Genomic DNA, 288,358 nt, shown 5'->3' with positions numbered 1-288,358 from the left:
CTGTTGAATGATGCTCCCAGGTAAGGTGAGGCATCTTGGAACTTGTAAGTGCAAGATTGAAGTTCTGAAATCAGGGGTGTTGCATAATTTACGACTTTGGCATGACTCTACAAGGGGTCCCCTCCCACCCAGGGGTGATACTAGTGAACTTAGTTCAATACACCAGCACTGAGTGTGAAGGACAAATCATTGTAGCCCACAAGACACTATACAATGTGTAATTGACATAGAAGTATTGCTTTTGGGTTACTAACAATCCAATGAAGGGATGATGGGCATCATGGAAACAACAACCAACCTGAAGTAAGGAATCCCACGAAGGAGATCAAGAGGAACAATCTTTATTGCAGTAAGATAAGCTTAAAACATACAAAGTAATAAAAGGGGCACAGAGGGAAGACAGGACGTGCGCCTCAGTCCGTTGGTGTCATGTGGAATGCCAAGACATCAGCAAACTCAGTCAGAGGATTCCACATGACACAGAGGCATTCCAACCCACATCACAACACAACCTTATTTTGTTATTTATACTACCACACACAACGCACTAAGGAGAACGAAATGCTTTCATGTTAAAAGTATTTATTACTACAGAAAGGATCTGCTTCTCAGTGCATCTAAAACCACCACAAGCAATATCATAAAAACAGCCAAGAGACAAGTTACAAGTAACAAGAATAAAATTAACTTTTCCAGAATTGCTAAAACATCATTAAAATATTATTTAAACCCTAACACCCTATTGCATATTTCTATGCCCTATACCCTGACAGCATGAAAGGCAAAACAACTTGCATTCTAGAGTTTCTCAGGGAGAAGAGATGCATTGATACCTGGGTGACAGCAAAGGCTGTTGCTATCGGCGGAGGCGTGAAGATAGTGTTTCCCGCAAAGGGCAAACACCCACTACAATAGCAGTCAAGCGGTCTTCCTTCAGGACTAGGCTATATCAGCTGCAAACTTCAGGCGAGATGCGTCATCTGCGAAGTGTGAAGTGTGCTGGCAATAGCTGCGATCGTCTCTGTCAGAATCTCAGCTGATAATCTGGGCTAACAAATGAGACTCCTTCCATCCTAAACCTCAGAGACTGGAATGCGTGTGCTAGATTAAGGAAGAATCATCACTTGGACCCAGATGGATGTTGCCTTAGAGATTGTATCTGTCACTGATCAAAGAACTGTATGATATTATGGGGGTTATTCTAACTTTGGAGGAGGTGTTAATCCGTCCCAAAAGTGACGGAAAAGTGACGGATTTACCACCAGCCGTATTACAAGTCCATTATATCCTATGGAACTCGTAATACGGCTGGTGGTATATCCGTCACTTTACCGTCACTTTTGGGACGGATTAACACTCCTCCAAAGTTAGAATAACCCCCTATGTTTCTTGGAAAGATACGTTCTGATGACAATGGCGCTATCATACAGACATGACAATGTTTCTGCAATAACAGGGAACATGTTGATGTCTAGGGGCTGAGATGGAGTCAGGACCTAACTAAAATGGAGACTGATCGTAAGCACTTTATGGCAGGGGGGCGGGGCCCCAAGGCCCTAAATAATAACCCACCACTGCAAACCACTCCACTGCTGTACCCATGGCACTTAGCCAAAGCATGACTACCATGAAAGTCTCTCAACTTGTAGCTCTGGGTCCAGAATCAGTTAACTGGTACTGAGTCAGGGCAAAAATAGCAACAAAAGCCCCCCACAGGGAAAAAACTGCAGAAGCAGTAAAACGGCTGGAAGCAGGCAAGTCAAAACTGGTAAATTGTGCTGAAAATAGCCGCCGAAACTGGAACAGCACAAACAACACAGTATACAATGTTCCAATGCACCAATTGAAGGTTGAGGCTTGCTTAAATTTGCCAGAGATTACAGATTGCCTTTGGAAGGCTGGAAGTTGTTCCATCCTATTGGAATGGGCATCTATATCTAAAAAATGAACTTCCCCCAAATAGCAACAATGGGTAGGGGTGAACCGTACAAGCAACAGCACATGAGAAGGATGCAGGAGGAAGGGCATGCAACATTGCAAAGGAGGGAGGCAGCAATGGGGTGCAAGTAAAAATAAACAAGCATTGGCAAAGCCAATAGGTCTTGCCTGTGTGAGATCCATTGGCTTTGGCAATGTATTATTTTTTATTTTGCCATGTGGTACAGCTGAATGGTGGCTGAGCAACATGGCTAAAAGAAAAAAAGTGATATGATGCGGTCAACGCTGACCGCGTAATAGCGCCTTTTTCTGGGGTCGCTTTGTAGATTTATGGCCCTTCATATCGGGACGATATCATGGAGTGCAACACTCAAAAACAAGTTAGAGCTATTAGCATTGTAAATTCCTAACTGGACTTTTCTTGTCACATACATTGAAAATGAAAAGTAAAACAGTTGACATAAGCGAGCCGATTCAAAGCGCCACGGCCACCATGAGCTGGAGCGTGAAGGAGAGACACAAAGGGAAAACAAGGCTCAACAGTTAAAAAAAATAAATGCCATCGAACATGAAGCACGGCGCTGAGCCGTGAGGAGAAAGGATCGTGGCTCGGATTAAAGGGAAAAGTGAAACCGGACGGGAAGAGGGAGGAAGGGCCATCACACACTGGAGGAAGCATGAAGTAGTGCGATGGCCAACAAAAATGTTCTCTTAGTAAATGCTCACTGAGGGGGAACTTACCAGGAGGGACATTTAGCACAATGCACCAATAAAAGTGAAGCATTTAAGACAAGCACAACAAGGATCGAATGGCAACACTGGGCGAGGCTTAATCGCCTATACTAAACACATCATGTCTCACAGAGACAGTGCATGCTCTGCATAGGCTCGACCTAAAAAGTACCTCTCAAAGCAGCGAGCAGTGATAGGACACTGAGCAAGGGAAGCAGTACTTAGGCCATGCTCCAGGGTAGGGACAAATACATGAAGAAGTGAAGCCGGCACTAGCTGACCAAAGAGAAACAAGGAAAGGAGAATAACAGTGAAGCAATAAAATAGTAATGAATGGGAGGGCTCTAAGCCCACTGTAAGTAAACAAAGTGTCTCACTAGTGAGTGGCATGATCTTAAATATCAGGTGTGGGAGGGGAGGGGCAAACTGTCAATGAGGCGAAGTTACACAGTAAAACAGCTGAAGGGCATAAACCAACGGTTAGTGCGCTGAAAACATTTAGGGGCACGGGGTGAAGGCAGGAGAGTGTTTAATGAAGGTACAGGGATGTGTCTTGCCAGAGAGGAAGCAGTCGTTCCCATGTAGGCTTTTAGCATGCAGGACCTTAACCCTGCAGTACTTTACCACCAGGTAAGTATTTTCTTTTTAATACCATTCTTTTATGTTATTTAAAAACAGATGATTTTAGGGTTTACAGATGAGAAGAGGTAAAGGGAGAGAAGGGTAATTTTATGGTTCGGGGTTGGGTGGAGGTAATAGGAGGAGAGGGGGACTGGAGGGTTCAGAGGTGGGCAGAAGTAAAGGGAGGTGAGGGTGATTTTAGGATTTGGGGATGAGTAGGGCTAAAAGAACATAAAGGTGATTTTAGGGCGCAGGGTGGGAGAGTTAAAATGAGGAAATTATGATTTTAGGGATTGGGCTTGGTAAAGGTAAATAGAGGTAAGGGTGTTTTCAGGGCTCGTGGATGGGTATAGATAAAGAGAGGCAAGGGTGATTTTAGGGGTTAAAGATGAGTAGAGGAAAAGGAAAGTAGGGGTGATTTTAGGGTTTGAGGATGTGTAGGCTTAAAGGGAGGTTAGGAGATGTTAGAGCATGAGGTGGATAGAGGTGACGCAAGTTGAGAGTTTAGGTTTCTGAGTGGGTAGAAGTAAAGGGAGGCAAGAGTGATTTTAGGGTTCGGGTTGGAAGAGGTATAGGGAGATAATGCTAAATTTAGGTGGGTAGAAGTAGAGGGGGATTTGGGTGACTTGAGGGTTTCGGAGTTGGGTAGAGGTAATGTGAGGTGAGGGTGGCTTGAGGGCTTGGGGGTGGGTAGATGTAGAAGTAAAGGGAGGTGAGGATGACTTGAGGGTTTGGGGTGGGGAGAGGTAAAGGGGGGATAAGGATTATTTTATAGTACGGAGTAGGTAGACGTAAAGCAAGGTTGGGCTGAATTTAGGGGTCAAGGTGGGTAGAGGTGGAGGCAATGTGAGGCAAGGGTCGGGTGTGGGTGGAGGTAAAGGAAGGTAAGAGTGGTTTTATGGTTCAGGGTGGGCAGAGGTGTAGGGAGGTAAAGCTGAACTTAGCATTCAGGTGGATAGAAGTTAAGGGAGCCAAAGGGTGATTTTAAGGTTAGGATGGGTGAAAATAAAGGAAAGTAGAGGTGAACATAGGGTTCAGGGTGTTTAGAGGTAGAGGTAATTAGAGATAAGGGTGATTTTAGTGTTTAGGGGTGGGTGGAGGTAATATGAGGTAAGGGTGAAAAATAAACCGTTTAAAAACACCTAGGACCCAGTTCACAAAAGTAAACCTAGACCAAGAGTCCAAGTCTAGAACAAAAGTCCAAGAGCCTCATTATGAGTATGGTGGTCTGTGGACCGCCGTACCCAGCGGGGGCAGTCAGACCTCCGCAACCTTGCTATTCTGACCTCCACATTACGATACTGGCGGTCGGACCGTCAGCACACCACTGCCACCGGCCAGGATCAGAGATCCCGACAGGTTGACAGCAATGCAAGTCATAGCAAGAGTTTGGCACTGCCGTGCTGATTACGACTTGCCTTTCCGCCGGCATTCCATGACAGGGATCCTGCCATGGAAAGGCCAGTGGAAAGACAGGGATGGGGCTACGGGGGGCCCTACACTGCTCATGCTCACAGCATAAGCAGTGCAGGGGCCCCACTGTCAGCACCCTTGGAATGCGCACTCTCTGCCATGGCAGAAAGTGTGCATTCTGATGGTTCTGGGGGCACTGTCTGTGCGACGGCATTGGCCTTGGCTCCCTGAGAGCTGAGGCCAATGCCGCAGCACTTTTTCCGCTGCCCAGCCCGGCAGAGGCTTCATAATACGGCAGTGGGGAGGCCACTGGCTTGGCGACTGCCTCCCCATCATCATATTGGCGGTTCGGCGGTCAGACTGTCAAAATCGTGATAAAGCCCTAAGTTTAGACGTACAGTCTAGACATTTGGTCTAAGTTTACCTTTTTGAATCAGGCCTCACATGTTTGATGATGATTTTAGAGGTAAAGGGAGGTCACTGTGAATTTAGAGTTGGAGGTGGGTAGATGTAAAGAAAGCTAAGGGTTTTTTAGAGGTTTTGTAGAGGCAAAGGAAGGTATTTGGATAGAGTGGAGGTAATGGGAGGTGGAGCTACATAAAGGTTCCGGGGTAGGTAGAGCTAAAGGGAGGTAAGAGTAATTTTAGGGTCAGGATGGGTAGAGATGAAAGGAGATAAAGGTGATTTTAGGGTTTGGCGATAGAGGTGTAAATGGAGGTACGAGTGATTTTAGGGTTCAGGATGGGTAGAGATGAAAGGAGATAAAGGTGATTTTAGGGGTTGGGAGTAGAGGTGTAAATGGAGGTACAAGTGATTTTGGGGTTCAGGATGGGTAGAGATGAAAGAAGATAAAGGTGATTTTAGGGTTTGGGGTAGAGGAGTAAAGAGAGGTAAGAGTGATTTTAGGGTTCAGGATGGGTAGAGATGAAAGGAGAAAAAGGTGATTTTGAGGGTTTGGGGGTAGAGGTGTAAAGGGAGATAAGGGTGATTTTAGGGTTCGAGGATGGGTAGAAGTAAGCGTAGGTAAGGTTGATTTTAAGGTTCAGGGTTTGGTAGAGGTAAAGGGAGGTAAGGGTGATTTTAGGGTTCGAGAATGGGTAGAAGTAAGGGTAGCCAAGGGTGATTTTATGGTATGGGTTTGGTAGAGGTAAAGGGAGGTAAGGGTGATTTTAGGGTTCGAGGATTGGTAGAAGTAAGGGTAGGTAGGGGTGATTTTATGGTATGGGTTTGGTAGAGGTAAAGGGATGTGAGGGTGATTTTAGTGATCGGGATGGGTAGAGGTAGAGTGAGCTAAGGCTGAATTTAGGGCTTGGGGTTTTGAAGAGGTAGAGAGGTAAGGGTCTCTTTAGGGTTCAGAGTGAGTAGAGATAAAAGAAGATGAGCGTGACTTGAAGGTTCGAGGCTGGGCAGAGGTAAAGTGAGGTGAGGGTGACTTGAGGGTTCAAGGTTGTGTACAGTTAAAGTAGGTAAGGTGGAATTTAGGGTTTGGGGTGGATAGAGATAAGGGGAGGTAGGGTGACTTTGGGGTTCGTGGGTGGGTACAGGTAAACAGGGGTAAGGGTGATTTTAGAGTTTGGGTTGGGTAGAGGTAAAGGGATGTAAAGGTGATTTTAGTGTTAAGGGTTGGTAGACGTAGAGACAGGTAAGGTTGAATTTAGGGTTTGGGGTAGGTAAAGGGGCATAAGGGTGAATTTAGGGTTTGTGGTGAATAGGGGTAAAGGAAGGTAAGGGTGATTTTAGGGTTTATTGTTGGGCAGAGGTAAAGGGAGTTGTTAGACCTGGCATCCTTTGCGAAGTCTCCCCTGTCTTTTTTGCCTCTGCTTCCTATGTTTTGACTGTGTGCTGGACTTTGTTTTTACTGTTTGTGGTACTCTGGGCACTTTACCACTGCTGACCAGTGCTGAAGTGCAAGTGCTCTCTGTGTAAATTTCATGTGTAATTGACTTTTCCATGATTAGCATATTTGATTTACTAGTAAGTCCCTAGTAAAGTTCACTAGAGGTGCCCAGGGCCTGTAAATCAAATGCTACTAGTGGGCCTGCAGTCCTGGTTGTGCCACCCACATGAGTAGCCCTGTAAACATGGCTCAGACCTGCCACTGCAGAGTCTGTGTGTGCAGTTTTTAAACTGCCAATTCGGCCTGGCAAGTGTACCCTCTTGCTAGGCACAAACCGTCCCTTTTTATACATGTAAGGCACCCCTACGGTAGGCCCTAGGTAGCCCCAGTGGCAGGGTGCAGTGTATGTTCAAGGTGGGATATGTACTGATGTGTTTTATATGTCCTAACAGTGAAATACTGCCAAATTCGATTTTCACTGTTGCAAGGCCCATCTCTTTCATAGGTTAACATGGGGACTTCCTTTAAATATCATCTAAGTGCAGTTTCCCTTTGGGAGTAGATAGAGATATGGAGTTTGGGGGTCTCTGCACTCACAATTTAAAAATACATCTTTTGGTAAAGTTAGTTTTTAGATTGTCAGTTTGAAAATGCCACTTTTAGAAAGTGGGCATTTTCTTGCTAAACCATTCTGTGACTCTGTCTGCTTGTGTATTCCCTGTCTGGGCCTGACTGACAGTTGGGCTGTTTCTGAATCTCAACTATACAGTGACACAAAGAGAGCAGGGGTATAGCCTGCATATGCTGATGGGTCATCTGAGCTAGAATGGAGGGAGGTGCTGACACTTACACTTGAATGGGCTGTGCCTGCCCTCACACAATGCAGTCTCCAACTCCCTGGTGTGTGTCTGCGGCCAGGCTAGGGCAAAGCAGGAACTTGTGAACAACAGATACTTTCCTTTGAAGTTTGTCTACTTCAAAGGCAGAAAGGGGTATAAGTAGTGGACCCAAAACCCCAGCTTTTCAGATTATGTCTGGAACCAAGAGGATCCTCTGCTAAGGAGAAGAGCTGAAGAACTGGAGAAGGAGTACTGCCCCTTTGTCTGTGACTGTGCTTTTGCTGGGTTGCCCTGCAGTAGCGGCTTCTACCTGAAAGAGGACAAAGACTAGATTTTGTGGTATATACCTGCTAGTGACGTGTCTCCAAGGGCTTTGACTGAGCTTGCCTCCTGTTTTGAAGTCCAGGTCCATCAAAGATGTCCTCTGCCAGCACCTGGACTCTCTGCTGAGATGCCTACCCTGTCAAGTGGTGCCTTATCCAGCCCCTGTGCCCTTGAAAGGTGAAGCTAGTGGAACCAAGGTGGAAATCCATTCACAAGACCCGTGTGGGGAAAATCTTGATGCACCACCTGCAACGTGGCTGTAAAAGTGACGCGCCACCTGCCTCGCGGCTTAAATCGATGCATCACCTGCATCACGGCTGGGAAATTGACGCATCACTTGCATTGTGGCTGGAGAAATGGCGCAACACCCGCTTGCGGCTGCTGACATTGATGCAAACCCCGTGCAGTGCGTTTTTTCATCATCGTGCAGCAGTATTTCGCACACATCATTGCTGGGCGTCAAAATTGATATGAACCTGCCCAGACCGTAGGTGCCTGTCTGGAAGTCGACGCATTGCTGTCTTGCGGGACTGAAAATTTACGCATCGCCTACCGGACCGCAGAAGAAACGACACACGGCCTCACTTGCGAGTAAGTAATTGGCCCATCACAGACTTTTCCCGATGCATGCTCGCCCGTGCAGCTTTATTTTTGACGCAATCCAGGTACTTGTAACAACAACACATCCATTGTTTTCTATGGAGTAAGACTCCTTTTAATTTAAAAATTATTGTCTTGACTTGTGTATGTTGAATTTTTGTGGTTTTAGTCTTGTTTAATTTAGATACATATTGGCTATTTTTCTAAACTTTGGTGTCCATTTTGTAGTGTTTTCACTGTATTACCGTCTGTGTTGGTACAAATACTTTACACATTGCCTACGAGGATCCAGCGCCTTTATACCCTCACGGGTGAGTAGCCACGCTTTACAAATATTGACTGATTGATTGAGATAAGCCTGACTGCTTGTGCCAAGTTGGAAGGGGGTGAGCAGGTTTTATCCTAGGTGTGTACCTCCCTTACCCTGACTAGAGTGAGGGTCCCTGCTTGGACAGAGTGTAAACTGACTGCCAACCAGAGACCACATTCCTAACAGGTGGCAAGGGTGAAACATTAACTTTTGAAAACACTGAACATTTAATGATGAATAAAACATCCTGCATTTTATTCAAGAAGCAACCGACATATGTAGCATAATGTGACACAATGATAAACATCAATTCAGAAAAACACATTGAGTTTCGCAACAGTCTTAAGCAAAGGGATTGTGCTTACAGCTTCATCGTCAATTAAAGCGACAGGCGGCCAAAATGTATGCTGCAGAAATGGGTCAAGTGCAGCAAAGCTTTGTTATTATTAGTTGTTTGTGGTCAGCTCTTGGGAATGCCAGGAGTCACAAGCTTCAACTCAGATTGTTTCAAGTTGTCTTGCAATCAAAAGCAAAACAAAAAAGTACCACAATCCGAGGGCTGGCTTGATTAGAAAACAAATGCAGAAATCATGGTGCGGTACCTGATCCACGCTCCAGGAAAGAACACAAACACATGGAGACAAAGTGAAGCCCAAGTGAAGGCAACAGCTGCAGACATGCGCTCACCAATGAAGAGGAAGAATAGAAGAGTGACAATGAAGCCAACCAATTGTAAGTAGTGGGCGGGCTAAAAGTCCCTTTTTAGAGCTAATGTTTTTGAAACAATAGATCAAAAAGTGGTCAATAGACCTGCAGATAACGAGCTGGTGAGTGCACATAACAGGAAGACAAGCACGCACCTATGACTGGCTACTCCAAATATTTCAACCATCCAATTTCTCAGATTCAAAGGGTTTGGCAGAAGATCAATACACGTACACGGATCTGTGCTTGAAAGTGTTTCATCTTCTTATGAGACTTGATTATTATATATTAAAGCTTATAAAACTTTCAGAGAGGCCTAAAGACAAACCTCTTCCAAATGGACAACTTCCTCATATCGCATTCTCACCTACCTGCCTATTGGCTATGCATTTAAAAATGAAGTCAACAGTGCTTTCTACAAGACTTTCAGCCTACTATGTCATCCTAAGGATTGACATTTGCCTTTTACCTCGTACTAATATAGGGTTTGCAAAACGTGATCACTATTTGTGCACCGATTTTTGCAAATTCTATGGTATTTTGTGAACCGACCTATGTGCTATTAGGTTGGTTCACAAAATACCAAATCTCACTGGGTCGCAATTCGATCTACCTCATGAATAATAATGAAGTAGACAGCAAATTGCAACCTACTGTGATTCACTGCTTTCACAGGGATGGTGGCCTGCCGGGATGACAGGACCACCATGTCTGTAACTTGCTTTTAAGTAGAGCAATCATTTTTGTAAGAGCATCCTCTTGCACTTAAGGAAAAAAGGGATATGTTAAAAAATGAAAAGTTAAAAAAATATATTTTTGAAAGGAGGCAGTGTTTTTGGACCACTCACAAAGGGGAAGAAGATCCTTTTCCATTTCTGAATGGATTACTACTACCTTTCAGCAGTGGGTAAAATAATGTTTTGTGACTAGTCGTCGGTAACAAAACATTAATGCATACGATAAGGAATTGCTGGTTGGAAGGGACGCCCAAAACCTGCCCCTTCCAAACAGCAGTTCCTAACAGTTTCTTCTCTCCCTCCCCCTGGAACATTGAAAAGAACCTCAAAACCTTTGGGCTGTTCCTTGAAGTGAACCGGTCCAGAATCCGATGACCAAATCTCCCGCAGACCTGGTCTCAGATTCAGTGAGACAAGGACAGATTAATCGATGAAGGAAACAATCTGCTCAGATGGTCTGCCCAAGAGTTGTAGGTACCTTTGATATCAGAAGCTGTCAGAATCAGAGGATTGGATTCTGACCATGGACCGATCTATGACGCCACTTGATTCAAAACCTTGGATCTCGTGCTCTCCTGATGGTTGTATTGTCCGATCTCACTAATACATCATTTTGGCTGATGAGATCTGAGAAGAGTGGGAGAGCTCTGTAAATCACCATGAGTTCCCACCAGTTCGACAACCTATTCTGCACCAACTACAACCATTTCCGCTGACTTGACTGCCTGAGACAGGCGACTCCCCAACTGATCTTGCTGGCATCTGTGGTTAACACCAGGGATGTCCTGTCTGCATCTGCATGCCCTTGGTAAGAGTGTGAGAGTACAGCCACCACCCCAAATCCTGTATGACTTGATTGGAGAGAGGACCCAAGTGATATATTGAGTGAGACTTTTGGGAATACAACTTGTGTAGGTGCCACAGGAACAGGCATAAATTTAGACGTGCCCAGGGGACCGTGAACACACACGCCACGAAATGACCCCCAACTTCCAAAGATAACCATGCTGGAACCTCTGTCCTGACTTTTCATGCGGATGCTCCTGTCTGGGAAGAACAATTTCCGCCAAATCTGTTTTGAAACTGTCTCCTATGAACCTGAACTCCGGGGAGAGCACCAGCTGACATTTGGGTAGGTTAAGGAGAAGGCCCAGTCTGCTCAACACTCCCTTTGTGCACTCCAAAATGTTCAAGGTCTCCTCAATGGAAGGAGGATGAAGAAGCCATTTGTCAAGGTAAGGGTAATCTGGAATCCCCTGCAAATGAAGATGATCAATGACAGGAGCAGCCATTTTTGTGAATACTTTTGGAGTTTGATTTTATGCTGAAGGGAAAAAACATTAATTGCCAGTGGTGACTGCTGGCAGCAAATGTCAGGAATCTCCAGTACTTTCTTGCAGCAGGGATATGCAGATAGGCATCCATTAAATCCAGTGTAATCATGAAGTACCAGAATGTAATTAATGGAGCAATCCTACGAAGGGTCTCTATCTTGACTTAGACGCCTGGAATGTAGAGATTCAGATTCTCGATCACCAGGAGATATGCCCCAGAGATTTCTTCACCAGAAAGACAATCAAAAAGATCCTCCGGCTCCTTTCCGTCCTTGGCACAGGGCAAATAGGTATCTTCTTTATGAGCGGGGCAACTCCATGCATCAAGGCTTGATGTTTGATGGTGTTTCAGGGGATAGAGGTACATTTCATACCTGAATGAACTGGAGGAGTTCGGATGCCTGGCTGATAACCTCTCTTGACAATGTTGAGGACCCACTTTTCTGAGGTTATCGAATTGTATTCACAGAAAAACTCCCTTATGTGTCGGCTGACCTGTAAGGATGCCTACAACCCGGCATAGTCAGGAATTCTGTGTTTTGGATCCCGCATACGATTTCTGTTTCCGGAAATAATGAAACAAAGATGAAGATTTGCCCTGAACCCCAGAGGCAGGTTCCGAAGTTTGTCCCCTCAAAGGTTGCCTAAAAGATTTCCATCGAGCAGACCTGGAAGAATCAGACACTTCTTTCTTAAAAGATTAGGAGTGCTTCCTTTCTTTGAAGAGACAAGATGGAGTTTCTCTTCCACCCCTACTCCAAACAGTTTCTGGCCCTCAAAAGGCATTTTAAGGGCAGTTGCCCTCTGAGCAACATCAGTGTTCCAGTATTTTAGTTATGTATTGTATCGGACTGATATAGTTGCCTCACTACCAAGGATCGAGGATCTGACCACATCAAAAAAGATGTCTGAAAGAAACTCAGTCTGATGCTCAAATGACTCCAATAGCGGAAGACAATCCTTTTCCTTTTGGATGGCGTGAAATAACAACTTAAAGTCTATAAGCCAAGAATGAGTTGTTTATGCCTCATAAACTGTAGCTGTGAGTGCAATCTAAGACCCAGATGAAAACCACCTACTCCACAAGGTTTTTAAGAATGTGCTCATCTACAATGGAGGAATGTCCCAGCAAACTGGCCACAACTGCACCCACCTGGATTGAATCAGGCGGAACATTTTCCATGTGTTCTAAAGGATAAAGGTTTGTCGTTAACCCTGGCAGCAAGACCTTGTTGGGATCCTACATTTTGTTTCTGATAAAATCCAAAATAAATTGGTTAATTTGATGAATAAATTGATGAATTGGAAGACTCAGATTAAGAACTTTGTGAAACCGTGGCAACATATTGTTCTAAAAAGAGGAAGGCCTCTCCACCTCCAGGAATCCCAAATTCTCTTAAACATGAGAAAGGATGTCCTGCAACATCTCCTTAGAAACATATATAGATCATGGAAGGTAGAGAATCCTCACTGCCTGAAGAGACTTCTGATGTAGAAAGTGGGACTCCTACCAACTTCTGCAAGTTCCCTTTAGTACTGTCCTTCCTGGAGTCATCCCTTAAAGCCTCCAAAGTCTCTAGGACTATGCAGTGAATCCTCCCCTCCTTATTCTCCACCCATCTTCTGTCTCTTAAGGGAGGGAGAAGAGGCCTCGTTTGATCCAGAAAATGATGGGGACCCGGAGAGAGAGAGCTATGAAAGAATGCTTCCCCATAGCAGACTCCAAAGAAAAGGATTATTAAACAGGAGCAGAAAAGAACAGGAAAACTGCTAAGAAATACACCAAATCCGCTTTCAGCAATGGCCCAACAAAACAACACCTATCTTCAATCAGGTGCACTATTTAAAGTGTACCTGAGTGGTGTGTCTGTACTGAAAACCAGGAAGTGAAATGACATGCATGCTCGGAAGCCCCCACTCAGAGCATGCTCATGTCCTTCCTGATAGACAGCCATAGGAGAGGCAGACAGTGCTCCTCAAAACAGGAGGACAGTCCATGGCAAGAGGGCAGATAAGGAGAAAATGCCCCTCTTAGAATGGAGAAAGACTCCTGGCTCTGTTCCATATTTTAAGTACCAGAGAGGAGCCCCACCAGAAGACGTGCACCGCTGCCCTGTGCAGTATGTCCACCAGCCCACACAGCAGAGGAGCGGGAGTCCCAAGCCCAGCCGGGCAGTACGCTTCCTTCGAATCACCTCTAATTCTGTGTTCCTGGTCCCAGAGGACAGAAACAACAAACAGGAGGGTTTTCTGGGTAAGCCATTCCTTATCTGGCACCCAGGAGGTGGTGGGGAGGGCTTACTAGAATTCTCCTGTGTTTTTCCTGTCCAGAGGGGTGGAGTTACCTACGCGACAGGGGTGTAACAGACACCTACACAAGATTTCATCTCACTATGATGAACACAGCAATTTGCCATCATCTACTGCACCCTTGATTAATCGAGGAGCATTCAAGTGGTGGAAATACAGAGCAGACACAAAGATCCAATGCTGTGGAGTGTCCTGCGTCCACGCCAAAGATACCCAGGAAGGAAGCATTGGTGATTCCTAAGGATTGGAACTGCAACCTCCTAGCATTGGTTAAAGGTCAGCCAATGAGAGGAGGCAGCAGTTCCATACTCATCACTGAGTAGGATGGAGTCAGTGAGATTGCTGACCTCACTGCACTCTGTGACGAGTGTCACTGATGGACACTTGTCCTGGCTACTTCAAGGCTTAAAACTATAGCACTCAGGTCTGAGGCTATCAGTGACACTTCCCCTTGTCAGGGTGAGGAACACCAAGGGGTTTGCTGAGCTGAAGAAGTCACGCCCACAGGGATGTGACATCTTCAGCCCAGGAAAGTTCAGCGGAAGCATTCAGGCGCCTGCCCATTTAGCGCAGTGACTAGCTGCCTCACACAAATGTAAAGAGTGCCTGACAGGCTGTTTTTTGCTCAATGACTGATGCTTTTCATGTTGGAAAAAAGGTGGGGGAGGGCCTCACCCTCATGGACTGGCCACTGTTGCATTTCCGCACATGGAAGTGGTGTGCTGTAGGTGTACCATAGAAAAAAACCGAATCAGATTCTAATGTATGAACATTTTGTGACCGAAATTCGATTGCAAAATATTTTTCTTTTTTTAATGAAACCTCAAAGGTGGTGGTAACCCATTTGCAAAAGGGAAGGGGCTCCCCTGGGAGGCCTCGTCCTTTGTGAATGTACAAAATGCTTGTTTGAATCTCCTATTAAACAAACTTTAAAGTAAAGAAAAAAGCCCCAGAGCTGTTCTTTACACAAGGACATTGTGATCCATTCAAAAGAATGAGGAGTAGCTTAAAGGAAATATTTCCGGCGGGACATGAGTTGGCGAGCGGTGAATGCTCAGATGATTAAAGGTGCAGTGATGTATGACATTATAACTTATTACAGTGTGCTGCGTGCTTCAGAGATGCTCATACTTACATCCACACTGGGATATCTCTTTTTCTAGCTGAAAAGCTTGCATTAATGTCATGTTCTCAAGAATGACTTTCATCTCCCAGTCTTCACAGTGACTCCCACTTCTGCACCAGAGAGATGCTAACTCCTGACTTAATTATTATTTTCTATTACTGAAGGTTTGTTTACACTCTCTGGTGTGCAGGATGCCTCCTATATTCCCTGCCTTCAGTATTTGATGATGCATTCAGTTGACACACCTCCCTTAGTCTTGTACTCACCTGGAAAGCCTCCTGTTGGATGGAAGGGTTGGTCTAGGGTCTTCATTGGTTATTTAGGAGCAGGAGGTGCATTGAGTTTCAGGGCAGAGAGGAAGACATTCATTGTAGGCCATTGTCAGGTTAGAGAAGGACAAGAAACATGATGGAGCCGTATGCCAAAGTTACAAAGTTTTTTTTTTTTTCAAAAACAAAACCCCAAAGCGGGATTTTGGGTTTGGAAAAAAAATAAAATAATGCCCTCGCTCTCCATGGGAGTCATCTCCTGTGGTAAGTGGGACATTTTTATGGTTTTACTTCCAATTACCACGGGGTTTCCCTGGCAGTGATGAGCAGCATAAAATTGCTCATTGTCACCATCTAGATTGGGCAGGCGGACATTTAGCCCATTCTCCAACGGTCCTCACTCCATTGGGCCATTGAAGAAGTTTGGCCAATGGGGAGATGGCATCGCTTCTGCTGTTGGCAAACTAAGGCCCGCCTGGTTTTAAATTTTACAGGTCGCCATTATGTTGACAGTAAGGATGCTCGGCCACCGTTGGAACAGATTGCCCTTTCCACCAACATATCATTTGCGCTCTTAGTCATGACTCTTAACAAGAAAGGATCCCATGAAACCTATTAATGGCCTATATTGGGTTCCAATGTTGAATTCAGAGTTAAAGAGTGCAATATGTGTACGGGTTTTGACAAGCATTCGGTCCCACATGATATCTTTAGAACATCTATGGAGAGTGTGGGAGACAATTACCTTGGACTTTCCGGGACCCTTTGCTGTGTTTGTGAACAACCTTTCCCTTCTCCTCATAGATCACAGGTTCAAATAAAAGGAAGTGAAATTTGTGAGACAACTAGACACCGCATGTGAGATTGTGTTTTTGACTGGTGTCTTTGCACGCGAGGGTCTCCCTAAGGTTCTTGTAGCAAACAAAGGTGTTCAGTTCATGTCAAGTGAAATGGTTACTTGCCTGAAAAAAGTAGGTATTGAATGCAAAACAACAAGCCTTCACCAGCTCTAGCAGAATCGACTGCTTAAGAGAGCCAACAATGGAGGTCGCTTCTTCTCTCACCTGGGAGCCAATGTCTGGAACAACCTTCTGTGCATCTCAGGAGTGCTGCATCGCTCTGGGAATTCAGAAAAGGGCTCAAGAGATGGCTGTTTGAATGAACTGAGCACAATGAAGCAGCTAGCAAAACACCAGCACCTTGAGATCCTCACGGGTGATTTGCCATACTTTATAAATCCTGATGGCTGATTGATTGAGGTAGATGGTGTGGGAGGGTTTTGTCAGTTTGGCTTTGTCTAGTGGATTGAAAGTTGACAAAGTTTTGCAAGAGATGTTGGGCTCATGCTCCGCCAGCCCTCACAATAGAACAGGAATTACCCTGTTTGAGGCCCTGGGGGGCTGAAAGCCTTCCACCTTGGTCCAACCTCAGTGGATAAGTCGATAATTGAAGGGGGTAGTCTGTGAAGTGTGTAAGGGGGGGTAAGTTATGAACAGAGTGAAAACAAAGCGAAAACAAAGCAAGAGCAATCATGCAGTAGGTACTACCAGGTGAAGCGTGTGAAGAATAGGGAGGGAGTTTAGAGCTGGTGATGTTGTTAGAATCCACCTTCCTAGAGGTCAGGAAGAGAGAACCCAACTTTTGTTCTGCACATTATGTCACTGGTGCGTCCAGGTTTGAATGGTCCTACTTGGGTTTGAAGTGCTGTGTGAGAGTTGGAAGGTGGACAGTTGGGAGGAGATCTGCTGCTATTGCAGCTCTGTGGGTTTCAATGTAGTTATTGTCTTGACCTTAGTGGAGCTGAACTTGAGCCTTTTCATCACCTCATCACTCACCTGACACAACCTTACATGGACAATGAAGAACATCCTAGCCTAGCACAGGATGCTCTAATTAACACAGGTAACATCCCCTGGATCATGTTAGTTTAATGCAGGTAACTTCCACTGGCAGAATTCACCTGAACAAATACAGGAGGCTAAGACAAGCAGTGTTACCTAGCACAGATAACCTGACATTGAATGAATGATGCAAATGCAGAAAACCTCCCATGCTGTAAATTATTCTAACCAGGTAACCTCACCTGGCACAAGTGATTGTAGCAGATGAAACCTCAGCTGCTGCAAATGATTCTAACCAGGTAACCTCACCTGGCACAAGTGATTGTAACAGATGTAACCTCACCTGCTGCAAATGATTCTAACCAGGTACCTCACCTGGCACAAGTGATTGTAACAGATGTAACCTCAGCTGCTGCAAATGATTCTAACCAGGTACCTCGCCTGGCACAATTGATTGTAACAGAAGTAGTACCATCTGCTGCAAATGATTCTAACCAGGTACCTCACCTGGCACAAGTGATTGTAACAGATGTAATCTCACCTGCAGCAAATGATTCTAACCAGGTACCTCACCTGGCACAAGTGATTGTAACAGATGTAATCTCATCTGCAGCAAATGATTCTAACCAGGTACCTCACCTGGCACAAGTGATTGTAACAAATGTAACCTCACCTGCTGCAAGTCATTTTAATACAGGTAACCTCAACTGGCACACATGATTCTGGTAGGTAGACTCACCTGGCATGAGGGACACTAACAGATGTAGCCTGACCTGCTGTGAGTGATTCTAGTTTGAGTGGCCTCCCCTGGCATGAGTGATGCCAACAGATGAGGTCCCACCTTCTGGGAGTCATTCTAGTGCAGGTGGCCTCACCTAGCAAAAGTGATGCTAACAGATGTAGCCCCACCTGCTGTGTCTAACAGATGTAACCTGGCCTTCTGCAAATGATTCTAATACAAGTAATTTCACCTGGCACAAGTGATCCTAACAGATGTAACCTCACCTGGTGTAGGTGAATTTAATACAGGTAACGTCACCTGGCACAAATGATCCTGACAGTTGTAACCTCACCTCCTGCAAATTATTCTAACACAGGTAACCTCACCTGGCACAAGTACTTCTGATAACCTCACCTGCACAAGTGATTCTAACAGATATAACCCCACCTGCTGCAATTGGGTCTAATACAGGTAACTTCACCTGACACAATTGATCCTAACAGATGTAAACCCACCTGTTGCAAATGATTCTAACACAGGTAACTTCACCTGGCACAAGTGATTCTGGTAACCTCACCTGGCACAAGTGATTTGAACAGATGTAATCCCACCTACTGCAAATGGTTCTAATACAGGTAACCTCACCTGGCACAAGTGATTCGAACAGATGTAATCTCACCTGCTGCAAATGTTTCTAATACAGGTAACCTCACCTGGCACAAGTGATTCGAACAGATGTAATCCCACCTGCTGCAAATGTTTCTAATACAGGTAACCTCACCTGGCACAAGTGATTCGAACAGATGTAATCCCACCTGCTGCAAATGTTTCTAATACAGGTAACATCACCTGGCACAAGTGATCCTAACAGTTGTAACCTCACCTGGCACAGGTAGCTTGACCTGGCACACGTGATTCTAACAAACTTAGCTTCACCTGACACAAGTGATTCTAACAGAGGTAACCTCGCCTGCTAGAAGTGATTCTAATACAAGTAATCTCACTGGACACAAGTGATTCTGCTAGGGAGTCTCACGTGGCATGACTGATTCTGACAGATGTAGCACCACCTGCTGCAAGTGATTCTAGTGCAGGTGGTCTCACCTGGCACGAGTGATGCTAACAGATGTCGACCCGCCCTCTGTGAGTGATTCTAGTACAGGTGGCCTCCACAGGTACGACTGATGCTAATAAATGCCGCCCCATCTGCTGCGAATGATTCAAGTCCAGGTGGACTCACCTGGAATAAGAGATACTAATAGATATCGCCTCATCTGCTGTGAGGTATTCTAGTACCGGTGACCTTACCAGGCACAAGAGATGCTAACAGATGTCCCCCATCTGGTGTGAGTGATTCTACTGTAGGTAACCTTACCTGGCACAAGTGATCATAACAGATGTAACCTCACCTTCTGCAAATGATTCTAATACAGGTAACCTCACCTCACACAAGTGACTATAGCAGATGTAGCCTCACTTGCTGCAACTGACTCTATTACAGGTAATCTCACCTGGCACAAGTGATCCTTACAGATGTAACCTTCCCTGCTGCGAGTGACTCTAAACAAAAGTAACCTCAAAGGGCAAAATGGATCTAACTGAGCTAACCTCACCTGGCACAAGTGATTCTAACATAGGTGGCTTCACCTGCCACAAGTGATTCAAAGACAGGCAGCTTTACCTGGCACTAGTGATTCTAAAGGATGTAATCTCACCTGCTGAAAATGATTCTAATACAGGTAACCTCACCTGACACAAATGATCATAACATATGTAACCTCACCTGCTGCAAATTATTCTAATAGGGTAACCTCAGCTGACACAAGTTAGTCTAACCCGTGTAACCCCACAAGTGTTTCTAATACAGCTAACCTAACTTGACATAAGTGATTCCAAGAGATGTAACCTCACCCGCTGCGAGTGACTCTAAAACAAGTAACCTCAAAGGGCAAAATGGGCCTAACCGAGCTAACCTGATGAGGCACAATTGATTCTAACTGAGTTAATCTCACCTGGCATAAGTGATTCTAACGCAGGTAACTTCATCTGGGACAAGTGATTCAAAGACAGGCTGCTTTGCCTGGCACAGGTGATTCTAACAGATGTAACCTCACTTCCTGCAAGTGAATGTAAGGCAAGTAACCTCATAGGGCAAAATGGATTAAAACAAAGGTAACCTGATTATGTAGAAGTGATTTAAACTAAAGTAATCTCAGAAAGCACAAGTTCTACTAACACAAGTAGCTCCACCTGGTACAAGTGATTCTAACACAAGTAGCTTCACTAGGCATCAGTGATTCTAGGAGGGATAACCTCGCCTGCTACAAGTGATTCTAATACAGGTAATCTCACCTGGCACAAGTGATTCTAACAGACAATCTCACCTGCCTCAAACAATTGTACCACATCTAACCTCAACTAGCACAAGATGCTCAAACATACGCAGCTTCAACTAGCAGAAGTGATTCTAGTAGAGGTAGCCTTACCCAAACATGTAATTCAAGCAAAGGTAACTTCACCTGGTATACATGACTGTTGGACTTTTTGCCTTACGCAGGGTCATCCCCAGTCTTTTTGCCTCCTTCCTCCTGGTTTTTCTGACCTCTCGCTGTTGGCTCTAGGACTCTGAGCACTTTATCACTGCTGACCAGTGCTAAAGTGCAGGTGCTCTCCCATCTAAAGTTGGTATGATTGGCTTATACCTAATTGGCATATTAAATTTACCTATAAGTCCCTTGTACAGTGGTATCCCGTATACCCAGGGCCTGTAAATTAAATGCTACTAGTGGGCCTGCAGCGCTGCTTGCGCCACCCATTGAAGTAGACTTTCAAACCTGTCTCAGGCCTGCTAGCACAGGGCCTGTGTGAGCAGTTTTCTGCCACAGGGACCTGGCATCTAAACGCCCTAGCTAGCCCTATGGGCAGGGTGCCATGTATGTAGAAAGGCAGGAGATGTGCCATATTGCATGGCCTGTCCTAGTAGTGACAAATAGCCTAACTTGGTGTCTCACTGCTGTGAGTGCTGCCTTCTCATAGGATTGCATTAGAAATGCCCTGCCTTATGTGTAAGGGGTATTGTCTGATTTATGAGGGGTAGCGTAGGCGTGTTTGGTATGGTTGTGATGGTGATAATAAATACTGCTTACTGGTGTGGGTGTATTTTTTATTACTATCACAGAAATGCCACTTCTAGAAAGTGTGCATTTATCTGTGCTTATGACTCTGGTGTTTTGCAGCCAATCCACGTCTGGGCAGAGTGACAGTTGGGGCTTTGTGCATATTTTTCAGACAGCCTGTAACAGGGAGGGTGGAGGTGTCACAGAGGTGCATCTGCATACTGAATAGTCTTCCTGGGCTGAGAGAAGGGAGAGGCGGGGCACACCTGCATTTGTAAAGACTGTGCCCTGGCCTCGCACAATAGGGTCGTTAACCCCCCACTGATGTTTGGAGCCTGTGCTGAAAGGAGAGAGGAGGCACTCCCAGAACCAGTTGTAACTGGCTGCAACCTCCTCTCCCTACCATTGTAAAACACTGTAAGAACTGACTGTAAGTACAGGGGAATTTTCCCCACAATTTGAACATTCTTGGAACTTGAAACTGGACACAGAACGCTGATGAATGGACTCACCAGGAAACCGCCTTGGACTGCTGCTGCTGTGCTGACCTGTGACCTGCCTGGTCACTAGGAGGAACTGCCACCATCTGCACCCCTTGTGCTGGCCTGTAGCTGGGCCCACCAGCCCTGTACTTTTTCCCTGCTTATTTGTTCCCAGGGTGCTGTGGCCCCTGACCCCTGTACACGATCTCCACAACTTGCCCAAGGGCGCGCTTCTCATTTGCTGAGGAGGAATCACCGCCGCAGCCCAGCCTTAGCGCTGTGAAAAGCGCTTTATTTGGAGCCCCCGGATCACCGCCGCAGGTGGGTTATTTTGATTATTCCAGAGCGCGAGGATCGCGCTCAGCTCTGTGCCTCCGGGGCACGAGAAAATCAACAACAAAAAGAATCAGGAGCAAGCCTGCTCCTAGCGGTGCCCCCGGGGTAGGGATCGCTCCGAGGAGCACCCCCGGGGCACCGGAAGGCCCTGCCTGGCCCGGAGAATGGTCAGATGGGCGAGAGAAGAGGAGGACGCCTCTCCCTCGCCTGGAGAAGCCTCTGAATGCTTTGGTTGCCGTCAGAAGGGCCGGGGGAGAGGAGGACGCCTCTCCCTCGCCTAGAGAAGCCTCGGAACGCTTTGGTTTTCCTGGGAACGGGCAGCAGCCTCATCGGAGGCTCGCTGCACCCCCAGATCCCTCAGGGCCCCTGCGAGGGCCAGCCTTGCCGTAAAGGGGTCTCCCTGTGTGAAAGGGCCGACGGAGGCCCTGGGAGACCCCAGGAGTTCGCGGGACCCCGGAGGGGCCCGTTCACAGATCGGAGGGGGTGCGTGGTGCCCCCCTCCTTACTTGCAGGATTTCCCTGACTTGGTGATCACGGGTCCCAGAAGGGGCCTGTCAGAAGTTCAGAGAAGGTGCGTGCCGTCCCTCTCGGTCCTCAATGTTCAGGGAGGCCCCCATTTTGCGCAGAGGAGACCCAGGGGGCCCATTGTTCGTTTTAGGCACTGGAAGTGCCTCTTCATCAAGACAGGTACTTGTAAAAGGACCAATATAACCATAATTGAAGTTCTTTCTACAGACTTTGCTAAAGTGATATATTGCCTACCTGTTCTATGATGCTTTTACATATATGTGCACATGTTCCTTTTATGGGCATGACTTGCTAATATGTTTCCCTAACTTGCCATAGATTTTCTAATGTTCGTACTATGGGCGTTTTATGATATTCTTATGACAAGTGTTCTAATGTGATAACGTGTTTCCTGACTACTGCTTATGTTGCAGAATGCTGAGTAACCTGTGTGTTATGTATGACTACTGCTAGTTTGCAGAGTAACTAATGTGTAATGTTCTGACAACTGCTAAGGTAGCAGGATAGTACTGATATGTGATGTTTGGTCTGATAATTGCGTTGTGTACAATACAGTATATTTTCATATAATCTGATGTTGTGTTTCCTTTGTGGTGGGGATATTGCGTCACGTGTGTGTGCGTTGTGCAAACGCTTTACACATTGCCTCCGGGTTAAGCCTGACTGCTCGTGCCAAGCTACCAAGGGGGTGAGCAGGGGTTATCTTGGACGTGTAACTCCCTTGCCCTGACTAGAGTGGGTAAGTTCTGCCTGGCTGAGGTGCATACCCTAGCCAACCAGAAACCCCATTTCTAACAATGACTCTTACATAAGTAACATCACCTGCCAAATATGGTTCTAACACAGATAACCTCACCTCTCAAAGATAATCCTAACACACGTAGTCCCACCTGGCACAAGTGGTTCTAACTACGGCTGCGTAAAATTTTATTAATTTGCTTTCATGTAATTATGTGAACATTTGGGGAAATTTCATGAAATTGCGTGTAATTATGCAAAATGCAAATCCATCCTCCTGCAAAATCCTTTGGTGTAAAATGCGTCATTGTGGCAATTTTTGATGTGAGGACACTTCACTGAACAAAAGTGTAAAAAATACAACTGGCATGCACAACAGCTGCTTGTGTTCTGGTTGTTTACGTTGCTTTTGCGCTCCTGTGCTATCATTTTGCCATGAACGGTAGTGTAATTACGCAACATGACATAATGGCATAATTTGGGGAATTTTGCATAACAAGCATAATACGAAAACCTCACCTGGTAACACAGGTATTCTCACTTGGCACAAGGACTCAAACACAGGGAACCTCACATGACACAAGTGATTCAAACACAAAAAACTGCACCTGACACAAGTGATTCAAACTCAGAGACTCTCACATGACACAAGTGGTTCAAACACAGAGAACCTCACATGACACAAACGACTCAAACACAGAGAACTTCACCTGATACAAGTGATTTAAACACAGGGGCTCCCATCTGACACAAGTGATTCAAACACAGAGGCTCCCTTCTGACACAAGTGATTCAAACAGAGAGAACCTCATCTGACACAAGTGATTCAAACAGAGAGAACCTCATCTGACACAAGTGATTCAAACACAAAAAACTGCACCCAACACAAGTGATTCAAACACAGAGAACTGCACCTTGTACAAGTGATTCAAACATAGAGACCCTCACCTGAAACAAAGTGATTGAAACACAGAGACCCTGACCGGACTCAAGTGATTCAAACATAGAGAACCTCATCTGACACACGTGATTCAGACAGAGAGAACCTCACCTGACACAAGTGATTCAGACAGAGAGAAGCTCACCTGACACAAGTGATTCAAACACAGAGCCTCTCACATGACACAAGGGATTCAAACACAGAGACTCTCACATGACACAAGTGATTCAAACACAGAGATTCTCACCTGACACAAGTGGTTCAAACACAGAGAACCTCACCTGACACAAATGACTCAAACACAGAGAACTTCACCTGATACAAGTGATTCAAACACAGAGGCTCCCATCTGACACAAGTGATTCAAACAGAGAGATTCTCATCTGACACAAGTGATTCAAACAGAGAGAACCTCATCTGACACAAGTGATTCAAACAGAGAGAACCTCATCTGACACAAGTGATTCAAACACAGAGAACCTCACCTGACACAAATGATTGAAACACAGAGAACCTCACCTGACACAAGTGATTCAAACACAGAGACCCCCACCTGACACAAGTGATTCAAACACAGAGACCCCCACCTGACACAAATGATTGAAACACAGAGAACCTCACCTGACACAAATGATTGAAACACAGAGAACCTCACCTGACACAAGTGATTCAAACACAGAGACCCCCACCTGACACAAGTGATTCAAACACAGAGACCCCCACCTGAAACGAGTGATTCAAACACAGAGAATGTCACCTGACACAAGTGAATCAAACACAGAGAACCTCACCTGATACAAGTGAATCAAACACAGAGAACCTCACATGCAGCAAGTGATTACAACACAGAGAACCCCACCTGGCAGGAGTGAATTAAACACAGAGAACCTCACCTGACACAAGTGATTGAAACACAGAGAACCTCACCTGATACAAGTGATTCAAACACAGAGAACCTCACCTGACACAAATGATTGAAACACAGAGAACCTCACCTGACATAAATGATTGAAACACAGAGAACCTCACCTGACACAAGTGATTCAAACACAGAGACCCCCACCTGACACAAGTGATTCAAACACAGAGACCCCCACCTGAAACGAGTGATTCAAACACAGAGAATGTCACCTGACACAAGTGAATCAAACACAGAGAACCTCACCTGATACAAGTGAATCAAACACAGAGAACCTCACATGCAGCAAGTGATTACAACACAGAGAACCCCACCTGGCAGGAGTGAATTAAACACAGAGAACCTCACCTGACACAAGTGATTGAAACACAGAGAACCTCACCTGATACAAGTAAATCAAACACAGAGAACCTCACCTGATACAAGTGAATCAAACACAGAGAACCTCACATGCAGCAAGTGATTACAACGCAGAGACCTCCACCTGACACGAGTGATTCAAACACAGAGACCCCCACCTGACACGAGTGATCCAAACAGAGAGAACCTCACCTGATACAAGTGAATCAAACACAAAGAACCTCACCTGATACCAGTGAATCAAACACAGAAAACCTCACATGCAGCAAGTGATTACAACACAGAGAACCCCACCTGGCAGGAGTGAATTAAACACAGAGAACCTCACCTGACACAAGTGATTGAAACACAGAGAACCTCACCTGACACAAGTGATTCAAACACAGAGAACCTCACCTGGCACAAGTGATTCAAACACAGAGAACCTCACATGCAGCAAGTGATTCAAACACAGAGAACCTCACATGCAGCAAGTGATTACAACACAGAGAATCCTACTTGACACAAGTGATTCAAACACAGAGACCCCCACCTGGCACAAGTGAATTAAACACAGAGAACCTCACCTGGCACAAGTGATTGAAACACAGAGACTCTCACCTGAAACAAGTGATTCAAACACAGAGAACCCCCACCTGGCACAAGTGAATTAAAAACAGAGAACCTCACCTGGCACAAGTGGTTCAAACACAGAGAACCTCACCGCACACAAGTGATTCAAACACAGAGAACCTTTCCTAACACAAGCGAATCAAACACAGAGAACCCCACCTGGCACAAGTGAATTAAACACAGAGAACCTCACCTGGCACAAGTGAATTAAACACAGAGAACCTCACCTGGCACAAGTGATTCAAACACAGAGAACCCCACCTAACACAAGCGAATTAAACACAGAGAACCCCACCTGACACAAGTGATCTAGCGCATATAATTCCAGCTGGCAGACATCATCATGCAGGACCTAGCCTTGGAGGCTGGTATAATCTCCGGGTGAGTGAGGCTGCACACTGACATATATGCTAGTCCACCCCCAATCTAACATATCTCCGCTTGTACAAACTGCCCGGAGGTGTTGCTGGAAAGATTTCCTCAGCATGTGTTCTCTGTTTCAGAGGGAGAGATCCTAGCCCATTGATCGAGGCAGGGCCTCTGGCAGCTCAGCTCCATGGCTGCCTGCCCCATGGGGTTTGCTGTCACATTTGTGGAACAAGAGAAATGCATTTAGCTCCTGCAGCTCCTGGGAGTTGATCATGTGTAGTTGGCAGCCAGAGCTGCCAGCTGGAGCAGCATGAAAGTTTCAGGGGTCAGAGGTAGAGCTGCATGGGAAGAAGAGGGGCCAGGCATTCCTGTCAGGAGAGGGGAGGAGGGGGTAGTATAACCAAGGGGAAGAAGAAGTGAGGAGTGGAGAGGAGCTGTAAAAAGGAGATAGGGGAAGGAAAAGGAAGAACTAGTGACTGGAGAAGAGGGGAGGGAAGGTAACATGAAAGGGAAAGGAGAGGAGAGGGGGCAGATGGACTCAAGAAGAAGAGGGAAAGAAAAGGAAAAAAGGGAGAGAAGGGAGAGAAGAAGGAATATCAGCAGATGGGAGGAGAATGCTGAGTAGTAAAACCTGAATACAAAAGGTTAAATGCATGCATTGAGAAAAAAATCAGTTAATTGATGCCCAGTAGGACACAAATGAATGGATGCATGAATGTGGCATTTGTACAGGGCAGACCTGGACAAAAGGCAGCAGAGTGTGCCAGTGTGAAAGGGCAAAATACCTTCAACAAATCACTGAGGGGGACACTGGTTTCTGAGATCCCACGTGAACTCTACAGTGTCTTTAAAGAGGTGCATTTTCCTAAATTGAACCAAGGTTGGAGTGGTCCTGGTAGATGCTGAGATTTTGTTCCAGGTCCTGGGTGCATAGATGGAGAAAGAGAATGAATTCAACAGGTTCATCCCTTTTTACAACATACATTATATTCCATCACTGACTGACTCTTCGGGGGCCAATGCTGTGAACAAGGCTTCCTCACTAATTGTGCAACTTGCACATTTTGGAGCATCCGCCTATTTGTCTCTGGAGATAGATCTCTGTTTTACAGTAGTGAAAACTATTTTTCAAGTTTGTTGATCAGTTCATAAAGACTCTGTAACGCTGCTGTCTCTTGAACTTGTGGTCCTTTCTGCCAGGATCTCCTTAAGGGCGAGAGGAGGGCCCTTTGCAAAATAAGAAAAAAGCCAGTGAAAGAAGAAACATCAGTGCAGCAAAATAAATGCAGTTAATTTGATGCATATAACACTTAGGCCCATATTTATGGAATGTTAGCGTTGACTTAGTGTAATTTATTTTGACACTAAAGCGGCGCTAACTTAACTCTATATTTATATTTTGAGGCTAGACCCATCTAGTGTCAAAATATTGGCGTTAGCTCCATTTCTAGGAAGCGCCAACTCACCATGCATCAATGAGATGCAAGGTAGACGTTCCCTTTCTAAAAAGGACGGTAGCCCCCCGAGCGCCATATTTAACTCTCAACACAGAAATGACACACAAATAGGAGGCGGACCTAAATATTGGCGCCAAGCCCGATTAGTGTCATTATTTAACGCCTGGACAGACCGGGCGTTAATGTGCAGGTAGGCCCATTTCCATGGGGAAACACCATGGAATGGGCCCAAAGATGTCCACCCAAACCCCCAGCATCACCACCACCCACACCACAGTGACACTACAGGTGGAGGGAGTCCATCCCAGGTAAGTTGCAGGCAAGTGTATGTGTGTGTGGTGTGCCACTGGGGACCCCTTACATGGGGCCCCATCCCTGGCATTGGGTATGTAGGGCTTGCCCAGGGGACACTGCTCCCTTGTGGTGGGCATTGGGGTAGTGGTAATGACTCCGGTCTATACTTTGACATTTTTTGGCTGCTTGTGCAAAAAATGATGTTAGGCTGACTAGCGGCAGATATTTTGCCTCTAATCAGCCTACTGTCATTTTTGACCCACTTGCGCCATTTCTCCTAACCCCATCCTTCACTGGCTAGTCTTTCTTTGAGACGCTAGCCGTTGTCTAGCAACATTGTGCGTCATTTTATAAATATGGCACATGAATGGCATTAGGGAATGGCGTTGGCTTGCGTACAAAAAAAAATGACGCACAACTGCACTAGCACAGTTGTGCGCCTTTACTCATAAACATGGTGTAGGAAAGTACCATCTTGCCTGGCATGTTACCCCCATTTTTCACTGTATATATGTTGTTTTAGTTGTATGTGTCACTGGGACCCTGGTAACCCAGGGCCCCAGTGCTCATAAGTGTGCCTGAATGTGTTACCTGTGTAGTGACTAACTGTCTCACTGAGGCTCTGCTAATCAGAACCTCAGTGGTTATGCTCTCTCATTTCTTTAAAAATTGTCACTAACAGGCTAGTGACCATTTTTACCAATTTACATTGGCTTACTGGAACACCCTTATAATTCCCTAGTATATGGTACTGAGGTACCCAGGGTATTGGGGTTCCAGGAGATCCCTATGGGCTGCAGCATTTCTTTTGCCACCCATAGGGAGCTCTGACAATTCTTACACAGGCCTGCCACTGCAGCCTGAGTGAAATAACGTCCACGTTATTTCACAGCCATTTTACACTGCACTTAAATAACTTATAAGTCACCTATATGTCTAACCTTTACCTGGTAAAGGTTAGGTGCAAAGTTACTTAGTGTGAGGGCGCCCTGGCACTAGCCAAGGTGCCCCCACATTGTTCAGAGCCAATTCCCTGAACTTTGTGAGTGCGGGGACACCATTACACGCGTGCACTACATATAGGTCACTACCTATATGTAGCTTCACAATGGTAACTCCGAATATGGCCATGTAACATGTCTATGATCATGGAATTGCCCCCTCTATGCCATCCTGACATAGATGGCACAATCCCATGATCCCAGTGGTCTGTAGCACAGACCCTGGTACTGCCAAACTGCCCTTCCTGGGGTTTCACTGCAGCTGCTGCTGCTGCCAACCCCTCAGACAGGCATCTGCCCTCCTGGGGTCCAGCCAGGCCTGGCCCAGGATGGCAGAACAAAGAACTTCCTCTGAGAGAGGGTGTGACACCCTCTCCCTTTGGAAAATGGTGTGAAGGCAGGGGAGGAGTAGCCTCCCCCAGCCTCTGGAAATGCTTTGTTGGGCACGGAGGTGCCCCATTCTGCATAAGCCAGTCTACACCGGTTCAGGGGACCCCTTAGCCCTGCTCTGGCGCGAAACTGGACAAAGGAAAGGGGAGTGACCACTCCCCTGACCTGCACCTCCCCTGGGAGGTGTCCAGAGCTCCTCCAGTGTGCTCCAGACCTCTGCCATCTTGGAAACAGAGGTGCTGCTGGCACACTGGACTGCTCTGAGTGGCCAGTGCCACCAGGTGACGTCAGAGACTCCTTCTGATAGGCTCCTTCAGGTATTAGTAGCCTATCCTCTCTCCTAAGTAGCCAAACCCTCTTTTCTGGCTATTTAGGGTCTCTGTCTCTGGGGAAACTTTAGATAACGAATGCAAGAGCTCATCCAAGTTCCTCTGCATCTCTCTCTTCACCTTCTGCCAAGGAATCGACTGCTGACCGCGCTGGAAGCCTGCAAACCTGCAACATAGTAGCAAAGACGACTACTGCAACTCTGTAACGCTGATCCTGCCGCCTTCTCGACTGTTTTCCTGCTTGTGCATGCTGTGGGGGTAGTCTGCCTCCTCTCTGCACCAGAAGCTCCGAAGAAATCTCCCGTGGGTCGACGGAATCTTCCCCCTGCAACCGCAGGCACCCAAAAGCTGCATTACCGGTCCCTTGGGTCTCCTCTCAGCATGACGAGCGAGGTCCCTCGAATCCAGCAACTCTGTCCAAGTGACCCCCACAGTCCAGTGACTCTTCAGTCCAAGTTTGGTGGAGGTAAGTCCTTGCCTCACCTCGCTGGGCTGCATTGCTGGGAACCGCGACTTTTGCAGCTACTCCGGTCCCTGTGCACTTCCGGAGGAAATCCTTTGTGCACAGCCAAGCCTGGGTTCACGGCACTCTAACCTGCATTGCACGACTTTCTAAGTTGGTCTCCGGCGACGTGGGACTCCTTTGTGCAACTTCGGCGAGCACTGTTTCACGCATCCTTGTAGTGCCTGTTTCTGGCACTTCTCCGGGTGCTACCTGCTTCAGAGAGGGCTCCTTGTCTTGCTCGACGTCCCCTCTCTCTGCTGGTCCAATTTGCAACCTCCTGGTCTCTCCTGGGCCTCAGCAGCGTCCAAAAACGCTAACCGCACGATTTGCAGCTAGCAAGGTTTGTTGGCGTTCTTTCGGCGGGAAAACACTTCTGCACAACTTTCCACGGCAAGAGGGATCCGTCCACCAAAGGGGAAGTCTCTAGCCCTTTTCGTTCCTGCAGAAACCTCAGCTTCTTCTGTCCAGTAGAAGCTTCTTTGCACCCGCAGCTGGCATTCCTGGGCATTTGCCCATCTCCGACTTGCTTGTGACTTTTGGACTTGGTCCCCTTGTTCCACAGGTACCCTAGATTGGAAATCCACAGTTGTTGCATTGCTGGTTTGTGTCTTTCCTGCATTATTCCTCTAACACAACTTCTTTGTCCTTAGGGGAACTTTAGTGCACTTTGCACTCACTTTTCAGGGTCTTGGGGAGGGTTATTTTTCTAACTCTCACTATTTTCTAATAGTCCCAGCGACCCTCTACAAGGTCACATAGGTTTGGGGTCCATTCGTGGTTCGCATTCCACTTTTGGAGTATATGGTTTGTGTTGCCCCTATCCCTATGTTTCCCCATTGCATCCTATTGTAACTATACATTGTTTGCACTGTTTTCTAAGACTATACTGCATATTTTTGCTATTGTGTATATATATCTTGTGTATATTTCCTATCCTCTCACTGAGGGTACACTCTAAGATACTTTGGCATATTGTCATAAAAATAAAGTACCTTTATTTTTAGTATAACTGTGTATTGTGTTTTCTTATGATATTGTGCATATGACACTAAGTGGTACTGTAGTAGCTTCACACGTCTCCTAGTTCAGCCTAAGCTGCTCTGCTAAGCTACCATTATCTATCAGCCTAAGCTGCTAGACACCCTATACACTAATAAGGGATAACTGGGCCTGGTGCAAGGTGCAAGTACCCCTTGGTACTCACTACAAGCCAGTCCAGCCTCCTACATTGGTTGTGCAGCGGTGGGATAAGTGCTTTGAGACTACTTACCACTCTTGTCATTGTACTTTTCATAAGAGAAAAATATACAAAACAAGGTCAGTGTATATACACATAGCCAAAAAGTTTTGCATTTCCTCTTTTCACTCTTTTCTAAGTGCTGAAAAGTACTTCTAACTTTCTAAAAAGTTCTAAAAAGTTTTAAAAGTTTTTTTTCTCTGTCTTTCTAAAAGCTCTGACAAACTTTTTATCTTTTACTATCACTTTAACTCTCTCAAAAAAATTTCTGGCACAGGCCAAAATGTTGATCTGTCCAAACTTGCATATGATCACCTTAGCTGGAAAGGAGCAAGGAATCTCTGCATAGAGAGAGGTTTGAGTGTAGGGAAGAATCCTTCCTTAGAACGGTTAATTAACATGCTTAGAGTACAGGATAAGGCCATAAGTGCCCCATCTGTTGAAAAAGTAGCTAATGGTTCTCAATCTGATCCAGGGACTCCCCCAGGAAAAGATTCAGGAAATAAACTTCCTAGCCTGCCCATTACTAGACAGTCTAGCATAGTTGGTAATGATGAAGAGCCACACCATATAAATAGTGTTGTCTCACATCATAGCAAAAGCATTTATTCTCACCATACTGGTAGTGATGTTTCTGTTAGCCAAGCTATTAGGGTGGCTTCTGTAAGGGACAGGTCTCCTTCTGTCCATTCTCACCATACTTCTGTTTCAAGGCATGTCCCTCCCACCCACCCTGATGACAGATTGTTAGAAAGTGAGCTCAATAGATTGAGAGTGGAACAAACCAGACTGAAGCTCAAGAAGCAACAGCTGGATTTGGATAGACAGACTTTAGAAGTAGAGAAGGAGAGACAGAAACTGGGTTTAGAAACCCATGGTGGCAGCAGCAGTATTCCCCATAGTCATCCTGCAAAAGAGCATGATTCCAGGAATCTGCACAAGATAGTTCCCCCTTACAAGGAGGGGGATGACATTAACAAGTGGTTTGCTGCACTTGAGAGGGCCTGTGTTGTACAAGATGTCCCTCAAAGGCAGTGGGCTGCTATCCTATGGCTATCATTTAGTGGAAAAGGTAGGGATAGGCTCCTTACTGTGAAAGAAAATGATGCTAATAATTTCCAAGTTCTTAAGAATGCACTCCTGGATGGTTATGGCTTAACCACTGAACAATACAGGATAAAGTTCAGAGAGACCAAAAAGGAGTCTTCACAAGACTGGGTTGATTTCATTGACCATTCAGTGAAGGCCTTGGAGGGGTGGTTACATGGCAGTAAGGTTACTGATTATGACAGCCTGTATAACTTGATCCTGAGAGAGCATATTCTTAATAATTGTGTGTCTGATTTGTTGCACCAGTACTTGGTGGACTCTGATCTGACCTCTCCCCAAGAATTGGGAAAGAAGGCAGACAAATGGGTCAGAACAAGGGTGAACAGAAAAGTTCATACAGTGGGTGACAAAGATGGCAACAAAAAGAAGGATGGTAAGTCTTCTGACAAGGGTGGGGACAAATCTAAAAATGAGTCTTCATCAGGCCCACAAAAACACTCTGGTGCGGGTGGTGGGCACAAATCCTCTTTTAATCAGAACAAGGAAAAGAAACCATGGTGCTATTTATGTAAAATAAAAGGCCATTGGACAACAGATCCCAGTTGTCCAAAGAAAGGCACCAAGCCTCCTACCACTACAACCCCTACTGCTACACCTAGTGTCCCTACTAATAGCAGTGGTGGTGGGAGCAAACCTACTAATAGCCAATCCAAGGGAGTAGCTGGGCTCACTATTGGTAACTTAGTTGGGGTTGGCCTTGTTAGGGAGGCCACAGAGGCTGTGTTAGTCTCTGAGGGGGCTATTGATTTAGACACCTTAGTTGCTTGTCCCCTTAATATGGATAAGTACAAGCAGCTACCCCTAATAAATGGTGTTGAGGTTCAGGCCTACAGGGACACTGGTGCCAGTGTGACTATGGTCATAGAGAAACTGGTCCACCCTGAACAACACCTACTTGGTCACCAGTACCAAGTAACCGATGCTCACAACAACACACTTAGCCACCCCATGGCTGTTGTAAATCTCAACTGGGGGGGTGGTTACTGGTCCAAAGAAAGTTGTGGTAGCTTCAGATTTACCTGTAGACTGTCTATTAGGGAATGATTTGGAGACATCAGCTTGGTCAGATGTGGAGTTGGAGGCCCATGCAGCAATGCTGGGCATCCCAGGGCATATTTTTGCTTTGACAAGGGCTCAGGCCAAAAAGCAAAAAGGACAGGGAAGCTTGGATCCTGGAACAAGGGACCAAGTGCTCCCTAAAGCTAGGGCTAGTAGAAGCAAACCACTTCCTACTATCCCTCCCTCTACAGTGGATTCTACTTCTGAGGAAGAAGAATTCCCTCCCTGTGCAGAACCTACACCAGAGGAGCTGGAAGCAGACACTGCTGAGCTTTTGGGTGAAGGGGGGCCTGCCAGAGAGGAGCTGAGAGTGGCACATCAAACCTGTCCCACATTAGAGGGTCTCAGACAGCAAGCTGTCAAACAGGCTAATGGGGATGTCAGTGACTCTCACAGAGTTTACTGGGAGGACAACATCTTGTACACTGAGCATAGGGATCCTAAACCTGGAGCTGCCAGGAGATTAGTGATTCCTCAGGAGTACAGAAAGTTCCTCCTAACCCTGGCACATGACATTCCCCTAGCTGGACACCTGGGTCAAATGAAAACTTGGGACAGACTGGTTCCATTGTTTCATTGGCCTAGGATGTCTGAGGACACAAAGGAATTTTGTAAGTCCTGTGAAACCTGTCAAGCCAGTGGCAAGACAGGTGGCACCCCAAAGGCACCCCTTATTCCACTGCCTGTGGTTGGGGTTCACTTTGAAAGGGTAGGGGTTGACATAGTTGGCCCCCTTGACCCTCCTACTGCTTCAGGCAATAGATTTATCTTGGTGGTAGTGGACCATGCCACAAGATATCCTGAAGCTATTCCTTTAAGGACCACTACAGCACCTGCAGTGGCAAAGGCCCTCCTGGGAATATTTTCCAGGGTGGGCTTCCCAAAGGAAGTAGTATCAGACAGGGGAAGCAATTTCATGTCTGCATACTTAAAGGCCATGTGGAAGGAGTGTGGTGTAACGTACAAGTTCACAACACCGTATCATCCACAAACAAATGGACTGGTGGAGAGATTTAATAAAACTCTCAAAGGCATGATTATGGGTCTCCCTGAAAAACTCAGCAGGAGATGGGATATCCTTCTACCATGCCTCCTTTTTGCCTACAGGGAGGTACCCCAGAAAGGAGTGGGCTTCAGCCCCTTTGAACTTCTTTTTGGACACCCTGTTAGGGGTCCACTCACACTTGTAAAGGAGGGTTGGGAACAACCTTTAAAAGCTCCTAAGCAGGATATTGTGGATTATGTACTTGGCCTCAGATCAAGGATGGCTGAGTACATGAAAAAGGCCAGTAAAAACCTTCAGGCCAGCCAAGAGCTCCAGAAGCAATGGCATGATCAGAAGGCTGTTTTGGTTCAGTACCAACCAGGGCAGAAAGTGTGGGTCTTGGAGCCTGTGGCCCCAAGAGCACTCCAAGATAAATGGAGTGGACCCCACACAATTGTTGAAAAGAAGGGAGAAGTCACCTATTTAGTTGACTTAGGCACTGCCAGGAGTCCCCTTAGGGTGCTCCATGTCAACCGCCTGAAACCCTACTATGACAGGGCTGATCTCACCCTGCTCATGGCAACAGATGAGGGACAGGAAGAAGACAGTGATCCTCTACCTGATCTCTTCTCTTCCACAGAACAAGATGCTCTGGTGGAAGGTGTAGTTTTGGCTGATTGTCTTACTGCTGAGCAGAAAGACAATTGCATAAATCTCCTAGATCAATTCTCTGAACTCTTCTCTACTGTGCCAGGTACCACTTCTTGGTGTGAGCACACTATAGATACTGGAGACAGTTTACCTGTCAAAAGTAAGATCTATAGGCAGCCTGACCATGTCCGGGACTGCATAAAGCAAGAGGTCCAGAAAATGTTAGAACTGGGAGTGGTTGAGCACTCTGACAGTCCATGGGCTTCTCCAGTGGTACTTGTACCAAAACCCCATTCCAAAGATGGAAAGAAGGAAATGCGGTTTTGTGTAGACTATAGAGGTCTCAACTTGGTAACCAAAACTGATGCTCACCCTATACCCAGGGCAGATGAGCTCATAGATACACTGGCATCTGCCAAGTATCTAAGCACTTTTGATTTGACTGCAGGGTATTGGCAGATCAAATTGTCAGAAGATGCTAAACCTAAGACTGCATTTTCTACCATTGGAGGACATTACCAGTTTACTGTAATGCCTTTTGGTTTGAAAAATGCACCTGCCACTTTTCAGAGGTTGGTGAACACAGTCCTGCAAGGGCTGGAAGCTTTCAGTGCAGCATATTTGGACGATATAGCTGTCTTTAGCTCCAGCTGGGATGATCACCTGGTCCACCTATGGAAAGTTTTGGAGGCCCTGCAAAAGGCAGGCCTCACTATCAAGGCTTCAAAGTGCCAGATAGGGCAGGGTAAGGTGGTTTATCTGGGACACCTTGTTGGTGGGGAACAGATTGCACCACTTCAGGGGAAAATCCAAACAATTATTGATTGGGTTCCCCCTACCACTCAGACTCAGGTGAGAGCCTTCCTAGGCCTCACTGGGTATTACAGGAGGTTCATTAAGAACTATGGCTCCATTGCAGCCCCTCTTAATGACCTCACATCCAAGAAAATGCCTAAAAAGGTATTATGGACAGCAAACTGTCAGAAAGCTTTTGAGGAGCTGAAGCAGGCCATGTGCTCTGCACCTGTCCTGAAAAGCCCTTGTTACTCTAAAAAATTCTATGTCCAAACTGATGCATCTGAATTAGGAGTAGGGGCAGTCCTATCACAACTTAATTCTGAGGGCCAGGATCAACCTGTTGCTTTTATTAGTAGGAGGTTGACCCCTAGAGAAAAGCGTTGGTCTGCCATTGAGAGGGAGGCCTTTGCTGTGGTCTGGGCACTGAAGAAGTTGAGGCCATACCTGTTTGGCACTCACTTCATTGTTCAGACAGACCACAAACCTCTACTTTGGCTAAAACAAATGAAAGGTGAAAATCCTAAATTGTTGAGGTGGTCCATATCCCTACAGGGAATGGACTATACAGTGGAACATAGACCTGGGAGTAGCCACTCCAATGCAGATGGACTCTCCAGATATTTCCACTTAGACAATGAAGACTCATCAGGTCATGGCTAGTCTTATTGTCCTTCGTTTGGGGGGGGGTTGTGTAGGAAAGTACCATCTTGCCTGGCATGTTACCCCCATTTTTCACTGTATATATGTTGTTTTAGTTGTATGTGTCACTGGGACCCTGGTAACCCAGGGCCCCAGTGCTCATAAGTGTGCCTGAATGTGTTACCTGTGTAGTGACTAACTGTCTCACTGAGGCTCTGCTAATCAGAACCTCAGTGATTATGCTCTCTCATTTCTTTCCAAATTGTCACTAACAGGCTAGTGACCATTTTTACCAATTTACATTGGCTTACTGGAACACCCTTATAATTCCCTAGTATATGGTACTGAGGTACCCAGGGTATTGGGGTTCCAGGAGATCCCTATGGGCTGCAGCATTTCTTTTGCCACCCATAGGGAGCTCTGACAATTCTTACACAGGCCTGCCACTGCAGCCTGAGTGAAATAACGTCCACGTTATTTCACAGCCATTTTACACTGCACTTAAGTAACTTATAAGTCACCTATATGTCTAACCTTTACCTGGTAAAGGTTTGGTGCAAAGTTACTTAGTGTGAGGGCACCCTGGCACTAGCCAAGGTGCCCCCACATTGTTCAGAGCCAATTCCCTGAACTTTGTGAGTGCGGGGACACCATTACACGCGTGCACTACATATAGGCCACTACCTATATGTAGCTTCACAATGGTAACTCCGAATATGGCCATGTAACATGTCTATGATCATGGAATTGCCCCCTCTATGCCATCCTGGCATAGTTGGCACAATCCCATGATCCTAGTGGTCTGTAGCACAGACCCTGGTACTGCCAAACTGCCCTTCCTGGGGTTTCACTGCAGCTGCTGCTGCTGCCAACCCCTCAGACAGGCATCTGCCCTCCTGGGGTCCAGCCAGGCCTGGCCCAGGATGGCAGAACAAAGAACTTCCTCTGAGAGAGGGTGTGACACCCTCTCCCTTTGGAAAATGGTGTGAAGGCAGGGGAGGAGTAGCCTCCCCCAGCCTCTGGAAATGCTTTATTGGGCACAGAGGTGCCCAATTCTGCATAAGCCAGTCTACACCGGTTCAGGGGACCCCTTAGCCCTGCTCTGGCGCGAAACTGGACAAAGGAAAGGGGAGTGACCACTCCCCTGACCTGCACCTCCCCTGGGAGGTGTCCAGAGCTCCTCCAGTGTGCTCCAGACCTCTGCCATCTTGGAAACAGAGGTGCTGCTGGCACACTGGACTGCTCTGAGTGGCCAGTGCCACCAGGTGACGTCAGAGACTCCTTCTGATAGGCTCCTTCAGGTGTTAGTAGCCTATCCTCTCTCCTAAGTAGCCAAACCCTCTTTTCTGGCTATTTAGGGTCTCTGTCTCTGGGGAAACTTTAGATAACGAATGCAAGAGCTCATCCGAGTTCCTCTGCATCTCTCTCTTCACCTTCTGCCAAGGAATCGACTGCTGACCGCGCTGGAAGCCTGCAAACCTGCAACATAGTAGCAAAGACGACTACTGCAACTCTGTAACGCTGATCCTGCCGCCTTCTCGACTGTTTTCCTGCTTGTGCATGCTGTGGGGATAGTCTGCCTCCTCTCTGCACCAGAAGCTCCGAAGAAATCTCCCGTGGGTCGACGGAATCTTCCCCCTGCAACCGCAGGCACCAAAAAGCTGCATTACCGGTCCCTTGGGTCTCCTCTCAGCATGACGAGCGAGGTCCCTCGAATCCAGCGATTCTGTCCAAGTGACCCCCACAGTCCAGTGACTCTTCAGTCCAAGTTTGGTGGAGGTAAGTCCTTGCCTCACCTCGCTGGGCTGCATTGCTGGGAACCGCAACTTTTGCAGCTACTCCGGCCCCTGTGCACTTCCGGCGGAAATCCTTTGTGCACAGCCAAGCCTGGGTCCACGGCACTCTAACCTGCATTGCACGACTTTCTAAGTTGGTCTCCGCCGACGTGGGACTCCTTTGTGCAACTTCGGCGAGCACCGTTTCACGCATCCTCGTAGTGCCTGTTTCTGGCACTTCTCCGGGTGCTACCTGCTTCAGATAGAGCTCCTTGTCTTGCTCGATGTCCCCTCTCTCTGCTGGTCCAATTTGCGACCTCCTGGTCCCTCCTGGGCCTCAGCAGCGTCCAAAAACGCTAACCGCACGATTTGCAGCTAGCAAGGTTTGTTGGCGTTCTTTCGGCGGGAAAACACTTCTGCAAGACTCTCCACGGCGAGAGGGATCCGTCCACCAAAGGGGAAGTCTCTAGCTCTTTTCGTTCCTGCAGAAACCTCAGCTTCTTCTGTCCTGTAGAAGCTTCTTTGCACCCGCAGCTGGCATTTCCTGGGCATTTGTCCATCTCCGACTTGCTTGTGACTTTTGGACTTGGTCCCCTTGTTCCACAGGTACCCTAGATTGGAAATCCACAGTTGTTGCATTGCTGGTTTGTGTCTTTCCTGCATTATTCCTCTAACACAACTTCTTTGTCCTTAGGGGAACTTTAGTGCACTTTGCACTCACTTTTCAGGGTCTTGGGGAGGGTTATTTTTCTAACTCTCACTATTTTCTAATAGTCCCAGCGACCCTCTACAAGGTCACATAGGTTTGGGGTCCATTCGTGGTTCGCATTCCACTTTTGGAGTATATAGTTTGTGTTGCCCCTATCCCTATGTGTCCCCATTGCATCCTATTGTAACTATACATTGTTTGCACTGTTTTCTAAGACTATACTGCATATTTTTGGTATTGTGTACATATATCTTGTGTATATTTGCTATCCTCATACTGAGGGTACACTCTGAGATACTTTGGCATATTGTCATAAAAATAAAGTACCTTTATTTTTAGTATATCTGTGTATTGTGTTTTCTTATGATATTGTGCAAGTGACACTAGTGGTACTGTAGGAGCTTCACTCGTCTCCTAGTTCAGCCTAAGCTGCTCTGCTAAGCTACCATTATCTATCAGCCTATGCTGCTAGACACCCTATACACTAATAAGGGATAACTGGGCCTGGTGCAAGGTGTAAGTACCCCTTGGTACTCACTACAAGCCAGTCCAGCCTCCTACACATGGACCATAATGTCTGGATAGGTTGTGGGATGTTTGACAATGATAGTTCCTGTACATTTTATCAGTTCAATTGTAGAGTACCCCCTCACTTTTCTTCTATATTTTAAAAAAATACACTATCCTATGTTGTTTTGCTAAAAGAGGTTCACCAGGTTTTCGTCTTTACGCACATGCATTGAGCTCTTCTAAAGTATATCAAATGTGTTCTTTCACATCTTCTCATTATCAATGATTGGTAGGTCGGGGGTTCACAGACCCAGCTTACAACCTTGAAGGGAGGGCGATGGGACTGCAGGGCCTGCCACATTTGCTGTATGGGGGTAGTACAAGAGGGGACCTGCCACCTGCGACCCGAGTGGTGCGAGAGACGTGGGTGGCCGCCAAGAAAACCACTTGTTGCATGGACAGGCTAATCTTAGAAATACCACTTTGGCGAGGAACCTGCCTTCCACGTGTGAGTGTCCTACAGTGTTTCGCAGCAGGGGATATTATAGGGATTTCAACTCTGGAGGAGGTTCTGAATAACGGGATTTCAAAATCCTTTCAGGAGCTGCAGGAGGAGCATGCCCTCTGTCACTCACAGTTGTTTTGATACTTGCAACTTCACCATGCACTAGAACCAACGCTGGTGACCCTTGAAATCCTGGAGTTTTCGCCATTGGAGGCTAAGCTCATCCTGACAATCATGAAAGAACATCACTTATCTCAGACATACAAAATGCTGTTATGGAACACGTCGGACCCAATTGAGGTAGTACGCAGGGCATGGGAGAGGGAATTAGGAGACTACGAAGATGATGATTGGAGAGAGGCAATGGAGGCACCCAGGAAGGCAGTCATAGCATTACAATTTAGACACATCTCTTTTGGGGGGAGCCCGGGGGAGGGTAGAGGAGGTATTGGGCTGGAGTGTCCAGAAGGACTCTAAATTGGTGTTCCTATGTGTCACGAATGAACCTGGAGGCATGCAATGACAAAGGTGGATGTAAACAGACTGTGGTTGGCCCTTATAAATGCTAAGAGAGATATTGCGAAGGTATGGAAGGAGGTGGCCACCCACTTGGTAGAAGGGTGGACCAAAGGCATGGATTTTTGCATGGGGTTGGAACAAACCATATACAAGACACGAGGATACCCCAAGAAGCATTATAAAATATGGAAAGGAAATGTTGGGTGGGGGTACGGCGAATACACTTGGAGCCTTGCCCAGACAAACCATGGGCGACAGGCAAACCTAGGGGAGATACATGGGGACATTAGGAGACAATAGAAGCAATAGATGTCAGGGGTGAGGTAGAAGGGAACTGTGATCTGGATGTGATGACTCTGCCATTCTTTGTTTTCGAGATATGCAGTGCTGATACTGACTTGTGCTGCTGGTATGCATACTGCCAGACTTTATGAAGGTAATGTGTGATATTGCCCCACTAAGCTCGGGAAAAAATCAATAAAGGGTTTATTTAAAAAACAAATATAGCTCAATTTTGTATCCAAATGTTTAGTTCACAAAACAGGTTTTCTCCTGCTTTTCTCTCCCAACTGCTGCTTTAGAGTTAAGAATCTATTTCAGTTACTACTTTAATAATGCAATATGCATGTGACTCAGAATCACCCTAAAGCCATCTGGTACTTATCGGAGAAAGACATATGTATACCTTTTAACATGGTAAGTATTATTTGGAGATACAGTTCGCATTATTTCATTATTGATCACTTTTTGTTTGGCCTAAAGTCCAAGATACCCCTATTTCTTGGATTCCAATGATGTTCATGAAATCATGGTGCTTCAATCAATCAATCAGTATTTGTAAAGTGCCGCTACTCACCCGTGAGGGTCTCAAGGTGCTTCCTTTTCCTAATCACATAAGGACCGAGGCCAAACATCAGTACCACTTTGTTCACTATCTGGTTTCCTTACCACAGGGTCATCCACTAGAGTATAAATTTTTTGTGTCAGCAAATGTTTTACTTGTCTTCTTACAATTGAGTTCAGCTTTGTGGTCCTCCGTGGTTGTCACGTGGACTCAAGGCATGTTCTTCCATCACTGCCAAACAGTAGCTTCATAGACATCTTGGGGCTTATATACGAGAGGCCTGCACCGCCAGAGTGACGCTTTTTCTGATGGTCTGGCGGCACGAACCCCTCAACCATATCAATGAGGCCATTCAAAGCCACTTTTTTCCTGGCCTCATAGTTATGAAGCAAGGCAAAGCAGAGCAAGTCATTGCTTACCTTACTCTGGGTCAAGGAGGTGTTCCACGGGTGTTGCAGTAGGTTTCCCCACGCAACACCCATGGATTTTGATGCTGCCCCAGATTTACTTAATCACATAAACATGGGGAAGCAACAAAACCTTACACCTCCCCAGAGCAGGCGTAATGAGGATAAATAATTTTATTTCTCCTTGTTTTTTCCTCTTTCTATGTGTGCTGTATCTTGCAGCACACATAGAAAGAGAAAAACCCCTTTCGGGGTTGATTTTTGTGCCGGAAACTGTCCCTTCCTGCACAAAAGCAATCCTGTATGCAATGGAGACACCTTTGCACCATGGTGCAAGGGTGCCCGTGTTGGCACTGGGCAGCCAATTGTGCACCAGCACAGGGAGACTGGACAGTAATGCACCACATTGCACGAATACTGTGCATTCCTGCCCTTTCACATTGGCGTAGGGCAGCACAGCAAGGAGACTTGCAGCACTGCCCTACGCCAATTCCCATAAATAAGCCCCCTTGTTTGTGGTGCGCTGTGGTGTCTGCTTCTAGTGGTAGAACCCTGGCTGTTGTAGTTGGTTGAGCATTAAAATGCCACTGTTGTTGCCACCACTGCCTTAAGTGGATCTTCCACAGGTGTCTCCACTAGATTCAGAGAGGTTCTGCTCCCTGTCTGAGAACCACAAACATGCTGATGAGTTCTCAGGTTGAGCTCCACACCGTTGCCTTCACCCCATATTGAGACCACATCAACTGAGTATCATATCTCCATCTGGCACTACTGCTTGGAACCTACTGATGCAGCAATATACAGCACTGGGTATCTCCGCTCCTCATTCCATCCTCCCGGTACTCTTCATAGACGTCCGTAGGCGAGTACACCTACTTTTACAGTATCCTCCTTCACATATGTGTCCTTGAGCAGTATGGGAGGACCAGCAGTGCCATGACTTTCCAAGTATGGACTTCACCAAGAGTTTTTCCACCACCTTGCTCGGGGATGTAAACAGACTTTTTTGCTTATTACTTTTGTGGTGATTATGTCGCTGTGGCTGGTTTGGGCTTAGTCTACTATATTTTCGGTTCAAATTCTTTGAGGGAAGATATTTCCAACCCCATTACACATATTCCTGGTCAGAGGTCTTTCAGTATGATTTTTTCAAGAGCCATTTCTCATTGGCTAGATCTTTTATAGGTTTCTAAGTATTTTTATGCAGATTCATCTTCCAATTCCTTACATTTTTAGTCAGAATTATTTCAGTGTTGTTTTTTGGAGTCCCCTTCTTGTTACTTATATTTTTTGTCAGAATTCTTACAGTAATATTGTTCGCAACCCTCTTCCTTTTACTTATACTTCTTTAGTCGAAGGGCCAGATGTACCATTTATAGGTCACAAAGTACTGGTCGCAATGTGCGATCAGTATTTTTGTGACAGTGGAGAATTTTAGGGCCCGACCTATGTACTATTAGGATTGTAAAATTCAGAATCGTAGTTGATCGCAGTCCGACCTACCTCATGAATAGGTTCCAAGCAGTGATTCATTTGGAGGCCATCACAGGAATGGTGGCCTGTTGGGGACAGCAGATGACTCTATCTGTGTTTGCTTTTCAAGAAATTAACCTTTTTTTTATTAATGCAGCCAATTTCTCTGAAAGGAACTGGACTGTGTTTCCATAGAAAAGTTTACTTTTTTAGTGTGTTTGAGAGTTTACGGTGCTCCAGTGGATTTTGCCTACCACCAAACAAACAATTTTTAAACATTCCCAAACATTCCCAGAGGGGAAGGGCTCCTCAAGGCGCTCCTTCCCTTTTGCTGATGTGTTACCACCTCAGCTTGAGGGCCATTAACTTCCCAATGGTTTTCAACCACTTTTTCAACCCTAACCCATTACATATGAGTAGAAATCATTGTTTGGAAGAGACCCTTACAACACGCCCCTTCCAAACAGCGATTCCTTATCCATTGCTAAACTCATTTTAGGAGTCGATAAAAAATTATAGATGCCTAACAGATGTTTAGTGCTTTGCTTTAATCAATTTTTCAGTCCCAAATTCTGAATTGAAGTGTTTGTGACCAAAAAAGTGCTTTGTACATCTGGCACAACATTATTTGAGTATTGTTATCTGAAGTTCCCTTCCCATTCATTATATAATACATGTGATTCTGCAATCCCTGTATTAAAAAACAGACTGTACTTTCTTTATAATGAGTGACTTCTGAAGCACCTAGTTGTGGATTATTAAGAAATGTTAGACCTCAACTGTAGTACCTTATTACAGTTGAGTTCTGACATCACAGTGCCTGCTGCCAGCACCAGCAACCAAGGTGAAAGGCAAAGCCAGGTCAGGCCACAAAGCATAAGTAAAGCAGCTGTTTAAAGAGGGGGGAAATGAAATGCTGCTTTTGGTTCTTCTGCTCTGTTTTTCTTCTTCACACTGACTAGCTCAAATGAGATATTTATAACAGTATGATTATTTTTACACTCATCAGATAATTATAGATAATGTGGAATATTTCTGCATGTTTCTACACATTCTGAGATACTGCAGTTGGGACAACTGATTTCACGATCTTTTTGCAACAAATATCCTACAGCTTTTTGTTTGATGTGTTTAATTTTGCATTAGAGATTCAATTTTTATCCTTAATACTTGCAAACATGCTCCCTCTTTCCTTTGAAAGAGCTATGCACCAATGATTTAAATGGTTTGTGGGAAAGAGAACTGTGTGATCATGTATTATAGGGATCAAGTACCTCCTGTAATACATGATAAGCATATTGCAAGTCACCTTGGCGTTCTATAATCTTACAAAGGAATTCAGCCTTCAGCCTCATGGTAATGAAACTCCTCCTGAGTTGCAATGTTCTAATAATGTACAACAGGGGTAATGTATTTTAGTTGAAATATTGTGAGCATTATTACTCAGAGTCTCTATCGCATTAATTAAGTATTTTAGTTTAGTTATCTGAGCATTATTATTCACAGTGTCCTCATCAGTTATATTTTTTAACCACTTAATTTTTTTAATCGGATTTCTGTGTATGTTATTTTTCATAGAGCCCCATTCCATTACTTATATCTTTTCATCAAAGTTAGTGAGACAGGCTGCAAGCTGGCCGCCTCATTGTGAGGCTTTACCAGCCTGGAGTTGAATCTTTTCCAATCTGGTGCATTAGTGCGCAATCGCAGCCCATAATTTTGGACCTGCTGCTGCAAGACCTGTGAGTGGCCGGTGCAGGCTAGGGAGGACCTGTGGTGGGGTTGTGCGGGCAGACATTGGAGGCGGTGGCCTAGCACGAGGAGGCCAGCTGCGAGGCTTGAGTGGGCTGATGTACAAGGCTCATGCTGATGCCTGTGGCCCTGGATCCCCTTTGCTGATGGCAGTCTGAGTAGAGACGGCCAACTCACCTGACCCGGCTCCTGGTTGCACGGAGTGTAACCAGAGAGCATTGGAGCCAATCCCGGAGTGACAGGAGGGAGCGGAGCGTTGATGACCCTTCAGCCTCATCCTTCTGCAATGAGCTCCGGATGGGGCCTTGGGCTGGGAGATCACCTGAGCCTGCTTGTGTCCAATGGATACTGCAGGGTGTGGTGGGCTGCCTGACACCCATGGACTGTACTGCCATCTGGAGACTGACCCTTTGCACATGGACACCTTGGACCACTACTGAATTCTGGTAACACTGCTGCTGGAAAGATGCTTGGGCCTCCTTTTGCCACCGATCACGTCAGAGTGGGGCAAGCCTCATGAGACACAGTCATCATTTTGGTCTTGGGTGGTGGAGTGGAATGCCCCCCACGGTTTGCTTGACTTGGAGATGAGGAAGGCCGATAAACAACAATCCAGGCTGTCAGTGGGGAAAAAAGCACTGTGCTCACCCTTTGAGCGCTGGTTGGGGGAAAGATGCTCTGCTGTCTGTAAATCAGGGAGATGCTCCGGTGGATGAGGACAATAAAACCTTACTTACAGATGTCTGCAATAGCCTGAGAAAGATAGACTCCAAGATCAATACCATCACTACCTGGCTTGACTGCTTGGGGAACAGCCTAGACAAGCATGACGACAGACTGGGACACCTCGTACAGTGCATGTCTGATGCTGACGACGGGTTAACCACACATAATGAACAATTACTCAGCATGCAAAAGGTGTTGGTATTTAATTAAGTGAAGAAAGAAGACCTGGAGGCCCACTCCCAGTGGAATAACTTTAGAATTCTTGGTCTGCCAAAGTCCACGTCTATGACCACGGTAGAGGACTTTATTGAATCCATGCTGCGAGCCTTGAGGTGACTACCTCACGGTCCTCTTCTTGGTGGAGCATGCACACCATTCCCTGTTCTGAGACCGCCCTTGGGCACGCCAGCCGCCCCATCATTTCTAGCTTGCACACTTCAGATATCGAGACATCATTCTCCAGCTCCCAAGGGAGAGACGCAACTTACAATATCAAGGGTCAAAAATATCCATTTCTCCTGACTTCACTCATATGGTCCAAAATACTTGCATGGAATTTTGTCCCGCAAAACAGATGTTGATGAAAATGGAGTGCAATATCCCCTGCTCTACCCAGTGAAACTCCAAGCCATGAGAAATGGTAGGACTCAGCTCTTCATGGACTTTAAGCTGGCAATCAAATTCTGCCGCAAGTATGCGCAGAAACAAACTGAGAGTAGCCCTGCTTAAGAGGAGGATCCTGAAAGTCACTCCAGTGACAATGATGTCTTCTAGACAACTCTAAACTACGGATTGTAAAGTGCTATTGATGTTACAGCATATGTATTTTGAGGTCACCATGTTCTATTAGAATGTAGAGAAGGGTTTGAAGGGCAACAGTGCACGGACAGAGAGTTGGTGGTCACCTGATAATGAGCTCCTTCTCTGCAGTCTCTGTATTTGTACTAGTAAACTCAAGATTTCATCATTCATTGTGTGAGAGAGCTCACATTTATGCTGGTGACAGGTTTCTCACAGCGACTGCAGTTTTTTAACCTACTCTAGCGCGTGCTACACTCACATACCGTCTTTTGTGGATGCGGTTGCATGGATGGGCAGGTGCAGAGGCAGGGAGACATTGTAGCCATCCTCCATTTCATCACCGCTCAGAAAAACCGAAGTCTGTATCCTGAGTCAAGGTGAAATTTCTACGCATGAGAACTCCCTTTTGACAATACAAGGGAAGGAACCCGCCGTCACGCCTAGGCCAGGCATGTCAGGCACACTGGATGTAAGTGGCAACACAATTTTGGAAGGGTGTGCTGTTTAGAATCAATCGTAATTGGCTGCCGTCATGTCTAGGTCAGGCATGTCAGGCACGCAAGATATAAATAGCGAGGCCATTTTGTGAGGGTGCGCTGCTTGGAACCATTTGTTATTCACTGCCATCACTTTTAGGTCAGGCACGATTGACGCCATTTCGAGTAAGGTTTATCCTCTTATACCATCTTCTGTTCAGTACAGCAGACTTGCGTACGTCATTAGCCGCGGTGCGCAGCTATCTCTATATGCTTCTCATAATCCGCACACGTTCGCGGTCCACTTTATGTAACTTTTCATCGCGCTGACAAGTACCATAACAACAATCGAATTCAGGAGTATTTAAACATCAGTTTTACCGTTTATCCAGTACACTTGGAAAATAAACACATAGGATATAAAGTACAGGGTTATCCCAAGGTTCGTAGCAACCCTGTCACTTTGTTTCCTTTGTGCATACCGGTGATGTTAATACCTGCCTGAGTGTAATTGGGAGTTGTTATAATATATGCACATCAGTGATATGCACACAAGATACGTTGGCGAGTAAATTTCAAACTACACATGAAGGTTGCACACCGGTGATGTGCACACCTGTTAATCTGAGGTTCTGTAAAACAGCATATTCCTATCAGGGAGACCAGATCATCGGGGTCTGCGCACGTTCCCAACATGTCCACCACCAGACAGCTCCTAGACTCTGATAGAATAATCACAGGGACTGAGAGAGTCCAAGCGCGGGAAAAGGGGATTAGGATGGGAACAGCTGGGAAGGAGACCTGTAGGAAACAAAAAGGTTAAACACACACAATATCAAGATTATATCACATTAATCTTTACTAGACTAGGATTCTAAGCATTGTCATACTGTAACCATGGATAACTTAAGCATGGACTAAATAACTAGGCCTCAAGACGTCTGGCTACCTGGGAAGGAATCAAGAATTAATACAACTTCTCAATGAATCTCTTAATGAAAAGTTACACATTGACTAGAACATAAGAACCTTATAGAATTATTAAGGTCATTCTGACCCTGGCGGCGGCGGGAGCCGCCCGCCTGGCGGGAACCGCCAAATGGCCACTCCGCGGTCAGAAGACCGCGGATGCCATTCTGGCTTTCCCGCTGGGCCGGCGGGCGATCGCCAAAAGAGCGCCCGCCGGCCCAGTGGGAAAGGCCCTGCAACAAGGAAGCCGGCTCCGAATGGAGCCGGCGGAGTTGCAGGGGTGCGACGGGTGCAGTTGCACCCGTCGCGATTTTCACTGTCTGCTAAGCAGACAGTGAAAATCTTTATGGGGCCCTGTTAGGGGGCCCCTGCACTGCCCATGCCAGTGGCATGGGCAGTGCAGGGGCCCCCAGGGGCCCCACGACACCTGTTCCCGCCATCCTGTTCCTGGCGGTAAAAACCGCCAGAAACAGGATGGCGGGAAGGGGGTCGGAATCTCCATGGCGCCGCTGCTTGCAGCGCCGCCATGGAGATTCAACCCATGCAAGGGAAATCCGGCGGGAAACCGCCGGATCCCCTTTTCTGACCGCGGCAGAATGGGCTGGGAAGCACCGCCAGCCTGTTGGCGGTGCTTCCGTGGTCCCCGGCCCTGGCGGTCTTGGACCGCCAGGGTCGGAATGACCCCCTATGTTTTCAAAAATCAAACATGGTCTTTTTGCATGAGGACAAGAAAATAATCTGAACATTTCTTCTGGAAAACAATAGGAGTTGTATTAAGGGACTTATTGTGCACATATAATGTAACATCTAGAATGTAACTCTAGTTTTAAATGCAGAAACATGAATTGCGCACATTGCTGATTTCAACAAGAACATGCTAATGCCATGAAATTATCGCGCACACTGCAAGCGATCTGAAACATCAAGTTTTTAATTGCGGGAATGAATTGCGTGTCTTGCTGATTCGAATACCACCTTGTAAATGCCAAGAAATGGTTGCGCACAATGAGTATCAAGAGTTAAACACAAGAAATGAATCGCGCGCCTTGCCGATTCGAATGCCACCATGTAACTGCTAAGAAATGGTAGCGCACAATGAATATCAAGAGTTAAACACGAGAAATGAATCGCACGTCTTGCCGATTCAAATGCCACCATGTAAATGCCATGAAATGGTTGCGCACAATTAGTATCAAGAGTTAAACACAAGGAATGAATTGCGCGTCTTGCTGATTCGAATGCCACCGTGTAACTGCCAATAAATGGTAGCGCACAATAAATATCAAGAGTTAAACACGAGAAATTAATTGCGCGTCTTGCCGATTCGAATGCCACCATGTAACTGCCAAGAAATGGTAGCGCACAATGAATATCAAGAGTTAAATACGAGAAATGAATCATGCGTCTTGCTGATTCGAATGCCACCATGTAACTGCCAAGAAATGGTAGCGCACAGTGAATATCAAGAGTTAAACACGAGAAATTAATTGCTCGTCTTGCCGATTCCAATGCCACCATGTAACTGCCAAGAAATGGTAGCGCACAATGAATATCAAGAGTTAAACACGAGAAATGAATTGCGCGTCTTGCCGATTCAAATGCCACCAAGTAAATGTCAGAAAAAACCAAGAGCACATTCACACGCACAAGGTAAATTTTCTCAACATGAAAATTAGGCCCAAGAACTCGAATGCCTTTTAAAATGGGATCGGGCCCCAGCCCGACCTCCGTCTTACCGCCCTGATCAAGGATCGCCAATATAATGAAGGGCAAGGCCTGGAAGATCAAAGTAGGCCTCTGGAACAGGAGCTCAGGAAGTTGCTGCTGTTCTGCACCAGGACCTCTGAATAGTGAGCATGTGGAGCTGGTCTGGCTCCCTTATATAGAGTCTGGCCCAGGCCACAAACCACACTCAGTCATGCTGCAGAGAAAGCTTCTAGAAGGCCCTGGAAAGGGACCACACCCTAACACACTCTGAAAGCCTGCAGCAATACATTGCAAATGAACAGTATTTATAAGCACCTTGAATATACGTCTTCAGGATTAAACTCTGCAATGCAAAAGGTTAAACAACAGCATATAAGCATAATGCATGAATTACGTTATCTCATAAGTGCTTGGTTTTTGCATTCCAGTCGCCCGTAGAGTGCGCACTGCCCTGATGTTGACAATTCCCTGATTAAGCACATACAGTAACCCATACATTGGTGATGTGCATACCAGTTATTATGGGGTTCCAGCACATACCAATTATTCAGTGAAACACACACAGTAAACTTTGGGCATTTCATAGTATTTATCCTAAAAATGTCAGTATTAGTATAATACCTTTTTCATTTATTAGTACGGCATTGTCTTAGCAGCTGTTTAGTATTCTTTTGTGCTGCAAATGCAGTCTGTATCACCTGCACCACCGTTTTTGGAAGCTCCAGGTAACCCACCTATTTCATAGAGGAATTGGTGTGATGCATTTCAAATGTATTTGGGGGCTACAGGAGCATTACGTTTTTGCCCAGAGAGAAAAACATTTTTATTACTACATTCATTAGGCTTTGAAGGATGGTCCGTATTTAAACATTTCCCACCACTAGTACTTAATGAAGTGAAGAGGTTGATGAGTATGAAGAAGCAGTGAACAAATTAGAGTTGCAGTTTGATGTTCAACCCAGCCTTGGTGTAATTAGACACAGAGGAGTGGTGAACATGTTGACACATATATTTCAGCACTCAGGAAATTGGTTGCAGATTGTCAGTTTGAGATTTTTACTGATTAATTAGTCAGAGATCAGTATATTTCCAAGTGCACTGATAAGTCTATTCAACCAAAACTTCTTTCGATGGGAAGAGACCATAATAATGGTTAAAAGCGTTGAAACCTCAAAACTTTCAGTAAAGGAATTAGAGAACAATTCACCTGAAAGCATAAATGTTGTCAAATCTAAAGAAGACAAGTCCATTAAGTTGATAGGAGGCAACAGTGGTTCATTTTTCAAACAGACAAACATACGTTTTAGGATGTGTGAATCCCAACCACTATAGAAGTAACAAACCATGCCTGGCTAAGAATGTGAGGTGCAGAGTATTTGACAAAATTGGCCATTTTAGCAAGGTCTGCCAAAGTGGTGGATGCAGTGGCTTTCAACTCAAAAATGATCGGTCAAAAACTTAAAATGGCTGGTGTTGCAAATGTTTCTGAGCTGAATGTGTGGAAATGGATAAGATTCAAGATGACCTTAGAGATATGATTACAGTAATCACTGATGGTTCAGTGGTAAGTAGTGATCCTGATATGTGCATAGTTCTATATGTCGATGTAGGAATTGATGACAAATGTATTAATTTATTAGTGGATTTCGGAGCTAGGATCATGATGATTACTCAAGAACTGTTTTGGAAAGTATGGGGGAATAAATCCCTAGTACCACCAGATAGATCACCAGTTTCATATGAAGGGTGAAAAATTTAACTGGTAGGATTTTTTGAGGACATGCTAGAATTCAGAGGCAAGAAAATCCTTGGAAAAGTCTATGTTGCGATTAAAGGCTTATGTGTTTTGGGATGGTTCCATCAAGGATTGTTCAAAATGGTTTTAAGACCAGGCACTAAGGATCAAGAGTCTGTAGTTGGAGAAAATGATTTCACTGAACAGTTACTGAAAAATTTTCCATCTGTATTTGCTAAAGAATTAGGCACCATTAAGGGATTCACACCCCAGATCAAAATTACAGAAGGAGCTATACCAGTCAAACATAAATTACATAGTGTGCCTTTCAGCATGAGAAAGAAATTGGAGAAAGAACTTACCGAGCTGTGGTACAAGGGATTCATAGAACCTATTGAGTCTTCTTTATGGCTTTCGCCTTTGGTTGTTGCACAAAACAAAAATGGTGATTTAAGGGTATTTGTGGACCTTTGTAGTCTCAATAAACATATCTGGATAAGTTTTCACCCACTTCCGAAGATCTCTGAACTGTTAACACTTATAGGTGGTTTAAAATCGTTTTCAAAATTAGATTTGGCATCAGCCTATCATCAAGTTATTAGATCCTTTTTCCACACATTTCACTGCATTTGTATCACCCATTGGCACCTTTCAATATTGCAGGATGCCATTTGGCTTAGCATCGTCCGCTGCCGTTTTCCAGAGACTAATGTTTCAGATGTTCAGGAATGTGAAAGGAGTAACCATTTTTCAGGATGATGTTTTGATTTATGGAGCCACTAGAGATGAGCATAACTAAATTTTGAATGCCGTGCTAAACATTATGTTAAAAAAGGTATGGTGTTGAGAGCTGAAAAATGTCAATTTCTTAGGGATAATTTGGAATACTTGGGGCATGTTGTATCTGAACAAGGTATTGAGCCAAGACCTGGGTTAGTTGAAGCTATTGTTGATGATTCACTACCTGTTGACAAAACAGGCCTTAAATTGTTTATTGGATTGTGTGAATTTTATTCACGATTTATGCCTAATTATGCTTCTATAGTCAAACTGTTAACTAGTACATTAAGAAAAAACATTACATTTGTGTGGGACAAAGCATGTCAGGAAACTTCTGATTGGATTAAATCTCAATTAGCTTGTTCAAGGATTTTGAAACCAGTTGACCCGGAATTAGCATGCATCATCACAGTTGATGCTAGCAGTTTTGGCTTAGGAGCTCTTCTTACCAAAGTGAAAGATTGGTTGAAATACACATTAGGGTATGCTTCAAGAGTATTGAGAGGGGCAGAAATCAATTTTTCTTTGATTGAAAATGACTTGTTAGCCTGTTGGTGGGCTATCAGGAAATTTCAACTGTACTTATGGGGTAACAATTTACTCTACAGAGTGATCACAGCCCTTTGGTTGCCATTCTAATTTCAGACGTATGTAAAAGTGTCCTTCGAATTATCTGTAGAAGATGGTATTATGTAAACACTGTGAGGTGGACAATTGTTACCTCCTGATGGTTTACTTAAAAGAATATTATGTGGGGCACATGAAGGACATTTAGGTAAAACCCTTACCAAGCGCAGGATTAGAGAAACATTTTTGTGGCCAAGTATGGACAAACACATTGATGAACACATTGGGGATTGTGTATTGTGCAGGGGATGTGACAAGAGTCTCAGAACTAGGAGACCTCCTTTACAACCTATTGAGTTGCCCTCCAAACCATGGGAGAAAGTAAGTATTTATCTTGTTTGTCCATTTAATTCTCCCCCATCATCCTATAGATTTGCAATAGTCCTATTAGACTACTACTCAAAATGGCCTTAGGTTCGGTTCACAGGTGATCCAATGTCTAAAATTGTCATAGATTTTTTAAAGGATGTATTTTCATGAGAAGGCTTCCCATCTTTTCTTGTGTCTGATAACGACATACAATTTGTGAGTGATGAATTTAAAAGATTCCTACGCCAGGGTGATATCAAACACTCAAAGAGTTCACTTTATCACCCAGAAACTAGCAGTTTAGTAGAGTGCATGAACCATGCCCTGGGAAATTGTGTTCAATGGGCAATTGCTGGTAAGTGTATTGTTGACAATGCAGTGCAATATATGTTGTGGTTCTACAACACAACCCCACACTCGTCCACTAAGGTCTCCCCTTTTGAACTTTTGAGAGATAGGAAACCTTCTACCAAAATATGTCAGGGGTGGATGTCAAAGTGGGTTAGACGTAATGTGCTAGAAGATGTTGATAGAGCTGTAAGACAGAACATTGAAATAGTTCAAGACAATCAAAAGAAGTACTTTGATTCCAGAAAGAGAGTTTGTTTGCAGTTGTACAAAGCGGGGGCAAAATATGCATCAACATTCCAGGTCATACAAAGAAAGGTAATATGAAATATACTGATCCCATTGTTATTGACAACATCTGTGGGAATGCTGTCAGAGTTAATATGTGCAATTGGTGGAATGCAGGAAAAGTGGTAAAAGTCAATTGTAACAATGCTATTCCTAAGAATCTCAGCGTTATTCCAAGCGGAAGTGGTGAGAGTCATAATTTTACTAGTTCTAGATCTACCGAGGAAAGTAATGAAAAAAATCTTTCAACTAGCTCTAGAGTATTGCCAGAAGTTGTAGAAGTGATCGTCAGAGGTGATTACCTAGCAGGTATTGTTAATGTGTTCCATGCCATATATGTACCAAGTAGGTATCTTTAATGCTTTCTAAACCATATGTGTACCAAGCAGGTATTTCTCTTGGTGAATATTTATACTGTGTAATTTTTGTGTGATTAAGTTCTCATATGCCTACCAAGACGTTTTTTGGAGTTCTCATTTGTATATAGATGCATATATTTTAGTCTGTTCATTTATTCATTAGCCGTTTAACTCTATCTCTGAAGCGTTTTTTATTAATTTATTTGATATACATTAGGGATATGTTAATGTTTCGTAATTGTTATGTTTCATAATATTTTAAGAATTTTTTTTTGTTAGTTTTTGTTAGAGAGGAAAAGGATAATGTAGTGTTCTAGACCAGTAGTTCCCAACCTGTGGTCCGGGGACCCCTGGGGGTCCACAAAGCCTTCTTAGGGGGTCCGCGACTGCTTAGAAAATTTAAAAATATTAACAAATATTGACAAATTAGGTCCCAATCATCCAGTAATGACTCAGTGGGGGGTCCCCAGATTCCAATGATGATTCAGTGAGGGTCCCTGGGTTCCATTAATGATAAAGTGGGTTCCACAGAAGTCAAAAGGTTGGGAACCACTGTTCTAGACAACTCTAAAGATTGTAAAGCGCTATTGGTATGACATCATATATATTGTGAGGTCACCATGCTGTACTAGAATGCACAGAAGGGTCCGAAGAGTAACGGTGTACAGCAGAGAGTCGGTGGTCACCCGAGAACGAGCTCCTTCGCTGCAGTCTCTGTATATGTGCTCATTAACTCAGGATTTCATCCTTCATCGCGTGAGAGACTCACTACAAATCTGTAAACACTCACCTGTGTGGCCTGCTGGCAAGGCCGGAGCCGCGTGCTTGCACCTGTGCTGCCCCTCCTGGGGGGGGGGGCTGCCCTCGGGTGTGCACATGGGAATATGCGCCACCCTGGCCTCGCTGAAATATGTGCAGCTCTGCCCATCACCTGAACTCTCATCAACAAGGCACCGGGGCACCCACCCTAGCCCTCGGGATGGGGTGTCCGCTCACCTTACTGTGCACCCAGGGGATGTATCCCACCTGGGTGATTTTCTTTTCTGCCTGTGCAGCGGGTTTCGATATTTTTTACATATGTGTAATGTGGGGCCGTAGGCCCTCATGCTTCTTCAAGGAGAGGACGGCGCACGCCCTCGCTGATGTCCACGGGTGCCATGTCTAAGCCTTCAGTCCCTAGCAGTAGCGCAGTTTCCTGCATGACATGATGACTGTATCACTGATGATGTGGAATGCAAGGCCTCTCGGTGGCCGGAGAAAGGTGGGACTGGTGTTTGGGTATCTTCGACGCCACAATGTTGATGTAGTGCTTTTCAGGACCTGCACTGGCCGAGGTGACCACGGAGAGGATGGGCCCTGGCTGGCTGGGCCAGATGCGCGTGGGAAGTGGCTGTACTCATTGACTCATTGGAAGGGGAGTACATTGGCGATCGCTAGGATCTTTATGTGGCAGAGAGGGGCGGTTTGTGACCCTTCACTGGATAACATGGGCTCAGGGTTACCATGGCAAGTGTGCACGGCCCTAAGGTGGACTCCCCTGAGTTCAAATCTGAGATATGGAATAAAATCACGGCTACGACCACTCCACGGTTATATAGGGGGAGACTTCAATGTGGTGCTGAACCCCCATTTGGACAAATTGCCATCCGTGCACAGGCCCCACCCTCGAGCTGCTGCGTTTTTGCACTCTTTGCTTAAGGGGCGGAATCTTATCAACATCTGGGGTGTCGGCGCCCCAATTTGCTTAGCAGCATGTGCAACACTTGGGCCTGTGGGGCCTGGTCCCTCATAGACTATTGGCTGGTTATTAAAGACATTGGCATGCTCAATGTTGATGTTGAACTTTTGCCATGAACATTACTCGATCATATGCCAGTTGCTCTGTGACTGTTGGTGAGAGAAGGGGGTGGTCGCGCCTTCACGTGGAGGTTGCAGCCCCAGGCCCTCCAGGACCCCATTTTCTTGCGGACATTCAGACCACTGTAGCAGAATAGTTCCGGACCAATATTGGCTTGGTGGGGTCCCCGGAAGTACTCTGGGAAGCCTTTGAGGTCCATATCAGAGGCGTTTGCATTTGTAACCAGGCTGGAGTGCTCGGGTCTGAGGGCGCATCTAGCACTCTGGAGGGAGAGCCATGGGAACTGGACCACTGATATGTCGCACTGACAACCTGCACCTCCTGGTGCAGGTCCAGGCCAGGCTCTCAGACCTGAGGAACCTGCAGGGACGCAGCAGAGATTCCTGCACAAGGATGCCACAGCTAGACGATATGGAGAGGGGGACTGAGCCGGCAAGACCCTGTCAGCTCTGTCTGGTGAAAGATGGAGCAACTCTTCTCTTCTGGAGCAGACAAGCGTTTAACTGACCATGTGTGCTATTCCAAAAAAATCTATACCTCACTCTGCGCCTCCTCTGGTGACGTCTTGGCAGACAGACTTACTGAGTACTTTGACACTACCCAACTACTCTGTCTCAACAGTGCACAAGGAGTGTATCTAGAGGCCCCTTTCACTGTGGAGGACATAATGCAAACCAAGCGCAGATTGGCTGACAACATGGCCCTGGCCTTGGTGGGCAAACTACCCAACTCTATAAGGAGTGTGCGGCAGAACTGGCCCTGAATCTACTTGCAATGTACGAGGAACCATGCAGCAGGGACAGTCTGAGAACCACTGATCGTCACCATCATTCAGCCCAATAAGCAGCCGGACCAATACGTTTCTTACACCCGTCTCTATGACTAACAACAACAGAAAAATACTTGCTAAGCTCCTCGCCTCTAAACATCTCCCTCTGGCCGCACCAGTCGGGCTCTGTCCCGGGTCGATGAACAGCGCCTCCCCCCTTCCCCCTTCTATGGGGCATGCGACGGGGATGCCCCCCGACCCACTCCTCTACGCTATGGAGTCCTTGGTGACCCGGGTGTGGCAGCACCACGCTGAGCGCAGACCAGCCCACACTGCTGGCAGATTCATAGCGTCCGCGTATGCAGAGGACGCGCCCCTCCATGTCCGGGAGCCAGCCAGGAATGTAGCGCCTTTAGGCCCGTATTTATACTTTTTTTGCGCCGCATTTGCGTCGTTTTTTGACGCAAAAACGGCGCAAACTTGCAAAATGCCATTGTATTTTGTAGGTTTGCGCCGTTTTGCGTCAAAAAGCGGCGCTAAAAAAAGTATAAATACGGGCCTTAATTCGCTATTTCCTGCAGTTTGGTGAATTTTCCGTTATAAATATCAATTGGTCCAAGTTACTAGTATTTGCCCTGACGGAGGCATCTGAGCGCTTCCCGATGGAATTTCCACTTGAGTGGGCTGACCACTCTGCCAAGTATCTGGGCATCTGGGGAAAAGTCCCAGTATAGTATATACTGCCCCTATCGCTGGCGGACAGAATAGCCATCACCAAAAGGATGGTCCTACCCAGATGTCTTTATTTATTTGCTACCATCCCTACCCCCCTCACCAAAGCTTTTTTTCTTTACCAAGTATAAACATTATTGATTCGGCTGGCACGGGCAGGCAAACAGCCAAGACTGGCCTGGGAGGTTCTGACGTCACCATTCAAGCAGGGAGGGCTAGGTGCCCCTGATATTGAGCTGTACTACTACTGTGCATAGGTGCAATACGCGCAGTATTGATTCCATCCTACACTGCACCTCCCACACACTGCAGGAGAACCAGACAATGCATCCCCTTGCCCATGGCCACCGTCCTCTCCTCCAGTGCTTAATTAGTAAATAAAAACGTGCTGGTGCCCAAAGCCCTCCTCCTCTTAAACACGTGGCTGCTGCATTAAAGGCGCGACCACGGAATACTGAGGCAGTGTAATCCTGAAGCCATCTCAGGCCTCTTCAATCCATTTACAGACACTCCCTGCCCCTTCAGCTCACTCTCGCAGGTTTCTGCTTTCTCCCTTTGTGTGCTTTTTCTCTTCCCTCTTCTTTCCCATATGTGTCTTTTGCTCGCAGTAAATGCTTGAGGCAGAAAAATAAGTGCCGGCCCTCAAAAATAAGTGCCGGTGCTCCGCACCGGAAACAACAAGCACAAATTAAGCACTGCTCTACTTCAAGAAAAAGCACCTGGGAACGTAATAGATACGGTGGGATGCACTGCTAGGGCTTGTGATTGGCTGCACCGATGAGCTCGACTGGACTATGTGTATGCAGCTCATTTACAACTGGCGCACAACCCCATGCCCCCCCGCTAATGGAGGGGGGGCGGTAACAGTTGGCTCAGTTGGGCCTCACTGAGCTGGGGGACCTGTACCAGCCTGCTAGCCTCCTCACTCTGTTACACTTGCAGTCCAGGGCTGAATGCCACTGCTAGGCACTATATCATACTGCTGCCTTCAGGCCGCTGCAGGGCCCTACATCCGTCCTTCCCTCGTGAGCACATGGGCCTGCCAGCCCTGGGAAAGGTACTGTGGCTTCGCCCTCTCCCAAACCATTACTCACTAGTAAACACAGGGCCACTGGAATTATGCGATTGTGGAGCTGCAGAGATTTTCGCATATTTATAGATTTGCCGCATAATCCATCATCCGCATTAGCTGCAGATTTAAACAAAAATACATTTTGTTCTTAGCCCAAATGGTTGAAAAGTTACTAAAAAGGCTGCGCCAGGTGTTGCAGCGCACAGGAAGGCCCTTTACAGAGGTTGACTGGTCACCTTTCGGATGCTTATTGCAATATCTGGGTGTTAAACTCGCAGTAATGAGGGGCAACCAATGCCCAGACAGTGTTAACAAGTCCACTAAGCATAAAATAAGGGAAGTATTGTTGCACCCAGACTGGCGCGCTTTACCTTAACAATAGATTGTGGTTACTCCATGTTGCCTCCCCCCCCCCCCAGACTTGGGACTTTGTAAAATGGAGTTTGTAAAATGGAGTTAAGGGCTGGCATGTGCTGTAACCGGTCTGGGGAGGCGGACGCTGATTTCCTGCATCTGGCATGGGGATGTGACCAGGTGACCAGTGCTGGACCTCCGTTTCTGACTAGATTGATGGAGGAGTGGGCTGGATCATCTCTCGAGGGCCTCTGGTTGTCCTGCTGGGATATGTAAAGGATGCTCCTTCTGCCTCCGGTAAAGCTAGCGCTACGATGCTGCTTCTGGCCAAGAGGCGCGTGGCGATCCACTGGGGCCGGGACCTTGCGCCTCGAGAGAAGGACTGGCTGGGATGTGGCCCACCCCCGGGAGATACAACAGTATGTTTGTGAGAAAGTAGCCTCTTTCTAGCCTTGTTACCCCCACTTTGGGCCTGTTTGTGAGTGTATGTCAAGGTGTTTTCACTGTCTCACTGGGATCCTGCCAGCCAGGGCCCGGTGCTCATAATGAAAACCCTATGTTTTCAGTATGTTTGTTATGTGTCACTGGGACCCTGCTAGTCAGGACCCCAGTGCTCATAAGTTTGTGGCCTATATGTATGTGTTCCCTGTGTGGTGCCTAACTGTCTCACTGAGGCTTTGCTAACCAGAACCTCAGTGGTTATGCTCTCTCATTTCTTTCAAATTGTCACTAACAGGCTAGTGACCAATTTTACCAATTTACATTGGCTTACTGGAACACCCTTATAATTCCCTAGTATATGGTACTGAGGTACCCAGGGTATTGGGGTTCCAGGAGATCCCTATGGGCTGCAGCATTTCTTTTGCCACCCATAGGGAGCTCTGACAATTCTTACACAGGCCTGCCACTGCAGCCTGAGTGAAATAACGTCCACGTTATTTCACAGCCATTTTACACTGCACTTAAGTAACTTATAAGTCACCTATATGTCTAACCTTTACCTGGTAAAGGTTAGGTGCAAAGTTACTTAGTGTGAGGGCACCCTGGCACTAGCCAAGGTGCCCCCACATTGTTCAGGGCCAATTCCCCGGACTTTGTGAGTGCGGGGACACCATTACACGCGTGCACTACATATAGGTCACTACCTATATGTAGCTTCACAATGGTAACTCCGAATATGGCCATGTTACATGTCTATGATCATGGAATTGCCCCCTCTATGCCATCCTGGCATAGTTGGCACAATCCCATGATCCCAGTGGTCTGTAGCACAGACCCTGGTACTGCCAAACTGCCTTTTCAGGGGTTTCACTACAGCTGCTGCTGCTGCCAACCCCTCAGACAGGCATCTGCCCTCCTGGGGTCCAGCCAGGCCTGGCTCAGGATGGCAGAACAAAGGACTTCCACTGAGAGAGGGTGTTACACCCTCTCCCTTTGGAAAATGGTGTGAAGGCAGGGGAGGAGTAGCATCCCCCAGCCTCTGGAAATGCTTTCTTGGGCACAGATGTGCCCAATTCTGCATAAGCCAGTCTACACCGGTTCAGGGGACCCCTTAGCCCTGCTCTGGCGCGAAACTGGACAAAGGAAAGGGGAGTGACCACTCCCCTGACCTGCACCTCCCCTGGGAGGTGTCCAGAGCTCCTCCAGTGTGCTCCAGACCTCTGCCATCTTGGAAACAGAGGTGCTGCTGGCACACTGGGCTGCTCTGAGTGGCCAGTGCCACCAGGTGACGTCAGAGACTCCTTCTGATAGGCTCCTTCAGGTGTTAGTAGCCTATCCTCTCTCCTAGGTAGCCAAACCCTCTTTTCTGGCTATTTAGGGTCTCTGTCTCTGGGGAAACTTTAGATAACGAATGCAAGAGCTCATCCGAGTTCCTCTGCATCTCTCTCTTCACCTTCTGCCAAGGAATCGACTGCTGACCGCGCTGGAAGTCTGCAAAACTGCAACAAAGTAGCTAAGACGACTACTGCAACACTGTAACGCTGATCCTGCCGCCTTCTCGACTGTTTTCCTGGTGGTGCATGCTGTGGGGGTAGTCTGCCTCCTCTCTGCACTAGAAGCTCCAAAGAAATCTCCAGTGGGTCGACGGAATCTTCCCCCTGCAACCGCAGGCACCAAAAAGCTGCATTACCGGTCCCTTGGGTCTCCTCTCAGCACGACGAGCGAGGTCCCTCGAATCCAGCGACACCGTCCAAGTGACTCCCACAGTCCAGTGACTCTTCAGTCCAAGTTTGGTGGAGGTAAGTCCTTGCCTCACCTCGCTAGACTGCATTGCTGGGAACCGCGACTTTTGCAGCTACTCCGGCCCCTGTGCACTTCCGGTGGAAATCCTTTGTGCACAGCCAAGCCTGGGTCCACGGCACTCTAACCTGTATTGCACGACTTTCTAAGTTGGTCTCCGGCGACGTGGGACTCCTTTGTGCGACTTCGGGTGAGCACCATTTCACACATCCTTGTAGTGCCAGTTTCTGGCACTTCGACGGGTGCTACCTGCTGCTAAGAGGGCTCCTTGTCTTGCTCGACGTCCCCTCTACCTCCTGGTTCAATTTGCGACCTCCTGGTCCCTCCTGGGCCACAGCAGCATCCAAAAACGCTAACCGCACGATTTGCAGCTAGCAAGGCTTGTTGGCGTTCTTTCGGCGGGAAAACACTTTTCCACGACTCTCCACGGCGAGAGGGATCTGTCCACCAAAGGGGAAGTCTCTAGCCCTTTTCGTTTCTGCAGAAACCTCAGCTTCTTCTGTCCAGTAGAAGCTCCTTTGCACCCACAGCTGGCATTTCCTGGGCATCTGCCCATCTCAGACTTGCTTGTGACTTTTGGACTTGGTCCCCTTGTTCCACAGGTACCCAAGATTGGAAATCCATCGTTGTTGCATTGTTGGTTTGTGTCTTTCCTGCATTATTCCTCTAACACGACTTCTTTGTCCTTAGGGGAACTTTAGTGCACTTTGCACTCACTTTTCAGGGTCTTGGGGAGGGTTATTTTTCTAACTCTCACTATTTTCTAATAGTCCCAGCGACCCTCTACAAGGTCACATAGGTTTGGGGTCCATTCGTGGTTCGCATTCCACTTTTGGAGTATATGGTTTGTGTTGCCCCTATCCCTATGTGTCCCCATTGCATCCCATTGTAACTATACATTGTTTGCACTGTTTTCTAAGACTATACTGCATATTTTTGGTATTGTGTACATATATCTTGTGTATATTTCCTATCCTCTCACTGAGGGTACACTCTAAGATACTTTGGCATATTGTCATAAAAATAAAGTACCTTTATTTTTAGTATAACTGTGTATTGTGTTTTCTTATGATATTGTGCATATGACACTAAGTGGTACTGTAGTAGCTTCACACGTCTCCTAGTTCAGCCTAAGCTGCTCTGCTAAGCTACCATTATCTATCAGCCTAAGCTGCTAGACACCCTATACACTAATAAGGGATAACTGGGCCTGGTGCAAGGTGCAAGTACCCCTTGGTACTCACTACAAGCCAGTCCAGCCTCCTACAATGTTATATTGCTATAATGTGATGTCGCTTTAAGCTTTGTTGTGGAAGCGTCCTGATGGAATGTGGCCTTATGATATAGCAGGTCGATCCACGGCAGCTGCGATGTGACTGGCCAAGGAGAAGGACTAGCGCTTGTCCAACAAGAATACATCTTCATGCAACTTTCTTTAAACCACCGTTTCTCGCGTCAGCGTCTTCACTTCACAGTAATACTGGCCTCTCGTGACTGGGACACTTCGGCCCCCTCAGTGCCTGCCTGGCCTCACGGGACAGCTGTGGTAATGACTCCCCTGCTCATGCAGTGGTGGGGCCGGCGAAGACCCTCACTACCCTGACACCCGCTCACCCAATGCACAGTGGCAGTGACTGCACGAGGCAGGGAGGGTTTCCATGCTGACCCCGCACGTGAGATCACTGCCTAAGGACGCAGTTCGTGCATGCAGCCCATGTATCCACGCAGACCTCTGTCAGCAGCACCAAACTATAGCATAACTGTTTGAACCTCGCTATATTACCTTTTTGTTGCAATTAAAAATTTTCTTGAGCTGTTTGTTTTCAGAAAATTAATAAATACGATTCAAAAAAGTTCATTGAGTATTATTATCTGAAGTCACCTCCCACTAGGTATATAAGGTATGCTTTTAGTTGCAGTTGTTTGAGTATTAATAGTCGGGGTTTCTTTCCCAACTCCTGTATATTTTAGCCACAGGTATTCAAGTATTATTATACGGAGCCCCCTTCCAATTAGCTATATTCTTACTCAAAGTTCTTTGAGTATGCTTTTCGCAGTCCACTTTCTACTACTTATATTTTTCAAGTTCTCTGAGTATTAGTATGTCACATTTTTCAGAGCTCTTTGAATAGTATTGTTCACAGATCCCTGTCTGTCAGTTATATTTTTTATTCACAGTTCTTTGAATAGTCACCATCTAGAGTAAACTTCTCATTATGTATATATTTTTTATTCAACATTATTTGAGTATTATTGTACATTATTTGAGTATTATTGTTTGCAGCCCCCTTCAAAATACTTATAGTGTTTTTGTATGGCTCCTTTGAGTATTGTTGTAAAAAACCCTTTCGGGCCACAGGGGATGCAGAGGCAACTGGCCCCCACCGTGGTGGTTGACACTTTTACTCCTGATGTCCCGGGGGCCCAACCTACTCTGGATCCTGAGCAACTGGGCAAGTACCCCTTCTGCACTTGACCCTCAGTGGTAGCTGTGGACGAGCAGTCATGGCTCCCTCAGGAGACAGAGGAAGGAAGTGTAGCTACAGGTGAGTGAACATGACTCGTAACTCAAAGTGCACACAGTACGAACCATAAATCAATGTCCAGTCAAATACTTACTTTTATAAGAAAAGAAGCATTTTATTTCTAACTCTGCACATGCAGGGAATAATGACATTCATGAGCAAGACTACAACGCTCTTGAGGTCGCAGCTCTAGCGTTTATCAGCCAAATCCATGCCCCACCCTCTTCCTTTTAACACGATTTGGGTTATTCCTCATTTACTGGTGCCGCAACCAGAGAATACTCACTATTAGGCCATGCTCAAGAGCTCCCTTTTGACTCTTTAGAAATTATTCAAAAGTGTCTATGGTGCCACAGCAACGTCACCACCGAGTCTCCCGGGCCCCACATTCCCAGTTCTCCAGCGGCATGTAAGTGTTCGACAATGTAGCGAGTGCCCTCTCCATGGGCGCTCACAGATCCTGATCCTGTTGGACAAAGTTGGGCTGCTCGCAGTATATGGGGTAGCCCAGCAGATGCTGACTCTCACCCTTGCACAGTGCTGCTGGTTTGTCCCAGAGATCTGAGCCATTCCCACTCCGCGAAGACGAGGTAAGTCATGTTTCCCCTTATGCGGCTGGAGGAAGCAAACACAATCCTCCAGCTCCTGACTGGATCCCAGCGAGTGTGCAACGCCTCTGACGGCATCCTTCACAGTCCTCCAGGAAATCAGTCAAGTGCAATCTTTGTGTGCGGGCTTGATCTGATGGTCACAGCTGCAAGCTTCTGTCCGTGCAATGACCCAAACTTCTGGTGATGTTGGTACTGGCAGCCCCTCTTGGTACACAGTGTTGTCACGTTACTTCCAATGGAAGCAAGGATTCCTCTGGTGCACTCTCTCACCACCGTGGCCCCGCCTAGCATATGGGGCCGCTGATTAAGGCAGACACAAGCCTCAAAGCACAGTAACAAATATTCAGCTGTGGTCCTTCTGGAATATTGAATCACAGCAATGCAGCAGTGCATGCCTAGCGCTTCCTGCAAGGTGCTCACTACATGGTTTACCCTTCGCAGGCACACATTCATCCATGGCAGAGTCACTACTCCTACTCTGTGCAGCACTCCACAGCTACCTGATGTGTGCTTAAGCACACTGCAGAGGAACACTTAAAATGGTGAGTGAGCCTGTAGACCTAACTCCAGTGACGCAGGGTAAAAAGGGCCTGTCAACTAGTACTGATCATTACACGGTATGCTGCCACCTCTGCGCTTGTGCTGTTTAACTCTTGATTAAGGCGGTAGCCTTCTATCACTATGAGGGTAGACCTTTGGGTGCCCCTCCCAATCCAGCAAAAATGCAATCCGTGCGAGAAGCCTATGTCATGGCACACATGCATGATCGATGTTTGCCTATGACAAAAACTCTGCATCAGTGATCCAGACAACAGTACAGTTGATCGTTCAGGGCAGGGGTGCACATCTTTGAACATAAATCTCTCATCAATTGTAATTTGCAGTCTCCTTTCCATTACTTAAACGTTTTACTCGATGTACTTTGAGTAGTTTTATTTGTTTTCTCCTTCCCATTGCCTACATTGTTTTTGTCAGATGCATTTAAGTATAATTATCTGTAGACCTCTTTCCATTACGTGTATATCTAGTTGAAGTTCTTTGCTTAATATTATTCACTGCCCCCATCCCATCCCTTATGTTTTTGAATCCCTTTAGTTTTGCAATTGTTTGTTATAATATAATATGATACAACATGAATCATGATAAATGTGTGCAAACTTAAGAAAAAGAATGGCAGAGAAGTGCAAAGTTGCAGATAAATCGCGGCATTAAAATCTAGATGTGGGTGAATGTATTTGTTAAACAACTTAAGCAGAAAACATTGAGAAAGTATCCCAAAAAATCCCACCCCACAAGTCCCCACATCCAAAGGCAAGTAATCAAAGTAGAGCATGAATCGACACATCTTTCCCCGGCTACATCAATGAACTCCCTGCTCCTGGGGGACAAACCTGATATTTTATACAGGCTAGCTCTCCTTTCCAAATCTGGCACATGGCCTGCCATCCTCCTGCCGCCACCTTGACCACAGGCTAGCTCTCCTTTCCAAATCAGGCACATGGCCTGCCACCCTCCTGCCACCCTCTGGGCCACAGGCTAGCTCTCCTTTCCAAATCTGGCACATGGCCTGCCACCCTCCCGCCACCATCTTGGCCACAGGTTAGCTCTCTTTTCCAAATCTGGCACATGGCCTGCCATACTGCTGCCGTCCTCTTGGCCACAGGAAAGCTCTACTTTCCAAATTTGGCACATGGCCTGCCATCCTCCCGCCACCCTCTTGGCCACAGACTAGTTCTCCTTTCCAAATCTGGCACATGGCCTGCCACCCTCCTGCCGCCCTCTTGACCACAGGCTAGCTCTCCTTTCCAAATCTGGCACATGGCCTGCCATCCTCCCGCTACCCCCTTGGCCACAGGCTAGCTTTCCTTTCCAAATCTGGCACATGGCCTGCCACCCTCCCGCCACCCTCTTGGCCACAGGCAAGCTCTCCTTTCCAAATCTGGCACATGGCCTGCCATACTGCCACCACCCTCTTGGCCACAGGCTAGCTTTCTTTTCCAAATCTGGCACATGGCCTGCCACCCTCCCGCCACCCTCTTGGCCACAGGCTAGCTCTCCTTTCCAAATCTGGCACATGGCCTGCCATACTGCCGCCGTCCTCTTGGCCACAGGCTAGCTCTACTTTCCAAATCTGGCACATGGCCTGCCATCCTCCCGACACCCACTTGGCCTCTTCCATATGTCTCAAATGAGTGCTACATCTTCTCAGTTACTGTTTTTTTTAATCAAAGTTCTGTGAATACCATTAAATGCAGTCCCTTCCCATTACCTATATTTTTTATTCGAAGTTTTTTGAGAATCATTATTTGCAGCACCCTCTATTATAAATATTGTTTTAGTCAGAGTACTGTTAGTATTATTATTTGCAGGGCCCTTCTTAGTATTAATATTTGCAGGGCCCTTTCCAGCACCTACACTAATCAATGTATGTTCTTTGAGTATTATTATTTGCAGTATCTTTTCTATTGCTCATATTTTTAGCCACAAATCTTTGGATAGCATTATTCAGTGTCCCCTCCCATTACCTATATTTTAGTTGATATTCTTTTCAGCAATATTAATCGCAGTCCACTTTCCATTAGTCATACTATTCAAGTGCTTTGAGTATTATTTGCAGACCCCTTTCATTACCTATATTGTTTATTCTATGTTATGTGGGTACTTGTATCATTAGCAGACCACCTTTAGTCAGAGTACTTTTATTATTAGTATTTGCAAGCCTGTTTATATTATTAGTATTGTTTAGTCAGGGTTCTTTGAGTATTGTAATTCTCAGTCTACTATACATTATTAATTGTATTGTTTAGTCAGGGTTCTTTTAGTATTGTTATTCTCATTCTACTTCATATTTCCTATATGGTTTTAGTCAGTGTTCTTGGGTATTGTTATTCTCAGTCCACTTCATATTACTTGTATTGTTTATTCAGGTTACTTTGAGTATTGTTATTTTCAGTCTACTTCAGATTACATGCATTGTTTAGTCAGGGTTTTTTGAGTATTGTTATTCTCAGTGCACTTCATGTTACTTGTATCGTTGAGCCGGGGTACTCTCAGTATTGTTATTCACAGTCCAATTCATATTTCTTGTTTTGTTTACACAGGATTCCTTGAGTATTGTAATTCTCAGTCTGCTTCACATTACTTGTATTGTTTAGTCAGGGTATTCTCAGTATTGTTATTCACAGTCCAATTCATATTACTTGTTTTGTTTAGTCAGGGTTCTTTGAGTATTGTAATTCTCAGTCTGCTTCACATTACTTGTATTGTTTAGTCAGGGTATTCTCAGTATTGTTATTCACAGTCTACTTCATATTACTTGTTTTGTTTAGTCAGGATACTTTCAGTATTGCTATTCTCCGTATAATTCATTTGATTAGTATTGGTTAGTCAGGGTTCTTTTAGTATCGTTATTCTCAGTCTACTTCACATTACTTGTATTGTTTAGTCAGGGTTCTTTCAGTATTGTTATTCACATTTTACTTCATATTACTTGTAGTGTTTCGTCAGGGTTCTTTGAATATTATTATTCTTAGTCTACTTCATATTACTTGTATTGTTTAGTCAGGGTACTTTCAGTATTGTTATTCGCAGTCCAATTCATATTACTTGTTTTGTTTAGTCAGGATACTTTCAGTATTGCTATTCTCAGTATACTTCATTTTATTAGTATTGGTTAGTCGGGGTTCTTTCAGTATTCGTATTCACAGTCTACTTCACATTACTTGTATTGTTTAGTCAGGGTTGTTTCAGTATTGTTATTCTCATTCTCTTCATATTACGTATATGGCTTTAGTCAGTATTCTTTGAGTATTGTTATTCCCAGTCCACTTCATATTACTTTTATTGTTTATTCAGGATACTTTGAGCATTGTTAATTTCAGTCTACTTCAGATTACTTGTATTGTTTAATCAGGGTTTTTTAGTATTGCTATTCTCTTTTTTTATTTTTTTTTATTTTATTTTAGAACACACAGCGGGTTACATGTATGCAGCACAAAAACATGGGTACATCAATGTTGTCATACAGAAGAAAGACACATTCTAATCAATAATCATAGTTTGTACTTTTGGAGATCTCATATAGAATTCATTATTTAGCTAACATATTCTCGGGGCCCAAGAGCCATACAGAAAAGGGCGCCCAAACTCTAGTGAGTCTTTTACCGGCTGCGGCTCCTTTTAGTTCATACAGGCTATTCTCCAGGTGATACATAGATAAAAGTCGTGAAAGCCATTGATTAAATCGTGGGGGGTCTACATCCTGCCACAAAGATGCTATGCAGCTGCGAAATACCGACATTGCTATGAACAGGAAGTATCTATCTCGACTATTACAGACTGAGTGATCAATTCCCAACAAAAACCATTTGAGGTGTCAGATAGATAGCCTGTTTCAAGATTTCTTCAGTATATCGGATATCCCGGTAATCAAACTTTCCAATTTTTCACATTCAAAGAACATATGACAGAGATCTTCTTTCGGGCAACCACATCGTGGACAAATGATTCACACCGTTTTGCCCCAGCTCGCAATCTTAGCAGGTGTGTAATATAGATTATACAATACCATAAAATGTTGAGCTTGTGGGCCCGCAGACAATAAGACAGTCCGTGCCATTTCCATAGACTCACAAACCTCTGCCTCTTTAGCTCCAACCCGTCCTTCCCATTTTTTGACAAGTAAAGCCAGGTCATCCTGTATAGCGTTTAAAAGCAATGGATACAGGTTTTTAATCCCACAGCTAGTGGGGTATCGTGAAACTTCCATTAGCTTAATCTTGTCTATGCGCCAACCTTGGGTCATGCTAGTTAGTAAAAAGGCTCTAATCTGTAAAAATTAAAAAAAATCTCTTTTTTTCAGCGCAAATTCCACGCTCAGTTCCTCAAATGATTTAAAGTGGCTGCCAGAATGGAAAAGGTCCCCGACTTTATGAATGGCACGATTACTCCACCTCAAACAATAGTGGTCTTTAAATATCGCTGGAAACATAGGAGTATTCCACAGGGGAGTGTAGTAGCAGATTCTTCCTATACCTATCTTGCGGTTAACCTGAGTCCATGCCTTAAATGCAGCATAAATTACCTTAAATTTAACCTTTTTGTAATAGCTGGGTTCCAGAATCCGCAAAAAGACTGCTTCTTCTTCTTTGCCCAAAATCAGGGTATATATCGAAGGGAGAGCATCTTGCCCGGATCTATCCGTAACATAAAGTGCCTGTGCATACTGCAGCACTGCTGCCAGATAATAAAGTTTAAAATTGGGAAGTGCCCACCCCCCTTTCTCTCTTGGAAGAGTCATATAGTGGAAAGCCCGGCGCGGCTTTGTATAGGACCAAATGAAACTATTAACCAATCCCTCTATTAGTTTGAACCAGTCTTGCCCAATCTCTAGGGGGATTGTTCTAAAAAGATAGAGTACTTTGGGTAAAAACACCATTTTAATCACGTTGCAGCGTCCCATGAGTGACAAGTGTAGGTTGTTAATGCGAGCAAGATCTTTCCTGGTCTTCGTTAAAATCGGGGCCATGTTTATTTTCACCACTTCGTCGAGGTTTGCTGTAAGTTTAATACCTAAATATTGAACCTGTGTCTGTACCCGCTCATCCTTAAAATCTACTGATTCATTCACCAACATTTGACATTTACTTTTGTTCAACAAATAGCCAGATCTTTTCCCAAACTGCAGGGCTTCCTGCTCTATTTCCAATATAGCCGTCCTGGGGTCCGTGGTCACCACCGCAATATCGTCTGCATATGCTAAGATCTTAGTACACCCCCCTCTCAATGAGACTGGAATGATCTGATCATTCCTGATCATTCTCCTGATCAAGGGGTCAATATATAGCTCGAAAAGCAATGGTGAACACAGGCACCCTTGTCGTGTACCTCTCTGAATACTGATTGAAGTCGACTTTAGCCTGGCAACTTGTATCGTAGCCGTTGGTTTATGGCAGAGCTGTAGAATTGCTTTAACAAACCCAGGACCGATGTTGTTTTTACGCAGGACAGCCCATAAAAAGGGCCAATGAACCCGATCGAAGGCTTTTTCTGCATCTAGCAAGATTACTGCCATGGGAAGCTTGGCTGTTGCACTAACGTCAAGTAACGTGATGACTCGTCTTATATGATCTGCCGTGATCTTCCCCGGGATAAAGCCATGCTGCCATGGAGATACTAAACCTGAGATTACCAAACTCAGGCGGCTAGCAAGTATTTTAGCATAAATTTTGGCATCGCTATTAATTAGAGAAATTGGGCGATATGAACCAGGCTGGGTGGGTTCCTTGTCCTTTTTCAGAAAGACTACTATCTTGGCCTCCCCCCAGGAGGCCGGTTGAGGAGCCCCTGCCTGTACTTCGGTAAATAGGCTGAGCAGCTGTTTACATATCTCCACAAAAAAAACTTTATAGAATTCTAGTGGAATTAAATCCCCCCCTGCCGCCTTTCCGCTTGCCAGGGCGCGAGTTGCTATATCCAATTCTTCCAATGTCATAGGTGCTTCTAAAACTGCCTTATCTTCCTCTCTTAACCGGTCTAGTATCTCATTGCCCGTAGCATCAATCCCTTCCTCTTCTTGGGGCTGTTCTTCCTGGGTATATAATTTTTTATAGAATCGTCTAAAGACTTCCATGATCTCTGGGCCGTTGTGTACCAGCCGCCCCTCTTCATTCACTAAACTTTTAATGTTCCCGAATACCTGCTTTGGTCTTATTCTTAAGGCCAGCTGTTGGCCAACTTTCTCGCTATACTCATAGCATTTCTGGCGATATACTAAAAATTTTGCAGCTACCTTATCCATAAAAATCTTAGTGGCTTCTGCCTTAATGATATTCACCTCACACAAAATGTCAGAAATCTCTACTCCGCTACAGATCACCTCCCCTAGTCGCTGCTCAGCTATAGCCAACTTTGTCTGAACTAATTTTAATTGATCCATGCATATTTTCTCCTTTCTTAACCCATAGCTCAGAGTTTCTCCTCTGACAGCACCTTTAAATGTATCCCAAACTGTCTGGCAAGAAGCAGAGCCCTGATTTATCTTGAAAAATTCCGGGATCCATTCCTTCATTTTTTGGATATACCTTGGATCAGCTAATAGTGCCCTATCAAATGTCCAAGATCTAGGCTGCGGACCCTTTCTCCCAATCTCCAAAGCCAAAACCAGTGGGTTATGATCTGATATGATTCTAGGAAGTCTGTTGACCCTTATTTGATTTTGTAGAGAGGCTGTCACAAAAAAGTAGTCTAAACTGACCAGCTTCTTATGCGGGGCAGAGAAAAAGGTGAACCCTGGATCCTGCGGGCAACACAACTGCCAGGCGTCGATCAGGCCATGATTAATGGCCAATGACTGAAGTGCACTAAAAACTTTATTCTTTCTACCCAGGTAGAGTGTTTGTTCCTGAATGGATTCTTTATTATCTAAATGTATATTGAAATCTCCACCCAGTATAATAGGCGTTGCCCAAGTCGTAAGTTCTAAATTAAGTGATTCCAGTATCTCTGGATCGTCTGTGTTGGATCCGTAAATAGAACATATAGTGAACCTTAGCCCCTTAACCGAACATTCCAACAGAGCCAGCCTGCCGAAGTTATCAGCAAATTGTTTATGTATAACCAAAGTTCTGATCCGAGTTAATATCGCGACCCCTCTAGTGGTTGTGTGTTGACGTGTAAAAGCCGCTAGATTCCACCCATAAAACTCCATTAGCTGCTTTTGTGTACCTGGAATATGTGTTTCCTGCATACAAATAATATCGACGTTCCATGACTTGAAAACCTCTCCTACAAGCTGCTGCTTTTTATTATTATTGAGCCCACAGACATTTACTGTGGCAATACGTATTTCACTTTCCTGCCCCATTTTTATGGATGTTGATCCTTCTGGCTCCCCTGTATGCCCCATTCAACTTTGTTGCTTTCACGACCTGACCCCTTTTCCACTGATGAGAGCCATCCCCACTCCCCCTGCTGTGTGTCCCATTATCCTTTTTGTCCCTGAAACCCCCCGCCCTCCTCTAACCCACCCCCCAACCCTAACCCCTACAAATGGAATCGCCAGGCTCCTGAGCCTGTAAGATGGTATTTGCCAGTCCCGTTAGCCCACCCATGCGTAAAACACCTTCACACATCTATGGCTTGCCAATCCTTACCCGCGGCCCCTCGTCTTCACCCTCCCAATCAATACCCTTGACCAGAAACAGTCGAAAAAAGGCAAAAAAGAGATAAATAGATACAAAGAAAAATAGGGGAGTAGAAAACGGAGAGAAGGGGGGGGGTTTGCCTACCCCAAATCAGTATCACATACATTTACATATAAATGGCTATTTACGGCAATCCATCCCCCCCCTTCTCCCGTACCCCCTGCACTTGACCGGTTTTCAGTTGCTGTACATATTCCCCAGCCTTAATTTCTGAGAGAAAAAATCTTGTGGTTGTTTTATAGATAACTTTTAGATGCGCAGGGCTTAACAAGTAGGCTTCCGCCCCCAACTCTTGGAATTGAGCAATCATCTGCCTGAGTCGCCACCGTCTCTCTACAGTTGCATGCGCAAAGTCTGGCCTGCTAAAGAATGATACACCTTCCAGCATCACCTTTGAATTGGGGCGAGTCTTTTCAAACACAGCCTGTCTCAATAAAAAATTACCAAAATACACTATAATAGCCCGTGGATAGCTCTGGTCTCTACCAGTAGGAGTCAAGGCTTGTTTTTTCCTCATTAACGGGAAACGGTGTGCTCTCTGGATCTCCTTTTCCCAATCCCACCCGATCAGATCTGGGAATGCTTTCTTGAAAAGTGAAGCTATGTAGGCCCTAGTATCCTGCCCCTCGAGGTCCTCCGCTATACCCAAAATCCTCAAATTATTCCGCCGCTGGCGGTTTTCCACGTCTTCCAGTTTCCATTGAATATCCGAGATCTGCTGCCCTTGTGTCGTCGTCTGTGCTGTTGCTTCTCTAACTTCAGTCTCCAACTCCTCGGTTCGAGTCTCCATGGTGGTGATGCGTACACCAATGTCCTGGCAGGATTTAACCACTTTTTTAATGGATAGTTGTAGCTGTCTGTTTGCTGCTTTCATTTTCCTGCTCTCCCTCTGAGCCTGTTCATGATTCTGAACCATTGTCCGATAAATAAGATCCAACGAGGGAGGCTCTGCAGGGCCATCCGTGGGAGGGGGCACTAGAGTATTGCTGGCTGAATCACTTTTCAAAAAGGCCTGTTGGGTAGCCGTATAATCCCACTGCTTTTCACCATCCTCCTCTCGAGGCTTAAGCGGGTCTCTCCTAAGCTTGGCCCCAGAACTGCTTCTAACATCAGTTTGCTCAACTGATTTTCTTCTGCATGTTGAGTAGTTAGATACCCAGATACTTGCTGCAGAGCTGCTTTCAATATCTGAGTCTGTTAAAGGAATTTCCTTGTCTGAATCTGAGTCTCTAGACTGATCCGAGAGAGAAAAAAAGCTTTCTGCTGTATCAAATGGCCCCTGATCAATGTTTGCTGTTTTTGCCTCTTTCCCCCTTTGGGCTGAGGCTGGTGTAATAGCCTCATATATCGTTGAACGCTTGGCCATACCCTCAGCCTCTTGCGAGTATGACTTGCTGCTTAAGGCGTGAGGTTGTACTTCGCAATTCTCTGGATTGAACTCCTGAGGCCCCTGATTTGACTCTTTGGGTTCCTGCTCAGATAGCTTCTCGCACCCCACCAGGGGGGGGACCCCCACCTACCCGCTATTTCCTGGAATTGTACTGGTAGTCTCTCGGCTGGGTGGCTCCCTCCCCCCTGCATCACATATAGGAGTAAGTACTTCAAGAGATATAGGTGCAACAGGTACCTGCCCATCATCGACTCCTGGCACACTGGATTGCGAGTCACGTGCTGCCTTTTCCGTGGACCTTTGATTAATCCGCACCATGCTGGTAAACATTGTTGGAACCAAGTTCCTTACGTCTTTTTCCATATCAGTTGTTTTCTGCAGGCCCCCTTTCACGTGAAGATTGCTGTGCTCCTTCAATCCGGGGACCGGTAGCTTTTTGTCTTTTCTGGCTCCTCCTGGGTCTTGGTTCTGCCGTGCCCGTAGGGAGCGAGGGGTCCTGCTCAACTTCGGTGCCATCCGGACGTCCCACACGCCCCACACGCCAACTACTACCGCCAGGAAACGGCAGGGATCGCGCTCGGTTGGGAGGAGAAGGAGCGCTGTTCTAGAGCGAGCGCCACGCTCACATCTTCTTGCGGGGCCCTCCGGTGCTTGCAGTCGCAGCCACGATCCTTGCAGGAGCCGGCAGAAAGCCGTAGAGCGCCCGCAGCAGTCCGTGCTGCAGGCGCACGGCGTCCGCGGCTTTCGCGGGTGAATGGGAGCCGCGTGCAGTCTGGGGATGGGCTAGAGCGGTAGTGGCGATCAGCCGGGGAATCCGGCCGCCATCTTGGATTCCCCCATACTGACTTTTGTATTGCTATTCTCAGTGCACTTCATGTTACTTGCATTGTTTAATCAGGGTACTCTCAGTATTGTTATTCATAGTCTACTTCATATTACTAGTATTGTTTAGTCAAGAGTTCTTTGAGCATTGTTATTCTCAGTCTATTTCATAGTACTTATATAGTTTTAGTCAGGGTTCTTTGAATATTGTTATTCTCTGTCCACTTCATATTACTTGTTTTGTTTAGTCAGGTACTTTCAATATTGCTATTCTCAGCATACTTCATTGCACTAGTATTGGTTAGTCAGAGTTCTTTGAATATTGTTATTCTCAGTCTACTTCACATTATTACTTTTATTGTTTTAGTCAGTGTTCTTTGAGTATTGCTATTCACAGTCCCTTTCATGTTACTTGCAATGTTTTAAAAAAGATTCTTTGAGTGTTACTTTTCACAGAAATCTTCCCTCTTCTTGTATTGTTTTAGTCAAAGTTCTTTGAGTATTTTTATTCACAAATCCCTTTCCTTTTTTTGTATTGTTTTAGCCGAGTTCTTTAAGTATTTTTATTAACAAATCCCTTTCCTTTACTTGTATTGTTTTAGCCCCAGTTATTTGAGTATTTTTATGCACAGATCCATTTTCCATTACTTGTAATGTTTAGCCTGAGTACTTTGAGTATTTTTATTCACAGATCCCTTCCCATTACATGTATTGTGTTAGCCCACATTTTTTGAGTATTTTTATTCACAGATTCCTTCTCATTACAAATATTATTTTAGTCAAAGTTCTTTGAGTATTTTTATTCCCAGATCCCTTTCCATTTCTGGCATTGTTTTAGCCTGAGTTCTTTGAGTACTTTTATTCACAGATCCCTTTCCATTGCTTGTATTGTTTTAGCTGAGCTCTTTGCGTATTTTGATTCACAAATCCCTTTCCATTACTTGTATTGTTTTAGCCCCAGTTCTTTGTGTATTTTTATCCACAGATCCCTTTCCATTTCTGGTATTGTTTTAGCCCGAATATTTTGAGTATTTTTATTCACAGATCCCTTCTCGTTACAAGTATTGTTTTAGCCCAAATGTTTTGAGTATTTTTATTCACAGATCCCTTCTCATTACAAGTATTGTTTTAGTCAAGGTTCTTTGTGTATTTTAATCCATAGATCCCTTTCCATTTCTGGTATTGTTTTAGCCCAATATTTTGAGTATTTTTATTCACAGATCCCTTCTCATTACAAGTATTGTTTTAGCCCGAATGTTTTGAGTATTTTTATTCACAGATGCCTTCTCATTACAAGTATTGTTTTAGTCAAAGTTCTTTGAGTATTTGTTTCACAGTCCCCTTCCCATTACTAGTATTTTTTGTCGAAGTTGTGTGAGTTTTAATATTCACAGTCCCCTTCCCATTGCTTGTATTTTTTGTTGCGGTTCTGTGAGTATTCATATTCACAGTCCCCTTCACTTTACTTGCTCCACTGATGCAGACAGATGTATGTCTATGCGCCTTGATGCCTGTGCCTGCTCTGGAGTCCGCTGTGGTACAAGGCTGGGCACAGTAATACAACAGTGAATCTACTTAGCATTCACACAGTAGATGCACAGCAGACTGCTGTCACACACAGCTCTCTCTCTCACCGATCATTGTGCTCTCCATCAGCTCTGAGGGCACAGGAGGGTCGACAATTGTACGCAACCTAATACGTAGCAATGGCGGCCAGGAATTTTAGGAGGGAGGGTGGCGGGTGGGAGACACAGGCAGACATGCAGGCTCACACTCATTTATTCACACATGTGTGCACACACACACACACATCCATACACAATATTCATCACAAAATATTCAGACATACATGCATGCATGCAACTAACATTCATTTTTAAAAAAACACACACACACTTAACTTTCAGCTTTGCCTCAGAGGTCCCAGGAGGGTTGGGACTGCTGCCTTCCCTCACTGGCTAGAGGGAAGGCAGCAGTCCCAACTCATCACAGAGTGGGATAGGGTCAGTGAAACTGCTGACCCCACCTCACTCTGTGACGAGGAGTCACTAATTGACACTCTGCCCTGGGTGCTTCAGGGCTTAAAACTGAAGCGACCAAGTCTGAAGCAATTTGTGACATTCTCCTCGTCATGAGGGTGAGGGCCTCGAGGCACCTTTCCTAGGCTGTTGCTGTGAATTCTTCAGCCCAGCAAAGTTCAGCTTAGGTGGCCAGACGCCTGCGCAAATAGCGCATGTCTAGCTCCTGGCTGTCTCTCAGGCTGACCCTTGCTCAGCCTGACAGACACTCTTCTTGAGAGGCAAAAGGTGAGAGGGCATGGCCCCTCAGTCTCAAAGGATGGGCTAAGGCTGGGGCGTAGGACAGCCAGGAAGACACCCCCAGAGGAGGCCTTCTTTGTTAGCATTGAGAGGGGGCATCCTAAACAGTTTGGTTCCACAGTGAATGAGGACACTTCGCAGACCATGATGGAGTCGCAAACTTTGCAAATGTTTGCAGGTGATTAAAAAAGTTCCTCACAGATAGTGGGTTTTAAAAGGGCCACATCTAACAAAAGGAGTAAGTGCCTCTATATATTAAAGGTGTCTACAATCAGGACCTTATTTACAAGGAAATGGCACAGTGTGATGCTGCGAGCTAGCCTGCTGCCCTGCGCTGCGTCATTTTGAAAGTGCAGGGATGCGCTGTATTTATAGAAATATGATGCATCCCTGTACTTTCCTCTGCGCTGGCACACAAACTGCTGTGTAGCGCCAACACAGGCACCCTTGCACCATAGTGCAACTGTACCTGCGTTGCAGGGAGGATTGTTTATCTGCAGTAAGGGTCACCTTCCTGCACATAAGCAATCATTAATAGGGTTTTTCTTTTTCTATATGTGCTGCAGAATGCAGCACACACAGAAAGAGGAAAAGCGGGGATAAATAATGTTATTTCTCTCCATTGTGCCAGTTTAATGCCACCCCTGAGGTGGCATAGAAATCTGACGCATTCCCAGCCTCGTATATCTGGGAATGCGTCAGACCTCTTAGATTACATGTTTGTTGCATGGAACACCCACAGCAACACCCATGGAACGCCTTTTTCACTCAGTGCTATGCATGAAAGGGGGCTATATTTTCAAGGCCATGAGAAGTCACACAAGGTGGCTTTGCGTGGCCTTGTAAATATGGGCCGGCACACTGCGCCACCAGAGCCTAACAAAAATGATGCTCAGTGACGCAGTGTGCTGCTAGGGGCTTGTAAATGAGGCCCTCAGTTCAATATCTGTCAGTAATGCCAACATGCTTGTATGAGTGCTTGAGTGTTGGGTCGTGGCCAAGAGTTCATACCAGGACCGCACTCAATAGCTTTCGGGGTGATGCCTCATTACTTACCGTTAATCTTCATTACTCCTGTTCTGTTGTCCTTGTCTGGTTCAGCACAACTGAGACAGTAATATCTCACTTGTGATGAAAGGGACAAGGGGAACCTGGGGGTAATAGTTAGGTTTTGTACAGACATCCTGGGCAGTGTAGGGGTACAGGATTGCTGGAAGGGCCTATGCACCAGACGCCCAGTCCTTTATCCAGTGTGGCCTCTCTCCTTTCCTCTCTAAACCTGGTATTTCCTTTCCTTCTGAGTCTGTGCACTTGTACTCAATAAACATGGAGGTGTCTTCCAGTTGAATGAGAGGGACTTGTAAGTCTTATGTCAAATCATCTTGTAACTTGGAAAGGTGTATTTTAAGTTGTGACCCTTTCTTTTGTGTGTCTGTTACCCCAGTACCTGCTATATTTCAGACCTTTCATTAAGATTTGCTGGCGCCTGTGCTAATGTTCCTTCTAAGTTTATGGTGTGGGGTTTATGGGGTGATTTCATCAGTGTTCAGCCCTCTGAGAGGATTCTTCTGTCATTGTTACAGGGTTCCATAGTCATCAGGTAGGGGGGGCAGACTGTTGGCACCCATCACCAAGGGAGCCAGACTGATGGTACCCATCACCAAGGGAGCCAGACTGATGGTACTGATCACCTAGGGAGCCCAGGCTGTTAACACTGATCACCTAGGGAGCCCAGACTGATGTCATCCATCAATAGGGGGGCCAGACTGATGTCACCTATCACCTAGGGGGCCCAGACTGATGGTACCCATCACCTAAATAGCCCAGACGGTGCACCCCCATCACCTAGGGAGCCCAGACTGATGTCACACATCACAGATGGAGCCCAGGCTGATGTTACACATCACCTAGCTGGCTCAGACTGATGTCACCTATCACCTAGGGGGCTCAGACAGATGTCATCTATCACCTAGGGGGCTCAGACTGATGTCACCCATCAGCTATGGGAGCCCAGACTGATGTCACCCATCACTGACTGGGCCCAGACTGTTGGTGCCCATCACCTAGGGGGCTCAGACTTTTGATAGCCATCAGCTAGGAAGCCCAGACTGATGTCACCCATTACCCAGGCCCAGACTGATGTCACTTATCATCTAGGGAGCCCAGACTGTTGGTACCTATCATCTATGTAGGCCGGACTGTCACCCATCACCTAGGGGGCTCAGACTGTTAACAGTTATCAGCTAGGGAGTCCGGACCCATGTCACCCGTCACCCAGGCCCAGACTGATGTCACCCATCACCTAGTGAGCCCAGACTGTTGGTACCCATCAACTAGGGAGCCCAGACTAATGTCACACAACACCTTGGGAGCCCAGATTCTATGTCAGGACCGGAGGCTTCCGATTATGCTTTTCTCTCTCTTTACTGCAAAACTCAGCAGCCAATGAAATTCAACAAAACAAAAGAACTACATTTCCCATAAACACAGTAGTTCTAGTCCACCAATCACCAGTAACCTGTCCATATAACTGTCCCTCGCAGCATAGTCCTTCCTCTTTCTTTGCTGCTGCAGCCAAGAGATAAGTGTGTTCCTTTCCTTCTGCACTTCATTCCTATGGTTTACTATTATTTTTCTGCCGGCACAACGTGGAGCGGGAGCGGGCTCTGAACGCGCTGCAGTGCACATTTTGCGCGACGCGCCCTTTCCCTTATGGATTTCTTGCCCTTTCATCAATTGAGGGCTCGGCTTTGCCGGGGGGCGCACTCGCATCTAGCTTAGGAGTTGTTTCGACTCCTAGACCACGGCGCGCGCTAGAGGACAAGTCCTCTTTTCCTTTTCATGCGCGAGCATGCGCACTCCTCGTTCCTTCTGATCTGAAGAGAACGGGGTGTGTGCTGCGCGTCGGAGCCGGAGAAAAGGCTATTTTTAGCTCGTTTCTCCGCCGACTGAATTTCTTGAGCCCTAGAATGCACAACGGGCGAGTTTCACGTAAAAAAGCTTGGCTGAGGGGATAAGCAGGAGCTCCCTTCACATCTAATATTGTTGTGCTAATAATAATAATAATAATAATAATTTAAACAATTATAAAATTGTGTTTAAGTCAATTAAATATTGACCTTTTTCCTGCTGGAAAAGACAATTCCCCCGTGATCTTCTCCATTTTTCCTCTGTGGACATGGCGTACTACGCCGGAGAGGATGATTTCTATCAGGACCAACCTGATTTTACTGATGAACACATGGAGGAAAGACTAGTGGAAGCCCTGGGATATCATGTCCAGGACTCCGTAAATCAGGCTCTTATTAATGCGCTAAAGCCCTTTGCTCAGCCCTTAAGACGTTTTGGGCAGCGTGAACTGAGGGGTCGCCCTCTATTAGAAGCTGGTTCGCAACCCGACCAACTACCTGATCTGGCTTTGTCCCAGGGAGCCTTAAAAAGACCTTTATCGTCAGCTGACATACTAGCGAATATGGCCGCCTCAGTGATGCAAGATCACGGCTATGATGTCTATTTGTCCTTAGACACATCAGAAGGTAACAGAGAATCCTCGGCTAGGCCAGATGACCTTTCTTCCTCTGCGCAGTCTTCCGCTTCGGATCAGGATCAAGAAGACCCCAAACCATCAGGAAAGCGCAAACGCAAATCTCATAACACGCAAGAGCGTAGTTCCTCCTATTGCAACCTTTCCTTTGATCCAGAAAATATAATACACCCCAGGTGGACTGAATGGCTTCATTGTGAGGAAGTGGCGCAATATGTTCAAGATTATATCTGTAAAGGGTTTGACCGAGAAGTTATAAACACCCTACGTTCTGAATGCCCGCGCCCCTCGATCCAGGGCAATGTAACAGAGACTCCAGACCTTGATCCAAACATGGCGACTTTTATGCGAAAATTCTCAAAAGATCCTAAGAAGAGTCTGGATCGTGCCTGGAAGAATTGTCAGGACAGGCTTCTTGATATTTCTGGCCCCATCACAAAAATCCTTGAGTTGGCTGTCCAGGCCAAGGAGTCCGAATCGTCTCTTGACCCTCAGACAATTTTAGAGTGGGCTCAACGAGCAATCTGCCTATTAGGAAATGTGAACTGCGCCATGTCTACGGAGCGCAGACGCTGCTTTCTCATGAGAATTGACCCGAAACTGGCAGATTTAGCCCCCAATGATGCAGGCCCAGCAGCGAATGGCCTTCTTTTCGGTGACAAATTCGTCAAAGACCTGGGGAAATATGTTGCCACCTTTTCCGCTTTGGATAAAGCTCAATCCTCCATGAGGAAAATGTTTAATAGAGGCCTTTTTGCCAGGGCTGGACGCTTCAGAGGCCGAGCGCCGGGCCGTCGCTTCAATCAGGCCTCTGGCAGTTACAACCAACAAGGATACTACTCCAGGTCGGGTTTCTATCCCTCCCGAGCCCGCAGAGGCAGAGGCCGCAGTTACCGCAACAGAGGCGGCGACAACTCCATCGAAGGACCCTCTACAGGTGAGAATTATTCCCTTTTCAGAAGTTTTCTTGAGAGGGAGATTGAAAGATCACTTAAGAGCTTGGGAATGGATATCTCAAGATCCGTGGATTCTCCAGACTGTTCAAGGTTACAAGATAGAGTTTTATGCACCCCCGCATCAGGCAAATTTTCCCCCTACCCTTGTTTTTTCCCAAACAGACGGTCATTTCATGGACGTCGAGATTGCCCGTTTACTCCAGAAACGTGCCATTTGCCATTCCGAGCCACACCCAAAAGGGTTTGTAAGTTCGATCTTCCTGGTTCAGAAAAAAGGAGGTGGCTCTTGGTTAGTCCTCAACCTGAAGGATTTCAATTCCTGGGTGGTCTACCGACATTTCAGAATGGAAGGCATCCACCTCTTAAGAGACCTTTTGTTAGAGGGGGATTTCCTGGTTCGATTAGACCTAAAAGACGCTTATCTTTCAGTTCCCATCTTCGAGCCTCACAGACGGTTCTTCCAATTCAGTTGGCGGGAGACTTGGTACGAGTTCTCCGTTCTTCACTACGGTCTTTCTTCTGCCCAGTGTTGTTTCACCAAACTGTTAAGGACAGTGGTCCAACTAGCCTCAGTCAGTCCTCCTACACCTTGCATGGACAGTCCAACTCCTGTAAGATTTGGGATTTCTCATCAACGTAGACAAATCGGTCTTAATCCCGTCCAAGGTTGTAGAATTCTTAGGGTTTCAGGTAGACTCTGTCAAAGCACAGTTGTTTTTACCTCTTGCGAAGAGGAAAGCTATCAAGAAGGAACTGAGGAGAGCCCTTGCCTCTCAGACTATATCACTGAAGACGCTAGCACGCCTAGTAGGTCTTTTAGCTTCCTCAATTCAGGCAATCTTCCCAGGGCCTCTTCATTATCGAGCCCTACAACGACTGAAGATTCTTCACCTTCGCAAGGGCCTTTCGCACGCAGAACAGAATATTCTGTTGGACGAGGCCAGGTCAGAAAACAATTGGTGGCTAGAACACATGGATGCCTGGAACGGCAGAGCAATCTTCGCTTCGAATCCAGAGATGATTATCGAATCAGATGCCAGCCCGGTGGGGCTGGGGAGCCCGCTGCGGCTCTGTTCAGACGAGGGGTCGGTGGTCCCAGGACGAACTAACCCTTCACATCAATTGCCTGGAACTATTAGCGGGAGCTTTTGCTATTCGATCCCTGTCTCCCCAACAGGGGAAATGTTGTATTCGACTCAGGATGGACAACATTTCAGCAGTTCAATACATCAACCATGTGGGCGGGACCAGGTCCCGGGTACTAGTAGAGATTGCGAAGGAGTTTTGGCAATTTTGCCTTCTCCATCACATATCGGTGAAGGCAGAATACATTGCGGGTTGAGCCAATCTCATTGCGGACTGGAATTCTCGATTCCTCAGGGATGGCAGCGATTGGAGGCTGGATCCTCTGGTATTCAACAAGTTGAACTCTTTTTGGGATCCTTGTGGGATGGATCTCTTTGCCTCCAGACTCAACACTCAACTGACATGTTTCTTCAGTTGGAGACCGGACCCGTTGGCGGCCGGGACGGATGCATTTCTCCAATCTTGGGAGTCGGGGATGCTTTAGGCATTTCCCCCATTCATCATGATTCAGAGAGTACTCTCTCAGGCGCGGAGACAGAGGGTGGAATTGATTTTAGTGATGCCCATCTGGAAGTCTCAGCCTTGGTTCCCTTTGGCAAAGTTGATGTCTTGCCCTCCCCTTGTAGCGAATCCCCAGGACCCTCGACTATTGTTAGATCCGGTGGGATCTCCCCATCCACTGATATGGAGGGAACAATTAAACCTCATGGCGTGGAGAATTTCCGGAGACGCTGGCAAGTGCTGGGAGTTTCGGACAACGTAATGTTCTTCTTGTCGCAATCTTGGGCTCCTTCCACTCACTAACAATATCAATCTGCCTAGAAAAGATGGTTGGATTGTTGCAATCAACGAGATATTGATCCCGTGGTGTCTTCCATTGTTATGATCGTCAATTTTCTTTCAGAATCAGCGATGCAAGGCCTAGCTTATAGAACTATTAACAATTTCAGATCGGCAATTTCAGCGGGTCATCCCCATATAGAAGGTAAACCAATTGGGGAACACCCGTTAGAGTGTAAGCTGTTGAGGGGGATTTGCATGGTGACCCCTCCTCAGCCCAAGTACACTTCCCTGTGGGATGTAGATATTGTTTTAATTTTTTTTAAATCATGGCCGAGCAATGAGGACCTTTCACGCAAACAACTTTCAGTGAAGTTGACTATTTTGCTCTGTTTATTATCATGTCGCAGAGTGTCTGATGTGCGAGCTCTGGATTTAGCAGGTAGAGTATTTACTCCTTCGGGAGTCTCGTTTACTATTTCTAATCGTACTAAGGCCTGTTCTAGAAGTGTTGCATATCCAGCTTTCCCTCATCATCAAAAGCTATGTATTGTAAAATGTTTAAAAACTTATGAGGAACGTACTAGAGAAGTACACCAAAATTTTCAGTGCCAGTTGTTGAATTCCTTACAAAAACCCTTTGGTCCTGTTTCAACAGCGACGTTAGCACGTTGGGTCCGATGGATCCTGCAAGAAGTTGGGATTGATATTTTACAATTTGGGGCACATTCTGTCAGGGGAGCAATGGCATCTAAGTCATTCTCGAATGGTTCTCGTTTGGAGGATATTATGAGAGCGGCTGATTGGTCATCGGACTCTACATTTAAGGTATTTTATCATAAACCAATTGTAGAAGTGGTGTCAAATGTTGTGAATCAGCTTTGAAATAGCATAATCCGAAGCCTCCAGTCCTGACATAGAATAAAAAAAATTCTAGCTATCGTGTCAAGAATTTTCAATTCTATTAAGGACACGGAGGCGAAGATTATCCCTCCCATGGTTAAAATATCTGTTATATTTCTTATCTGGAAAATAGAAGTTTATTGTACTACTTTAACTTTACAATTGTAACATTCCCACCCTATTGATGTAGACGAAAGACTTAAATTCCATGAATATTATTATGGCTTATTCCTTTTTTCCTAGGTTCAGAAGTCAAGGGCGTCTGATCAAGTCTGGATTTTCCTTTTTGGTTCGGTTGAAGTTCTAGTAGCCTGAGTTGGCGATGCTTCTCCATCAAGACGCGGTGTCAACCCAGGAGTGACGTTGGATACAGGTTCAAGAGTGTCCAGTTCGGTTTCGAGTAATCTTATGGTTTATTGCAAAGAAAGAGGAAGGACTATGCTGCGAGGGACAGTTATATGGACAGGTTACTGGTGATTGGTGGACTAGAACTACTGTGTTTATGGGAAATGTAGTTCTTTTGTTTTGTTGAATTTCATTGGCTGCTGAGTTTTGCAGTAAAGAGAGAAAGAAGCATAATCCTCGCCTCCGTGTCCTTAATAGAATTGAAAATTCTTGACGCAATAGCTAGACAATTTTTTACTCATGTCACCCATCACCTAGGGGGCCCAGACTGTTGGTACCCATCAACTACAGAGCCCAGACTGTTGATACTGATCAACTCGAGAGCCCAGACTGTTGGTACCGATCAACTACGGAGCCCAGACTGATGTCACCCATCACATAGGGAGTCCATACTGTTGGTACCCATCAACTAGATAGCCCAGTCTGATGTCACCCATCACCTAGGGAGCCCAGACTAATGTCACCCATCGTCTAGGGAGCCCAGTCTGATGTCACCCATCACCTAGGGAGCCCAGACTGATGTCACCCATTGTCTAGGGAGCCCAGACTGATGTCACCCATCACCTAGGGTGCCCAGACTGATGTCACCCTTCACCTATGAGCCCAGACTGATGTCACCCATCACCTAGGGGGCTCAGACTGTTGATATTCATTACGAGGGGAGCTCACACTGTTGCCATTCATTACCTAGGGAGCCTAGACTGATGTCACCCATCACCTAGGGTGCCCAGACTGATGTCACCGTTCACCTAGGAGCCCAGACTAATGTCACCCATCAGCTAGGTACCCCAGACTGATGTCACCCATCACCTAGGGTGCCCAGACTGATGTCACCCAGCACCTAGGGAGCCCAGACTAATGTCACCCATCAGCTAGGTACCCCAAATGAATGTATGTCGGAACAACGCATGCTAAAACAATGCATGCCTGAACAACGAGGTCGGAACAACGACCGCGTTGTTACCACTAATGCCTTTACCACGAATGCCTTAACAACGATTTTTTGTTGTAAAGGCATTCCTGGTAAAGGCATTAGTGAACGGCATGCATGGTTCCAGCATGCATCCCCCCTGGCCCCCCACCCCTAAAAATTATCGCAACCCCCCCACCCCCACCCCTAAAAGCACGCCAACCCCCCACCCCTGCCCCTAAAACTACCCCAACCCCCACCTCGCCCCTAAAATTACCGCAACCCCCACCCTGCCCCTTAAACCTAAAACCACCCCAACCCCCCACTCCACCCCTAAAACAACCCCAACCCCCACCCCGTCCCTAAAACCTAAACTACCCCAACCCCCCAACCTGACCCCTAAAATTACCCCAACCCCCCACCCCTAAAACCTAAAACCACCCCTACTCCCCCACCCCTAAAACTACCCCGAGCCCCCCACCCTGCCCCTAAAACCACCCCAACCCCTCCCCTAAAATTACCTGACTGCCCAACCCACCCCTAAAACCTAAAACCACCCAAACCCCCACCCCTAAAATTACCGCAACCCCTCACCCCCTAAAACCTAAAAGCACCCCAACCCCCACTCCTAAAACCTAAACCACCCCAACCCCCCACCCCACCCCACCCCTAAAACCTAAACCACCCCCCACCCCAAATACTAAAAACATCCGACCCCTCACCCCGCCCCAAAACTAAAAATACCCCTCCCCCAAACCTAAACCGCCCGACCCCCAACCCTAAAACTAAAAATACCTCGACCCCCCACCCCGCCCCTAAAACTAAAAATACCACTCCCCTCCCTCCCCCACCCCTAAAAATAACCCGACCCCCTCCCCTAAACCACCCTGACCCCCAAAACTAAAAATAGGCCGACCCCCACCCCTAAAAAAGCCCCACTTACCTGACTGATCACGTCCTCCTCCTCAGCCGACTCCCTTCCTCTGTGCCTTAACCACGCATGTGCGTGGTTCAGCACATGCGTGGTTAAGGCACCAAACAACGAAGTCGTGGTTAACGAAAGCGTTGTTCCGCTTTCGTAGTCCACGACTTCGTTGTTACAGAGTCGTGGTTAAGGCCGCTTCCCACCCCAAACTGATGTCGCCCATCATCTAGGGGGCTCAGACTGTTAATATTCATCACTAAGGGAGCTCACACTGTTGCCATCCATTACCCTGGGAGCCCAGACTTTTGAAAGCCATCACTGCTGGTACCCATCCCTTTCAGCCAACAGCTCCACCCCTACTCACCTATAGCATCTACAAAATGGCCAGTGCTTTAGGAAGGTTAATCAGCAGCCATTTTCTAACTAAAATGTTCATTGAGTTTGTAAAGGGAGTCCTTTCAGCATCTCGTCACTCACACCAGCATTTGCATCTCCTGCCCTCTAGCCACTGGGATGCAGGTAATACACTTCCACTGTCTGCGGTGATGTCCTCCCCTTCCATCTGGTGTCAATGCAAACCAGAGGCATTTAAATGTGTCCCCCTCAGCTGTATAATTAATACTCTAAGTCAACCATGAGGATGGACACCAGAATCTCTTTTCCACTGTGCACATTATTTCCCATGTATTCTCTCGACATACATCCAGACGTTCTTTTTCACTTCCAACCCTTCTCTGATGAACTGACCTGGCTGCAACAGTGGTCTAGCAGTAGCCCAGCAGTGGAGAGATGGTTACCTGATTCTATCACCTTTTGAAAAACAAATATAGCACTATCTTCACAAGTAAATAACGTTGTTTATTTCACAATCTTGCATCCTCAAACTCCCTGCTCTCTCAAAATTCTTCTCTGCATTATTTAAATCTGGCAATAAAAACTGTCTTTTATTTAAAACTTCTGTTTATCACCTCTCCTTTTTTTCTTCTCTCTTTCAAGTGTCTTTCTTCTTCCCTTCCATCCTCTACATGTCTCCTCTCCGTCACAGCACAACCTACTCTCAGACATGCATGTTTGCCTATTCATTATATCTGTATTTCAGCAAATTTCCCACAACTCACTTACATAATCATAATCTCTCCATTCTCTAAAAGTCACACCAATGCAACCTAACAATACTTAAGCTCCTCTAATTGCTCTAATAATCACAACACCATGTGCATGAGCTAAAATCCCCCCACCACTACTAAGCGCAACCAGCCACTATTAATGTAGTCCATCATAAAGAAACTGGAGAGACTGCATGGAGCGGTTTACTTGTGTGCACAAGACTAAGCCCAGTAACTTACAATAACCAATAACACAGACTAACAACTAACCTTAGGTTCTGGAGCAATGTACTGCCCAGCGTAAACCACTTCAATGCCTCGTCAGGGGTAAGAAGCGATATATAAATGCAATTACAAGTACAATTATAATCATCTAGGGAGCTCAGACTGTTGGAAACCATCACTCTTCTAGGTTTGCCAAGTGAAACTGGTAAACATCTGGTCTTGATGAAAACAATGTTCCATACATTTGGGGAGTAATATAGATTTGCATTAATTTATTTCCTCTTTGCTGCACGACTATTTGTGCCTTAAATCTGCTAGTGCTTTCAGGGGAGTTTGATTATGGCCCATGTCACCATGGTGTGCTGATGTGCAGGACAGTTGCACCATCACTAGAACAGGCCCACTCCGGGACAGCACCGAGCTGAACCACTGCTGAGCTAGGAACAGGGAGTGGGAGGAGGTCGAAGTGAGAAGAAACTGCTGGGGCCGCTGTTACCATACTTTGTAGTTATTGTGAATTCAGTTTCTATACTTAGAAATAGCATCACAAATAGAAGCCGACTGCCTCAGGTACAGCTTGTGAATTCCCAGCAAAGCCTGCGCTCAGCGCCATCACAGAGGATCTGACTTTTCAGACAGATTGTGCTTCTGCTGCAGACATTGTCATGTTATGTGTATTTGCATCATGCACTATTACCCGAGAGGATATCCTGTAGCGCAATCAATCAATCATTACTTCTATAGCATGGCTTATCACCTGTGGGGTCTCAAGGAGCTGTTCGTGGGCGTGCTGCTCAGTCGAAGAGCCAGGTCTTGAGGTCCTTCCTGAACTGCTTCAGTGATGTGGTCTGCCTGAGCTTGAGTGGTAGCGTGTTCTATGTCCGAGCTGCGGAGTAGGAGAAGGATCTTCCTCCTGTTGTGCTTTTTCGGATCCTGAGAATGGCTGTGAGGGCAAGCTGGGAGGAATGGAGTTGTCTGTTGGGCACATAGAAGGTGAGGTGGTGGTTGAGGTAGGCCAGTCCTATGTTGTGTAGTGCCTTGTAGGTGTGTGTCAGAAGTTTGTAGGTGAAGCGCTTGTTCACTGAGAACCAGTGTAGGTCTTTGAGATTGGAGGACATGTGGCTGTGTCAGTGGATGTCCAGGATGAGCCTGGCTGCTGCATTCTGGATTCTTTGAAGTCTTGATTGCAATTTCATTGATGCCGGCAGAGAGTGTGTTGCATAGTCCAGTTTGCTACTGATGAGTGTGTGGGTGACTGTCCTCCTCGTCTCTGTGGGGATCCACTTGAAGATCTTTCGAATATATGTCAAAGGGTGTGGAAGCATGACTTTGTGGGTCATGGACAGAGAGGAGTCCAGGATGATGTCCAGATTGCATGTGTGGTCGGGAGCAGGTGCGTTTCCCAGGGTGGTAGGCCACCAGGAGTCATTCCAGGCAGAGGGGGTGGAGCCGAATACGAGGATCTCCGTCTTGTCCGAGTTGAGTTTGAGGCAGCTGGCTTCCATCCAGGTGGGGACTGCTCTCATTTCATTGTGAAAATTTCTCTTGGCCTTTGCTGGGTCGTCCGTCAGGGAGTGTCGCGCCGCACCGCGCGGCGCGAGCCGAGCGTTCGGCACAAGCCGCGCGTTCAGCTCGGGCCGCGCTTCGCGTCCTTAAGACGCGGCGCGCCCCGAGCCTTTCCTGCACCCTACGAGGCCCCAGAGCTTACTTGGGGCCTCGCTCTGTTCTCTCCCTCCGTTTCTGTTAGTATCTCCTAACCCCTCTTACCTGTTGTGGCTTCTTTCTTCTTTCTTCTGTCTTCTTTCTTTTTGGGTCTGTTTTTTGCACTTTCCTTTATGTCTTTTCCCCTTCCCAGGTTACCCTTGTCTTCCCAGCATTCCTCCTTCCCTATTCTCTATGGTTTCTATCCTATTCTATTCTATCTACTTTTCCCTATCCAAGATGGTGTCCTTTTTCTTCCTGTGGGTCACTTCCTGTTTTATGGTATTTAAGGGTGGTTTTTTTTCTCTTCATTGCGCTGCAACACTCTCTGTTCAGATGGTGTCCTCGCTCCTGATTTCCTAGCCTTTGGTTCTGGAATTCGCCATTTCTGTGTTATTTACGTCAGTTCTTTTTGATTCCTGTTCCTCTGTTCTTGTTTTCAGGAATCCTCTGTGAATCTTCTCTTGGAGGTTTTTTCCCCTTCTTCTGAAGGGGTTTTTTCCCTCTGGCGCTACTTTCTTTAGGTCACGGTCTGTTCTTGGCGTTCCATTGCCTACAGCACCGTGGCTACCAGAAAGAGTCGCCCCTTTTTGGGCCAAAGCCGAACCCTCAAGATCCACGCCTCAAGATCTGCAAACTCCAGGCGCAAGCAGCACGTGAGTCGTGACAGATTGCAGCGCCAAACCATTCCGACGTCTTCTAACACCATGGAAGACACTGTGGTAGCAGCTGCAGATCCGGATCATTCTCTCCTGACGACAATTCAACAACAAGCTCAAGAAATACAACAACTACGTAGTGAGAATGCTGCATTACGACAGGCTTTGGCTTTCCGTAGTGGTGACGTTCCGACGCTCTCCGCCTCTACCCATCGTTTTTCTGGGGAGCCAACCCAACTGCGTGAGTTCCTTGATTCCTTAACAGTTTACTTCGCCTTCCGACCCACCCAGTTCTCCCAAGACAGAACAAAAGTGGGATATCTCATCAGTGCCTTATCCGGTCCTGCCTTGGCCTGGGCAACCCCGATGGTATCATCTAACGATCCGGTATTGTCGGACTATTCGGCCTTCGTGAATCGCTTCAAGCAGATGTTTAGTCGTCCAGGAATGGAGGCTTCAGCGGAAGAAGCCTTATGCGATATTCATCAAGGCTCACAAGATGTCCTTCAATACATAACACGCTTTCGTCAGCTAGCAGCAGAGACCACCTGGGTGGAACGTACTTTGGTGACTTTGTTTCGTAGAGGACTCAAAGAGGAAATAAAGGATGAACTAGTACATTCCACCAGAGTGGAAGATCTTCGTGGCCTGATGGATCAAGCCCTTTCCATTGAGTATCGCCTTCAGGAACGGAGAGCAGAGAAGAGAAAGAGTAGAGGGTCTTTCCAACCAAGCACTTCACGAGTTTTTCCGCATCGTTCTGAGGAACCTCGCCCTCCTGTCAGAGACATCGAAGGAGAACCCATGCAGGTGGATACAACTCGAGGCCCTCTCTCCGCTAGCGAACGAGAAGATAGACGAAAGAAGGGGTTGTGTTTGTACTGCGGTTCTGCTGGCCACATGCTTCGTACCTGTCCAGTACGTCCTTCAAGGCCATCGGGAAACGCCACTTCCCGTCCTCTGTAAGAAGGGAGGGGACGGGATTAGCAGCTATACCTTCCATCAGTTCCTTTAATGACAATACTACATCCTTGTTCATTGTACCAGTCATGTTACAATTACCTGATGGCCGTCAAGAGAAAACTATGGCACTACTAGATTGTGGAGCTAGTGGAATTTATATGGATAAGAAGTGGGCCACTACTCAACAAATTCCTATACAACCTAAGGAGATTCCCGAACAAGTACACACGGTGGACGGATCCTTGATATCATCGGGTCCAGTTGATACTACTACCCTGATGCTGAGTTTACAGATCGGTAACCATCAGGAACACATCTCCTTTGACCTTATAACTTCCCCCAATCATACCATCATTCTTGGAATCCCGTGGTTCATCAGACATAACCCATATGTGAACTGGGCTACCCGGACGGTTTCCTTGTCCTCACAGTTCTGTCACGAACACTGTTTTGCTTCTGACAAGTATTGGTCACCCAAGAGATCAATAATCACGGAAGGTACTACCGGTTCGACCATTAATACAGTCCAAGGAGTTCCTGAACACTATTTGGAGTTTCAAGACGTATTCCAAAAACCCTCCAGACTAGTGTTACCTCCACATCGAGATTATGATTGTGCTATTCCCTTGGAACCTGGCACTATCGTTCCTTTTGGAAGGATGTATTCCCTCACGGAAACTGAAAAGGAAGTACTAAAGGAGTACTTGGAAGAACATATTCAAAGTGGTCTTATTGTTCCATCGTCTTCTCCGGCCGGGGCTCCCCTCTTTTTCGTGCCCAAGAAGACAAAGGATCTTCGCCCTTGCCTGGATTTTAGAGGCCTGAATAAGATAACTATTAAGGATCGATATCCTTTGCCTCTCATTAGGGACATTTTAGAGGCAGTCAGAGGGGCCCAACGGTTTACCAAACTAGATCTACGGGGAGCCTACCACCTTTTACGCATTAAAGAAGGAGATGAGTGGAAAACGGCCTTTAGGACTCCATTTGGTCACTTTGAATACAGAGTAATGCCCTTTGGTCTTACTAATGCCCCCGCAATCTTTCAGAGATTTATGGACTCTGTGTTTTCTGATCTCCTGAATCAGACAGTTGTCATCTACCTAGATGATATTCTTATTTATTCTAGAAATCCCGAACTCCATTCTTTCCATGTGAAACAAGTCCTTCAACGACTCCGGGCACATCAACTATTTTGCAAACCCGAGAAGTGTGAGTTTGACAAGACGGAAGTCAAATATCTGGGTTATCATTTAAGTCCCACAGGCGTAGCTATGGATCCAGAAAAAGTACAAGCTATTCTAGATTGGCCTTCTCCATCTTCTATTAAAGAAACACAATGTTTTCTAGGATTAGCGAATTTCTATCGGCAATTCATCGCAGACTTTGCAAAACAAACTAGCCATATAACTCACACTTTAAAGAAGGAAAGTCTAACTAAAGGGTTTGTCTGGACTAAAGATGCCGAAACAGCCTTTCAGGACTTAAAGAAAGCATTCACGCAAGCTCCCATTTTAAGACATCCAGATACCAACAAACAATTTATTGTCGTCACCGATGCTTCTGAAAAGGCCATTGGAGCCGTCCTACTCCAACAACAGGAGGATGATGGTCTTGAACATCCTGTTTTCTATCTGTCTCATATACTCTCTATTGCAGAACAACATTACTCAGTACTAGAAAGAGAATTGTTGGCTCTGAAAACAACTTGTATAGAATGGAGACAATTCCTGATGGGTTCCAAGGAGCCCTTTGAAGTGAGAACAGACCATCGAAACTTACAATGCTTACGAAATTTCGTATGCCAAAATAGTCGTCAAGCTCGTTGGGCCTTCTTCTTCAGCCAGTATGATTTTTACATTACACATATTCCTGGCTCCCAAAACATTCTGGCTGATGCTCTGTCGCGTCGTTATCCAGATTGTACACCTGCCCCAGCTCAACATCTACTGGAACCTAATAAGATCATTGGGGTAGCTCAGTCTTTTCTGGAGGAGGTACAACGAGAATACTCCAATCTATCTGATGACGAAGTAGAGAACTTAAGGCCTCTATTACACAAGAGACAAGGCTACTATTATTATCAAGATCTGTTATTCATCCCTACTAACAGAGTTAGAGAAAAGGCATTACAAATGTGTCATGATTCACCGGTTGCTGGTCATAGAGGCATTAAGGCCACACAAGAACTGCTATCACGATTTTTCTGGTGGCCTACTTGGAAACTGGATATTGAAACATACGTTCAGGCGTGTCCCACATGCGCTCAAGTCAAGATTCCCCGAACCAGACCTGCAGGATTACTCCAGCCCTTGCCGGTTCCGCCAACTCCATGGCACACCATCTCTACTGATTTTATGTGTTCGTTACCACCTTCTGCAGGAAACCGGGTAATCATGGTCACTGTGGACTCTTTTACTAAGATGGCTCATTTCACTGCTCTGAAAAAGCTTCCTACATCCCAAGAACTAAGCCAGATATTCATCGACCACATTTTCCGTCTTCATGGACTTCCTCATACCATTATATCTGATAGAGGACCTCAGTACATTTCCCGGTTTTGGAGGTATTTTTGCAAGACACTTAATATCAATAGAGCTCTGTCATCGGGCTTCCATCCCCAGACCAATGGACAGACAGAGCGTCTGAATCAAGGCCTTGAACAATATCTTCGTTGTTTTTGCAACTCTACTCAAAGCAACTGGAACACTTATCTTCCTATTGCTGAATTCTCTTACAATAATTCAGTCCATAGTGCCTCCAAGACCACTCCTTTTTTCTGTTCTTATGGTTTTCATCCTACCTCTTTTCCTACTTTTTCTCGGTCTCCCACTCCCTTGCCCGCTATTACTTATTTTTCCAACCGCCTTCTACAAATCCATAGACTGATTCGATCCAATCTTTTACACACCAAATGATATATGAAGAAAGTAGCAGACAAGAAACGTAGGACCACTCCGGACTACCATCCACAAGATAAAGTTTGGCTTTCTTCTAAATTCTTACCCTCACGTCTCTCTCAGAACAAGTTCACACCTCACTACTACGGCCCTTTCCGTATTCTCCAGTTGCTTAATCCTGTCACTGTCCGTCTTCACTTACCTCACACGTGGAAGATTCATCCAGTCTTCCATGTCTCCCAACTCAAACCTTATGTGCCTGATCCTTATTCCCGTCAGTTTTCCTGTCCTCCTCCTGTCTTAGTGGATGATGTTCCTGAATATGAGGTTCAGGAAATTTGTGACTCCCGACTTTTTCACAAACGTCTGCAGTATCTGATTCATTGGAAGGGTTATCCTCTCAGTGAATGTTCTTGGGAAGATGCATCTTCTGTTCATGCTCCTCTTCTGATTCAGCGCTTTCACCGTTTATTTCCTTTCAAACCAGGGCCTTTGGGAGGGGGGCCTACTGTCGCGCCGCACCGCGCGGCGCGAGCCGAGCGTTCGGCACAAGCCGCGCGTTCAGCTCGGGCCGCGCTTCGCGTCCTTAAGACGCGGCGCGCCCCGAGCCTTTCCTGCACCCTACGAGGCCCCAGAGCTTACTTGGGGCCTCGCTCTGTTCTCTCCCTCCGTTTCTGTTAGTATCTCCTAACCCCTCTTACCTGTTGTGGCTTCTTTCTTCTTTCTTCTGTCTTCTTTCTTTTTGGGTCTGTTTTTTGCACTTTCCTTTATGTCTTTTCCCCTTCCCAGGTTACCCTTGTCTTCCCAGCATTCCTCCTTCCCTATTCTCTATGGTTTCTATCCTATTCTATTCTATCTACTTTTCCCTATCCAAGATGGTGTCCTTTTTCTTCCTGTGGGTCACTTCCTGTTTTATGGTATTTAAGGGTGGTTTTTTCTTCTCTTCATTGCGCTGCAACACTCTCTGTTCAGATGGTGTCCTCGCTCCTGATTTCCTAGCCTTTGGTTCTGGAATTCGCCATTTCTGTGTTATTTACGTCAGTTCTTTTTGATTCCTGTTCCTCTGTTCTTGTTTTCAGGAATCCTCTGTGAATCTTCTCTTGGAGGTTTTTTCCCCTTCTTCTGAAGGGGTTTTTTCCCTCTGGCGCTACTTTCTTTAGGTCACGGTCTGTTCTTGGCGTTCCATTGCCTACAGCACCGTGGCTTCCAGAAAGAGTCGCCCCTTTTTGGGCCAAAGCCGAACCCTCAAGATCCACGCCTCAAGATCTGCAAACTCCAGGCGCAAGCAGTACGTGAGTCGTGACAGGGAGAGGATCAGTTGGGTATGATCGGCGTAGGAGACGATGTTTAGGCCATGCTGTCTGATGATTTTGACAAGCGGGCCTTGTAAATGTTGAAGAGTGTCAGGTTGAGAGAGGATCCCTGGAGTACTCCGCATCATGTTTCTTTGGGTTCTCATGTGAACATTGGTAGTCTGACATTCTGTGTTCTTCCTGTGAGGAAGGATCTGATCCATTCCAGTGCTTCATCGTGGATGACAGCCTTGTGGAGTCTGGTGCAAAGGGTGGAGTGGAAGACGGTGTCAAATGCAGCAGAGAGGTTGAGGAGTATGAGTGCGGCCATGTCTCCGTGGTCTAGTATGGCACGTATGTCGTCAGTGGCTGCTCGGAGTGCTGTTTCGGTACTGTAGTTGCTCCTGAATCCAGATTGCGATGGGTATAGAATCTGGTGTGTCTCGAGGAATTTGATGAGTTGCTGGTTGACTGCCTTTTCCATTCCTTTGGCTGGGAAAGGGAGCAGAGAGATGGGTCTGTAGTTCTTCAGCTCCCTTGGGTCAGTGGTAGGTTTCTCGAGTAGCAGGTTGATCTCGGCGTGCTTCCAGTCAGATAGGAAGATGGAGGTCTCGAAGGATTGGTTGATAGTCCGGCCGAGCTCTGGTGCTATGGTGGCACTGGCCAGGTTGAAGATATGATGTGGACACAGATCCAGGGATGCTCCAGAGTGGATGGAGTTCATGAGTTTCTGGGTTTTCTCTGTGGTGATGGGGACCCAGGAGTTCAAGATCTGGTGCTACATGGGATCTGTGATGGTGTTTGTGGGCGGTCCTGGTGGGTTTTGATTCTTGAAGCCTTTTTAAGTGGCCTGGATTTTACAGTGGAAGAAGGTGGCGAAGTCATCACAGAGGTCTTGATAGGGATAGATGACTGCAGTGTCTGTCCCGCGGTTCGTGAACTCTTTGACAATGGTGAAGAGCTCCTTGCTGTTGTGAGCACTGGTGCTGAGGCGTTCTTGAATGGTGACTTACTTAGCAGCTCTGATGTTTTGGTGGTGCACGGTGACTGCGTTCTTGTAAGCTATGCAGTCTTCGGTTGATTTGCTGCTCCTCCATTTCCATTCTAGTCATCTTCAGGAGCGTTTGGATTCTTGTAGGTCTGTCATGAATTATCTAGGTGTCTTGCTTTGTTGGTTTCCTACGGGTTTCCTGAAGGGAGCTACACTGTTGGCGCATTCCGAGATCCAGCAGTGTAGATTACGTGCTGATTCATTCCCATTTGCTGCGTCTGGTAGGGATGAGTGGCTGAGTGTGCCGGTGAGTTGAGCTTCTGTGACTTTGCCCCAGCATCTGCCGTGGAGCGGGGGGAATAGTTGCGTGTGGTGTTCTTCATGAAGGTGAAGTAGATGCACCTGTGGTCGGTCCAATTGTGTTCGGAGGTGTGAGAGATAGTGATGTTGTTCCCTGCCGAGAAGACAGGATCGAGGATGTGTCCGGCAGTGTGGGTGGGGACATTGATAAGCTTCTTTGAGGTTGACTGTTGTGAGATTGTCCAAGAGGCTTGTGGTGTTGAGGTCATTGTGGATTACAAGGTGGAAGTTGAGGTCTCTGAGTAGGATGTAGTAGGTGGAAGCGAAGGCAGGGGGGTGATGAGGTCGGCGATTGCTTCTCTGAATTGAGGCTGGGGTCTGGGTGGTCGGTAGACGAGCGTGCCATGGAGAGAGGAGTTGGGGTTGTCTGGATCTGGAAGTGTATATGTTCTTGGGTTGGTTGATACTGTGACTTGTTGGTGGTTGTCAGGCGGAGGGTGTTCTTGTGGACTATGGTGATACCTCCACCTGGACGGTTAGCTCTGTCCTTGTGGATGATTTTGTAGTTGTCTAGATTGGCCGTGGCGATGTCCAGGGCCGAGGTGGGGGTGATCCAGGTCTCCGTGAGGAAGGTGACGTCTGGGGCAGTTGATTCGAAGAGGTCCCAGACTTCTACTGCGCGCTGGATGAGAGAGTGTGTGTTGAGTAGTATGCACTTGAGGTGGCCATCTGGGCTTGGTGCGGGATTGTGTGGTGGTCGTGGAAGGTGCTGGAGCATGAGTGGCATGAGACGGGTCCATGAGTGTTTCTTTGGTTGGCTGGGTGGCTGGCTGAGGATCTTCCTGCATTGAGGGGCTGTAGAGTGTTGGCATTGAACCGATGGATGGAGCCCAGAAAAGGGTCCCTGGCGCTGGGCGCAGTCAAGGCATGGACAGGTGCAGATGGGCTTGCTTTTGGCATGCCTGGCGCGCCCGCTGAGCGCAGCCACGCAGCAGCCACCCTTAAGAAGGGGAGGGAGGTGGGTAGTTCTGGACAGCTGGGGAGTGGGAGGGCGGGAAAAAACCTTCGCGAGCGGGAGACGGGGACGCAGGGGCAGCAGCGGCAGGGAGGGAAACGAGAGAAAGCAGCAATACAGAAAGGCGCTGAGGAAAAGCAGAAAAGCGCCAAAGTAGACAAACAAGAAAAGAGTGAAAAATAGAGAAAAAGCAGGAAAGCACACAGAAACAGATGGCCACCAGGGATGAGGCACAGGGGTGTGCCTGTGGCTGAGGCAGGCCTCGATCTCAGGGCTGGCAGGTTTTTGAGGAGATCAGTCACAGTGGCAGCAGCAGGTGGAGCCACACAGGAGGGAGCAAGTAATGCTGACCAGAAAGATCAGTGGAGTCGCCCCTCACTTCGCAGCGGCCACCTTTAAGAAGTGGAGGGAGGTGGGAGGGTCAGGACAGCTGGGAGGGTGAGAAAAGCGCTTTGCAGGTGGGGGACAGGACCACAGGGACAGCAGCGGCAGGGAGGGAAGCACAGGAAAGCGGCAATGGGGAAAGGCGCTGCGAAAAAAAGCTGAAAATCAGCAAAGTAGACAAACAAGAAAGAGTGAAAAATAGAGAAAAAGCAGGAAAAGACAGAAGCAGGTGGCCAATAGGCCACCAGGGATAGGGTGCAGGCTCTTGAGGAGATGGGCCGTGGTGGCAGCAGCAGGTGGAGCCACGCTGGAGGGAGCGACAAACCCTGACCAGAACGGAGCTGAGCAGGTGTGTGTGCCTAGCCATACCTATGGCAGGTTGGTTAGTTTAAAATCAGATCTTCAGCTTCTTGTGGAATTCAAGAAGAGAGGATGAGGCTCTGATGTGAAGTGGGAGGTTGTTGCATGCTTTAGGAACAATATAAGAAGGCCCGTCCTACTGGTCTAGTTCGGTGGATGTGTGTATCTCGGAAAGTGGGGGCTGAAGTGGCTTCTTATCCTAGGGGGTAAGACTCAGGGGGAGTTCGTTGAGTTGGGTAAAATGACCTGATATCAACCCCTTTGTTGGATAAGATTGTAGATGTTTGAATATTAGCATTTTGCTGGTCCGACAGACTATGACAGACCGGTGTCTCCAAAAAAGGACGTTAGTCCTAAGCAAACATGTGTGAGTTTAACAGTATCTCTATATGACTGACGAAGCCGGGATAGAGTAGCCTTGGTATTCATCATGGAAGACTGACTCTACCCCTGCCCTACTGAAAAGATTACAGCTTCAGTCCAATTGCTTGACGTCAGGTGAAACAGAACTCCCAGAATGCACTGTGCTGAGAAAGAACCGCCCAGGACTGATATAGTGCTCCGGATGACATGGACTCATGTGATCACTTTATGTTCTGGTGTGTCAGAAGGCCTGCCCCTTCAACAATCCTCCTCTCGGTCAGTCATCATCTCCTGTTCTCAGACTGCACTTTGTGCAGCTCCATGTGAAATTTCCATGTGAAATGCAAGAGTCGCTATGGGCTGTACACAACAGCGTTGTGCTTCCATCTACAGTGAATAGGAAGGTGGGATTAGCGTCAGACAGTCTAATCTGAAGCAAGCGTGCGAGGCATTGCATGGTGGACTTTTCTGAACTGACGTCACAACATGTCCTATTGGGTTCATCCCAGAATCTGGCGGTCGAGCCTTCTCCAACATTGCTCCTAAAGCATGGAATGACCTGCCTCTTCACATAAGAGCCTCCTCTTCAATTCTCAAATTCCGCAAGAAGCCGAAGACTTGGCTTTTTGAGTAGTCGCACTAGGCCCGGGTGTGCCTAGATTCAAGCCTGCTCAGCGCTAGGATGCCTTCCTAGGTGATAGTATGGTTTGCAAACCTGCAAAACATAATTACATAACATCCCAGCCATCTGCCTTCACTCCTCAGTAACAACACACACACCAGAAAACTTCACTGTGTGAGGAGTGGGTGGGGCCAACTTTCCTCAATGTAGCATGTAGGAAAACTGGACCTGGGGTGATGGGATGAATTCAGGCAGGGTATCTACTCTGTCTCCCTCTTCTTTTCAAGTTGCAGAAGAAGCAGGTTTGTTTCTCAGTCTTGAAGTATCTTCTCTACTCCTTCAGAGGAGGGAGACAGGATACCCTGCCTCTGGCATCAGCCTTTCTCATGCACAGTTGTTCAGAGCTCTTCCAAGTCAAACGGTGAACTCTGATTAAGTCAAAAGTGTCAATTTATATTAAAAAATGATGATCATTTGTCTAAGGTCAACTGACAAATTGGGTGTTAATTTAACTCCATAATTTTCAGGGGACCGATCAATCCAAGGTGCATTGCTCCTGTTGGTGTTGCCCAGATCCATGGCTGGCATCTATCAATGACCACTGTCACTCTGGTTTCCTAGGAGTGAGGGGTATCGTTAAATGTCCACTTCAATTTATGTAAATGGGAGCCAGAAGATTGATGGCCACTAAGGGTCTGTCCCCGGGCTCCTGATTCTCTAGATGCTCAGGATACGGATGGCCCTCTCTTTTGTGTACATATGTGGCTTCAGCCATGACATCAGCAATAGTTCTTTGTTTAGGTCTTGCACCTCTGAGACAACATTGGATTTGCAATGATTTCTCCAGCGAGAGGAGAGCAGTGTAGGATCACATGAAGGCAATGAGAGGCTGCAGACCTGACTACCACTAAATATCATGAAGCACTGGTGGGCTGGAGAACGATACCGTACCCTTGCCTTGAGGTCATCATAGTAGCTTAGGAGTTTTGAGCTCTCACCTCAGCCCACAATAATCATGCATGTGCACTGGAGGCATTTCTGTGACATGGATCGAGATGCAGAGGACTCTGTGATCTAGTGGAAGGAACACCATGTGCACCCTCCTTATCCAGCATGACTATGGTCAGCTCGCCGGGCTGTTGAGGCCTAACAGTGGTGGCAGTGATACAGCTTAAAGTGGCAAGGTAGGTTAATGTCTCTGCCAGAGGGAGTCACCCACTGACTTATCCCACCTGTTTTTTAATTTGATCTGCCAGTCCTCTTCAACTTGACCCTTTGACAATCCATGCAGAAAATGAATGTTGCATGTGTATATCTATCTATGTGTGTAGAGGAACTGCATGGAGGGTGTGTATTGTATGGTGACATACCCACAAATCCTTTTTGTATTTGTGACATCCAAGTGGTACCTAGGAAGGAGAGAGGGCCCAGACAGCAGATTCGATTTGCAAGGTCTCTTCAAGACATTCCAGAGATACTTTGTAGTGGGTCAGACTTTTGGGTGGCTGAGGAGGAGAAGAGAGAGAGGTAGAGCCCCACTTTAAAGGATAGGGACTTTACCCTGTGCTTTTCTGGTCTATTGTTCACTGGAAAAGCTACTGTTCCCTGGTTAACTTGTAAAATTGAACAGCCACCCTCTCTTTTGTACCCTTGTTTTGAGACTCACCTGCCTGTAGACTCCCAGCTCGACCCCACCTGGACCAGTCTGAGTAAAATAATAAAATTGGCAAAGTTGCCCAGAACTGGTCATAGAGAGGACTGTGGCAACACACAAGGTCTGTCTGTGATTTTAGTATAAAGATCTAATAGAAACGTCCAGCCAGTGTTTCATGATTTCTCAACCTTTGTGATTTCTCAACCAAAATCCAGAGATTCCTCACCAATGGCAACCAAGAAACTCTCTATCCTCCAGGGCTGGGGTGCTGACTCCCCCCCACCATACAAAGTTTCTCCACAGTGTAAGTAGCACTGTGTACCCCCATAGAGAGAGGGTAGTGAGGAAATTAAGTCTGTCTGGATTCTATTGTGACAACCAGTTCCTAGAAGCATTGAGGCACTCAGAGAAACTGTACCACAGTCTGTATTCCCCATAATGGATACAAAAAGAAAGTTAAAAGAGAAGTGTTTCAATGGAGAGGTCATCACCAGCATCTATGTACTCATTCCTACAACTAGGGGAGCTTGGGTGATGGGTTTTGTGTTTGGGCATGAGGAACAACTCAAACTGCAAGATCTGCTGAACCTCGGGCCCCATGACTCCAAAGTAGCCTCCTCGACAAATACTCAAACTGCCTCCCCTTACCTGTGCAGTGCGCCGTCACCGTAGACTCCACTTGGACACCAGCCAAGTTGGCTGCAGTGAAGTCGCTCCCATCTGTGCTCCATGGAAATGCCATGTACACCACATTAGGGAAGGGAATGTGGAGTAACGGCCAGCGCTTCTGACTTTGGAGCTGGGGAACCCCGTTCGAGTCTCAGCATCGGCTCAACATCCTGTGATTCTAGGCCTACCAAAATGAATGTGCCCTTGTGTAATGTAACTGGTGCTCATGTAAAGCGCTCAAATACCTTTGGGTTGAGTTTGCGCTATGTAAAATGGCAACAACAAAAACGTGTTATCTTTGCTGTACTCCAGAGAATGCAGGCAACTACCCATTGATTATCTAGAACTTAGCCCTCTACCATGCACACTCTTCTTGTACAGGATCTCATTTGAGATGTCATGAGTGTTGTCATGAATGCCATGATTTAGCATGCTGTAAGTAATGTATTATGATACCCTATAAGGAGTGCATGGGGAAGGCGTAAGTTCTAATTAGTTTAGTCTGGCTAGTGAGGCCTCCATACTCTGTATGGAGGAGCGCGAGTTCTAGTAAGTTTTGAGCGGGGTGAAAATGATAACTTTACGTTATGAGTATAACTTTTGAATTTCTAGTGCTTGTATAGTTCAAATTGGTTTTGTATAGAAATAATCATTGAAGTTGTCCTAACTATAACTAATATCAAACCTTTGTTTTTTGTCATTGAACATTTATCTATATCTCTATATCTCTATATCAGTATCTATATACAGATACTCTCTCTCTTTCTCTTTCTATATATGTGTATGTATATATATATATATATATATATATATATATATATATATATATGTATGTTACCCACTGTCAGTCGCCTCTGAGTAGTTAAAGTTAGTTCAGCTGTTCCATTGAAAAAGTGTTTTTTGTGTTGCTAATAACTTCAACACTGTTTGATGAACCTCCACAAAGCTTTCCAAAAATGTGCTACTTTTGGACTAGTTTGTGTATGGAAAGTTTCAGGGTGATCAGTGAAGCGGAGACCAAGACAATTGGGGGTCTCAAAACACAATATCCCAGTGCATTTTCATTAGACTTCTAGGAAGGGCTACAGCAAAAACTGCTGAACAGAGTTACACAAAATTTGGCAGGAAGCTAGATCTTGGCACACAGATTGTGTTTTTTTGTGATTTGCTGTAAATTTGTTCAGTAGCTTTGAGATATTAAGGTTCAAAGAAGTGTTGATATCGGGATGGTTGGGTTCGAGGAACTCTTGCGAGAGTCCATCAAACCCAATTTAAAAAACAAAGCGTTCTGATTGGCCCAGGGAGCTTTTTTCCCTTGGGCCAATTTGGGCCAGTGGGAGTCAAACTCCTGTGGGAAGGAACTCTCTGATCGGCTGCTAGCAACCTGAGAAAAATTTGCTGGCAGCCTTTACACGACTCAGGGACTTAGGCCCTCATTTCGACCTTGGTGGTCTTTTTCAAAGACCGTCGAGGTACCGTTGTGCTGAAGACCGCCAGTGCAGGCGGTTTTCCGCGCAGCGTAGTATGACTGCTGGCAGCCCTCCGTCCTTTTTCAGACAGAGAGCCGCCAGCAGCCATACTGGTGGTCGGAGGGGAAGTGGAGGCTGCTCCATCTCCACCGCCCGGTCATCAGAACACCGCCCACCGAATCACGTCCCATGATTCGGTGTGGCGGTGTTCTGGTGACGGGGAGCTGGCGGCGGAGCAGCCCCAATGGATCCCGTCCCCTCCCGGAGGATCAACGGACAAGGTAAGTTGATCGCCCGTTAGGGGAGGGGGGTGGGAGGGTGTTGTGTGTTGTGTGCATGCATGGGGGTGTGCGTGTGGGTATGTAGAGGAGGTGTGTGAGTGCGTGTATGCATGCGGGGGTGTCTTGTGTGTATGGGAAATGTGTGTGGGTCGGTCTGTGTGCATGTCTGGTTGTATGTGTGTGGGTATGTGTTGTTGTAGTGTATGTGTGCGTGTAGGGGTGTGTCTATGTGCATGTTGGGGGTGGGGGTGGGGAGGGGGTGTGTGTATGTGCATGTTGGGGGTGGGGGTGGGGAGGTGGGTCCTGCCACCTTTGGGGGGTGGCAGAGGGGTGTGGGGTGTAGGGGGAGGACTCGGGGTGGGGGAGGGGGGCGGGGGAGACCCCTATCAGTGCCAGGAAAGGAATTCCCTGGCACTGATAGTGCCTACCGCCATCGATTTCGTGGCGGTTCCAAACCACCCGAAATCCATGGCGGTATGCAGGGTCCTGATACCACAGGCGGAGTCTCCAGCCCAGCGGTCATCACCGCCCTGGCGGTCGGAGTGGAGAAGTGTCGGATGACCATGGCGGTAACCGCCATGGTCATAATTCCATTTTTTTCCGCCGGCCTGTTGGCGGTTTTACCGCCACTTCTCCCCCGTCCACCAGGGTCGTAATGAGGGCCTTAGTCCCCTGTCCTGAACAAGTAAAACAAAATATATAAGAGGGCAGGGTAGGGATACCCTGACCCTGTAAGACCCATTGGGTGGACCCAGAGGGACCACCCTGGGGCAAAAAAAAGAAACTCAGCAAAAATTGCGATGATCCTGTGGGACTCCCACAGGATCATAAATAAAACAAAATAGCAGTCGGGCAGCTTTGTTTTATTAATGGTAGGAGGCACACCGCCCCTCTCCCCTAGCCTTTACAGGCCCCAAGGAGCGTAGGGCTGAAATTATTGCATATAGGGCAGGGGGCATGCATACCCCTACCCGTGCCATGACAACTTAGGGGAGTCCCAGGTGGAATTATTCAATTTGGGAAGGGGGCTGGCTCACTAGCTATGTCCTGGCGAGGCCTACCGCAGGACATAGTGGTTTTCCTGCCCACACCAGCTGGGAAAACCTGTGTTTGCTCCCTCTTGGTGGGAGCAATTTTGAATCTCCTACCATGTAAGAGCAAAAACAAAATCTGCTTCCAGTAGGAAGGAGCTTTAAAAATGCTCCCACCAGTTGGGAGAAGACTTTAGATGTGGTTCCCTGCCTGCACAGATGTGGGCAGGGAAACAGATGAAAATATTGTTCCTGGACGGAAGGAGCAGTGTAAGAAGCTGCTCCCTATATGAAGGAGCAATGCCGGCTCCTGCTGCATGTGGGTAGCTGGATGGGGCCCTGGAGCTCCCCGACACCCCCAACAAGTGTATGGTGGCTGCTCTGCGTGGGCACCAGGGCACACGCCTTTAATAATGTGGCCCCAAGGGAATGGGGTCCCTGGGGCCAGAAAAGGCTCAGGAAGGGGGGCCGCATGGACCTCCTCCCATTTATTTTAGATAGAGGCCCTGAAGGGTTTGGGTCCCCAGAGTCTAACAAAGCTCAGGGAGGGGGGACTACATGGCCACCTGCCCACCTGCCCCTTGAATTAAACAAAAAATGGCCTTAGGGGATGGGTTCCACAGGGCATAATAAGACTTGGGAGGGGTGCCACGTGGCTCTGTCCACTTTAAAAATGCAAGGCCCTGTGGTCAACCACCTGCCGTGCACAGCCATTAATGATGTTATTTGAGATGTCATCAGTGATGTCATTAATGATGGCGTAGAACATGTCGTGAGTGATGTAATATGTGAGGTCAAAAGCTGTGCATGGTGGGGGGCGCAAGTAAGCAGAGGCGCAAGTTATAGTGAGCTCTGCTAACTATAACTAGTGAATTTCTTTATTTGTTTCAGTTCAAAACATTAATGTTGTCGCTGACCTATTCACCTAACTATAACGTTACTTTAACCTTTGTTATACATCCTAGCGGTCGGCACTCTGCACCTGACTCTGCATATTCTATACCTCTTAGTAGGCTTAGTGTCCTGAGCCTGAGTCTCTGCATCTTCTCAAGCTTTTAAGGGGTGGTGCCTATGCCTGACTCTGTGTATGTTCTCGATCTTTTAGGAGGCAGTACCCTGCACCTGACTCTCTACATCTTTTCTACTCTTTAAGAGATAGTGCCCTGTGCCTGACTCTGTGTATGCTTTCTATGCAATTAACCCCTTCGCTGCCAGGCCTTTTCCCCTCAGGTGGCATGCCTTTTTTTGGCTATTTAGGGCAGTTTGCGCTTAGGCCTTCCTAACTGTTTGTCCACATAAGCTACCAATGCCAAATTTGTGTCCTTTTTTCCCAACATCCTAGGTATTCTAGAGGTACCCAGACTTTGTGGGTTAGCCTGAAGGAGACCAAGAAATTAGTCAAAATACAGTGAAATTTTCATTTTTTTTTTTAAATGGGAAAAAAGGGCTGCAGCTTATGGTTTTTTTCCCTGAAAGTGGCATCAACAATGGGTTTGCGGTGCTAAAATCACCAGCTCCCAGCTTTCAGGAACAGGCAGACTTAAATCAGAAAACCCAATTTTTAAATACAATTTTGGCATTTTACTGGGACATACCCCATTTTTACTATTTTTTGTGCTTTCAGCCTCTTTCCAGTTAGTGACAGAAATGGGTGTGAAAACAATGCTGGATCCTAGAAAGTGAAACATTTCTCAAAAGTAGACAAAATTCTGAATTCTGCAAGGGGCAATTTGTGTAGATCCTACAAGGTTTTCCTACATAAAATAACAGCTGAAATTTAAAAAATATTGAAATTGAGGTGAATAAAACAGGCATTTTTCTCAACGTTTTACACTGTAACTTTTTCCTGCAATGTGAGATTTTTGAAAGCAATATACCATTACATCTGCTGGACTCTTCTGGTTGCAGGGATATATAGGGCTTGTAGGTTCATCAAGAATCCTAGGTACCCAGAGCCAATAAATGAGCTGCACCTTGCAATGGGTCTCTATTCTATACGGGTATACAGTAATTCATTTGCTGAAATATAAAGAGTGAAAAATAGGTATCTAGAAAACCTTTGTATTTCCAAAATGGGCACAAAATAAGGTGTTGAGAAGCAATGGTTAGTTGCACATCTCTGAAATCCGGGGTGCCCATACTAGCATGAGAATTACAGGGCATTTCTCAAATAGACTTCTTTTTTACATAAGGGATGCTGCTATTCCGCATGTAGGCGTCATGCACTGAGCCAGGGAACATGGCATTCACATGGGAGATGGGAGATGTACTGGTCGGCCAAACATACCATCTGTACATTCATGGAATGATAACTCTTCCGGTTTCTGTACACCTGTTCACTCCTGTGGGGGGGGGGGGCAAAGCCACATGGGTCCTATCAATGGCACCTATGATTTTGGGGATATGTCCAAGGGCATAGAAGTCACCTTTCACTGTAGGCAAATCCTCCACCTGAGGGAAAACGATGTAGCTCCGCATGTGTTTCAGCAGGGCAGACAACACTCTGGACAATACATTGGAAAACATAGGCTGGGACATCCCTGATGCCATGGCCACAGTTGTTTGAAAAGACCCACTTGCAAGGAAATGGAGCACTGATAGCACCTGCACTTGAGGGGAGATTCCTGTGGGATGGCGGATTGCTGACATCAGGTCAGGCTCCAACTGGGCACACAGTTCCTGGATTGTGGCACGGTCAAACCTGTAGGTGATAATCAAATTTCTTTCCTCCATTGTCGACAGGTCCACCAGCGGTTGGTACACCGGAGGATTCCGCCATCTCCTCACATGTCCCAGCGGATGGTGCCTATGAAGGACAACAGCGAGCACAGAGTCAAACATCTCAGAGGTATGTACCCACAGTCTACACAGAACACCAATCATACACAAAATGTATGTGTGACGCAGTTGAAAATGAAGCCATGTGGGCCCCTGAAATGGCGGCTGCCTGACCTCTAAAGTGGGACAATGGTATGTGAGGTAACTGCGCTGGCGTTGTACACCGTCGCGGTAGGCGGTCGAAGACCGTGGCGCAATGCTGCATTGGTTATCATTGGACCCTATTGGTCCCAGGAGCCAATGATGATGTACGCCGGCGGTGATGGTACACACCGCCGCAGACGTGACCGCCGCGGACGTGACCGCCATTTTCTATCTGTATAATCACTCGATACCTGATCTTCGACAGGAGAGGACCTACACTGCAAGTGCTGCTGTGACCTCGGTCTGGAAGAGACAATGGATTGTGCGTCTGGGGAAAGGGCCCCTGCCTTCACATCGGAGTAGTTGGAGAAGCTTGTTGTTGGCGTCCTCCCCCCGTACACGCTACTCTACGGTCCTCCAGACCAACAGGTAAGTACAGCATGTTGTATGGGCTATGCCTGTGTGGAGAGGGCTGGTTGTAAGAAGGAAGGGGGCAGAGTTCTGCGTGCATGAAAGACGGTGGGTGCATGTGCCACATGGCAAGGGTAGGGATGGGGGCCACTCACTTTGACGGCGAAGTTGGTAATGACTTCTCTTCTTCCCCTGTACATTTCATGTAGGTCAGCGCCCACCAGAAAGAAGAAGGATATTTGGCGTGCCATTGCCAAGGACGTCCGGACCCTGGGGGTCCACCACAGACGGACCACCCACTGCCGGAAAAGATGGGAGGACATTCGCCGCTGGAGCAAGAAGACGGCAGAGGCTCAGCTGGGGATGGCCTCCCAACGTGGGAGGGGTGCCCGTCGAACCATGACCCCCCTGACGTTCAGGATCCTGGAGGTGGCCTACCCGGAGTTGGATGGGCACTTGAGGGCATCACAGCAGACACAAGGGGGTGAGCACACTCTCATTCAGCTGACTTTGCGCGCAGTGGAGGTGTCTGGGTGGGGGAGGAGGGCTGTGGGTTTCCCTAGGCCAGGGAGAGTTCCGTAGGCTAGGCCCCTCCGTAAGGCATGGCCCTGTGGCCCCCCACCCCACCTCTGTAGAGTGCCAAGTACAGCTATTCATGCACCTGTGTCATCTCTGTGTGCAGATGTCGTCCATAGCCTTGTAGGCCATTTCCCATGAATTGCACTGTAGAGCCCAAGAGCGCGACGTAGTGCAGGGGGCTTCTGTGTCTGTCTTGTCCGCCAACGGTAGCGGTAATCCATGCACTCAACATGTCTTTCTTCTGTTCCCCCCTCCCTTTTTTGTGGTCTCCCTGTTCTTGTGTGCATTAGCATCATCAGGCGGAGGAGCAGTGGCACCGGAGCACGAGGGAGCTGCATCCCACATGGCCATGGAGGGCCACACCACGGACTCAGAATTCACCAGTGGGACGGAGGGCGAGGGGAGCACCACGGCGGGGACAGGAGCTGAGACCAGCGACACGGACTCGTCCTCTGATGGGAGCTCCCTTGTGGTGGCGGCAACATCTGTGCCCCCCGCATCTACAGGTACAACCACCACCCCCCCACCAGCACCGCCCTCCCAGCAGCCCCTCAGCCTTTGCCCCGTGCCTGCTCAGTGAGGAGGCCATTGACCTCCTCAGGTCCCTCACTGTTGGGCAGTCTACCATTTTGAATGCCATCCAGGGTGTAGAAAGGCAGTTGCAACAAACCAATGCATTCCTGGAGGGCATTCATTCTGGTCAGGTGGCCCTTCACCGAGCCTTTCAAACTCTGGCCTCAGCACTGATGGCAGCCATTGTCCCTGTGTCTAGCCTCCCCCTCCAACTTCCTCCACCCAGACCCAATCCCCTCTACCTCTGCCTATCCCAAGCACACAATCAGACCAGCCTGCACACACCTCACCACACAAGGGAAGCTCAGGCAAACATAAGCACCACACATCCCACAGGCACTCATGCAAGCATCACACACATACAGACACACCAACATCCACTGCCTCCACTGTGTCCCCCTCGTCGTCGTCTCCTCCTCCCTCCCAGTCTCGTCTACAATCACATCTGCATGCACTACCTCTACAGCCACTACGTCTCCCTCACCAGCACACCCACCAGCACACCCCGCTCACGTGTAGTCACCACCCCCACTACCATACACACATCCCCTGTGTCTTCTCCCAGTGTGTCTGTGACCCCCCTCCGAAGATACACAAACGCAGGCACACACCCACCCAACAGCCATCCACCTCACGACAGCCTCCAGCGCATGCACCTGCACTCAAAGTCACCAAACATACACCTCCTACTACCACCACCTCTTCCTCCACTCCCAAACCCCCTCCAGCTACCCGTCCCAGTGTGTCCAAAAAACTTTTCCTGTCCAGCCTTGACCTATTTCCCACCCCCCCGTCCAACTCATAGGCCCCGAACTAGCACCTCAGCCACAACATCTCCAGGACCAGTGGTGCCTGTTGTCACAGGTATGTAGAGTGCACCGGCCACCAGGACAGCCAGTGTGGCATGGAGCCACAGCACAGCCAGTCCCCCCCTTGTGAAGCACCAGAAGTTGGCCAGTGCCCGGCGGGAGAGGGGGAAGACTCCAGCCACCCAAGCCGCTCCCAGGGGTCCCGGTGGGAGTGTGGACTCAGCTGTGACTCCTCCCAAGGTGGGAAAGGGCCACAAGAAACCCGGCAAGTCTGGGAGGAGCAGCACTGTGGAGAAGACCGCCATCATCCCCGCTGCCTGGAGGGCCCCGCCAGCCCCATCCTCGCTGCACAGGAGGGCACCGCCAGCCCCATCCTCGCTGCCCAGGAGGCCACCGCCAGCCCCATCCTCCCCGCACAGGAGGCCACCGCCAGCCCCATCCTCGCCGGCCAGGAGGCCACCTCCAGCCCCATCCTCGCTGCACAGGAGTCCACCGCCAGCCCCATCCTCGCCGGCAAGGAGGCCACCGCCAGCCCCATCCTCGCTGCACAGGAGGGCCCCGCCAGCCACAGCCCAGCTACCCAGGAGGGGCCCGCCAGCCACAGCCCAGCTGCCCAGGGGGGCCCTGCCAGCCACAGCCCAGCTGCCCAGGAGGGCCCCACCAGCCACAGCCCAGCAATGAAGGACTGCCAAATCAAGCACCGCTGAACAGGGCACCTCCAACTCAAGCACCGCTGAACAGGGCACCGCCAACTCAAGCACCGCTGAACAGGGCACCGCCAAATCAAGCACCGCTGAACAGGGCACCGCCAACTAAAGCACCGCTGAACAGGGCACCGCCAACTCAAGCACCGCTGAACAGGGCACCGCCAACTCAAGCACCGCTGAACAGGGCACCGCCAAATCAAGCACCGCTGAACAGGGCACTGCCAACTCAAGCACTGCTGAACAGGGCACCGCCAACTCAAGCACTGCTGAACAGGGCACCGCCAAATCAAGCACCGCTAGCCCATGAGCGGCAGGGGCACTGACGCAACTGGGACCGTCACGGGATGCGTGATGCACTCTGGGCACCAGTCCCCCTCCAGAACCAGTGGAGACATCCATCCACTACCTCTGTCCTTCACAGGATGAAGCACTCTGGGCACCAGTCCCCCTCCAGAACCAGTGGAGACATCCATCCACTACCTCTGTCCTTCACAGGATGAAGCACTCTGGGCACCAGTCCCCCTCCAGAACCAGTCGAGACCTGCATCCACTACCTCTGCCCTTCACAGGATGAAGCACTCTGGGCACCAGTCCCCCTCCAGAACCAGTGGAGACATGCATCCACTACCTCTGTCCTTCACAGGATGAAGCACTCTGGGCACCAGTCCCCCTCCAGAACCAGTGGAGACTGTTATCCACTTGAGAGACTGTGGCTTTGCACTCCCCAGGATAATGCAGTGGGCAACCCACCCACTTGAGAGACTTGAGAGACTGTGGCTTTGCACTCCCCAGGATTGAACAGTGGGAAAACCACCCACTGTATAGACTTGAGAGACTGTGGCTTTGCGCCCCCCAGGATTGAACAGTGGGCAAACCACCCACTGTATGGACTTGAGAGACTGTGGCTTTGCACTCCCCAGGATTGAACAGTGGGCAAACCACCCACTGTATGGACTTGAGAGACTGTGGCTTTGCACTCCCCAGGATTGAACAGTGGGCAAACCACCCACTGTATGGACTTCAGAGACTGTGGCTTTGCACTCCCCAGGATACATCAATGGGCATGGAGCCCCCTCGTGGATCTGTCGTCGTGCACTCATCCGGCTGAGGTGCCCCCCCTTCCTTTCCCCCTGAGGTGCCTGTTGTATTTCTATCTGATGCCCCTGCAGTGTTCTCTCTGTTTTGATCTGGTATCGAGTGTGGGCCTCGCCCATGCATTTTGGGCCCAGTGGTCCACTGGTCCACGGCCTATAAATGGTGCAATACCTGGACTACTATACTCTTGGTGTATATTTTGTTAATAGTGTATATATGTATATTTTTGCGTCCTGCATTTTAATATATTACAATGGTTACACTCATTTCCTTTTGTCTTTGCATTTTTCCGGGGGGGTGGGGGGTGTTACTATAATGTATAGAAATGTATTAGTGTGTGTGTTGTAGTGGGTGAGGGTGGGGGTGTTGCGTGTGTGTGTCCCTGTTTTTTGCCTCCCCCTCCCCTGTGTCGTAGGTGCAGTACTCACCGTGGTCTTCTGCGCCGGCGTTGGTGCTCCTGGTACAGGAGCAAGAAGACTATCGCAGGTAGGATTTGGAGTTCCGGGTCCATGGTGTCCTCGTTCCTCATGGAGTGTGTAGAGGTGAGCGTTTTTCCTTCGAAATTCCTGTTTGCGCCGTGTTTTTATCCGCGGTGAATCCGCCCCGGAAAAGGTGGCGGATTGGCCTGTCATAATAGTGTGGGCGGTACATTGTCCTCCGCCTGTCTGTTGGCGGTGACCGCCGCCCTGTTTGTTTGTACCACTGTGGCGGTCGGAGTGTTAAAGTGGCTGTCTTTGTTGGCGGTTTCCGCCACGGTCGTAATTCCAATTGTTTTACCGCCGGCCTGTTGGCGGTCTTACTGCCGCTTTAACACCGTCCGCCAGGGTTGTAATGACCACCAATGTCTTGCATTTGGAAGGGAAAAATGTAGAGAAAGACAAGGGGCAATAACACTTGTTTTGCTATTCTGTGTTCCCCCAAGTCTCACAATAAAAATGGTACCTCACTTGTGTGGGTAGGCCTAGTGCCCGGAAAGGAAATGCCCTACCTGTTTTTGCGGGGGCACCTGCGTTTTTGGTTCTGGGCTCAGGAGCCATCTATGGAAACCTACCAAACCCAGACATTTCTGTAAACCAGACACCCGAGGGAGTCCAGTGAGGTGTGCCTTGCGTTGATCCCCCAGTGTTTTCTTACCCAGAATCCTCAGCAAACCTCAAATTTAGCTAAACAATCACATTTTTCCCACATTTCTGTGTGGGATCACCGCACCAGGACATGTTTCCTACCACCCAACGTTCCCCTCAGTCACCCAGTAAAAATGATACCTCACTTGTGTAGGTGGGCCAAGTGCCTGCGACAAGGAAGAGTCAAAAACATGTTGAAATTGAGGGGGAACCAAAGCGGGTCCAAAAGGGCAGTTTAAAAAAACAAATTTTAGGCTGACAATGCAGCAGACTTTTTATCGGTATAGATGAGACAATGCTGGATGGTAGGAATTTTGTGGATTCCTGCAGATTCCGGAAGGTTCCATCACATAAATGTGGGAAAAATGTGTGATTTCCAGCAAAGTTGGAGGTTTGCAGGGCATTGTGGGTAAGAACATGGTGGGGGGTGCATGTGAAGCACACCACCCTAGAATCACCCAGGTGTTTCGGTTTCAGATGTCTATATAACAAAAAGTATACTGTTCCAAAAATGTCTGCCTACGTTAGTCATCACGGGCAAATAATGTCATTAGGAGTACCCTCAAGCATCAATTACGATGCTAGGCATCATCATCGGGTTGACTCCTCGCCGGACCGGCACTGCAATATCCGACGGGCCACCACTCAAAAGGTGGTAGGCTCTTTGACCGAAAATGATGTTACTGATCAAGTAGAGTCAGTGGAATGTGATAATGTATGGTGGAAAAAAGGAGAGTAAGAGGTGTATTAAAATTGGCTCTGAACGCCAAATGTCTTTAATACTATATGTAGGAGTCAGGCCAAGATTAAAAATGAATCAAGGAGTCTAAAGGGGAGTAATGTGCCCCACACTCCTTAACATAAAGTGAGGAAAGGAGGAGAAATACTCGATCCTAACACTAAGGGGTCGACATGTTTCACGCCTGAATGGTCTAAAAAAGATCCAGCGGCGTTTCTTCAGGACTTTAGAAAAGATAACTTCTCCTTAAGAACAAATAGCAATAAGTGCTGGAAGGTCACTTACAGTGTATGGATTAAATAATCGCAGTCAGTCATCTATTAGGTCGCCCTGAAAAAAAAAAAACACACACAGACAGACGTAGAAAACAGCAAAATATGCATTGATATATGCAGGTGAGTCAATAACCCAGTATCAACACAATAAAAATTCATCATCGCTCAGAAACCGTGATCAGATTCATTCAGCATGGCATAAAAGGGCTTACCATCCCATTTTGAGAAAAGGCATCATGAGGACGCTTAAATCCCGACCAGAGACGGAACCACTACATCAAAAATAAGTAAAAATAGTACAGAGTATAGTCAAGGAACCATTTGGGTCATAAATATGGTAAAACAGATATATTCATACATTTTATCTAGTCAGTTAGTCAACAATCCCTTTGTTAAAAATGTGGTATGTAGGTGGAGCTCGGTGCATCACTCCAGCTTCGAACTACAAGCAGAGTCATAACCCACACATATCTACAAAAACAGGTAGTCGACATAATAAAATAAATCCATAGACAGAAAGTCCATTGGTAATTATTCTGTCTATCTGAGGTACGCCTTGCCTGGGGAGTGAAAAACTGTGTCGATCTCATTCTACCACTAATGGAATCGTCGAGTATGCGGTGTCGCGTGTTACCGCAAGTAAAGACAGCAATTGGCCATGTACTGCCGCCGTGACCGTATATTCGCGAGTCCTCGAATAAATGAAAAGAAGAAGGTAAAGCGGAAACCGCTACAACTACCTCTTCATCAATGACTTACTTCAGTATGGTCACTAGTCCGCAAGGCACCTACCCTGGGGCGCGTCCCCGAAGACAGGGAAAACGGAAAGCCGGTGCGTTTAAAAGGTTGTTCCGTGAGTTCAATCGGAAGTGTCTCAAAAGATAGACACTGAAGAGGGACTCAAAATAATATGAGAAGGTTCCATGAAAAAATGGCGGCCGCCATTTTGGAGTGGTTTTTAAACGTTCGCAGCTAACAACTCGATCCACGAACTGGCACAAAATATATTTTACTCAACTTAGAGAACAAAAAGGCTAAAACAATTTTATTAAAACAGTCGTTCTGAAGTTGTCAAATAACTCATACTCATAGTTGTTCTGGAACCCACTAGTAAGTGATACCATATTGTGTGTCTCAGGATTACTGTAACAATAACAGACAAGGCAAAAAGATTTTTTTGAACGTTCGTTCTAAAGTTGTCGAATGGCTCGTACTGGTAGTTGTTCTAGACCCCACTAAAAAGTGATACCATATTGTTTATCTCAGGATTACTGTGACAATGACAAACAACTATGGCATAAAAAGAAAGATAGTGAAATCAAAACTGTACGTCATACCAAATAGTAGGTAATGTTTCAAAAAGGTTTTGTCTGTCCCACTAGCGGGCCATCCCTAAACTGTCTCATAGATAACTGGTCAGTTCAGAAAAATCATGTACAGAACCGTGTCTCTGCACCGATCTTCAGTGTAAGTCGTTGAGCAGCTACGATGAAAGGGTGCACCAGGGGATCTCATCATTGAGACCTATGTTGGCTGTTTTTAATTTAAAAATCCAGCGTTGTTCAGTCCTCAGCAGGTATCTGGGATCGCCATCGTTACGTCTGGGTACTTGTAAAACAATCCACCAAAGGTCATTAGGACCGTGGTTCGCTTCTAAGAAGTGTGCACTCAATTTTGTTGTAATTTTAGAGCATCTGATGTTGCTACGGTGTTCGTTGATACGTAGTTTAACTGGTCTTGTCGTCATACCAACGTATTGTAGATCACATGGACAGGTTATCACATAAATGCAATTTCGGGTGTTACAATTCGTATGTTTAGTTAATCGCCATGAGCCTACATGTTTGAGGTCTATTATGTCTACCTTTTTAGTTAAGGGATAAACATTGCAGGAACCACACGGATGATGTCCAGAGACAGGAGGTAAATTCCATAAGGTGGACTGCTCATGTGGTTTGTCGTGTACATATGGTCGTGTGTGGATCACCATGTCTCTGATGTTCGGAGATCTTTTGAAAGAAAACAGTGGTCTGTCCAGATGGACCCCTCCACTCTGTAGAATGGTCCACCGTTTATTGATAAGTTTCTTAACGGTGTTTAACAGCGGGGTGTAAGTAGATACACAGGTCAACCGTGTTAGGTCATTCCGTGTAGTAGGTGCCAGTAAAGCTTCACAGTGGTTGTTGCGGGCTCTTTTATAAGCCGGTTTAATGACCTTGGTGGGATAGTGTCGTTCCTGTAATTTGGTTTTCAATTCACCTGCTTGTAGTTCAAATGCTTCTACCGTAGAGCAATTCCGGCGTAGTCTTAAAAACTGGCCAAAAGGTAGGTTGTCACGTAGAGCTCTAGGGTGATGGCTCTCGTAAAGTAACAAGCTATTCCGATCAGTGATTTTGTTAAAGGTATCAGTGACCAGTTTACCTTCCACAATTTGAATTCTTAAATCTAGGAACGAGACTTGTGTCCTGGAGACATGAGCTGTGAACTTTAAAAAGGGATCTAAAGTGTTGATCCAATTGGTAAATAAGTCAACTATCTGTAGGGGTCCTTGCCAAATGATCAAGATGTCGTCTATATAACGACGCCATAGCTTGATGTTGTCAAAAAAGGGATTGGTTGATGGTAAAATAAAAAGTTTCTCAAACTGATACATGTATAAACATGCCAGACTGGGAGCGAAAGTGCTGCCCATAGATGTCCCTCTTATCTGATGATATAGTGAGTCTTCAAATTGGAAGAAGTTTTGTGTCATTGCCAGGTCAGCACAGTGCATTATAAAGTGTACCAGGGTCGAGGAAGTCCAAGGTTGATGGAGAAGAGCGGACTCGACAACCTGCAGAGTTGCTGCCTGGGGGATGTTTGTGTATAGAGATTCAACATCTAAAGTAATCAAAACCTCGACCTGTGTAGATGAATTGATATTCTCAATGAGGTTGAGGACATCTTTAGTGTCCCTCAGATAGGTACTGGAACTCTTCACTAGTGGCTGAAAAAATGTATCACAAAAGGTTGAGAGTGGTTCCAGAAGTGAGCCCATGCCTGATACTATGGGGTGTCCAGGCGGGGGTAAGGTTCCTTTATGAATTTTAGGCAAGCAATAGAAATACGGGGTCTGGGGGTGACTTGTAGTTAGAAAGTCAGCCTCTTTAGAAGTGATCCAAGCGTTGGTTTGGGCCTCATTAATCATACGCATGATCTGGGACTGTAGATTGTCTGTTGGGTCCCGTTTTAGGGGTGCGTAATACGTGGAGTCACTTAACAAACGAAGACATTCTTGTCTATAATCAGTTGTGTCCATAATCACAATGGCCCCGCCCTTGTCGGCTGGCTTGATTACTATGGATGGATCTCTCGATAGAGTCCTAAGTGCTTCACGTTCTGGGCCAGGTAAATTTACGAATGGTTGCTTAGGCGTCACCTGGTCAAGATCAGATAGGACAGCTTTTTCGAAAGCCAGAACTTCACATGGAAGAGAGTGTACTGGGGGCATAAAGGTAGAAGGTTTTTTTAGGCCTGAGTCATTGACGGGCAGAGGTTCGGGTCGGTCTTTAAAGAAAAAGTGTAGTCGAACTTTTCTAAAAAATTGAGATAATTCACAGTTCAGACGGAAGAGATCTTCCTGAGGTGTTGGCACGAAGCCTAAGCCTCTATTCAGGACTCTTGATTCGTGTTCTGACAATTGCCTATGGGACAGATTCACCACTAAGTCCTTGGAGGAGCGGTCTTGTTCTGGCTTCTCGTGATCATCTGTGGTTCTTCTCGTCCCCAATGCACTCTTCTGCCTCTTCCTCTCCTTCTGCCTCTGCCCCTGCCCGGGCCGCGGCCTAAAAAAGGACCGTATGGTGGCATCGGGCGGGGCTGAAAAAATGGATACGGAGGTTGCCAAAAAATCGGTTGGTTATGAGGATACTGAGGAAAGTTGTAAAAAGGTTGAGACGAACTTTCATCAGTGCTCCATCCGTCTGAGGATGAGCTACTACTGTAATTACGTGATTTATGTTTGTTAAAAGTTGTAGATTCATCTGATGATCGAGATTGGGTATCTGTTTCCAAGTCATCCTTGATGTATGGATACACCCTCTCCCGTTCAAACTTGCCTATATCTTTTTGGAGTTTGGAAATTTTCTGCTGAGTAAGGAACTCTTTTGTGTCACTAAGTTCAGCATTAATTTCCGAAAGGCGGCTCTTAAAAGCCGCTAACGTCACTGTGGTTTTGATAGAGCTTTCTACACAGTTAATCTGGATAGTAATTGATTCAGCTAGTCGTTTTGAAGTGTTGATAATCAATACCAACCAGTCGCGGGTGCATTTCCATGCCACCTGGGCCCAGTCTTTCCTGAAGGCCAAATCATGCAGGAAAATCCTGGGCATGTTGGAAACTAGTAACCCGTTTGGTGCAATATTTGCTCTTAAATATTCAGTCATGATTGTCCCATGCATGATGGTTTTAATCAGATCACGTTTGAGAGAAGATAATTTGTCCCAGTCTTCCTTCAAGCTACCTGAAGGGACTATACCTTCATGAGCGAGGATGGACGGGGTCTGTAAAATAGCTGAGACAACGTCGTCGTCAAAGCTAAGACCTTGGAAATTATCCATGGTCACTTAGCCTGAATATATTAATGATTGGTCCCACAGCAAACCTGCTGTACAATATGCTAATAAAAGAAGAGGGACTGGGAGAGTTAAAGGTCCAGTATACGTGCTCCCTACATATAAGCCTATATAACAAAAAGTATACTGTTCCAAAAATGTCTGCCTACGTTAGTCATCACGGGCAAATAATGTCATTAGGAGTACCCTCAAGCATCAATTACGATGCTAGGCATCATCATCGGGTTGACTCCTCGCCGGACCGGCACTGCAATATCCGACGGGCCACCACTCAAAAGGTGGTAGGCTCTTTGACCGAAAATGATGTTACTGATCAAGTAGAGTCAGTGGAATGTGATAATGTATGGTGGAAAAAAGGAGAGTAAGAGGTGTATTAAAATTGGCTCTGAACGCCAAATGTCTTTAATACTATATGTAGGAGTCAGGCCAAGATTAAAAATGAATCAAGGAGTCTAAAGGGGAGTAATGTGCCCCACACTCCTTAACATAAAGTGAGGAAAGGAGGAGAAATACTCGATCCTAACACTAAGGGGTCGACATGTTTCACGCCTGAATGGTCTAAAAAAGATCCAGCGGCGTTTCTTCAGGACCTTAGAAAAGATAACTTCTCCTTAAGAACAAATAGCAATAAGTGCTGGAAGGTCACTTACAGTGTATGGATTAAATAATCGCAGTCAGTCATCTATTAGGTCGCCCTGAAAAAAAAAACACACACAGACAGACGTAGAAAACAGCAAAATATGCATTGATATATGCAGGTGAGTCAATAACCCAGTATCAACACAATAAAAATTCATCATCGCTCAGAAACCGTGATCAGATTCATTCAGCATGGCATAAAAGGGCTTACCATCCCATTTTGAGAAAAGGCATCATGAGGACGCTTAAATCCCGACCAGAGACGGAACCACTACATCAAAAATAAGTAAAAATAGTACAGAGTATAGTCAAGGAACCATTTGGGTCATAAATATGGTAAATATGGTAAGTCAGTTAGTCAACAATCCCTTTGTTAAAAATGTGGTATGTAGGTGGAGCTCGGTGCATCACTCCAGCTTCGAACTACAAGCAGAGTCATAACCCACACATATCTACAAAAACAGGTAGTCGACATAATAAAAGTTTTCAGATGTGTCTAGGTCTTGTGGATTTTTCTACATGGCAGCATCCCAGAGTCCAAAAAGTGCAGCCCTCACCATTCAAAGTGGGATGATTTTTTGAGTTAGCCAAGCTCTCATGGCCCAAATGTAAAACCAAAACCCAAAATAATCAAATGTCCTCCTGCTTGTCGTGGGATAAGATGTTTTAGTGTACGGGGGAGAGCTGAAAGACTGTTACACCCTTCAGTTGGGGTGGGGGCATAACCAGACCCATACTGGTTGGTAGCCACAACCCCACTATTTTATATATTTTTTTTTAATTCCCTGGCATCTAGTATGCTTTCTGCCGCACCCTGGGGAGTGGATCCAGGGTAATTGCTTCTACTGCCCACCGGTGGGCAGAACAACTTTGGCCCCATTTATTTGGGGTGGGGGTATGGCCATACCCCCACCCTCTTATTTTGGAAAAAAAATCTTCTCTGGTCTCTGGTGGGCTTTCTTCCCCCCTTGGGGGAAGATGGGCTGATCTGACCCCGGGGGGCAGATACGGCCAACAATAATGTGCCCCCCATGGGGATTGACCCTTGCCCAAAGGGCTGCCCCCCAAACAAAACACACACATACACACACACCAATCCCTGGTGCCTAAGTGGTTTCTGCCCCCCCCCCCCGGGCAGATCGGCCTAATAGAAATAGGCCGATCTGCCCTCAAGAGGAGCAGAAATGGCCTAAAATAAATTTGCCCCCCCAGGGGAGTGACCCTTGCCTAAGGGGTTGCTCCCCTTGCGTGAAATTGGCACACAAAAATAATCCCTGGTGTCTAGTGATTTCTGCCCCCTTTGGGGGCAGATTGGCCTAACAAAAATAGGCCGATATGCCCCCAAGGGCAGAAAGGGCCTAAATTACAATTTGCCCCCCAGGGGAGCGACCCTTGCCTAAGGGGTCGATCCCCATATACTAAAAAAAAAGTAAACATAAAAAAATATATATCCCTGGTGTCTAGGGGTTTGGCCCAAAATAGGCCGATATGCCCCCAAAGGGGGCAGAAATGGCCTAAAAATAAATTGCTCCCCTGGGGAGCGCCCTTGCCCAGGGGGCCGCTCCCCTTATGACATACACACACACAAAAAATCCTGCAGCAGAAATGCAGAGAGAGAGCCGCGCTGGAAGCTGGGGCAGCCTCTGATGAGGTCAGTGCGAGATCTCGCACTGATGTCATCAGACGGCACAGGGGGGTCTGGGGTGGAAGGGGAAGCAATTCCCCTTCCATCCCTGCCCAGGGGAGGGGGGTGCCAGGACCCTGGGGGGAGCACTAGCGCTTCCCCCGTGGGCCCCTGTCTGGACGTAACGGTTACGTCCTAGGCACCCGAGTGGTGCTGCCCAGGACGTAACCGTTACGTCCAGGGCACCCGAGGGGTTAAAGAAGCAGTGCCCTGCGCCTGACTCTGTAGATCATCCCTACCCTTTAGGAGGCAGTGCGCTGGCCTGACTCTGGGCCTGATTTAGATCTTGGCGGAATCGGTCCCGACATCGCTTTTCCATCAGATTTCCATCTGTCACCTTGGCGGTCCGCCTCCTGTATTTAGATGCAGCCGGTCCCATAGACTCCAGCTATTTTTTTCGCCAAGCAAATTACAGTATGCCTTCCCGCCAAAGCAACTGTGGTGGTGTTACTTCCACACCTGATTTGGCAGATTGAAAGGTAAATGAGGTAAAAACCTAACTTTTTTCTTATTTCCACTTCTGTTTGCGACTGGACCCAGCAGGACAAAATCTGCCATTGTTGCTGCAACTGGACCATGCATGCATCACAACAGGGAACATAACAACTACAGTCACACAACTTACATCTACCATATCTATCCACAGGTACCTCTGTGTTAGAAATGGGGTCTTTGGTTGCCATTCAGGTTACCCCCTGTCCAAGCAAGGACCCTCACTCTTGTCAGGATAAAAGAGAATCACCCTCACTTAACACTTGTTCACCCCCTTGGGCGCTAGGTACAAGCAGGCAGGCTTACCTTCAGAGTCTAGGTGTAAAGTATACACATTAACACAGTGAATACACTACAAAATGACACACCAGAGATTTAGAAAAATAGGTAATATTTATCTAAACAAAACAAGATCAAAACGACAAAAATCCACCATACACAAGTCAAGTTATGAATTAAAAAAAACAAAAAGAGTCTTAAATCCTTAGAAAAGAGTGCTAGCGCTGTTAACGTGAAAAAGTATCTGGGTTGCGTCAAAATAACACAGCACGAGTGGGTGTGCATCGGAAAAGGCCAGCAATGCGTCTATTTCTCACTCGCAAGCGAGACCGTGCGTCATTCCTCCTCCAGTCGGATCGGTGTGCGGCGTTTTTTCTCTCCGCGGGAGAGCGATGCATCGATCCAGACAGACACCTCAGGTCCGGGCAGGCTTTGTGTGTTTTTTCCGCACCCAACGGGGTTTGCGTTGAAAATCCTGCCGCACAGTATCAGCAATACTGCGCCATGTGGGTTGCGACGTTATCAGCCTCCATCAGCGGTTGTTGCACGTTGTTTCTCCAGTTGCGTACGTCGTTCTTCCAGCGTGATACAAGTGGAGCGTAGATTTCAGCTGCAAAGCCAGCGGCGCATCTTTTCTCAGCCGCATTTCCCCGCACGGCGGTCTGTGCATGGATTTTCAGTCTTGGGCTGCCAGCTTCACCTCCCAAGGCCCCAGGAACTGGATAGGACACCACTTGGCAGGGCAGGAGTCTCAGCAGAGAGTCCAGGTGCTTGGCAGGAAGTCTGTAATGGCCCTGATACTTCAACAACAGGAGGCAAGGTCAGGACAAGCCCTTGGAGATTTCTTCACAAGCAGGAATGCACAGCGAAGTCCAGTCTTTGTCCCCTTGCACAGGCAGAAGCAGCAACTTCCCCGACTACACAAAGGAGGCACAGCAACAACGCCGCTCATTCACAGAGGTGAAACAGAAAATGAGGTCGATGAACATTCAATATCGCCTCCTTTTTCCGGCGAGGCTCCGGGTGGTCCACAACAACAAAACTCACTTCTTTGATCAGCCAGCCACTGCGTGGACTTGGCTGACAGAAGAGATCCCATTGGGGTCAAGCAGAGTCAGACCTCAACTCCAACATGAGACAACACCGAGTGGCCAGAAGGGGCAGCGATCCAAACGACGACGCCGTACCCGTTCTAGGAGGCGCAGGACATATCACAGATCCCGCTCGGACTCTCCCCCTGAGACCCACCGAGCTGGGTCGCGAGACCCGCAGCCGTCCCGGGGCCTGGAGGGCGCCCCCCGGGACCGAAACACCCAAGACATAAACCAGGTCAAATTTGGATCTCTAGAAGATACAGACCTATCTGGCAGCCCAGTATTATGATCTCAAGAGGAGATCCCCAGACAGACACACCAATCTGCCATGATATAATAACTATATCAAAGACTATACCAACAGTGTTTACTGTGTTCTTAAACTTGATCCGACTTTAAGGAGGGGTCCACCACCACTGCTACCCTATTTGTTAATGTTCCGCCTCACCAGTTTTGAGGGGGAGGTGCAACACCTGGGCGACAGATGCTTCTGGGGGGAAGTATGGGGTGGGGCGGGAGTTGGGGGGCATGGGAGGTTTAACCTAGTTTCAAAGGCAAAAGTTATGGTTCCTACGTTACAGACATATACAAGCTTTCCAGGCAAGGCACAGAACAGAAACATTAGAAACCTCACTGCTTTGACCCACATTGGCGATGACATGGGTGAGATAGGAACCCTCCGTTATCCCAAGGCCCAGAGACGGGTTGTGACAGACACCACAAGACGCTACCAAATACTCACCTACTATGACTCAAACACAAGTAATATCATGGAACGTTAACGGCCTCCTAGATAAAATTAAACGTACCGAAGTGTTCACCTTCATACACCGACATAAGCCCGAAATACTCCTGCTACAAGAGACACACCTCCTGGGAGACTATTGCTCCTTCTTGACCCGCAGGGGCTTCGACAGGGTATACCATGCCGGATTCGCTCGCGGATCTCGGGGGGTGGCCATACTGCTGCACCGCGGTTTCCCCCTGACAGACATCCAAGTCCAGAGGGACCGACAGGGACGATACGTAGCCATCACTGGCAAGATCGAAGGAATCACGACTAACATAATCAGTGCTTATGTTCCCCCCTCACTGGTTCGGAGAACACTTGAGGATCTCACTAAACTACTCGCTGACCTTCCGCCCGGGCGTACGATGATAGGGGGAGACTTTAATGTAATCCCAAACCCGACTTTAGACGTTGCCGGCCCGATCTCGATACATAGACAAAGAGCAGCAACGGGAATCACGGGCTGGCTTTCCGCAACGGGGCTCTGTGATGCCTGGCGGATGTGGCACCCAAGAAGGCGACAATTTACCCACACGTCGGCAGCCCACGGATCACACTCTAGAATCGACCTGGTGTTGCTCCCCAGCGTAGACTGCACTGCTCTCTCTTATATAGAGATATTGGCCAGGGGAGTCTCTGATCATGCCCCACTTCGGTTTATCATGGGTCACACCCGATCCCAATCCCGTCCCATGTGGCGTATGAACGCATGGTATCTCCAAGACAGGTCTTACATTGAACAACTGCGGCAGACATTGCAGGACTACTTTGCACCAAACGACGGGTCGGTGGCCTCGGCAAACACTCTATGGGCGGCGGGTAAAGCAGTATTAAGGGGTACAGCCAGGGACTTAGTACGGAGACAAGAACGCACACAAACCCACCATATTGAATAGTTGGAACTCCGAGCAATGAAGCTTGAGGACCAAAACATAACAGACCCAAATTACAGAACGAAACGGCAGCTAATCCTAATCCGGGCAGAGATCCGGGACCAGTCTCTAGAGGCCGCGAAACACTTGTGGAGAGCCACAAAAGCGTGGGTCTATGGGGGGGGAAACAAATCTGAGAAAATGCTATACTGGCTGGTATCACACCACCACACCTCCAGGATAATCCCCGAAATTCATGATGGGGAAGGGAATCCTGTGGTAAAACACCCAGAAATAGCAAACGCCTTCGCTAAGTATTACCAAACACTCTATCAAAAGTCTGTCCTGGTCGACCTGAAACAGGCTCAATGTATGCTTGACGAGGTTCCCCTTCCACGACTACCCGTAGCGGCAATACAAATCCTAGACGAAACTATCAATGAGGAAGAGATACGAACCGCCATATCGACTCTAAGTGCCGGGAAAACACCAGGGCCCGACGGGTTCCCCTCCGAATACTATAAAGCCCTCAAAGGAGGAAGTAACACCGTGTCTGCTAAGACTTTATACAGAGGTTGGAAGGGATGGATCCTACCCCCAAGAACTAGATACTGCCACCATTGTGGTACTACCCAAGTCCCAACCTCCCTCACTAAACTGTGCTGACTACAGACCGATATCCCTGATCAACACTGAAGTAAAAAAAATTGCCACCATCCTTGCCAACCGCTTAAAGAGGGTCCTGCCACAACTGATCCACCCAGACCAATGTGGATTCATGGCCAACCACAGTACTCAACACTGTATTCGTTGTCTACATGTGGCCCTGGCCGAACGCCACCGACTACACAAAGACCTTGCCCTCCTACTTATAGATTTTGAGAAGGCTTTCGACTCGGTGGACTGGGGCTTTCTCTCCCTGGTGCTACAGCGGGTGGGAGTGGGTCCAAGATTCTGCCGTCTAGTTCAGACACTATGGGGGTCATTAAGACCTTGGTGAGCAGAGAGTCAGCCAACACTGAGGTATCACAAAATGTAATTTGGACACATTTATTAATCCGCAATGTGCCTGTAACTGTGTGTATTCAAGGCCTACATTGGTGTGGCGCAGTTAATATTAATGCCATGTGGCCCCCTGAAATGGCGGCTGCCTGACCTGTAAGGTGGGACAAGGGGATATGAGGTAACTGCGCTGGCATTGTACACTGTTGCGGTGGGCGGTCGAAGACCACAGCACAATCCAGCATTGGTTAACATGGGACCCTATGGGTCCGAGGAGGCAATGACGATGTACGCCGGCGGTGACGAAACGCACCGCTGCGGACGTGACCGCCATTTTCTGTCTGTTCACTCACTTGATACCTGACCTTCAACAGAAGAGGACCTACACTGCAAGTGCTGCTGTGACCTGTGTCTGGAAGCGACAATGGCTCATGTGTCTGGGGAAAGGGCCCCTGCCTTCACTTCGGAGGAGTTGGAGAAACTAGTGGATGGGGTCCTCCCCCAGTACACACAACTGTACGGTCCTCCAGACAAACAGGTGAGTACACTGTGCGCATGCTGCAAGGGCAATGCCTGTTTGGATTGGTGTGGATGGAAGATAAATGGGGGGGGGCTGAGGCCTGCATGTGTGGACGGTGAGTGTATGTGCGTCAGGGCAAGGGTGGGAACGTGGGTCAATGAGTATGACGGTCCGGACGTGTAATGATTTTCCTTTCCCCCTGTACTATTCCTCTAGGTCAGCGCCCACCAGAAGAAGGCTATTTGGCGTGCCATCGCCAAGGACGTCCGGACCCTGGGGGTCAACCACAGACGGAGCATCCACTGCAGTAAAAGATGGGAGGACCTGTGCCGCTGGAGCAAGAAGACGGCAGAGGCCCAGCTGGGGATGGCCTCCCAACGTGGGAGGGGTGCCCGTCGCACCATGACCCCCCTGATGTTCCGGATCCTGGTGGTGGCGTATCCGGAGTTGGATGGGTGCTTGAGGGCATCACAGCAGCCACAAGGGGGTGAGTACACTCTCATTCAGCTGACTCTGCGCGCATTACGAGGTGTCTGGGTGGGGGAGGTGGGCAGTGGGTTCCCCTAGGCCAGGGCGATCTTGGTATGCAAGGTCCCTTGTGAGGCAGGCTCTGTGGCACCCCAACCCCACTAGTGGTTAGTGCCATCTACACCTACTCAGGCTCCTGTGACTTCCAGGTGTGCAGCAATCGGGCTTAGGCCTTGTACCCCATGGGCATGTGATTAATCTAGGAACTATAAGTGCATGGCGTAGTGCAGAGGGCTGCTGTGTCTGTTGTGTCCGCCAACGGCAGTGGTGTTGCATGCACTGAACATGTCTTTCTCCTGTCTCCCCCCCCCCTTTTTGTGGTCTCCCTGTTTTTGTGTGCAATAGCATCATCAGGCGGAGGAGCATTGGCACCGGAGCAGGAGGGAGCTGCATCCCACTTGGCCCTGGAGGGCAAAACAACAGAGTCTGAAGCCACCAGGGGGACGGAGGACGAGGGGAGCTCCACGGCAGGGACAGGAGCAGAGACCAGGGAGCAGGGAGCTCCCTCTGATGGGAGCTCCCTTCTGGTGGGGGGAACCTCTGTGCCCACCGCATCAACAGGTACAGCCGCCACCCCCCCTACGAGCACCGCCCTCCCAGCAGCCCCTCAGCGTGTGTCCCATGCCCACTCACCCAGGAGGGTGGGCATCTCCTTCGCCCCATGCACCACAGGCCCTGCCCCAGTCAGCCCTGCTGCCCTCATTGAGGAGGCTATTGACCTCCTGAGATCCCTCACTGTTGGGCAGTCTACCATTCTGAATGCCATCCAGGGTGTTGAGAGGCATTTGCAACAAACAAATGCACACCTGGAGGGCATTCATTCTGGCCAGGCAGCCCAAAAGAGAGCATTTCAGGCTCTGGCCTCAGCACTGATGGCAGCCATTGTCCCTGTGTCCAGCCTCCCCCCTCCAACTTCCTCCACCCAGACCCAATCCCCTGTACCTCAGCCTATCCCAAGCACACCATCCGACCACCATGCACACACATCCACACACAAAAGTGGCTCAGGCAAACACAAGCACCACACATCTCACAGGCACTCACACAAGCATCATACCCATGCACACATACCAACATCCACTGCCTCTACTGTGTCCCCCTCCTCCACGTCTCCCTCCTCCCTCCCTGTCCCATCTCCACTCACACATGCATGCACTACATCCTCAGTCACTACCTCCATCACCAGCGCGCCCATCACCACACAGTGCTCACGTGCACTCACCACCCCCACTACCATTCACACATCCCCAGTGTCCTCTCCCAGTGTGTCAGTGAGCCCTCCTCTCAAAGTACACAAACGCAGGCAAACACCCACCCAACAGCCATCCACCTCACAACAGCCTCCAGCCCATGCACCTTCACCCAAATTCAGCAGATGTACACCTCCTACAACCACTACCTCTACCTCCACTCCCAAACCCCCTCCATCTACCCGTCCCTAGTGTGTCTAAAAAACTTTTCCTGACTAACATTGACCTCTTCCCTACATCTCTCCCCACCCCGTCCTTCCCCTAGGGCCAGGCTTTCCAGGTCCCAGCCCAGCACCTCAGCCACCACATCCCCAGGCACAGTGGTGCCAGCAACTGCGGGATCATGGAGTGCGCCAACCATCAGGGCTGCCAGTGTGCCACGGAGCGAGGGCAAGGACATGCCGCCACCTGCCAAGGTGAAAAAGGTGCCCACATCCCGGAGGGAGAAGCCGAAAACACCTGCCACCAAGGGGTCAGGGAAAACGAAAGGGGATAGTGGCAAGACAGCTGTGCCACCATCAAAGGTGGGGAAGGGCCAAAAACTGAAGCGCAGGTCAGGAGAGGATATGGTGGCACTGACTGAGGGACCAGTGTCACACCTTCTGTCCACGTCGAGGCCAACCTGTACGGCGGAGAACACCGCCACCTGCACCGCCACCTGCACAGCCACCTGGCACCGCCACAGACCCCGCCGCCAGCAGCGCCGCCACAGACCCCGCAGCCAGCACTGCCACCACAGACCCCGCCACCAGCACCGCCACCACAGACCCCGCAGCCAGCACTGCCACCACAGACCCCGCAGCCAGAAATGCCGCAACAGACCCCGCCGCAAGCACCGGTGCCACAGACCCCGCCGCAAGCACCGCCGCGACTGACACCGCCGCAAGCACCGCCGCGACTGACACTGCTGCAAGCACCGCCGCGACTAACACCATCGCAAGCACCGCCAGCAGCCCCGCGACGTCCTCAGACAGTGGCATCACCGCTGACATGGCTACCATCCCCAGTGGTCAGTCATCCGAGGCTGGTGGTGAGTTCCAGGACCCTGGGCAGCTTCCATGAAGCATCACTGTCATCACAGTTGTCACCTGCATATGGAATGTGAAGCCACAGCAGTGTGGGGTATGTCTCTGCCCCCATGGCGTATCATGCTACCTGTACCTCGGCAGTCTCGTGGCACACACACCCAGGCGAGTGTATTGTTCCGGCCACACTGCACGTGGAGCACTCTGGGCACCAAGCCCCCTACAGAACCAGTGGAGAGATACAGCCACTACCTCAGTCCTTGGCAGGATGAAGCACTCTGGGCACCATGCCCCCTCCAGAACCAGTGGAGAGATACATCCACTACCTCAGTCCTTGGCAGGATGAAGCACTCTGGGCACCACGCCCCCTCCAGACCAGTGGAGAGATACATCCACTACCTCAGTCCTTGGCAGGATGAAGCACTCTGGGCACAAAGCCCCCTCCAGAACCAGTGGAGACTGTTATCCACAAGAGAGACTGTGGCTTTGCACTCCCCAAGATAAAGCAGTGGGCAACCCACCCACTGGATAGACTTGAGAGACTGTGGCTTTGCACTCCCCAGGATAAAGCAGTGGGCAAACCACCCACTGGAGAGACTTGAGAGACTGTGGCTTTGCACTCCCCAGGATAATGCAGTGGGCAAACCACCCACTGTAAAGACTTGAGAGACTGTGGCTTTGCACTCCCCAGGACCAAACTGTGGGCATGGAGCCCCCTCGTGGAGCAGTGGCATCGTGCGTTCATCAGGCTGAGGTGCCCTCCCTCCCCCTCCCCCTGAGGTGCCTGTATATTTTCTATGTGATGCCCCTCCAGTGTTCTCTCCGTTTGGAGTCAGGTATCTAGTGTGGGCCTCACCCATGCGTTTTGGGCCCAGTAGTCCACGGACAATGATTGGTGCACTATCCGGCCTTGTGTATTTGGTGTACATAATTGTATATACTGGATGTTGCATTTTGATAATGATATTTCACATGATTACATTCGTTCAACTAATTTCCTTTTGTCCTTGCGTTCTTCCAGGGGGTGGGTGGGGGGGTGTATGTGTACTGTTGCTGCATGTATTTGTGTGTATGGTGTTGTGGGTGGGGGATGTGGGTGTTGCGTGTTGCAAGTGTGTATCACTCTCTTTTCCCTCCCCCGTCCCCTGTGTTGTAGGTGCAGTACTCACCGTGGTCGTCGCCGCCGTCGTTGGAGCTCCTGATAGAGGAGCAGGAAGACCATCGCTGGCAGGATCTGCAATTCGGGCTCCATGGCGTCCTGTTTCCTCGTGGGGTGTGGAGAGGTGGGTGTTTTCCCTTCTGTGTACTGTTTCCGCCGTGTTTTTATTCGCGTTGGTTCCGCCCCGGAAAAGGTGGCGGATAGGCCTGTTGTGATAGGGTGGGCGGTACATTGTCTCCCGTCTGTCTGTTGGCGGTGTCCGCTGCGCTGTTTGTTTGTACCGCCGTGGCAGTCAGAGTGTTAAAAGTGGCTGTCTATGTTGGCGGTTTCTGCCATGGTTGTGATCCCATTTTTTTTTCCGCTGGCCTGTTGGCGGTATTACCGCCGCTTTAACACCGACCGCCAGGGTTGTAATGACGGACAGAATGCTGGCCTAGGCAAAAACAGTTAGATAAACGGAAAATAAAACAAGACCGTAAAAATGGTTATTGTAACAATAATAAGACAAAGCTGAATAAAATATCTCTAGGTTAAAGTGTACAGCGGCCTAGCGTGTTAAAAAATGTGCATGGAGCTATAACTAAAATGGCTACACAACATGTCTGGCACAGGTCGTTTACGGCCTGGATTGGGCTACAGAGCCCTGCACTGGGCAGTTTATGCCTGGCACCCCTTGGACCACAGAGCCTCGCACCGGGCGCAGTTTCTGCCTGACCACCTTTGGAACAAAGGGTCGTGCACTGGCACAGTTTTCATTCTGGCCTCTTTTCTGCCACAGAGCCCGAATCTGGTACAGTCAATGCCAGGCACCCCTTGGACGTCCGAGGCTACAGTCCATGCCAGGCACCCCTTGGACGTCCGAGGCTACAGTCCATGCCAGGCACCCCTTGGACTTCCGAGGCTACAGTCCATGCCAGGCACCTCTTGGACGTCCGAGGCTACAGTCCATGCCAGGCACCCCTTGCACGTCCGAGGCTACAGCCCATGCCAGGCACCCCTTGGACGTCCGAGGCTACAGGCACCCCTTGCACGTCCGAGGCTACAGCCCATGCCAGGCACCCCTTGCACGTCCGAGGCTACAGCCCATGCCAGGCACCCCTTGGACGTCCGAGGCTACAGTCCATGCCAGGCACCCCTTGGACTTCCGAGGCTACAGTCCATGCCAGGCACCCCTTGGACTTCCGAGTCTACATTCCATGCCAGGCAACCCTTGGATGTCCGAGGCTACAGTCCATGCCAGGCACCCCTTGGATGTCCGAGGCTACAGTCCATGCCAGGCACCCCTTGGACGTCCTAGGCTACAGTCCATGCCAGGCACCCCTTGGACGTCCGAAGCTACAGTCCATGCCAGGCACCCCTTGGATGTCCGAGGCTACATTCCATGCCAGGCACCCCTTGGATGTCATAGGCTACAGTCCATGCCAGGCACCCCTTGGATGTCCGAGGCTACAGTCCATGCCAGGCACCCCTTGGATGTCCGAGGCTACAGTCCATGCAAGGCACCCCTTGGACTTCCGAGGCTACAGTCCATGCCAGGCACCCCTTGCACGTCCGAGGCTACAGCCCATGCCAGGCACCCCTTGGACGTCTGAGGCTACAGGCACCCCTTGCACGTCCGAGGCTACAGCCCATGCCAGGCACCCCTTGCACGTCCGAGGCTACAGCCCATGCTAGGCACCCCTTGGACGTCCGAGGCTACAGGCCATGCCAGGCACCCCTTGGACGTCCGAGGCTACAGTCCATGCCAGGCACCCCTTGGACTTCCGAGGCTACAGTCCATGCCAGGCACCCCTTGGACTTCCGAGTCTACATTCCATGCCAGGCAACCCTTGGATGTCCGAGGCTACAGTCCATGCCAGGCACCCCTTGGATGTCCGAGGCTACAGTCCATGCCAGGCACCCCTTGGACGTCCTAGGCTACAGTCCATGCCAGGCACCCCTTGGACGTCCAAAGCTACAGTCCATGCCAGGCACCCCTTGGATGTCCGAGGCTACAGTCCATGCCAGGCACCCCTTGGACGTCATAGGCTACAGTCCATGCCAGGCACCCCTTGGATGTCCGAGGCTACAGTCCATGCCAGGCACCCCTTGGATGTCCGAGGCTACAGTCCATGCAAGGCACCCCTTGGACTTCCGAGGCTACAGTCCATGCCAGGCACCCCTTGGATGTCCGAGGCTACAATCCATGCCAGGCACCCCTTGGACGTCCGAGGCTACAGTCCATGCCAGGTACCCCTTGGACGTCCGAGGCTACAGTCCATGCCAGGCACCCCTTGGAAGTCCGAAGCTACAGTCCATGCCAGGCACCCCTTGGACTTCCGAGGCTACAGTCCATGCCAGGCACCCCTTGGACGTCCCAGGCTACAGTCAATGCAAGGCACCCCTTGGACTTCCGAGGCTACACAGTCCGTGCCCGGCACCCCTTGACCCAGGCTGCCACTTTTACCTCGAGCCGTGTTCTCACGTCCTCTCTGGACTACATGATTCAGTGACTGATCGGGGGCCACGCCTCACCCGCCCGCCCCCATCCTGGGCTGCCCCGTGGCACATTCTCTCGTCATCACTTAAATGCAATTAGACTCATTTGGATAACAAATTGCTCTCATTAAATTTAATTATCCCTAAAGTAATTGGTAATATATAACAAACACAGGGCGCGCGGGCATTTATTTAATTAAAAGTTAGACGTGCTATTAATTTCGTGGCTGAGTCATGCAGTCTTTCAGAGTGATGTCAGTGGGTGCTGGCGCGCGCTCACCCGTGTCCCCCACTCAGTCCTTCTGGGCCCACAGGACCTCTCGCTCTTTCAGCCAGGGGGTTAAAGGTCGTTGCTGAGGCCAGGAAGTGCCCATCTGTGCGTGGCTGGCTCTGCCTTCCATCCTTCAGAGGTCGGTAAACTGAATCACGTTAAAGTAGGCGAAGTTACTCCTACAGCGCTTTAGGGCTGGCCAGAGTGCAGTATGGAGAGAAATCCGAACAAAACACTGGGGCCGATTCGTGAAAAAATGTATGAGGCTGGCAGTAGCACTGCAGGGGGACTCTTTTATGTAGCCTTACACGGCTTTGTGAATTAGCCCCCAAACTTCCAATTCACTGTTAGTGAAATGTGTAGAGGACTCAGGCCCATATGCCCAAAAGCCTTTTGCATTTCTCAACGGGTGGAACCATCTTGCATTTCTCAATGGGTGGAACCGCCTTACATTTCTCAACGGGTGGAACCGCCTTGCATTTCTCAACGGGTGGAACCATCTTGCATTTCTCAACGGGTGGAACCGTCTTGCATTCCTCAACGGATAGAGAAATGTGAAACAGCCTTTTCTTATGTACAAAACGGTTCTGTGACATCACAAATTGTGATTTCTACCCCATAAAAATAGCAATTTGCAATTACCAAAATAGGAAATTCGAAATAGGGAGTTCGTATTTGCGATTTCCTAAGCACATGTACAAAGCATTTACTAAATCTAAATTGGGCATATAGGAAATGCTAATAACGATGATATCAAGTCGATGGTAACCATGTAACTAAAATATAACAATGCACCCAAAACTGCAGTATTGGCAGTGCCATAGAGCACGCCCTTGCCCCTAGGCCGTTTGAGCGCTCTACAAACGCACCACTTTTTATGGGGGGATTTAAGAGGGGGCCTTAGGCCTTGGTTTTGCATTTCGAGATTTGCGATTTCCTATTCGGAAATCACTAATTTGGAAATGCAAAGCTATTTGTACCAAATGCTTATGCATTTCCTAACTAGTGATTTCCTATCAGGAAATAGCAATTTTTGTACATTCCATGTGAAATTACAGCAAAGTTATGCAAATTATGTGGAATTATGTGAGGAGCGGAACCCAGCATTATTTTCTTAATGCAAAACGCACCCCATGTGTCCAAAATGGACCAGAGGCAGTGATGTAACATAGGCCCCTGTAGCCCCTGCAGTGCGGGGGACCCCCAAGGTCCAGGGGCCCCCTCAGCACAGTAGTCTGGCCTGAGAGCTCATGAGTAAGTCTGGAGGGGGGCCACTCCATGTACTTTGCAGGGGGCCCCCCTCAAGTTTTGTTACGCCTCTGACCCGAGAATGCATTTTACTCTCAGAAAGTAGCACTAAATGCAATTGAACATGAATAGCAGCTCCTCGCACCCTCCGTGTATACAGACACACCTCACCGAGCACCCACAAACACACCAAAACCATGCACAATAGTGAACCTGCACCCACACAGCCATGCTGCTTGTTTCACTCAGACACACTGCTCATCCTGCCTCACACAGGCAAAACTGATGGTACACTCTTACAAAAACACACGTCCCCTTCACTCACACAGACTCGCCCCTCCGCCAGCACTCACACATGGGTCTCTTCCCACTAGATACTCAAACTGGCAATCCACTAATTCTACCTTCACGATAGACACCAAAAAGCTGCAGTCTGGTATACTACTCACACAGCACTCACACGGGCACACTGCGTATCCTCACTGATCCACACACACCGCTCAGACTGCACTCATACAAATATTACCCACACACTGCACTTACAAAGGACACCCCACACCTTTCACTCACACAGGCACACCGTACACACACACACACACACACACACCCTGCACTCACACAGGCACCCCCCCACCCTACACACAGGCACACATAACACTCACTCAGGCACATTCACACCCTTCATTCACTCAGGCACACCCCACACCGTTCACTCTCACAGCTACACACTTCACTCACTCAGGCACACCCACACCCTTGGGCACAGCTTCAGGGGGTGTTTGGGGTGTTACACCACCCTAATAAATGTATTATTTAACAATAGTTGGGTACAGGAGCTTTCAGTCGGGTATAGGAAGGTGTCTGCCAGATTTCACCTGGGATTTTTTTTCACCTGACAAAAACACATGCACTCACACTCTCCTCTCTGTTGTGATAGTCTCAAAACATTATTACACAAAGTACTGTGTGTCTCCTTTACAAGAATCTGACACATCATCATTGATGTGTCAGTTTTCTTGTGCCTGCCGCACATGTTATGTTATGTTATGTTATGTTAAAATGTTTTATATAGCGCCATACTACCAGGAGGCTTCGTAGCGCTAAGAAGGACCCTGGCATTCTAACAAGCCCACATCCCCTAACAACACCATGGATGCGCTGTATTTACAATACAGAGCTTCATGGCTCACGTTATCACAGAATTTTTGACGCATCTGTTGGCGCTAATCTGATGCATTGCTGGAGTTACGTCACTAAACTGATGTGACTCCAGCAATGCGAGGAGAGTCCCATAGAAAAAAGCTCTGCATCAATTTTATGCCTGCTCTGAGCAGGCGGTAACATGTTGATGCAGTGAAATCATAGAATGATGCAGTGAAAAGTTTTACATGGAGAAGTGTGGCACAATGGTTAGAGCGGCAGACCCTGAAGCAAAGAGCTGGCTCAAGACCAGGGTTCAAGTCCCGCTTTGGCAGGTCTTGGGCTCAATTCCCTTGGACCAGATCATTCTCGCCTCAGTGCCTAATCTAATTAATGAGTCCAACTCTGGGCAATAGCTTGCTTAATCTCCACAACGGCCCCAACAGAGCTTGGATGCCTGGCTTCACCCTGGGGGTGCCCAGGAGTGGGCACCTCACAGGGAAAAGCCAGGAGGGGTTCCATAGCGGTATGAGTACAGCGCCTTGAGACCCTAACGGGTGAGTAGTGCTCTATACAAGTGCAAAGTTTTTTTTTACAGTTCTATGTGCCTTTTTCTGAGGGAATGCCTACCCTGCATACATTATACCTGGCGAAGGTAAAATGTGATGCAGGGCTTTACATACTGACACATTGGGCCCAATGCGCCAGGTTGGAAATATGGAGCAGCAAAGTACACTGTTATCACCACTGCTGGGTACAAACAAATGACGCATCTGTGCGCTAAGGGCTTGTCAATAAGGCCCTGTGTTTCAAGTACCCCCTCTAGATCCGCACCTCTTTCCTTTTCCAGTGACCCTTAATCTCCGCTCATGCGCTGCTTCTCACAAAATGATTAACATGATATGTCAGCGTATTTGTCTGAAAAACTGAAGCTCACCCCCCCAGTCTTACTGACCAAGATACTCGCCTGCCCACACACTTCATTCACACAGGCACACGAACACACCCTTTAATCTCACAGCTGCACACTTCACTCACTCTGGCACACTCTACGCTCACAGCTATACACTGCACTCACACAGGCACACCTTCACCCTTCATTCACATAGGCACACCCTGCACTCACAGCTACACCCTGCATTCAGCAGACACACCCTCACCCTACACTCACACAGGCACACCCTACGCTCACACAGGCACACCCTACGCTCACACAGGCACACCCTATACCCTTCATGCACACAGGCACAACCACACCCTGCAAACACTCCCACACCCTTCATTCGCATAGGCACACCCACACTCTTCATGCATACAGGCACACTATCCACTCACACAGGACACACACACCCTTCACTCACTCAGGCTGTCGTAGTTTGACTCTTGCTCTAGGCAAGACTGCTGGTTTAAGGATGACAGCACTTTTGTTCTAGGCGACTATGCCAATCCTACAACAAGTTGCAACTGACGGCCCAACCCTTCCGGCTCACAAGCAGCACCTCACCAAAAACCCGAATAGTAAAAGGTGATTGATGGCAACCTTCACGCATGGACTCAAGAGTGCAACATCTCAGGGAGGTCGTGGTTAAACGGAGATTACCCTTTTCTCACATGAGAAACATGTCTCAGTCACACTCAGGCAATGAAAGAGATGCAGTGACGTTTTCAATAGGTTTTATTAACAAGACTACAATCTACTATAGATTGCATGGGCTGCAATGACTGGGATAATGAACAATGCAAGAAACAGAATTGTAAAAACGAGAGTCATGAATACAAAGACCCCCCATCATCTTGCAATAACAAAAGATGTAAAGCAGGTGTGAAATAGAGCCTAATACCCTAGCATGAAGAACCTAATCTCTATTCTAATGAGAGCTAGGTGTGTTAAACCTAATCTGCCAGTACCATGTCCATGAGAAGAGCCCCCCAACCCTTGTTACCTTGGAATGAGGTCTCTAGATCAGACTCTGTGGTGACACGAAGGCTGAGTCTTCATCAAGGTGACGTGTAGCATAGATAACATTGATGGCATCTGGTAGGAATCCCTCTGATGACCTTGTCTGCGTGAGATGTATTTATACAGATCTGGTAGGACCCCTGACGCAGGTATGTTCCCAAACAATAGATAAGATGGCGTGCTTGGGGCAGCAACTATATAAACAATTCTCTGAAAAGGTACATTATGTCACTGTCACACGAAAGTGGGTAAGTACATGATGTAAATACCTATGTATCTCATTTATCTTTGACACTGATAGTGATGCCTTTACAAAGTGGCACTGATAACGTGAAACTAAAACATCTTCCTAACTATTAACACAGCAGCAATCTTGGAAGAAATAATTAAATGAATGTGCTAAAACAGAGCAAGCTAAGTAGGTTAAAAGTCACTAGGTGACGGGGGCACAGGCCTGCAAGCCAAAGGCTAAGCTAAACTCCTGATTCCCATTAAAACTAAATAGGATCCACTACACCCTCCCCATTGCTGGAACAAGTTTGACGCCATAATGATGATGCCAGAGAAAGTGAATGAACCCAAGCTAAAAATGCCCTGGACTAAAACAAGCTAAAATCACATTGAGACATAAAATCTAATTAAAAACTTGTTAAAAATAGCTAAACATACAAAGAGACACAATGTCGAACATGACAAGCATAGCAGACCAAAGCTAAAGGCAATGTTGGCAAACTTTGAAGTGTTAGAATAGGCCAATAATAAAATTTATTTAACAGTAGTCATGATCTTGAAGAATGTCTTCGAAGTCATCAAAAGGAAGGGCATTCAGGAAAGAAGCCACATCATCAGATGTTAGATTGATGACAGGATTGGCAGACGGATCCACGGAGCAGTAGTGAGCAGCAGCCTCAGACACAAGATCTCCCACGATGGCAGCACCATCCAAAGTGCACAAAGGAGCCAGACAGTCCAATAAGGGTGGCTCGTAAGTGGGCTCGCGAATCAGCCTCAGTCTCATGGGACACGACCGTGAATGAACCCTCAGCGGGAACATCAGCAGTTCCTTGTCCACAGGAGGCATGAGCGAAGCAGCAAGGCACACCGAAGCTAGATGTTCAAAGAGGCATCAGGTGCAGTGAATGACTGGTTGCACACACCATAGGACTGGTCAGAATGACAATGACCAATCATGCTCCAATTCTTCCAGAAATGCAGCACCAAAACACTGTACCATGTGATCACGACACAGCTGGGCTGATGGTACTAGCTCCATTACTCCACTTAGCTGTGAAGGCACAATCCCTACGTATCAGGAATAACGGCAGTAGTATTGCACTGATCAATGCCAAAGTCACAGGAAAGCCACCAAACACACTGGAAAACAGTGAATAGATAGCTGAAAGAATGACTCCAAGGACAGTCTGGAAGATGGGCACAAATCCAGACCCGACAGCCTTAAAGAAGTGCACAATCCCTGTAGTGCTCGAGGCGTTGAATATTCTGGATACCAGCTCTCCAAAGTGCTTGGGGAAGTTGGTATTTAATAGGGACTGTATCTCAGCTGATGATCTTGCTATCTGGAGAACATATGTCTCTCTAGCCAATGTCAACGCAACTTGTTTCTGGGACAGTGGCGGCTTTAGTCTGCTCAGCTTGTCATAATTTACATTAGTAGTATCAATGTGAGGCCACATTTATGCTACCCTTATCTCTTGTGTGGCAGGGAATAAAACATGTTCGCAACATGATACAACCTTAGAGACTGAAATTGCGTAGGCAATTCCTGGTGGATACCGCAACAGCTTTGTTTGTTCAGGACCACATAACTTCCATTTGAAAGTACATGAAATGCTGGATGAATCAAAGGGATGGGAGTACCCTTCAGAAAACAGGCCAAGTTTGCGACCCCCGCATTGTAAAGGCCATGAAGGGACACCTGTTTGCAAATCATTGAATGACTAACAGTAGTCTCACATTTGCTTCCGCTAAGAAAGATCTCTGTTTCGTCGTTCAGACATTTATATTCAAAGGGCAAGTCCCACTCTTCTTTAATATGGCTATCACCTAGCTGCTCGTATCTGCCCATGGCAAGATTTTTCAAACATTTAAAAAAATTAAAGGTGTAACTGGTCAGATTTATAATGCCATGTACTAGCCATTTTGTTGATGGACCTTTGCAACCGTGAAAGGCAACATCTCTAACTTGTCTATGTGAAGCATGGTGAAACCCGCTTCCCTTTTAGCCATTGTCTGTTGTTCCCTGGAGAAACTGAAAGCAGCAAACAAGTCACTACCGTTAATATACTTCCATGGACGCAGTCGTTTTTCAAAATCTGTAGTGTCCAACCTAACTGCATTATGGAACGCAGTTGACTTTGTCCATGATGTAGTAAGGACATGTCATTCTGAATGATGTCAATCACAGATGACACTATGGCCCTCATTACAACCCTGGCATCGGTGATAAAGCGGCGGTAACACCGCCAACAGGCCGGCAGTAAAAAATAATTGAATTATGACCACGGTGGAAACCGCTCACACAGACAGTCACTTTAACACACCGACCTCCACGCCGGTAGCAACAAGCACCACGGCGGTAACCGCCAACAGCCAGACGGAAGACAATGTACCACCCACAGTAAGATGACACACCTATCCGCCACCTTTTCCGGAGCTGTGCCAACGACATCAAAAGCACAGCGGAAACACAGCACAGAAGGGAAACAACTCACCTCTGGACACTCTGGGAAGAACCACGCTGCCATGGAGCCATGTTTCCCCATGCTTGTCTATCTCCTTCTTCACCATGAATACCAACACCGGCGAAGAGGACCACAGTGAGTACTGCTGCCTAGCACACAAGGGAGGGGGGAGGACAAAGAGAGTGACACACACATGCAACACCCCCCCCACCCCGACACCATACACACAAACAGATGCAATAACATTATATATCCACCCCATACCCCTCAGGAATAATTCAAGGACAAAAAGAATTGATTAACGTGAGTGTAATAAGAGAAAATACTAGAAATACGTCCTTCAAAATCAAAACAGTATATACATATATGCAAATGGAAGGACACTGCCCAGTCCACAATGCCCGTGGGCCACAGGGCCACATCACATAGGCCAAGGCCCCACTTGACTCCTGCATCAACACGGAGAGAACACTGCAGGGGCATCAGTCCGAAAATACACAGGCACCTCAGGGGGATGGGGAATTGGGGGAGGGGCACCTCAGCCGGAAGATGGAACAACACCACTGGTCCTGGAGGGGGCTACATGCCCATCACACTGTGCTGGGGAGTGCAAAGCCACAGTCTCTCAAGTGGGTGGTTTGCCCACTGCTTGGTCCTGGGGACTGCAAAGCCACAGTCTCCCAAGTGGGTGGTTTGCCCACTGCTTGGTCCTGGGGAGTGCAAAGCCAAAGTCTCTCAAGTGGGTGGTTTGCCCACTGCTTGGTCCTGGGGACTGCAAAGCCACAGTCTCCCAAGTGGGTGGTTGGCCCACTGCTTGGTCCTGGGGAGTGCAAGGCCACAGTCTCTCTAGTGGATTGCTTCTCCACTGGTTCTGGAGGGGGCCTTGTGCCCAGTTTGCTTAATCTTGGCAAGGAGGGGGTGAGTGGATGCCTTCTTCCACTGGTTCTGGAGGGGGCCTTGTGCCCAGTGTGCTTCATCCTGGCAAGGAGGGGGTGAGTGGATGCCTTCTTCCACTGGTTCTGGAGGGGGCTTTGTGCCCTGTAATGCAGATCTTGGGACGTGCAAGGTCACAGTCTCTCACCTGGGTATCAGACCCACAGGATTTGCAGGGGTCAGGACGCATTACAGTCCATGGAGGCAGGACTACACACTGCCCGGCTGCTCAGTGGTGGCAGTGGCGGTGCTGGGCATGCCAGTGGTGGGTGAGGCTCCAGCCCTTCCCCTGCAGCCTCAGATGGCTGCCAACTGGGGCTGCTGCTGTTGATGGTGGTGCTGGTGTCGGGGATGCCACTGGTGGGGGGAGGCTCCAGCCCTTCCCCTGCAGCCTCGGATGGCTGCCCACTGGGGCTGCTGCTGCTGGTGGCGGTGCTGGTGTCGGGGATGCCAGTGGTGGGGGAAGGCTCCAGCCCTTCCCCTGCAGCCTCAGATGGCTGCCCACTGGGGCTGCTGCTGGTGGTGCTGATGGCAGTGCTGTTGGCAGTGCTGGTGGCGGTGCTGGTGGTGGGGATGCCAGTGGTGAGGGGAGGCTCCAGACCTTCCCCTGCAGCCTCGGACGGCTGAACCGCCATGGTTAGTGGTGGTGGCTAAGAATCAGTCCCAGCACCAGGCCTCCAGTCCTTCCTGCCTGCAGGTACAGGCCCTTTGCCCTTCTCCCTGGCAGCTGGTGGTGCCTCCTAGCACTTCCGCTTGGCAGCTTGAGGTGCCTCCTTGCCCTTCACCTTGGCAGCTAGTGGTGCCTCCTTGCCCTTCCCGTGGCAGCTGGTGGTGCCTCCTTGCCCTTCCCCTTGGCAGCTGGTGGTGCATCCTTGCCCTTCCCCTTGGCAGCTGGTGCAGGCACATTGCCAGTGCTGATGGGTGGTTCCCTGGAGCCTCTCGCACCTGCAGTAGCTGCCGACACTACTGTGGCTGTGGACTGGGTGACTGAGGTGCTAGCCTGGGTTCTGACCACCCTGGCCCGATGTGAAGGATGGGGAAGGTGGAGAGGTAGGGAAGAGGTCAACGGCGGAGAGGAAAAGCTTCTTAGGGACACTGGGGTGGGAAGAGGGTGAAGGTTTGGGAGTGGAGGAAGAGGGAGTGGTTGTTGAAGGTGTCTGCCTGCTGTGTTTGGGTGCAGGTGCATGGGCTGGATGCTGTTGTGAGGTGGATGGCTGTTGGGTGTCTGAGTGCTTGCATTTGTGTACTTTGGGAGGAGGGGACACAGACACAGTGGGAGAGGACTCAGGGGACGTGTGCATGGATGTGGGGATGGTGACTGCAGTGAGGTGTGTGCTCTGATTGGTGTGCTGGTGATGGGGGTAGTGGGTGAGGATGTAGTACATGCAGGTGTGAGTGGAGACGCTCTGGGAGGGTGGTGGACGAGGAGGAGGAGGGGGACACAGTGGAGGCAGTGGATGTTGATATGTCTTCATCTGGATGGTGTTTGTGTGAGTTCCTGTGTGATGATGTGTGGGGTTGGGTTTACCTGAGCCACTCCTGTGTGTTGTCCTGGGTTCATGCTGGTCTGCCTGTGTGCTTGGGATAGGTTGGGGTTGAGGGGAATGGGACTGGGTAGAGGAAGTTGGAGGGGGAGGCTAGAGACAGGGACAATGGCTGCCATCAGGGAGGAAGCCAGAGCCTGTATTTATCTCTGTTGGGCCGCCATGCCAGAGTTAATGCCCTCCAGGAATGCATTTGTTTGTTGCAAATGGCCTGCCAGCCCCTGGATGGCATTCACTATGGTTGACTGCCCAACAGAGATGGATCGCAGGAGGTCAATAGCCTCCTCACTCAGGGCAGCAGGGCTAAATGGGGCAGGGCCTGAGGTGCCTGGGGTGAAGGAGATGCCCACCCTCCTGGGTGAGCGGGCACGGGAAACACGCTGAGAGGCTGCTGGGAGGGTGGTGCTGGTATGGGGGTGGCGGCTGTACCTATAGTTGGGGTGGGCACAGAGGTGTCTGCCATCACCAGGGAGCTTCCATCGGAGGAGGTAACACTGTCTGAACTGTCCCCTCTTGTCTCCACCGTGGTGCCCCCCTCGCCCTCCATCCCACTGGCGCCCTCACTGTCGGTGGATTCGGCCTCCTGGGCCCTGAGGGATGCAGCTCCCTCCATCACCGGTGCTTCTGCTCCTCTGCCAGAATATGCTAATGCACATAAGGACAGGGTGACAGAACAAAAAGGGGGGGGGAGAGACAGAGGATACACTTGGTCAACGGCCGCAAAAACACCACCATGAGGAAAGATATGGAGTTACGACTTCATCCACAGGCTCAACAGAGGAGAGTTCAGGAAGGTAATGACCATTTATAAGTGAGAAGAAAACAGTCACAAAACCAATCCATAGAAAAAATGCGAGCTATGTCAGAAATAACCACAGATAGTTCCATGGATAAATTAAATTGTTATTTTTAAGCCATATGTACGGCTTGCAAGGCTTTGAAACAGTTTCAGTTGTAAGTGTAGATGAAGTCGAAGAAAAATCATCACGGTCAATGAAATTACCAGAAGCAGTCTGTGCAAACACCGGAACCAGTGCATAACTGGTGGATGGATCCACTTTGCGTGGAGGCTCATAGTAGACAATGTCATCCGTTTGTGTTGTGTTGGAGTAGAAGACAGTCACATCTTGGACAGATGTTGTCGTTGAAGTGGTAACAAGAATCAGCAACAGCTCATTTTCATCCTCCCCATGCTCGAGGAGGCATTTGTAGCATCGTTGGACATGCTTGTGTAGTCAGAAGTATTGCTGTTTCTTCTTTAAAGAGGTATGTCCTGTTGGGTAGTGAGAGGGGACCGGGAACTACAAAAGGGGGCTCTGGGTCTACTGTGCAGGATCGGTCACATGATGTACTTTGATGTTGTCAATGGAGACAAATCTGTTTGCTTTGGAACCAGTCATCGGTGGTAGGATGACAGTTCTGGTACCTTGTATTCCCAGGACTTGAGGAGGTGCTCTATATGATGGGCCAAATTCCTTTTTCACAGCAATCTTCTCACAAACCAGATCCCCGACTTTAGGAATCCAGCCAGTAGAAGATGTTGGCAAATCCCTTATTCCTAAGGTGGCAGCACTGGTGGATGATTTATCATCACGAAATTGCTGAAGCTCCTGCAAGACAGTGAGATGTTCATTTATGTCAAAAGGAGTATCTGCTGCCACCAAACCAGGACCATCTAGATCTGGGACATACATAGGTATCCCAAAGAGAACCTCATAGGAAGTGCGTCCTCTCACTGACCTTCTTGGCAGATTATTCAGTGCACTCTGGACCCCATATAGGTGATGAAGCCAACTGCGAACAGAGCCTAGTACTCTAGCTGTTAAGGATTGCTTTAGATCTCGATTACTCCTCTCCACAACTAAATTTCCCTCGGGATGGTAGGGCGAGGAGTAATGGAGTTCAACACCCATCGTCCCCATGATGTCCCTGAATGCCTTGGAGGCAAAACCAGGGTCCTGGTCTGAATGAAATGTTGCAACTGAATATGTACTGATAAAGATCAGCACGTCTTTTATAACAGTTTGAGTGCCAGACAACTGCTGAGGCCATACCCGCAGGAATCTGGAGCAAGAATCCACAGCGACTAAGATGTATTTGTATGCACCATCAGGTTGAAGTGGACCACATTGGTCCAGGTACACACATTGTAGTGGCCTGTTGGACACTAAGAGGGATGTCTGCGGAGGGCTTTTGATGTTTGAGCCCTTTATCTGCTGGCAAATGTCACAACAAAGGACATATTGCTTGGTCTGTTTGTATAGACCTGACCACCAGAAGCATTTCTATAAGAGTGTTATTGTGGCCGCAACACCAGCATGTGCAGAGGCAAGACCCTCATGCGCAGCTTTTATTAGATTTAATCTCTGGTCTTGGTTGGGGATCACTCGATCTCCAACCCTAGGAAGTGTTGTATAGGCAACATTCTGTGCACTGATGTGATATGAATATTTTGTAGGGAATGCTTTCGGGAGAAGCTTGCCTGCAGCCGAAGGTTTCACGGCAGCTAATATTTCATTATCAAATCTTATCTAAGAACGAGTCACTGCAGCAACAGAAGCCATAGCTACTGCTGATTTGGACGCTTGATCAACCAAAGTGTTGCCAATAACGTGTACTCCTACACATTGGTGACCTAATGTATGGACTATATTGACACATGGTAGCTTATCCTTGATATCAGCCACCCTCCCTCACAGAGTTCTGTGTTTTATGGTGTTCCCTTTAGAGTCTCTGAACCCGTTTAACCGCCAATGACTGAGATAATCATTGTAGGATTGGATATAGTAATATGAATCACAGACAAACAAAGTGAGTTATAATGGCTCTGTGTGTTCTAGCTCTAAGATAAGGGCTTTAAGTTCAGCCAGCTGAGCTGTGCAGTCCCCTAGGGTCTGTGTGTAGGTGTTGTGAGGGTGGAATACACCATCCTTCATCACTCTGCTCACATCTGCGCAAGTGGCTAAATATTGATGCTTGATACCTACAGCTGGTTGTGCTGAACCATTGCTGTAAATGACAGTGTAGTATTTGTCAAACTGCAGTATGTCTAGAGGTGCGGGGTACTCCTGTTCGTATTGGAGAAATTCTTGTGTTTGCAGTTTAGGATCAAAGATGTAGTCAATATCGGTAGCACTCAGGGAGGTTGCCCACTCAATCCAACGTGGATGTAATGCTTTAGCGTTAGGAACGCTTGCTTTGGTGACGGCCTCTAAGGCAGGCACCGGGGTAACAAAAATGAAGCGTTTCCCTTGGGATAGTGGCCTCTCCTTAATGACAGCCATCTGAACTGCAGTCAGAATTTTTTCTGTGGGTGCAAAGCGTTGTTCTGCATTAGAGTATAAATGTGATTTATCTGCTATTTATATGCTATGGGCACTATGTCACCCTTGTTAAAGATGACATAAGCGAACCCAATGGCACCACAATTATTCTGATGACCAAATTTGTGTTTGTAAGTGTTTTTCTTCTATCGTGTCCTGCTGTAGTCCTCTAAGGATGCGTGTGTGTTCTGTTGTTCAGTGTCTGCTAGAAAAGTCAGGGCGTGTTAAGTCATAGAGTGGCTTGATATGTTGTGCATAGTCAGGAATTTAAGTTCTGACAAAGTTAAAGAAACCAAGTAAGGACTGTAGTTTCTTGATTGTATTTGGTGGCTGACATTTAGCACTGTTTTCTGGAAAATGCGGGGCCAGGCTCTTGCCTTCATTTGATAGCTCATATTCCAGTAACAGTACGCTGAGAAAGGCTATTTTAATTTTCCTAAAATTGAATTTGTAGCCAAGTGCTGCGAATCCTAGAACGATCCGATTGACCCTGGCAAGATGAACGTTGAGGTCGTCTTCTGTGAGATAGATGTCATCCACACAAGACAACACCTCGAGATCAATATCATGCAATATTGATGTTACACGGGCTGAGAACAGCCCTGGGCTGTTCTTGCAGCCTAAGGGCAAACAACAGAAGCGTATTTGTGAGCCAAATGAGAATGCACTTAGGTCCCGACTTTCGTGTGCTAAGTTTTGGCAGAAAAACCCATTGGAAATACCCAATGTTGATTTGTATTTTATGCACTATGTTTTTAATTAGTGCAGTGCTGTGTGTATTTTGTACAGACTGTATGTGTCTGTAATCTAAGACTATTCTGTATGAATGGTCGGGTTTTGCAACAGGGAATAACGGGTTATTCATTACAGAGAAACAGGGCTCAATTACTCCCTGGTACTCAAGCAGAGTGAGGATCTCCCTCACTGGAGCTTTTGCTTCATGTTTAACAGGATATTGTGGCTGAGGCTGGGGTTTAGACATAATAGGTATTACATGACAAGGAGAGTCCTTGTCCCAACCTACATGGTTGCGGTATAGTGCAGGTGCCTGCGCTAAAGCCCAGTTGACAGTGTAGGCTTCTTTTACCGCTTCTGGAACAAGATCAGAGAAAGAAGGCAAAATGACATCTTCCCCATGTGGGAGCTTACGGACGTGCTCAGGTGGCCAGTCCTTTTCAGCCAGTAGGATATCACAACTAAGCTCATCCCAGAATATCACACTAATGGTGCACTCTATGTCTCCCTCAATTTGGATATTTAAATCATAAACACTGTCAAGCGGGAGAATGCACCCATCCACAGTCTCGACTGCAATAAAGTCATTAGTTGCTGTCACATCTAGATGATCTTTCAGACTCTGGCGACATATCGTGACCTCTGCTGTGCTGTCTAACAGTGTCACTGCCCACGTCTTGTTTTTCAGCAATGTTCTCAAGTGCATTGGCATTTTTTATTGACATTGCTGCCACCTTTTTCTTTTTAAATGGTGGCTTTTGTTGTGGGGACTTATCTTCTTTTTTGTCTGAAGACTATGGTGAGTCTTTCTTCTGTTTCACGTCGCTCTGACCGGCCCATTCTCTCGCTACGTCTATCAGGTGCGTCCTGAAAGGAATGAGTGGGAGGTGAATCAGTATATCTGTCAGGAGCTTTTATATTTTCTCTACTTCTGAGATTATGGCCCTCATTACAACCCTGGCGGTCGGTGATAAAGCGGCAGTAATACCGCCAACAGGCCAGCGGTAACAAAAATGGAATTATGACCACGGCGGAAACCGCTCAGACAAACAGCCACTTTACCACACTGACCGCCACGGTGGTAGCAACAAGCACCATAGCGGTAACCACCAACAGCCAGGCGAAAGACAATGTACCGCTCACTGCATTATGACCAGCCTATCTGCCAGATTTTCCGTGGCGGTACCAAAGACATCAAAAGCACAGCGGAAACAGAACACAGAAGTCTAAGGACTCACCTCTGGAGACACAGGGAACAACCACAACGCCATGGAGCCCGAGTTGAACATATTTCCCATGCTCGTCTACCTTTTCCTGCATTACAAACACCAACGCCAGCGAAGATGAGCACGGTGAGTACTGCTGCCTAGCACACAAGGGAGGGGGGAGGAAAAAGAGAGTGACACAAACACGCAACACCCCCACCCCCAACATCATACACACAACCAGATGCACTAACATTACATATCCACCTGTACCCCTCAAGAGTAATGCAAGGACAACATGATTGGAAGAAAGGGAGTGTAATACGATTAAAGAACATGAATAAGTGCATTAAATTACAAACATAAATACATATTTAGAAATGGAGGGACACTGTCCAGTCCTCAATGTTAATGGGCCACAGGGCCACAGGGCCACAACACATAGGCCAAGGCCCCACCTCACCCCTGCAATAACACAGAGAGAACACTCGCATCAGGTCGAAAAAACACAGGCACCTCAGGGGAACAGGGAATGTGGGGGCACCTCAGCCGGAAGATGGTACAACACCACTGGTCCAGGAGGGGGCTACATGCCCTGTGCGATGTCCTGGGGAGTGCAAGGCCACAGTCTCTCAAGTGGGTGGTTTGCCCACTGCTTGGTCCTGGGGAGTGCAAGGCCACAGTCTCTCAAGTGGGTGGTTTGCGCACTGCTTGGTCCTGGGGAGAGAAAAGCCACAGTCTCTCAAGTGGGTGGTTTGCCCACTACTTGGGCCGGTTGATTGCAAGGCCACAGTCTCTCAAGTGTGTGGTTTGCCTACTGCTTGGTCCTGGGGAGTGCAAGGCCACAGTCTCTCAAGTGGATGGTTTGCCCACTGATTGGTCCTGGGGAGTGCAAAGCCACAGTCACTCAGGTGGGTGGTTTGCCCACTGCTTGGTCCTGGGGAGTGCAAAGCCACAGTCTCTCTAGTGGATGGCTTCTCTACTGGTTCTGGAGGGGGCATTGTGCCCAGTGTGCTTCATCCTGGGAAGGATGGGGTGAGTGGATGGCTTCTCCACTGGTTCTGGAGGCGGCATTGTGCCCAGTGTGCTTCATCCTGGGAAGGATGCGGTGAGTGGATAGCTTCTTCCACTGGTTCTGGAGGGGCCATTGGTCCCTGTGATGCAGATCTTGGGGAGTGCAAGGTCACAGTCTCTCACCTGGGTGTCAGACCCACTGGATTTGCAGGGGCCAGGATGCACAACAGCCCATGGAGGCAGGACTACACACTGTCCGCCGAAGGTGACTGCTGCTCAGTGGTGGCAGTGGCCGGGCTGGTGTGGGTGCTGGCAGTGCAGTGGTGGGGGGAGGCTCGAGCCCATCACCTGCAGCCTCAGACGGCTGCCCACTGGGGCTGCTGCTGCTGGCAGTGGTGCAGTAGCTGTCGACACTACTGTGCCCCTGGACTGGGTGGCTGAGGTGCTTGCCTGGGTTTTCTTTACCCTGGCCCGACGTGAAGGACGGGGGGTGGGGTAGGGAAGAGGTCAATGGTGGAGAAGAAAAGCTTCTAAGGGACATTGGGGCGGGAAGAGGGTGAAGGTTTGGAAGTGGAGGAAGAGGAAGTGGTTGTAGGAGGTGTCTGCTGTGTTTGGGTGCAGGTGCATGGTCTGAATGCTTTTGTGAGGTGGATGGCAGTTGGGTGTCTGAGTGCTTGCATTTGGGTACCTTAGGAGGAGGGGCACAGACACAGTGGGAGAGGACACAGGGGACGTGTGCATGGAAGTGGGGGTGGTGACTGCCAGTGAGGGGCGTGCAGTGATAGGTGTGATGGTGGTTTTGGATGAGGATGTAGTGCATGCAGATGTGAGTGTAGATGCTACTGGGAGGGTGGTGGATGAGGAGGAGGAGGGGGACACAGTGAAGGCAGTGGATGTTGGTATGTCTGCATCTGGATGGTGTTTGTGTGAGTGCCTGTGTGATGATGTGTGGTGCTTGTGTTTGCCTGAACCACTCCTGTGTGCTGTCCTGGGTGCATTCTGGTCTGCCTGTGTGCTGGGGATAGGTTGGGGTTGAGGGGAATGGGATTGGGCAGGGGAGGTTGGAGGGGGAGGACAGAAACGGGGACAATGGCTGCCATCAGGGAGAAGGCCAGAGCTTGGATTGATCTCTGTTAGGCCGCCATGCCAGAGTGAATGCCCTCCAGGAATGCATTTGTTTGTTGCAAATGGGCTGCCAGCCCATGGATTGCATTCACAATGTTTGACTGCCCAACAGAGATGGATCGCAGGAGGTCAATAGCCTCCTCACTCAGGGCAGCAGGGCTAACTGGGGCAGGGCCTGAGGTGCCTGGGGCAAAGGAGATGCCCACCCTCCTGGGTGACCGGGCATGGGAAACACGCTGAGGGGCTGCTGGGAGGGTGGTGCTTTTACGGGGTGGTGGCTGTACCTGTAGTTGGGGTGGGCACAGATGTGTCCGCCACCACCAGGGAGCTTCCATCGGAGGAGGTATCACTGTCAGAACTGTCCCCTCCAGTCTCCGCCGTGGTGCTCCCCTCGCCCTCCATCCCACTGGTGCCCTCACTGTCAGTGGATTCGGCCTCCTGGGCCCTATGGGATGCCGCTCTCCCCGTCGCCGGTGCCTCTGCTCCACCACCAGATGATGCTAATGCACATAAGGACAGGGTGACAAAACAAACAGGGGGGGGCGAGACAAAGGATACCCTTGGTCAATGGTGGCAACAACACCACCGTTGGCGTATACAACACACTCACACACAGGGAACAGCCCTACGCACTAGGCAATACACTTCCAGTCACAATGCTAGTCACCAGCCCATGGACAGGGATTCCTAACGCTAATTGCAGCATACCTGAGACCAAACCCTGCCCAGTAGTGGAGGCCTACTAGCTTGTTTGGAGGAGGTTAACATCAGACCCTGCCCAACCTGGGCATTACACTGCACTGGCCAGCCTGGCCTAGGGGCACCCAGAGGCCCACATCCCCCACCCAGATGCCATCCCACCACACACATGTAGTATATTGGGGCACTGTACTCACCCCCTTGTGGCTGCTGTGATGCCCCCAAACACCCATCCTGCTCCAGATAGGCCACCGCCAGTATGCGGTCCATCAGGGGGGGTCAGGGTTCGACAGGTACCCCTTCCTCGTTGGGAGGCCATCCCCAGCTGGGCCTCCGCCGTCTTCCGTGCCCAGCGTCTCAGGTCCTGCCACAGTTTGCGACATTGGGTGCTCCGCCTGCCGTAGACCCCCAGGGTCTGCACGTCCTTGGCGATGGCACACCATATACCCTTTTTTTCATGAGCGCTGACCTGCAGAGAAATACACATAGCAAAAGGTATCCGTCAGACCATCCTGCCTGTTACACTCATGGCCCACCATAGCCCTCACATCCCCTTACGCACAGACATTGCCCACCATACATGCAGCATGCTGCCCAGGGCCATTATCCCAAACCCCCCTACACGAGGCCCTCACACACAACACTCCATGCAATCATGCCCCATGCATCGTGCTCACAGTGTGCTCACCTGTTGGTCTGGAGGCCCATACAGCATTCAGTACTGGGGTAGGACCCCATCAACCAGTCTCTCCAACTCCACAGCGGTGAAGGCAGGGGCCCTTTCCCCAGTGACACGAGCCATGGTCACTCCCAGACACAGGTCACAGCAGCACTTGCAGTGTAGGTCCTCTCCTGTTGAAGGTCAGGTAGCAAGTGAGTGAACAGATAGAAAATGGTGGTCACATCCACAGCGGTGCATACCGTCACCGTCGGCGTACATCACCATTGGCCACTGTACCCCATAGGGCCCAATGGGATCCAATGAGGAGTTGCACTGCGGTTTTCGACCGCCTCCTGCAACAGCACACAACGTCAGCTGAATGACCTCATTTCCACCTATCCCTCCAAACAGGACAGGCGGACGCCATTTCCAAACAGGACAGGCGGACGCCATTTCGGGGGGGGGGGCAGGCCATGGCACCTAACTGTGTCACAGTATACATAGGCACCATTTGGGCCTATACAACAATATTCTGTTACAGTCATAACAAGCAATGCAGTGTAGTGTTTTGAAAAATGGAATACTGACCATCTGCTCACCGCTTGCCCCCTAGATTGCAACCGCTGCGGATGAATAGGAGATGGAGACATCCCCTGTGTACAGGCCCCTGGTGGACTTGGCAACAATGGAGGACAGGCACATTATCCTCACCTATAGATTGGACAGGGCCACAATCACAGATCTGTGTGCCCAATTGCTTGGAGCCTCTGGCGTATAGCCAATGCTACTGCTTCCCCTTTAATATTACTAAGTATTATTGAGGAGACTACGTCAAAGTTATGCATCAATTTCATCCCCATATCTAGGGCTGGAGCAGCCCTGTGCTCATTCTGAATTTGTTTTAACACTTCCGGTCAATTGGCAAGTGTTGGGGTACCATGTGTGGTAATATAAATTGCAGCAAAGACTGTACCCCATTGTGAGAAAGTAGCCTCTTTCTAGCCTTGTTACCCCCACTTTTGGCCTGTTTGTGAGTGTATGTCAGGGTGTTTGCACTGTCTCACTGGGATCCTGCTAGCCAGGGCCCACTGCTCATAGTGAAAACCCTATGTTTTCAGTATGTTTGTTATGTGTCACTGGGACCCTGCTAGTCAGGACCCCAGTGCTCATAAGGTTGTGGCCTATATGTATGTGTTCCCTGTGTGGTGCCTAACTGTCTCACTGAGGCTCTGCTAACCAGAACCTCAGTGGTTATGCTCTCTCATTTCTTTCAAATTGTCACTAACAGGCTAGTGACCAATTTTACCAATTTACATTGGCTTACTGGAACACCCTTATAATTCCCTAGTATATGGTACTGAGGTACCCAGGGTATTGGGGTTCCAGGAGATCCCTATGGGCTGCAGCATTTCTTTTGCCACCCATAGGGAGCTCTGACAATTCTTACACAGGCCTGCCACTGCAGCCTGAGTGAAATAACGTCCACGTTATTTCACAGCCATTTTACACTGCACTTAAGTAACTTATAAGTCACCTATATGTCTAACCTTTACCTGGTAAAGGTTAGGTGCAAAGTTACTTAGTGTGAGGGCACCCTGGCACTAGCCAAGGTGCCCCCACATTGTTCAGGGCCAATTCCCCTGACGTTGTGAGTGCGGGGACACCATTACACGCGTGCACTACATATAGGTCACTACCTATATGTAGCTTCACAATGGTAACTCCGAATATGGCCATGTAACAGGTCTATGATCATGGAATTGCCCCCTCTATGCCACCCTGGCATAGTTGGCACAATCCCATGATCCCAGTGGTCTGTAGCACAGACCCTGGTACTGCCAAACTGCCTTTTCAGGGGTTTCACTGCAGCTGCTGCTGCTGCCAACCCCTCAGACAGGTTTCTGCCCTCCTGGGGTCAAGCCAGGCTTGTCCCAGGATGGCAGAACAAAGGACTTCCTCTGAGAGAGGGTGTTACACCCTCTCCCTTTGGAAAATGGTGTGAAGGCAGGGGAGGAGTAGCCTCCCCCAGCCTCTGGAAATGCTTTCATGGGCACATTTGGTGCCCATTTCTGCATAAGCCAGTCTACACCGGTTCAGGGACCCCTTATCCCTGCTCTGGCGCGAAACTGGACAAAGGAAAGGGGAGTGACCACTCCCCTGACCTGCACCTCCCCTGGGAGGTGTCCAGAGCTCCTCCAGTGTGCTCCAGACCTCTGCCATCTTGGAAACAGAGGTGCTGCTGGCACACTGGACTGCTCTGAGTGGCCAGTGCCACCAGGTGACGTCAGAGACTCCTTCTGATAGGCTCCTTCAGGTGTTGCTAGCCTATCCTCTCTCCTAGGTAGCCAAACCCTCTTTTCTGGCTATTTAGGGTCTCTGTCTCTGGGGAAACTTTAGATAACGAATGCAAGAGCTCATCCGAGTTCCTCTGCATCTCTCTCTTCACCTTCTGCCAAGGAATCGACTGCTGACCGCGCTGGAAGCCTGCAAAACTGCAACATAGTAGCAAAGACAACTACTGCAACTCTGTAACGCTGATCCTGCCGCCTTCTCGACTGTTTTCCTGGTGGTGCATGCTGTGGGGGTAGTCTGCCTCCTCTCTGCACTAGAAGCTCCGAAGAAATCTCCCGTGGGTCGACGGAATCTTCCCCCTGCAACCGCAGGCACCAAAAAGCTGCATTACCGGTCCCTTGGGTCTCCTCTCAGCACGACGAGCGAGGTCCCTCGAATCCAGAAACTCTGTCCAAGTGACTCCCACAGTCCAGTGACTCTTCAGTCCAAGTTTGGTGGAGGTAAGTCCTTGCCTCCCCACGCCAGACTGCATTGCTGGGAACTGCGCTACTCCGGCCCCTGTGCACTTCCGGCGGAAATCCTTTGTGCACAGCCAAGCCTGGGTCCACAGCACTCTAACCTGCATTGCACGACTTTCTAAGTTGGTCTCCGGCGACGTGGGACTCCTTTGTGTAACTTCGGGTGAGCACCGTTTCACGCATCCTTGTAGTGCCTGTTTCTGGCACTTCTCCGGGCGCTACCTGCTGCTGAGAGGGCTCCTTTTCTTGCTCGACATCCCCTCTGTCTACTGGCACAATTTGCGACATTCTGGTCCCTCCTGGGCCACAGCAGCATCCAAAAACACTAACCGCACGATTTGCAGCTAGCAAGGCTTGTTGGCGGTCTTTCGGCGGGAAAACACTTCTGCACAGCTCTCCACGGCAAGAGAGATCCGTCCTCTAAAGGGGAAGTCTCTAGCCCTTGTCGTTCCTGCAGAAACCTAAGATTCTTCTGTCCAGTAGAAGCTTCTTTGCACCCACAGCTGGCATTTCCTGGGCATCTGCCCATCTCCGACTTGCTTGTGACTTTTGGACTTGGTCCCCTTGTTCCACAGGTACCCTCGACTAGAAATCCATTGTTGTTGCATTGCTGGTTTGTGTCTTTCCTGCAGTATTCCCCTATCACGACTTCTTTGTCCTTTGGGGAACTTCAGTGCACTTTGCACTCACTTTTCAGGGTATTGGGGTGGGCTATTTTGCTAACCCTCACTATTTTCTAATAGTCCCAGCGACCCTCTACAAGGTCACATAGGTTTGGGGTCCATTCGTGGTTCGCATTCCACTTTTGGAGTATATGGTTTGTGTTGCCCCTATCCCTATGTGTCCCCATTGCATCCTATTGTAACTATACATTGTTTGCACTGTTTTCTATGACTATACTGCATATTTTTGGTATTGTGTACATATATCTTGTGTATATTTCCTATCTTCTCACTGAGGGTACACTCTGAGATACTTTGGCATATTGTCATAAAAATAAAGTACCTTTATTTTTAGTATAACTGTGTATTGTGTTTTCTTATGATATTGTGCAAGTGACATTAGTGGTACTGTAGGAGCTTCACTCGTCTCCTAGTTCAGCCTAAGCTGCTCTGCTAAGCTACCATTATCTATCAGCCTATGCTGCTAGACACCCTATACACTAATAAGGGATAACTGGGCCTGGTGCAAGGTGCAAGTACCCCTTGGTACTCACTGCAAGCCAGTCCAGCCTCCTACACCCATGTGGTGCAGTTGTCCACTGAGGGAACCATCCCGAAGGGCAGGCACATTGTGAGAGTTCTATGTTTCTCCTGTGGTCCTGTATGGGGTAACACAGCTTCCAGCTGATTTTTTTTCTGGGCTATCCAGAACAGGATTTTCTCTTGTTCCATGGGCACCTTTCCCTTGATAGAATGTACTGTTTGTGGATTAATCCCAGGAGTAGCCAATTGGTATCCAGCAGGTGCTTGTGGAGCTGGACTCACTGGTGATGTGTTAAGAGTTCGGATTACGAACTGAACAAGTCGTCTATACTGTATAGTGTTACTAGCTCAATGTATAGATTGTGCAGATCATCTGCCTGCATGTTTTGTACACCGGGGTGAGGTGTATATGTGGCAAACATAGGCCACGTTGGTCCTTTATTACCTAAGGGACCTATTCTCATGGGTTTATAACATGTGGTATAGCGCCATTAAACCAGTTCTGATGTTCTTGATAAGTAATCAGTATTCCAAGATACTGGTATGCTTGGTGCCGTTGTGGTACATTTGTAATTCTGTATGTGTAGAATGTATATGATCTCTGGCCTTCCTGAGGAAAGGTGACCCAAGAGTAGAATGTTTCTGTTTGGTAAGCTTCATTAGCTTCTACGATGAATGTGACATCCTCGCCCTCATCTGTTAAGCCATGCGCTACTAGGTGTAGTGTTAATGCTTGTCTAGCATTCTCGGGAATGTCTATGACGTTAGCCCTATTGTATAATGGGAAAAGAGATGTAACACCAAGTGGGGAGAAAGTCTTTTTAATAATTTGAACTTGAACAACCTACATCCTAGTTAGGTGCTTCCTGTTCAGCTGAGAAGGATCTTCCCCAAGACCACGGATGTCTCCATATAATGGCACTTAGGGTACCTGTTGTGTGTGAGACAGTAATAGGGTATCCGTAAATTAGTGCCTAAACACCATCGCTGGTGGCGCCATGTCGTAGTTTGACTCTTACTCCAGGCAAGACTGCTGGTTTAAGGATGACAGCACTTTTGTTTGTAGGCTGCCAGGCTAATCCTACAACAAGTTACAACTGTTGGCCCAGCCCTTCCAGCTCACAAGAAGTACCTCACCAAAAACCCAAACAATAAAAAAGGTGATTTGTGGCAGCCTTTACGCATGGACTCAAGACTGCGACATCTCAGGGAGGTCATAGATAAATGGAGAATACCATTTTCTCACATGAACAACATGTCTCAGCCACACACAGGCAATGGAAGAGATGCAGTGAAGTTTTCAATAGGTTTTGTTAAGACTGCAATCTATTGTAAATTGTATGGGCTGCAATGAGTTGTATAATGAACAATTAAAGAAACAGAATTGTAAAAACGAGAGTCATTAATACAAAGACCCCCCCCCCAACATCTTGCAATTATATAAGATGTAAAGCAGGTGTGAAATAGACCCTAAATACCCTAGCCTGATGAACCTAATTTCTAACCTAATGAGACCTGGGTGTTTTAAACCTAATCTGCTAGGATCATGTCTATGAGAAGAGCCCCCAACCCTCGTTACCTTGGAATGAGGTCTCTAGATCAGACTCTGTGGTGACACGAAGGCTGGGTCTTCATCAAGGTGACGTGTAGCATAGATAACATCGATGGCATCTTGTAGGAATTCCTCTGATTATCTTGTCTGTGTGAGATGCATTTATACAGATCTGGTATAACCCCCTGACCCAGGTATGTTCCCAAACAATAGATAAGATGGCATGCTTGGGGCGGCAAATATATAAACAATTCCCTGAAAAGGTACATTATGGTACTGTCACACGAAAGTGGGTAAGTACATGATGTAAATACCTACGTATCTCATTCATCTTTGACGCTGATAGTGACGGCTTTACAGAGTGGCACTGATAATGTGAAACTAAAACATCTTCCTAACTATAAACATGGCAGCCAAATATATAAATAAATGTGCTAAAACAGAGCAAGCTAAGTAAGTTAAAAGTCACAAGGTGACGTGGGCACAGGCCTACAAGCTAGAAGGCTAAGCTAACTCCTGAGCCCCGTTAAAACTAAATACGATCCACTACAAGGCACAGTCGGCATCACAACTACACCATACAGAAACACCCTGTCTTCAAACAACCACAGCTCACAACACACACACAGACACCTTTGTGCATGAACCCTATACCACAATTGCTGTGAGTGCTGGGCACTGCAAAACTCTCAAGATTAGTAGGTTTGTGCCTGGATAAATCTTCCAGCCTAGGTTTCTTGCTTTCATTCTGAGCTCTGATGTTCTCACTATCCCATCGTTAAATCAGAAATACAAGTGTCAGAATTAAAAAAAAAAACTAAACTAGATCAACTCCTCTCACATAAACCTGGCAACATTGAAAGGATTGTTTTGAGCATTTAGGCTCACAACTGGTCCTCTCAAATTTCCCAAGTCCATGCGTGAGAAGCTCACACAGCTCAGGTGTTTCCTTTGCATTGTGGGATTTTTAGTTCTGATTTTTTAAAGGAATAAACAAGAATCAACTTACAGAGTGCAGAGCTTTCTGGTTTATTGTCTCTGCTCCATCTGTCAGAGGAGATTGAGTCTGCCACCCTGACAGACAGAAGACTGACGTTTAGATATCACCTTCATCCTTGTGGTGATCTCTGTGTCTTCAGAGGAACCGCTGTCACTATGGTTCCTCTGAAGGTACCAATATCTTAGTGGACAGCTGCTGTCACTTTTGATGGCCGTCCACAAACCCTCCATAAGGAGTCTGGCTCTCCCCTGTTTGATCCATGTTTGACCCCACTTTACCCGCACAATGGGCTCTGCTTCTGATGCTGATGTCTTTGAGCCTGGTGCACTACACTACTCTACACCAATGTCACAGCTGAGGCGCCTGCCTATACAGGTGCCCCTGGGTCATGTGTACTCCTCTGTCACCTTTTATCTGTTCTCGCTGGTGGGTGAGTTCAGCTTGGAGTGAGGCCTCCAAGAAGAAGCCCTTGTACCAGCCTTGTGCTGCTGAATCACTGCTTCTGTCTTTGTTATGTTATGTTATGCTGTGTTAGGAGGGTTTCTATTGGCCCAACTCACCCTTCCTTCTCCAGATAAAGACAGATGGCTTAGAGCAGACTGAAGGGGAGCAGAATGGAGTGAAGGAGAGAGGAAGAGAGTGGAGTGGGTGGAGAGGAGTGGAGCAGAGTGCAGACCACACACAGGGTGGTGATGAGATGAGCTAGAGTCCAAGTGCTGCCAAGTCTTGCTCTCTACTACTTGAGTAGACTGCAGTGGATCTGGGGGGAGCGGAGCAGAGCAGAGTGGAGGTTGCATATCGTACGCTGCAGTGGAGTGAAGCGGAATGAAGTGGAGAATGCTAAAGTGGAGTGGAGTGTAACAGAGTGGAGTGGAGGCTTCATATTGCAGAGTGGAGTGGAGCAGAATGGAGTACAGTGGAGTGAAGGTTGCATATCGTACAGTGGAGTGGAGTGGCGTGGAATGAAGTGGAGAATGCTGAAGTGCAGTGGAGTGGAGCAGAGTGGAGTGGAGCAGAATGGAGTGGAGTGGAGTGGAGCAGAGTGGAGTGGAGGCTTCATATTGCAGAGTGGAGTGGAGTAGAATGGAGTAGAGTGGATAGGAGCAGAGTGGAGTAGAGTGGAGAGGAGCGGAATGGAGTAGAGTGGAGTGGAGCAGAATGGAGTAGAGTGGAGAGAAGCAGAGTGGAGTAGAGTGAAGAGGAGTGGAGTGGAGTGGAGAGGAACAGAATGGAGTAGAGTGGAGCAGAGTGGAGTAGAGTGGTGTGGAGGTTGCATATCGTGCAGTGGAGGTTACACACAGAATAATAATGAGATGAGCTGGGGTCTGCGTTCTGTGAAGCCCTAGTCCGCCTAGACTACACTCCTTGACCAAGACCTCGGACTCTGTTAATGATGGTCCACCTCACAGGCACAGGCACAGACCGTGTCTTGAGGCAGCAATACAGCCTCTTTTTACAGGCTGACTACACAGGTCCATCTCTGGTTCTGTAAGTGTAAGACTTCTGAATGGCTGGAAGGAGAAGGTGTTTTCTCTCTTCTTAGAGGGTATAAACAGCAAGGCCGAGAAATAGCAAGTGCTCTAGTCCAAGTAAAGTACTGGCACCAAGATGTAGGCCTCAGTGAATTTAAAATTACATTGCGTAATTTAACACTTCATAGAGTTACGCACCATTCGTGGTCATAACTGACCACGACTGGTACCTTTCAGAGTAACAATTTGCCGTGAACCCACCGGAACAACGCAACATGAACAGATGTTGTTCATAGTGTTTTTCCTTCAATGCCTCTTTTCACCAAAAATTGACACAAGAACGCATTTTGCACTAAAGTATGGAGCAAGATGACACATTTGTATTTGGCATAATTATTCATAATTTCACAGTTTTGCAGTAATTTTGAGTAATTACTTGAAAGCAAATGATGCACGTTTCACGCACCTTTTCTGTGATGCAAAGGTGCACGGTCCATGGTTATAAATAAAACTATAAGATATAGAAGGTTTATACCAAGAACATGACTCCAAAATAGTACTTAGGGTCCAGTGACAGTGGAGTTAAATGAAATACTTGTTATTAAGGTATAGCTTAGAGCTGGAAGGTTGGTCTTGTGGCATTCGATGCAGAATCGTTCTTAGTAAGGAACCAGAGTCGTTTCCATAGCTGTCTATGGGCATGCTGTCCGGGGTGCTCAGCAGTTGTGCAGGAGTCTGTGGAGATACTGTCCGGGGTGTTGGGCAGTTGTACAGGAGTCTGTGGACATGCTGTCCGGGGTGCTGGGCAGTTGTACAGGAGTCTGTGGAGATACTGCCTGGGGTGTTGGGTAGTTTTATAGCAGTGTGAGAAGAGCCTGTGTAGGGGTACTGGGCGGTTCTGGCGGTTCTGTAGCAGTCTATGGACATGCTGTCCGGGGTGCTCGGCAGTTGTGTAGGAGTCTGTGGAGATGCTGCCTGGGGTGCTGGGCAATTGTACAAGAGTCTGTGGACATGCTGTCCGGGGTGCTGATCAGTTCTATAGGAATCTCTGGAGATGCTGTCTGGGGTGCTGGGCAGTTGTACAGGAGTCTATGGACATGCTGTCCGAGGTGCTGGGCAGTTGTACAGGAGTCTGTGGAGATGCTGTCCGGGTGCTGGGCAGTCGTACAGGAGTCTTTGGAGATACTGCCTGGGGTGTTGGGCAGTTTCATAGCAGTGCGAGAAGACCCTGTGGAGATGCTGTCCAGGGTGCTGATCAGTTCTCTAGGAGTCTATGGAGATGCTGTCCAGGGTGTTGTTCAGTTCTATAAGAGTCTATGGAGATGCTGTCAAGGGTGCTGAGCAGTTCTATAGCAGTCTATGAAGATACTGTCCAGGGAGCTGATCAGTTCTCTAGGAATATCTGGAGATGCTGTCCAGGGCGCTGAGAAGTTCTATAGGAGTCTATGGAGATGCTGTCCAGTTCTATAGGAGTCTCTGGAGATGCTGTCAAGGGTGCTGATCAGTTCTATAGCAGTCTCTGGAGATGCTGTCCAGGGTGCTGATCAGTTCAATAGGAGTCTATGAAGATACTGTCCAGGGTGCTGATCAGTTCTATAGAGGTCTATGGAGATGCTGTCGAGGGAGCTGATCAGGTCTCTAGTAATCTATGGAGATGCTGTCCAGGGTGGTGATCAGTTCTATAGGAGTCTATGGAGATGCTGTCCAGGGTGCTGATCAGTTCTATAGGGGTCTATGAAGATTCTGTCTGGGGTGCTGATCAGTTCTATAGGAGCCTATGAAGATACTGTCCAGGGTGCTGATCAGTTCTATAGGAGTCTATGGTGATGCTGTCGAGGGTGCTGATCAGGTCTCTAGCAGTCTATGGAGATGCTGTCCAGGGTGCTGATCAGTTCTATAGGAGTCTATGAAGATACTGTCCAGGGTGCTGATCAGTTCTATAGGAGTCTATGGAGATGCTGTCCAGGGTGGTGATCAGTTCTATAGGAGTCTATCAAGATACTGTCCAGGGTGCTGATCAGTTCTATGGGAGTCCCTAGAGATACTGTCCAGGGTGCTGATCAGTTCTATAGGAGTCTATGGAGATGCTGTCTAATCAAATCAAATCAAATCATAAACATTTATAAAGCGCGCTACTCACCCGTGCGGGTCTCAAGGGGCTAGGGGGAGGGGGTTACTGCTGCTCGAAAAGCCAGGTCTTGAGTAGTCTCCGGAAAGCGGAGTGGTCCTGGGTGGTCCTGAGGATGGTGGGGAGGGAGTTCCATGTCTTGGCCGCCAGGTAGGAGAAGGACCTCCCACCCGTCGTGGTGCGGCGGATGCGAGGGACGGCAGCGAGAGCGAGGTTGGCGAAACGAAGAGGACGGGTGGGTGTGTAGAAGCTGAGGCGGCAGTTGAGGTATTCGGCTCCCTTGTTGTGGAGGGCTTTGTGTGCATGGGTGAGGAGTCGGAAGGTGATCCTTTTGTTGACGGGAAGCCAGTGCAGGTGTCTCAGGTGGGCGGAGATGTGGCTGTTGTGGGGTATGTTGAGGATGAGGCGGGCGGAGGCGTTTTGAATTCGTTGCAGACGTTTCTGGAGTTTAGCGGTGGTTCCTGCGTATAGGGTGTTGCCGTAGTCCAGGCGGCTCGTGACGAGGGCGTGGGTCACGGTCTTTCTGGTGTCGGCGGGGATCCAATGGAAGATCTTTCGGAGCATGCGGAGGGTGAGGAAGCAGGAGGATGATACGGCGTTGACTTGTTTGGTCATGGTGAGAAGTGGGTCCAGGATGAAACCGAGGTTGCGTCCGTGGTCTGAGGGGGTCGGTGCGGTGCCAAGGGCCGTGGGCCACCAGGAGATGTCCCAGGCGGTCGGGGTGTTTCCGAGGATGAGGACTTCCGTTTTGTCTGAGTTCAGTTTCAGACTGCTGAGTTTCATCCAATCTGCGACGTCTTTCATTCCATCTTGCAGGTTGGTCTTGGCGCTGGTGGGGTCCTTGGTGAGGGAAAGTATCAGTTGAGTGTCGTCGGCGTAGGAGGTGATGATGATGCTGTGTTTGCGTACGATGTCGGCGAGGGGGCTCATGTAGACATTGAAGAGAGTCGGGCTGAGCAAGGAGCCTTGTGGGACGCCGCAGATGATCTCGGTGGGGTCTGAGCGGAAAGGTGGGAGGTAGACTCTTTGGGAGCAGTTGGAGAGGAAGGAGGTGATCCAGTCCAGGGCCTGTCCTTGGATCCCGGTGGAGCAGAGGCGGGTTATTAGGGTGCGGTGACAGACGGTGTCGAAGGCAGCCGAGAGGTCGAGGAGGATGAGGGCGACTGTTTCTCCGTTGTCCATCAGGGTTCTGATGTCGTCTGAGACTGAGATGAGGGCGGTTTCTGTGCTGTGATTGGCTCGGAATTCGGACTGAGAGGGGTCGAGTAGGCTGTTGTCTTCAAGGAAGTTGGTAAGTTGATTGTTGACGGTCTTCTCTATGACTTTGGCAGGGAAGGGGAGGAGCGAGATGGGGCGGAAGTTCTTCAGGTCGCTTGCGTCCGCCGTAGGTTTTTTCAGTAGGGCGTTGACTTCAGCGTGTTTCCAGCTCTCTGGGAAGGTAGCAGACGAAAACGAGCTGTTGATGATGGTCTGGAGGTGCGGGGCGATAATGTTGTCTGCTTTGTTGAAGATGAAGTGTGGGCAGGGGTCCGAGGGGGCACAGGAGTGGATGGAGTTCATGGTGGCTTTGGTCTCTTCCGTGTTGATGTGAGTCCAGGCGTTGAGTGTGATGGCTGGGGTTGTAGGTTCTGTGGTGGTTGGCTGGATCTGGTGTCCGAAGCTGTCGTGTAGGTCGGTGATCTTACGATGGAAGAAGGTGGCGAGGGAGTTGCAGAGGTCTTGTGAGGGCGTGATGGCGTTGGCGTTGGCGTTAGGGTTGGAGAGCTCTTTTACGACGTTGAAGAGTTCTCTGCTGTTGTGGCTGTTTTTGTCCAGTCTATCTGTGAAGAAATTTCTTTTGGCGGCGCAGATCAGTTGGTGGTGTTCGCGGGTAGCGTTCTTGAGGGCAGTCATGTTCTCTGCGGTGTGGTCCTTGCGCCAGGCTTTCTCGAGGATGCCGCAGGTTTTCTTTGATTCCTTAAGGGTGTCGGTGAACCAGAGAGGTTTTTTGGTGTTGGTCTGTCTTGGGAGGCGTCTGAGGGGAGCGAGGTTGTCTGCGCAGTTGGTGATCCAATTCATGAGGCTGAGGGCTGCGTCGTTGGGGTCGGAGGGGAAGGTGGGTTGGTTGTCGTTGAGAGTGGAGAGAAGCTGTTCCTCAGGGATTTTGTTCCACTGTCGACGTGGGATGGGTTGTGTCCGGAGGTGGCGAGTCTCGCGTCGAAGGTGAAGTGGACACATCTGTGGTCGGTCCAGTGTATAGCGGAGGAGTGGCTGAAGGATACGTGGTTGCTGGCGGAGAAGATGGGGTCGAGCGTGTGTCCGGCGATGTGGGTGGGGGTGTTCACCAGTTGCTTGAGGCCGAGGTTGGCGAGGTTGTCGAGCAGGGCGGTGGTGTTGGGGTCGTTGTTCTGTTCCAGATGGAAGTTGAGGTCCCCGAGGAGGATGTAGTCCGGCGAGGCAAGGGCGTGCAGGGAGATGAAGTTGGAGATAGAGTCGCTGAAGAGGGCGCGGGGTCCAGGGGGTCGGTAGATGAGAGTTCCTCTGAGGGTGGTCCTGGGATCTGTGTGGATCTGGAAGTGCAGGTGTTCGGCGGCGAGGGGGGTGTCTTCGGTGGAGGTGGTGACGTTGATGGAGTCCTTGAAGACGATGGCGATTCCTCCTCCTACTTGGTTGGTGCGGTTTTTCCTGGAAATCTTGTAGCCTTCGGGGATGGCTATGGCGATGTCGGGGGCCGAGGAGGCGTTCATCCAGGTCTCAGTGATGAAGGCGACGTCCGGTGCGGTGGAGTCCAGGAGGTCCCAAAGTTCAACGGCGTGCTTGTGGACAGAGCGTGCGATGATCAGGATGCATTTGAGGTGGTTGTTAGCGCGTGGGCTGGCGGGCGTGGTGTTTTCGCAGTGGAAGGTGAGTTTGCAGGTGTGACATACGAAGGGTCCGTGGGTACGTTTCGGGTTGGCTTGGAAGCAGGTACTGGAGCGCCCCGGGTTGAGGGCGTGGAGAGTGGCGGGGTCGTAGCGGCGCTGCGGGGTTTGGGAGTGCTGGTGGCCAGGGGTCGTGGCGCTGGGCGCGGTCCAGGCGTGGACGGGCGCAGACGGGCTTGCCTTTGGCACGCCTTCGGCACGCCAGCGGCCACCATAAGAGGGAGGAGGGGTCAGCTGGGGGCGGGGGCGGGAGTGGGGCGACGAATGGGTGCAGGGGGTGCTGGGGCGAGCAGGAGGTGGCGGCGGGAAAGCGGAGGGTGGGGGGGTCAGGTAGAGGGGAGAAAAGATAGGGGAGGGGGGGGTTAAAGGTGGCGGGAGTTGGGAAGAAAAGATAGGAAGATAGGGGAGGGGGGGTTACAGAGGTGGAGGGGAGTGAGGAAGGTCAGAGAGAAGAGTCAGGAGCAGAAGAGCAGTAGAGAGAAGAGCCAAAAGAGGGTAAAGAAGAAGAGGAGCAGAAGAACAGAAGAGAGAAGAGCCCAGAAGAGGGTAAAGAAGAAGAGGAGCGAGGAGCAGAAGAACAGAAGAGAGAAGAGCCAAGAAGAGGGTAAAGAAGAAGAGGAGCAGAAGAACAGAAGAGAGAAGAGCCCAGAAGAAGGTAAAGAAGAAGAAGAGCGAGGAGTCCAGAGCAGAAGAACAGAGGAGAGAAGATCCAAGAGGAAGGGTAAAGAAGAGGAGGAGAGAAGAGTCAAGGAAGAGGAGTCCGGCAGAAGAGGAGAGCCCTGAGAAGTAGAGGTAGGTCTAGGGAGTTGATCAGTTCTATAGGAGTCTATGAAGATACTGTCCAGGGTGCTGGAGTCTATGAAGATACTGCCCAGGGTGCTGATCAGTTCTATAGGAGTCTACGAAGATTCTATTGAGGGTGCTGATCAGTTCTATAGCAGTCTATGAAGATACTGTCTAGGGTGCTGATCAGTTCTATAGGAGTCCCTGGAGATGCTGTCCAGGGTGGTGATCAGTTCTATAGGAGTCTATGAAGATACTTACAGGGTGCTGACCAGTTCCATAGGAGTCTATGGAGATGCTGTTGAGGGAGCTGATCAGGTCTCTAGGAGTCTATGGAGATGCTGACCAGGGTGCTGATCAGTTCTATAGGAGTCTATGGAGATGCTGTCCAGGGACCTGATCAGTTCTCTAGGAGTCTATGGAGATGCTGTCCAGGGTTCTGATCAGTTCAATAAGAGTCAATGAAGATACTGTCCAGGGTGCTGATCAGTTCTATGGGAGTCCCTGGAGATGCTGTCCAGAGTGCTGATCAGTTCTATCGGAGTCCCTGGAGATGCTGTCCAGGGTGTTGATTAGTTCTCTAGGAGTCTGTGAAGATACTGTCCAGGGTGCTGATCACTTCTATAGGAGTCTATGGAGATGCTGTCCAGGGTGCTGATCAGTTCTATAGGAGTCTATGAAGATACTGTCCGGGGTGCTGATCAGTTCAATAGAGGTCTATGGAGATGCTGTCCATGGTGTTCAGCAGTTCTATAGGAGTCTATGAAGATACTGTCCAGGGAGCTGATCTGTGCTCTAGGAATATCTGGAGATGCTGTCCAGGGTGCTGAGCAGTTCTATAGGAGTCTATGGAGATGCTGTCCAGTTCTATAGGAGTCTCTGGAGATGCTGTCAAGGGTGCTGATCTTTTTCTATAGGAGTCTCTGGAGATGCTGTCCAGGGTGCTGAGCAGTTCTATAGGAGTCTCTGGAGATGCTGTCCAGGGTGCTGAGCCGTTCTATAGGAGTCTCTGGAGATGCTGTCCAGGGTGCTGATCAGTGCTATAGGAGTCTCTGGAGATGCTGTCCAGGGTGCTGATCAGGTCTCTAGGAGTCTATGGAGATGCTGTCCAGGGTGGTGATCAGTTCTATAGGAGTCTATGGAGAAGCTGTCCAGGGTGCTGATCAGTTCTATAGGGGTCTATGAAGATTTTGTCTGGGGTGCTGATCAGTTCTATAGGAGTCTATGAAGATACTGTCCAGGGTGCTGATCAGTTCTATGGGAGTCTACAAAGATTCTGTCCAGGGTGCTGATCAGTTCTATGGGAGTCTACAAAGATTCTGTCCAGGGTGCTGAACAGTTCTATAGCAGTCTATGAAGATACTGTCCAGGGTTCTGATCAGTTCTATAGGAGTCCCTGGAGATGCTGTCCTGGGTGGTGATCAGTTCTATAGAAGCCTATGAAGATACTGTCCAGGGTGCTGATCACTCCTATAGGAGCCTCCGGAGATGCTGCCGAGGGAGCTGATCAGGTCTCTAGGAGTCTATGGAGATGCTGTCCAGGGTGCTGATCAGTTCTATAGGAGTCTATGGAGATACTGTCCAGGGAGCTGATCAGGTCTCTAGGAGTCTATGGAGATGCTGTCCAGGGTGCTGATCAGTTCTATAGGAGTCCATGGAGATGCTGTCCTGGGTGGTGATCAGTTCTCTAGGAGTCTATGGAGATGCTGTCCAGGGTGCTGATCAGTTCTATAGGAGTCTATGGAGATGCTGTCCTGGGAGCTGATCAGTTCTCTAGGAGTCTAAGAAGGTGCTGTCCATGGTGCTAATCAGTTCTATAGGAGTCTCTGGAGATGCTGTCCAGGGTGCTGATCAGTTCTATAGGAGTCTATGAAGATACTGTCCAGGGTGCTGATCAGTTCTATAGAGGTCTATGGAGATGCTGTCGAGGGAGCTGATCAGGTCTCTAGGAGTCTATGGAGATGCTGTCCAGGGTGGTGATCAGTTCTATAGGAGTCTATGGAGATGCTGTCCAGGGTGCTGATCAGTTCTATAGGGGTCTTTGAAGACTCTGTCTGGGGTGCTGATCAGGTCTATAGGAGTCCATGAAGATACTGGCCAGGGTGCTGATCAGTTCTATAGGAGCCTATGAAGATACTGTCCAGGGTGCTGATCAATTCTATAGAGGTCTATGGAGATGCTGTCGAGGGAGCTGATCAGGTCTCTAGGAGTCTATGGAGACGCTGTCCAGGGTGGTGATCAGTTCTATAGGAGTCTATGGAGATGCTGTCCAGGGTGCTGATCAGTTCTATAGGGGTCTATGAGGATTTTGTCTGGGGTGCTGATCAGTTCTATAGGAGCCTATGAAGATACTGTCCAGGGTGGTGATCAGTTCTATAGGAGTCTATGAAGATACTGTCCAGGGTGCTGATCAGTTCTATGGGAGTCCAGGGTGCTGATCAGTTCTATAGGAGTCTATGGAGATGCTGTCGAGGGTGCTGATCAGGTCTCTAGGAGTCTATGGAGATGCTGTCCAGGGTGGTGATCAGTTCTATAGGAGTCTATGGAGAAGCTGTCCAGGGTGCTGATCAGTTCTATAGCAGTCTATGGAGATGCTGTCCAGGATGCGCATCAGTTCTATAGGAGTCTGTGGAGATGCTGTCCAGGGTGCTGATCAGTTCTATAGCAGTCTCTGGAGATGCTGTCCAGGGTGCTGATCAGTTCTATAAGAGTCTATGAAGATACTGTCCAGGGCGCTGATCAGTTCTATAGGAGTCTATGGAGATGCTGTCCAGGGTGGTGATCAGTTCTATAGGAGTCTATGAAGATACTGTCCAGGGTGCTGATCAGTTCTATGGGAGTCCCTGGAGATACTGTCCAGGGTGCTGATCAGTTCTATAGGAGTCTATGGAGATGCTGTCTAGGGAGTTGATCAGTTCTCTAGGAGTCCACGGAGATGCTGTCCAGGGAGCTGGTCAGTTCTCTAGGAATCTATGGAGATGCTGTCCAGGGTGCTGATCAGTTCTATAAGAGTCTATGGAGATGCTGCCCAGGGTGCTGAGCAGTTCTATAGGAGTCTCTGGAGATACTGTCCAGGGTGCTGATCAGTTCTATAGCAGTCTATGAAGATACTGTCCAGGGTGCTGATCAGTTAAATGGGAGTCCCTGGAGATGCTGTCCAGGGTGCTGATCAGTTCTATAGGAGTCTATGAAGATACTGTCCAGGGTGCTGGAGTCTATGAATATACTGCCCAGGGTGCTGATCACTTCTATAAGAGTCTACAAAGATTCTATTGAGGGTGCTGATCAGTTCTATAGCAGTCTATGAAGATACTGTCTAGGGTGCTGATCAGTTCTATAGGAGTCCCTGGAGATGCTGTCCAGGGTGGTGATCAGTTCTATAGGAGTCTATGAAGATACTTACAGGGTGCTGACCAGTTCCATAGGAGTCTATGGAGATGCTGTTGAGGGAGCTGATCAGGTCTCTAGGAGTCTATGGAGATGCCGACCAGGGTGCTGATCAGTTCTATAGGAGTCTATGGAGATGCTGTCCAGGGAGCTGATCAGTTCTCTAGGAGTCTAAGAAGATGCTGTCCAGGGTGCTGATCAGTTCTATAGGAGTCTATGGAGATGCTGTCCAGGGTGCTGATCAGTTCTATAGGGGTCTATGAAGATTCTGTCTGGGGTGCTGATCAGTTCTATAGCAGCCTATGGAGAAACTGTCCAGGGTGCTGATCAGTTCTATAGGAGTCTATGGAGATGCTGTCGAGGGTGCTGATCAGGTCTCTAGCAGTCTATGGAGATGCTGTCCAGGATGCGCATCAGTTCTATAGGAGTCTGTGGAGATGCTATCCAGGGTGCTGAACTGTTCTATAGCAGTCTCTGGAGATGCTGTCCAGGGTGCTGATCAGTTCTATAGGAGTCTATGAAGATACTGTCCAGGGTGCTGATCAGTTCTATAGGAGTCTATGGAGATGCTGTCCAAGGTGGTGATCAGTTCTATAGGAGTCTATGAAGATACTGTCCAGGGTGCTGATCAGTTCTATGGGAGTCCCTGGAGATGCTGTCTAGGGAGTTGATCAGTTCTCTAGGAGTCTACGGAGATGCTGTCCAGGGAGCTGGTCAGTTCTCTAGGAGTCTACGGAGATGCTGTCCAGGGAGCTGGTCAGTTCTCTAGGAGTCTACGGAGATGCTGTCCAGGGAGCTGGTCAGTTCTATAGGAATCTATGGAGATGCTGTCCAGGGTGCTGATCAGTTCTATAAGAGTTTATGAAGATACTGTCCAGGGTGCTGATCAGTTCTATGGGAGTCCCTGGAGATGCTGTCCAGGGTGCTGATCAGTTCTATAGGAGTCTATGAAGATACTGTCCAGGGTGCTGGAGTCTATGAAGATACTGCCCAGGGTGCTGATCACTTCTATAAGAGTCTACGAAGATTCTATTGAGGGTGCAGATCAGTTCTATAGCAGTCTATGAAGAAACTGGCTAGGGTGCTGATCAGTTCTATAGGAGTCCCTGGAGATGCTGTCCAGGGTGGTGATCAGTTCTATAGGAGTCTATGAAGATACTTACAGGGTGCTGACCAGTTCCATAGGAGTCTATGGAGATGCTGTTGAGGGAGCTGATCAGGTCTCTAGGAGTCTATGGAGATGCTGACCAGGGTGCTGATCAGTTCTATAGGAGTCTATGGAGATGCTGTCCAGGGACCTGATCAGTTCTCTAGGAGTCTATGGAGATGCTGTCCAGGGTGCTGATCAGTTCAATAAGAGTCAATGAAGATACTGTCCAGGGTGCTGATCAGTTCTATGGGCGTCCCTGGAGATGCTGTCCAGAGTGCTGATCAGTTCTATCGGAGTCCCTGGAGATGCTGTCCAGGGTGTTGATCAGTTCTCTAGGAGTCTGTGAAGATACTGTCCAGGGTGCTGATCACTTCTATAGGAGTCTATGGAGATGCTGTCCAGGGTGCTGATCAGTTCTATAGGAGTCTATGAAGATACTGTCCGGGGTGCTGATCAGTTCAATAGAGGTCTATGGAGATGCTGTCCATGGTGGTGATCAGTTCTATAGGAGTCTATGAAGATACTGTCCAGGGTGCTGATCAGTTCTATGGGAGTCCCTGGAGATGCTGTCTAGGGAGTTGATCAGTTCTCTAGGAGTCTACGGAGATGCTGTCCAGGGAGCTGGTCAGTTCTCTAGGAGTCTACGGAGATGCTGTCCAGGGAGCTGGTCAGTTCTCTAGGAGTCTACGGAGATGCTGTCCAGGGAGCTGGTCAGTTCTATAGGAATCTATGGAGATGCTGTCCAGGGTGCTGATCAGTTCTATAAGAGTTTATGAAGATACTGTCCAGGGTGCTGATCAGTTCTATGGGAGTCCCTGGAGATGCTGTCCAGGGTGCTGATCAGTTCTATAGGAGTCTATGAAGATACTGTCCAGGGTGCTGGAGTCTATGAAGATACTGCCCAGGGTGCTGATCACTTCTATAAGAGTCTACGAAGATTCTATTGAGGGTGCAGATCAGTTCTATAGCAGTCTATGAAGAAACTGTCTAGGGTGCTGATCAGTTCTATAGGAGTCCCTGGAGATGCTGTCCAGGGTGGTGATCAGTTCTATAGGAGTCTATGAAGATACTTACAGGGTGCTGACCAGTTCCATAGGAGTCTATGGAGATGCTGTTGAGGGAGCTGATCAGGTCTCTAGGAGTCTATGGAGATGCTGACCAGGGTGCTGATCAGTTCTATAGGAGTCTATGGAGATGCTGTCCAGGGACCTGATCAGTTCTCTAGGAGTCTATGGAGATGCTGTCCAGGGTTCTGATCAGTTCTATAGGAGTCTATGGAGATGCTGTCCAGGGTGCTGATCAGTTCAATAAGAGTCAATGAAGATACTGTCCAGGGTGCTGATCAGTTCTATGGGAGTCCCTGGAGATGCTGTCCAGAGTGCTGATCAGTTCTATCGGAGTCCCTGGAGATGCTGTCCAGGGTGTTGATCAGTTCTCTAGGAGTCTGTGAAGATACTGTCCAGGGTGCTGATCACTTCTATAGGAGTCTATGGAGATGCTGTCCAGGGTGCTGATCAGTTCTATAGGAGTCTATGAAGATACTGTCCGGGGTGCTGATCAGTTCAATAGAGGTCTATGGAGATGCTGTCCATGGTGTTCAGCAGTTCTATAGGAGTCTATGAAGATACTGTCCAGGGAGCTGATCTGTGCTCTAGGAATATCTGGAGATGCTGTCCAGGGTGCTGAGCAGTTCTATAGGAGTCCTTGGAGATGCTGTCCAGTTCTATAGGAGTCTCTGGAGATGCTGTCAAGGGTGCTGATCTTTTTCTACAGGAGTCTCTGGAGATGCTGTCCAGGGTGCTGAGCAGTTCTATAGGAGTCTCTGGAGATGCTGTCCAGGGTGCTGAGCCGTTCTATAGGAGTCTCTGGAGATGCTGTCCAGGGTGCTGATCAGGTCTCTAGGAGTCTATGGAGATGCTGTCCAGGGTGGTGATCAGTTCTATAGGAGTCTATGGAGATACTGTCCAGGGTGCTGATCAGTTCTATAGGGGTCTATGAAGATTTTGTCTGGGGTGCTGATCAGTTCTATAGGAGTCTATGAAGATACTGTCCATGGGTGCTGATCAGTTCTATAGGGGTCTTTGAAGACTCTGTCTGGGGTGCTGATCAGGTCTATAGGAGTCCATGAAGATACTGGCCAGGGTGCTGATCAGTTCTATAGGGGTCTTTGAAGACTCTGTCTGGGGTGCTGATCAGGAGTCTATGGAGATGCTGTCCAGGGTGGTGATCAGTTCTATAGGAGTCTATGGAGATGCTGTCCAGGGTGCTGATCAGTTCTATAGGGGTCTATGAAGATTTTGTCTGGGGTGCTGATCAGTTCTATAGGAGTCTATGAAGATACTGTCCAGGGTGCTGATCAGTTCTATGGGAGTCTACAAAGATTCTGTCCAGGGTGCTGATCAGTTCTATGGGAGTCTACAAAGATTCTGTCCAGGGTGCTGAACAGTTCTATAGCAGTCTATGAAGATACTGTCCAGGGTTCTGATCAGTTCTATAGGAGTCCCTGGAGATGCTGTCCTGGGTGGTGATCAGTTCTATAGAAGCCTATGAAGATACTGTCCAGGGTGCTGATCACTCCTATAGGAGCCTCCGGAGATGCTGCCGAGGGAGCTGATCAGGTCTCTAGGAGTCTATGGAGATGCTGTCCAGGGTGCTGATCAGTTCTATAGGAGTCTATGGAGATACTGTCCAGGGAGCTGATCAGGTCTCTAGGAGTCTATGGAGATGCTGTCCAGGGTGCTGATCAGTTCTATTGGAGTCCATGGAGATGCTGTCCTGCGTGGTGATCAGTTCTATAGGAGCCTATGAAGATACTGTCCAGGGTGCTGATCAGTTCTATAGGAGCCTCTGGAGATGCTGCCGAGGGAGCTGATCAGGTCTCTAGGAGTCTATGGAGATGCTGTCCAGGGTGCTGATCAGTTCTATAGGAGTCTATGGAGATGCTGTCCTGGGAGCTGATCAGTTCTCTAGGAGTCTAAGAAGGTGCTGTCCATGGTGCTAATCAGTTCTATAGGAGTCTCTGGAGATGCTGTCCAGGGTGCTGATCAGTTCTATAGGAGTCTATGAAGATACTGTCCAGGGTGCTGATCAGTTCTATAGAGGTCTATGGAGATGCTGTCGAGGGAGCTGATCAGGTCTCTAAGAGTCTATGGAGATGCTGTCCAGGGTGGTGATCAGTTCTATAGGAGTCTATGGAGATGCTGTCCAGGGTGCTGATCAGTTCTATAGGGGTCTTTGAAGACTCTGTCTGGGGTGCTGATCAGGTCTATAGGAGTCCATGAAGATACTGGCCAGGGTGCTGATCAGTTCTATAGGAGCCTATGAAGATACTGTCCAGGGTGCTGATCAATTCTATAGAGGTCTATGGAGATGCTGTCGAGGGAGCTGATCAGGTCTCTAGGAGTCTATGGAGACGCTGTCCAGGGTGGTGATCAGTTCTATAGGAGTCTATGGAGATGCTGTCCAGGGTGCTGATCAGTTCTATAGGGGTCTATGAAGATTTTGTCTGGGGTGCTGATCAGTTCTATAGGAGCCTATGAAGATACTGTCCAGGGTGCTGATCAGTTCTATAGGAGTCTATGGAGATGCTGTCGAGGGTGCTGATCAGGTCTCTAGCAGTCTATGGAGATGCTGTCCAGGATGCGCATCAGTTCTATAGGAGTCTGTGGAGATGCTGTGCAGGGTGCTGATCAGTTCTATAGCAGTCTATGGAGATGCTGTCCAGGATGCGCATCAGTTCTATAGGAGTCTGTGGAGATGCTGTCCAGGGTGCTGATCAGTTCTATAGCAGTCTCTGGAGATGCTGTCCAGGGTGCTGATCAGTTCTATAAGAGTCTATGAAGATACTGTCCAGGGCGCTGATCAGCTCTATAGGAGTCTATGGAGATGCTGTCCAGGGTGGTGATCAGTTCTATAGGAGTCTATGAAGATACTGTCCAGGGTGCTGATCAGTTCTATGGGAGTCCCTGGAGATACTGTCCAGGGTGCTGATCAGTTCTATAGGAGTCTATGGAGATGCTGTCTAGGGAGTTGATCAGTTCTCTAGGAGTCCACGGAGATGCTGTCCAGGGAGCTGGTCAGTTCTCTAGGAATCTATGGAGATGCTGTCCAGGGTGCTGATCAGTTCTATAAGAGTCTATGGAGATGCTGCCCAGGGTGCTGAGCAGTTCTATAGGAGTCTCTGGAGATACTGTCCAGGGTGCTGATCAGTTCTATAGCAGTCTATGAAGATACTGTCCAGGGTGCTGATCAGTTCTATGGGAGTCCCTGGAGATGCTGTCCAGGGTGCTGATCAGTTCTATGGGAGTCTATGAAGATACTGTCCAGGGTGCTGGAGTCTATGAATATACTGCCCAGGGTGCTGATCACTTCTATAAGAGTCTACAAAGATTCTATTGAGGGTGCTGATCAGTTCTATAGCAGTCTATGAAGATACTGTCTAGGGTGCTGATCAGTTCTATAGGAGTCCCTGGAGATGCTGTCCAGGGTAGTGATCAGTTCTATAGGAGTCTATGAAGATACTTACAGGGTGCTGACCAGTTCCATAGGAGTCTATGGAGATGCTGTTGAGGGAGCTGATCAGGTCTCTAGGAGTCTATGGAGATGCTGACCAGGGTGCTGATCAGTTCTATAGGAGTCTATGGAGATGCTGTCCAGGGAGCTGATCAGTTCTCTAGGAGTCTAAGAAAATGCTGTCCAGGGTGCTGATCAGTTCTATAGGAGTCTATGGAGATGCTGTCCAGGGTGCTGATCAGTTCTATAGGGGTCTACGAAGATTCTGTCTGGGGTGCTGATCAGTTCTATAGCAGCCTATGGAGATACTGTCCAGGGTGCTGATCAGTTCTATAGGAGTCTATGGAGATGCTGTCCAGGATGCGCATCAGTTCTATAGGAGTCTGTGGAGATGCTATCCAGGGTGCTGAACTGTTCTATAGCAGTCTCTGGAGATGCTGTCCAGGGTGCTGATCAGTTCTATAGGAGTCTATGAAGATACTGTCCAGGGTGCTGATCAGTTCTATAGGAGTCTATGGAGATGCTGTCCAAGGTGGTGATCAGTTCTATAGGAGTCTATGAAGATACTGTCCAGGGTGCTGATCAGTTCTATGGGAGTCCCTGGAGATACTGTCCAGGCTGCTGATCAGTTCTATACGAGTCTATGGAGATGCTGTCTAGGGAGTTGATCAGTTCTCTAGGAGTCTACGGAGATGCTGTCCAGGGAGCTGGTCAGTTCTCTAGGAGTCTACGGAGATGCTGTCCAGGGAGCTGGTCAGTTCTATAGGAATCTATGGAGATGCTGTCCAGGGTGCTGATCAGTTCTATAAGAGTTTATGAAGATACTGTCCAGGGTGCTGATCAGTTCTATGGGAGTCCCTGGAGATGCTGCGCAGGGTGCTGATCAGTTCTATAGGAGTCTATGAAGATACTGTCCAGGGTGCTGGAGTCTATGAAGATACTGCCCAGGGTGCTGATCACTTCTATAAGAGTCTACGAAGATTCTATTGAGGGTGCAGATCAGTTCTATAGCAGTCTATGAAGATACTGTCTAGGGTGCTGATCAGTTCTATAGGAGTCACTGGAGATGCTGTCCAGGGTGGTGATCAGTTCTATAGGAGTCTATGAAAATACTTACAGGTTGCTGATCAGTTCCATAGGAGTCTATGGAGATGCTGTTGAGGGAGCTGATCAGGTCTCTAGGAGTCTATGGAGATACCGTCCAGGGTGCTGATCAGTTCTATAGGAGTCTATGGAAATGCTGTCCAGGGTGGTGATCAGTTCTATAGGAGTCTATGAAAATACTTACAGGTTGCTGATCAGTTCCATAGGAGTCTATGGAGATGCTGTTGAGGGAGCTGATCAGGTCTCTAGGAGTCTATGGAGATACCGTCTAGGGTTCTGATCAGTTCTATAGGAGTCTATGGAGATGCTGTCCAGGGTGCTGATCAGTTCAATAAGAGTCAATGAAGATACTGTCCAGAGTGCTGATCAGTTCTATGGGAGTCCCTGGAGATGCTGTCCAGGGTGCTGATCAATTCTATAGGAGTCTCTGGAGATGCTGTCCAGGGTGCTGATCAGCGCAATAGGAGTCTATGAAGATACTGTCCAGTGTGCTGATCAGTTCTATGGGAGTCCCTGGAGATGCTGTCCAGGGTGCTGATCAGTTCTATAAGAGTCTATGGAGATGCTGTCCAGGGTGCTGAGCAGTTCTATAGGAGTCTCTGGAGATACTGTCCAGGGTGCTGATCAGTTCTATAGCAGTCTATGAAGATACTGTCCAGGGTGCTGATCAGTTCTATGGGAGTCCCTGGAGATGCTGTCCAGGGTGCTGATCAGTTCTATAGGAGTCTATGAAGATACTGTCCAGGGTGCTGGAGTCTATGAATATACTGCCCAGGGTGCTGATCACTTCTATAAGAGTCTACAAAGATTCTATTGAGGGTGCTGATCAGTTCTATAGCAGTCTATGAAGATACTACCTAGGGTGCTAATCAGTTCTATAGGAGTCCCTGGAGATGCTGTCCAGGGTGGTGATCAGTTCTATAGGAGTCTATGAAGATACTTACAGGGTGCTGAGCAGTTCTATAGGAGTCTATGGAGATGCTGTTGAGGGAGCTGATCAGGTCTCTAGGAGTCTATGGAGATGCTGTCCAGGGTGCTGATCAGTTCTGTAGGAGTCTATGGAGATGCTGTCCAGGGAGCTGATCAGTTCTCTAGGAGTCTAAGAAGATGCTGTCCAGTGTGCTGATCAGTTCTATAGGAGTCTATGGAGATTCTGTCTGGGGTGCTGATCAGTTCTATAGGGGTCTATGAAGATTCTGTCCAGGGTGCTGATCAGTTCTATGGGAGTCCCTGGAGATACTGTCCAGGCTGCTGATCAGTTCTATACGAGTCTATGGAGATGCTGTCTAGGGAGTTGATCAGTTCTCTAGGAGTCTACGGAGATGCTGTCCAGGGAGCTGGTCAGTTCTCTAGGAGTCTACGGAGATGCTGTCCAGGGAGCTGGTCAGTTCTATAGGAATCTATGGAGATGCTGTCCAGGGTGCTGATCAGTTCTATAAGAGTTTATGAAGATACTGTCCAGGGTGCTGATCAGTTCTATGGGAGTCCCTGGAGATGCTGTCCAGGGTGCTGATCAGTTCTATAGGAGTCTATGAAGATACTGTCCAGGGTGCTGGAGTCTATGAAGATACTGCCCAGGGTGCTGATCACTTCTATAAGAGTCTACGAAGATTCTATTGAGGGTGCAGATCAGTTCTTTAGCAGTCTATGAAGATACTGTCTAGGGTGCTGATCAGTTCTATAGGAGTCACTGGAGATGCTGTCCAGGGTGGTGATCAGTTCTATAGGAGTCTATGAAAATACTTACAGGTTGCTGATCAGTTCCATAGGAGTCTATGGAGATGCTGTTGAGGGAGCTGATCAGGTCTCTAGGAGTCTATGGAGATACCGTCCAGGGTGCTGATCAGTTCTATAGGAGTCTATGGAAATGCTGTCCAGGGTGGTGATCAGTTCTATAGGAGTCTATGAAAATACTTACAGGTTGCTGATCAGTTCCATAGGAGTCTATGGAGATGCTGTTGAGGGAGCTGATCAGGTCTCTAGGAGTCTATGGAGATACCGTCTAGGGTTCTGATCGGTTCTATAGGAGTCTATGGAGATGCTGTCCAGGGTGCTGATCAGTTCAATAAGAGTCAATGAAGATACTGTCCAGAGTGCTGATCAGTTCTATGGGAGTCCCTGGAGATGCTGTCCAGGGTGCTGATCAATTCTATAGGAGTCTCTGGAGATGCTGTCCAGGGTGCTGATCAGCGCAATAGGAGTCTATGAAGATACTGTGCAGTGTGCTGATCAGTTCTATGGGAGTCCCTGGAGATGCTGTCCAGGGTGTTGATCAGTTCTATAAGAGTCTATGGAGATGCTGTCCAGGGTGCTGAGCAGTTCTATAGGAGTCTCTGGAGATACTGTCCATGGTGCTGATCAGTTCTATAGCAGTCTATGAAGATACTGTCCAGGGTGCTGATCAGTTCTATGGGAGTCCCTGGAGATGTTGTCCAGGGTGCTGATCAGTTCTATAGGAGTCTATGAAGATACTGTCCAGGGTGCTGGAGTCTATGAATATACTGCCCAGGGTGCTGATCACTTCTATAAGAGTCTACAAAGATTCTATTGAGGGTGCTGATCAGTTCTATAGCAGTCTATGAAGATACTACCTAGGGTGCTGATCAGTTCTATAGGAGTCCCTGGAGATGCTGTCCAGGGTGGTGATCAGTTCTATAGGAGTCTATGAAGATACTTACAGGGTGCTGAGCAGTTCTATAGGAGTCTATGGAGATGCTGTTGAGGGAGCTGATCAGGTCTCTAGGAGTCTTTGGAGATGCTGTCCAGGGTGCTGATCAGTTCTGTAGGAGTCTATGGAGATGCTGTCCAGGGAGCTGATCAGTTCTCTAGGAGTCTAAGAAGATGCTGTCCAGGGTGCTGATCAGTTCTATAGGAGTCTATGGAGATTCTGTCTGGGGTGCTGATCAGTTCTATAGGGGTCTATGAAGATTCTGTCTGGGGTGCTGATCAGTTCTATAGCAGCCTATGGAGATACTGTCCAGGGTGCTGATCAGTTCTATAGGAGTCTATGGAGATGCTGTCGAGGGTGCTGATCAGTTCTATAGGAGTCTGTGGAGATGCTGTCCAGGGTGCTGAACTGTTCTATAGCAGTCTCTGGAGATGCTGTCCAGGGTGCTGATCAGTTCTATAGGAGTCTATGAAGATACTGTCCAGGGTGCTGATCAGTTCTATAGGAGTCTATGAAGATACTGTCCAGGGTGCTGATCAGTTCTATAGGAGTCTATGGAGATGCTGTCCAAGGTGGTGATCAGTTCCATAGGAGTCTATGAAGATACTGTCCAGGGTGCTGCTAAGTTCTATGGGAGTCCCTGGAGATACTGTCCAGGGTGCTGATCAGTTCTATAGGAGTCTATGGAGATGCTGTCTAGGGAGTTGATCAGTTCTCTAGGAGTCTACGGAGATGCTGTCCAGGGAGCTGGTCAGTTCTCTAGGAGTCTACGGAGATGCTGTCGAGGGAGCTGGTCAGTTCTCTAGGAATCTATGGAGATGCTGTCCAGGGTGCTGATCAGTTCTATGGGAGTCCCTGGAGATGCTGTCCAGGGTGCTGATCAGTTCTATAGGAGTCTATGAAGATACTGTCCAGGGTGCTGGAGTCTATGAAGATACTGCCCAGGGTGCTGATCACTTCTATAAGAGTCTACGAAGAATCTATTGAGGGTGCATATCAGTTCTATAGCAGTCTATGAAGATACTTACAGGTTGCTGATCAGTTCCATAGGAGTCTATGGAGATGCTGTTGAGGGAGCTGATCAGGTCTCTAGGAGTCCATGGAGATACTGTCCAGGGTGCTGATCAGTTCTATAGGAGTCTATGGAGATGCTGTCCAGGGACCTGATCAGTTCTCTAGGAGTCTATGGAGATGCTGTCCAGGGTTCTGATCAGTTCTATAGGAGTCTATGGAGATGCTGTCCAGGGTGCTGATCAGTTCAATAAGAGTCAATGAAGATACTGTCCAGGGTGCTGATCAGTTCTATGGGAGTCCCTGGAGATGCTGTCCAGGGTGCTGATCAGTTCTATAGGAGTCTCTGGAGATGCTGTCCAGGGTGCTGATCAGCGCAATAGGAGTCTATGAAGATACTGTCCAGGGTGCTGATCAGTTCTATGGGAGTCCCTGGAGATGCTGTCCAGGGTGCTGATCAGTTCTATAGGAGTCTATGGAGATGCTGTCCAGGGACCTGATCAGTTCTCTAGGAGTCTATGGAGATGCTGTCCAGGGTTCTGATCAGTTCTATAGGAGTCTATGGAGATGCTGTCCAGGGTGCTGATCAGTTCAATAAGAGTCAATGAAGATACTGTCCAGGGTGCTGATCAGTTCTATGGGAGTCCCTGGAGATGCTGTCCAGGGTGCTGATCAGTTCTATAGGAGTCTCTGGAGATGCTGTCCAGGGTGCTGATCAGCGCAATAGGAGTCTATGAAGATACTGTCCAGGGTGCTGATCAGTTCTATGGGAGTCCCTGGAGATGCTGTCCAGGGTGCTGATCAGTTCTATAGGAATCTATGAAAATACTGTCCAGGGTGCTGATCAGTTCTATGGGAGTCTATGAAGATACTGTCCAGGGTGCTGATCAGTTCTATGGGAGTCTATGAAGATACTGCCCAGGGTGCTGATCACTTCTATAAGAGTCTACGAAGAATCTATTGAGGGTGCATATCAGTTCTATAGCAGTCTATGAAGATACTTACAGGTTGCTGATCAGTTCCATAGGAGTCTATGGAGATGCTGTTGAGGGAGCTGATCAGGTCTCTAGGAGTCCATGGAGATACTGTCCAGGGTGCTGATCAGTTCTATAGGAGTCTATGGAGATGCTGTCCAGGGACCTGATCAGTTCTCTAGGAGTCTATGGAGATGCTGTCCAGGGTTCTGATCAGTTCTATAGGAGTCTATGGAGATGCTGTCCAGGGTGCTGATCAGTTCAATAAGAGTCAATGAAGATACTGTCCAGGGTGCTGATCAGTTCTATGGGAGTCCCTGGAGATGCTGTCCAGGGTGCTGATCAGTTCTATAGGAGTCTCTGGAGATGCTGTCCAGGGTGCTGATCAGCGCAATAGGAGTCTATGAAGATACTGTCCAGGGTGCTGATCAGTTCTATGGGAGTCCCTGGAGATGCTGTCCAGGGTGCTGATCAGTTCTATAGGAGTCTATGGAGATGCTGTCCAGGGACCTGATCAGTTCTCTAGGAGTCTATGGAGATGCTGTCCAGGGTTCTGATCAGTTCTATAGGAGTCTATGGAGATGCTGTCCAGGGTGCTGATCAGTTCAATAAGAGTCAATGAAGATACTGTCCAGGGTGCTGATCAGTTCTATGGGAGTCCCTGGAGATGCTGTCCAGGGTGCTGATCAGTTCTATAGGAGTCTCTGGAGATGCTGTCCAGGGTGCTGATCAGCGCAATAGGAGTCTATGAAGATACTGTCCAGGGTGCTGATCAGTTCTATGGGAGTCCCTGGAGATGCTGTCCAGGGTGCTGATCAGTTCTATAGGAATCTATGAAAATACTGTCCAGGGTGCTGATCAGTTCTATGGGAGTCTATGAAGATACTGTCCAGGGTGCTGATCAGTTCTATGGGAGTCTATGAAGATACTGTCCAGGGTTCTGATCAGTTCTATAGCAGTCTATGAAGATACTGTCCAGGTTTCTGATCAGTTCTATAGGAGTCCCTGGAGATGCTGTTCTGGGTAGTGATCAGTTCTATAGGAGCCTATGAAGATACTGTCCAGGGTGCTGATCACTTCTATAGGAGTCTATGGAGATGCTGTCCAGGGTGCTGATCAGTTCTATAGGAGTCTCTGGAGACACTGTCCAGGGTGCTGATCAGTTCTCTACAAGTCTGTGAATATACTGTCCAGGGTGCTCATCACTTCTATAGGAGTCTATGGAGATGCTGTCCAGGGTGCTGATCAGTTTTATAGAAGTCTATGAAGATACTGTCCAGGGTGCTGATCAGTTCTATAGAGGTCTATGGAGATGCTGTCCATGGTGCTCAGCAGTTCTATAGTAGTCTATGAAGATACTGTCCAGGGAGCTGATCTGTGCTCTAGGAATATCTGGAGATGCTGTCCAGGGTGCTGAGCAGTTCAATAGGAGTCTATGGAGATGCTGTCCTGTTCTATAGGAGTCTCTGGAGATGCTGTCAAGGGTGCTGATCTTTTTCTATAGGAGTCTCTGGAGATGCTGTCCACGGTGCTGAGCAGTTCTATAGGAGTCTCTGGAGATGCTGTCCAGGGTGCTGATCAGTTCAATATGAGTCTATAAAGATACTGTCCAGGGTGCTGATCAGTTCTATGGGAGTCCCTGGAGATGCTGTCCAGGGTGCTGATCAGTTATATAGGAGTCTATGGAGATGCTGCCCATGGTGCTCAGCAGTTCTATAGGAGTCTATGAAGATACTGTCCAGGAAGCTGATCCGTTCTATAGGAGTCTCTGGAGATGCTGTCCAGGGTGCTGATCAGTTCTATAGGAGTCTCTGGAGATGCTGTCCAGGGTGCTGATCAGCTCAATAGGAGTCTATGAAGATACTGTCCAGGGTGCTGATCAGTTCTAAGGGAGTCCCTGGAGATGCTGTCCAGGGTGCTGATCAGTTCTATAGGAATCTATGAAGATACTGTCCAGGGTGCTGACCAGTTCAATGGGAGTCTACAAAGATTCTGTCCAGGGTGCTGATCAGCTCAATAGGAGTCTATGAAGATACTGTCCAGGGTGCTGATCAGTTCTAAGGGAGTCCCTGGAGATGCTGTCCTGGGTGGTGATCAGTTCTATAGGAGCCTATGAAGATACTGTCCAGGGTGCTGATCACTTCTATAGGAGCCTCTGGAGATGCTGCCGAGGGAGCTGATCAGGTCTCTAGGAGTCTATGGAGATGCTGTCCAGGGAGCTGATCAGTTCTCTAGGAGTCTAAGAAGATGCTGTCCAGGGTGCTGATCAGTTCTATAGGAGTCTCTGGAGACGCTGTCCAGGGTGCTGATCAGTTCTATAGGCGTCTATGAAGATACTGTCCAGGGTGCTGATCAGTTCTATAGAGGTCTATGGAGATGCTGTTGAGGGAGCTGGTCAGGTCTCTAGGAGTCTATGGAGATGCTGTCCAGGGTGGTGATCAGTTCTATAGGAGTCTATGGAGATGCTGTCCAGGGTGCTGATCTGTTCTATAGGGGTCTATGAAGATTCTGTCCGGGGTGCTGATCAGTTCTATAGGAGTCCATGAAGATACTGTCCAGGGTGCTGATCGGTTCTATAGGAGCCTATGAAGATACTGTCTAGGGTGCTGATCAGTTCTATAGAGGTCTATGGAGATGCTGTCAAGGGAGCTGATCAGGTTTCTAGGAGTCTATGGAGATGCTGTCCAGGGTGGTGATCAGTTATGTAGGAGTCTATGGAGATGCTTTCCAGGGTGCTGATCAATTCTATAGGGGTCTATGAAGATTCTGTCTGGGGTGCTGATCATTTCTTTAGGAGCCTATGAAGATACTGTCCAGGGTGCTGATCAGTTCTATAGGAGTCTATGGAGATGCTGTCAAGAGTGCTGATCAGGTCTCTAGCAGTCTATGGAGATGCTGTCCAGGATGCACATCAGTTCCATAGGAGTCTATGGAGATGCTGTCCAGGGTGGTGTTCAGTTCTATAGGAGTCTATAAAAATACTGTCCAGGGTGCTGATCAGTTCTATGGGAGTCCCTGGAGATACTGTCCAGGGTGCTGATCAGTTCTATAGGAGTCTATGAAGATAGTGATCAGTTCTATAGGAGTCTATATAGATGCTTTTGAGGTTGCTGATCACTTCTATAGGAGTCTATGGAGATGCTGTCTAGGGAGTTGATCAGTTCTCTAGGAGTATACGGAGATGCTCTCCAGGGAGCTGGTCAGTTCTCTAGGAGTCTATGGAGATGCTGTCCAGGGTGCTGATCCGTTCTATAAGAGACTATGGAGATGCTGTCCAGGGTGCTGAGCAGTTCTATAGCACTCTATGAAGATACTGTCCAGGGTGCTGATCAGTTCTATGGGAGTCCCTGGAGATGCTGTCCAGGGTGCTGATCAGTTCTATAGCAGTCTATGAAGATACTGTCCAGGGTGCTGATCACTTCTATGGGAGTCCCTGGAGATGCTGTCCAGTGTGCTGATCAGTTCTACAGGAGTCAATGAAGATACTCTCCAGGGTGCTGGAGTCTATGAAGATACTGTCCAGGGTGCTGATCAGCTCTATAGGAGTCTATGGGGATGCTGTCGAGAGTGCTGATCAGGTCTCTAACAGTCTATGGAGATGCTGTCCAGGATGCACATCAGTTCCATAGGAGTCTATGGAGATGCTGTCCAAGGTGGTGATCAGTTCTATAGGAGTCTATAAAGATACTGTCCAGGGTGCTGACAGTTCTATAGGAGTCTATATAGATGCTTTCCAGGTTGCTGATCACTTCTATAGGAGTCTATGGAGATGCTGTCAAGGGAGTTGATCAGTTCTCTAGGAGTATACGGAGATGCTGTCCAGGGAGCTGGTCAGTTCTCTAGGAGTCTATGGAGATGCTGTCCAGGGTGCTGATCGTTTCTATAAGAGACTATGGAGATGCTGTCCAGGGTGCTGAGCAGTTCTATAGCAGTCTCTGGAGATACTGTCCGGGGTGCTGATCAGTTCTATAGCACTCTATGAAGATACTGTCCAGGGTGCTGATCAGTTCTATGGGAGTCCCTGGAGATGCTGTCCAGGGTGCTGATCAGTTCTACAGGAGTCAATGAAGATACTGTCAGGGTGCTGGAGTCTATGAAGATACTGTCCAGGGTGCTGATCAGTTCTATAGGAGTCTACGAAGATTCTGTCCAGGGTGCTGATGAGTTCAATAGCAATCTATGAAGATACTGTCGAGGGTGCTGATCAGTTCTATAGGAGTCCCTGGAGATGCTGTCCAGGGTGGTGATCATTTCTATAGGAGTCTATCAAGATACTGTCCAGGGTGCTGATCAGTTCCATAGGAGTCTATGGAGATGCTGTCGAGGGAGCTGATCAGGTCTCTAGGAGTCTATGGAGATGCTGTCCAGGGTGCTGATCAGTTCTTGAGGAGTCTATGGAGATGCTGTCCAGGGACCTGATCAGTTCTCTAGGAGTCTGTGGAGATGCTGTCCGGGGTGCTGGACAGTTGTACAGGAGTCTGTGGAGATGCTGTACAGGGTGCTGGGCTGTTGTACAGGTGTCTGTGGAGATGCTGCCTGGGTGTTCGGCAGTCGTACAGGAGTCTGTAGAGATACCGCCTGGGGAGTTGGGCAGTTTTATAGCAGTGCGAGAAGACCCTGGCTAGGGGTACTGGGCGGTTCGGTAGTAGTCTGAGGAGATGCTTTCTGGAGTGCTGGACAGGTCTGTTCAGTCTGTCGATATGATGTCTCGGGTGCTATAGACTTCTATAGGACTCTATGGATGTGCTCTCATTGATATTGGGCAGGTCTATAACAGTCTCTGGAGGTTCTTTAATTGATGCTGAACAGTTCTGTGCCAAGTCGATGGACAGGCCTTCCAGGGTGCTGAGCAGCTCTATAGCCGTCTTTAAAGATACTGTCCAGGGTGCTGAGCAGTTCTATAGGAGTCTCTGGAGATGCTGTCCAGGGTGCTGATCAGTTCTATAGGAGTCTATGGAGATACTGTCCAGGGTGCTGAGCAATTCTATAGCAGTCTATGCAAATACTGTCCAGGGTGCTGATCAGTTCTATACGAGCCTCTGGAGATGCTGCCGTGGGAGCTGATCAGGTCTCTAGGAGTCTATGGAGATGCTGTCCAGGGTGCTGATCAGTTCTATAGGAGTCTATGGAGATGCTGTCCAGGGAGCTGATCAGTTCTCTAGGAGTCTAAGAAGATGCTGTCCAGAGTGCTGATCAGTTCTATAGGAGTCTCTGGAGATGCTGTCCAGGGTGCTGTTCAGTTCTATAGGAGTCTATGAAGATACTGTCCAGGGTGCTGATCAGTTCTATAGAGGTCTATGGAGATGCTGTCGAGAGAGATGATCAGGTCTCTGGGAGTCTATGGAGATGCTGTCCAGGGTGGTGATCAGTTCTATAGGAGTCTATGGAGATGCTGTCCAGGGTTCTGATCAGTTCTATAGGGGTCTATGAAGATTCTGTCTGGGGTGCTGATCAGTTCTATAGGAGTCCATGAAGATACTGTCCAGGGAGCTGATCAGTTCTATAGGAGCCTATGAAGATACTGTCCAGGGTGCTGATCAATTCTATAGAGGTCTATGGAGATGCTGTTGAGGGAGCTGATCAGATCTCTAGGAGTCTATGGAGAATCTGTCCAGGGTGGTGATCAGTTCTATAGGAGTCTATGAAGATACTGTCCAGGGTGCTGATCAGTTCCATAGGAGTCTATGGAGATGCTGTCGAGGATGCTGATCAGGTCTCTAGGAGTCTATGGAGATGCTGTCCAGGGTGCTGATTAGTTCTATAGGAGTCTATGGAGATGCTGTCCAGGGAACTGATCAGTTCCATAGGAGTCTATGGAGATGCTGTTGAGGGAGCTGATCAGGTCTCTAGGAGTCTATGGAGATGCTGTCCAGGGTGCTGATCAGTTCTTTAGGAGTCTATGGAGATGCTTCCAGGGACCTGATCAGTTCTCCAGGAGTCTATGGAGATGCTGTTCAGGGTTCTGATCAGTTCTATAGGAGTCTATGGACATGCTGTCCGGGGTGCTGGTCAGTTGTACAGGAGTCTGTTGACATGCTGTCTGGGGTGCTCGGCAGTTGTACAGGAGTATGTGGAGATGCTGTCCAGGGTGCTGGACAGTTGTACAGGAGTCTTTGGAGATGCTGTACAGGGTGCTGGGCTGTTGTACAGGAGTGTGTGGAGATGCTGCCTAGGGTGTTTGGCAGTCGTACAGGAGTCTGTGGAGATACCGCCTGGGGAGTTGGGCAGTTTTATAGCAGTGCGAGAAGACCCTGGCTAGGGGTACTGGGCGGTCCGGTAGTAGTCTGAGGAGATGCTGTCTGGAGTGCTGGACAGGTCCGTTCAGTCTGTCGATATGATTTCTCGGGTGCTATAGACTTCTATAGGACTCTATGGATGTGCTCTCATTGATATTGGGCAGGTCTATAACAGTCTCTGGAGGTTCTTTCCTTGATGCTGAACAGTTCTGTGCCAAGTCGATGGACAGGCCTTCCAGGGTGCTGAGCAGCTCTATAGCCTTCTTTAAAGATACTGTTCAGGGTGCTGAGCAGTTCAATAGGAGTCTCTGGAGATGCTGTCCAGGGTGCTGATCAGTTCTATAGGAGTCTATGAAGATACTGTCCAGGGTGCTGAGCAGTTCTATAGGAGTCTCTGGAGATGCTGTCCAGGGTGCTGATCAGTTTAATAGGAGTTAATGAAGATGCTGTCCAGGGTGCTGATCAGTTCTATTGGAGTCCCTGGAGATGCTGTCCAGGGTGCTGATCAGTTCTATAGGAGTCTGTGAAGATACTGTCAAGGATGCTGATCACTTCTATAGGAGTCTATGGAGATGCTGTCGAGGGAGCTGATCAGGTTTCTAGGAGTCTGTGAAGATACTTTCCAGGGTGCTGATCAGTTCTATAGGAGTCTATGGAGATGCTGACCAGGCAGCTGATCAGTTCTCTAGGAGTCTATGGAGATGCTGTCCAGGGTGCTGATCAGTTCTATAGCAGTCTCTGAAGATACTGTCTAGGGTGCTGATCAGTTCTATAGGAGTCCCTGGAGATGCTGTCCAGTTTGGTGATCAGTTCTATAGGAGTCTATGACAATACTGTCCAGGGTGCTGATCAGTTCCATACGAGTCTATGGAGATGCTGTTGAGGGAGCTGATCAGGTCTCTAGGAGTCTATGGAGATGCTGTTCAGGGTGCTGATCAGTTCTTTAGGAGTCTATGGAGATGCTGTCCAGGGACCTGATCAGTTCTCTAGGAGTCTATGGAGATGCTGTCCAGGGTTCTGATCAGTTCTATAGGAGTCAATGGACATGCTGTCCGGGGTGCTGGTCAGTTGTACAGGAGTCTGTTGACATGCTGTCTGGGGTGCTCGGCAGTTGTACAGGAGTCTGTGGAGATGCTGTCCAGGGTGCTGGACAGTTGTACAGTAGTCTGTGGAGATGCTGCCTAGGGTGTTCGGCAGTCATACAGGAATCTGTGGAGATACTGCCTGGGGAGTTGGACAGTTTTATAGCAGTGCGAGAAGACCCTGGCTAGGGGTACTGGGCGGTCCGGTAGTAGTCTGAGGAGATGCTGTCTGGAGTGCTGGACAGGTCCGTTCAGTCTGTCGATATGATGTCTCGGGTGCTATAGACTTCTATAGGACTCTATGGATGTGCTTTCATTGATATTGGGCAGGTCTATAACAGTCTCTGGAGGTTCTTTCCTTTATGCTGAACAGTTCTGTGCCAAGTCGATGGACAGGCCTTCCAGGGTGCTGAGCAGCTCTATAGCCGTCTTTAAAGATACTGTCCAGGGTGCTGAGCAGTTCTATAGGAGTCTCTTGAGATGCTGTCCAGGGTGCTGATCAGTTCTAAAGGAGTCTATGAAGATACTGTCTAGGGTGCTGACAGTTCTATAGGAGTCTCTGGAGATGCTGTCCAGGGTGCTGATCAGTTCATTAGGAGTAAATGAAGATACTGTCCAGGGTGCTGATCAGTTCTATGGGAGTCCCTGAAGATGCTGTCCAGGGTGCTGATCAGTTCTATAGGAGTCTATGAAGATACTGTCCAGGGTGCTGGAGTCTATGAAGATACTGTCCAGGGTGCTGATCAGTTCTATAGGAGTCTACGAAGATTCTGTCCAGGGTGCTGTCAGTTCTATAGCAGTCTATGAAGATACTGTCTAGGGTGCTGATCAGTTCTATAGGAGTCCCTGGAGATGCTGTCCAGGGTGGTGATCACTTCTATAGGAGTCTATGAAGATACTGTCCAGGGTGCTGATCAGTTCCATACAAGTCTATGGAGATGCTGTCGAGGGAGCTGATCAGTTCTCTAGGAGTCTAAGGAGATGCTGTCCAGGGACCTGATCAGTTCTCCAGGAGTCTATGGAGATGCTGTCCAGGGTTCTGATCAGTTCTATAGGAGTCTATGGACATGCGTTCCGGGGTGCTGGTCTGTTGTACAGGAGTCTATTGACATGCTGTCTGGGGTGCTCGGCAGTTGTACAGGAGTCTGTGGAGATGCTGTCCGGGGTGCTGGACAGTTGTACAGGAGTCTGTGGAGATGCTGTACAGGGTGCTGGGCTGTTGTACAGGTGTCAGTGCAGATGCTGCCTAGGGTGTTCGGCAGTCGTACAGGAGTCTGTGGAGATACCGCCTGGGGAGTTGGGCAGGTTTATAGCAGTGCGAGAAGACCCTGGGTAGGGGTACTGGGCGGTTCGGTAGTAGTCTGAGAAGATGCTTTCTGGAGTGCTGGACAGGTCTGTTCAGTCTGTCGATATGATGTCTCGGGTGCTATAGACTTCTATAGGACTCTATGGATGTGCTCTCATTGATATTGGGCAGGTCTATAACAGTCTCTGGAGGTTCTTTCCTTGATGCTGAACAGTTCTGTGCCAAGTCGATGGACAGGCCTTCCAGGGTGCTGAGCAGCTCTATAGCCGTCTTTAAAGACACTGTCCAGGGTGCTGAGCAGTTCAATAGGAGTCTCTGGAGATGCTGTCCAGGGTGCTGATCAGTTCTATAGGAGTCTATGAAGATACTGTCCAGGGTGCTGAGCAGTTCTATAGGAGTCTCTTTAGATGCTGTCCAGGGTGCTGATCATTTCAATAGGAGTCAATGAAGATACTGTCCAGGGTGCTGATCAGTTCTATTGGAGTCCCTGAAGATGCTGTCCAGGGTGCTGATCAGTTCTATAGGAGTCTGTGAAGATACTGTCCAGGGTGCTGATCACTTCTATAGGAGTCTATGGAGATGCTGTCGAGGGAGCTGATCAGGTTTCTAGGAGTCTGTGAAGATGCTTTCCAGGGTGCTGATCAGTTCTATAGGAGTCTATGGAGATGCTGACCAGGCAGCTGATCAGTTCTCTAGGAGTCTATGGAGATGCTGTCCAGGGTGCTGATCAGTTGTATAGCAGTCTCTGAAGATACTGTCTAGGGTGCTGATCAGTTCTATAGGAGTCCCTGGAGATGCTGTCCAGGGTGGTGATCAGTTCTATAGGAGTCTGTGAAGATACTGTCCAGGGTGCTGATCACTTCTATAGGAGTCTATGGAGATGCTGTCGAGGGAGCTGATCAGGTTTCTAGGAGTCTGTGAAGATGCTTTCCAGGGTGCTGATCAGTTCTATAGGAGTCTATGGAGATGCTGACCAGGCAGCTGATCAGTTCTCTAGGAGTCTATGGAGATGCTGTCCAGGGTGCTGATCAGTTGTATAGCAGTCTCTGAAGATACTGTCTAGGGTGCTGATCAGTTCTATAGGAGTCCCTGGAGATGCTATCCAGGGTGGTGATCAGTTCTATAGGAGTATATGAAGATACTGTCCAGGGTGCTGATCAGTTCCATACGAGTCTATGGAGATGCTGTCGAGGGAGCTGATCAGGTCTCTAGGAGTCTATGGAGATGCTGTCGAGGGAGCTGATCAGGTCTATAGGAGTCTATGGAGATGCTGTCCAGGTTTCTGATCAGTTCTATAAGAGTCTATGGACATGCTGTCCGGGGTGCTGGTCAGTTGTACAGTAGTCTGTTGACATGCTGTCTGGGGTGCTCGGCAGTTGTACAGGAGTCTGAGGAGATGCTGTCCGGGGTGCTGGACAGTTGTACAGAAGTCTGTGGAGATGCTGTACAGGGTGCTGGGCTGTTGTACAGTAGTCTGTGGAGATGCTGCCTAGGGTGTTCGGCAGTCATGCAGGAGTCTGTGGAGATACTGCCTGGGGAGTTGGGCAGTTTTATAGCAGTGCGAGAAGACCCTGGCTAGGGGTACTGGGCGGTCCGGTAGTAGTCTGAGGAGATGCTGTCTGGAGTGCTGGACAGGTCCGTTCAGTCTGTCAATATGATGTCTCGGGTGCTATAGACTTCTATAGGACTCTATGGATGTGCTCTCATTGATATTGGGCAGGTCTATAACAGTCTATGGAGGTTCTTTCCTTGATGCTGAACAGTTCTGTGCCAAGTCGATGGACAGGCCTTCCAGGGTGCTGAGCAGCTCTATAGCCGTCTTTAAAGATGCTGTCCAGGGTGCTGAGCAGTTCTATAGGAGTCTCTGGAGATGCTGTCCAGGGTGCTGATCAGTTCTAAAGGAGTCTATGAAGATACTGTCGAGGATGCGGAGCAGTTCTATAGGAGTCTCTGGAGATGCTGTCCAGGGTGCTGATCAGTTCAATAGGAGTCAATGAAGATACTGTCCAGGGTGCTGATCAGTTCTATGGGAGTCCCTGGAATTGTTGTCCAGGGAGCTGATCAGTTCTATAGAAGTCTGTGAAGATACTGTCCAGGGTGCTGATCACTTCTATAGGAGTCTATGGAGATGCTGTTGAGGGAGCTGATCGGGTCTCTAGGAGTCTATGAAGATGCTTTCCAGGGTGCCGATCAGTTATATAGGAGTGTCTGGAGATGCTGTCCTGGGTGCTTATCAGTTCAATAGGAGTCTATGGAGATGCTGTCCAGGGTGCTGAGTAATTCTATAGCAGTCTATGAAAAGACTGTCCAGGGTGCTGATCAGTTCTATAGCAGTCTCTGGAGATGCTGTCCAGGGTGCTGATCAGTTCGATAGAGGTCTATGGAGATGCTATCGAGGGAGCTGATCAGGTTTCTAGGAGTCTATGGAGATGCTGTCCAGGGTGGTGATCAGTTCTATAGGAGTCTACTGAGATGCTGTCCAGGGTGCTGATCAATTCTATAGGGGACTATGAAGATTCTGTCTGGGGTGCTGATCATTTCTATAGGAGCCTATGAAGATACTGTCCAGGGTGCTGATCAGTTCTATAAAGGTCTATGGAGATGCTGTTGAGAGTGCTGATCAGGTCTCTAGCCGTCTATGGAGATGCTGTCCAGGATGCACATCAGTTCTATAGGAGTCTGTGGAGATGCTGTCCAGGGTGCTGATCAGTTCTATAGCAGTCTCTGGAGATGCTGTCCAGAGTGCTGATCAGTTCTATAGGCGTCTATGGAGATGCTGTCCAGGGTGCTGATCAGTTCTATAGGTGTCTATGGAGATGCTGTCCAGGGTTCTGATCAGTTCTATAGGGGTCTATGAAGATTCTGCCCGGGGTGCTGATCAGTTCTATAGGGGTCTATGAAGATTCTGTCCGGGGTGCTGATCAGTTCTATAGGAGCCTATGAAGATACTGTTCAGGGTGCTGATCAATTCTATAGAGGTCTATGGAGATGCTGTCGAGGGAGCTGATCAGGTCTCTAGCAGTCTATGGAGATGCTGTCCAGGGTGGTGATCAGTTCTATAGGAGTCTATGAAGATTCTGTCCAAGGTGCTGATCAGTTCTATAGAGGTCTATGGAGATGCTGTCGAGGGAGCTGATCAGGTCTCTAGGAGTCTATGGAGATGCTGTCCAGGGTGGTGATCAGTTCTATAGGAGTCTATGGAGATGCTGTCCAGGGTGCTGATCAATTCCATAGGGGTCTATGAAGATTCTGTCCAGGGTGCTGATCAGTTCTATAGGAGTCCATGAAGATACTGTCCAGGGTGCTGATCAGTTCTATAGGAGCCTATGAAGATACTGTCCAGGGTGCTGATCAATTCTATAGAGGTCTATGGAGATGCTGTTGAGGGAGCTGATCAGGTCTCTAAGAGTCTATGGAGATGCTGTCCAGGGTGGTGATCAGTTCTTTAGGAGTCTATGAACATACTGTCCAGGGTGCTGATCAGTTTCATAGGAGTCTATGGAGATGCTGTTGAGGGAGCTGATCAGGTCTCTAGGAGTCTATGGAGATGCTGTCCAGGGTGCTGATCAGTTCTATAGGAGTCTATGGAGATGTGTCCAGGGACCTGATCAGTTCCATAGGAGTCTATGGAGTAGCTGTCGAGGGAGCTGATCAGGTCTCTAGGAGTCTATGGAGATGCTGTCCAGGGTGCTGATCAGTTGTTTAGGAGTCTATGGAGATGCTGTCCAGGGACCTGATCAGTTCTCTAGGAGTCTATGGAGATGCTGTCCAGGGTTCTGATTAGTTCTATAGGAGTCTATGGACATGCTGTCCAGGGTGCTGGTCAGTTGTACAGGAGTCTGTTGACATGCTGTCTGGGGTGCTCGGCAGTTGTACAGGAGTCTGTGGAGATGCTGTCCAGGGTGCTGGAAAGTTGTACAGGAGTCTGTGGAGATGCTGTACAGGGTGCTGGGCTGTTGTAAAGGAGTGTGTGGAGATGCTGCCTAGGGTGTTTGGCAGTCGTACAGGAGTCTGTGGAGATACCGCCTGGGGAGTTGGGCAGTGTTATAGCAGTGCGAGAAGACCCTGGCTAGGGGTACTGGGCGGTCCGGTAGTAGTCTGAGGAGATGCTGTCTGGAGTGCTGGACATGTCCGTTCAGTCTGTCGATATGATGTCTCGGGTGCTATAGACTTCTATAGGACTCTATGATGTGCTCTCATTGATATTGGGCAGGTCTATAACAGTCTCTGGAGGTTCTTTCCTTGATGCTGAACAGTTCTGTGCCAAGTCGATGGGTAGGCCTTCCAGGGTGCTGAGCAGCTCTATAGCCGTCTTTAAAGATACTGTCCAGGGTGCTGAGCAGTTCAATAGCAGTCTCTGGAGATGCTGTCCAGGGTGCTGATCAGTTCTATAGGAGTCTATGAAGATACTGTCCAGGGTGCTGAGCAGTTCTATAGGAGTCTCTGGAGATGCTGTCGAGGGAGCTGATCAGGTTTCTAGGAGTCTGTGAAGATGCTTTCCAGGGTGCTGATCAGTTCTATAAGAGTCTATGGAGATGCTGACCAGGCAGCTGATCAGTTCTCTAGGAGTCTATGGAGATGCTGTCCAGGGTGCTGATCAGTTCTATAGCAGTTTCTGAAGATACTGTCTAGGGTGCTGATCAGTTTTATAGGAGTCCCTGGAGGTGCTGTCCAGGGTGGTGATCAGTTCTATAGGAGTCTATGAAGATACTGTCCAGGGTGCTGATCAGTTCCATTCGAGTCTAAGGAGATGCTGTCAAGGGAGCTGATCAGGTCTCTAGGAGTCTATGGAGATGCTGTCCGGGATGCTGGTCAGTGGTACAGTAGTCTGTTGACATGCTGTCTGGGTGCTCAGCAGTTGTACAGGAGTCTGTGGAGATGCTGTCCGGGGTGCTGGACAGTTGTACAGAAGTCTGTGGAGATGCTGTACAGGGTGCTGGGCTGTTGTACAGTAGTCTGTGGAGATGCTGCCTAGGGTGTTCGGCAGTCATACAGGAGTCTGTGGAGATACTGCCTGGGGAGTTGGGCAGTTTTATAGCAGTGCGAGAAGACCCTGGCTAGGGGTACTGGGCGGTCCGGTAGTAGTCTGAGAAGATGCTGTCTGGAGTGCTGGTCAGGTCCGTTCAGTCTGTCGATATGATGTCTCGGGTGCTATAGACTTCTATAGGACTCTATGGATGTGCTCTCATTGATATTGGGCAGGTCTATAACAGTCTCTGGAGGTTCTTTCCTTGATGCTGAACAGTTTTGTGCCAAGTCGATGGACAGGCCTTCCAGGGTGCTGAGCAGCTCTATAGCCGTCTTTAAAGATACTGTCCAGGGTGCTGAGCAGTTCTATAGGATTCTCTGGAGATGCTGTCCAGGGTGCTGATGAGTTCTAAAGGAGTCTATGAAGATACTGTCCAGGGTGCTGAGCAGTTCTATGGCAGTCCCTGGAATTGCTGTCCAGGGAGATGATCAGTTCTATAGAAGTCTGTGAAGATACTGTCCAGGGTGCTGATCACTTCTATAGGAGTCTATGGAGATGCTGTTGAGGGAGCTGATCGGGTCTCTAGGAGTCTGTGAAGATGCTTTCCAGGGTGCTGATCAGTTCTATAGGAGTCTCTGGAGATGCTGTCCTGGGTGCTGATCAGTTCAATAGGAGTCTATGGAGATGCTGTCCAGGGTGCTGAGCAATTCTATAGCAGTCTATGAAAATACTGTCCAGGGTGCTGATCAGTTCTATAGCAGTCTCTGGAGATGCTGTCCAGGGTGCTGATCAGTTCTATAGAAGTCTATGGAGATGCTGTTGAGGGAGCTGATCAGGTTTCTAGGAGTCTATGGAGATGCTGTTCAGTGTGGTGATCAGTTCTATAGGAGTCTATGGAGATGCTGTCCAGGGTGCTGATCAATTCTATAGGGATCTATGAAGATTCTGTCTGGGGTGCTGATCATTTCTATAGAAGCCTATGAAGATACTGTCCAGGGTGCTGATCAGTTCTATAGGAGTCTATGGAGATGCTGTTGAGAGTGCTGATCAGGTCTCTAGCAGTCTATGGAGATGCTGTCCAGGATGCACATCAGTTCAATAGGAGTCTGTGGAGATGCTGTCCAGGGTGCTGATCAGTTATATAGCAGTCTCTGGAGATGCTGTCCAGGGTGCTGATCAGTTCTATAGGAGTCTATGGAGATGCTGTCCAGGGTGGTGATCAGTTCTATAGGAGTCTATAAAGATACTGTCCAGGGTGCTGATCAGTTCTATGGGAGGCCCTGGAGATACTGTCCAGGGTGCTGATCAGTTCTATAGGAGTCTATGAAGATACTGATCAGTTCTATAGGAGTCTATATAGATGCTTTCCAGGACGCTGATCACTTCTATAGGAGTCTATGGAGATGCTGTCTAGGGAGTTGATCAGTTCTCTAGGAGTCTACGGAGATGCTGTCCAGGGAGCTGGTCAGTTCCTTAGAAATCTATGGAGATGCTGTCCAGGGTGCTGATCGGTTCTGTAAGAGACTATGGAGATGCTGTCCAGGGTGCTGATCAGTTCTATAGAGGTCTATGGAGATGCTGTCGAGGTAGTTGATCAGGTCTCTAGGGTCTATGGAGATGCTGTCCAGGGTGGTGATCAGTTCAATAGGAGTCTATGGAGATGCTGTCCAGGGTGCTGATCAATTCTATAGGGGTCTATGAAGATTCTGTCCGGGATGCTGATCAGTTCTATAGGAGTCCATGAAGATACTGTCCAGGGTGCTGATCAGTTCTATAGGATCCTATGAATATACCGTCCAGGGTGCTGATCAATTCTATAGAGGTCTATGGAGATGTTGTCGAAGGAGCTGATCAGGTCTCTAGGAGTCTATGGAGATGCTGTCCAGGGTGGTGATCACTTCTATAGGAGTCTATGAAGATACTGTCCAGGGTGCTGATCAGTTCCATAGGAGTCTATGGAGATGCTGTCGAGGGACCTGATCAGTTCTCTAGGAGTCTATGGAGATGCTGTCCAGGGTTCTGATCAGTTCTATAGGAGTCTATAGACACGCTGTCCTGGGTGCTGGTCAGTTGTACAGGAGTCTGTTGACATGCTGTCTGGGGTGCTCGGCAGTTGTACAGGAGTCTGTGGAGATGCTGTCCAGGGTGCTGGACAGTTGTACAGGAGTCTGTGGAGATGCTGTACAGGGTGCTGGGCTGTTGTACAGGAGTCTGTGGAAATGCTGCCTAGGGTGTTCGGCAGTCGTACAGGAGTCTGTGGAGATACCGCCTGGCGAGTTAGGCAGTTTTATAGCAGTGCGAGAAGACCCTGGCTAGGGGTACTGGGCGGTTCGGTAGTAGTCTGAGGAGATGCTTTCTGGAGTGCTGGACAGGTCTGTTCAGTCTGTCGACATGATGTCTCGGGTGCTATAGACTTCTATAGGACTCTATGGATGTACTCTCATTGATATTGGGCAGGTCTATAACAGTCTCTGGAGGTTCTTTCCTTGATGCTGAACAGTTCTGTGCCAAGTCGATGGACAGGCCTTCCAGGGTGCTGAGCAGCTCTATAGCCATCTTTAAAGATACTGTCCAGGGTGCTGAGCAGTTCTATAGGAGTCTCTGGAGATGCTGTCCAGGGTGCTGATCAGTTCTATAGGAGTCTCTGGAGATGCTGTCCAGGGTGCTGATCAGTTCAATAGGAGTCAATGAAGATGCTGTCCAGGGTGCTGATCAGTTCTATTGGAGTCCCTGGAGATGCTGTCCAGGGTGCTGATCAGTTCTATAGGAGTCTGTGAAGATACTGTCCAGGGTGCTGATCACTTCTATAGGAGTCTATGGAGATGCTGTCGAGGGAGCTGATCAGGTCTCTAGGAGTCTGTGAAGATGCTTTCCAGGGTGCTGATCAGTTCTATAGGAGTCTATGGTGATGCTGACCAGGCAGCTGATCAGTTCTCTAGGAGTCTATGGAGATGCTGTCCAGGGTGCTGATCAGTTCTATAGCAGTCTCTGAAGATACTGTCTAGGGTGCTGATCAGTTCTATAGGAGTCCCTGGAGATGCTGTCCAGGGTGGTGATCAGTTCTATAGGAGTCTATGAAGATACTGTCCAGGGTGCTGATCAGTTTCATACGAGTCTATGTAGATGCTGTCCAGGGAGCTGATCAGGTCTCTAGGAGTCTATGAAGGTGCTGTCGAGGGAGCTGATCAGCTCTCTAGGAGTCTATGGAGATGCTGTCCAGGGTTCTGATCAGTTCTATAAGAGTCTATGGACATGCTGTCCGGGGTGCTGGTCAGTTGTACACGAGTCTGTTGACATGCTGTCTGGGGTGCTCTGCAGTTGTACAGGAGTCTGTGGAGATGCTGTCCGGTGTGCTGGACAGTTGTACAGAAGTCTGTGGAGATGCTGTACAGGGTGCTGGGCTGTTGTACAGTAGTCTGTGGAGATGCTGCCTAGGGTGTTCAGCAGTCATACAGGAGTCTGTGGAGATACTGCCTGGCGAGTTGGGCAGTTTTATAGCAGTGCGAGAAGACCCTGGCTAGGGGTACTGGGCGGTTCGGTAGTAGTCTGAGGAGATGCTGTCTGGAGTGCTGGACAGGTCCGTTCAGTCTGTCGATATGCTGTCTCGGGTGCTATAGACTTCTATAGGACTCTATGGATGTGCTCTCATTGATATTGGGCAGGTCTATAACAGTCTCTGGAGGTTCTTTCCTTGATGCTGAACAGTTCTGTGCCAAGTCGATGGACAGGCCTTCCAGGGTGCTGAGCAGCTCTATAGCAGTCTTTGAAGATACTGTCCACGGTGCTGAGCAGTTCTATAGGAGTCTCTGGAAATGCTGTCCAGGGTGCTGATCAGTTCTAAAGGAGTCTATGAAGATACTGTCCAGGGTGCTGAGCAGTTCTATAGGAGTCTCTGGAGATGCTGTCCAGGGTGCTGATCAGTTCAATAGGAGTCAATGAAGATACTGTCCAGGGTGCTGATCACTTCTATAGGAGTCTATGGAGATGCTGTCGAGGGAGCTGATCAGGTCTCTAGGAGTCTGTGAAGATGCTTTCCAGGGCGCTGATCAGTTCTATAGGAGTCCCTGGAGATGCTGCCAGGGTGGTGATCAGTTCTATAGGAGTCTGTGAATATACTGTCCAGGGTGCTGATCAGTTCCATACGAGTCGAGAAAGATGCTGTCCAGGGAGCTGATCAGGTCTCTAGGAGTCTATGGAGATGCTGTCCAGGGTTCTGATCAGTTCTATAAGAGTCTATGGACATGCTGTCCGGGGTGCTGGTCAGTTGTCCAAATGTCTGTTGACATGCTGTCTGGGGTGCTCGGCAGTTGTACAGGAGTCTGTGGAGATGCTGTCCGGGGTGCTGGACAGGTGTACAGAAGTCTGTGGAGATGCTGTACAGGGTGCTGGGCTGTTGTACAGTAGTCTGTGGAGATGCTGCCTAGGGTGTTCGGCAGTCATACAGGAGTCTGTGGAGATACTGCCTGGGGAGTTGGGCAGTTTTATAGCAGTGCGAGAAGACCCTGGCTAGGGGTACTGGGCGGTTCGGTAGTAGTCTGAGGAGATGCTGTCTGGAGTGCTGGACAGGTCCGTTCAGTCTGTCGATATGATGTCTCGGGTGCTATAGACTTCTATAGGACTCTATGGATGTGCTCTCATTGATATTGGTCAGGTCTATAACAGTCTCTGGAGGTTCTTTCCTTGATGCTGAACAGTTCTGTGCCAAGTCGATGGACAGGCCTTCCAGGGTGCTGAGCAGCTCTATAGCAGTCTTTGAAGATACTGTCCAGGGTGCTGAGCAGTTCTATAGGAGTCTCTGGAGATGCTGTCCAGGGTGCTGATCAGTTCAATAGGAGTCAATGAAGATACTGTACAGGGTGCTGATCAGTTCTATGGGAGTCCCTGGAATTGCTGTCCAGGGAGCTGATCAGTTCTATAGAAGTCTGTGATGATAATGTCCAGGGTGCTGATCACTTCTATAGGAGTCTATGGAGATGCTGTTGAGGGAGCGATCAGGTCTCTAGGAGTCTGTGAAGATGCTTTCCAGGGTGCTGATCAGTTCTATAGGAGTCTATGAAGATACTGTCCAGGGAGCTGATCAGTTCTATAGGAGTCTCTGGATATGCTGTCCAGGATTCTGATCAGTTCTATAGCAGTCTCTGGAGATGCTGTCCAGTTCTATAGGAGTCTATAAAGATGCAGTCCAGGGTGCTGATCAGTTCTATGGGAGTCTATGGAGATGCTGTCCAGGGTGCTGATCAGTTCTATAGAAGTCTATGGAGATGCTGTCCAGTTCTATAGGAGTCTATGAAGATATTGTCCAGGGAGCTGATCAGTTCTCTAGGAGTCTATGGAGATGCTCTCCGGGGTGCTGATCAGTTCTATAGGAGTCTCTGGAGATACTGTCCTGGGTGCTTATCAGTTCAATAGGAGTCTATGGAGATGCTGTCCAGGGAGCTGATCAGTTATATAGGCGTCTATGGAGATTATGTCCATGGTGCTGAGCCGTTCTATAGGAGCCTCTGGACATGCTGTCCAGGGTGCTGATCAGTTCTATAGCAGTTTCTGGAGATGCTGTCCAGGGAGCTGATCAGTTCAATAGAAGTCTATGGAGATGCTGTCCATGGGCTGAGTAGTTCTATAGGAGCCTCTGGAGATGCTGTCCAGGGAGCTGATCAGTTCTATAGGAGTCTATGGAGATGCTGTCCAGGGTGCTGATCAGTTCTATAAGAGTCTTAGGGGATTCTTGTAGGAGGCTGGACTGGCTTGTAGTGAGTACCAAGGGGTACTTGCACCTTGCACCAGGCCCAGTTATCCCTTATTAGTGTATAGGGTGTCTAGCAGCTTAGGCTGATAGATAATGGTAGCTTAGCAGAGCAGCTTAGGCTGAACTAGGAGACGTGTGAAGCTACTACAGTACCACAAGTGTCACTTGCACAATATCATAAGAAAACACAATACACAGTTATACTAAAAATAAAGGTACTTTATTTTTATGACAATATGCCAAAGTATCTTAGAGTGTACCCTCAGTGAGAGGATAGGAAATATACACAAGATATATATACACAATAGCAAAAATATGCAGTATAGTCTTAGAAAACAGTGCAAACAATGTATAGTTACAATAGGATGCAATGGGGAAACATAGGGATAGGGGCAACACAAACCATATACTCCAAAAGTGGAATGCGAACCACGAATGGACCCCAAACCTATGTGACTTTGTAGAGGGTCGCTGGGACTATTAGAAAATAGTGAGAGTTAGAAAAATAACCCTCCCCAAGACCCTGAAAAGTGTGTGCAAAGTGCACTAAAGTTCCCCTAAGGACAAAGAAGTCGTGTTAGAGGACTAATGCAGGAAAGACACAAACCAACAATGCAACAACTGTGGATTTCCAATCTAGGGTACCTGTGGAACAAGGGGACCAAGTCCAAAAGTCACAAGCAAGTCGGAGATGGGCAGATGCCCAGGAAATGCCAGCTGCGGGTGCAAAGAAGCTTCTACTGGACAGAAGAAGCTGCGGTTTCTGCAGGAACGAAAAGGGCTAGAGACTTCCCCTTTGGTGGACGGATCCCTCTCGCCGTGGAGAGTCGTGCAGAAGTGTTTTCCTTCCGAAAGAACGCCAACAAGCCTTTCTAGCTGCAAATCGTGAGGTTAGCGTTTTTGGACGCTGCTGAGGCCCACGAGGGACCAGGAGGTCGCAAATTGGACCAGCAGAGAGAGGGGACGTCGAGCAAGACAAGGAGCCCTCTCTGAAGCAGGTTGCACCCAGAGAAGTGCCAGAAACAGGCACTACGAGGATGCGTGAAACGGTGCTCGCCGAAGTTGCACAAAGGAGTCGCCGGAGACCAACTTAGAAAGTCGTGCAATGCAGGTTAGAGTGCCGTGGACCCAGGCTTGGCTGTGCACAAAGGATTTCCGCCGGAAGTGCATAGGGGCCGGAGTAGCTGCAAAAGTCGCGGTTCCCAGCAATGCAGCCCAGCGAGGTGAGGCAAGGACTTACCTCCACCAAACTTGGACTGAAGAGTCACTGGACTGTCGGGGTCACTTGGACAGAGACGCTGGATTCGAGGGACCTCGCTCGTCGTGCTGAGAGGAGACCCAAGGGACCGGTAATGCAGCTTTTTGGTGCCTGCGGTTGCAGGGGGAAGATTCCGTCGACCCACGGGAGATTTCTTCGGAGCTTCTGGTGCAGAGAGGAGGCAGACTACCCCCACAGCATGCACAAGCAGGAAAACAGTCGAGAAGGCGGCAGGATCAGCGTTACAGAGTTGCAGTAGTCGTCTTTGCTACTATGTTGCAGTTTTGCAGGCTTCCAGCGCGGTCAGCAGTCGATTCCTTATCAGAAGGTGAAGAGAGAGTTGCAGAGGAACTCGGCTGAGCTCTTGCATTCGTTATCTAAAGTTTCCCCAGAGACAGAGACCCTAAATAGCCAGAAAAGAGGGTTTGGCTACCTACGAGAGAGTATAGGCTAGCAACACCTGAAGGAGCCTATCACAAGGAGTCTCTGACGTCACCTGGTGGCACTGGCCACTCAGAGCAGTCCAGTGTGCCAGCAGCACCTCTGTTTCCAAGATGGCAGAGGTCTGGAGCACACTGGAGGAGCTCTGGACACCTCCCAGGGGAGGTGCAGGTCAGGGGAGTGGTCACTCCCCTTTCCTTTGTCCAGTTTCGCGCCAGAGCAGGGCTAAGGGGTCCCCTGAACCGGTGTAGACTGGCTTATGTAGAATTGGGCACATCTGTGCCCAACAAAGCATTTCCAGAGGCTGGGGGAGGCTACTCCTCCCCTGCCTTCACACCATTTTCCAAAGGGAGAGGGTGTCACACCCTCTCTCAGAGGAAGTTCTTTGTTCTGCCATCCTGGGCCAGGCCTGGCTGGACCCCAGGAGGGCAGATGCCTGTCTGAGGGGTTGGCAGCAGCAGCAGCTGCAGTGAAACCCCAGGAAGGGCAGTTTGGCAGTACCAGGGTCTGTGCTACAGACCACTGGGATCATGGGATTGTGCCAACTATGCCAGGATGGCATAGAGGGGGCAATTCCATGATCATAGACATGTTACATGGCCATATTCGGAGTTACCATTGTGAAGCTACATATAGGTAGTGACCTATATGTAGTGCACGCGTGTAATGGTGTCCCCGCACTCACAAAGTTCAGGGAATTGGCTCTGAACAATGTGGGGGCACCTTGGCTAGCGCCAGGGTGCCCTCACACTAAGTAACTTTGCACCTAACCTTTACCAGGTAAAGGTTAGACATATAGGTGACTTATAAGTTACTTAAGTGCAGTGTAAAATGGCTGTGAAATAACGTGGACGTTATTTCACTCAGGCTGCAGTGGCAGGCCTGTGTAAGGATTGTTAGAGCTCCCTATGGGTGGCAAAAGAAATGCTGCAGCCCATAGGGATCTCCTGGAACCCCAGTACCCTGGGTACCTCAGTACCATATACTAGGGAATTATAAGGGTGTTCCAGTAAGCCAATGTAAATTGGTAAAAATGGTCACTAGCCTGTTAGTGACAATTTGGAAAGAAATGAGAGAGCATAACCACTGAGGTTCTGATTAGCAGAGCCTCAGTGAGACAGTTAGTCACTACACAGGTAACACATTCAGGCACACTTATGAGCACTGGGGCCCTGGGTTACCAGGGTCCCAGTGACACATACAACTAAAACAACATATATACAGTGAAAAATGGGGGTAACATGCCAGGCAAGATGGTACTTTCCTACACAACCCCCCCGCAAACGAAGGACAATAAGACTAGCCATGACCTGATGAGTCTTCATTGTCTAAGTGGAAATATCTGGAGAGTCCATCTGCATTGGAGTGGCTACTCCCAGGTCTATGTTCCACTGTATAGTCCATTCCCTGTAGGGATATGGACCACCTCAACAATTTAGGATTTTCACCTTTCATTTGTTTTAGCCAAAGTAGAGGTTTGTGGTCTGTCTGAACAATGAAGTGAGTGCCAAACAGGTATGGCCTCAACTTCTTCAGAGCCCAGAGCACAGCAAAGGCCTCCCTCTCTATGGCAGACCAACGCTTTTCTCTAGGGGTCAACCTCCCACTAATAAAAGCAACAGGTTGATCCTGGCCCTCAGAATTAAGTTGTGATAGGACTGCCCCTACTCCTAATTCAGATGCATCAGTTTGGACATAGAATTTTTTAGAGTAACAAGGGCTTTTCAGGACAGGTGCAGAGCACATGGCCTGCTTCAGCTCCTCAAAAGCTTTCTGACAGTTTGCTGTCCATAATACCTTTTTAGGCATTTTCTTGGATGTGAGGTCATTAAGAGGGGCTGCAATGGAGCCATAGTTCTTAATGAACCTCCTGTAATACCCAGTGAGGCCTAGGAAGGCTCTCACCTGAGTCTGAGTGGTAGGGGGAATCCAATCAATAATTGTTTGGATTTTCCCCTGAAGTGGTGCAATCTGTTCCCCACCAACAAGGTGTCCCAGATAAACCACCTTACCCTGCCCTATCTGGCACTTTGAAGCCTTGATAGTGAGGCCTGCCTTTTGCAGGGCCTCCAAAACTTTCCATAGGTGGACCAGGTGATCATCCCAGCTGGAGCTAAAGACAGCTATATCGTCCAAATATGCTGCACTGAAAGCTTCCAGCCCTTGCAGGACTGTGTTCACCAACCTTTGAAAAGTGGCAGGTGCATTTTTCAAACCAAAAGGCATTACAGTAAACTGGTAATGTCCACCAATGGTTGAAAATGCAGTCTTAGGTTTAGCATCTTCTGACAATTTGATCTGCCAATACCCTGCAGTCAAATCAAAAGTGCTTAGATACTTGGCAGATGCCAGTGTATCTATGAGCTCATCTGCCCTGGGTATAGGGTGAGCATCAGTTTTGGTTACCAAGTTGAGACCTCTATAGTCTACACAAAACCGCATTTCCTTCTTTCCATCTTTGGAATGGGGTTTTGGTACCAGTACCACAGGAGAAGCCCATGGACTGTCAGAGTGCTCAACCACTCCTAGTTCTAACATTTTCTGGACCTCTTGCTTTATGCAGTCCCTGACGTGGTCAGGCTGCCTATAGATCTTACTTTTGACAGGCAAGCTGTCTCCAGTATCTATAGTGTGCTCACACCAAGAAGTGGTACCTGGCACAGTAGAGAAGAGTTCAGAGAATTGATCTAGGAGATTTATGCAATTGTCTTTCTGCTCAGCAGTAAGACAATCAGCCAAAACTACACCTTCCACCAGAGCATCTTGTTCTGTGGAAGAGAAGAGATCAGGTAGAGGATCACTGTCTTCTTCCTGTCCCTCATCAGTTGCCATGAGCAGGGTGAGATCAGCCCTGTCATAGTAGGGTTTCAGGCGGTTGACATGGAGCACCCTAAGGGGACTCCTGGCAGTGCCTAAGTCAACTAAATAGGTGACTTCTCCCTTCTTTTCAACAATTGTGTGGGGTCCACTCCATTTATCTTGGAGTGCTCTTGGGGCCACAGGCTCCAAGACCCTCACTTTCTGCCCTGGTTGGTACTGAGCCAAAACAGCCTTCTGATCATGCCATTGCTTCTGGAGCTCTTGGCTGGCCTGAAGGTTTTTACTGGCCTTTTTCATGTACTCAGCCATCCTTGATCTGAGGCTAAGTACATAATCCACAATATCCTGCTTAGGAGCTTTTAAAGGTTGTTCCCAACCCTCCTTTACAAGTGTGAGTGGACCCCTAACAGGGTGTCCAAAAAGAAGTTCAAAGGGGCTGAAGCCCACTCCTTTCTGGGGTACCTCCCTGTAGGCAAAAAGGAGGCATGGTAGAAGGATATCCCATCTCCTGCGGAGTTTTTCAGGGAGACCCATAATCATGCCTTTGAGAGTTTTATTAAATCTCTCCACCAGTCCATTTGTTTGTGGATGATAGGGTGTTGTGAACTTGTACGTTACACCACACTCCTTCCACATGGCCTTTAAGTATGCAGACATGAAATTGCTTCCCCTGTCTGATACCACTTCCTTTGGGAAGCCCACCCTGGAAAATATTCCCAGGAGGGCCTTTGCCACTGCAGGTGCTGTAGTGGTCCTTAAAGGAATAGCTTCAGGATATCTTGTGGCATGGTCCACTACCACCAAGATAAACCTATTGCCTGAAGCAGTAGGAGGGTCAAGGGGGCCAACTATGTCAACCCCTACCTTTTCAAAGGGAACCCCAACCACAGGCAGTGGGATAAGGGGTGCCTTTGGGGTGCCACCTGTCTTGCCACTGGCTTGACAGGTTTCACAGGACTTACAAAATTCCTTTGTGTCCTCAGACATTCTAGGCCAATGAAACAGGGGAACAAGCTTGTCCCAAGTTTTCATTTGTCCTAGATGCCCAGCTAAGGGAATGTCATGTGCCAGTGTTAGGAGGAACTTTCTGTACTCCTGAGGAATCACTAATCTCCTGGCAGCTCCAGGTTTAGGATCCCTATGCTCAGTGTACAAGAGGTTGTCCTCCAAGTAAACTCTGTGAGAGTCACTGACATCCCCATTAGCCTGTTTGACAGCTTGCTGTCTGAGACCCTCTAATGTGGGACAGGTTTGCTGTGCCACACTCAGCTCCTCTCTGCCAGGCCCCCCTTCACCCAAAAGCTCAGCAGTGTCTGCTTCCAGCTCCTCTGGTGTAGGTTCTGCACAGGGAGGGAATTCTTCTTCCTGAGAAGTTGAATCCACTGTAGAGGGAGGGATAGTAGGAAGTGGTTTGCTTCTACTAGCCCTAGCTTTAGGGAGCACTTGGTCCATTGTTCCAGGATCCAAGCTTCCCTGTCCTTTTTGCTTTTTGGCCTGAGCCCTTGTCAAAGCAAAAATATGCCCTGGGATGCCCAGCATTGCTGCATGGGCCTCCAACTCCACATCTGACCAAGCTGATGTCTCCAAATCATTTCCTAGTAGACAGTCTACAGGTAAATCTGTGGCTACCACAACTTTCTTTGGACCAGTAACCCCCCCCAGTTGAGATTAACAACAGCCATGGGGTGGCTAAGTGTGTTGTTGTGAACATCGGTTACTTGGTACTGGTGACCAAGTAGGTGTTGTTCAGGGTGGACCAGTTTCTCTATGACCATAGTCACACTGGCTCCAGTGTCCCTGTAGGCCTGAACCTCAACACCATTTATTAGGGGTAGCTGCTTGTACTTATCCATATTAAGGGGACAAGCAACTAAGGTGGCTAAATCAATAGCCCCCTCAGAGACTAACACAGCCTCTGTGGCTTCCCTAACAAGGCCAACCCCAACTAAGTTACCAATAGTGAGCCCAGCTACTCCCTTGGATTGGCTATTAGTAGGTTTGCTCCCACCACCACTGCTATTAGTAGGGACACTAGGGGTAGCAGTAGGGGTTGTAGTGGTAGGAGCATTGGTGCCTTTCTTTGGACAACTGGGATCTGTTGTCCAATGGCCTTTTATTTTACATAAATAGCACCGTGGTTTCTTTTCCTTGTTCTGATTAAAAGAGGATTTGGGCCCACCACCCCCACCAGAGTGTTTTTGTGGGCCTGATGAAGACTCATTTTTAGATTTGTCCCCACCCTTGTCAGAAGACTTACCATCCTTCTTTTTGTTGCCATCTTTGTCACCCCCTGTATGAACTTTTCTGTTCACCCTTGTTCTGACCCATTTGTCTGCCTTCTTTCCCAATTCTTGGGGAGAGGTCAGATCAGAGTCCACCAAGTACTGGTGCAACAAATCAGACACACAATTATTAAGAATATGCTCTCTCAGGATCAAGTTATACAGGCTGTCATAATCAGTAACTTTACTGCCATGTAACCACCCCTCCAAGGCCTTCACTGAATGGTCAATGAAATCAACCCAGTCTTGTGAAGACTCCTTTTTGGTCTCTCTGAACTTCATCCTGTACTGTTCAGTGGTTAAGCCATAACCATCCAGGAGTGCATTCTTAAGAACTTGGAAATTATTAGCATCATTTTCTTTCACAGTAAGGAGCCTATCCCTACCTTTTCCACTAAATGATAGCCATAGGATAGCAGCCCACTGCCTTTGAGGGACATCCTGTACAACACAGGCCCGCTCAAGTGCAGCAAACCACTTGTTAATGTCATCCCCCTCCTTATAAGGGGGAACTATCTTATGCAGATTCCTGGAATCATGCTCTTTTGCAGGATGACTATGGGGAATACTGCTGCTGCCACCATGGGTATCTAAACCCAACTTCTGTCTTTCTTTCTCTAGTTCAAAAGACTGTCTATCCAAATCCAGCTGTTGCTTTTTAAGCTTCAGTCTGGTTTGTTCCACTCTCAACTTATTGAGTTCCCTCTCTAACATTCTGTCATCAGGGTTGGTGGGAGGGACATTCTTAGACACAGAAGAATGAACAGAAGGAGACCTGTCCCTTACAGAAGCAACCCTAACAGCTTGGCTAACAGAAACATCACTACCAGTATGGTGAGAATAAATGCTTTTGCTATGATGTGAGACAACACTATTTCTATGGTGAGGCTCTCCATCATTACCAACTATGCTAGACTGTCTAGTAATGGGCAGGCTAGGAAGTTTCTTTCCTGAATCTTTTCCTGGGGGAGTCCCTGGATCAGATTGGGAATCATTTGCTACTTTTTCAACAGATGTGGCCCCTATGGCCTTATCTTGTTCTCTAAGCATGTTAAGCAATAATTCCAAAGAAGGATTCTTCCCTACACTCAAACCTCTCTCTACACAGAGACTCCTTGCTCCTTTCCAGCTAAGGTGGTCATATGCAAGTATGGACAGATCAACATTTTGGCCTGTGCCAGACATTTTTAGAGAGAGTTAAAGTGATAGAAAAAGAGAAAAAAGTTTTCAGAACTTTTTAGAAAGACAGAAAAAAACTTTTTTAACTTTTAAGAACTTTTTGAAAGTTTAGAAGTACTTTTCAGCACTTAGAAAAGAGTGAAAAGAGGAAATGCAAAACTTTTTGGCTATGTGTATATACACTGACCTTGTTTTGTATATTTTTCTCTTATGAAAAGTACAATGACAAGAGTGGTAAGTAGTCTCAAAGCACTCATCCCACCGCTGCACAACCAAAGTAGGAGGCTGGACTGGCTTGTAGTGAGTACCAAGGGGTACTTGCACCTTGCACCAGGCCCAGTTATCCCTTATTAGTGTATAGGGTGTCTAGCAGTTTAGGCTGATAGATAATGGCAGCTTAGCGGAGCAGCTTAGGCTGAACTAGGAGACGTGTGAAGCTACTACAGTACCACAAGTGTCACTTGCACAATATCATAAGAAAACACAATACACAGTTATACTAAAAATAAAGGTACTTTATTTTTATGACAATATGCCAAAGTATCTTAGAGTGTACCCTCAGTGAGAGGATAGGAAATATACACAAGATATATATACACAATAGCAAAAATATGCAGTATAGTCTTAGAAAACAGTGCAAACAATGTATAGTTACAATAGGATGCAATGGGGAAACATAGGAATAGTGGCAACACAAACCATATACTCCAAAAGTGGAATGCGAACCACAAATGGACCCCAAACCTATGTGACTTTGTAGAGGGTCGCTGGGACTATTAGAAAATAGTGAGAGTTAGAAAAATAACCCTCCCCAAGACCCTGAGAAGTGAGTGCAAAGTGCACTAAAGTTCCCCTAAGGACAAAGAAGTCGTGTTAGAGGACTAATGCAGGAAAGACACAAACCAACAATGCAACAACTGTGGATTTCCAATCTAGGGTACCTGTGGAACAAGGGGACCAAGTCCAAAAGTCACAAGCAAGTCGGAGATGGGCAGATTCCCAGGAAATGCCAGCTGCGGGTGCAAAGAAGCTTCTACTGGACAGAAGAAGCTGCGGTTTCTGCAGGAACGAAAAGGGCTAGAGACTTTCCCTTTGGTGGACGGATCCCTCTCGCCGTGGAGAGTCATGCAGAAGTGATTCCCCGCCGAAAGAACGCCAACAAGCCTTGCTAGCTGCAAATCGTGCGGTTAGCGTTTTTGGATGCTGCTGAGGCCCAGGAGAGACCAGGAGGTCGCAAATTGGACCAGCAGAGAGAGGGGACGTCGAGCAAGACAAGGAGCCCTCTCTGAAGCAGTTTGCACCCAGAGAAGTGCCAGAGACAGGCACTAGAAGGATGCGTGAAATGGTGCTTGCCGAAGTTGCACAAAGGAGTCCCACGTCGCCGGAGACCAACTTAGAAAGTCGTGCAATGCGGGTTAGAGTGCCGTGGACCCAGGCTTGGCTGTGGACAAAGGATTTCCGCCGGAAGTGCACAGGGCCGGAGTAGCTGCAAAAGTTGCGGTTCCCAGCAATGCAGCCCAGCGAGGTGAGGCAAGGACTTACCTACACCAAACTTGGACTGAAGAGTCACTGGACTGTGGGGGTCACTTGGACAGAGTCGCTGGATTCGAGGGACCTCGCTCGTTGTGCTGAGAGGAGACCCAAGGGACCGGTAATGCAGCTTTTTGGTGCCTGCGGTTGCAGGGGGAAGATTCCGTCGACCCACGGGAGATTTCTTCGGAGCTTCTGGTGCAGAGAGGAGGCAGACTACCCCCACAGCATGCACAAGCAGGAAAACAGTTGAGAAGGCGGCAGGATCAGCGTTACAGAGTTGCAGTAGTCGTCTTTGCTACTATGTTGCAGTTTTGCAGGCTTCCAGCGTGGTCAGCAGTCGATTCCTTATCAGAAGGTGAAGAGAAAGATGCAGAGGAACTCGGCTGAGCTCTTGCATTCGTTATCTAAAGTTTCCCCAGCGACAGAGACCCTAAATAGCCAGAAAAGAGTGTTTGGCTACCTAGGAGAGAGGATAGGCTAGCAACACCTGAAGGAGCCTATCACAAGGAGTCTCTGACGTCACCTGGTGGCACTGGCCACTCAGAGCAGTCCAGTGTGCCAGCAGCACCTCTGTTTCCAAGATGGCAGAGGTCTGGAGCACACTGGAGGAGCTCTGGACACCTCCCAGGGGAGGTGCAGGTCAGGGGAGTGGTCACTCCCCTTTCCTTTGTCCAGTTTCGCGCCAGAGCAGGGCTAAGGGGTCCCCTGAACCGGTGTAGACTGGCTTATGCAGAATTGGGCACATCTGTGCCCAACAAAGCATTTCCAGAGGCTGGGGGAGGCTACTCCTCCCCTGCCTTCACACCATTTTCCAAAGGGAGAGGGTGTCACACCCTCTCTCAGAGGAAGTTCTTTGTTCTGCCATCCTGGGCCAGGCCTGGCTGGACCCCAGGAGGGCAGATGCCTGTCTGAGTGGTTGGCAGCAGCAGCAGCTGCAGTAAAACCCCAGGAAGGGCAGTTTGGCAGTACCAGGGTCTGTGCTACAGACCACTGGGATCATGGGATTGTGCCAACTATGCCAGGATGGCATAGAGGGGGCAATTCCATGATCATAGACATGTTACATGGCCATATTCGGAGTTACCATTGTGAAGCTACATATAGGTAGTGACCTATATGTAGTGCACGCGTGTAATGGTGTCCCCGCACTCACAAAGTTCAGGGAATTGTCTCTGAACAATGTGGGGGCACCTTGGCTAGTGCCAGGGTGCCCTCACACTAAGTAACTTTGCACCTAACCTTTACCAGGTAAAGGTTAGACATATAGGTGACTTATAAGTTACTTAAGTGCAGTGTAAAATGGCTGTGAAATGACGTGGACGTTATTTCACTCAGGCTGCAGTGGCAGGCCTGTGTAAGGATTGTTAGAGCTCCCTATGGGTGGCAAAAGAAATGCTGCAGCCCATAGGGATCTCCTGGAACCCCAATACCCTGGGTACCTCAGTACCATATACTAGGGAATTATAAGGGTGTTCCAGTAAGCCAATGTAAATTGGTAAAAATGGTCACTAGCCTGTTAGTGACAATTTGGAAAGAAATGAGAGAGCATAACCACTGAGGTTCTGATTAGCAGAGCCTCAGTGAGACAGTTAGTCACTACACAGGTAACACATTCAGGCACACTTATGAGCACTGGGGCCCTGGGTTACCAGGGTCCCAGTGACACCTACAACTAAAACAACATATATACAGTGAAAAATGGGGGTAACATGCCAGGCAAGATGGTACTTTCCTACAATTCTGTCCAGAGTGCTGAGCAGTTCTATAGCAGTCTATGAAGATACTGTCCAGGGAGCTGATCAGTTCTATAGGAGTCTCTGGATATGCTGTCCAGGGTGCTGATCAGTTCTATAGCAGTCTATGGAGATGCTGTCCAGTTCTATAGGAGTCTATGAAGATGCAGTCCAGGGTGCTGATCAGTTCTATAGGAGTCTATGGAGATGCTGTCCAGGGTGCTGATCAGGTCTATAGAAGTCAATGGAGATGCTGTCCAGTTCTATAGGAGTCTATGAAGATACTGTCCAGGGAGCTGATCAGTTCTCTAGGAGTCTATGGAGATGCTGTCCGGGTGCTGATCAGTTCTATAGGAGTCTCTGGAGATGCTGTCCAGGGAGGTGAGCAGTTCTATAGGAGTCTATGGAGATGCTGTCCATGGTGCTGAGCAGTTCTATAGGAGTCTATGAAGAAGCTGTCCAGGGAGCTGATCAGTTCTTTAGGAGTCTCTGGAGATGCTGTCTATAGTGCTGATCAGTTCTATAAGACTCTATGGAGATGCTTTCCTTAGGCAGTACTGTTGCTGTCAGAACAATAGTGTCCGGGTGCTGGGCATTTCTGTACCTGTCTGAGGAGATGCTATCCATGGTAGTGGACAGTTCTTTAGCACCATATGAAAAGCTGTCTGAACACTGGGCAGTTCTAAAGACATATGAGCAGACTGTCTGGGGTGCTGGGCAGTTCTAAAGACATGTGAGCAGACACTGTCTGAGGTGTTGGGCAGTTCTAAAGACATATGAGCAGACACTGCCTGAGGTGCTGGGCAGTTCTAAAGACATATGAGCAGACACTCTCTGAGGTGCTGGGCAGTTCTAAACACATATGAGCAGACACTGTCTGAGGTGCTGGGCAGTTCTGTAGGAATCTAAGGAGATGGCTCCCTGTTGCTGGGTAGTTTTATAGGAATCTAAGGAGATGGCTCTCTGTTGCTGGATTTTAGAAATGGGGTCTTTGGTTGGCAGTCAGGTTACCCCCTGTCCAAGCAAGGACCCTCACTCTAGTCAGGGTAAGTCACACACAATCCAAATTATCCTGTCCCCACCCTTTTGTAGCTTGGCACTGAGCAGTCAGGCTTAACTTAGAAGGCAATGTGTAAAGTATTTGTGCAATAAATCATACAATAACACAATATAGCACCACAAAAATACACCACACAGTGTTTAGAAAAATATATAATATTTATCTGGATATTTGCAGGTCAAAACGATCAAAGATGCAATAAGTAAATGTAGAGATATCACTGAAAAGTGATATAAAGTGTCTTAAGTCTTTTTTTAAAACAAACAAAGTCTCTTTCAAGCACAAAGTACCTGGTTTGCGTGAAAAATCTCCGCAAAGGATCGCAGAGGAGGAGAAGCGTGGAAACAAAGGGGTGTGCGTCGATTTCTCGGGCCGCACACGGTCGATGCGTCGTTTAGTTTCCACGTAGGGACGGCTGTGCATCGATTTCCAGGTACTCGGTCGTGGATCCTCTTCGGGTTGTGGGGTTTTCAGTTGCCCCGGGGTCTGCGCGTGGAATCCTGGGCTTGTGACAAGCTCTGTGTCGTTCCAGTGGGTGTTGCGGGGAAATTTCTCCCGTGTGGCAGGCGCTGCATCAATTTCCCCTCTGGAAGTCGGGCTGCATCGTCCCAGGTCAGCTGTGCATCGATCTGGTGGGCCGTGCTTCAAAGTTCCAGTCGCAATGCAGGCGCCGCGTCAACCTTTTCCTTGCGAAGTCGAGCTGCGCTGTTCCGGTTCGGTGTGCGGTGAATTTCTCACCGAGGGACAGGCTGTGCGTCGGTTTTAGCAAGCTGTGCGTCGAATTTTCGCCGCACAAGGAGTCCAGTTGCAAGAGAGAAGTCTTTTTGGTCCTGAGACTTCAGGGAACAGGAGGCAAGCTCTATCCAAGCCCTTGGAGAGCACTTCTTCACCACAGCCAGGGATCAGCAAGGCAGCAGTCCTTCATAGAAAGAAGTCAGGTGAGTCCTTTGGGCAGTCAGGCAGTTCTTCTTGACAGGATGCAGGTTCTCGTTACAAGTTTCTTCTCCAGGAAGTGTCTGAGGGGGTAGGGCAGAGGCCCTGTTTTTATACCCAAATGTGCCTTTGATGTGGGGGAGACTTCAAAGAGTGGCTTAGGAGTACACCAGGTCCCCTTTCAGTTCAATCCCGTCTGCCAGGGTCCCAGTAGGGGGTGTGGCAGTCCTTTGTGTGAGAGCAGGCCCTCCACCCTCCCAGCCCAGGAAGACCCATTCAAAATGCAGATGTATGCAAGTGAGGCTGAGTATCCTGTGTTTTGGGGTGTGTCTGAGTGAATGCACAAGGAGCTGTCAACTTAACCCAGCCAGATGTGGATTGTAAGGCACAGAAAGATTTAAGTGCAGAGAAATGCTCACTTTCTAAAAATGGCATTTCTAAAATAGTAATATTAAATCCAACTTCACCAGTCAGCAGGATTTTGTATTACCATTCTGGCCATACTAAATATGACCTTCCTACTTCTTTCAGATCAGCAGCTACCACTCCAACAATGTATGAGGGCAGCCCCAATGTTAGCCTATGAAGGGAGCAGGCCTCACAGTAGTGTAAAAACGAATTTAGGGGTTTTACACTACCAGGACATGTAACCTACACAGGTACATGTCCTGCCTTTTACCCACACAGCACTCTGCCCTAGGGGTTACCTAGTGCACACCTTAGGGGTGACTTATATGTAGAAAAAGGGGAGTTTTAGGCTTGGCCAGTACTTTTAAATGCCAAGTCGAATTGGCAGTGAAACTGCACACTCAGGCCTTGCAATGGCAGGCCTGAGACAAGGTTAAGGGGCTACTTAAGTGGGTGGCACATTCAGTGCTGCAGACCCACTAGTAGCATTTAATCTACAAGCCCTGGGCACATATAGTGCATTCTACTAGGGACTTATAAGTAAATTCAATAGTCCAATTGGGTATGATCCAATGTTACCATGTTTAAAGGGAGAGAACATATGCACTTTAGCACTGGTTAGCAGTGGTGAAGTGCGCAGAGTCTAAAAAACAGCAAAAATGAGGTCAGAAAAAGAGAAGGAGGAAGGCAAAAAGTCTGGGGATAACCCTGCAGAAGGGCCATTTCCAACACTGGGCAATTCTATAGGAATCTAAGGAGATGGCTCCCTGTTGCTTGGCAGATCTATAGGAATCTAGGGAAATGGTTCCCTGTTGCTGGGCAGTTCTATAGGAATCTAAGGAGATGGCTCCCTGTTGCTGGGCAGTTCTATAGCAATCCATGAATATGCTCACAAGGTGCCGGACCATCCTCTACCATCTGCTGGAATTGCTGTCTTGGGTGTTGGGAAGTTCTGTAGCAGTGACTGGAGATGTCCGGGGTGCTGGGCAGTTTTATAATAGTCTCTGGAAATGCTGTGCTGGACAGATTTGTAGCAAGGGTCTGGACATGATGTCTGGGATGCTGGGCAGCTCTACAAGAGTCTGTGGAGATGCTGTCTTGGGTGCTGGGCAGTATTATAGCAGTATACAGAGATGCAGGCAGTGGTGCTGGGCAATTCTACAGAAGTCAGCGGAGATGCTGTCTGGGGTGCTGGGCAGTATTGTAGGGACATAACCAGATGCTGGCAGTGGTACTGGGCAGTTACATTAGAATATACAGAGATGCTCTCCACGGTGATGGGTAGTTCTGTAGCAGTCTACAGAAACACTGTCTGCGGTACTAGGCAGGATGTCTCAGTACCAGTCTATGGAAATAGTGTCCATGGTACTGGGCAGTTCTGTAGCAGTCTGTCGAGATGCTAACATGGGGTTCTTGAAAGCTCTGTAGCAATGTGAAGAATGCTGCCCTGGGTGCTGGGCAGTTCTAGAGCAGCCTGGGGAGATACTGTCCTCGGTGCTGGACAGTTCTCTGCAGTTTCTGAAGATGCTGTATGGGGTATAAATGTCTCTGGAATTGCTCTCAATGATGCTGGGGAGTTCTTTGACAGTCTATGAACACGTTCACTGGGCTGTTGGGCAGTTCTGTGACAGTCTTAACAGATGCTGTCTGGGGTTCTCAGCAGTTCTGAATCAGTGTATAGCCATACCAGCAGATGCTGGCTGGGGTGCTGGGACATTTTCTAGCATTCTCTGGCGATGCTGTCCATGGTGCTGGTTAGTTCTATAGGAGGCAATGGAGATGCTGTCCAGTGTGCTGGTTAGTTCTATAGGAGACAATGGAGATGCTGTCCATGGTGCTGGTTAGTTCTACAGGAGACAATGGAGATCCCGTCCATTGTGCTGGCTAGTTCTATAAGAGACAATGGAGATGCTGTTGTGGTTGCTGGTTAGTTCTATAGGAGACAAAGGAGGTGCTGTCCAGGGTGCTGGTTAGTTCTATAGGAGACAATGGAGATCCTGTCTGTGGTGCTGGTTAGTTCTACAGGAGACAATGGGGATGCTGTCCAGGGTGCTGGTTAGTTCTATATGAGACAATGGAGATGCTGTTGAGGGTGCTGGTTAGTTCTGTAGGAAACAACAGAGATGCTGTCCAGGGTGCAGGTTACTTCCATTGGAGACAGTGGAGATCCTGTCCAGGGTGCTGGTTAGTTCTATAGGAGGCAATATAGATCCCATCCATGGTGTTGGTTAGTTCTATAAGAGACAATGGAGATGCTGTTGTGGTTGCTGGTTAGTTCTATAGGAGACAAAGGAGGTGCTGTCCAGGGTGCTGGTTAGTTCTATAGGAGACAATGGAGATCCTGTCTGTGGTGCTGGTTAGTTCTACAGGAGACAATGGGGATGCTGTCCAGGGTGCTGGTTAGTTCTATATGAGACACTGGAGATGCTGTTGAGGGTGCTGGTTAGTTCTGTAGGAAACAACAGAGATGCTGTCCAGGGTGCAGGTTACTTCCATTGGAGACAGTGGAGATCCTGTCCAGGGTGCTGGTTAGTTCTATAGGAGGCAATATAGATCCCATCCATGGTGTTGGTTAGTTCTATAGGAGACAATGGAGATCCCGTCCATGGTGCTGGCTAGTTCTATAGGAGACAATGGAGATGCTGTCGAAGGTGCTGTTTAGTTCTATAGGAGACAACGGAGGTGCTGTCCATGGTGCTGGCTAGTTCTATAGGAGACAACGGAGGTGCTGTCCAGGGTGCTGGTTAGTTCTATAGGAGACAATGGAGATCCTGTCCATGGTGGTGCTTAGTTCTACAGGAGACAGTGGAGATGCTGTCCAGGGTGCTGGTTAGTTATATAGGAGACAACAGAAATGCTGTCCAGTGTGCAGGTTACTTCTATAGGAGACAGTGGAAATGCTGTCCAGGGTGCTGGTTAGTTCTATAGGAGGCAATATAGATCCCACCATGGTGTTGGTTAGTTCTATAGGAGACAATGGAGATCCCGTCCATGGTGCTGGCTAGTTCTATAGGAGACAATGGAGATGCTGTCGAAGGTGCTGTTTAGTTCTATAGGAGACAACGGAGGTGCTGTCCAGGGTGCTGGTTAGTTCTATAGGAGACAATGGAGATCCTGTCCATGGTGGTGCTTAGTTCTACAGGAGACAGTGGAGATACTGTCCAGGGTGCTCGTTAGTTATATAGGAGACATCAGAAATGCTGTCCAGTGTGCAGGTTACTTCTATAGGAGACAGTGGAAATGCTGTCCAGGGTGCTGGTTAGTTCTATAGGAGACAACAGAGATGCTGTCCAGGGTGCAGGTTACTATTAAAGGGGACAGTGGAGACGCAGTCCAGGGAGCTGCTTAGTTCAACAGGAGACAATGGGGATGCTGGTTAGTTCTATAAGGGACAATGGAGATCCTGTCCAGGGTGCTGGTTAGTTCTATAGAAGACAACGGAGATGCTGTCCAGGGTGCTGGTTAGTTCTATAGGAGACAGCGAAAATGCTATCCAGGGTGCTGGTAGTTTTATAGTAGACAGCGGAGATGCTGTTCAGGGAGCTGCTTAGTTTTATAGGAGACAATGAAGGTTCTGTCGAGGGTGCTGGTTAGTTCTATAGGAGACAGCTGAGATGCTGTCCAGGGTGCTGGTTAGTTCTATAGAAAACAGCTGAGATGCTTTGCAGGGTGTTGGTTAGTTCCATAGGACACAGTGGAGATGCTGTCCAGGGTGCTGGTTAGTTCCATATAAGACAATGGAAATGCTGTCCAGGGTGCTGGTTGGCTCTATAGGAGACAATAGACATGCTGTCCAGTGTGCTGCTTAGTTCTATAGGAGACAATGACGGTGCTGTCCAGGGTGCTGCGTAATTGTATAGGAGACAATGGGGATTCTGTCTGGGTGCTGCTTAGTTCCATAGGAGACAATGGAGGTTCTGTCCAGGGAGCTGGTTAGTTCTATAGGAAACAATGGTAATGGTTTCCAGGGTGCTGGTTAGTTCTATAGGAGACAGTGGAGATGATATCCAGGGTGCTTGTTAGTACTGTAAGAGACAGCAGAGATGCTGGTTATTGTAGATAAGTACCCTCTTTTTGCCATGGTTACCCCCATTTTCTACCTGATGTTAGTGTGTTTGACTGTGTTCACTGGGATCCTGCTAACCAGGACCCCACTGATTATGCTCTCTCTCCTCTAAATTTTGTTGTTGCATACTGGTAACCCAGTATTTCACCCAAAATTGGCATAGTAGTGCCTCCTTATAAGTCCCTAGTAAATGGAACTTAGGTACCCAGGGCAATGGGGTTCCAGGGGAACCCATAGGGAGCCCATGCAAAGGATTCTGCAGGACTGCCATTGCAGCCTGCGTGAAAAGGTGCATGCACCCTTTCACTGCCATTTACACTGCACCAGGTCAATTATCAGTCACACCTATAGCAGGCCCTCCAGCCCTGAGGGCAGGGTGCAGAGTACTAGCAGAGGTGCCCCCCCCCCCCACAACCTCCAGGACCATTTTCCCGAACTTCGTGAGTGCGGGGATGCCATTTTACACGTGTACTGGACATAGGTCACTACCTATGTCCAGCTACATAATGGTAACTCTGAACATAGGCATGTTTGGTATCAAACATGCTGGAATCATACTTCAAGGCTTTTGCAAGCATTGGTTGTATGATTCCATGCACTCTGGGCTCTCCTTAGAGGACCCCCCAGTATTGCCATTCCAGCCTCCTGAGGTTTTCCAGACAGCCCCAGCTGCTGCCACCCCTCAGACAGGTTTCTGCCCTCCTGTTACTTGAGAAGCTCATGACCAGGAAGGCAGAACAAAGGATTTCCTCTGGGAGAGGGGTGTTACACCCTCTCCCTTTGGAAATAGGTGTTACAGGCTTGGGAGGGGAAGCATCCCCAAGACACAAGAAATGCTTTGAAGGCCACAGATGGTGCCCTCCTTGCATAATCCAGTCTATATCAGTTCAGGGACCCCCAGTCCCTGCTCTGGTGTGAAACTGGACAAAGGAAAGGGGAGTGACCACTCCCCTGTCCATAACCACCCCAGAGGTGGTCCCCAGAGCTCCTCCAGAGGGCCCATGGGTTTTGCCATCTTGGATTCCAAGTTGGCAGGGAACTCTGGGAGCATCTGGGTGGCCAGTGCCAGCAGGTGATGTGAGAGCCCTCCCCTGATAGGGGCTTAACTGTTTAGCTGACCAATTCCCCTTTCATGGCTATTTAGGGTCTCTCTCTTGGGTGATTCTTCAGATTTGGATTACAAGACTCCACTTCACCTTTTCACTGAAGAAACTGCATCTGGATCCTCCAGAAACTCTACAAACTGCAACAAAGAAGTAAAGACGATTTCTGCAAAATTGTATCTTCAGCTCCTGCCAGCAACTGCAACTGTTTCCCGGTCATGCATCCTCAGAGGACAGCCTGTCTTCAGCTTGCAGCAGAAGAATGAAGTAATCTCCCTTGGAGTGAAGGAGCCACACCCCTGCTTCAGCAGGCACCTCAATGTATCGACGACCGGCTGCATGGATCCCCTCTCCTGACGAGCTGCGTGGATTCTGCATCATGCTTGGTGGACTGAAGTAGTCCTGACTGTCCTGACGTACTACTGTCCAACTTTAGTGGAGGTGAGAGCTTGCCTCCCCACGCAAGACAGTACCCCGTGCAGTAATGACTGCAAAAAGTGGTGGGGCGGAAGTCCATACACAGAATTACACCATGCAGTTGAGGAAACCCGATCCCTGATTTTCTCAGGGAGCATCTGGCAGAGAAGAGAGGGTGAACACGTTCATGCTTACACAACTGAATAGTTTTCTTTTCCTCGACCTTCAGAGGATGAAAGGTTGAGTGGAGCACTGGAGTTGAAATCCTGGGATCAAATACAGATCATCAGACTTGTCAGAAGGCTTAGAAGATGCACTAGTCCAATGAGCCTTGGAACCCAGCTATGAGGCAAGAGGCCTCTGACTGACCAGATTCCCTTCAAACATTCCCCAGTATTTCCTGCATATGTTCAGCACAATTTGTCATTAACCCACATTTATCCATCCAACTATACACTCTCATTCCCACACTGAACTATATACTCCCATCTACATACTCGCCCATTCTGCTGTTCATCGACTCATTCATACTCATTCACACACTCAATCATACATTCTCATCAAGCTACCCTCCCACTCATTCACCTAATTCGCATTGCCTTACCCGCTTACTGTTGTATTTTCAGTGTTTGAAATATGTTATTGGAGGCAGCAAGTTGCATTTCAGTCAATTAATTGTGTTTTAACAAGCTTTCGTCTACCTTTGTTATCCTCCCCACAGTCATCCACCCAGTTACTCACTCAACATCATTCCCCTACCTACCCCATTCAACAATGACTTCACTTCCTCCCACCTTGCATCATTCACCTATCTACTCACATTCACCCATTTGCATTAAGCTTTCCACTGGCATTCACCTAATTCATATAACCAGTCAGTCGTCACATTTACCTATCCACACAGTCAACCCCCATATTCAATGTCTCGCCCATTCACACAAACCCACCAAACCACTTATTGAGTGACCGGCAATTACACTAATAAAAGGTTACACTAAGTGGCCTTGTTAGTGCTTGTTTTATCCTCCCTGCAGATCACATCTCGGTGCCCACTGCCACAACAATGAGCACATATGACCTGCAATAGAGATAAACCAACCACATGTAGTTGTGGCAGTAAAGAGTTTTGCACTGACCCCATTAGTACTGCAGAGAAGACAGCGGTTAGAAAGGAAAAGAAAAAGAAACGAGAGAAGAAACAGATTTTTACTTCTTTCTCCAAACACACTTGTGCGTTTTTTTTGAGGCAGCTGCTGATCTCTTCCTCTTTCTCACAAAGGTTACTTTACACCACATTACACCACATCTTTGTTGTATTTAAAAGTTTTAAAGCTTTTCATGTGGTAGTCACGGAGACGAACATATCCTGTTACAATCCTTTCTGATCTTCACTAAACTGAGGCCTCCAGAATGAAAGTTTGTAAATCTCTCACCTCAAATAAGTACTGTATGACAAATGTTCCAGGCCCTTTCCTGCTTCACAAGTGAAACTCTTCTCTTTATTTTCCTCAGTTGCTCAGGATGTGATCTCGGCTTCTCATACATGCTGACATGCTGTGCTGAGCATGAATGTACTCAGAAATACACTAAATCAAGCGCGAACTGTGAAACATCATGAACTCACCCCTTCTCATCTCTCACAGGGTGGGGTTTGGTCAGTGAAGCTTGCTGGCCCCACCTCACCATGAAATGGTGGGGTAACTGCTGTGAGTGGCATGCAAACTTGTAGCGCTCGGGCTTGAAAGCTAAACGCCTGAGGCTGTTTGTAATGGGCGCTCTGGATGAAGGAGGAGAAATAAAAGCAATGTCACGGCGCTGCGAGGAAAAAACAGGGCTGTGCGTGGATAAGCCCTGCTAGTGCTGAATCAGGCACATTCTCATGAAGGGGCACGCCTTGAAAAAATGACTACTAATGTAACCTCGTTTTATTTGTATTTAGTTAAGCTTTCATTCTAGGAAGCTATAAAAGCAAAGGGGGCGCCCATACATAGGAGCTGCTGCCGCCCCCGCACACCACATGCTTTGCAGTTGGAAAGGCTTGTTGGCATCCTTCCATGAAGTTCTTCATGCACTGTGCAGCTCCGGCCCCCAGCACTCTATCCTGCAACACACATCTTCCTGAGTGGTTCTCCAGCAGCATAAGAGCCTTTGTAGGAGCCTACAGCGGCGTAGGAGCCTTTTGCGTAGTTCTTTGTCCCCGTGCTGTGGGACTCCTATGTGTGCTGCCTGGTATTCTGTGGCCTCTCTGAGTTGCTGAGAGCCCCCTCTGTCTCTTCCTTCTGGGTAGAGTCCACCTGGTCCTTCCTGGATCCCGGGCAGTGCCATTTTCTGCTAACCACGAGCTTTGCATGTGCCAAGGCTTGTTGGCGGACTCCAGTCACTCAATCCAGACTGCAATCTTCCATCCAGCATGGGACATCAACTGCAACAACCAGGAACCCAAATCCATCTTCTTGGGTGCAGTACTGACTGTTCTTCTTCACCGGTGGTTCCTCTTTTGCACCTTTATCCGGGTTATCAGGGGCTCCTGTTCTTCCTGGACTCTTCTGCGCTTCTTGGACTTGGTCTCCTTCTTCAGGTCCAGGAATCCATTGTTGGTGTCTTGCAATCTCTTCTTGGGGTTTTCTAATACTTCCAGTTCCCCTCTACGCACTACACTTTCCTAGGTGGCAAACTGACATTTGCATTCCACTTTTTTAGCATATGGTTTGTGTTCCCCCTAGGTCCATTTCTAGCTATTGTGACTTTCACTAATTGCACTGTTTTCTAACTGTTTTATGCCTGTTTCTGCATGCTAATGTATATAAATTGTGTATTACTTACCTCCTAAAGAAGTATAGTCTCTACGGTATTTTTGGTATTTGTGCCACCAAAATAAAGTACCTTTAGTTTTGTAACACTGAGTATTTTCTTTCATGTGTGTGAATACTGTGTGCCTACAGTGGTATTGCATGAGCTTTGCATGTCTCCTAGATAAGCCTTGGCTGCTCAGCTACAGCTACCCCTAGAGAGCCTGGCGTCTAGGCACTGCCTACAGTTCACTAATAAGGGATAACTGGACCTAGTATAAGGTGTAAGTACCTTTGGTACCCACTACAAACCAGGCCAGCCTCCTACAGTTCTATAGAAAACAGCGGAGATGCTGTCCAGGGTGCTGGTTATTTCTATAGGAGACAATGGAAATGCTGTCCAGGGTGCTGGTTGGTTCTATAAGAGACAATGGAGATGCTTTCAAGGGTGTTGGTTAGTTCTATAAGCGACAATGGAGGTGCTGCCCAGGGTGCTGGTTTGTTCAATAGGAGACAATGGAGATGCTGTCTAGGGTGCTGCTTAGTTCAATAGAGACAATAGAGACAATAGAGATGCTCTCCAGGGTGCTGGTTAGTTATATAGGAGACAGCGAAGATGCTGTCCAGGTTGCTGGTTAGTACTATAAGAGAAAACAGAGATAATGTCCAGGGAGCTGGTAAGTTCTATAGGAGACGGCAACGAAGCAGTCCAGGGTGCTGGTTAGTTGTATAGTAGACAATGGAGATTTTGTCCAGGGTGCTGGTTAGTTGTATAGTAGACAATGGAGTTTTTGTCCAGGGTGCTGGTTAGTTCTTCAGGAAACAGGAGAGATTCTGTCCAGGGTGCTGGTTAGTTCTATAAGAGACAATGGAGATGCTGTTGTGGTTGCTGGTTAGTTCTATAAGAGACAATGGAGATGCTGTTGTGGTTGCTGGTTAGTTCTATAAGAGACAATGGAGATGCTGTCCAGGGTGCTGGTTAGTTCTATAGGAGGCAATGGAGATGCTGTCCAGTGTGCTGGTTAGTTCTATAGGAGACAATGGAGATGCTGTCCAGGGTGCTGGTTAGTTCTATAGGAGACAATAAAGATTCTCTCCGGGGTGCTGGTTAGTTCTATAAGAGACAATGGAGATGCTGTTGTGGTTGCTGGTTAGTTCTATAAGAGACAATGGAGATGCTGTTGTGGTTGCTGGTTAGTTCTATAAGGGACAATGGAGATGCTGTCCAGGGTGCTGGTTAGTTCTATAGGAGACAATAAAGATTCTCTCCGGGGTGCTGGTTAGTTCCATAGGAGACAATAGAGATGCTGTCCATGGTGCTGTACGGTTCTGTAGCTCTTTATGAACATTCGCAGCAGGAATTTGGGCAGTTCTGTAGCAGTCGAGGAAATGCTATCCAGGACGCAGTCTTTATCCTCCAGCATCAGCAGCAAGAAAAGATGAGGGTGCTCCCTGTCTAAACTTGGTAGGCAACTTGCAAAAGAAGTGGAGAGATATTAAAAATAAGTCGGAGGCTGAACATTTGTACTTTGGCATGAGGAACCGAACAAACACAAAAACAACTCGCACATCTGTGGTATGCAAAAGACTCAGGAAAGACTGGATTACCAAGTAAATCACCTTAAGGGGCAGAGTGAGGGCTTATGCGCCTACTTCCCTACCTCCTCCTAATGTATTCCCCGGATTACTTAGCCACAATATAAAGAGCAGGAGAGCGAGGGCCGAAGGGAGGATGATTTACCGGATGTTTTTAGCATGGTGGCCAATGGGGCCAAGGGTGTAGCCACAAATGCACATTGAAATTTGGCAGCACCAGCAGGACCTGGCGGATGGGGCGTTTGGTCAAAATATTGAGTTTTTAATATCAGAATACAGCAATATCGGGAAAAAATATTGTGATGCAGAAATATTGTCAGAAATATTGTTGTCATGAATATAGGCCCAGATGTAGGTAAGTTGGGTTTTGCGACTCGCAATTTGCGAGTCGCAAAACCCTATGCACAACAGTGTCCCTGACACTGTTTGTGACTCGCAAGGGGGTCGCAAATGCTCACCTCATGAATATTCATGAGGTGGGTCGCAATTTGCGACCCCATTGAGACTCGCGGCACTCACAGGGATGGTGGCCTGCTGGAGACAGCAGCCCACCATGACTGTGACTGCTTTTAAATAAAGCAGGTTTTTTTTGTAATGCTGCCCGTTTTCCTTAAAGAAAAATGAGATGCATTGCAAAACTAAAAAATGAAACGTTTTCGTTTCATTTTTTCAGAGCAGGCAGTGGTCCGTAGGACCCATGGGGACCCCTTCCCTTTTGCGAATGGGTTCGCACCCATTTGAAATGGGTGCAAACTGCGATTGGTTTGCGCCCGCGTTCGCGGTCACAAAGCAATCCTGCATTGCACTGCGACTCGCAGTTAGGAAGGGAACACCCCTTCCTAATTGCGACTCACAAACCCGTTTTGCGATTCGGTAACCAGGTTACCGAATCGCAAAACGGGTTTTGTGCATTGCAAACTGCTTCCTACATCTAGCCCTTAGTTCTTTCTGATAAGTAAGTACTATCGTTAACAAGTATAACGTTGTTGGTAATATCGTTTTCAATATTAATAGCTGTAAAGAATATCATTTTTGAATATTTTAATGTGTTTTAGTATGAATATTCATTTTATGTGATATTATTGCTTGTATATTTGTTATTAATTTTTTTAAGTATAGCTCGGAATTTTTATTGATTTCGAGTTTTCAATTTAAATGTTAACAGCAACTTATAGTATTGTAGAGGGTTGCTGGGGAATAGGGTGGGAAGATGATTAAGTAATAATTCATTAATAATTCATTAGAATTTTGTAAGTAAGTATGTGGTTGATAGTAATTATACTATATATATATATTATGTAATACCAATTTAATTATTTATATTTTAGATGTGGGTTGCTGTGTTTGGAGGGGTATAAGGTGGGAAGTTAATTAGGTACGAATTAACAATTAATTTTAATGTATTAGCAATTATTTAATTCATTAATATTTATGTAAATTATCTAATAATCATTTATTTTAGTTCAATTTCTTTTGTTGGTTGCTGGGTTTGTAGGGGTATAGAATAGGAAGTTAATTAGGTAATAATTAACAATTACTTTTTAATGTATTATTTTTTATTTAGTTGATCATTAATTATGTAATAATCATTTATTTTAGTTAGATTTTAGGTGTGAGTTGCATGGGTTGTAAAGGAATAGGGTTGGAAGTTAATCAAATAATAATTATTTAATAATAAATTGTTAATTTATTATTACTTATTTAAGTGATTATTAATTATGTGCATTATTTAATATTGAATTGTTTTCGTCATGTTGTAGTTGTTGGCTTCTAGGTTTGTAGGGATATAGGATTGGAAGTTAATTAAGTCATATTTAATAAATATTTTTATTGTATAATTACATACGTAAGTGATTAATAAATGTTTTAATTGTGTAATAGTTATATATATTTGTTAGATTGTAGGTGTGGATTGCTGGTTCATAGGGTTGTTGGATGGGAAGTTCATTAAGTAATTATTCATTATTAATTAACGAATAATTGGTAATTATTTAATTGTTTATCAATTATGTAAATGATGTTATACTTATTTATTTTTGCTATGGGTTGCTAGGCTTGTAGGGGTATATGCGGTGGCAAGATAATTAATGAATAATTAAACAACCATTATTTTTAATTTGGAAATTATTACATTGTTTATTACCTTTGAAAAGTGGTTAATTGTTTTATTTTTTATTTTGTAATATATATATATATATTTTAAGGTAGGCAATAATCCAGCTTTATATTTCTTCAGAATTAATACAATTATGCAAATATGTAATTTGTTTGAAGTGTAGCAGTTTACCTACTGTTGCTTAGACTGGAGTGGGAATAGCATCTCGTCCAAGTCCAACACTTTCCCTACTTTTGCACAGACTTGAGTAGGAATAGTAAATTCTATTTGTCTGAAGTCCAATGCTCTCTGTATTGTAGAGTAGACTGGAGTGAGAATAGTAAATTTTGCCCCTTCAAAGTCCACCGGTTTTCCTACTGTTGCATAAACTTGGGTGGAAATAGTAATTTTAAATTCTTTGAATTCTAGCACTTTGACTACTGTTGCACAGTAGGAATAATAAACTTTACCCCTCCGAAGTCCAGACCTATCCCCATGGTTAGATTAACTGGAGTGCGACAAGTGTATGTGTTATTCCTAGACTTAAATACATTTCATAATATTGATTCAATACATTGATTATCAATATTTGTGTATAATTGTATTTTTTATTTAATTTGTATTTGTTTGTATTTGTATTTTTTCCTAGATTTTTTGTAAATATTTTTTATTGGTTTTTATTTTTATTTTATTTGTTTAGTACTTCATAGAAAGTTTTGGAATTTAATTGTCAACACTTTAGGTTTTATATATGTATGTGTGTGTGTTTTATATTAGTAGATTTAAGTAATTAAAAATATTATAATGTGTAATAATATATAGTTTTAAAACTTGCATTATAATATATATATATGCATATTTATATCTAAACATATACATATATATATGCCTGTGTTTGTGTAAGTGTATATTTTTGATATAGTATTAAATATTAGTGAAGTTTATTTAACTTACTTTATATTAATGGTATATATTAAAATATTTAAGATCTATATATCTATTTAGTAACAATATTTTTGTATGTTTTTAACGTTATTAGTGTGAAATGATATTTCTTTCAGATTTTTTGTGCTTACCATTATAAGTATAGGAAAATTATATTTTTGTTAGCAATGTTTTTGATGCAATATTGTTGGTTTCGATCTTATGTCAGTGATCCGACGGATGGAGTACAAAGAGGTAATGCACAAGTGAGTGTTGTGATGTGAACAACTGACATTGGAGTGCTGGGCGGAGGTACCCAACGAACTGAAAAGGACACAGACAGTGGAACATTCCAGGCTGAGAGTGCATTCAGTACCAGGTAGGACTAGTGATCCCTGCTACCATAAACCGGACCATTACCAGAGACAATTTAAGGGACATCACAAACCGACAGGCTAGGGATTGGATTGAAAGGAGGGGACGGGGAGCTCCCCTCAGTCTGGTGATGCAGATGACCAATGCCCCAATCCACCACTTCCAGATACCCTCAAGACCTTTTCTTTACAGTTTTATATAGTGCAAAATCAACCAGGTTAGATGCATTTAGTTTTCATTTTTTTAGGCACAGAGAGCTTGAGGGCCTGGTTTGACAGAGAGGGTGAACTGTTACTGTTGCCTCATTTAGAGTCGATCAGAACTTAAGTATGTCACCGATAGAGAATACTCTGACTACCTGGCGGACATGCTCCTCCAAAGGCCAGACGGAGTTTTGGCCATTTATCCATCTGCCCTATTTGCAGTTGGCAGGCAAATTACCACTTTTTACTTTCACACGCCATTATCCAAAATGTGGTGGAAAGTAATAGTAAAAACATTTTAAGGACACACTCGCCTTGACAGAAAATTTCTATGGCGAGGGGATCACTGCTTTTTTTATTTTCAAAAAGAAAATCCCACTTTGGAATTTTGTTTATGAAAATAAAATAGATATTGAAAGTGTGCTACATGGCTCCATCATGTTGACAGGGCCACACGGCACACTTTCAATGCATTCACAGGAACTGCCATTCCTGACAAAGTTAAGGATGTCTCCTGGGGCAGCTGACATCTCTAAATCTGGAGAACAGTTGCTATGTCAGCAAGACAAAATATTTCACTTCATCGCCTTAATAGGCTAAAACCTGTACTCGGATCTTTGAATCGGCCCCTCAGTGATTTCTTAGAATCACAGGATGTTGAGTCAGTGCTGGGACTTAAAACTGGTTTCCCAGCTCCAAATTTGGCATCTCTGGCCATTAGGCCACATCTCCTCTCTACATTAGAGGATTTTCCCAACCCCGGGGTAGAGTTTCATCCGTGTCCCCTGAACCCCTTCTGATTTACATGGCTCCCCAAAATTAAAGAAAACTCTTCCCAGTTCCGTGAAGAATTGCAAAGTGCATTTGAAGTGTACAGACAGAACTCGACTGACGTGAATAAATTGCTGCACTTGGTGAGACCAAATGAAGTGAGGAATCGATCGGATGATAAGGTGGATTGTCTGAATCAGGACGGAATGTTGTCCAAAATACTCAAAGGAAGCATTGCTGAATGCAGTTGTGGATGTATGCACTGTGAAAGCAACATTTAGAGCTACAAGTAGAATGAAGGTAAATCAACAGCAGATTATCTCAGTACCTTTAAGGATCTATTTGATAGATAATCACGCATTGTCGATCCCAAGGATAGGATCTCTAAGGAGTGCTTTTGTGGAGGGAGTTTTACAAAATGTGTGAAATCAGGGACTATTTGTATTGGATGGCAAATTAAAACATTAGCTGAGTTAGTGACTGCTGCCAACCACTGTGTCACCTCAGAAGAACACAAGAAAAAGAATGTAAATGTGAATCCAAACTAATGCCTTTGAAATTGCAAAATATGCATCAAGCTGTGAGGGGAAGAGAACGGGGAGTCTCAGAAAGTGGCGGAAGACAAGGGGTAGCAAGGTAGAGGTTGAGCGGGCAGGGTAGAGAGTAAGCTTTGTGTGGTAGGCCATGTTCTGTCCGGAGTCAGTTGGAGCTTTGGAAAAAGGATTCTCCTAATTCTGGTTCAATTGTGATTGTCTTACCAGCCCACCCAAATTTAACCAGGACACAGAGAACCCTTAACCCAAACATGAGGACAACCCAAGAGGTGCCAACTGTACTTTGATTCCAGTAGACCACAAATGACCCTCTACAGACTGTCTGATAACTTGTAAATTCAACACTTATTGATACCCCCTCTTCTCCCTGAAAACATCTGAATTCCTTTTATTGCCTCTCCATTGCCTGTCCACAGACGCAGTCAGAATTTCAAAGCTTTGTGATCCACACCGCATTTCCGACCCCGTCTCATCAGTCTTGGTCCCATCACAAATAAGCATGCTGTCCTACTACACCCTACCTCACCAGCCACTCTACTGGGTTGGGATACCCTAGGCTAACTCAATTGCACTGTACTTTGTGTACTCAATGGAGTCTGACTCACAGTACCTCAGAACACAGAGAATGAAATCCATGTACTGATGTATGAAACAACTGTCACCCTGTTACTGATAGCCCTGAAATGTCTAAAATACTTCCTGGATCACCTTCTCAAATGCCCCATTTCTTTTTTTTTTTAAATATATCTTTATTAACATTTTTATTAACATGAACAATTTGCTGTCGTACACGTGTTATTCATGTCATGACCTGACATCGGCCACCATTCTGCTCCCCCTCACCCGTGTGTATATCCTATTGCATTATTGCTAATAGTATTAATTGCTTCGTACTATATCCTCTGTTATTATTTCAGGATCTACCCTACTACAAACTCTGACTATTGGGGGCACATGAGCATAAATACATTTCGTATGTGCGCCGCATTGTCATTTTTTACTACAATGTCCACATGGCAGTCTTTAATTAACAATAAGCAACAACTTTGCTCGATGGTGCCATTGCGAGTAGGTGAGGGCGGGTGCAGTAGAGGTTCGCTTTACTTCTCCACCAGTTCGCAGGCTGGGCCTCACATATCTTCCCAGGGGGTGTTAACTCAGGGATGGTCTCACGCCTTTTACATATGTTGTGCCCTGACAGATAAGCTATTGCTGCCCTCTCTCTTATCACACTCCCATTCCTGCCAATCTTTCTTCCTCCTCTGCTGATTGCTCTTTACCCATCACTATATGATTCCACTTCAACAGTACTTCCTCCCATGCCGGCGCGATAGGAGTCTGTCTGAGACCACGCGCCTCCTCGCCAATCAGAACCTGTAGCTCTGCCTTTGGCCATTTTGTTACATCCTGTCTCCATGCCTTCAATGGAGGGCTTTTGGGTGACTTCCAGCCCAATGTAATCAACCTCCTGTAAAGGACCAGAGTTAGGTCCAGAAATCGACCCTTCACCTTCCCCCGCGGGAGTCCCGTTCCAAGACCCAGGAGGCACACAGACGGATCCAGGGTCAGTCCCATGTCAAATAACTTATTCAGGTCAGTCAGTACCTCTCCCCAACCCTGCTGGAGCTCAGGGCATCTCCACACCATATTATCGAAGTCTGCATCTGTGTCAGCACACCTGGGGCATGAGCTTGGGACGCTGCCATATATTAAGGATAAACGGTGTGGTGTCATGTATGTTCTGTGTATATAATTGTATTGCATTATCTTAGTCTTGTGTTTCGAAAGACCGCCCGTGGGTACGCCAGGACCCTCTTCCATTCCGCGTCTGTTAAGTCCCTGCTCACTGCCCTTTCCCATTTCTCCCTTTGTGATTGGAGTGGGTCCAAAGCATTCTCATTTTGGGCCCGGTATAATTTAGTGATTAGGTGGGTCTCGTCCCCTGACACTAATAGGAGATGTAATACCTGGTGGGTAGGAGGTTCCACATTAACTGTCTCCCAGTGTTCCCTCAGATTGTGCAGGATCCTTTGATATTGGAGGAATTGTCTTTGCGGTACCCCACTACCCTCCGCTAGGTCAGCAAAGGATCTCAGCACCCCGTCTCTAAATAGGTCCCCCACCGTCTCCACTCCCTCTTTTTTCCAGGCTCCCAACCCGGTGCTCATCCGGTTTCTCTCCTCGACTCCCACCATCAGTGCCGACAATGGCAGAGCAGGAGAATAGGATGGTCCTACTTCCACCCATCTTGTGCATCTCTTCCAGCACGCCGCAGTGACCCTCGTCATGGGACTGTCTGCTTGGTGTGCCATCCGCCAATTTATCAAACGTGCAATAATCGGATCCATCCCCTTCACTCCGTTGACAGTGCATCTATCCAGATGACCCTCTCCGGTGAACCACCTGGATACCCATTGTAGCTGGGATGCCAGATAATAGGATTCGAAGTCCGGGGCCCGTAGGCCCCCCGATTGAGCCGGTCTACAAAGAATGGAGAGCGACGTGCGCCTGCGGCCTTTGTCCCAAATGAGCTCCTGAAGCAGGGTGTTCAGCTCGCGGAACCAAGCTGATGGAATCAGCAGCGGCAAGTTAGCGAAATAATAAAGGAGACGAGGTAGCATGATAATTTTAGCTAATGATATTCTGGCCATTATTGACAGTTTCAGGGAGCGCCAAAGCCCAACAGATGCCATCAAGGAACAGAGTGCCCTCCCGTTGTGGCCGTCCCGAAGGTCCTCCGCTTCATGGAACACCTGTATGCCCAGGTACTTGAAGGTGCGGGGCGCCCAAATCATGTCCTCCGGGCATGAGGAGGGGCGTTCACAGCTTGGTAGCATGGGAAAGATAAATGTTTTGCGCCTATTGAGGTGCAGCCCCGACAGGGCTCCAAAATTTTCTAGATTCCGCAGGTCCCAGGGGAGTCCGGACTCTCCGTCCCTAAGATAGATGAGAATATCGTCAGTGTACAACGAGATGACATGTTCTGTCTGCCCCCATTCCACTCCTCTGCCAACTCCGTCAGTCTGCATCGTGGCGGCCAGCAGTTCGATGGCCAGGGCTAATAATAGCGGGGACAGAGGGCAACCTTGCCTGGTTCCCCTATATATGGGGTAAGTCTCAGACACCATCCTTCCCGTCTTGACCCTTGCCAACGGAGCCACATACAGTAGGTACACCCATTTTACCCATCCCTCCCCTAGGCCCATTCGTAGTATCACCGTCCTCAGGTAGTCCCATCTAACCGAGTCAAAGGGTTTCCCGAAGTCCACCGCTAATAACACTCCCGATGGGGGTCTACTCTCTATGGGCATATGTAAGATGGCGAATAATCGCCTGAGATTCAGGGAGGTGCTGCGATTTGGAACAAATCTGTTCTGGTCTGCGTGCACTAAAGTGAGTATACAGTGGAGCAGTCGGTTGGCCAAAACCTTACTAAGGATTTTGAAATCGCTGTTCAGCATTGATAAGGGGCGAAAGTCAGTAACCAATGCTTCTCTAGATTTCAATTTGGGTAGAGGGACCACCAGTGCCTCTCTTAGTGAGTCTGGTAACCTGCCACATTGTAGTGCCTCTGTGATCAACTCCACCAATTGTGGAGTCAGCAGCGTCGCGTACTTTTTGTAAAAGTCCATTGGGAGACCATCTGTTCCCGGCGTCTTCCCTGGTGCTAGCTGCGAGATGGCCTACTGCACTTCTTCCGCTGTCACCGGCCCTCCCAGTCTGTCACGTTCCTCATGTGTCAGGGCGATCAGAGTGAGCCGACGCAAGAAACCGTCAAGCTCCTCTGTCCTGAGTTCGCCTGGGCTCCTATACAGATGGGTATAGTAGTCTTTAAAAGCGTCATTTATAGGGCCCGGTCTGCTTCTCCGTACCCCCTCCCTGTCTCGCACGCTCATGATGGGTTCACTATCCCCTCCTGGCTGTGCCAGCCACGCAAGCATCTTGCCAGATCTGGCCTCCTCGGATTGCAGTGAGGCTAGGTATCTTTGCATATTATAGCACCGTAGCTGTTCTTCATCCTGGGTATGGGACCTCCTTACTTGGTCGTACTCCTCTAGTTCTGGCCCTTCCCCGCCCCTTCTTTGTTCTGCTTCGCGTAGTTTCTTCTCAAGATTGGTCAACTCCCTCTCCAATGTGCGTCTCACTCCTGCTGTTTGTCCCAGACAATAATCCCTCATCACCACTTTAAGCGTTTCCCACTCTGTGGACCTAGAGGAGGTAGTCCCCTTGTTAATTTGAATATGATCGGACAGGTATAAACGGAGGGCTTCCCTGTATGCTTGATCTTCTAGCATGGCCGGGGTCAGCCTCCACGTCGGGATGGGGGGTCTGTCTTCGGACACCCTCCACGTAATCAGTAAAGGGCTATGATCGGATAGGGTGCGTCCAAGATATTCAGAGTGGGTCACTCCCCGCACCAAGTTTGCTGTGCACACCACCCTATCTATTGTGGTGTGTACTCAGTGAAGACCTGAGTAGTATGAGTAGTCTTTCTCAGAGGGGTGCTGTTCTCGCCACACGTCCACTAGGCCCCAGAAGTCCAACCACTCTCCCAATTTCTTGGATACCTTATGCGTTGCCGCACCTGATACCGGTGGGGTGGAGCGATCCATAACCACGTCTAGAATGCTATTAAAGTCCCCGCCTATTAACAGTTCTCCCGTCTGCTGTCGGGTAAGGTGACTCGATAGGTGTGTCATGAAGGTGACCTGATCCTGATTGGCAGCATAGATACTACCTAGAACAGTCGGGGTACCATGAAGCTTCCCATCCACTATCACAAATCGGCCTTCATGATCTATGTTGGTTGAGACTACCTCAAAAGGGACCCCGGCCCGGACCCAAATCAGCACACCCCGTGCGCACGCGGAGTATTCCGTGGCAAACACCTGCTTCTCAGTTTCTCTGCTTCTCCTACCGCCAAGTGGGTCTCTTGTAGCATCGCCACCTGGATACCCCTTCTCATTAAATAGGACAGTATTCTGTGCCTTTTGGCTGGTGACCCCATCCCCCTTATGTTCCATGTTATAAAGTTATACTACGCCATGCTGGTATGTCATAGGCATTGCAGTCTGTCCATCCCACCCTGGTGGCCGGACCCCTCCTGAATCTTATTTCATGTCTTACATAGTCACACCACTTCTTCTCAGGCACCATCAAAACTTGTAAGCTTAAAACCCAACTCCCCCTCCCCAGGGCGCCTCTCCAACGGTAGGTTGCCCAGAAAACTGTACAACAGTGCAACATGTTCAACAGTTTAGTGTTAGTTCTCGCCAGTCTGACGGAATGGTCGAGAATCCGGTTGGGGGTGGCGTGCTTCGAGGGGCCCCTGGCTCATGCAAGTCTCCTGATCTCGGGGCCAACTTTTTCCCGTTCCGCTATCCGAGTTCGTCTGCTGTCTGCGGGGTCACTCTCGGGGCTCGTGCCGAGCACCCCGAGCCCACCGCGGAGGACACCACCGTGTCACCTGATTCTCCTCCGGAGCCCTCTGGTGGGGACGCCTCTCCACTCATGGAGGCCGCTGCCTCCAGGGCCGCTTTCTTTCCCATCTCCCCCTGTGCCTGGGTCGGTGCCGCTCGACGGCGGTTTCTGCTCTGTCGTCTTCTCGCGCCTCTGCGGGGTCCACTCTCGTATGCTGCCCTGTTCGGCTTCCACGTGCCTCCAGCCACTCCCACGCCTCCTCAGGGGTCTGGAAGAATGTAGTCTTGTCTTCCATAACTACCCTCAGCTTAGCCGGGAAGAGGAGTGAGTATTGGATTCCCTCTCCTCTAAGAGCCCTTTTAACCGCCAGGAATGAGGCACGTTTAGACTGGACTTCAAGAGTAAAATCCGGGAACAGCGTCAATTCCCCATTCGCCACCTTAAAAGGGCCTACTTCTCTGGCCCGCTGCAGCAGAGTATCCCTATCTCTGTAGTGCAGCAGCCTAGCAACCACTACTCGGGGTGGCCTACCCGGTGCTAAAGGCCTTGGTGGTACTCTGTGTGCTCGTTTCAGCACAAAAAAGGGGGTCAGTCTATCCGGGGCCACGACTGTGCGCAGCCAATCCTCGAGGAAGTCCACCATGTTCGGGCCCTCCGCTCCCTCCGGAAGGCCCACGACCCATACATTATTCCTACGGTTTCTTCTCTTCGCATCTTCAGCCCTTTGTTCTAGTTGTGTCACTCTGTCTGTTAGGTTCATCACCGTAGCTGTTAGGTCTTTCTGTTAGGTCTTTCTGTTTCGGTGCTCTTACCGCGAGGGTGGACTCCGTTTCCTTGACTCTGTCGGCCAGCTTTTGGTGATCCACCCTCAAGAGTCCTACTTCGACTGCGACTTGGTTGATATTGTGCTGTATCGCTGTTTTTGTGTCCTCAATTGCGCTCAGAATTTTGTCCAGGGTAACCTGTACTTTAGATTGCAGAGGGTCCTGGGGTTCCACACCCCCTTGTTCCATGGCCGGTGCTCAATCCGTGGCTTTACCCTTGTGCTTATTCTTGGAAGACATCGGGGGTGTTGTAGCTCGGGCTAGTAAGGTTAAAGCCAGGGGCTGTCGTCTGCTTCAGTTCCCTTCTCGCCCAGTATTTTGGTGTCCACGCCGTCTCTTTCCCACCACGTTTGGGCGTTGTTCTCCCTGGGTGCAGTTATACCAAGATCACAGGTCCCCGTCGCCAGCAGGACATGTGCCCAACAGGTCCATGAAAATCAACGGAGCCTCCTCTCCTCGGTCCCCCTGGGCCAGTCAAGTGGCCCGCGCCACCGCCTCCCCGCCTCTGCGGGGCGAGAGGCTACGCCCTGAGGGGTCTCCCTCTGGTGTTCTGGGGCTGCTCACCTCCCTTCCGCTGTCTCCGCTTCCAGTCGCGGTGCAGTTTCTCCACCTTGTGCTCTTCTGGAGGCCGCAGTATCAGTCCCTTAATGGCATGGACAGTGGGGGGACTCACCCTACACGTTTCTTCGTGTGGTCAATGCTATTGCTTCTTTATTTTCCTTATTTTCTTTTTATTTTCCTTGTTTTATTTATTGTTTTTTCTTGTTTTATTTATGTAATATTTTTCCTTTCTTTTTCCACCCTTCTCTTTCTGTCCGAAATCAGGGGCACTCCACTCACTCCAATGTGTGGTCTCCTCAACCCCTCTGGGCTCTGCTCGGGCCACCGGCACTTTCTTCTTCTGCTACAGGGGCGCAGACTTCCTATTCTGGGCCTCTCCAGAACCACGCACAGGGGATCCTCTCGGCTCCCCCTCTCCCTGGCAGCGTGTCCTCGTGGCGCACCGCTCGCACCAATGCTCTGGCTGGGCACCGGATCCCTTGGTGTGTGTCCCGGTGGGTCCGGGGCCGCCCACCTCCCGGGTAGTGCGCCCGGCAGTTCAGGCCTGTCCCGCACGGCCGCACTCAATTACGGCAGTCCACGGTCTCCGCGAGGGGGACCAGGCCGCCGCTGTCTCGCGCCCGCACCAGCTCCGGACAAGGCTCTCGGGCGTTCCAGGCAGGGTTCCCGACTCCCCGCAAGGCCGACAACTCTTCATCCACGGCGGCAGCATGGATGGCCCCTAGGTCGGGGTTGTTTCGCCGGATAACTCATAGGCCCCTCCGGAGCTGGAGATTTATGCGGCCGCCGTTTTCGGCTGCTCGGCCACGCCCTCTCAAATGCCCCATTTCTAACACCCTCCATATTATGGTGCACAGGGGCCAACAATGTAGGGTACATCTCCTCAATGGACACAATAAAAATAAAGATCAACCCCATGAAGTGTCTGACACAAAGTCCACAGTGCTATAAGGCCTGAGCTGAGAGAGGGTTTCAACCAGTCATCGCACACCTGGTTAAGCATGGGTTTTGGTGCTGACTGTTCGGAGATGTAAAACACACATACGTCCTATAAAGAATGTGAAAAGACTGATGAGTAGAGATACGTACAGGATCCATGCTCTATTAACAATCTGGTTATCAGTCGTTTCCCTGTGGTCCAAACCTCACCACCTTCCTTTCCTGTATCCCTGCAAATGCCCCATAGTTTACGGAGGTGGATCTGTGTTCCTTCTTCTTTTCTAGACCCATCCACAAAGAGAGTCAATTCCTCTTCCCGTTCTTGTTTGGCAAATCTCAGCTTGTGTGACAGAGAATCTCGAGAAGCTTTAATGAGTCTCTTTCAGTTTTTCTAAAGCCTTAGGGAAAGTTTTGGACACTTTGGTCTTTCTTATAGGGTATCCTATAGAGATACATTTGTGGATCTTTTTAAGGACACAGCCCAGAGGTAGGTTTTCTAGACCCATTGGCATTAAGGACTTTATCAATGTGCCAACATGAGACAGAAAGCCAACTGGACTATAACCACCCCACAACCCACTGAGCAGTATTTGAATGAGATGAAGTTCAGGTAACAATCAATGTTGTGATACATCAGAGGGACAATTGTGGAACCCAGTCATTAAATCTTGACAGAAAGGCACACTCTGAAACACTAGAAAATAATGGATGTATTTTAAAGATTTATTTAAAATGAAAATCCTATCCTAGTTCACATAATACGAGTGGAACTGTGATAAAAACAAACAGAATAGTTGTTTGGCTTACTAAGCTAAACTCAAAAGTAGGTGAGATGATTCTGACTTAGTCAATTGTCTCTCTCAGTATTCTGGGATGAAATTCTTCTTTAGGCGATCATGCTCTGCTCAAAACCTTTTCTAATATTATCTGGTCATTGTTGAATATTTTGGAATAAACAATTGACAGAAAAAGGCAGTGGCACCATTTCACTTATTTTCATTCTGTGAAACGCTGCCCTTTATTAAATAAAAAAAATCGAGAAATGACATTATTAACCTCCATGAAACCTAGCTCATACTCAAAAATAATTATTTTGAACAGAGAATTCAATTCAGATTAAATACTGTAAATATATTCCAACAGGCTTGATTATCACATTGTAATAAATAATTTAATTAATAGACATGCATTCTAACTTTGTCACTTATATCTAAATAATCAACATATATAACTGAAAGAGGGGGAATACCTGGGAAGGAAAAGACATGATAAATATTGCACTAGTGCAATGCTTGGATGGTTTGTTGTTGGCCTCTGTTACACTAGATCACTGCAGACTCGACTCTCTCCACCTTCATGTTGTGTAAGGGAAGGCATAGTCTTCAAAACTGCAGTTTTGTCTTTCCCTGGTGTGTTATCTATGTCAAGAGATGTTGTTGGAAACACAACTTATCATCAGAATGGATTGAAGCCATCCCTGAGTTGTCGTGGACGGGTGTGAACTTTCTTGGGCATGGCTGGGACCTACAGACAATGGATTCTTGGGCACACACCTCTAGAGAGGGCGAACATACCTTTGTAGAAATAAAGCAAGCTTTTGCCTCTGCACCCACTCGCAGGCCACCTGATTATGCAAAACTGTTCACCCTGTGCTGGCATGAAAGTAATGGGTTTGCCCTTGTGGTACTGAAGCAAGACCTCAAGCATCAGAAAAATGCCAATAGAACACTCTTCCTCCAGTGTAGACCCCGTAGTTGCAGGGCTTCCTGACTGCTTCTGCTTTAATCACTGCTGCCCACCTTCTTGAAACATAAGAACATATTGTATTAAGATCCACCTTGAATTCTGCTGTTATCTGCCCCCCATACCATCTCTGTCCAGTGCTCCACCTTGAACCCATCTCTGATGCCCACCAGGCATGACTGTCTTAAGGTAACTGAGAATGTAACCAATCCCTGCATTAATGCACCTGTACCACATTGTTAAATAGAATATTTTGTGGATGGATCATGTTTTAGAAATGATGCAGGTGAGCTGGTTGCTGGTTGTGATTATGCACTTTACACCAAACTCTTTAAAGCTGTCAATTGCCTAATGTGAGATTTGTCCAAGTTGCTGTGCTTGTCACCCTTACCAGAGCCAGTATCCTGGCTGAGAAAAAGATTGTAATTGTTTTCACAGACTCAAGGCATGTGTTCAAAGTTATGCACAACTTTAGGCTTCTTTGGATGGGGAGGGATCTCTGGACATCTGGGAGTAACCCCATAAAATGGCTTGTATGTACAGAATCTATTCAATGCTTTATTATTACCTCAAAAAAGTGCCATTGCAAAACTAAAAAATGAAACGTTTTCGTTTCATTTTTTCAGAGCAGGCAGTGGTCCGTAGGACCCATGGGGACCCCTTCCCTTTTGCGAATGGGTTCGCACCCATTTGAAATGGGTGCAAACTGCGATTGGTTTGCGCCCACGTTCGCGGTCACAAAGCAATCCTGCATTGCACTGCGACTCGCAGTTAGGAAGGGAACACCCCTTCCTAATTGCGACTCACAAACCCGTTTTGCGATTCGGTAACCAGGTTACCGAATTGCAAAACGGGTTTTGTGCATTGCAAACTGCTTCCTACATCTAGCCCTTAGTTCTTTCTGATAAGTAAGTACTATCGTTAACAAGTATAACGTTGTTGGTAATATCGTTTTCAATATTAATAGCTGTAAAGAATATCATTTTTGAATATTTTAATGTGTTTTAGTATGAATATTCATTTTATGTGATATTATTGCTTGTATATTTGTTATTAATTTTTTTAAGTATAGCTCGGAATTTTTATTGATTTCGAGTTTTCAATTTAAATGTTAACAGCAACTTATAGTATTGTAGAGGGTTGCTGGGGAATAGGGTGGGAAGATGATTAAGTAATAATTCATTAATAATTCATTAGAATTTTGTAAGTAAGTATGTGGTTGATAGTAATTATACTATATATATATATTATGTAATACCAATTTAATTATTTATATTTTAGATGTGGGTTGCTGTGTTTGGAGGGGTATAAGGTGGGAAGTTAATTAGGTACGAATTAACAATTAATTTTAATGTATTAGCAATTATTTAATTCATTAATATTTATGTAAATTATCTAATAATCATTTATTTTAGTTCAATTTCTTTTGTTGGTTGCTGGGTTTGTAGGGGTATAGAATAGGAAGTTAATTAGGTAATAATTAACAATTACTTTTTAATGTATTATTTTTTATTTAGTTGATCATTAATTATGTAATAATCATTTATTTTAGTTAGATTTTAGGTGTGAGTTGCATGGGTTGTAAAGGAATAGGGTTGGAAGTTAATCAAATAATAATTATTTAATAATAAATTGTTAATTTATTATTACTTATTTAAGTGATTATTAATTATGTGCATTATTTAATATTGAATTGTTTTCGTCATGTTGTAGTTGTTGGCTTCTAGGTTTGTAGGGATATAGGATTGGAAGTTAATTAAGTCATATTTAATAAATATTTTATTGTATAATTACATATGTAAGTGATTAATAAATGTTTTAATTGGGTAATAGTTATATATATTTGTTAGATTGTAGGTGTGGATTGCTGGTTCATAGGGTTGTTGGATGGGAAGTTCATTAAGTAATTATTCATTATTAATTAACGAATAATTGGTAATTATTTAATTGTTTATCAATTATGTAAATGATGTTATACTTATTTATTTTTGCTATGGGTTGCTAGGCTTGTAGGGGTATATGCGGTGGCAAGATAATTAATGAATAATTAAACAACCATTATTTTTAATTTGGAAATTATTACATTGTTTATTACCTTTGAAAAGTGGTTAATTGTTTTATTTTTTATTTTGTAATATATATATATATTTTAAGGTAGGCAATAATCCAGCTTTATATTTCTTCAGAATTAATACAATTATGCAAATATGTAATTTGTTTGAAGTGTAGCAGTTTACCTACTGTTGCTTAGACTGGAGTGGGAATAGCATCTCGTCCAAGTCCAACACTTTCCCTACTTTTGCACAGACTTGAGTAGGAATAGTAAATTCTATTTGTCTGAAGTCCAATGCTCTCTGTATTGTAGAGTAGACTGGAGTGAGAATAGTAAATTTTGCCCCTTCAAAGTCCACCGGTTTTCCTACTGTTGCATAAACTTGGGTGGAAATAGTAATTTAAAATTCTTTGAATTCTAGCACTTTGACTACTGTTGCACAGTAGGAATAATAAACTTTACCCCTCCGAAGTCCAGACCTATCCCCATGGTTAGATTAACTGGAGTGCGACAAGTGTATGTGTTATTCCTAGACTTAAATACATTTCATAATATTGATTCAATACATTGATTATCAATATTTGTGTATAATTGTATTTTTTATTTAATTTGTATTTGTTTGTATTTGTATTTTTTCCTAGATTTTTTGTAAATATTTTTTATTGGTTTTTATTTTTATTTTATTTGTTTAGTACTTCATAGAAAGTTTTGGAATTTAATTGTCAACACTTTAGGTTTTATATATGTATGTGTGTGTGTTTTATATTAGTAGATTTAAGTAATTAAAAATATTATAATGTGTAATAATATATAGTTTTAAAACTTGCATTATAATATATATATATGCATATTTATATCTAAACATATACATATATATATGCCTGTGTTTGTGTAAGTGTATATTTTTGATATAGTATTAAATATTAGTGAAGTTTATTTAACTTACTTTATATTAATGGTATATATTAAAATATTTAAGATCTATATATCTATTTAGTAACAATATTTTTGTATGTTTTTAACGTTATTAGTGTGAAATGATATTTCTTTCAGATTTTTTGTGCTTACCATTATAAGTATAGGAAAATTATATTTTTGTTAGCAATGTTTTTGATGCAATATTGTTGGTTTCGATCTTATGTCAGTGATCCGACGGATGGAGTACAAAGAGGTAATGCACAAGTGAGTGTTGTGATGTGAACAACTGACATTGGAGTGCTGGGCGGAGGTACCCAACGAACTGAAAAGGACACAGACAGTGGAACATTCCAGGCTGAGAGTGCATTCAGTACCAGGTAGGACTAGTGATCCCTGCTACCATAAACCGGACCATTACCAGAGACAATTTAAGGGACATCACAAACCGACAGGCTAGGGATTGGATTGAAAGGAGGGGACGGGGAGCTCCCCTCAGTCTGGTGATGCAGATGACCAATGCCCCAATCCACCACTTCCAGATACCCTCAAGACCTTTTCTTTACAGTTTTATATAGTGCAAAATCAACCAGGTTAGATGCATTTAGTTTTCATTTTTTTAGGCACAGAGAGCTTGAGGGCCTGGTTTGACAGAGAGGGTGAACTGTTACTGTTGCCTCATTTAGAGTCGATCAGAACTTAAGTATGTCACCGATAGAGAATACTCTGACTACCTGGCGGACATGCTCCTCCAAAGGCCAGACGGAGTTTTGGCCATTTATCCATCTGCCCTATTTGCAGTTGGCAGGCAAATTACCACTTTTTACTTTCACACGCCATTATCCAAAATGTGGTGGAAAGTAATAGTAAAAACATTTTAAGGACATACTCGCCTTGACAGAAAATTTCTATGGCGAGGGGATCACTGCTTTTTTTATTTTCAAAAAGAAAATCCCACTTTGGAATTTTGTTTATGAAAATAAAATAGATATTGAAAGTGTGCTACATGGCTCCATCATGTTGACAGGGCCACACGGCACACTTTCAATGCATTCACAGGAACTGCCATTCCTGACAAAGTTAAGGATGTCTCCTGGGGCAGCTGACATCTCTAAATCTGGAGAACAGTTGCTATGTCAGCAAGACAAAATATTTCACTTCATCGCCTTAATAGGCTAAAACCTGTACTCAGATCTTTGAATCGGCCCCTCAGTGATTTCTTAGAATCACAGGATGTTGAGTCAGTGCTGGGACTTAAAACTGGTTTCCCAGCTCCAAATTTGGCATCTCTGGCCATTAGGCCACATCTCCTCTCTACATTAGAGGATTTTCCCAACCCCGGGGTAGAGTTTCATCCGTGTCCCCTGAACCCCTTCTGATTTACATGGCTCCCCAAAATTAAAGAAAACTCTGCCCAGTTCCGTGAAGAATTGCAAAGTGCATTTGAAGTGTACAGACAGAACTCGACTGACGTGAATAAATTGCTGCACTTGGTGAGACCAAATGAAGTGAGGAATCGATCGGATGATAAGGTGGATTGTCTGAATCAGGACGGAATGTTGTCCAAAATACTCAAAGGAAGCATTGCTGAATGCAGTTGTGGATGTATGCACTGTGAAAGCAACATTTAGAGCTACAAGTAGAATGAAGGTAAATCAACAGCAGATTATCTCAGTACCTTTAAGGATCTATTTGATAGATAATCACGCATTGTCGATCCCAAGGATAGGATCTCTAAGGAGTGCTTTTGTGGAGGGAGTTTTACAAAATGTGTGAAATCAGGGACTATTTGTATTGGATGGCAAATTAAAACATTAGCTGAGTTAGTGACTGCTGCCAACCACTGTGTCACCTCAGAAGAACACAAGAAAAAGAATGTAAATGTGAATCCAAACTAATGCCTTTGAAATTGCAAAATATGCATCAAGCTGTGAGGGGAAGAGAACGGGGAGTCTCAGAAAGTGGCGGAAGACAAGGGGTAGCAAGGTAGAGGTTGAGCGGGCAGGGTAGAGAGTAAGCTTTGTGTGGTAGGCCATGTTCTGTCCGGAGTCAGTTGGAGCTTTGGAAAAAGGATTCTCCTAATTCTGGTTCAATTGTGATTGTCTTACCAGCCCACCCAAATTTAACCAGGACACAGAGAACCCTTAACCCAAACATGAGGACAACCCAAGAGGTGCCAACTGTACTTTGATTCCAGTAGACCACAAATGACCCTCTACAGACTGTCTGATAACTTGTAAATTCAACACTTATTGATACCCCCTCTTCTCCCTGAAAACATCTGAATTCCTTTTATTGCCTCTCCATTGCCTGTCCACAGACGCAGTCAGAATTTCAAAGCTTTGTGATCCACACCGCATTTCCGACCCCGTCTCATCAGTCTTGGTCCCATCACAAATAAGCATGCTGTCCTACTACACCCTACCTCACCAGCCACTCTACTGGGTTGGGATACCCTAGGCTAACTCAATTGCACTGTACTTTGTGTACTCAATGGAGTCTGACTCACAGTACCTCAGAACACAGAGAATGAAATCCATGTACTGATGTATGAAACAACTGTCACCCTGTTACTGATAGCCCTGAAATGTCTAAAATACTTCCTGGATCACCTTCTCAAATGCCCCATTTCTTTTTTTTTTTTAAATATATCTTTATTAACATTTTTATTAACATGAACAATTTGCTGTCGTACACGTGTTATTCATGTCATGACCTGACATCGGCCACCATTCTGCTCCCCCTCACCCGTGTGTATATCCTATTGCATTATTGCTAATAGTATTAATTGCTTCGTACTATATCCTCTGTTATTATTTCAGGATCTACCCTACTACAAACTCTGACTATTGGGAGCACATGAGCATAAATACATTTCGTATGTGCGCCGCATTGTCATTTTTTACTACAATGTCCACATGGCAGTCTTTAATTAACAATAAGCAACAACTTTGCTCGATGGTGCCATTGCGAGTAGGTGAGGGCGGGTGCAGTAGAGGTTCGCTTTACTTCTCCACCAGTTCGCAGGCTGGGCCTCACATATCTTCCCAGGGGGTGTTAACTCAGGGATGGTCTCACGCCTTTTACATATGTTGTGCCCTGACAGATAAGCTATTGCTGCCCTCTCTCTTATCACACTCCCATTCCTGCCAATCTTTCTTCCTCCTCTGCTGATTGCTCTTTACCCATCACTATATGATTCCACTTCAACAGTACTTCCTCCCATGCCGGCGCGATAGGAGTCTGTCTGAGACCACGCGCCTCCTCGCCAATCAGAACCTGTAGCTCTGCCCTTGGCCATTTTGTTACATCCTGTCTCCATGCCTTCAATGGAGGGCTTTTGGGTGACTTCCAGCCCAATGTAATCAACCTCCTGTAAAGGACCAGAGTTAGGACAGAAATCGACCCTTCACCTTCCCCCGCGGGAGTCCCGTTCCAAGACCCAGGAGGCACACAGACGGATCCAGGGTCAGTCCCATGTCAAATAACTTATTCAGGTCAGTCAGTACCTCTCCCCAACCCTGCTGGAGCTCAGGGCATCTCCACACCATATTATCGAAGTCTGCATCTGTGTCAGCACACCTGGGGCATGAGCTTGGGACGCTGCCATATATTAAGGATAAACGGTGTGGTGTCATGTATGTTCTGTGTATATAATTGTATTGCATTATCTTAGTCTTGTGTTTCGAAAGACCGCCCGTGGGTACGCCAGGACCCTCTTCCATTCCGCGTCTGTTAAGTCCCTGCTCACTGCCCTTTCCCATTTCTCCCTTTGTGATTGGAGTGGGTCCAAAGCATGCTCATTTTGGGCCCGGTATAATTTAGTGATTAGGTGGGTCTCGTCCCCTGACACTAATAGGAGATGTAATACCTGGTGGGTAGGAGGTTCCACATTAACTGTCTCCCAGTGTTCCCTCAGATTGTGCAGGATCCTTTGATATTGGAGGAATTGTCTTTGCGGTACCCCACTACCCTCCGCTAGGTCAGCAAAGGATCTCAGCACCCCGTCTCTAAATAGGTCCCCCACCGTCTCCACTCCCTCTTTTTTCCAGGCTCCCAACCCGGTGCTCATCCGGTTTCTCTCCTCGACTCCCACCATCAGTGCCGACAATGGCAGAGCAGGAGAATAGGATGGTCCTACTTCCACCCATCTTGTGCTTCTCTTCCAGCACGCCGCGGTGACCCTCGTCATGGGACTGTCTGCTTGGTGTGCCATCTGCCAATTTATCAAACGTGCAATAATCGGATCCATCCCCTTCACTCCGTTGACAGTGCATCTATCCAGATGACCCTCTCCGGTGAACCACCTGGATACCCATTGTAGCTGGGATGCCAGATAATAGGATTCGAAGTCCGGGGCCCGTAGGCCCCCCGATTGAGCCGGTCTACAAAGAATGGAGAGCGACGTGCGCCTGCGGCCTTTGTCCCAAATGAGCTCCTGAAGCAGGGTGTTCAGCTCGCGGAACCAAGCTGATGGAATCAGCAGCGGCAAGTTAGCGAAATAATAAAGGAGACGAGGTAGCATGATAATTTTAGCTAATGATATTCTGGCCATTATTGACAGTTTCAGGGAGCGCCAAAGCCCAACAGATGCCATCAAGGAACAGAGTGCCCTCCCGTTGTGGCCGTCCCGAAGGTCCTCCGCTTCATGGAACACCTGTATGCCCAGGTACTTGAAGGTGCGGGGCGCCCAAATCATGTCCTCCGGGCATGAGGAGGGGCGTTCACAGCTTGGTAGCATGGGAAAGATAAATGTTTTGCGCCTATTGAGGTGCAGCCCCGACAGGGCTCCAAAATTTTCTAGATTCCGCAGGTCCCAGGGGAGTCCGGACTCTCCGTCCCTAAGATAGATGAGAATATCGTCAGTGTACAACGAGATGACATGTTCTGTCTGCCCCCATTCCACTCCTCTGCCAACTCCGTCAGTCTGCATCCTGGCGGCCAGCAGTTCGATGGCCAGGGCGAATAATAGCGGGGACAGAGGGCAACCTTGCCTGGTTCCCCTATATATGGGGTAAGTCTCAGACACCATCCTTCCCGTCTTGACCCTTGCCAACGGAGCCCCATACAGTAGGTCCACCCATTTTACCCATCCCTCCCCTAGGCCCATTCGTAGTATCACCGTCCTCAGGTAGTCCCATCTAACCGAGTCAAAGGGTTTCCCGAAGTCCACCGCTAATAACACTCCCGATGGGGGTCTACTCTCTATGGGCATATGTAAGATGGCGAATAATCGCCTGAGATTCAGGGAGGTGCTGCGATTTGGAACAAATCTGTTCTGGTCTGCGTGCACTAAAGTGAGTATACAGTGGAGCAGTCGGTTGGCCAAAACCTTACTAAGGATTTTGAAATCGCTGTTCAGCATTGATAAGGGGCGAAAGTCAGTAACCAATGCTTCTCTAGATTTCAATTTGGGTAGAGGGACCACCAGTGCCTCTCTTAGTGAGTCTGGTAACCTGCCACATTGTAGTGCCTCTGTGATCAACTCCACCAATTGTGGAGTCAGCAGCGTCGCGTACTTTTTGTAAAAGTCCATTGGGAGACCATCTGTTCCCGGCGTCTTCCCTGGTGCTAGCTGCGAGATGGCCTACTGCACTTCTTCCGCTGTCACGGCCCTCCCAGTCTGTCACGTTCCTCATGTGTCAGGGCGATCAGAGTGAGCCGACGCAAGAAACCGTCAAGCTCCTCTGTCCTGAGTTCGCCTGGGCTCCTATACAGATGGGTATAGTAGTCTTTAAAAGCGTCATTTATAGGGCCCGGTCTGCTTCTCCGTACCCCCTCCCTGTCTCGCACGCTCATGATGGGTTCACTATCCCCTCCTGGCTGTGCCAGCCACGCAAGCATCTTGCCAGATCTGGCCTCCTCGGATTGCAGTGAGGCTAGGTATCTTTGCATATTATAGCACCGTAGCTGTTCTTCATCCTGGGTATGGGACCTCCTTACTTGGTCGTACTCCTCTAGTTCTGGCCCTTCCCCGCCCCTTCTTTGTTCTGCTTCGCGTAGTTTCTTCTCAAGATTGGTCAACTCCCTCTCCAATGTGCGTCTCACTCCTGCTGTTTGTCCCAGACAATAATCCCTCATCACCACTTTAAGCGTTTCCCACTCTGTGGACCTAGAGGAGGTAGTCCCCTTGTTAATTTGAATATGATCGGACAGGTATAAACGGAGGGCTTCCCTGTATGCTTGATCTTCTAGCATGGCCGGGGTCAGCCTCCACGTCGGGATGGGGGGTCTGTCTTCGGACACCCTCCACGTAATCAGTAAAGGGCTATGATCGGATAGGGTGCGTCCAAGATATTCAGAGTGGGTCACTCCCCGCACCAAGTTTGCTGTGCACACCACCCTATCTATTGTGGTGTGTACTCAGTGAAGACCTGAGTAGTATGAGTAGTCTTTCTCAGAGGGGTGCTGTTCTCGCCACACGTCCACTAGGCCCCAGAAGTCCAACCACTCTCCCAATTTCTTGGATACCTTATGCGTTGCCGCACCTGATACCGGTGGGGTGGAGCGATCCATAACCACGTCTAGAATGCTATTAAAGTCCCCCCCTATTAACAGTTCTCCCGTCTGCTGTCGGGTAAGGTGACTCGATAGGTGTGTCATGAAGGTGACCTGATCCTGATTGGCAGCATAGATACTACCTAGAACAGTCGGGGTACCATGAAGCTTCCCATCCACTATCACAAATCGGCCTTCATGATCTATGTTGGTTGAGACTACCTCAAAAGGGACCCCGGCCCGGACCCAAATCAGCACACCCCGTGCGCACGCGGAGTATTCCGTGGCAAACACCTGCTTCTCAGTTTCTCTGCTTCTCCTACCGCCAAGTGGGTCTCTTGTAGCATCGCCACCTGGATACCCCTTCTCATTAAATAGGACAGTATTCTGTGCCTTTTGGCTGGTGACCCCATCCCCCTTATGTTCCATGTTATAAAGTTATACTACGCCATGCTGGTATGTCATAGGCATTGCAGTCTGTCCATCCCACCCTGGTGGCCGGACCCCTCCTGAATCTTATTTCATGTCTTACATAGTCACACCACTTCTTCTCAGGCACCATCAAAACTTGTAAGCTTAAAACCCAACTCCCCCTCCCCAGGGTGCCTCTCCAACGGTAGGTTGCCCAGAAAACTGTACAACAGTGCAACATGTTCAACAGTTTAGTGTTAGTTCTCGCCAGTCTGACGGAATGGTCGAGAATCCGGTTGGGGGTGGCGTGCTTCGAGGGGCCCCTGGCTCATGCAAGTCTCCTGATCTCGGGGCCAACTTTTTCCCGTTCCGCTATCCGAGTTCGTCTGCTGTCTGCGGGGTCACTCTCGGGGCTCGTGCCGAGCACCCCGAGCCCACCGCGGAGGACACCACCGTGTCACCTGATTCTCCTCCGGAGCCCTCTGGTGGGGACGCCTCTCCACTCATGGAGGCCGCTGCCTCCAGGGCCGCTTTCTTTCCCATCTCCCCCTGTGCCTGGGTCGGTGCCGCTCGACGGCGGTTTCTGCTCTGTCGTCTTCTCGCGCCTCTGCGGGGTCCACTCTCGTATGCTGCCCTGTTCGGCTTCCACGTGCCTCCAGCCACTCCCACGCCTCCTCAGGGGTCTGGAAGAATGTAGTCTTGTCTTCCATAACTACCCTCAGCTTAGCCGGGAAGAGGAGTGAGTATTGGATTCCCTCTCCTCTAAGAGCCCTTTTAACCGCCAGGAATGAGGCACGTTTAGACTGGACTTCAAGAGTAAAATCCGGGAACAGCGTCAATTCCCCATTCGCCACCTTAAAAGGGCCTACTTCTCTGGCCCGCTGCAGCAGAGTATCCCTATCTCTGTAGTGCAGCAGCCTAGCAACCACTACTCGGGGTGGCCTACCCGGTGCTAAAGGCCTTGGTGGTACTCTGTGTGCTCGTTTCAGCACAAAAAAGGGGGTCAGTCTATCCGGGGCCACGACTGTGCGCAGCCAATCCTCGAGGAAGTCCACCATGTTCGGGCCCTCCGCTCCCTCCGGAAGGCCCACGACCCATACATTATTCCTACGGTTTCTTCTCTTCGCATCTTCAGCCCTTTGTACTAGTTGTGTCACTCTGTCTGTTAGGTTCATCACCGTAGCTGTTAGGTCTTTCTGTTAGGTCTTTCTGTTTCGGTGCTCTTACCGCGAGGGTGGACTCCGTTTCCTTGACTCTGTCGGCCAGCTTTTGGTGATCCGCCCTCAAGAGTCCTACTTCGACTGCGACTTGGTTGATATTGTGCTGTATCGCTGTTTTTGTGTCCTCAATTGCGCTCAGAATTTTGTCCAGGGTAACCTGTACTTTAGATTGCAGAGGGTCCTGGGGTTCCACACCCCCTTGTTCCATGGCCGGTGCTCAATCCGTGGCTTTACCCTTGTGCTTATTCTTGGAAGACATCGGGGGTGTTGTAGCTCGGGCTAGTAAGGTTAAAGCCAGGGGCTGTCGTCTGCTTCAGTTCCCTTCTCGCCCAGTATTTTGGTGTCCACGCCGTCTCTTTCCCACCACGTTTGGGCGTTGTTCTCCCTGGGTGCAGTTATACCAAGATCACAGGTCCCCGTCGCCAGCAGGACATGTGCCCAACAGGTCCATGAAAATCAACGGAGCCTCCTCTCCTCGGTCCCCCTGGGCCAGTCAAGTGGCCCGCGCCACCGCCTCCCCGCCTCTGCGGGGCGAGAGGCTACGCCCTGAGGGGTCTCCCTCTGGTGTTCTGGGGCTGCTCACCTCCCTTCCGCTGTCTCCGCTTCCAGTCGCGGTGCAGTTTCTCCACCTTGTGCTCTTCTGGAGGCCGCAGTATCAGTCCCTTAATGGCATGGACAGTGGGGGGACTCACCCTACACGTTTCTTCGTGTGGTCAATGCTATTGCTTCTTTATTTTCCTTATTTTCTTTTTATTTTCCTTGTTTTATTTATTGTTTTTTCTTGTTTTATTTATGTAATATTTTTCCTTTCTTTTTCCACCCTTCTCTTTCTGTCCGAAATCAGGGGCACTCCACTCACTCCAATGTGTGGTCTCCTCAACCCCTCTGGGCTCCGCTCGGGCCACCGGCACTTTCTTCTTCTGCTACAGGGGCGCAGACTTCCTATTCTGGGCCTCTCCAGAACCACGCACAGGGGATCCTCTCGGCTCCCCCTCTCCCTGGCAGCGTGTCCTCGTGGCGCACCGCTCGCACCAATGCTCTGGCTGGGCACCGGATCCCTTGGTGTGTGTCCCGGTGGGTCCGGGGCCGCCCACCTCCCGGGTAGTGCGCCCGGCAGTTCAGGCCTGTCCCGCACGGCCGCACTCAATTACGGCAGTCCACGGTCTCCGCGAGGGGGACCAGGCCGCCGCTGTCTCGCGCCCGCACCAGCTCCGGACAAGGCTCTCGGGCGTTCCAGGCAGGGTTCCCGACTCCCCGGAAGGCCGACAACTCTTCATCCACGGCGGCAGCATGGATGGCCCCTAGGTCGGGGTTGTTTCGCCGGATAACTCATAGGCCCCTCCGGAGCTGGAGATTTATGCGGCCGCCGTTTTCGGCTGCTCGGCCACGCCCTCTCAAATGCCCCATTTCTAACACCCTCCATATTATGGTGAACAGGGGCCAACAATGTAGGGTACATCTCCTCAATGGACACAATAAAAATAAAGATCAACCCCATGAAGTGTCTGACACAAAGTCCACAGTGCTATAAGGCCTGAGCTCAGAGAGGGTTTCAACCAGTCATCGCACACCTGGTTAAGCAAGGGTTTTGGTGCTGACTGTTCGGAGATGTAAAACACACATACGTCCTATAAAGAATGTGAAAAGACTGATGAGTAGAGATACGTACAGGATCCATGCTCTATTAACAATCTGGTTATCAGTCGTTTCCCTGTGGTCCAAACCTCACCACCTTCCTTTCCTGTATCCCTGCAAATGCCCCATAGTTTACGGAGGTGGATCTGTGTTCCTTCTTCTTTTCTAGACCCATCCACAAAGAGAGTCAATTCCTCTTCCCGTTCTTGTTTGGCAAATCTCAGCTTGTGTGACAGAGAATCTCGAGAAGCTTTAATGAGTCTCTTTCAGTTTTTCTAAAGCCTTAGGGAAAGTTTTGGACACTTTGGTCTTTCTTATAGGGTATCCTATAGAGATACATTTGTGGATCTTTTTAAGGACACAGCCCAGAGGTAGGTTTTCTAGACCCATTGGCATTAAGGACTTTATCAATGTGCCAACATGAGACAGAAAGCCAACTGGACTATAACCACCCCACAACCCACTGAGCAGTATTTGAATGAGATGAAGTTCAGGTAACAATCAATGTTGTGATACATCAGAGGGACAATTGTGGAACCCAGTCATTAAATCTTGACAGAAAGGCACACTCTGAAACACTAGAAAATAATGGATGTATTTTAAAGATTTATTTAAAATGAAAATCCTATCCTAGTTCACATAATACGAGTGGAACTGTGATAAAAACAAACAGAATAGTTGTTTGGCTTACTAAGCTAAACTCAAAAGTAGGTGAGATGATTCTGACTTAGTCAATTGTCTCTCTCAGTATTCTGGGATGAAATTCTTCTTTAGGCGATCATGCTCTGCTCAAAACCTTTTCTAATATTATCTGGTCATTGTTGAATATTTTGGAATAAACAATTGACAGAAAAAGGCAGTGGCACCATTTCACTTATTTTCATTCTGTGAAACGCTGCCCTTTATTAAATAAAAAAAATCGAGAAATGACATTATTAACCTCCATGAAACCTAGCTCATACTCAAAAATAATTATTTTGAACAGAGAATTCAATTCAGATTAAATACTGTAAATATATTCCAACAGGCTTGATTATCACATTGTAATAAATAATTTAATTAATAGACATGCATTCTAACTTTGTCACTTATATCTAAATAATCAACATATATAACTGAAAGAGGGGGAATACCTGGGAAGGAAAAGACATGATAAATATTGCACTAGTGCAATGCTTGGATGGTTTGTTGTTGGCCTCTGTTACACTAGATCACTGCAGACTCGACTCTCTCCACCTTCATGTTGTGTAAGGGAAGGCATAGTCTTCAAAACTGCAGTTTTGTCTTTCCCTGGTGTGTTATCTATGTCATGAGATGTTGTTGGAAACACAACTTATCATCAGAATGGATTGAAGCCATCCCTGAGTTGTCGTGGACGGGTGTGAACTTTCTTGGGCATGGCTGGGACCTACAGACAATGGATTCTTGGGCACACACCTCTAGAGAGGGCGAACATACCTTTGTAGAAATAAAGCAAGCTTTTGCCTCTGCACCCACTCGCAGGCCACCTGATTATGCAAAACTGTTCACCCTGTGCTGGCATGAAAGTAATGGGTTTGCCCTTGTGGTACTGAAGCAAGACCCCAAGCATCAGAAAAATGCCAATAGAACACTCTTCCTCCAGTGTAGACCCCGTAGTTGCAGGGCTTCCTGACTGCTTCTGCTTTAATCACTGCTGCCCACCTTCTTGAAACATAAGAACATATTGTATTAAGATCCACCTTGAATTCTGCTGTTATCTGCCCCCCATACCATCTCTGTCCAGTGCTCCACCTTGAACCCATCTCTGATGCCCACCAGGCATGACTGTCTTAAGGTAACTGAGAATGTAACCAATCCCTGCATTAATGCACCTGTACCACATTGTTAAATAGAATATTTTGTGGATGGATCATGTTTTAGAAATGATGCAGGTGAGCTGGTTGCTGGTTGTGATTATGCACTTTACACCAAACTCTTTAAAGCTGTCAATTGCCTAATGTGAGATTTGTCCAAGTTGCTGTGCTTGTCACCCTTACCAGAGCCAGTATCCTGGCTGAGAAAAAGATTGTAATTGTTTTCACAGACTCAAGGCATGTGTTCAAAGTTATGCACAACTTTAGGCTTCTTTGGATGGGGAGGGATCTCTGGACATCTGGGAGTAACCCCATAAAATGGCTTGTATGTACAGAATCTATTCAATGCTTTATTATTACCTCAAAAAAGTGCCATTGCAAAACTAAAAAATGAAACGTTTTTGTTTCATTTTTTCAGAGCAGGCAGTGGTCCGTAGGACCCATGGGGACCCCTTCCCTTTTGCGAATGGGTTCGCACCCATTTGAAATGGGTGCAAACTGCGATTGGTTTGCGCCCACGTTCGCGGTCACAAAGCAATCCTGCATTGCACTGCGACTCGCAGTTAGGAAGGGAACACCCCTTCCTAATTGCGACTCACAAACCCGTTTTGCGATTCGGTAACCAGGTTACCGAATTGCAAAACGGGTTTTGTGCATTGCAAACTGCTTCCTACATCTAGCCATTAGTTCTTTCTGATAAGTAAGTACTATCGTTAACAAGTATAACGTTGTTGGTAATATCGTTTTCAATATTAATAGCTGTAAAGAATATCATTTTTGAATATTTTAATGTGTTTTAGTATGAATATTCATTTTATGTGATATTATTGCTTGTATATTTGTTATTAATTTTTTTAAGTATAGCTCGGAATTTTTATTGATTTCGAGTTTTCAATGTAAATGTTAACAGCAACTTATAGTATTGTAGAGGGTTGCTGGGGAATAGGGTGGGAAGATGATTAAGTAATAATTCATTAATAATTCATTAGAATTTTGTAAGTAAGTATGTGGTTGATAGTAATTATACTATATATATATATTATGTAATACCAATTTAATTATTTATATTTTAGATGTGGGTTGCTGTGTTTGGAGGGGTATAAGGTGGGAAGTTAATTAGGTACGAATTAACAATTAATTTTAATGTATTAGCAATTATTTAATTCATTAATATTTATGTAAATTATCTAATAATCATTTATTTTAGTTCAATTTCTTTTGTTGGTTGCTGGGTTTGTAGGGGTATAGAATAGGAAGTTAATTAGGTAATAATTAACAATTACTTTTTAATGTATTATTTTTTTATTTAGTTGATCATTAATTATGTAATAATCATTTATTTTAGTTAGATTTTAGGTGTGAGTTGCATGGGTTGTAAAGGAATAGGGTTGGAAGTTAATCAAATAATAATTATTTAATAATAAATTGTTAATTTATTATTACTTATTTAAGTGATTATTAATTATGTGCATTATTTAATATTGAATTGTTTTCGTCATGTTGTAGTTGTTGGCTTCTAGGTTTGTAGGGATATAGGATTGGAAGTTAATTAAGTCATATTTAATAAATATTTTATTGTATAATTACATATGTAAGTGATTAATAAATGTTTTAATTGGGTAATAGTTATATATATTTGTTAGATTGTAGGTGTGGATTGCTGGTTCATAGGGTTGTTGGATGGGAAGTTCATTAAGTAATTATTCATTATTAATTAACGAATAATTGGTAATTATTTAATTGTTTATCAATTATGTAAATGATGTTATACTTATTTATTTTTGCTATGGGTTGCTAGGCTTGTAGGGGTATATGCGGTGGCAAGATAATTAATGAATAATTAAACAACCATTATTTTTAATTTGGAAATTATTACATTGTTTATTACCTTTGAAAAGTGGTTAATTGTTTTATTTTTTATTTTGTAATATATATATATATTTTAAGGTAGGCAATAATCCAGCTTTATATTTCTTCAGAATTAATACAATTATGCAAATATGTAATTTGTTTGAAGTGTAGCAGTTTACCTACTGTTGCTTAGACTGGAGTGGGAATAGCATCTCGTCCAAGTCCAACACTTTCCCTACTTTTGCACAGACTTGAGTAGGAATAGTAAATTCTATTTGTCTGAAGTCCAATGCTCTCTGTATTGTAGAGTAGACTGGAGTGAGAATAGTAAATTTTGCCCCTTCAAAGTCCACCGGTTTTCCTACTGTTGCATAAACTTGGGTGGAAATAGTAATTTTAAATTCTTTGAATTCTAGCACTTTGACTACTGTTGCACAGTAGGAATAATAAACTTTACCCCTCCGAAGTCCAGACCTATCCCCATGGTTAGATTAACTGGAGTGCGACAAGTGTATGTGTTATTCCTAGACTTAAATACATTTCATAATATTGATTCAATACATTGATTATCAATATTTGTGTATAATTGTATTTTTTATTTAATTTGTATTTGTTTGTATTTGTATTTTTTCCTAGATTTTTTGTAAATATTTTTTATTGGTTTTTATTTTTATTTTATTTGTTTAGTACTTCATAGAACGTTTTGGAATTTAATTGTCAACACTTTAGGTTTTATATATGTATGTGTGTGTGTTTTATATTAGTAGATTTAAGTAATTAAAAATATTATAATGTGTAATAATATATAGTTTTAAAACTTGCATTATAATATATATATATGCATATTTATATCTAAACATATACATATATATATGCCTGTGTTTGTGCAAGTGTATATTTTTGATATAGTATTAAATATTAGTGAAGTTTATTTAACTTACTTTATATTAATGGTATATATTAAAATATTTAAGATCTATATATCTATTTAGTAACAATATTTTTGTATGTTTTTAACGTTATTAGTGTGAAATGATATTTCTTTCAGATTTTTTGTGCTTACCATTATAAGTATAGGAAAATTATATTTTTGTTAGCAATGTTTTTGATGCAATATTGTTGGTTTCGATCTTATGTCAGTGATCCGACGGATGGAGTACAAAGAGGTAATGCACAAGTGAGTGTTGTGATGTGAACAACTGACATTGGAGTGCTGGGCGGAGGTACCCAACGAACTGAAAAGGACACAGACAGTGGAACATTCCAGGCTGAGAGTGCATTCAGTACCAGGTAGGACTAGTGATCCCTGCTACCATAAACCGGACCATTACCAGAGACAATTTAAGGGACATCACAAACCGACAGGCTAGGGATTGGATTGAAAGGAGGGGACGGGGAGCTCCCCTCAGTCTGGTGATGCAGATGACCAATGCCCCAATCCACCACTTCCAGATACCCTCAAGACCTTTTCTTTACAGTTTTATATAGTGCAAAATCAACCAGGTTAGATGCATTTAGTTTTCATTTTTTTAGGCACAGAGAGCTTGAGGGCCTGGTTTGACAGAGAGGGTGAACTGTTACTGTTGCCTCATTTAGAGTCGATCAGAACTTAAGTATGTCACCGATAGAGAATACTCTGACTACCTGGCGGACATGCTCCTCCAAAGGCCAGACGGAGTTTTGGCCATTTATCCATCTGCCCTATTTGCAGTTGGCAGGCAAATTACCACTTTTTACTTTCACACGCCATTATCCAAAATGTGGTGGAAAGTAATAGTAAAAACATTTTAAGGACACACTCGCCTTGACAGAAAATTTCTATGGCGAGGGGATCACTGCTTTTTTTATTTTCAAAAAGAAAATCCCACTTTGGAATTTTGTTTATGAAAATAAAATAGATATTGAAAGTGTGCTACATGGCTCCATCATGTTGACAGGGCCACACGGCACACTTTCAATGCATTCACAGGAACTGCCATTCCTGACAAAGTTAAGGATGTCTCCTGGGGCAGCTGACATCTCTAAATCTGGAGAACAGTTGCTATGTCAGCAAGACAAAATATTTCACTTCATCGCCTTAATAGGCTAAAACCTGTACTCAGATCTTTGAATCGGCCCCTCAGTGATTTCTTAGAATCACAGGATGTTGAGTCAGTGCTGGGACTTAAAACTGGTTTCCCAGCTCCAAATTTGGCATCTCTGGCCATTAGGCCACATCTCCTCTCTACATTAGAGGATTTTCCCAACCCCGGGGTAGAGTTTCATCCGTGTCCCCTGAACCCCTTCTGATTTACATGGCTCCCCAAAATTAAAGAAAACTCTGCCCAGTTCCGTGAAGAATTGCAAAGTGCATTTGAAGTGTACAGACAGAACTCGACTGACGTGAATAAATTGCTGCACTTGGTGAGACCAAATGAAGTGAGGAATCGATCGGATGATAAGGTGGATTGTCTGAATCAGGACGGAATGTTGTCCAAAATACTGCAAAGGAAGCATTGCTGAATGCAGTTGTGGATGTATGCACTGTGAAAGCAACATTTAGAGCTACAAGTAGAATGAAGGTAAATCAACAGCAGATTATCTCAGTACCTTTAAGGATCTATTTGATAGATAATCACGCATTGTCGATCCCAAGGATAGGATCTCTAAGGAGTGCTTTTGTGGAGGGAGTTTTACAAAATGTGTGAAATCAGGGACTATTTGTATTGGATGGCAAATTAAAACATTAGCTGAGTTAGTGACTGCTGCCAACCACTGTGTCACCTCAGAAGAACACAAGAAAAAGAATGTAAATGTGAATCCAAACTAATGCCTTTGAAATTGCAAAATATGCATCAAGCTGTGAGGGGAAGAGAACGGGGAGTCTCAGAAAGTGGCGGAAGACAAGGGGTAGCAAGGTAGAGGTTGAGCGGGCAGGGTAGAGAGTAAGCTTTGTGTGGTAGGCCATGTTCTGTCCGGAGTCAGTTGGAGCTTTGGAAAAAGGATTCTCCTAATTCTGGTTCAATTGTGATTGTCTTACCAGCCCACCCAAATTTAACCAGGACACAGAGAACCCTTAACCCAAACATGAGGACAACCCAAGAGGTGCCAACTGTACTTTGATTCCAGTAGACCACAAATGACCCTCTACAGACTGTCTGATAACTTGTAAATTCAACACTTATTGATACCCCCTCTTCTCCCTGAAAACATCTGAATTCCTTTTATTGCCTCTCCATTGCCTGTCCACAGACGCAGTCAGAATTTCAAAGCTTTGTGATCCACACCGCATTTCCGACCCCGTCTCATCAGTCTTGGTCCCATCACAAATAAGCATGCTGTCCTACTACACCCTACCTCACCAGCCACTCTACTGGGTTGGGATACCCTAGGCTAACTCAATTGCACTGTACTTTGTGTACTCAATGGAGTCTGACTCACAGTACCTCAGAACACAGAGAATGAAATCCATGTACTGATGTATGAAACAACTGTCACCCTGTTACTGATAGCCCTGAAATGTCTAAAATACTTCCTGGATCACCTTCTCAAATGCCCCATTTCTTTTTTTTTTTTAAATATATCTTTATTAACATTTTTATTAACATGAACAATTTGCTGTCGTACACGTGTTATTCATGTCATGACCTGACATCGGCCACCATTCTGCTCCCCCTCACCCGTGTGTATATCCTATTGCATTATTGCTAATAGTATTAATTGCTTCGTACTATATCCTCTGTTATTATTTCAGGATCTACCCTACTACAAACTCTGACTATTGGGGGCACATGAGCATAAATACATTTCGTATGTGCGCCGCATTGTCATTTTTTACTACAATGTCCACATGGCAGTCTTTAATTAACAATAAGCAACAACTTTGCTCGATGGTGCCATTGCGAGTAGGTGAGGGCGGGTGCAGTAGAGGTTCGCTTTACTTCTCCACCAGTTCGCAGGCTGGGCCTCACATATCTTCCCAGGGGGTGTTAACTCAGGGATGGTCTCACGCCTTTTACATATGTTGTGCCCTGACAGATAAGCTATTGCTGCCCTCTCTCTTATCACACTCCCATTCCTGCCAATCTTTCTTCCTCCTCTGCTGATTGCTCTTTACCCATCACTATATGATTCCACTTCAACAGTACTTCCTCCCATGCCGGCGCGATAGGAGTCTGTCTGAGACCACGCGCCTCCTCGCCAATCAGAACCTGTAGCTCTGCCCTTGGCCATTTTGTTACATCCTGTCTCCATGCCTTCAATGGAGGGCTTTTGGGTGACTTCCAGCCCAATGTAATCAACCTCCTGTAAAGGACCAGAGTTAGGTCCAGAAATCGACCCTTCACCTTCCCCCGCGGGAGTCCCGTTCCAAGACCCAGGAGGCACACAGACGGATCCAGGGTCAGTCCCATGTCAAATAACTTATTCAGGTCAGTCAGTACCTCTCCCCAACCCTGCTGGAGCTCAGGGCATCTCCACACCATATTATCGAAGTCTGCATCTGTGTCAGCACACCTGGGGCATGAGCTTGGGACGCTGCCATATATTAAGGATAAACGGTGTGGTGTCATGTATGTTCTGTGTATATAATTGTATTGCATTATCTTAGTCTTGTGTTTCGAAAGACCGCCCGTGGGTACGCCAGGACCCTCTTCCATTCCGCGTCTGTTAAGTCCCTGCTCACTGCCCTTTCCCATTTCTCCCTTTGTGATTGGAGTGGGTCCAAAGCATGCTCATTTTGGGCCCGGTATAATTTAGTGATTAGGTGGGTCTCGTCCCCTGACACTAATAGGAGATGTAATACCTGGTGGGTAGGAGGTTCCACATTAACTGTCTCCCAGTGTTCCCTCAGATTGTGCAGGATCCTTTGATATTGGAGGAATTGTCTTTGCGGTACCCCACTACCCTCCGCTAGGTCAGCAAAGGATCTCAGCACCCCGTCTCTAAATAGGTCCCCCACCGTCTCCACTCCCTCTTTTTTCCAGGCTCCCAACCCGGTGCTCATCCGGTTTCTCTCCTCGACTCCCACCATCAGTGCCGACAATGGCAGAGCAGGAGAATAGGATGGTCCTACTTCCACCCATCTTGTGCATCTCTTCCAGCACGCCGCGGTGACCCTCGTCATGGGACTGTCTGCTTGGTGTGCCATCTGCCAATTTATCAAACGTGCAATAATCGGATCCATCCCCTTCACTCCGTTGACAGTGCATCTATCCAGATGACCCTCTCCGGTGAACCACCTGGATACCCATTGTAGCTGGGATGCCAGATAATAGGATTCGAAGTCCGGGGCCCGTAGGCCCCCCGATTGAGCCGGTCTACAAAGAATGGAGAGCGACGTGCGCCTGCGGCCTTTGTCCCAAATGAGCTCCTGAAGCAGGGTGTTCAGCTCGCGGAACCAAGCTGATGGAATCAGCAGCGGCAAGTTAGCGAAATAATAAAGGAGACGAGGTAGCATGATAATTTTAGCTAATGATATTCTGGCCATTATTGACAGTTTCAGGGAGCGCCAAAGCCCAACAGATGCCATCAAGGAACAGAGTGCCCTCCCGTTGTGGCCGTCCCGAAGGTCCTCCGCTTCATGGAACACCTGTATGCCCAGGTACTTGAAGGTGCGGGGCGCCCAAATCATGTCCTCCGGGCATGAGGAGGGGCGTTCACAGCTTGGTAGCATGGGAAAGATAAATGTTTTGCGCCTATTGAGGTGCAGCCCCGACAGGGCTCCAAAATTTTCTAGATTCCGCAGGTCCCAGGGGAGTCCGGACTCTCCGTCCCTAAGATAGATGAGAATATCGTCAGTGTACAACGAGATGACATGTTCTGTCTGCCCCCATTCCACTCCTCTGCCAACTCCGTCAGTCTGCATCCTGGCGGCCAGCAGTTCGATGGCCAGGGCGAATAATAGCGGGGACAGAGGGCAACCTTGCCTGGTTCCCCTATATATGGGGTAAGTCTCAGACACCATCCTTCCCGTCTTGACCCTTGCCAACGGAGCCCCATACAGTAGGTCCACCCATTTTACCCATCCCTCCCCTAGGCCCATTCGTAGTATCACCGTCCTCAGGTAGTCCCATCTAACCGAGTCAAAGGGTTTCCCGAAGTCCACCGCTAATAACACTCCCGATGGGGGTCTACTCTCTATGGGCATATGTAAGATGGCGAATAATCGCCTGAGATTCAGGGAGGTGCTGCGATTTGGAACAAATCTGTTCTGGTCTGCGTGCACTAAAGTGAGTATACAGTGGAGCAGTCGGTTGGCCAAAACCTTACTAAGGATTTTGAAATCGCTGTTCAGCATTGATAAGGGGCGAAAGTCAGTAACCAATGCTTCTCTAGATTTCAATTTGGGTAGAGGGACCACCAGTGCCTCTCTTAGTGAGTCTGGTAACCTGCCACATTGTAGTGCCTCTGTGATCAACTCCACCAATTGTGGAGTCAGCAGCGTCGCGTACTTTTTGTAAAAGTCCATTGGGAGACCATCTGTTCCCGGCGTCTTCCCTGGTGCTAGCTGCGAGATGGCCTACTGCACTTCTTCCGCTGTCACGGCCCTCCCAGTCTGTCACGTTCCTCATGTGTCAGGGCGATCAGAGTGAGCCGACGCAAGAAACCGTCAAGCTCCTCTGTCCTGAGTTCGCCTGGGCTCCTATACAGATGGGTATAGTAGTCTTTAAAAGCGTCATTTATAGGGCCCGGTCTGCTTCTCCGTACCCCCTCCCTGTCTCGCACGCTCATGATGGGTTCACTATCCCCTCCTGGCTGTGCCAGCCACGCAAGCATCTTGCCAGATCTGGCCTCCTCGGATTGCAGTGAGGCTAGGTATCTTTGCATATTATAGCACCGTAGCTGTTCTTCATCCTGGGTATGGGACCTCCTTACTTGGTCGTACTCCTCTAGTTCTGGCCCTTCCCCGCCCCTTCTTTGTTCTGCTTCGCGTAGTTTCTTCTCAAGATTGGTCAACTCCCTCTCCAATGTGCGTCTCACTCCTGCTGTTTGTCCCAGACAATAATCCCTCATCACCACTTTAAGCGTTTCCCACTCTGTGGACCTAGAGGAGGTAGTCCCCTTGTTAATTTGAATATGATCGGACAGGTATAAACGGAGGGCTTCCCTGTATGCTTGATCTTCTAGCATGGCCGGGGTCAGCCTCCACGTCGGGATGGGGGGTCTGTCTTCGGACACCCTCCACGTAATCAGTAAAGGGCTATGATCGGATAGGGTGCGTCCAAGATATTCAGAGTGGGTCACTCCCCGCACCAAGTTTGCTGTGCACACCACCCTATCTATTGTGGTGTGTACTCAGTGAAGACCTGAGTAGTATGAGTAGTCTTTCTCAGAGGGGTGCTGTTCTCGCCACACGTCCACTAGGCCCCAGAAGTCCAACCACTCTCCCAATTTCTTGGATACCTTATGCGTTGCCGCACCTGATACCGGTGGGGTGGAGCGATCCATAACCACGTCTAGAATGCTATTAAAGTCCCCCCCTATTAACAGTTCTCCCGTCTGCTGTCGGGTAAGGTGACTCGATAGGTGTGTCATGAAGGTGACCTGATTGGCAGCATAGATACTACCTAGAACAGTCGGGGTACCATGAAGCTTCCCATCCACTATCACAAATCGGCCTTCATGATCTATGTTGGTTGAGACTACCTCAAAAGGGACCCCGGCCCGGACCCAAATCAGCACACCCCGTGCGCACGCGGAGTATTCCGTGGCAAACACCTGCTTCTCAGTTTCTCTGCTTCTCCTACCGCCAAGTGGGTCTCTTGTAGCATCGCCACCTGGATACCCCTTCTCATTAAATAGGACAGTATTCTGTGCCTTTTGGCTGGTGACCCCATCCCCCTTATGTTCCATGTTATAAAGTTATACTACGCCATGCTGGTATGTCATAGGCATTGCAGTCTGTCCATCCCACCCTGGTGGCCGGACCCCTCCTGAATCTTATTTCATGTCTTACATAGTCACACCACTTCTTCTCAGGCACCATCAAAACTTGTAAGCTTAAAACCCAACTCCCCCTCCCCAGGGCGCCTCTCCAACGGTAGGTTGCCCAGAAAACTGTACAACAGTGCAACATGTTCAACAGTTTAGTGTTAGTTCTCGCCAGTCTGACGGAATGGTCGAGAATCCGGTTGGGGGTGGCGTGCTTCGAGGGGCCCCTGGCTCATGCAAGTCTCCTGATCTCGGGGCCAACTTTTTCCCGTTCCGCTATCCGAGTTCGTCTGCTGTCTGCGGGGTCACTCTCGGGGCTCGTGCCGAGCACCCCGAGCCCACCGCGGAGGACACCACCGTGTCACCTGATTCTCCTCCGGAGCCCTCTGGTGGGGACGCCTCTCCACTCATGAAGGCCGCTGCCTCCAGGGCCGCTTTCTTTCCCATCTCCCTCTGTGCCTGGGTCGGTGCCGCTCGACGGCGGTTTCTGCTCTGTCGTCTTCTCGCGCCTCTGCGGGGTCCACTCTCGTATGCTGCCCTGTTCGGCTTCCACGTGCCTCCAGCCACTCCCACGCCTCCTCAGGGGTCTGGAAGAATGTAGTCTTGTCTTCCATAACTACCCTCAGCTTAGCCGGGAAGAGGAGTGAGTATTGGATTCCCTCTCCTCTAAGAGCCCTTTTAACCGCCAGGAATGAGGCACGTTTAGACTGGACTTCAAGAGTAAAATCCGGGAACAGCGTCAATTCCCCATTCGCCACCTTAAAAGGGCCTACTTCTCTGGCCCGCTGCAGCAGAGTATCCCTATCTCTGTAGTGCAGCAGCCTAGCAACCACTACTCGGGGTGGCCTACCCGGTGCTAAAGGCCTTGGTGGTACTCTGTGTGCTCGTTTCAGCACAAAAAAGGGGGTCAGTCTATCCGGGGCCACGACTGTGCGCAGCCAATCCTCGAGGAAGTCCACCATGTTCGGGCCCTCCGCTCCCTCCGGAAGGCCCACGACCCATACATTATTCCTACGGTTTCTTCTCTTCGCATCTTCAGCCCTTTGTACAAGTTGTGTCACTCTGTCTGTTAGGTTCATCACCGTAGCTGTTAGGTCTTTCTGTTAGGTCTTTCTGTTTCGGTGCTCTTACCGCGAGGGTGGACTCCGTTTCCTTGACTCTGTCGGCCAGCTTTTGGTGATCCGCCCTCAAGAGTCCTACTTCGACTGCGACTTGGTTGATATTGTGCTGTATCGCTGTTTTTGTGTCCTCAATTGCGCTCAGAATTTTGTCCAGGGTAACCTGTACTTTAGATTGCAGAGGGTCCTGGGGTTCCACACCCCCTTGTTCCATGGCCGGTGCTCAATCCGTGGCTTTACCCTTGTGCTTATTCTTGGAAGACATCGGGGGTGTTGTAGCTCGGGCTAGTAAGGTTAAAGCCAGGGGCTGTCGTCTGCTTCAGTTCCCTTCTCGCCCAGTATTTTGGTGTCCACGCCGTCTCTTTCCCACCACGTTTGGGCGTTGTTCTCCCTGGGTGCAGTTATACCAAGATCACAGGTCCCCGTCGCCAGCAGGACATGTGCCCAACAGGTCCATGAAAATCAACGGAGCCTCCTCTCCTCGGTCCCCCTGGGCCAGTCAAGTGGCCCGCGCCACCGCCTCCCCGCCTCTGCGGGGCGAGAGGCTACGCCCTGAGGGGTCTCCCTCTGGTGTTCTGGGGCTGCTCACCTCCCTTCCGCTGTCTCCGCTTCCAGTCGCGGTGCAGTTTCTCCACCTTGTGCTCTTCTGGAGGCCGCAGTATCAGTCCCTTAATGGCATGGACAGTGGGGGGACTCACCCTACACGTTTCTTCGTGTGGTCAATGCTATTGCTTCTTTATTTTCCTTATTTTCTTTTTATTTTCCTTGTTTTATTTATTGTTTTTTCTTGTTTTATTTATGTAATATTTTTCCTTTCTTTTTCCACCCTTCTCTTTCTGTCCGAAATCAGGGGCACTCCACTCACTCCAATGTGTGGTCTCCTCAACCCCTCTGGGCTCCGCTCGGGCCACCGGCACTTTCTTCTTCTGCTACAGGGGCGCAGACTTCCTATTCTGGGCCTCTCCAGAACCACGCACAGGGGATCCTCTCGGCTCCCCCTCTCCCTGGCAGCGTGTCCTCGTGGCGCACCGCTCGCACCAATGCTCTGGCTGGGCACCGGATCCCTTGGTGTGTGTCCCGGTGGGTCCGGGGCCGCCCACCTCCCGGGTAGTGCGCCCGGCAGTTCAGGCCTGTCCCGCACGGCCGCACTCAATTACGGCAGTCCACGGTCTCCGCGAGGGGGACCAGGCCGCCGCTGTCTCGCGCCCGCACCAGCTCCGGACAAGGCTCTTGGGCGTTCCAGGCAGGGTTCCCGACTCCCCGGAAGGCCGACAACTCTTCATCCACGGCGGCAGCATGGATGGCCCCTAGGTCGGGGTTGTTTCGCCGGATAACTCATAGGCCCCTCCGGAGCTGGAGATTTATGCGGCCGCCGTTTTCGGCTGCTCGGCCACGCCCTCTCAAATGCCCCATTTCTAACACCCTCCATATTATGGTGAACAGGGGCCAACAATGTAGGGTACATCTCCTCAATGGACACAATAAAAATAAAGATCAACCCCATGAAGTGTCTGACACAAAGTCCACAGTGCTATAAGGCCTGAGCTGAGAGAGGGTTTCAACCAGTCATCGCACACCTGGTTAAGCAAGGGTTTTGGTGCTGACTGTTCGGAGATGTAAAACACACATACGTCCTATAAAGAATGTGAAAAGACTGATGAGTAGAGATACGTACAGGATCCATGCTCTATTAACAATCTGGTTATCAGTCGTTTCCCTGTGGTCCAAACCTCACCACCTTCCTTTCCTGTATCCCTGCAAATGCCCCATAGTTTACGGAGGTGGATCTGTGTTCCTTCTTCTTTTCTAGACCCATCCACAAAGAGAGTCAATTCCTCTTCCCGTTCTTGTTTGGCAAATCTCAGCTTGTGTGACAGAGAATCTCGAGAAGCTTTAATGAGTCTCTTTCAGTTTTTCTAAAGCCTTAGGGAAAGTTTTGGACACTTTGGTCTTTCTTATAGGGTATCCTATAGAGATACATTTGTGGATCTTTTTAAGGACACAGCCCAGAGGTAGGTTTTCTAGACCCATTGGCATTAAGGACTTTATCAATGTGCCAACATGAGACAGAAAGCCAACTGGACTATAACCACCCCACAACCCACTGAGCAGTATTTGAATGAGATGAAGTTCAGGTAACAATCAATGTTGTGATACATCAGAGGGACAATTGTGGAACCCAGTCATTAAATCTTGACAGAAAGGCACACTCTGAAACACTAGAAAATAATGGATGTATTTTAAAGATTTATTTAAAATGAAAATCCTATCCTAGTTCACATAATACGAGTGGAACTGTGATAAAAACAAACAGAATAGTTGTTTGGCTTACTAAGCTAAACTCAAAAGTAGGTGAGATGATTCTGACTTAGTCAATTGTCTCTCTCAGTATTCTGGGATGAAATTCTTCTTTAGGCGATCATGCTCTGCTCAAAACCTTTTCTAATATTATCTGGTCATTGTTGAATATTTTGGAATAAACAATTGACAGAAAAAGGCAGTGGCACCATTTCACTTATTTTCATTCTGTGAAACGCTGCCCTTTATTAAATAAAAAAAATCGAGAAATGACATTATTAACCTCCATGAAACCTAGCTCATACTCAAAAATAATTATTTTGAACAGAGAATTCAATTCAGATTAAATACTGTAAATATATTCCAACAGGCTTGATTATCACATTGTAATAAATAATTTAATTAATAGACATGCATTCTAACTTTGTCACTTATATCTAAATAATCAACATATATAACTGAAAGAGGGGGAATACCTGGGAAGGAAAAGACATGATAAATATTGCACTAGTGCAATGCTTGGATGGTTTGTTGTTGGCCTCTGTTACACTAGATCACTGCAGACTCGACTCTCTCCACCTTCATGTTGTGTAAGGGAAGGCATAGTCTTCAAAACTGCAGTTTTGTCTTTCCCTGGTGTGTTATCTATGTCATGAGATGTTGTTGGAAACACAACTTATCATCAGAATGGATTGAAGCCATCCCTGAGTTGTCGTGGACGGGTGTGAACTTTCTTGGGCATGGCTGGGACCTACAGACAATGGATTCTTGGGCACACACCTCTAGAGAGGGCGAACATACCTTTGTAGAAATAAAGCAAGCTTTTGCCTCTGCACCCACTCGCAGGCCACCTGATTATGCAAAACTGTTCACCCTGTGCTGGCATGAAAGTAATGGGTTTGCCCTTGTGGTACTGAAGCAAGACCCCAAGCATCAGAAAAATGCCAATAGATCACTCTTCCTCCAGTGTAGACCCCGTAGTTGCAGGGCTTCCTGACTGCTTCTGCTTTAATCACTGCTGCCCACCTTCTTGAAACATAAGAACATATTGTATTAAGATCCACCTTGAATTCTGCTGTTATCTGCCCCCCATACCATCTCTGTCCAGTGCTCCACCTTGAACCCATCTCTGATGCCCACCAGGCATGACTGTCTTAAGGTAACTGAGAATGTAACCAATCCCTGCATTAATGCACCTGTACCACATTGTTAAATAGAATATTTTGTGGATGGATCATGTTTTAGAAATGATGCAGGTGAGCTGGTTGCTGGTTGTGATTATGCACTTTACACCAAACTCTTTAAAGCTGTCAATTGCCTAATGTGAGATTTGTCCAAGTTGCTGTGCTTGTCACCCTTACCAGAGCCAGTATCCTGGCTGAGAAAAAGATTGTAATTGTTTTCACAGACTCAAGGCATGTGTTCAAAGTTATGCACAACTTTGGGCTTCTTTGGATGGGGAGGGATCACTGGACATCTGGGAGTAACCCCATAAAATGGCTTGTATGTACAGAATCTATTCAATGCTTTATTATTACCTCAAAAAAGTGCCATTGCAAAATGCGCAGCAGACGAGAACCCCCATGGTGTAGTGCCTTGAGACAATGCCCTCGCTGACACTGCAGCTAGATAAGCAACCTTGCCTCACACCGATAATGCTGCTATGTATGTTGGACAAACTGATCTGTTCCCCGTAGCCTTCCTAAAGGATTTATCTCTTTTACAGGCAAAGGCCTCTAAAGGTGAGAAGGAGATTTGGACTGAACAGAGGTGTACAAGGGCCACAAAAAAGTATGGAGAGAAAGCTCAGAGTGTGTAGTTGTGCCAAAATGTTTACTCTCTAACCCTGCATGGTTGTATCATGGAGCTGCCCATATCAGTAGGGATGGCATGACTAGTTCCACTGCAAACATCGTTATTTTCTGCTTTTGCCCAGAGCTACTGCAATCCTTTGCCCTTGGGAAGTCCCAAAAGGTTGGGAAGGTGTAGGAGGCTGGCCTGGTTTGTAGTGGGTACCTAAGCTACTTACAGCTTAAACCAGGTCCAGTTATCCCTTATTAGTGAAATGTAGGCAGTGTCTACAAGCCAGGCTCTCTAGGGGTAGCTGTAGCTAAGCAGCCAAGGCTTATCTAGGAGACATGCAAAGCTCATGCAATGCCTCTGCAGTCACACAGTACTCACACACGAAAGAAAATACTCAGTGTTACAAAAATAAAGGTACTTTATTTTGGTGGCACAAATGCCAAAAATACCATAGAGACTATACTCCCTTAGGAGCTAAGGAATACACAAATTATATACACCAGTATGCAAAAACAGCTGTAAAATAGTTAGAAAACAGTGCAAATAGTGAAAATAAGAATTGTTATAAATGGGCATAGGGGGAACACAAACCGTATACAAAGAAAGTGGAATGCGAATGTTGGTTTCCCACCTAGGCAAGTGTAGTCTGCAGAGGGGCGCTGGGAGTATTAGAAAACACCAAAGGTAAGTGATAGAACCCACCCCGGAGCCCAGGAAAGCAGGAGTCAATCACAGTAACTTTCCTAGAACACACAAGAACATGAGAAAGAAGATAATGCAAGAACCAGAAGAGACTGCAAGACACCAACAGTGGATTCTTGGACCTGAAGACCTGTGGAAGAAGGGGACCAAGTCCAAGAAGCACTGAAGAGTCCAGGGAGAACAGGAGCCCGTGCTAACCCAGATGAAGGTGCAAAAGAAGAACCACCGGTGAAGAAGAACAGTCAGTACTGCACCCGAGAAGACGGATACAGGTTCCTGGTTGGTGCAGATGATGTCCCACGGCGGATGAAAGATTGCAGTCTGGTTTGCGTCGCAGGTTTCCGCCAACAAGCCATGGCAAACGCAAAGCTCGCGGTTAGCAGAAAATGGTGCTGCCCGGGACCAGGAGGGAGCTGGTGGATTCTACCCAGGAGGGGGAATCAGAGGGGGCTCTCAGCAACTCAGAGAGCCCTCAGAAGACCATGCAGTGTGCACAGGAGTCCCACAGCATGGGACAAAGAAGGTGTAAAAGGAGGCCCATGCAGCACTACAACAAAGGATCCCACGCCACCAGAGAATCATGCAGAAAGCTGTGCATTGCAGAATAGAATGCTGGGGGCCGGAGCTGCACGGTGCATGAAGAACTTCATGGAAGGATGCCAACAAGCCTTAGCAACTGCAAAACACGCAGTGCACAGGGGTACTGTCTTGCGTGGGGAGGCAAGCTCTAACCTCCACCAAAGTTGGACAGTTGGACGCCACAACCATCAGGACCACTTCAGTCTACCACCCGTGATGCAGGATCCATGCAACTTGTCAGGAGAAGGGACCCACGCAGCCGGTCGTCATTGCAGAGAGGTGCCTGCTGAAGCAGGGGAGTGACTCCTTCACTCCAAGGGAGATTCCTTCGTTCTTCTGGTGCAGGCTGAAGACAGGCTGTCCTCTGAGGATGCACAACCGGGAACAATTGCAGTTGCTGGCAGGAGCTGAAGATACAATGTTGCAGAAGTCGTCTTTGCTTCTTTGTTGCAGTTTGTAGAGTTCCTGGAGGGTCCAGATTCAGTTTCTTCGCTGAGAAGGTGAAGTAAAGGATGCAGAGGATTCCTGCTGGAGTCTTGAAATCCAAATCTGAAGAACCATCCAAGAGAGAGACCCTAAACAGCCCTGAAAGGGGGATTGGTCAGCTAGACAGGTAAGCAACCATCAAGAGAGGGCTCTGACATCACCTGCTGGCACAGGCCACTCAGATGCTCCCAGAGTTCCCTGCCAACTTGGAATCCAAGATGGCAAAACACAGGGACCCTCTGGAGGAGCTCTGAGCACCACACATGGGGAGGTGAGGGACAGCGGCGTGGTCACTCCCATTTCCTTTGTTCAGTTTTGCAAAAAGCTGGGACTTGGGGTCCCTGAACCGGTGTAGACTGGATTATGCAAGGAGGGCACAAATGTGCCCTTCAAAGCATTTCCAGTGGCTTTGGGAGGCTACCCTTCCCAAGCCTGTACCACCTATTTTCAAAGGGACAGGGTGTAACACCCCTCTCCTAAAGGAAATCCTTTGCTCTGCCTTCCTGGGCTTGAGCTACTCAAGCAACAGGGGTGCAGAAACCTGCCTGAGTGGTGGCAGCAGCTGGGGCTGCCTGGAAAACCTCAGAAGGCTGGAATGGCAATACTGAGGGTCCAAAAAGTAGCTCCCAGAGTGTATGGAATCATACAAACAATGCTTGCAAAAGAATTAGGGTATGATTACAACATGTTTGATACCAAACATGACTATGTTCGGAGTTACTATTATGTAGTTGGACATGGGTAGTGACCTATGTCCAGTACATGTGAAAAATGGCGTCCCCACACTCATGAAGTCAAGGAAAATGGAGGTCGTGGGGGCACCTCTGCTAGTGCAGGGGTGCCCTCACACACAGGTACTCTGCACCCTGCCCTAAGGACTGGAGGAACTGCTATAGGTGTGACTTATAAGTGATCTGGTGCAATGTAAATGGCAGTGAAAGGATGCATGCACCTTTTCACACAGCCTGCAATGGCAGTCTTGTAGAAGCCTTTGTATGGGCTCCCTATGAGTGGCAAAAGAAATGCTGCAGCCCATAGAGATCCCCTGGAACCCCAGTGCCTTGGATACCTAGGTACCATATACTAGGGACTTATAAGGGGGCACCAGTATGCCAATTGAGGGTGAAATACGGGGTTACCAGTATGCAGTCACAAAATTTAGATGGGAGAGAACATAATCTCTGGGGTCCTGGTTAGCAGCATCCCAGTGAACACAGTCAAACACACTAACATCAGGCAGAAAATGGGGGTACCCATGGCAAAAAGAGGGTACTTTCCTACAGAAAGGGATCAAGAGTACCTAGGCTGCCCACCCCCATCTTTGAGACACCTTTGTCCTTCTCTAAATGGACTTCATTCAGGTGCCAGAATGTGCCTTCTATTTCTAAGTGGTCATAATCGCATGTGTAAGGGGTGGGTGGAAGCACATCCATGTCGAAGAGCAGATGCTATTACTGCAGCTAAGCGCTTACTTAGGAACTTTATACCCCATTTTGGAATCCTGAGCTGCCTATAGAGTGACTGCGGAACACACTTCATAGCAACAATATAGTAGGAGATCAGTCAACACTTCCATTGTGCCTATCAACCCAACTCAACAGGAAAGGTAGAGAAGAGTAATGGTATGCTTAAGGATAAGATTGCAAGGGAAAAGCAAGTCACTGTCTCTACATTTTCCATTCTCATGTTAGAGCTTCCTCACCTGACTGGCCATCTGAAGCCTGTCACACTCTCCACCAGGCAACTAGGTTTATGTAAAGGTGCAACAGAAGACTTTAGCCACACAGCCCTGCAGCCCCATTGGAAAGGACAGTATCTTGTGCTGCTCATCACCAAAATGTCCATGAGGTGTTGCATATTGCAGATGTAGATCCATTCCTCCCAGTGCAAATGTGCTGTACCTCTGTGTGATGTCTGCACACCAGTGCCCATCTCTGAACCTGCACCAAGCCAGAGGCTAGCGCTGCCTGATGGATCTGCTCCTGTATCTGACGCCTCTCTTGAAACTGGACTGGACACCTGAGGCCAGCCAGCATTGTCAAAAGTGAGCCAGACTGCCATTCTGCTCGCCATCAACCACACAATGATGCTCCCATGGTTACCGCCTCGTCTGAGGTGAACAGCTGCCTTGCAAATACTGGATCCCTCAATGGATCTGGCCCGCTCTTTTTTGCTGCTGCCCATCTCATGGCTGTGGAATGGGGACCTAGTGAAAAGGACACTGTACTGAACCTGTCCTTGAACAGAGCCATAGTTCTGTCTATGGGAACACCTCCTAATTACTGTTGCTTGAGAAAAAATGCCAAATAAATAATCTAGCTTCTTGCTTGATCTGCATTCATTTGCCCTCTTCCCTCCCCAAAACAGTATGATTTAAATGCTTATGGATTTATCGTAAAGCCACAGAGTATTTGCCATCCCTTCATGCAATCTTCTCTTAAAAATCTTTGTGCAATATGAGGTCTGCTTCTAAGGCCTCGCCCACTCTTCCATCCATTCATCACTTTCACTATTCTGCCATCCTTCTTTCACACTGCAGCACCAGTTCTCTTGCTCTCATTGCACTCACTGTTCCGCCATCTGTATTGCTCACTGTGACACCCATCCATCTCCCTAACTGTTCCACCCGTCCTTCTTGCCCACTGCTCCACACATCCTTCTCCCTCACTCTTCTACCCATGTGCTCTTGCTCACTGTTGCATCTGCCTTGCACACTGTACCACCCATCATTATCACTTACTGTTTGAACCTTCCATCTCTCTGTTATGTTATGTTTATGTTATATGTATTATAGAGGCTAATCGGGCACTGAAGCTGGAGTTTTGTGTCTGAGCCAGGGTTGTGGCTAGGTGAAGGGCCAAGTCTTCAGTTTCTTGCAGAACTCAAGAACTGAAGAGCAAGCTCTAATGTACAGGGTCAGGTAATCCCAGGCTTTAGTAGTGAGGAAGGAGAAGGCATGATCGTCAGATCTGGTTCTGCGTAGGCTGGGGGGTGGGGGAGAGGGTGGCTGTGCGAGTAGGAGTCCAGCTGAGCAGAGGTGTCTGGTAGGTTTGTGGAAGTGTATGGGATTGTTGAGGTATGTGTGGCCAATGTTGTGTAAGGCTTTGTATGTGTGTGTGAAGAGTTACAAGAGTATTCATTTGTAGATTAGGTGCTAGTGGAGCTCTTTTAGGTGCAGGGTGATGAGAGTGCTCGGTAGAAGGTTGAGGGTGAGCTTGGCTACTCAGTTTTATATGATCTGGAGTCTTATGGTGACTTGAGCATTGATTCCAGCATAGAGTGTGTTGCCTTAGTTCAGTTTTCTGGTGATGAGGGCTTGATTGACAGTTCTGCAAGTGTTGGTGAGGAGCCATTTGAAGCTTTTCTTGAGCATCTTGAGTGTGTGGAAGCAGGAGACAGAGACTGCATTCACTTGGCTGGTCATGATCAGTTGGTTGTTGTTACTGTTCTGATGTTGTTTGGTGGGCTGCTGGAAGGGGTGTGGGTCCAAGTTCTGCAGGCTGCCAGGTGAAGTCCCAGAGAAAGCTATCTTTGCCAAAGATTACTTCTGTCTTGTCTCAGTGTTTCAACTGTCTTTCTCGTTCACTGGTACAGTCATCCAGCTCGCTCACAGTTCCACATCGCTGATCCACTCACTGCTCCAACTTCCCTTCTTCATCACTGTTCCATCTCAGTCACTGACTTGTTTCCTGTTCCATCTGTCTCTCTTCCTATTCCAATCATCCCTCTTACTCCTTGTTCCACCCTTCCATCTTGCTCCCTGTTAGACCCATCTGTCTTTCTTCCTGTTCCACCCTTATCTTCTTCTCTGTCCTACCCATTTGTTCCACCCATCCATCTCACTCACTGTTTATCTGCCTCACTTCGGGTTCCAACCATTCATCTTGCTCCCAGCTCCACTCATCCATCTTGCTCCCAGTTCCACTTATCCACCTTGCTCCCTGTTCCACTCATCTATCTTGCTCCATTTCTTCTTGTTCCACCTACTCATCTTCCTCCCTCTGAGACCCCTCTGCCTGGCATCTTATTTATCCACCCATCTGTCTCAATTCCTGTTCCATGTGTTTTGCTCTTTGCTTCAATCATCCAAATTGCCCATGTTCCACCCCTCTGGGCCACATCCTTTTCATATCGTTCACCTTGCTCACTGGTCCAAACATCCATATTGCTCCTTGTTTCACACATTTTTGTAGCTCCCAGCTTCACCCATCCTTCATGCCCCCTTTTCCACCCACCTGTCTTGCTCCCTTTTCCACCATCTGTCCCACTCTCTTTTCTACACACCCATTACACCCATGTAACATTCCCAGCTCTACCCATCTGTTTCGCCCTGTGTTCGACTGATTCATTATGCTCCCTGTTCCACCCATCCTTCATGCTCCCCATTCCACCCATCCTTCATGAAGATGGATGGGTGGAACATGTACAGTGACCCATCCTTCATTGTACATGTTCCACCCATCCATCTTGCTCTCTGTTCCATCATATGTCTTACTCTCTGTTCCACCCATTCATCTTGCCCCCTGCTCTCCACTCATCTGTCTCCCTATCCTAGATTGTTCCTATCTCCACCCACTGGTCAGACTTGCCTCTTCATCTCAGGGCTCAGCTCAGCCCTTCTACTTTTCACAAACAGATCAAGACCTTACTTTTTGCTGAGATACCCTCCATCTCGTGGCTTACCTTTCGAGGTTACAGCCATGTTTTACATCCCCTCATTCATCCATAAATCATCCATTCATCCAATATAAAAGTTTGGTGCTTTGGGGTTTAGAGCTAGTGTTGAAATATCCAGGTTGATAACCAGAAATCAAAATGTTTTAAGAAAACTCTATATTTGGACTTCTCATCAGTGTGTATTGCAAATAGAACACAATATTAGAGATGATTTAGGTGCATAGCTCAAATGGTGTGTCAGTCACTTCAGCCAGATTACATTTTTTAGGATAAAAATAACTCTCTGAGCAGTTTGGTCTCTTCTGCATCAAAACCAAATCTTCAGCAGAGATGGCCAAGTAGAGAGGGTTACAGCACAGTGCCCAATAACCGGTCTCTGCTGACCACGGGGTGGGGCGTAGGCTAGGTCTCCTCAAGGGAGCAAGTGATAAACATTTGTGGTAGGCTCTAGAGACAGAAGGATCCACCTTCACCACTGTATAGACTTGTTTCACTCCACACGTTCTGATGGACTATCAGACCACACTACAAAGTATCCATCAACACTAGTATCAGTGCCTCCTGATGGCCACCTAGACAAATCTATCCAGGCCCACCATCGCTGTCATTCAAGCACCACTAGTAGACCACCGCGAAACAACTTCTGGCCTGGGCCGCAGTCACCAGCCTCTGGATGAAATCCTCCAGGATCTGGCTGCCATCCACCTATTGCTTACATCCGAGGCAAGAGCTTGCTGTGTCTGAGCAGGAAGAAACACACTGGAGGCTGATTTAAGAGCCCGTAGTGCCTCCTTGCACCATACTAGCATCATTTTCTTTTTACGCTAATGTGGCGCAACACGGTCAAAATCGCCATGCCAAATTTACAAAGTGGCGCAAATCCATGCATTGCGCCACTTTGTAACCCTTTGCACTACACTATGCCTGCACCAGGCATAATGTATGCAAAGGGGGTATTCCCCTGTTAGGGGGGCGAAAAAATGGAGCAAAGAAATCTAAGAGATTTATATGCATAATTTTTTTTGCCACTTTTAACACCTGCTCAGAGTAGGCGTTAAAAGGAGGTTTCCATTGGTTACAATGGGCCTCAATGGGCTTTGCAGGATTAGCGTCATTTTTTTTACACTAATCTTGCAAAGCTCTGGAGTAGCGTAAAAAATGTTGACGCTAGTTCCCTAACTACCGCCATGGCGCACTATATCTTAGATACGGAGCACACATGGTGGAGTTAGGGGGTTGCGAAGGGGCGCTGCACTGGGTACAGCACCACTTTTCTTAAATCTGGCCCTGGGTTCGAAAAGACAAGGAGAGGGTGGCGGGCCAAGCTCTCCAGATATCCACCCACGATGTTGTTCGTACTGGATATAAGCTTCATAAACCAGTGCTGGTGCTCCTTGGGATAAAAAAGACTAGATTCAATTTGTATTATTGTTGGGTCAGATGATGCTCCCTACATGGCTCAGGATAGAGTGCTATATCGTCCTGAGTTCTCCATAGCAAGGCTCTGATTTCTTGTATTTGCTTTGGCCCCTGTACACATCATGTCATGTGTGTACACTGAGGGCCTGTATTGAAATCAGTTGAGACCCACATAATTTTTCCATCAGGATGGGCACACACCTGCACCCCCCTTTCCGGAGTGTGGCCCCTATCAGCTCACTGGGCTCTAAAGGACTAACAGTGGTGGCCGCAACTGATTCTAGCTGCAGGGCAGGCCTTCTTATCTGGTCCTGCACACACAGAGTTGCCAATTAGTCTGCTCTGTTTTAAATTGTCTGCAGATCCCCTACAAATCAATCAATCAATCAGTAATTTGTTAAGCGCGCTACTCACCCGGTAGGGTCCCAAGGCGCTGAGGGGGGGTGCTACTGCTCGAAGAGCCAGGTCTTGAGGTGCTTCCTGAAGGTTAGGAGGTCTTGGGTCAGACGTAGATTGATGGGGAGGGAGTTCCAGGTCTTTGAAGCAAGGTGGGAGAAGGATCTGCCGCCGGCTGTGGTATGGTGGACGCGGGGGACGGTGGCGAGGGTGAGGTTGGTGGAGCGGAGCTGACGTGTCGCGGTGTGGAAGTTGAGACGCTCGTTGAGGTAGAAAGGTCCGGTGTCGTGGAGAGCTTTGTGAGCATGGGTTATGAGTTTAAAGATGATCCTTTTGTTGATGGGGAGTCAGTGGAGGTTTCTGAGGTGGGCCGAGATGTGTTCGTGGCGAGGGAGGTTGAGGATGAGTCGTGCAGAGGCGTTCTGGATGCGCTGAAGTTTTCTCTGGAGCTTGGCCGTTGTTCCCACGTAGAGTGCGTTGCCGTAGTCCAGTCTGCTGCTGACGAGGGCGTGGGTGACCGTTCTTCTGGTTTCAATGGGGATCCATCTGAAGGGTCCATGGATGCCATATGCATGTTTAAGCTATGCATTTGCAGGAGGATGAGTGTGGATGATCTGTGTTTTGACTGTTACAAGCAAGGGAATTCATTTTGGATCTCCTGTGTGTGCCATATTTAAAATGGACGTTGGAGGGAGCCTGACAGACATTGATGTGAATTGGAGGGCTCCTCCAAAGCAACCCAGAGGTTCTTTGACGTGGACCAAGCTCTGTAAATTGGGGGACAGGAGACAGGCAGCCTCTTTGAAATGCACAGACAGTCATTCCCCCTTCATGCTCCATTCTTCCATAAAGGAGTCAATCCTAACTGTTTGAGAGATGTCCGAGTACAACTGCCTCTGGCTTTCTTGTGTCCTTTATTTGGGTGCCCCTGATAGGGAGCTGGCAGCTCACGCCTCCTTTCTGCAGACACTAGAGAACAAAAAATGTCACTTCGGAGAGGGATATGCAAAAATGTCACACAAGATATGTCTAAAATCGGTCCCAGAACTCTGCATATAGAATCTGCAATCTCTGTCTGCAAACTGAATATAACTATAAGGCAGAAAACCCCAGGCAGTAAGGCAGGATTTCTCATGGATCTCTGCCAGGGGTCTCACACCAGTGGAGACAACAAAGGTAACGGAGCTCCAAGGTGTGTCCGTTGGACTTCAAGTGTAAAGTTAGACTTCAGGTGTAAAGTTAGACTTTAAGTCTAATCTTCAACTTCAGGTCTAAATTTACCTTTGTGAATCAGAACCTTAGACCAAAAGTCTAACTTTACTACTGTTCCGTACTGTAAAGGATAATCAACAATCAACTCATGACTCACCTGGAACATAACCAGCTACTCAACGCCTCCCGATCCACCTTCTGCAGCAATCACAGCACCAAGACCACCCTTATGGCAGCCACTGATATCCAAACTCCCATCGACCGAGGAGAAACAGCAGCTTTGATCCATCGACACTGTATCCCACCACATGCTAATCAAAAGGCTCTTCCACATTGGCATCCAAGGAGACAGCTAACATGGATCACCTCCCTCCTCACCAGAAAAAACCCAAAGGATCCACCTCCCACCTTTTCCCTCCAAACCCAAGGACATTGCCTGCAGTGTCCCACAGGGATCATCCTTCAGCCCCATGCTTTTCAACTCATATACAGGGAGTGCAGAATTATTAGGCAAATGAGTATTTTGACCACATCATCCTCTTTATGCATGTTGTCTTACTCCAAGCTGTATAGGCTCGAAAGCCTACTACCAATTAAGCATATTAGGTGATGTGTATCTCTGTAATGAGAAGGGGTGTGGTCTAATGACATCAACACCCTATATCAGGTGTGCATAATTATTAGGCAACTTCCTTTCCTTTGGCAAAATGGGTCAAAAGAAGGACTTGACAGGCTCAGAAAAGTCAAAAATAGTGAGATATCTTGCAGAGGGATGCAGCACTCTTAAAATTGCAAAGCTTCTGAAGCGTGATCATCGAACAATCAAGCGTTTCATTCAAAATAGTCAACAGGGTCGCAAGAAGCGTGTGGAAAAACCAAGGCGCAAAATAACTGCCCATGAACTGAGAAAAGTCAAGCGTGCAGCTGCCACGATGCCACTTGCCACCAGTTTGGCCATATTTCAGAGCTGCAACATCACTGGAGTTCCCAAAAGCACAAGGTGTGCAATACTCAGAGACATGGCCAAGGTAAGAAAGGCTGAAAGACGACCACCACTGAACAAGACACACAAGCTGAAACGTCAAGACTGGGCCAAGAAATATCTCAAGACTGATTTTTCTAAGGTTTTATGGACTGATGAAATGAGAGTGAGTCTTGATGGGCCCGTGGCTGGATTGGTAAAGGGCAGAGAGCTCCAGTCCGACTCAGACGCCAGCAAGGTGGAGGTGGAGTACTGGTTTGGGCTGGTATCATCAAAGATGAGCTTGTGGGGCCTTTTCGGGTTGAGGATGGAGTCAAGCTCAACTCCCAGTGCTACTGCCAGTTCCTGGAAGACACCTTCTTCAAGCAGTGGTACAGGAAGAAGCCTGCATCCTTCAAGAAAAACATGATTTTCATGCAGGGCAATGCTCCATCACACGGGTCCAAGTACTCCACAGCGTGGCTGGCAAGAAAGGGTATAAAAGAAGGAAATCTAATGACATGGCCTCCTTGTTCACCTGATCTGAACCCCATTGAGAACCTGTGGTCCATCATCAAATGTGAGATTTACAAGGAGGGAAAACAGTACACCTCTCTGAACAGTGTCTGGGAGGCTGTGGTTGCTGCTGCACGCAATGTTGATGGTGAACAGATCAAAACACTGACAGAATCCATGGATGGCAGGCTTTTGAGTGTCCTTGCAAAGAAAGGTGGCTATATTGGTCACTGATTTGTTTTTGTTTTGTTTTTGAATGTCAGAAATGTATATTTGTGAATGTTGAGATGTTATATTGGTTTCACTGGTAATAATAAATAATTGAAATGGGCATATATTTTTTTTTGTTAAGTTGCCTAATAATTATGCACAGTGATAGTCACCTGCACACACAGATATCCCCCTAACATAGCTAAAACTAAAAACAAACTAAAAACTACTTCCAAAAATATTCAGCTTTGATATTAATGAGTTTTTTGGGTTCATTGAGAACATGGTTGTTGTTCAATAATAAAATTAATCCTCAAAAATACAACTTGCCTAATAATTCTGCACTCCCTGTATGACCCCACTGGCCAACATTATCAGATCCCACGTTTTCAACATAGTTTCCTATGCAGATGACATCCCTCACTCACTGATACCCCTACCACCACCAGAACCAACTTCCACAATCTTTGGCAACAGCAGCACCACATGGAATGACTCCTGGTGGCCAACAGACCTAGGACCAGCACCCTCTCCCTCCGACCACACCAAAATCCTTGGAATCATCAACAAGCTCACCACAAAATCACAGAACAACGCAGTCTCCTCCACCTGCTTCCTCCCTCTATGCATGTTATGTAAGATCTTCAAGGGGCTTCTCCTGCACATGAGATGCACCATGACACAGGCCTTCATCACCAGCCAACTGGATTACGCCAATGCTCACTATGTAGGAATCGCCACACGCCTTTTACAGAGACTTCAGACCACACAGGATGCCACAACCAGACTCATCCTTGACTTCCCCCAATTAACGCACTTCACACTCCACCTTAAGCAACTCCTCTCCACCTCAAGCAACTCCACTGGTTCCCCGTACAGAAGGGATGCTAATTCAAGCTGCTAACCCAGGCACACAAGGGTCTGCACAACCAAGGATCCACCTACTTTAACAACTGCATGAACTTCCACCAACCGTTGAGAAGACTACGCTCCACCTTCCTATCACTTGCCCATACTTCCTGTATCTACTGAAGCAGAAGTGGAGGATGCTCTTTGTCCCACATCGCAGCTAGGACATGGAACAGACTCCCCACACATCTCCGGACCATCACCTCACTTCCGGAATTCCAAAAAGCCCTCAAGACTTGGCAGTTTGAATGGGCCTCTGGGACTTGCATGCACCTGGATACCCCATCAGATGATTAGCCCCGCTTTATAAATCCTGATTGAATGACTGAGAGTGCCTGATAATGAGTGCCCTGATGTAGGTGTTTTTAATGCTGTACCACCAATGTTAAAGATGCTGGAGGCCCCTTTGACTAAAGGGCTACCAAATTAACAAGATGTTGGACTTGGCTCTCCCCAAATGTTTTGCTTTCATCCCTCCTGTTTTTCTGAATTTATTTTTGTTGGCTTTAGGACTCTGTGCACTTTACCACAGCTAACTAGCGCTAAAGTGCTTGTGCTCACTCCTTAAAACATGGTAAAATTGGCCTACACCTGATTTCATATTTAATGTACGTATAAGTCCCTAGTAAAATGTTACAGCATGTACCAAAGCCTATAAATTAAATGGTACTAATTGGTCTGTAGCTGTTATCATGCCATCCACTTACGTAGCCTTTTAAAACATGTTCCAGGCCTGGCATTGTAGCCTGTGTGCAGTTTTATACTGCTAATGTGACCTGGCAAAAGAAACACTTTGCTAGGCCTAAAACTCAATTTTTAATACATTCAAGTCACCCCTACATAGCCCAGAGGGCAGAGTGCAATGTATGTAATACGATGGGCATGCACTTGTCCTGGTAGTGAAAAATTTCTAACTTTGTTTTATACTACTGTAAGGCCTACCACTTCCGCAGAATAACATTGGGTTATCTTACTACATTAAATAAGTTATAACATTTGTTTGTGAACAGGTAGAAATATCATGTTTGGTGTCTACATAATTGTAGTTAAAATCCTCTTTAACTTTAATGTTGTATTTCAAGTCACAATTCTGAAAATGCCACTTTAAGAAAGTTAGCATTTTCTTTCCCTAACCATTTAGAACCTACAGCCTGTGTTCTGGGTCACATGACAATGATTAGCATGGCAGTATGACTTTTTGTATTCTTCCCAGACAGTGATACAAACTGGGTTTGGGCAGGATGAGCCATCCTGGCAGGATGGGAGGAGCAGAGCTATGCACAACCCCACTTACATTTCAAAGGAGCTGCCTCAGCACACTCACAAACAATTTGACATCAGGCTTTTGTCACTTCAGACATCTTTGGTCCTGGACAGAGAGGAAGGACATTCCAGAACCATCTAAGGAGAAACATTCTGAAAGTTTCTTCCACTTCAAAGTAGGCACAAGGTATAAAAATAGGACCCTCAAATCCACTTGTCAGTACATTCCTGGAACTGTGAACATTATGGAAGGAGACCTGCCTGGTTTCCCAGAAGACTGCCTGCTGCTTGAGGCCTGCCTTGTTCATCAAATGACTACCCTGCTGCTACCAGAGGTCTGCCCTGCTGCGTGAGGCCTGCCTTTTCTTAAGAGGACTGCCCTGCTGCCTGAGGCCTGCAGGCTGACCTTCTGTTCTGTGCTATGGGGGCACACCAAGCTCCAGAGGCTTCCCTACAGGTGCCCAGCTGACCTGCTGCAACTGGCTCTACCTTGACCTGCAACTGGCCCTGCCTGGATTTGCAACTAGGCCTGCCTGACGCCTGCTGGCCTCTGCTGGCCTCTGCTGGAGTGATAACCACAGTTAGCGTTTTTTGCTTCTTGCAGCTGTTTTTACATAAACCTTTAAACTGCATATCTCCGGGCCTACTGATTGGATTTTTCTCATTTTTATCTTATTTTATTTATTAAATTGCAGGCTATTTTTCTAAGTTGGTGTGGGTTTTTTGTGTTGTATTTTCACGTTATTACTGTTTAAGTGTTGCATAAATACTTCACACATAGCCTCAGTTAAGCCTGACTGCTTTTGTGCTAACCTACCAGAAGTATAAGCACATGTTATTTTGTGGTTCACCATGACAAGCAGTGTGGTTGTTGCTGATGAAGGGTTTTCACCACCCCTAATCAAAAAGCCAGTTTCTTACATAGGAATTATGAGCTGAACCCTGGGAATCCTCTGAGAAATTAGGATTTCTTGGGAAACTGTCATTTCAGGCATGATTACCTTAATAATTACTCCTTCTTCCCCACAGCAGCTGAAATCTCTGCAGGTCCATGGCTTCCATGGATGTTATCAATCCTGGTGGGCCATTAACATAGTTTTCATCCCTGTGAGGATGTTCGGGTCCCTCAGAAGGAGGTCCATCATGTGTCATCTCACCCTCCTTGTGAGATGCTTCAGTAGAAGCTCTGAATATTCTAATGTCTGAGAGTGGGCAGTACATGGGCAGACAGCTCCTGCCCATCAGTCTGAGAAGAAGGAGGTCCTGTCAATCAGAAATGAATGTATTGAGCATTCCTCTGCTTATTATTTACGTGGAGCAGATTGTTCTCATCCTGCCACCCTTCTCTTCTGCGTTGGCGCATGGCAGCCACGTGTGCGCCCGCGCAGTGGACGAGGACCGGACTGCGCTGTATCTCATAGATGAGGCACATTCCCGACCTTTTCTTTTGATGCAGGGCAGCAAGAATGCTGGCGGCTCTGCCCTCCCCCAAAATATTGTATATATGCCCCTTTGTTTTTAGATCCATACATTTCAAATTCATTTAAATATGATTGAAAATACCTGTGGTCGTTGCTCTGCAGACCTGACAATTATGCCATCAGCATTTCTCTTTGCAGGTGTGTTAGCTCGGAGTCTTCAAGAGGGCTGTCCCTGTGTGTGGAATTTAACAGCTGTTAATTCTAGAGCTTAAAAGGGAAAAACCTTGCCAACAGTAGGTGTGGCGGGAGTAAAACCACACAATATATTACATTTTACAGGCACAACTGTGCCTCGCTGACAGTAGTCAGAATTTGTTACATTTTGAGGTTTGCACAGTTTTGCTGTTCCGCACCCCAGAACCACAACGCGTCAATTACAGGTGAACATCCAGAGACGCCATAAAGGGAGCCCTCCCGCCTAACATTTTATAGTTTTACATATTAAGACATATCTGGCCTCATTTATACCTCTCCAACTCCTAAAAGTAGTTCTCACTCACCTCCTCTGACAAATAACACACACACACATTTCAATAGCTATTTATGGAACAAAAACACCAGCAAAGATTCAGAAACCTTTTGTGAAAATGAAAGCGCACCTTTTTTTTAACATTGATCACCAGGGTGCCACTGGCTCCAAAAGGGGGGCTTGCGTGGTCCCCTTCTGCAGTGTCCCATCACTCCCATGGCAACGGTGCCTCACATCAGCCATCTCCATCAATGAGCCTGGCATGCCAGGGAGCGGTGACTCCTCCGGGCACGCCCACTGGGAGGCAGCTACGCATGTTTATATGCTAATTTATGCAAATAACCATCTCGTGTGTACGCTGGAACACTATGATCAGTTCAGAAGGCAGCACGCAGGCTCGCACTGGGATTCCTGCAGCTGTCAGAGCTGCGATGCTATTCTCGGGCCCTTGGCTCCCCTCACAGCAGCTTGGCTAAGAGAACTGGCGCCCACCCCACTCTCGTGCCTCGACAGGTCCGGTGCAAGAGGTTTCATCCACGGAGGGACGTGCAAGCTTGCGCTTCGAGTCCTCCTTGTCCCTCTAGCAAAAATCCATGTTTAACTCATTTAAGGCTCTGAGCCTCGTTTAGAATTTGACAGATGGTACTTTGAGGACATTACCTTCGCCTTCCTGATGGACTTCTGTTGGTCAAGTTTAGAGATGATCGGCCCAGCGGTCGTCTCAGTACATTGAAAGGGATCACCATCATGGAAGTTCGTTTCCATGTACAAAAAGTCTGGTGGGAACTTTTAATATTTTATTATTTTTCAGAATCAGACTTCCAAAGCTGGAGTTTGTTCCTGAAGAACAGAAAAATAATGACCTCAACACTCTGGAAGTTTTCTCCCATGGTGGGTACCATCTTTTCTCCCCTCCCCTCGCTTCCAAGTTTTTCCTAGCGGCAATTGATAGGTAAGAAAAAGATAAATACTGCCGGAGGTGTAATGTCCCTCCTCCAACGAACCCCCACTTCATAGGGCTGTAGGAGGAAGTTTTCCATCCACAGAGCCAACTGGGCCTCCATAGAGTGCATACTTTAGGTCTGCCCGTCTCTAAATGAGACAGGCACCCAAGACTCTTCAGGCAGTCGCATGGAGGGTTTGGTGGGCGGGGACACCGAGGGCTTGGTGGGCAGGTACGCCAGGGGCAGGAACACCGAGGGTGCTCTGTCACATTAGCCTTGGATTGTCTCTTTCTATGCTGATGTGGTCATGTTTACATTTTATATGGGCTATTGAACGACCTTCTTAGGTGGTGTCTGGAATAGCCCGTGGCCTATCAAAGGTGCCTAGGGCCCTTGTGCATGCAAAGAACATGTGCCCCACCTCCTCTGGATTGTGGTGAAAAAATATGTATTAGGGGTGCAGTGATCCTCTCAGACGCTGGCCCTGGTGCCACTGCACTTGATGCATTATTGACAGCTACACCCCAAAAGTGGCCTTAGCCTCAAGGCCTCAGGAAAGCATAGTCTCTTTCTTGGAGGGATAGCAGTGCTGCTGAGGAATACCACTGTTCGAAACTGTAATACAAAGGTACCTTCAGTTTTAGATTTGTAATGTTATATTTAAGGCTTGCGAGGGAGTTGTATCGGTTTTCAATAAGATTGTAACTATCAAATTCTCAAAATCATTGAATGTAAGCAAACTGCACAAACTTCATTTGTAAATCTGAGGTGCATATTTATGAGAGGGGTTGCATCTCTTGCACCATGCAACGTGGTGCTTGCGCAACGCAAGATCTAATGCAATTTATCAAGCCAGGCAAGGTCCCCTTGTGCGGCCCTGAGTGGCTTGATAAATCCAGAGTAATGCAGCACAAACCGCTGCCTCGTATTACTCTGCCCCAGGGAGGCGTTCTGTGGTTGTTGCGTGGATGCTCCCACGCACCCACCCATGCATTATGGCGAATTCACAGATTTACCAGAAGTGGCAGACCTGACAATGTGCCCAAATGCTCTGCCTCCCCTGGAGAGGTGTAACGAGGCGCTATATCTTTATTTCTCCACGTTTTTTCCTCTTTCTATACGTGGTGCATTCAGGAAGAAAGCGCCTCTCACAAAAACAACCCTGCGTGCAACGCAAGCACCTTTGCACCATGGTGCAAGTTGGCGCTAGGCTCGCATGGTGCGCCAGTGCAGGGAAACGCCAGGAATGTGCTGTATTCTTTTAAATATGGTGCGTTGCTGCCCTGTCGCGCAAGGGGACTCGCAGCGCGGCACTGCACGACTTTGTTATAATATGACCCTGAGACTAGGCAGGGTGGCAAGAGCATCTAGGGAAGGTTTCAGAACTGGGGTCCCTTGGGGTGCTTCTCATGTCCTTCCTCGAGCAGGCTCCGAGTCTAGGGGTTCAGGGTGATAAACCCGGGGACGGGTAGCAGGCCCTTTGTTTGTAACCCCGAAGATCACCAAAGTCCAAAAATACGGATCTCAGACACCTGAGGCGCTGGCAAGTCATCAGGGAGAGTCTGGGAGCATCCTCAGACCCTCTACAATGCACCGCCTAACTGTCCTGCACCCCAACATTCATGTAACTGCCCCAGCAGCCCCGTCTCTCCTCAAACAGCATTCCACCTCTCTGAGCTGTGTCACAATATTCCCATCTTCACCCTGCATCACACACGCTCTTGTATCTGCGCGCCGCGTTCGAACATGCATTCACTCAACCACTAGTTAGTTTCATAGCGCTAAAAATACAGAAGTGGCCACGAAGCGCTGAACTTTCCTGGGTCCTAATTACATCAGGACTTCAGTGGTTTTCCGAACACTCGTGATTTCTGTGAAAACATTCCAGGCAGAATTTGACAGGGCTGTACCCCCTGCCTCCATCCTCCCCCAGAGTCTGGGGGTACGAAAGGGCTTGAACTGATTACCTGGGGCCCTTATAGGTGCATAATGCCCCCCGTGCCCGGGAAGATACCTCGGAGTTCTACCTCGTACAACCTTGTGTATACGTGGTGGTACAGGCAATAAAGGTTACGCAGCGCCTCGCTAACAGGAGCGCTTCTAGGCGGATATAAAAGGCTCCTTTTCAGTCATTTGGGTGTACCTGCCAGCATGCAGCGACGTATTTGGTCTCGGCGCCTATAACAATAATAATCAGTGCACATATACAGCGTCTTCTCCCACTGTCTGATCTCTAGGCGCTGATAACATGTTCAGTATTGCCAAGGCAACCGTACTCACTTTATCAACCTCAAAAGGACATTCAGGTTACACACACGTCTTTGATGCTGACTCACCCACCCTTGATGCCCCGTGCCCGGTAGCCCTGTATTCACATTATCAGGTTCAGAAGGATGACAGCCAGGGTGAACCCTGACCTCCTGGCTGCCCACCCTTGATGCCTTATGCCCAGCCGCTCTGTCGGGCTCGGGGAGGAGCTACCAGGCTTTCCTTGGCATCTTGAAATGAACATGGGAGGTGAAATGTCATTACATAGTTCAGACACTACAGTTTCAAGTTGGATGTCTTGCTCCAAGCAGGTGTGTTTGTCTCTGTTCACCTTCAGGCCGTGATGCACTGCGACCATCAGTTCAGTCTTCGAAGAGTCAACCAGGGACCACACCAGGGACGTAGGGCGGGTGGAACATGCTGGGTTTGGTTGGTTTGACTTTGGCCTCAACTAACCCCATACAAGAGCCAGATGTAAACAACAAGTGCAAAGAGGCTTATTTTGACGCTTCGCGACGCAAACCTCCCAACCGTAGCTATGAGGTCACGTCAGTTCACTTTGCGTGGTTTTGAATGAACTCATAGATATGGAGTAAGACAATGCAGAGGTCTCTGCGTCTATGACAATAATGCAATGGAGGCACCCATGCACCATGGTGTAAGGGTGCCTGCATTGTTGCTAGGCAACAAATTGTGCGCCAGGCAGGGGGAGAGGACAGAAACACACCATTCTTTATAAATACGGTGCATTCCTGCCTTTTTACATTGGTGTAGGGCAGCTCAGCAATACTATTTGCAGCGCTGCCCGATGCCAATTCCCCACAAATAAGCCCCAAAATCTCCAGGAGCCTGTGTTTGCCACCGCTGTGGGGTCACACTTGAACCCACCTGGCGGCTGTGGGACGACATCCCCAGGTGTGTTCTGGTGGGACTGGCACAGGACCAAGGGCTGACCTGCAGTGCAAACCCTCAGCAGTCCAGTCCCCCGGGTCACTGGCCACAGGGCTGGACTGGTCGGCCAGGGGTGTGGCCGATGTGAGTCCTGTTCTCTAAAACCAAATGTCCCAACAAACATGCATGAGTCATCAATCAGTCGTGGTATATGAAAAGCGTAATCAAACAAAAATACTGAAAAATTACGCAAAATGCAAATCTGGAATTCTGCACTGAATGTTAGTGTGAAAAAAAAGCACAAACACAAGTGCCACAAACAACAGCCGCTGGTGTTCTGTCCCTTCGTGTTGTTCCTGCGCTCCTGCAATACGATCATTTCCCCCAAATGGACTGGAGATTAAGTAGCATAGCACTGTGACGTAATTTTGGGAATTTCACAAAACAAGCATAATGGGAAATAGTGAATCTAAATGAGACATCCACCTTCATGTATTGTGGGCCAAATTTACGATTTTTTGGCACAGGGCAGCACAGTAAGGGACCTTGCTGTGCTGCTCCGCATTAAAAAGAAAGGGCAGCACTGCACCATATTTATGTGATACAGCATGTTCCTGTCCCTTCCAACCGCTCTGGCGCTGTTTGGCTGCCTAGCACCAACGCAGGCACCTTTGCATCATGGTGCAAGCGTGCCTGCGTTGTCGGCAGGAATGTGTTTGTGCAGGAAATGGCACCTTCCTGCACGAAAACAATCCTCTGAGACCTTGTCATCTTTCTAAGTGTGCTGCATAGAAAGAGGAACAAACAAAAATAACTAAAGATATTTTGTAAATCTGGGACTGCGTCAAAATCCATGGGTGTTGCATGGGAACACCCACTGCAATGCTGATGGAACACCCCATGATGCAGTGTAAGGCAACACAGCAACTTGCTCTGCGTTGCCTTACACCATATCTACAAGGCCATGAAAGGCCACACAAAGTGGCTTTACGTGGCCTCATAGATATGGTGGAAAGGTTTGCGCCTCGGGAGCATCAGAAAAAGTGAAGCAACGACTGCGCAAGCCTCTTATAAATGGGCCCATGTGTTTTAGCAGTTAGTTCTTTGCCTTTTCTTGCGAGTTCACACCTGCCTGGGTCATCCTGCAACAGGGAGAGTATGGGTTCCCTGCACAGGGTGTCAGTGGAGTCAAGCCTACCTGACTGATGAGCCGTAACTATGGTGAAACTGGTCCTGAGTTGCTTGTTTTTCAGTTCAGGAAGGTCCTGGCCTGGCTGATCGGGCTTGACTATTCCCATTGGAGCAGGGTGAAGACTGGTTTGCATAAGGTTGGGTCCAAGCTGAGGTGGCATGGTGTGCAAAGTAACTATGGACTGTGATGCGGTTTGAGTGATGACTCACTGGCTGTCATTAATTCAAGCATTCCATTCATCACATTTTTTTTGCATACTTTAGTGTGTTGCCCTAAGTGAGACAGTATGAGAAAGTGCCTCTTGTGACATGATTAGCCCCCACTTTTTGCCTGGTATTTGATGCGGTTTCAAAGTTGTTAGTGTCCCGGGCCCATGCTAACCAGGTTCCCTGGACCAGATCTCTTTCTTAAAACTGTTGTGATGCATTGGTACAATTGGCAACACCTTTAGATGCCACTCTAAGTCCTTAGTCAATGGTACTTTGGTACCCAGGGCATGGGGTACCAAGGGTAGCCCCCTGAGGCCAGCAGCACAGATTGTACCACCCTCTTGGGCCGTGCATCCAGATGCACCCAGCACTTCCATTGAAGGGTGAGTGTCCTGGTGCAATCCTAAAATGCAAAACTGACATGGCACACTGCCTGTGTGACCTGTCCACTGCACGCTGCATGCAATATAGGTAAATCACCCCTCTGGCAGGCCTTTCAACCCAAAGGCAGGGTGCACTATACTGCATGTGTGGGCATAGATGCATAAGCAATATGCCCACACTGTGTCCTTGCCAAACCTGGGACATAGTAAGTGAACATAGCAGCCATTTTTAAAGCACGTGCTGGAAACTGGTCAGTACGAGTTTCACAGCTACATGATGGCCACCAGTATTGGATTTATTGCAAAATGTACCGAGGGATCACTTTAGAAGTGACCCCTGCAAAGCTAACTAACCCTGGCATGGTTACAACCAGCCTGCTTCCACCAGACAACCAGCCTGCCTCCACCAGAGAACCAGCCTGCCACCACCAGACAAGATTATGGAACCCTGGGGTGAGAGTCTTTGCACCCCTGGTCCAGAGAACAAAGCCCAGGGCAGAGGTGTGACACCTCCTCGCCCGGGAATGTGCACAGCCCTGCTAGCGTGCTTCAAAGGGCTTGCCACCCTTGTAACTCGACCCCCACCCCTGCTGCTAGCAGCAGATGGTCGCCCCCATTGCAAACCTCCACTTTGGCAGGAACAATGGTGGGAAAATGTACAAAGGACAGGAGGAGTGGCCACCCCTAAGGCGTTGCAGGCAAGGTGACCCCTCCATTTCATTTTCCTCCATCTTGAATGGTAGGAAAATAGCCAGTCAGGGATAGGGAAGTGACCTCTGCCCACAGGAAGTGGTCACATAGTGAGTGTAGCCACCATAAGGTAGCTGGCCCATTGGCCACTACTAATTACTCCCCTAAATGCCCACTAAATAGAGTACT

Source organism: Pleurodeles waltl, chromosome 2_1 (assembly GCF_031143425.1).
Source record: "Pleurodeles waltl isolate 20211129_DDA chromosome 2_1, aPleWal1.hap1.20221129, whole genome shotgun sequence".
NCBI lineage: Eukaryota > Metazoa > Chordata > Amphibia > Caudata > Salamandridae > Pleurodeles > Pleurodeles waltl.
This window is presented reverse-complemented; position numbering follows the sequence as displayed.